Source organism: Geotrypetes seraphini, chromosome 5 (assembly GCF_902459505.1).
Source record: "Geotrypetes seraphini chromosome 5, aGeoSer1.1, whole genome shotgun sequence".
Lineage (NCBI taxonomy): Eukaryota > Metazoa > Chordata > Amphibia > Gymnophiona > Dermophiidae > Geotrypetes > Geotrypetes seraphini.
In genome coordinates, this window is record NC_047088.1 from 143,207,892 (window position 1) to 143,444,355 (window position 236,464).

Below are 236,464 nucleotides of genomic sequence, written 5' to 3' on the forward strand. Positions count from 1 at the left end.
GGAGAGTCGTCAGGGACAGTAAACGACTGGTCCTCAGCAGTCGCTACATTTTGGATCAGCAAGCCCAATCAGTGTTCCTTCTTCTGTTTAGTAAATCGCTGCCTTCCTACTTATGCATGCCATTTCCCCTCATTTGCATGTGCGGAACAGATCGGGCAGAAGATTAGTGAATTGGGTCGGGGAATGCTCACAAACTGGTCGGGACATGATTGATGAGATTAGTGAATCTAGGCCTATACTCCCTGTTCGTGGAGATGTGCTGCAGCTGTTGTAAAGGTTAGATGTGAAGTACACCAATCAGATTTGGTAGAAATCATAAGATATTATGAAAGTTATAAATTACAATTAACAAATGTAGCTTTGTGTGAGTAGACAAGTGTGTATCTATCAAAGAAGGGAAGAAATGTCTTCAGCAGCAGACTGACTAGCCTGCAGACGAGGGCTTTAAACTAGAATTGTTGGGGCAGGGTGATCAAAAAGGGGACAATGTCTGGAAAGCTGTATATACCAAGGTTCGAAGTATGGGAAACAAGATTCTGGATCTAGAGGCTGTGATGGAAGAGGCTAATTTGGATTCAGTGGCTATCGCAGAGACATGGTTCACGGAGAACCATGACTGGAATATAGTTATACCGGGCTTTAATCTGCTCAGGAAAAAAAAGATAGGACGATAAGGAGGGGGAGTGGCGTTATATGTTAGATCATATTAAAGCCACTGTGAGTCAGGGATTCTCCCTCAATAATGATATTATACCACCAGGCAGTAAGGGGCGCTAGTCAGAGAGTGTGACAAATCTAGCTCTCCGTCTAGCTTTGGCACAGGGTTAGCTAGGAAGAGCAGTAAGACCCTATGCAGTAGAGCAAAGTTACACGAGAAAATGGAGTAGATTCTGCGCCGTTCACGGAGGAGGGTGTTTATGAGCAACTTGAAAAACTGAAGGTGGACAAAGCGATGGGACCAGACGGGATCCATCCCAGGATACTAAGGGAACTCAGAGAGGTTCTGGCGAGTCCTATTAAAGACTTGTTCAACAAATCTCTGGAGACGGGAGTGATTCCTGGGGATTGGAGGAGAGCGGATGTGGTCCCTATTCATAAAAGTGGTCACAGGGATGAAGCAGGAAACTACAGGCCGGTGAGCCTCACTTCAGTTGTTGGAAAAATAATGGAAGTGTTGCTGAAAGAAAGGATAGTGTATTTCCTTGAATCTAATGGGTTACAGGATCCGAGGCAACATGGCTTTACAAAAGGTAAATCGTGCCAAACGAACCTGATTGAATTTTTTGATTGGGTGACCAGAGAGCTAGATCGAGGACATATGCTAGATGTAATTTATTTGGATTTCAGCAAAGCCTTTGATACAGTTCCTCATAGGAGGCTGTTGAACAAACTTGAAGGGCTAAAGTTAGGACCCAAAGTGGTGAACTGGGTCAGAAACTGGCTGTCGGACAGACGCCAGAGGGTGGTGGTTAATGGAAGTCGCTCGAAGGAAGGAAAGGTGACTAGTGGAGTCCCTCAGGGTTCGGTGCTGGGGCCAATCCTGTTCAATATGTATGTAAGTGACATTGCTGAAGGGTTAGAAGGAAAAGTGTGCCTTTTTGCAGATGATACCAAGATTTGTAACAGAGTAGACACCGAAGAGGGAGTGGAAAATATGAAAAAGGATCTGCAAAAGTTAGAGGAATGGTCTAATGCCTGGCAACTAAAATTCAATGCAAAGAAATGCAGAGTAATGCATTTGGGGATTAATAATAGGAAGGAACCGTATATGCTGGGAGGAGAGAAGCTGATATGCACGGACGGGGAGAGGGACCTTGGGGTGATAGTGTCCGAAGATCTAAAGGCGAAAAAACAGTGTGACAAGGCAGTGGCTGCTGCCAGAAGGATTCTGGGCTGTATAAAGAGAGGCGTAGTCAGTAGAAGAAAGAAGGTGTTGATGCCCCTGTACAGGTCATTGGTGAGGCCCCACTTGGAGTATTGTGTTCAGTTTTGGAGACCGTATCTGGCGAAAGACGTAAGAAGACTTGAGGCGGTCCAGAGGAGGGCGACGAAAATGATAGGAGGCTTGCACCAGAAGACATATGAGGAGAGACTGGAAGCCCTGAATATGTATACCCTAGAGGAAAGGAGAGACAGGGGAGATATGATTCAGACGTTCAAATACTTAAAGGGTATTAACGTAGAACAAAATCTTTTCCAGAGAAAGGAAAATGGTAAAACCAGAGGACATAATTTGAGGTTGAGGGGTGGTAGATTCAGGGGCAATGTTAGGAAATTCTACTTTACGGAGAGGGTGGTGGATGCCTGGAATGCGCTCCCGGGAGAGGTGGTGGAGAGTAAAAACTGTGACTGAGTTCAAAGAAGCGTGGGATGAACACAGAAGATTTAGAATCAGAAAATAATATTAAAGATTGAACTAGGCCAGTTACTGGGCAGACTTGTACGGTCTGTGTCTGTGTATGGCCGTTTGGAGGAGGATGGGCAGGGGAGGGCTTCAATGGCTGGGAGGGTGTAGATGGGCTGGAGTAAGTCTTAACAGAGATTTCGGCAGTTGGAACCCAAGCACAGTACCGGGTAAAGCTTTGGATTCTCGCCCAGAAATAGCTAAGAAGAAAAAAAAAAATTTTTAAATTGAATCAGGTTGGGCAGACTGGATGGACCATTCGGGTCTTTATCTGCCGTCATCTACTATGTTACTATGTTACTATGTAGAGCTGACCAGGTTGGCCCTGCCGAGTGTGATAGCACTGACTTCCCTGGTACTGACATTGTTGAGCCAGACAGTGACTGCCAGGGAGAGTTCAGTCCAGTTGCAGGTTACTCACCCAAGCCTTCTATTAGAGTTCAAAGAAACCCAAGAGCCAGGGAACTACATCTCCCAGAAGGCCAGAGAACTGGCAGGAAGCTGTCATCTAAGCAGACACAGCTGCAGAGGGAGCTTTCTCGCTTTCCCCTCTTCAGAGCAGGGAGGGGCAATTTGGAGCCTGCTAAAACAGGGCAGCTGAGACCCAGAGGTGGGGAAGAGCAGGGATGAGAGCTACAGAGAGCACGGGACTTCAGAAGGAAAGGGTCTGGGAGCAGGCAGACCAAGGCACCAGCAGAAGCTGCCTACTAAAACTGAACCAGCAGCCTGGGATATGCAGGAGGCAGGGGCCTATATAACCTGAAGGATTCCCTAGTTGAAGGGAACACGCTGGGAGCAGTTACGGTTGCGGTGAACCCGGTTCGCTGCGGTGATCAGGAGCCCGCAGGTTGCGACAAGAGAGAAGGAACTACAACCCCCAGGATGCACTAGGCTGAGCTACCTGAGAAGAGTTGGAAGAGCTCCTAGATCTCAAGGGTGGGACTCAGGCAGACAGGAGTATATCTGTCCCAGTGTGAGAGTCATTCAGGGGAGTCCCTGGAATAGAAAGGAACTTCCTAGCTTTCCCCTAGACATGGCTGAGGCAGAATCCCTTGGGAAGCTAACTCCACTTGAGCTGAGAAAGAAAGACTGTACAAGGTGAAACAGTTACTGGCAGCTTGGCTGAGGGTATCTGGGCTGTATGTGTAGACTAGCTTTGTCACCTATGGAGGCCCCAGAGGGAACATAGGAGCTAGGCAGTGGCGTACCTAGGGGGGGGGCGGGGGGGGGGGGGCGGGGGGGGGGGGGGCGGGGGGGGGGGCGGGCTGCCCCGGGTACCAGCCCTAAGGGGGTGTTCCCGGCCTTGCCGTTCAGTCCCCCGCCACCCCCGAAGGACCGCTCGCCCCACTGACCTTCCTGCACCACCTGTGAAGCAGCCCGCAGCAGGATCGCGAAGTCAGCGTCAGCATCCCTGCGCTGCTTCCTGCGCCGCGATCCCGCCCCTCCTCTGACGTCAGAGGAGGGGCGGGACCGTGGCGCAGGAAGCAGCGCAGGGATCGCTGACGCTGACTTCGTGATCCTGCTGCGGCTGCTTCATAGGTGGTGCGGGGAGGCCAGGGGGGCGAGCGGTCCTTCGGGGTGGGTTGGGGCATCAGGCCTTCAGGGTGGGGCGGGCGGGCAGGCAAGCAGGCTTTCAAGGGGGAGGGGGGTGACAGGCAGGCAGGCAGGCCTTCAAGGGGGGACAGGCCTTCGGGGGGGGTGCAGACCTTCAAGGGGTGCAGGCCTTCAAGGGGGGCAGGCAGGCCTTCAGGGGGGTGCAGGCCTTCGGGGGGGGTGTAGGCCTTTGGGGGGGTGCAGACCTTCAAGGGGGTGCAGGCCTTCAAGGGGGGGAACAGGCCTTCAAGGGGGGAAAGGCAGGCAGGCCTTCAAGGGGGGGACAGGCCTACAAGGGGGGGGGGACAGGCCTACAAGGGGGGGACAGGCCTACAAGGGGGGGTGCAGGCCTTCAAGGGGGGGTGCAGGCCTTCAAGGGGGGTGCAGGCCTTCAAGGGGGAGACAGGCCTTCAAGGGGGGGAAAGGCAGGCAGGCAGGCCTTAAAGGGGGGGCAGGCCTACAAGGGGGTGGGACAGGCCTTCAAGGGGGGGACAGGCCTTCGGGGGGGTGCAGACCTTCAAGGGAGTGCAGGCCTTCGGGGGGGGTGCAGTCCTTCAAGGGGGTGCAGGCCTTCAAGGGGGGGAAAGGCAGGCAGGCAGGCCTTCAAGGGGGGGACAGGCCTACAAGGGGGGGAGAAGCTACAAGGGGGTGGTACAAGCCTTCAAGTGGGGGACAGGCCTTCGGGGGGGTGCAGACCTTCAAGGGGGTGCAGACCTTCGAGGGGGGGGTGCAGGCCTTCAAGGGGGGACAGGCCTTCAAGGGGGGAAAGGCAGGCAGGCAGGCCTTCAAGGGGGGACAGGCCTACAAGGGGGGGGAGAAGCTACAAGGGGGGGACAGGCCTTCAAGTGGGGAACAGGCCTTCGGGGGGTGCAGGCCTTCGGGGGGTGCAGACCTTCAAGGGGGGGACAGGCAGGCAGGCCTTCAAGGGGGGGACAGGCCTACAAGGGGAAGGGACAGGCCTTCAAGGGGGGTGCAGGCCTTCAAGGTGGGACAGGCAGACCTTTAAGGGGGGACAGGCCTTTGGGGGGGGACCATGATTTAGAAGTACACGGAGGGAAGGGGGTGTTCAAAGAGACATGCATATGCCAAACTTTGGGGGGGGGAAGAAATAATGGGTCTGAAAATAGAGGAGAGGGAGAGAGATGATGGACCATGGGATTTAGGGAGGGAAGGAACAGAAAGGGAGAGAAATTGGACACAAGGGATGGTGTGGAGGAGGGATAGAGATACTGGATAGGAGGGTAATTAGGAAAAGAAACGGAGAGATGGTGGACTCTGGGATGGTGGGGAAGGAGGGAGAGATGCCGGATGAAAGGGTATTTAAGAAAAGGTGGATCTGTGGAGGGAGATGAAAAAAAGGAAAGATACCAGACTTCCTGGGAAGGGAAGGGAAATGGAAAGGGAGGACAGAGTTGGCAGATGGATGGTTAGCATGCAGAAAGAAGGAGACCCTGGCAAGCAAGTTATCAGAAGAAAACCAGAGCCTTGGACCAACAAGATTTGAAATATAACCAGACAACAAAAGGTAGAAAAATTAATTTTATTTTCTGTTTTGTGATTATAACATGTCAGATTTGAAATGTGTATCCTGCCAGAGCTGGTGTTGGACTGCAAACGTGAGCTAGGATTTAACAGAAAGAGGAAAAGTCCTTTTTGTTTCTTTATTTTATTTACACCACAGCGCCAGTGTGGTTAGGAGAAGCCAAAGGGGGTGAAAAAGCTATAAAACCCACCAGGAGTTTTGAAAAAAATCACCCAACTGGGCAGGAAAATTGAATTGAAAAACCAATTCAATAGGGCTGAATCGAATCAAAATTTTTTTTTTCCTGTATCTGGCAGCATTAGTTTGCGCTACTGTCTTAGACTTTAGGACCTGGGATTGGGGAGAGATGGCATCCTCAGTACTTTATAATGCAAGTGAAACGAGGATTTGGTCAGACTTTTGAAGGGTCTGCAGAAAAAAAATATTGTATAGGCCGGGGACATGAGACAGCAGGAAATGGGAACTTTTCTTCCTTCTATTTTTGTGAATGGAAAGGCTGAGGATGTCAGAGAGGTCAGTTAAAATATGTGCTTTATAAGAAAATATAATAATGTGTTTTATAAAGTTTATAGCATAGCTGGCCTACCCAGTGAGGTGTTCCTAGTGGTGATGGTGGCAGCATGTCAATGTGTTGAGAGGAAGAGGTGGTCTGGGAAATTCTGCTGAGCAAACTCCGGGCCCATTTCCACCCCCCAGTTAGTCCACTCCACTCAACTGATTCACACACTGAGTGGGTCTTTGGGTGTTGTTTTGGGATCTCTTCCAGTGGTTTATCTCCTTCTGGTCCAAGGAAGGAAACTTTGTTATCCTTAGCATTGACCTACAGAATATGTTTGTAACAGCGCTGCTTGTGTGGCATTAGGCTATGTAGTGATCGAAAGAAAAAAACAGACCTTTGCACATTTTTGCACTATATGGTGGGTGTATGAGGAGATTCACATTTCCTGCACAGCTAAGTCCATGTGAAGTTACCTTGTGCTGTATTTGACATCTAGCAAGGTCTCTGTTTGAAAGGAAAGATCTAAACTTAAAAATGAAGTGGCCAGAAGTTATGGTAAAAGCAGATAGTGTAGCTGGTTTTAAGAAAGATTTGGACAAATTCCTGGAGGAAAAGTCCATAATCTGTTATTAAGACATGGGGGAAGTGTCTGCTTGCCCTGGATCGGTAGCATGGAATGTTGCTACTCTTTGGGTTTTGACCAGGTATTAGTGTCCTGGATTGGCTACCATGAGAATGGGCTACTGGGCATGATGGACCATTGGTCTGACCCAGTTAGGCTATTCTTATGTTATGTTCTCATCTGTAGAGGCCTTTGTTTTCACTTCTTATTTTAATGTATTTTTTTTTCTGGGAACTTACCAGTGTTTTTTATAATGGGAACAAAAATGGAAGAGAATTAATGTGTGTGGAATGGGGGGGTAACTAATTTCTTCAGCTAAATAATTCAATCCACTTCAAACAGACATAGGAGAACTTGTGCACCATTCACACACCCTCCAACCAAAAACGTCAAAAGAAAAAAAACTGTTCGACAACCTCCTAGCCATTCGAGCTGCAACACTCGACCCCCAACTCTACAACCAATTGATATCAACCACAGACTGCAAAACCTTCAAAAAGAAATAAAAACCCTTCTATTCAAAAAACACATAAAACCGAACTAACACAATCAGAACTGTCCCAAGCATCACCTGCAACTACTCCATATGTACTTCTAATGTCATGACAATTTAGACATAATTTATGTTATGTTATGTTTGGAATAATGGTTACATATATGAGGTTCAATAAAAGAAAATTTTCACTGCCTGTTTCTATTCTGACCATTTATTCCATTTCATGGTTATTGCAAAAAAAAAAAATAAATAAAATTTTTACATGGGGTGGGGGGGTGTCAAAAAATGATGGGCCCCGGGTGCCACATACCTTAGGTACGCCACTGGAGCTAGGGAAGCTGAATAGAAGAGCTGACCTGTTTTGCTGATAGAATCTGGTGGAGGTAGGATTCTCCTATGTGGAAAGCTTTGCCTTTGTTCTAAAGCCTGACCAGAGCTGTGATTGAATGCTGCATAAAACTGTTTCATGGAACTGTGATAAAGACTGTTTGAGGCTGCATGGCAAGCCCTACTGAGAATATAAACTGAAAGTAGTGGGAAACTTGAAAAGCATAGCTGTTTCTTTGGAAAAGAAACAATTAAGGGAAGATTGTTAAAGAACAGGCTCTTCCCTGCTGTTTAATAGAGTTTTTTTTGTTCTGAACACTACACAGTATGATACATGTTTGTGTAAATCCTTTCCTGAGCTCTGTGCCCTGCTCTGTCACAGCCATACAATTGCAGGATTTGCAGGGTAAGGAAGAGGCATTATGGCTCAATCTGGAAAATGTATTTACATTGGTTTAATTATATAGACCACCTTCACAGATAGAAGTGGACAGAGATTTAATAGGCATTCATAATATAGATATAAAAGGGGAAGTGTTACCAATAGGTGATTTTAACATGCCAGATATTGATTGAGGTATCCCCATAGCAGAGACGAGAAATGGGGAGACCCTGGATTCTCTACAAGGAAAACTGTTCCAGCAGATGGTAATGGAACTCACGCAGGATGGGGTCCTACTGGACTTAGTTCTTACAAATGGGGAAAGTGTTTCCAATGTTAATGGGTGATCATCTGGCATCCAGTGATCACTGCATGGTGTGGTTTAAAGTTAAGACAGGTGTAGAGAGGGCTCTTTCAAAAGTGAACATAAGAATTGCCGCTGCTGGGTCAGACCAGTGGTGCATCGTGCCCAGCAGTCCGCTCCCATGGTGGCCCCAGGTCAAAGACCAGTGCCCTAACCGAGACCAGCCCTACCTGCGTACGTTCTAGTTCCACAGGAATCCCTGGATGGTGTTTTCCCCTACGATAGCCTCCGGAAGAGCGTTCCAGTTTTCCACCACTCTCTGGGTGAAGAAGAACTTCCTTACGTTTGTATGGAATCTATCTCCTTATAACTTTAGAGAGTTCCCTCTCGTTCTCCCTACCTTGGAGAGGGTGAACAAACTGTCTTTATCTACTAAGTCTATTCCCTTCATTATCTTGAAGGTTTCAATCATGTCCCCTCTCAGTCTCCTCTTTTCAAGGGAGAAGAGGCCCAGTTTCTCTAATCTCTCACTGTATGACAACTCCTCCAGCCCCTTAACCATTTTAGTCGCTCTTCTCTAGACCCTTTCGAGTAGTACTGCGACCCTTCTTCAAGTACGGCGACCAGTGCTGTACGCAGTATTCCAGGTGGGGGGCGTACCATGGCTCGGTACAGCAGCATGATAACCTTCTCCGATCTGTTCGTGATCCCCTTCTTAATCAATCCAAGCATTCTGTTTGCCCTTTTCTATGCTGCCGTGCATTGCGCAGCTTCATTGACTTGTCGACCAGTACTCCCAAGTCTCTTTCCTGGGTTGTCTCTCCGAGTACTGCACCAGACATCCTGTATTCGTGTACAAGATTTTTGTTACCAACATGCATCACCTTACATTTGTCCACATTAAACTTCATTTGCCATGTCGCAGCCCAGGTCTTCGCAACCCTCCTGCGTCTTTACTACTCTGAATAACTTCGTATCATCTGCAAATTTAATCACGTCGCTCGTCGTTCCAATTTCCAGGTCATTTATAAATATGTTGAAGAGCACAGGCCCAAGCACCGAACCCTGCAGCACTCCACTGGTGACGCTTTTCCAGTCCGAGTATTGTCCATTTACCCCCACTCTTTGCTTTCTATCTACCAACCAGTTTTTGATCCACGTGTGTATTTCACCCTCAATCCCATGGCTCGCAATTTTTTGAAGTAGTCGTTCATGCGGGACTTTGTCAGACGCCTTCTGAAAATCCAGATATACAATGTCGACCGGGTCATCTTTGTCTATCTGTCTGTTAACTCCCTCGAAAAAGTGCAGCAAGTTTGTCAAGCAAGATCTTCTTTTGCTGAAGCCGTGCTGGCTGGTTCTCATCAGATTGTGTCCGTCAAAGTGGTCAACGATGCGTTCCTTTATTAGCGCCTCTACCATCTTTCCCAGTACCGAGGTCAGATTCACCGGACTGTAGTTTCCCGGATCTCCCCTTGAACCTTTCTTGAAGATCGGCGTAACATTTGCCACTTTCCAGTCTTCTGGAATCCTGCCTGATTTGATCGACAGATTGGCTATTAGTTGAAGCAGTTCAACTATAACCCCTTTCAGTTCCTTGATTACCCTCAGATGGATGCCATCCAGTCCCGGGGATTTATGGCTCTTGAGCCTATTAATCTGCCTGTATACCTCTTCTAGACTGACCGTCAACCCAGTCAATCTCTCGTCTTTGTTTCCTAGGTATAGCCTGACAGCCTCCAGTAAGTTGCGTATATCCTCTTCTGTAAATACAGATACAAAAAACGTGTTCAGATTGTCGGTTATGGCTTTGTCCTCCTTTAGCACTCCCTTTATTCTATGGTCATCCAACGGCCCCACCACTTCTTTCGCAGGTCGTGTCCCCTTAATATATCGAAAGAATGGCTTGAATTTTTTCGCCTCCTTGGCAATTTTTTCCTCATAGTCCCTTGGGGCCCCTCTTACCGTCTTATGGCACCTGCGTTGATGTTGCTTGTGCTTTTTCCAGTTTTCATCTGTTTTTGACCTTTTCCATACTTTAAAAGAAATCTTCTTATCTCTGATTGCTTCTTTCACTGCTACAGTGAGCCACGCCGGTTCCTTGTTCTTTTTCCTCTTGGATCCCTTGTTGATATGCGGTATATATAGATTTTGCGCCTTGGTGACTGTATCCTTGAACAGGGACCATGCTTGCTCTAGTGTTTTTACAGCACTATCCTTTTCTTGATCTTCTCCACCATGAGTCTCATCCCTTCGTAATTCCCTTTTTGGAAGTTCAGCGCTGTGGCCGTCGTTCTGGATCGTTGTTTCACCCCCGTGTTCAGGTTGATCACTATTATGATCACTGCTTCCCAGCGTCCCTTCTACTTCTACATCATGCGCCGGTCCTCGTAGTCCATTTAGAAGTAAGTCCAAAATCGCATTTCCTCTAGACAAAAAAACAACCAACATGAGAACATCTGGAAGAAGTAGGAAAGCAGTGGACAAAGCTGAAAGGAGCTATTGTAAGGGCAACAAACCATTTTGTTAGGAAAGTACTTAAGAGGAAAAGAAGGCTGCATTGGTTCTCAAAAGTAATAGCTGAGAAGGTAAGGAAAAAGAGGTTAGCTTTCATAAACGACAAAAAATCGCAGAAAGCGGAAGACAGGCTAAAATATCTGGAAAAATTAAGAGAAGCTGGTCGAGTAGTCAGGAAAGCAAAGATACAAATGGAAGAAAAAATAGTCAACACGGTAAAACAGGGGAACAAGACATTTTTTTAGGTATATTAGTGATACGAAGAAGTGCAAAAGTGGCATTGTGAGACTCAAAGGTAAAGGGGAGAAATATGTAGAAGCTGATAAAGATAAGGCTGAATTGCTTAACAAATAATTCTGTTCTGTGTTCACAGCTGAAGCACTGGGAGCAGGACCGCAGAAGACAAACGCAAATAGTGATAGAGGTGTGATAGACCCTGAACGATTTTCAGAGGATTGTGTTTGTGAGGAGCTAGCTAAACTGAAGATGAACAAAGCAATGGGTTTGGATGTTGTACTGAAGGAACTTAGGGAAGTCTGGTGGTTCTGCTTGCTGACCTTTTTCAATGCTTTTCTAGAATCAGGGAGTGGTACTCAAGGACTGAAGAAGGGCGGATGTGGTCCTTCTCCACAAAAGTGGAAGTAAGGGAGAATTAGGGATCTGTGGTAAGTAAATTAATGGAAACGCTTTTAAAAGAAAATACTGATTTTTCTGGAATCCCATGCATTACAGGAACCGAGGCAACATGAATTCAAGAGGCAAGTCTCATCAGATAAATCTGATCAATTTCTTTGACGGGGTGACTAGAGAATTGGATAGGAGTACACTAAATGTGTTGTATTTAGATTTTAGCAAAGCCTTTGACAGTGTTCCACACAGGTGTCTAATAAATTAACTGAGTGCCCTCAGGAAGGACCCCAAAATGACAGACTGGTTCAGTAACTGATTGAGTGGAAAATGACAGAGGATAGTGGTCAATGGAGATCTCTTTGAAGAAAGGGATGTTACAGTAGTGTAACTCAAGGTTATGTTCTTGGGACTGTTCTTTTTAACATTTTTGTAAGTGATATTGCTGAAAGGCTGTTATGTAAGCTTTGACGCTTTGAAGATGATACCAAAATCTACAATAGGGTAGACACCCCTTATGGTGTAAATGGGATGAAATTACGTTTGGAGGGTAGAATGTCAACTATGCATGCTAGGATCGGAGCATCAATGATATCTGTGGCTGGCATAGAACTATGGAATGCCTTGCCTGGTATCCTGCGGTTTTGTATGGGGAGGATGAATTTTAAGAAAATGCTGAAACCTCAATTATTTGCCAATGCCTTTTTATGCTAAGGTATATTTCAGTTGATTATCGTCTTTTAGAATTTTTCTGACATCAATGTATGATTTAAAGCTTATTTGTATTTCTGAATTGATTGAATTTGTGCTCTATCCCTATTATAATGGATGATTAACGATGTTGTTTAGACATGTCTATGTTATTTGTGATAATCGGAGGGAAACAAGATATTATGTATGTGGTATGGAAACCGCATAGTTGTATGCGGTATATAAATTTTTAAATAAATAAATAAAATAACATGAGGAAGGACCTAGTGAAGCTTGAAGAATGGTTTGAAATTTGGCAGCTAAGATTTAATGCTAAAACTTGCAAGGTCATGCATTTGGGCTGCAAAAACCTGAGGGAACGGTACAGTGTAGGGGGTGAAAAACTTTTGTGCACAAAAGAGGAGCAGGAATGGGAGTGATAATCTGTGATGATCTTAAGGTGGCCAAACAGGTTGAAAAGTTGATGGCAAAAGCTAGAAGGATGCTACGGTGCATAGCAAGAGGTATTGATGCCCCTGTATAAGATTCTGGTGAGATCTCATTTAAAATATTATCTGACTGGAATTGTTGGGATGTTCATATCTTGTCTCTATTTCTGTTTTTGTTTTTTTTAATCTTTTCTATCTTTACCATTTTAATTATTGTTTTCTCAGGTACTTTAGTTAGATTGTGAGCCTTTGGGACAGAGAACTTCCAAGTACCTATCTTTATTTTTTATTTTATTGTATCTTTAATGCATCTTTATTGTAAACCACTTTGAACTTCACGGTATAGCGGTATATAAGAAATAAATTAAATTAAAATTAAATATGTGTACAATTCTGGAGACCACACCTTCAAAAAGATATAAAACAGGACAGAGTTGGTCCAGAGGAAGGCTATTAAAATGGTCGGTGGTCTTCGTCATAAGGCATATGAAGACAGACTTAAAGATCTCAATAAGTATACTTTGGAGGAAAGGCAGGAGAGGATGGTAGATGCATGAAATAGGCTCTCAGTAGAGGAGGTGGAGACAAAGTCTGTGTCTGAATTCAAGGAAGCATGGGACAGGCACGTGGGATCTCCTAGGGAGGGAGGAGATAGTGTATTAGTAGACTGGATGGGCTAATTGACCTTTATCTGCCATCATATTTCTGTTTCTACTATAGACAGAGTTTGGTCAGTTTTTAATAAGCCGAGGGAATTATTTAATACATTTAAAAAAAACCTGGTGAATGGATATGAATTGAGAAATTTGTCTCTGGATCCTAATGATGATAAATATGCAAAATATTTAGAAGATAAAATGAAAGCTGTAGATCAGAATGTAGGTACCTATATGGAGTTACATAAAGGAAATGTTCTTGAAGACAAATTAACTGGATGGAAAGAATCCTCATCTTCCTATATGTTTTTAAGAGCCTGTTTATGACTGTAATTGCATAATATAAGGATCTAAAGTCCCCCCCAAGAGTTTAACTCTTAATGTGGCCCTTTTGAACCTGGGTGTGGCAGCCTATTAAAGATGGACACATATGTGGTGGAATGGGCAAGCATGAAAAATAAAATAGCTATTATATTTTCCTCCCATTGCTTTGGATTTACTAGTCAGGGTTTGATTTATAAGATAAGGGCCTAATCCAAGGGCAGAGGAGAAGGGTTTATGAATGGCTAAATAAAATTACAATTGGATAAGCCAGAACATAAACCAGATTAGACAAATATGGGATAATATATTGACCTAAATATGTGTTTTGTGCTGAGGTCACTGGAAACAGGAGTAGGCCTTCTCTCAGGTCACTAGAATTAATATATAAGCTCTGTTGACCAGAGAAGATAAATCCAGGCTGTGGCTTAGTTTTATGAAGTTCCATTTTCTCAATGTGTGCCCAGTCTGATCTCCAGAGACCTGTGGCAGATAAGGTTTGGTTTTTGACCTGGTTGCTATAAAGATGGACTTTTCTTCTTACTAGAGAGATTACATTCCAGGGGAGGGGGGTTCCCTCTCCTTTTTTGCAGGGTAAAGTTAGAAATTCTAATCTGATATACAAAATGCATATATGATTAATTAAATTTTAGTAAACTATTAATGTAGGAACTTTCATATTCAAGGGTTCAGATTGAAATATAATAACCTCTAAAAATTGTACTGGAGGATTCATATAGGAAAACGTAGGGTTTGTGGGAGTGGATTGGCCACTCCTCTTCTCTTTCACTGAGACACAGGATTTTCAGTGCATGCTCTTAAGTGGCTCAGTAACATGGGAGCAGCAGTTTGACTGTTAAGGAGAAATGATTTAAAGCTGTGTGTGTGGATAATTTTTCCTCTGTAAGTATATTGTAATACTTTTTCTTGGTTTCTTCTAAGAACATAAGAACATAAGAAGTTGCCTCCACTGGGTCAGACCAGAGGTCTATCGCGCCCAGCGGTCCGCTCCCGCGGCGGCCCATCAGGTCCATGACCTGTGAAGTGGTTCCTGATCATTTATATAACCTACCTCTACTTCTATCTGTACCCCTCAATCCCCTTATCCTTTAAGAACCTATCCAAACCTTCCTTGAACCCCTGTAATGTGCTCTGGCTTATCACAACCTCCGGAAGCATATTCCATGTGTCCACTACTCTCTGGGTAAAAAAGAACTTCCTAGCATTTGTTCTAAACCTGTCCCCTTTCAGTTTCTCTGAGTGACCCCTGGTACTTGTGGTTCCCCACAGTCTGAAGAATCTGTCCCTGTCTACCTTCTCTATGCCCTTCAGGATTTTGAAGGTTTCTATCATGTCCCCTCTAAGTCTCCACTTTTCCAGGGAGAACAACCTCAGCATGTTCAACCTATCAGTGTATGAAAAGTTTTCCATACCTTTTATCAGTTTAGTCGCTCTTCTCTGGACCCCCTCAAGTACTGCCATGTCCTTCTTGAGGTGCGGCGACCAGTACTGGACACAATATTCCAGATGTGGGCGCACCATTGCACGATATAGCAGCATGATGACTTCCTTTGTCCTGGTTGTGATACCCTTTTTAATGATACCCAACATTCTGTTCGCTTTCTTTGAGGCTGTCGCACACTGTGCCGATGCTTTCAATGTTGAGTCCACCATCACCCCCAGGTCTCTTTCAAGGTTGCTCACTCCTAGCAATGATCCCCCCATTTTGTAGCTGAACATCGGATTTTTTTTCCCCTACATGCATGACCTTGCATTTCTCTATGTTAAAACTCATTTGCCACCTTTTTGCCCATTCTTCCAGTCTCGTTAGGTCCCTTTGCAGGTCTTCACAGTCTTCCGTTGTTCTAACCCTGCTGCAGAGTTTGGTGTCATCAGCAAATTTAATAACCTCACATTTCGTCCCCGTCTCCAGGTCATTAATAAATATATTGAACAGGAGCGGTCCCAGCACCGACCCCTGTGGAACTCCGCTCGTGACCCATTGCCAGTCTGAGTAATGGCCCTTTACTCCAACCCTCTGTTTCCTGCCTGCCAGCCAGGGTTTGATCCATCGGTGGATATCCCCTTGCACCCCGTGGCTCCACAGCTTCTTAAGTAGCCCTTCGTGAGGTACCTTGTCGAAGGCTTTTTGGAAGTCAAGGTAAATGATGTCTATGGATTCCCCCTTATCCATCTGGCTGTTTATTCCCTCAAAAAAGTACAGTAAGTTCGTGAGGCACGACCTTCCCTTGCAGAAGCCATGCTGGCTCGCCTTCAGTTGTCCCTTGTTTTCTATGTGATCGCAGATTGTGTCTTTGACCAGTGCTTCCATCATCTTTCCCGGGACCGAGGTCAAGCTCACCGGTCTGTAGTTTCCCGGGTCACCCCTTGATCCCTTCTTAAAGATGGGCGTAACATTTGCTATTTTCCAGTCCTCTGGGATCTCCCCAGTTTTTAAGGATAGGTTACATATTTGGTGAAGTGTTTCGGCTATTTCGTTTCTCAGCTCTTTTAGTACCCTTGGGTGGATGCCGTCCGGACCTGGTGATTTGTCGCTCTTCAGTCTGTCTATCTGTCAGAGGACATCCTCGCGGCTTACCTCTAGTTGGACCAGCTTTTCATCATGGACTCCGTTTATGATCTCCTTGGGTTCTGGGATATTGGATGTGTCTTCTCTCGTGAAGACTGATGAGAAGAACTTGTTTAACCTGTCAGCTATCTCTTTTTCCTCCTTTACCACTCCCTTCCTGTCTCCTTCGTCCAATGGTCCCATTTCCTCCCTGGCTGGTTGTTTCCCCTTCACATACCTGAAGAATGGTTTGAAGTTTCTTGCTTCCCCCGCCAGTCTCTCCTCATATTCTCTTTTCGCTTTCCTAACCACTCGGTGACAGTTTTTTTGGTGCCTTTTGTGCTCCTTCTGGTTTTCTTTTGTTTGGTCCTTTTTCCATTTTCTAAAAGATGTTTTATTGTCACCTATCGCCTTTTTCACTGCATTTGTTATCCACGCTGGGGTTTTTGTGCGATTTTTTTTTGCACCCTTTCCTAAACCTGGGGACATACAGGTTTTGTGCTTCGTGCACTGTGCCCTTGAGTAGGGCCCAGGCTTCCTCTACCGTCTCCAATTTCCCTGAGCTGTTGCTGAGCTTCTTCCCCACCATTTTCCTCATGTCCTCATAATTTCCTTTTCTGAAATTGAGTGCTGTCGTTGTGGTTCTTTTCACCCTTGATGTTCCTATTTTTAGCTTGTACTGGATCATGTTGTGATCGCTGTTTCCTAGTGGCGCTAGTACTACCACCTCCTTTGCAGGTCCCCCTAGCCCGTTGAGGATTAGGTCAAGAGTGGCATCTCCTCGTGTTGGTTCCTTGACCAGTTGTTCCATGAAACAGTCCCTCACCGCCTCCAGGAATTTTGTTTATCTTGTGCAATTTGAGTGTCCAATGCTCCAATCTATTCCAGGGTAGTTGAAATCCCCCATTACCACCACACTTCCGCTATTGCATACCTGCCTCAATTCAGCCTCCAGGTCCTGGTCGTTTGGTGCTCGTGCCAACTTCCTCATGGGCTGCCAGTCCCCGAACCTCGTTCCGTTCATCCTCCTCCTGTGATGTGTCTGTTTTGTCCTCATTTCCCTCCTGTGGAGTGTCTATCTTGTCCTCAGTCTGCTTCCCCATTTTTGGATGTTCCTCTGGCTCCGGCTGTTTCCTCCTTTTCCCATTCTCTTGTTTCATTTGTTCCTTGGGCCCCTGCATTGCGTCTTTAGGTTTTTTTTCAAAAAATGTCCACTCAGTCTCGAGCCTCGAGCCTCGAGATACTCTAGTCCGATGTGTCGATGTCAGATCGACTATCGGCTTTCCCCTTGACCTCAGTTTAAAGCCATGTCTATGCCGGTCTGGATGTTTCGTGCCAGCATCCTTGTCCCAGTCTTGCTCAGGTGCAGTCCGTCCCTCCTGTAGAGCTTGTTTTTCCCCAAGAAGGTTGTCCAGTTCCATACAAAGTGGAAACCCTCCTCCTCGCACCATCTCCTCAGCCAACCGTTTATTGCTTGCAGCTCGGTCTGCCTCCTTGCATCCGCCCTCGGTACTGGCAGGATCTCCGAGAAGGCTATCTTCCTTGTCCTCAGCTTCAGTTTCCTCCCCAGGATCTTAAGCTGCTCGATCAGTGTAGTCCTGTTGTAGTTCCTTCTGCTGACGTCGTTGGTTCCAACGTGGATTATCACTGCTGTTTCCTCCGTCTCAGCTCCTTCCAGGATTCTCTCGATTCTGTCAGAGATGTCCTTTGTCCTCGCCCCCGGGAGACATGTCACAAGCTGATCTTCTCTGCCTCCTGCTATGTGACTGTCCACTTCTCTCAGGATTGAGTCTCCCACTACGATTGCAGATTTTCCTTTTCTCAGCTTCCTCTCGGGTCTCAGGTCCATATCACTGACTCGATCCTCCAGTCCTTCCTCCGGGTTCTGATGGGTATCTGCCTCCTCTGCCTGCTCAGTTCCTTCGCAAGGTCCTTCCTCCCTGGCATCTGGTGGGTTCTGTCCTCCATCTGTTGGTTCCCTTTTGAATTGCTGGTGATCCTGTTCTTCTACCATCTTGCAGGCCTCCTCGATGAATCTCTCGAGCTCTCTAACCTGCTCGTTGATGTGGCTCTCTCTGGTGGTGTCCTCAGTTGCCTCCATTGCCCATGGTTCCTCTGCGGTGCGGAGTCCCTCCAGCTCCTGGACCTTAACATGCAGTCTCCCGACCTCCTTCTTCAGGCTATCCAGTTCCTGACATCGACCGCATATGTATGCCTGCCTCCCGGAGGGGAGGTAGTCATACATATGACACTCGATGCAGTATACTGGAAAGCTTCGCTGGGTTTCTGCTGCCTCCATTTCTCCTTTCTCGTACCTAGAGTTCCTCGGTGTGTTGGAGTGTGCCCGGCGTGCAGCTAGCTGAAAAGAAGAGAGAGAAGAAAATAATGAGAAGAGAAGAAAGAAAAGTACCTGTGTGGTTTTTTTTTTTTTTTTTTAGTAGCTTGAATTTGCTGCTGGGCAGCCTGGGCTCTTGGCTCCTTCTTAAGGCTCCTTCGCAAAGGCGAGCGGCAAAGGCGGGCTGCGCACCATTGACTCCTCCCCTTTTAAGGGGGAGTCCGGCCGATGACGCTGAGGGGGGGCGGAGCTACCTCTCGCCGCTACCCCTAGGCTTGCTGGTCTCCCTGCTGCTAGTCTCCCTGCCGCTGCCGCGGCCCTTCTCCTCCGCTTCCTGCTGGTGCTGGTGTCTCACTCGCCTCTCTTTCCTCTTCCACGAGGCACCCCCGGCTGGTGAGCGATCTCTTGCCTTGCGCCACGGCTCCCCTCCCTTTTAAGGGGAGTCTGGCCGATGACGCTGAGGGGGGGCGGAGCTACCTCTCGCCGCTACCCCTAGGCTTGCTGGTCTCCCTGCTGCTAGTCTCCCTGCCGCTGCCGCAGCCCTTCTCCTCCGCTTCCTGCTGGTGCTGGTGTCTCACTCGCCTCTCCTTTCCTCTTCCACGAGGTACCCCCGGCTGGTGAGCGATTCTGTACCTTTTCTTTATTAGATAAGCTAGTATTAAAATGTAACTTTTAGGAATTCTTGTGTGAAGGGGACAGACACTCCCCAAATATACATGCAAATATTCTTGACCAATTATATGCAGGCAGTAAAATGTCATCATGTATTAAGTATATTTAAGTGAACCTAGCAGAATGGAATTTTGAGGGCGTTAAGTCAGGGAAGTTGCATTTACACTCTCTGACTTGTAATGTTCCTCCATTGTACAAATAAATCCCTTGAAACAGGATGTCTGTTAAATTATAATAAACAATATTTTATCAGAAATATTTGTACAATTATCATCATTTCAGTGCACCTATGAGCAGGGTAGAACCGAAACTCTGCTCACTCTGAAAGGCATTGTTGAAAAGAAAACTTTTTTAAGGATGCTTTTAAATTTATCTAATTGTGTTTCTTCTCTTATGAATGATGGAAAGTGATTCCAAGCTTGGGGCACAGTTATGGAAAAGATCTCAGCTCTTCTTGTATTTATAAATTTCAAAGAGGGAATAAACAAGATTTTGTTCAGCAGATCTTTGTGTTCTTGATGTGGCATAAGGTATCAATAGTCTATCAAGAAAGATTGGTTGTTTTGACTGCCAGATTTTAAATGTTAAAAGTGCTCATTTAAAAGTTATCCTATGGGGAATCGGTAACAAGTGTGCATTTTTCAAAAGGGGTGTAACATGATTGAATTTTTTTTGAGTTAGTTATGATTTTTATTGCTGTATTTTGGACAATTTGTAGGTGTCGTATTTCTCGTTCATTGTTTGACCTTGGTATTAGTTGTCAATAAGTCTTTGAAAGAAGGTGAATTTCCAAAATTAGCAAAATGTGCAACAGTAAAGCCTATTTTGAAATGAGAAAAATTAGATATAACTATGGGGGAATTTTTGCCCAATTTCAACTTTACCTTTTGTTGGTAAAGTTATTAAAAAAGTTGTATTGTATCAATTAGTTGATTATGTGGATTAGTTGGATCCCTTTCAAAATGGTTTTAGAGCAGCACATGGAGGTGAAAGAAACTATTGATTTCAACAATTGATCAGATATGGAAAAGGATAGATAAGAAACAAGTGTTTTGACTAGTGTCCTTGGATGTTTCAGGAGCTTTTTACTCTGTTGATTTGAATTTGATGTTCAAATTGCAAAAGTTAGGAGTAAATGGGAAGATTGTGGAATGGTTTGATTCTTACCTAAAGGGTAGATCCTTAAAAGTGATAAGTAATGGGGAAGTTTCAGAAAGAGTATATGTTAAACAAGGAATTCCTCAAGGATCTACATTTTCAGCTCGTCTTTTTAATGAATGAGTATATATGGCTTCTATAGGTGAAATGTTTACAAAATTGAATGTTGAATATCAACTTTATGCAGATATGTTTTTTTTCCCCTGTAACTGGATGGGAAGAGATGTTTGAAAATAGATTGAAAAAGTGTATGAATGAAGTTGGGAAATGGATAAATAAAAATAAGTTGGTTTTAAATGTGCCTAAAATACAAATTATGTTTGTAGGAAAACAAGTTGAGAATTGGCCACCAACTGTGAATTTGTGTGATATTATAATACCAGTACAGAAATAGTTACACCTGCTGGGTGTTATACTGATCTCTCAGTTGACAAAGAGTGCACAGGTATCTCAAGTACTGCATATTGCACCAGTGTTAAAGTAACTTCATTGGTTGCCAGTAAAATGTCAAGTACAGTATAAGATACTGTTGTTAATTCATCAAACTCTGTATGAGGCAAGTTCCTTTGTATTTGCATAAAGCATTATCTTTGTATATGCCTAATAGATCATTGAGATCAGAATCAACAATGAAACTGGTGATTGAATCTGTGCATTATGTATCAACAAGTCACTCCGATAATTAAGGATCCAAAATATCCAATATCTACTGTTAGTAATTACAGACCCATTGTAGGAATATCTTTTCTGATTAATAGACTTATGGAAAGATTAGTGACTTATGGAAGGATTAATGAGTATCAAACTCAACTAAACTAAACTAAACCTTGGGTTTATATACCGCACCATCTCCGTAGACGCAGAGCTTGGCACGGTTTACAGGAAATAGGATGAGAAAGGAACTCCAGTGGAGGGTTTAAGGATTAGGTGTAAAAGGGTGAGGATGGGTGGGAGAGGCCTAAGGGGGGGGGGGGAAGTGTTACAGTTTTGAGAATAACCAGGTTTTTAGATGTTTACGGAAAAGTTGGAGGGAGCTTGAGGTTCGGAGCGGGGAGGTAAGGTTATTCCAGAGCTCAGTGATTCTAAAGGGAAGGGATGACCCAAGTTTGCCTGCATGAGAAATACCTTTTGTGGAAGGGAAAGATAGTTTAAGAGTTTGGGAGGATCTGGAAGAGGTAGGAGTTGGGGAGTTCCAGGATAGAGGGATAACGGCAGGAAGGATGCCATGTAGGATCTTGAAGGCTAGGCACGCACATTTGAAGTGGATCCTGGGGATTACTGGGAGCCAATGAAGCTTAGACAGGAGTGGCGAGACGTGATCAAATTTGCTTTTTGTGAAAATAAGCTTAGCCGCGGCATTCTGAATCCGCTGAAGTCTATGGAGGCTTTTCTTGGTTAGGCTGAGGTAGATAGAATTGCAATAGTCCAATCTGGAAAGGATGATGGATTGTACTAGGACTGCAAAGTGTTTTTGATGAAAGTAGGATCTGACTTTCCTTAGCATATGAAGGCTGAAGAAGCATTTTTTTTACCAAGGATTGGAGATGGTTGTTGAAGGATAGAGAAGAGTCCAAGGTGACACCCAGAACTTTGCTTGAAAACTCGAGCTGTAGTGAGGAGCCGGAGGACAATGGGATGGAGGAGGGTAAATGGTCTAATTTTGGGCCGAGCCAAAGGAGTTTTGTTTTGGACTCATTCAGTTTCATTTGTACTGTGAATGCCCAGGATTAGAGGTTCGTTATGCATGAGGATATGTTCGTAGAGTGGTTAGTGAAGTTCGAGTCGGTCTCAAGGAGGACGTGGATGTCATCAGCGTAAGTGTAAAGAGTTTCAAGGGGGGATAGTTGGAGGAGTTTCAGGGAGGACATGTAAATGTTAAAAAGGATTGGAGAGAGGGGTGAGCCTTGCGGGACACCACAAGTCGGGATCCAGGGGGAGGATGAGGTGCCGCTCATGTTAACGACTATCTTGATCGATTTTCTATTTTACACCCTTCCCAATCAGGTTTTCGTCCACTTCATAGTGCTGAAATAAAGTTGGCATCTCTTCTTGATTATCTTCACCAGCAATTCAGTGTAGGCATGAGTGCCTTGATTATGCAGTTTGATCTCAGCAGTGAATTTGATTTAGATCATAAAATCCTGCTGAGATGTTTAGACGCAATTGGAATATCTGGCAATGTCCATAATTGGTTTAGGGGTTTCTTTGATAGTCATAATTACCAGGTTCATTCTGACTAATCTATGTGAGGTGTCCCAGGATTCCCCATTATCTCCCACACTTTTCAACCTGTATCTAGCCCCCTTGGGAATTAAGCTTTCCTCTCTTGGAGTTAAACTCTACAGTTATGGATTACATAAGAATAGCCTTACTGGGTCAGACCAATGGTCCATCTAGCCCAGTATCCCGTCTTCACAGAGGCCAATCCAAGTCACAAGTACCTGGCAAAAACCCAAATAGTAGCAGCATTCCATGCTACCATCCGATGTCTATCTCAACAGCAGACTAAGGAATTTTCCTCCAGGAACATGTCCAAACCTTTTTAAAAACTAGCTACATTATCTGCTCTTACCACATCCTCTGGCATCCAGAGCTTAACTATTCTCTGAGTGAAAAAATATTTCCTCCTATTGATTTTAAAAGAATTACTCTGTAACTTCATCGAGTGTCCCCTTGTCTTTGTAAATCTTGATGCAGTAAAAATCGATCACTTGTACCCATTCTACACCACTCAGGAATTTGTAGACTTCACTCATATCTCCCCTTGGCCATCTTTTTCTTAGCTGAAGATTCATCGCTGGCCACCTTGTTGGGCAGACTGGATGAACTGTGAAAGTCTTTATCTACTGACATTACCTCTGCTACTCTGAGGCAAGGACAAAGTGACCATTGGAACAATAGTGCAATATCCAAGGGCTCACAACAGTAGATGGCCCATGCTCCCATAGTTTCCATCTACTTTAAATTTGATAGGTGGTTATGGGCTTATAATCTTTACTGCCCAGGGGCCCAGATTACTGTCAGTCCATCCCTGCTTTGAGGGTAAGGGTGTGCTGCAGACTAGTCCTTGGTTTGGCTCTTTAAAAATATTTTTAAGTTATTTTGCAAAAGGTTGTCAGGTAGGTTCACCTCTTTGTAAATGATACCAAAATCTGCAATAGGGTAGACACTCTGGAAAGTGTGGATAAAATGAGGAAGGATCTAGGTCAAAAATCTGGCAACTAAAATTCAGTGCTGAAAAAATGCAGGGTTATGCATCTGGGCTGCAGAAACATAAGTATTTCTATACACAAAAGAAGAGCAGGACTTAGTGGTGATTATATTTAAAGATGACACAAAGTCAGAAGGATGCTTGGGTACATAGAGAGTAGAATGGTCAGCAGGAAAAAAGGAAGTGATAGTGGCTCTGTACGAGTCGCTGGTGAAACCTTATTAGTATTTTGTAGAATTCTATGGACTACCTTCAAAAAGATATAAATAGGATGGAGACAATTCAGTGAGCAGCTTCTAATATGGTCAGTGGTCTTCCTCATAAAGCATATAGGGACAAACTTAAAGATCTTCATATGATAGATATATCTAATCTAATACTAATTTTTATAGACTGTCCATCCCAAAAATGGTTCTGAGCAGTGTACATACCTCAAATGCATAGGAAGCAAGCCTCTTTCAATTTAAAGAAAGCTCTGGGACAAGGGGGCATAAGGAGCAATATAAAGAAATATTGGTAGATATGTGTAGACATTTAGATGAGGCAGCTGCTCCAGGTAGGAGCATGTTGGCATCACTCCTGCCCATATTCCCCATAGACAATGGAGACATTGGTTGTGTCTTCTCTTTTGGAACCTTGAAGTCAGGAAATATTACCCCTGCTACATTACTGATTACTTTAGTTTTGGCTAAAGACTGTTACTAATTACAGTGTGTTTCTACTTTAGACATTGTCTTGAAAAATTCTTTAACTGTTTCATCAAAGACCGAGGAAACATAGAGGAGGAGGATTCTCAGGCCTGGAATTCTCCAGATTGGGGGTTGGGATGTTGTGTTTAAAATTTCCTTGTAAAAGTGTTATAACAATTTGCTATATAGATAGTATGGAATCTCCATCGTGTGTTTAGTGCTGAATGATTAAGTCTACACCCACTTTTGCTTCAAATATGGAAGGTTTGTTCTTTTGCTTAGCTCCTGTTTTGTGGTTATCTCTCCTTCCATAATGGTGGACTTCAGTTAGATCAAGTGAGATGTTATTTTGCCTGTTTTATGTTCACTATAATATTTGCTTTCTCTGGATGCACACTTTCTTTTCTGTGCAAGTTTCTTGATTATATATGTATTTTTATGAGAAGAATAAAATAAAAAAAGGACAAATATATGCACAGAAATCTTTATTCTCTGAATCTTTTATTAAGAGTTGAAAACAAGGAACTGCAATGTAAATATCTGCACGAGTTTAGTGCAAGACTGCAGCACGTCTAAAGGATCCAACTGTGCTGTTTATGGCTCCCCAATCAGTGTATTTCTTATACTCCCCAGGTCTCAGGTAATATTGATGCCCTCTGTAGTTGGGCTCATTGTAGAAGATCCAGTAACCATCAAACACATTGCAAGAGTAGATGTCATGGAAACGGAATTGCTCAAAGACATGGGGACAGTCATCAGTGAACTCCATCACCTGGCCTCTGAAATCCTCTCTCTCATAGACTTTGATCCTGTAGGAACCACGATGCTGTAGAATAAGAAAAAGAGAAAAGAGCATGGTGTATGAGTGTGTGCTTAAATTATATAACCATACTGGGAAGAATCATTTTGAAAGGTACAAGTTTTCCCAAGATTGATTGATGGAGTTACCTGAGGGGATTCACAATACACATGATTTTAGCACGGTCTAAAGCAGGGGTGCCCACACTTTTAGGCTTGTGAGCTACTTTTTAAAATGACCAAGTCAAAATGATCAACCAACAATAAAATTTTTAAAAAACACAACGTACACTGTACGCAGAGAAAATGTTAATTATAATTTATATTTGGGGTTCATAAGCAATGTCGCCTCCCCTTTTACTAAACTGTGATAGTGGTTTTTAGCGCAGGGAGCTAAGCTGAATGCCCTGCACTGCTCCAAACGCTCATAGGTCCCTACGCTAAAAACCACTATTGCCGTTTAGGGGGCTATAGTGCAAAATATAGACAAAAGATATAAGTTCTCAAAACGGACACTTTTTGATCACTAAGTTGAAAATAAAATCATTTTTCCTACCTTTGCTGTCTGGTGATTTCATGAGTCTCCTTCTGACTGTGCATCCAATATTTCTTCCCTTCTTTCTGCTTCCTGCATACTTCCTCTCCTTCATACCTCATTCCATTCCCTAACCATCTCTCTCTGTCCCTCCATAAGTCTAACTTTTTTTCCTCTCTCCCTGCCTGCCCCCTGCCACCCAACACACTCCATTCCCTCCCCCAACTTTTTCTTCCTCTCTCCCTGCCCCCTCTCCGCCCCTTTTTTTCTTTCTTTCTCCCTGACTCCTTTTTTTGTCTGTCTGCCTTTCTTTCTTTCTCTCTCCCTGCCCCCTTCTTTCTGTCTGTCTGCCTTTCTCTCTCTCTGCCCCCTCTTTCTGTCTGTCTGCCTTTCTTTCTTTCTCTCTCCTTACTGCCTTCTTTCTTTCTGTCTGTCTGCCTTTCTTTCTCTCTCCCTGCCCCCTTCTTTCTTTCTGTCTGTCTGTCTGCCTTTCTTTCTCTCTCCCTGCCCCTTCTTTTTTTCTGCCTGTCTTTCTTTCTCTCTCCTTACCCCCTTTTTTCTGTCTCTCTGCCTTTCTTTCTTTTACTCTCCCTGCCCCCTTCTTTCTGTCTCTGTCTGCCTTTCTTTCTTTTGCTCTCCCTGCCCCCTTCTTTCTGTCTCTGCCTGCCTTTCTTTGTCTCTCCCTGCCCCCTTCTTTCTTTCTGTCTGCCTTTCTTTTGCTCTCCCTGCCCCTTCTTTCTTTCTATCTGCCTTTCTTTCTTTCGCTCTCCCTGCCCCCTTCTTTCTTTCTGTCTGTCTGCCTTTCTTTCTCTCTCCCTGCCCCCTTCTTTCTTTCTGTCTGTCTGTTGCCTTTCTTTCTTTCTCTCTCCTTACCCCCTTTTTCTGTCTGTCTGCTTTTCTTTCTTTCACTCTCCATGCCCCCTTCTTTCTGTCTCTGTCTGCCTTTCTTTCTTTTGCTCTACCTGCCCCCTTCTTTCTGTCTCTGCTTGCCTTTCTTTCTTTTGCTCTCCCTGCCCCCTTCTTTCTGTCTCTGCCTGCCTTTCTTTGTCTCTCCCTGCCCCCTTCTTTCTTTCTGTCTGCCTTTCTTTTGCTCTCCCTGCCCCTTCTTTCTTTCTATCTGCCTTTCTTTCTTTCGCTCTCCCTGCCCCCTTCTTTCTTTCTGTCTGTCTGCCTTTCTTTCTCTCTCCCTGCCCCCTTCTTTCTTTCTGTCTGTCTGTTGCCTTTCTTTCTTTCTCTCTCCTTACCCCCTTTTTCTGTCTGTCTGCTTTTCTTTCTTTCACTCTCCATGCCCCCTTCTTTCTGTCTCTGTCTGTCTTTCTTTCTTTTGCTCTACCTGCCCCCTTCTTTCTGTCTCTGCTTGCCTTTCTTTCTTTTGCTCTCCCTGCCCCCTTCTTTCTTTCTGTCAGTCTGCCTTTCTTTCGCTCTCACTGCCAACTTCTTTCTTTCTGTCAGTCTGCCTTTCTGTCGCTCTCACTGCCAACCTCTTTCTTTCTGTCTGCCTTTCTTTCTTTTGCTCTCCCTGCCCCCTTTCTTTTGCTCTCCCTGCCCCCTTTCTTTTGCTCTCCCTGCCCCCTTTCTTTTGCTCTCCCTGTCCCCTTCTTTCTTTCTGTCAGTCTGCCTTTCTTTCGCTCTCACTGCCAACTTCTTTCTTTCTGTCAGTCTGCCTTTCTGTCGCTCTCACTGCCAACTTCTTTCTTTCTGTCTGTCTTTCTTTCTTTCGCTCTCCCTGCCCCCTTTCTTTTGCTCTCCCTGCCCCCTTTCTTTTGCTCTCCCTGTCCCCTTCTTTCTTTTGCTCTCCCTGCCCCTCTCCTTTCTTTTGCTCTCCCTGCCCCTCTCCTTTCTTTTGCTCTCCCTGCCAACTTCTTTCTTTCTCTCTCCCTGCCCCTTCTTTCTCTCTCCCTGCTCCCTCCTTTCTTTCTGTCTGTCTGCCTATCTTTCTTTTGCTCTCCCTGCCCCTTCTTTCTTTCTCTGTTTGCCTTATTTTTTTTTGCTCTCCCTGCTCCCTTCTTTCTTTCTATCTGTCTGCCTTTCTTTCTTTCACTCTCCCTGCCCTTCTTTCTTTCTTTCTGTCAGCCTTTTTTTCTTTCGCTCTCCCTTGCCAACTTCTTTCTTTCTGTCTGCCTTTCTTTCGCTCTCACTGCCAACTTCTTTCTTTCTGTCTGCCTTTCTTTCGCTCTCACTGCCCCCTTTTTTTCGCTCTCTCTGCCCCTTCTTTGTTTTGTTCTCCCTGTCCCCATCTTTCTTTTGCTCTCCCTGCCCCCTTCTTTCTTTCTCTATCCTTACCCCCTTCTTTCTTTCTGTCTTTCTTTCTTTCCAAGTTTCCAAGCTTATTAAAATTTTGATGAAACGCAAATCAAAATTTCTAAGCTTTTTACAATTTATATTTAAAAAGGGGGAGACAATAAATAAATACTCACAAAACAATACATAACCAACCCTCCCAAGCCACCACCACTTACAATTTCTCCCTGCTTCTCCAACACCACAAAAGCCAAGCCCGTGCAGCCACTGCACAAACGCTGGGCCCACAAGCTTCCCCCCCCCCCCCATGTCAATTCTGACATCGTAAAGGAAGTTCCGGGCTTGCCAAGCAGTGATTGGCTGGCCCGGAACTTCCTCTCCGACGTCAGAATTGACATCATGGGAGAGGGGGAAGGCTTGTGGGCCCAGCGTTTGTGCGCTTGTTCCATGGCTGCATGTACCTGACTTTTGTGGCATCGAGGAAGCAGGGAGAATGCAAAGACAAGCTTTGCGATCGATTTTCATTGCCCTTGCGATCTACTTGTCGATTGCGATTGACCTTTTGGGCACCCTGGTCTAAAGGATGCACTCCAAGGATTATGTTTAGTGTAAGGATCACTAGTAAATATATATGTTTGAATTCAACCAATAGAATTATTGATAAAAAGAAACCATTTATTATTTTAGTATATACCACTGATATTTTCAATTGAGTGCCCACTATTTTGCTCCTGATTACCCACAGAAATAAAAGTATAAAATCTGTTTGTTTTTGGATTTTTCAAACTTTTAGATTTTCATGCATTTTTTTCATTTTGTTTCAAACATTACTGGGCCATAATAAACCGTTGAGTCGTGTTCGAGTCCTAGCGACTTGATGAATTACAGATCTAAAAAGAGATTGGTCTTATGCTAGTCTGGTAAGGTCCTCCTGCATCATTACTTCCATCTGATTGCAGGTCACCCTCTTCACCTGGTTCATTCGATCTTCTGAAATATTGTATATTGAAAGCTTCTATACCGCTACTGATTCAGAGCGGTTTACTTGAGCTTCCCTAATGGTGTTATAATACCCCATTATAGAATACATGAGCTTCAGTAATGGTGTTACATCAAAGTTCATGTATTGTATTGTATGAGCTTTAGCAATGATGTTACTATTCAGAGTTAGAGTATTTCTGTGATGGTTATCTATACACGTGTTTCAGATGGTGTTCATTGATGGTTCTGGTGCTTTTGAGCATCATGGTATGGTGCATTTACATTTCCTTTACTGAGTATACAGTATTTACCACTATATTCGCCCTATATACATTACAAAATACTATATTTACCCTATATATACATTTATATTACATATTTATAACATATTACATACACTATAATTCTAGTTTCTGTATTTTATTTATCATAAAACTCAACTTTCTGCGTATTTTCCTTTGTTTACCCTGTCAGGTTCAAGGTGGGGAGTAGCCTGTTCTTTCCTCCTTCTTGCTACAGCACTCCCCTTATCTCCCCCTCCCCCCCCCGGAAGTTTACTTATTAGTTAAAGTGGTCTGTGAAAAGGACGGCCTTTATTTCCTTCTTGAATTTTCTGGTGTCCTTTTCTAGTGTAGTTCCTTTGGAAGGGAGTGCCACCTTATTGGGGCAATCACTGAGAACATTCTTGTCCAGACGCTTTTGTATTTGATGTCTCTGAAGAAGGGTATCTCCAGTAGATGTTCTTGGCTTGATTGCAGGGCGTGTGTTGTATGATTGTGTAATCTGCTTGCTAGGTATTGCAGTTCTGACATATGAATGATTTTGTATGTCAGCAACATGATCTTGAATTTCACCCTGCTTTCAATTGGGAGACAGTGCTACTATTTCAGTAGCGGGGTAGCACTCGTCTGCTTTGATTTTCCAAGCAGAAATCTTGCTGCTACATTTTGTACTATTTGGATCTGACTTATCATATACTTTGGAATGCACAGCAGGATTGCATTGTTGTAGTCGAAGATTAAGAACACCAGGAATATTATTACATTGGACATTGCCTGATGGGTTAGGTAGGGTTTCAGTCCTCTAACCCAATATAGTTTGCCATAAGCATTTTTCACTTTTTGTTGGATTTGCATTGTCATGTGTAGGTTTGGGTTCAGCCATACTCCTAGATTTCTTACTCCCTCCATGGTTGATTTTATGGTATTGCCATTCAGTGTTAGTTGGTATCTTGGGTTCTTTCCTCCCCATTTGTTAATTAGAAATAGTTCTGTCTTTTCCTTGTTGGTTACTAGTCTGTTTGTTTGGAACCATCCAAAGATTTTCTCTAGACCTTTCTTGATCTTCTTTTTAGTCTTCATGTCCTGTTTCTTCAGTGGGATGATTAGTTGGATGTCATCTGTCTGGATGTAACATTCCCATACCAGTTTTCTGATGAATTTTCCCAGTGGTTGGAGGAAGATGTTTAACAGCATGGGTTACATTGCGGATCCCTGTGGTACTCCTATGTCTGTCTCTTTCCAGTTGCTTATGTTCCTCTGACTTAATTCTCTGCATCTAGATTTTAATAGTATGTGTTGAACTAGGTCGAAGGTGCTGAGAGGTCCAGAAACCACAGCAGCACATCTCCTTTAGCATGGTGTTTGAGGACCGAGTCCTGTACTGCTGCTAGTACGGTTTCCATGTTCAGGTGTCTTCTGAACCCTGATTGGGCCTGGTGTAGCTTTGATGAGTTTTCTAGGAAGTCTGATATTTTTTGTTGGCAGGCTAATTTGTCTATTAGTTTAGATATCTATGGTTGGTTAGCTACCGGTCTGTAGTTGGAGAGCTCTTGATGACTGAGAGTTTCCATTTAAGTGGAACTTCTCCAGATTGTAATGATTAAGGTCTGTGAGATAGGCGAGTTCTGGGCCTTTGAGCTCTCTCATCGGGTATATTAGGTATGTGTGTATGGATGGTGGGCTAGGTTTCACTCTTTTCAATAGTTTCTTCACCTGGTTCTCTGCGATTTTGTTCAAACTCTTCCATTGCGTCTCCTGTTTCCCTCATATGTTTGTTTATTGATATGTTGTTATTTAGGCTGATGTCTTTCTATGTCCACTTTATTTTCTCTGTGAAGAAGTTGCTGAATTCATTACTAGTAAGGGAACATTTGGTGATGATTTCTTTTTGGTTTTTCCCCAGTAACCCATTTCCCAGTATCCCAGTAACCTAAACTTGGTATAGGGTTTTTGTGGAGTTTCTGGCTTCAAGGATCTTTTTTGAGAGGAATTACTTCTTTTCTTAACTTCTTGATGTAGATTCTATTGACTCTAAGCCAGACTATAGACTTTTCTTTCAGGAAATTGTCCAAACCTTTCTTAAAACCAGCTATGTTATCTACTCTTACCACAAACTTTAGCAATGCGTTCCAGAGCTTAATTATTCTCTTAGTGAAAAAATATTTCCTTCTATTGGTTTTAAAAGTATTTCCCTGTAACTTCATCAAGTGTCCCCTAGTCTTTGTAATTTTTGATGGAGTGAAAAATCAATTCACTTGTACCCATTCTTTTTCACTCAGGATTTTGTAGATTTCAATCATATCTCCCCTCAGCCATCTTTTTCCAAGCTGATAAGTTTGACCCTTTGTAGCCTTTATCATCTTGGTCGTTCTTCTTTGAACCTTTTCTAGCACCACTATATCTTTCTTCAAATAAGGAGACCAGAATTGAACATAATACTCCAGATGAGGTCGCACCACGGAGTGATACAGGGGCAGATGAGGTCGCTTGTGCTACGGTTTTGTAAAAAGAGGGACAAGTGCATACTTATGGGAGGGGGACTATGATAAAATGAGGAAAATGGTTAAAAAGAAGCTAGAAGGATCAGTTGCAAAGGTTAGGACTGTAAACCAGGCGTGGATAATTATTTTTAAAATACCATCATGGAAGCCCAGATCAGATGTATTCCATGTATCGGCAAAGGTAAAGGTGGAAAGAAGAGGAAACAAGAGTCAGCATAGCTAAAAGGTGAAGTGAAAGAGGCTTTTAGAGCAAAAAAAAATCCTTTAAAGAATGGAAAAAGGATCTGAATGAAGAAAATAAGAAGAGATACAAGCACTGGCAAATTAGATGCAAAACATTGATAAAGAAAACTAAGAAAGAATATGAAGAGACATTTGCAAAAGAGGCAAAAACTCATAATAATTTTTTTAGACACATCAAAAGCAGAAAACCTGTGAGGGAATCTGTGGGACCATTGGATGATTAAGGAGCAAAAGGGGTGCTCAGGGAGGATAAGGCCTTAGCGGAGAGCCTAAATGAATTCTTTGCTTCGGTCGTTACAGAAGAAGATGTAAGAGATTTACCTGAACTGGAAATGGTTTTCAAGGGTGATGATGTGGAGGAACTGAAAGAAATATTGGTGAATCTGGAATATGTACTAAGCCAAATCAACAAGTTACAAAGTGATAAATCACCTGGACCAGATGGTATACATCCCAGGGTACTGAAAGAACTCAAACATGAAATTGCTTACCTGCTTTTAGTGATCTGTAACATATCGCTAAAATTGTCTGTAGTACCTGAAGACGGAAGGGTGGCCAATGTTATACTGATTTTTTAAAAGGGTTCAAGGGGAGATCTGGGAAATTACAGACTGGTAAACCTGACTTCAGTGCCGGGTAAAATGGTGGAAACAATTATGAAAAATAAAATTGTGGAACACATAGACAAATATGATTTAATGAGACTGAGTCAGCATGGGTTCAGCCGAGAGAGATCTTGCCTCACCAATTTGCTAGACTTCTTTGAAAGTGTGATTAAACATGTGGATAAAGTTGAGCCGGTTGATGTAGTGAATCTAGATTTTCAGAAAGCTTTTGATAAAGTTCCTCATGAGAGGCTCCTGAGAAAATTAACGAGTCATGTGATAGCTGGCAAAGTTTAGTTGTGGATTAGGAATTGGTTATCGGATAGAAAACAGAGGGTTGGGTTAAATGGTCATATTTCTCAGTGAGTGCTGCAGGAGTCTGTACTGGGACAGATGCTATTTAACTTATTTATAAATGATCTGGAAATTGGAACGACGAGTGAGGTGATTAAATTTGCAGATGACACTAAACCTTTCAAAGTTGTTAAAACGCATGTGGAGTGTGAAAAATTGCAGGCAGATCTTAGGAAATTGGAAGACTGGGCGTCCAATTGGCAGATGAAATTTAATGTGGACAAAGTGATTCACATTAGAAAGGACAACCCAAATCACAGTTACCAGATGCTAGGGTCCACCTTGGGGGTTAGCGCCCAAGAAAAGGGTGTCATCGTAGACAATACGCTGAAGCCTTCTGCCCAATATGTGGCGGCAGCCAAGAAGGCAAACAGGATGCTAGGAATTATTAAAAAAGGGATGGTTAACAAGACTAAGAATGTTATAATGCCCCTATATCGCTTTATGGTGCGACCTCATCTGGAGTATTGCGTTAAATTCTGTCTCCTTATCTCAAGAAAGATATAGTGGCGCTAGGTAAGGTTCAAAGAAGAACAACCAAGATGATAAAGGGGATGCAACTCATTTCGTATGAGGAAAGACTAAAAAGGGTCAAACTTTTCAGCTTGGAAAAGAGACGGCTGAGGGGAGATATGATTGAAGTCTACAAAATCCTGAGTAGAATAAAATGGGTACAAGTAAATTGATTTTTCACTCCATCAAAAATTACAAAGACTAGGGGACACTTGATGAAGTTACAGGGAAATACTTTTAAAGCCACTAGCAGGAAATATTTTTTTTACAAAGAGAATAATTAAGCTCTGGAACACATTGCCAGAGTTTGTGGTAAGAGCGGATAGTGTAGCTGGTTTTAAGAAAGGTTTGGACAATTTCCTGTAAGAAAAGTCTATAGTCTTTTACTAAGAAAGACGTGAGGGAAGCCACTGCTTGTCCTGGATTGGTCACGTGGAATGTTGCTACTCCATGGGGTTTGGCCAGGTACTAGGGCCCTGGATTGGCCACCGTGAGGATGGGTTACTAGACTTGATGCACCATTGGTCTGACCCAGTAAGGCTATTCTTATGTTCTTAATTCTAGAGCATATAGTATGGCTCATTTGTTCTGCCTAGTGGTGATGTCTTCCGATTGGCTTCACATTGCCTTCTAGGGTTGTGACTGTCATGCCAGACCCCCGCTATAATAAAACCCTTAGCACGCATGCACACTTCAAACTCCGTGTTCCGTGCGTCCATGGTGCCTTGCCGCACATGCGCAGTGCCTGCCTCAGCTGATTTCCTGCCCTGATCTCCGACGCCGGCTACCTTCATGCCTTCTGACTACTCTTCCTGGATGCCTCTTCTTCTTACCCCAAGACCAGCAGCAGCAGCAGCATCAAGCAGCCACGGAGCATTTGCGAGGCCAGCCCACTTCGATAATGCGAGGCAGGCTGGCCTAACAAAAGCCCTAAGGCTGCCCGGGCTAGCGGATGCTGTACAGGGTGAAGGGGTACTACTGGACAGGGGGGAGGTAAAAGTAAAGAAGAAGGGCTACTGCTGGATAGGGGGAACAGGGAACAGGTGCTGTTGGACACAGGGGAAGTAAAAGTAAGGGAGAAGGGCTACTGCTGGACAGGGGGAGCAGGGAAGGGGTACTGCTGGACAGGGGGAGGTAAAAGTAAGGAAGAAGGGCTACTGCTGGACAGGGGGAGCAGGGAAGGGGTGCTGCTGGACATGGGGGAGGTAAAAATAAGGGATAAGGGCTATTGCTGGACAGGGGGAGCAGGGAATGGGTGCTGCTGGACAGGGGAGAGCAGGAAGCAAAGAAAGAAAGGCCTTAGTGCCCCATTTGCTAAAAGTTTACACATCTATTCTAGCACCCGTTAATGTATCGGGCTTAAACACTAGTAGGTTATAATAGCCTTACTCACTGTGACATGTGCTCTGAATGTTTTGCAGCCTGTCTCAGCCCTAAGTAGTAGCTGGATCTGGAAGAATAATTCCTGCCTCAATCAGCAAGTCCTCAAATGCTGAGATCTTCATGCTGCCAGTTGAACCAAGGTTGAACTGACCTCAACCTTCATGGAACCGCTCAAGTGAAGGGGGAGACAGAATTGCAACCGGCACCCTGAAGAGCCATGCTGAGCCCCCTGTGGATGCCTAACAGCCTGCACTCAAGCCTCTTTGCTTTAGTAGGTGAGCTAAGCTACTAGGGATACAGACACCAAGCTCCACACAGTTTAACCTGCTACCTGAAGACCCAAGTCTGCTTCTTCTCCATGCAGGCAGAGTTCCCTCCCTCGCTGGGGAGCTCTAGTGCACCGAGAACCGCAAAAACTATGAAAAATACTGTAAATAATAAAGAAATAAACACAACAGATCAGAAAGACACTTTCCAGCTCATGTACAGAAGGAAAAACTGAAGGGGGCAGCAGAGCCATCTGTAGAAGGAGTTGAAAACCCAAAGTGGATTCCTTCTGTACAGCTTGTGAGCAGGGGGAGAGTACCCTACTGTCCAGAATGACATGCCTATTGCACTAAACATAGTTTAGTAACATAGTAGATGACGGCAGATAAAGACCCGAATGGTCCATCCAGTCTGCCCAACCTGATTCAATTTTAATTTTTTAATTTTTTCTTCTTAGCTATTTCTGGGCAAGAATCCAAAGCTTTACCCTGTACTGTGCTTGGGTTCCAACTGCCGAAATCTCTGTTAAAGACTTGCTCCAGCCCATCTACACCCTCCCAGCCATTGAAGCCCTCCCTAGCCCATCCTCCACCAAACGGCCATATACAGACACAGACCATGCAAGTCTGCCCAGTACTGGCCTTAGTTCAATATTTAATATTATTTTCTGATTCTAAATCCTCTATGTTCATCCCACGCTTCTTTGAACTCAGTCACAGTTTTACTCTCCACCACCTCTTTTGGGAGCGCATTCCAGGCATCCACTGCCCTCTCTGTAAAGTAGAACCTCCTAACATTGCCCCTGAATCTACCACCCCTCAACCCCAAATTATGTCCTCTGGTTTTACCATTTTCCTTTCTCTGGAAAAGATTTTGTTCTACGTTAATACCCTTCAAATATTTGAACGTCTGAATCATATCTCCCCTGTCTCTCCTTTCCTCTAGGGTATACATATTCAGGGCTTCCAGTCTCTCCTCATACATCTTCTGGCGCAAGCCTCCTATCATTTTCGTCGCCCTCCTCTGGACCGCCTCAAGTCTTCTTATGTCCTTCGCCAGATTCGATCTCCAAAACTGAACACAATACTCCAAGTGGGGCCTCACCAATGACCTGTACAGGGGCATCAACACCTTCTTCCTTCTACTGACTACGCCTCTCTTTATACAGCCCAGCATCCTTCTGGCAGCAGCCACTGCCTTGTCACACTGTTTTTTCGCCTTTAGATCTTCGGACACTATCACCCCAAGGTCCCTCTCCCCGTCCGTGCATATCAGCTTCTCTCCTCAGCATGCATGTTGTTAGCTTCCTGCGCTAAACAAATTAGTGGTGTAGTAGCAAGAGCATGTCCGCCCTTCTCCATTCCCCCACAAGTTAGGAAAACCCATAAATTTTGTATCTCGGCCCCAAGCCCCAACCTTTGGCTGCAAAAATTAGAGAGGCCTCCCCAGCATCCAACCCCCATCCCCCATTTCTTGTCTGCCAAGCATATATCATCTTTCTCTGGAAACATTATAATGCAATCTTTAATATGGGAACAGCATGTTAATTGGAGGAGTACATGATGAACTTACTTGTGGGATCATGTGGCAAGATCTGATGGAATCATTAACTCCCATCCAGTGTTGGAAGTCTGGATATTCCCCTCTTCTCAAGAAGTACTGGTATCCCTTGAAGTTAGGATGTTCATACAGAATCCAGTTGCCACTCTCTACTTTGATGGAGTTGCAGCGGCTAAAGTAAGAACTCAGATCAGAACAGTCAGAGCTACACTCATAGGAGCGACCCTGGAAGTTCCTGTCCTCATAGAAAATGATCTGTAATGAAACAAACGACTGACACATGTGCAGAATAGCTATGTTGCAGAGACGCATGAGCACCAATTAACTTCTAGTGCCTGTCTGACTTGTCTTTCCTTTTTTCAATCATCATTCAGGCTCATAATCAAAAAACATAGATGTCCAAAAAGCATCCTAAATCAGCACTGTGGCTGAAAATTACTGCTATCTGGATAATAGATTGCTCTTCCCTCATTCTGCCCCTTAACAGGGATAGTGGGCTGTTATACAGATTTTTAGCCCCATATTATTCATATAATTCTTGATAATGTCTAGCTAGGCCAGCATCTCCTAGGACATGTTCTCCTTTTGAGGACCTGTCCAGGGGTCCAGACGGCTTTTTAAAATCCAGCACTTTGTCCGGGTTTTGAAAAGCCTCCTCTCAATCGCATTGGGCAGGGGGCAATCCTGCCCGATCAAAGCAGGCAGCGGGGGGCGGAGCTAGGGCGGGACGGGGCAGAGATGGACGTAAAATCTGGCAACCTTAGGCCAGCTTAATATATAACTGCTTGAAACACTGGCCCAAATATGTTTTACCTGTGTAACTTTTAGTAGCACAATAATCCTGCTATAATATATAATAAAAATAATGATAATAATTTGCACTATAAAGTTAATTTATGTTCCTTTCTGTCACTGAAGGCACATTTCTGGTATCTGGATATGATAATTTGTTCTTTTCCAATATACTGGTAATTACCAAAAACATTTCAAAATATACAATCATCAAAATGCAATGTGATAGATTCATTGCAAGTATGAGGACCTTGGCAAATGCTGAATATCTAATTTCAACACCCCTCCCTTCCCCCCCTTCCCGGAGGTTCTATCCAGTTACCAACCATGTTGCCATCCTAACTTTATCTGATTTATTATCCGGTTAATGAATTGAATAAGGCCACTAACCAGATAAACACTGGCTCCACCTAAGCTTCACACATGGACCAACCTGGCACTAACCGGATTGTGTCACAGTGGTTTCTCTGGATTTTGAGTGGCACTATCCAGTTAGGTGCTGCAAAAAATCTGAGCATTGTCCAACCAGTTAGAAGCCTCTCCTACCCAGTTATGAGTATCTCTCACTGAATATCAATCCCTGGATTGTTACAGTTAATTTGCCTTCTTCAGTTTGTGTAACATGCCATATTAACAGGACACATACGCATACATACGCTATATGTACAAAGCATTTTATCAAAGTGTGCATTTGATTGTTTTCCAAAATATTTTCATTTCCTTACAGAAAATATATCATGCTATTTTCCTACCTTTCCCATTTCAGCTGGCGTTAAGAAACAAATGCTGGATGATTATTGTCAGACAGCAGCCCTTATATAAGTCCCCCAGTGCTGGATCTACATAGCTTGAATGAGAAGGGTATTTTTGCTTAGTAAGGCCAATGTATAAGCCTTTCTGTTTTTTTGTGTTCTGTTGTTTGCACTTGCATAGTATGAAAGTTTCATTGTTGATTCAGTTTGTGCAGTGTGAATTAGCTATATGCCTACGGCTGCTATTATATTATTTGAAAACTTTGTGGTTCAGTCATTACAGCATAGTGCTTTCCTTAAACATTTAGAATATTTCACTGGGTTAATTTATTTCAAAATGGATTGCATGGCACAGCAGAACAGGTTCTGTTTTCCTATGACCATTCTCTGTTACTATGCAAACCAGTTCACTGTAGTTAACAGCATTGCCTAAGAAACAACTATTTATTGAAGGGCAGGACAATGACAACAGGAAAATGATGAAAGGATTTACTAATGATATCACAGTTAATAAATTGCAAAGTAACCTTTGGTCAACTCAGATAGAGGTTTTTTGCCTGGCCTCTGGTGCTGAGTTTAAGCTTCTGGACATGTGAAGAGCAATTATATAACTGGGCACCTACATGTACATGGCACTTCTACATCTACCAGAATACCACCACATTCAGGAATAAGTATACACTACCCTACACTTGGATTCTATAAAAGGTGTTCAAATTTGTTCTCCCAATTTTGGATACGATCCTGAGATGTGCACGCAACTAAATTAGTGTGCCAATTAACAGAAATAATTGAGCACTAAAAATCAACTATTCCTGTTAATTTGCACCAATTTGTATTTGCATACATATCTGGCTACACATTATTCTATAAAACTGCATGCCCAAATCCCGTAGTGTGCAACCCAAAAAAGGGCATGGTCAGGTTAGAGGCATTCCGGAAATTTTCACGCCCAAATTGGGTTCCAGGAATTATACCTGGTTTCAGTAGGTATAAATCCTAGCACCCAAATTCGGGTGCTTTTTTTTTTTTTATATAATAAAAGTTTTTATTGAGATTCACATCAGTGAAGAAAGAACAATAAACAACAAGCATCAACAATAAGATACAGTCAACTGGCAGAACATAGTAAACAAACAAATGGTACAACACAAGGATGTTAATGTATGCCCGAAATACATGGCAGGAACGAAAGAGGAACACCATCACCACTAGGTGCCCCCCCTCCCCCCCCACCAAGAAGACTGGACGCCCAGAAGGAACTCATGTTCCACACCAACAGAGAAAGCCCTTTTTTAAATTTTATTTCACCCCCCCAACCCCCCTCCCCTGTGGTTCCCACCGGGGCTAAAGAGTATCAGCCGAAGGGGCTTACACAGGGTTCACTGTTGCAAGTGGGTAAGATAGGAACTCATGCCACAGGGCCCAATAATTTTTCTTCTGCGCTCTCTGATCCCTATGCTCCCCTCTCAGTTCCCAACCCGCCATCTCCCGCATGGAACCCAGCCAGGTCTGTGGAACAGGTGAGCAACAAACCAATAGCAAGAAACTGACATTGGTCCTGGGATAGGCCCTGAGCAGACAGCTCCCCCTCATGACCCAACACCAAGATTTTGTAAGACTAGTGAAAGGACCTGCGCACCACACCCTTTAAGGTCTCCAAGATACTATTCCAATAGGGACCCAGCTCCGCACATTCAACCAACATATGTAGCAGGGAACCTTTCACATTCTTGTAGCAGACATACTCCTTAGAACCCCCTGACACCTAGTCCTATAGGCACAGTGCAAAATCTTAAACTGCATTTCCTGTAGCAGGGCATTTCGAGATATCTTGGCTGCACTGGCAAAACAATCTTGTGTAAAACTGTTGGAGAGCTCCTCCCAGAGATCCAGAGACCAAATGCGAGACAAAGAGACTAGGAGGGGAGAGGCCCGTTCATCCCTCCCCAATATATACCAGGTAGAGACAGAGTTAGCAGAAGCAGGAAGATGTAGGAAGAAGTGATCAATCTTGAGAAATGATCCCCCCTGCGGAGACCTAGCCATCTCACTATGAAAGTAATGCCGCAACTGCAAGTAAGAATAGAAAGGCTGGCCGGGGACCCCCCAACTAAGCCAAAGTGCCTCCTGAGTTGGGAACCCAGCGTGTGAATGCTCCTCCGCACAATGGCCCATGTAGTGGCTCAGCCCAAACTAAAGTTCCACCAGCCCCTCCTCCTCGATCCCAGGCTGAAAGAGAGGATTCCCTTGAATAGTAATCATGGCCCAATTACCCACCCTGCTAACCACCTGTCTCCTCCACCACATTCAGGTCTTCCAGAGGGTGTCTAACCATATCTTACAACCTGAAGGCACCCCCACCACCAAGTGCCCATCGAGAGAGATAGGCCATCAGCCTATATGGACGAAGCCAATGGGCCAGGAACCCCTGAGGTGCAAATTTGTCTCCCCCCCCACGTGTGCCTCATGGATCCAGTGGAACAACGTGGCAACGTTATAAAGCCGCAAGTCAGGCATCGTGAGACCCCCTTGCTGTCTGCCTTTCATCAATTTCTGGTAACTAATGTGAGCCCTGCGCGAGCGCCAAATAAAGGAGCCAATAATAGACTGAAACAAACGTTCATGTATATTCTGCACCCAAAAAGGCAACATTTGCAAGGGATATAGAATTTTGGGCAGCAGAACCATCTTAACCAGAGCAATGCTCCCTAAAAGGGAAAGTGGAAGGAATCACAAAAGCCCTCAATCTTAGAAGAAATATTCCACTGATAGACACGCGCCCAGTCAGCGCTCAGGAAAATGCCTAGGTATTTCAATTCCTGGGCGGCCCACCGAAGGGGAAAAAGAGGGTTCCCACTAGAGGTACAGGGGGTTGAGACTGCCAGCACCTCTGATTTCCCAAAATTAATGGAGAGTCCAGAGAAAGAACCAAAAAGACCGATCAGGTCTACAAGACGTGGGAGGTGTGTAGAGGCGTCATGTACAAATAGTAACATGTCGTCCACGAACATAGCTATGCGACACTTCTGACCCCCCACTTGGAGTCCTGCAAGAGCCGTGGAACTTTGGATTTTAATGGCTTAGGGTTCCAGGGAGATTATAAACAAAATGGGAGAAAGAGGGCAACCCTGTCTTGTCCTCCTGTGAAGGGAGAAAGTCCACGTCCAGTCCCTGTTACGCAAAAAGTTGAGCCGTAGGTGTCGCGTAAAGAGCTGTGATCCACTGGTGAAAAGGACCCGTGATACCAAACTGCAGGAGGACCCAAAACAGATACCTCCACATGACCTTGTCAAACGCTTTTTCAGCATCAAGGCTCACTAACAAGTCATCTCCGGGCCAAGCCCGGCCTTCCCACAAAGCAACCAGCACCTTTAATATATTTGCAGATGCAAAGCAACCCGGGACAAATCCCACTTGGTCAGGGTGTTTCAAATGTGGAATAACCCTCCCCAGGCGCTGGGCCAGGATGGAGGTGAGGATCTTCATGTTTTGATTGAGTAAGGAGATCAGCCTATAAGAACATCCTGCTCCGGATCTTTGCCAGGCATAGACAACACCACCACAGTGGCGTGACATTGTTCTGGTAAGAGCGATCTTCCATGATGAATATCACGAGCCAACGCAGCTAGAGCTGGGCTCACCTGTAATTTGAGAAATTTGTAGAATTTAGGCCCCATGCCATCAAGTCCCGGTGCTTTAGCCAACTTTAACTGCCTGATAGCCACCAAAATTTCATCAGATCGAATGGGCTCATTTAACATGGCCAGCTTGTCTGGGGAAACTTTGGATATCACCAGATTGCAAAAGAAGTCATCCCATATGGAAATGTCGTAGGTCAGAATAGAATTGCACAAACTTGTTCTGAATAGCCTGGGATTGGGTGATAAATCAGCCCCCTGCATCCCGGAGTCGAGTAATGTGGGACACCTTTCTACTGGGGCACACCAGGTTTGCCATCAACTTCCCTCCCTTGTTTCCCCAGTAGTGGAGTTTATACTTATAAATCTGAATGTTTGATAGAGCTTGAGCAGAGAAAATAGCATCAATCTTCTTCCGAACCTCCAGGTATGATTGACCTTCAGGTCCCTGTGCCCGATTCCAGAAAGCCTGTCTACAAGCCTGTAGTTGGGTAGTGAGGGACACCAGCTCAGCCTCCTGTCTCATTTACAAGCAATATAAGCAATGATTTTGGCCCACAAATAGGCCTTAGCAGCCTCCCAGAAAATGACAGAGGAGACATCCCCAGTATCGTTGTAGGTGTTATATTCCTAAAACTGTCTCCACAAGTTTGCTTCAATATCTTAAATTAAATAAATAAATAAATAAAACAACAAAGATACTATATAAAGTGCACTATGTGCTTTTAAAGTGATATAGAAATATCATAAAGTGCTCAGTCACCAACCAAAAAGTACAGTAGTACCATCAAATGAACCAGGGCTGGATGTAATGAGGGACCATTACATGTATTTGCAGAGGTTTTGTCAGCAGGAGACCCGAAGTCATGATGCCGCTGTACAGATCCATGGTGAGGCCTCACTTGGAGTACTGTGTTCAGTTTTGGAGACCACACTATCGAAAGGATGTGCTAAGGATCGAGTCGGTTCAGCAAACGGCCACCAGGATGGTCTTGGGGCTCAAGGATCTCATGTATGAAGAAAGACTAAAGAAATTGCAGCTGTACTCACTCGAGGAAAGAAGAGAACGGGGAGACATGATTGAAACGTATAAGTACATCACGGGACGTGTCGAGTCAGAAGATGATATCTTCTGGCTCATGGGACCCTCGACCACCAGAGGGCATCCGCTGAAAATCAGGGGAGGGAAGTTTCATGGCGACTCCAGGAAGTACTTCTTCACCGAAAGAGTGGTGGATCATTGGAACAGACTCCCACTCCAGGTGATAGAGGCCAGCAGCGTAACGGATTTTAAGAGAAAATGGGATACTCACGTGGGATCTTTTAGGGAGTGAATTCAGGGGAGGGGATATTTGGAATGGGCAGACTTGGTGGGCTATAGCCCTTTTCTGCCGCTTTTTCTATGTTTCTATGACCATCATTGCACTACAATGTCCCTCTTTCTGCCTTCCATAAAACAATAAATATAATATAATGTTGTAAAGTACTTTCATTACTTATCTGATTAAAACAGAGAAGACTTGAGTTAGGAGGCAGATTATGGCAGTGATACAGTGTTGAAATCAATTAAATTAATTCATTATAGTGTGAAAGCTCTAAACAACCCCCGTGTTCTGTTAAAAGCTGGTCTCCCTTCGACTCGAGTTTCACAAGAGCGTCGTCAAGAAGGGGGCACTAAAAGAAGTGAAAAGATACAAGAAAACAAAAAAACGTTAGCTATAAACTCTGACTTTTTGATTAAAAACTCATAAACTATTAAACTTTATTAATTCACTATCATAGTAATCTTAATGTATATTTCAAACAAGGAAATAAATAAATCAAACGGAGGTATGTATAAACTTACTCATGCGGACCAGAAGAACCAAGGAAACCTCAAAAGGGAAACAAAAGCAGAGCGGAAAGATGCTGTCAGAAAACGGATTAATATAAGAGCTCTGGCTTAAAACACGTCATGAAGTGACGTCAATTTCTTCAACAACCTATCAAAAAGAGAGATTCTAACACCCGCCCATTTTATTTCAAACTAACCTATCACAGTTGGAACCATTCAATTTCCTCGTTCAAGCCTCCAGGACTTAGTGTCTGCCACTCGTGTATGAATCTAAGTTCTTCCATTAACAGTCTAAAAGAAATGTAAAAATACAGATGGGAAAACACCTTTTCAACATAAGGCGAAAACAACTTCAAGCTCCAATAGTTTCACATTGGGTGGAAGCAGGTCATCAAATTAGCGATTTTAGATATACTGTTTAAAACAAATATATCTTTCAAGAGAGGGTGATGTTTCACACAGATTGTTAATGGAAGAACTTAGATTCATACACGAGTGGCAGACACTAAGTCCTGGAGGCTTGAACGAGGAAATCGAATGGTTCGCCAGGCATTGATAAGGTCTAGCTCCTGCATGAGGAAGTTGACCCCTCGAGAAGCCTGCCCCGCTTGCAAGGACCACATGGGTTTACAGTCTACAGTGGGATTGCTAACCATATTGAAGTTTCCGGCCAAGAGAAGGTGATACCCAGTAAAAGAAAGGCGTTGAGCCAGCAAGCTAAAAAAAAAATAGAATGAGAGTACACATATGGGGCACTAAATTCCTCTCCTGCAGCTCCCTGGCCAAGATAACATACCACCCCTGGGGATCCTGTACTAGTTTGTGTTTTGTAAAAGGAAGGGCTTTATGCACCAAGATCGCCACCCCCCTCTGACGAGAGTTATAAGAAGCATAGGCAATTTCCCCAACCCAGCCTCTCCATAACTTACAGTGCTCAGCTGCCGTGAGATTTGTCTCCTGCAGGAAAGCGATTTGGGCACATTCCTTTTTCAGGTAAGAGAAGATTTTGGACTGCTTAATTGATGAGTTAATACCTGCTACATTCAAAATGAGAAGGGTAATGTCAGCCAGTGTCTATGTAATACAAAAAGGAGTTCAACAAAGAGTACAATGCCAATGAACGACTCCTTGAGATCCCCCCCAGCTAGGTCCTACCAAGCCAATTTCTACCCGAACAGCAAAAACCACAAGGGGAGAGCCCCCAACAACCCCCCAGTCTCCCTCCGCACATGAGAACACAAGCACTCATAACCCATTCCCAGACCTCAAACAAACCCCAACCCCCATACACCCCCACCAGGCAACCCTCCCATCCCTCCGCCTCCTGCTCCCCTCTCTTAACCACCCCTCCCCATCTCTCCCCAAAACTCTAGGAAGACGATTTATTTACCCCCCCCCCCCCCCGACACCACAAGCCCAAAGCAACCCTGCCCATCCAACCACCCACCCTACCACCATACAGATAAAAAACATCCCCAATGCCCGGTTCCTCCCTTCCCACTTCCCCACTAGTTCACAGAGGTCCACGTGGCCCTTCACCAAGCCAAAGGCATAGGATAGGTAGGAGCCTTGAGCTGGAACAGTCAGCTGCCTCAGGGGCCCCAATTAGGACTAGTGGCCAGCCAGCAGCAGTCAAAGCGTGCAGTAGTTTCTCCCTCTGCAAGCTCCACATCACAGAGCCAAACGCCATCTGGAAGAAGAAAGATGTGGCAGCCCAAGATGATGACCCATCACAAAGTAGCTGTGCTGCCTAGCCCAACGCAGGATCATGTGGTGCATAAATGCAGCACAGGGCCTCCTCCAGAAAACAAAACAAACAAACAAGGAGACAGAAACCAGCTTGGCCAAAGTGCTCCCAGAGCTTCCAGATGCAGTTTATTTCGCTCAGGGTATTGGGTCCCCTTTCCGCTCATCTAGGAAGTCCTTGAGCTGCTCCAAACTGTTACACAGGGGGGGGCCCAGTTGCAGTTTGGACTCTCACTCAAGCAGGAAAAAGCACTGCAAAACTCAGGCCCCGATTCCGCAGCTTGGAATAATAGGGAGCGAGGGTCAGCCGGCTAGCCGCCACCACGAGTGTGTAATCATTAAAGAGAAGAAGCCGTGAACCCTCGTGCTCCAGCGCTCCCATGTGCCGGTACAGCACCGTGATTTTGTCCTTGAGCGCAGCATTGAGGAATCGGGCTATAATGGGTCAGGACCTGCCATCTCCAGCGCGTTGAGGACCCACCCAATGCACTCGCTCCACCACTGACGAAGCCCCCGCCAGGTCCAGACCCACCTTACCAGGAAACCACTGCTCCACCAGAGACCAAAGGTCTGCGTCCCACACCATCTCAGGGAGGCCCACGATGCGCAGGTTGTTTCTGCAGCCCCTGTTCTCTTGGTCCTCTAGGCGGGCCTCTAGGGTTTGACACCATATCTCAGGGTTTGGGTGCGGGTGGTAGCTCACTCAGCGTCGTCATCATGCGCAGATACCCGGCTTTCCAGCTGGGTGATTTGGGCGGCTTGGGCATTCCATACTCTCCCAAAGATCATCAACCAAGGCCTGGAATTTAGTAAATTTATCGTCGATGAGGGCACACAGTTGTTTAGTAAATTCCCACATGGTTTCCTCTTGAAGTGTAACTAGAGTGCGTGTGGGTGTTCCTGGAGCCACAATCTTAGGATACAGCGTGGTCTGCTTGAGTTTAGCCGGCCTGGCTGGCTTGGAGGGCATAACCCAGCTCCAACAGGCAAAGATTGTTTCAAAACTTGATTGGCAGACTCCCCAACAGATGAGAAGCAAATCACTTCGAAAAAGCCGGTTCCAGAGAGTCACGGGAAGGAAATATACAACAGAATGAGTGGGGAAGCTGCGGCGCATGAGCTGTGAGCCACTGCTCATCTAGGCTTCATCACGTGACTCCAAATTTGGATGCTTAATTAGTGCTACCACACTATTCTATAAAGGGCGCTCAACTTAGATTGCCCTTTATAGAATGGTAGAGTGTCGATTTCTTCTGGTGCCCAAATTTGACCACTATTAATTGAATCTAGTCCTTCACACACAAGTGACAGCAAAGCAGATAAGCATAATCCTGTAAAGCATAATCATGTGTAAAATGCAAGGAGGCATCCAGTTGGGCAGAAAATTGAAAGGGCATGGGTGATGCTGCCCCTTATGCATGCCACTTACAAAATTCTACAAGTTAGTGTGCCTGAGCTGCATTTAGATACTCAAAGTTACATCTGTTCTATGGCTGGTGTAACTGCATGAAGTACTCTATCAAATTATTTCTGAAAATATAGATACATTATATCAACTGACTAACTATATCCACATGTTTATTCATGCAGACTGATGAGGTAAGATTTCCCTTGGCTAAATCCATGTTTACTTTGTCCCACTGATCCATGTCTGTCAATGTATTCAGTAAATTTTGGTTTTTATTTTAGTTGCTACTATTTTTCCTGACCATGACATCACGCTCACCAGTCTGTAATTTCCCAAATCACTCCTGGAACTCCAAACCTATATGTTCCTATCACCAAAACTTTGCCACATTTCTAATAACCCTAAAACCCTCTTCTATGCACCATCATCTCATCCATATATTCTGTCTCTGAGGTATTGTGTGTAGAAAGGAGAGCATTTCTGAGAATACAGCCCTAGAGGATCTAGGTTTCAAATTTCTACCTGAAATCCTAAATTTGGATTCTAGAACTTCCTTCATAATATTTCCTGTATCATTTGGTATGATGACAGTTGGCACCTCTCCAGCACTATTTAGGTAATGTATGCATGAGGTCTGCCACTTTCGCACCAGGCAAGTTATAAGTGAGCCTCATGTCTACTAGCCACCCAGTTATCTAAGTTACTAATGATCAGATCATCAACTATAACAGTGGTCTCAAACTCAAACCCTTTGCAGGGGCCACATTTTGGATTTGTAGGTACTTGGAGGGCCTCAGAAAAAAATAGTTAATGTCTTATTAAATAAATGACAATTTTGCATGAGGTAAAACTCTTTATAGTATATAAATCTTTCCTTTTGGCTAAGTCTTAATAATAATATTGTAATTTATAGCTAAAGAGACATATGATTAAGAAACAGTTTTATTTTACTTTTGTGGTTATTATAAACATACCGAGGACCTTCTAATAGTACCTGGCGGGCCGCAGGTTTGAGACCACTGAACTATAATGACCGCTCTAACCCTTCTTTTCTGGATATATATATTTGGAGACTCATCCTTGGGCAAGTGAATTAGAGAGTTGGGCGGGGACAGAAATTCTGCCCGTCCCCACCAGTATCCCACCTGTTTCTGTCCGTCCCTGCCAGAATCTCCTCCGTTCCCGCCCATCCCCCTTAAAAGTTACCTATCCCCATAAAAAGCAGCGATTACTTATGACAGTTTTGATTTTTTTTTAAAGTCTTAGTTTATTTAAACCAACAATAAAATACATTATAAACAAATAACAGTGAACAGAAATAAGAGATGCATACATCACTGGAAAGAATTAGAGTAGACATTAGGTCATGTGATTGTAGGGTCAACCATTTCTTGTTAAAAGAAATAAAAGAGTTGGATTTTTTGGCAATATAAATATTTTTTGGCATATCTGTAGAGCAAACAAATCTGGTTCCAAAATCTGGCATAAGTAACTTGTGAGAGGTCCTTCCAAAATCACAAATGGTTTTTAATGCAGCAATGAGTAAAGAACCAAACAATACAGCATCAAAATAATTTAAAGCAGAATTGAGTCAATTTTCAGGCCAATGGTTACATATGAAAAATGTGCCAAAACTGAACTGGAAACCCCAAAACAAACTCAGTAAGTACTTCATTTTGTACTAAACACAATTGGTGGCATAACCATGAGAGGGGACTGGGCCTCCCACTTTGAGCTTAGCCCCCCTCAAAATGAACATTTCCCTTGCTGTAGCTGGTGGGACATTTTGTTTTTCCATCATCTTGGTCCTAATTTCTGCTTTTGTCTATCTAATTCTCTTTCCAGGCTTTGGGAACCCCAGTTCCATCCCCATGGGAGTCCTGTGAGCCTGGGGGGATCCCCGCGGGAGTCCTGTAGACCTGGGGGGATTCCCATGGGAGTCCAGTAGACCTGTGGGAGTCCCGCAGGACCCGTGGGATTCCCACAATCCCCATTCCCCTTGCAGACCTTTAAAGAGAATATTACATCACCTTGTGGTCCAGTGGGGTAATGGGGACAAGAGCAAACCTTACTTGTTCCTGCTCCTAGCAGCTTCATAGTGTTAATGGCTGCCACGATTTTTAGTGGGAGTCTAGCAGTATTATCCAATGACATGAGACTCCCACTAGAGGTCATTGCGGCCATTTCTATTATGGAGCCATTAGAGGCAGGAACAAAGGGGTTCACTCTTGCCTCATCACCCCACCAGACCACAAGGAATAAAGTAGGCCCAGTAGGACCTCCTCTAACTTGAGGAGGGTTCCTCCTTGTGCACAGGAGGGTTGAAAGGAGGATTGGAGCTGGTGCCAAATTGGAGGGAGGAAAGGAGATTAGAACTGGTGCCATGGGGGAGGAGGATCAGAGCTGGTGCTGGGAAGGAGGGGGAGGGGAAGACGTGCACTTTTCACTAATACAAGTCTTGGCTGATATGAGTTGGTGGCCGGACTGCATCTAATTACGCTGATGTTCAATGGAAGTGCCCGAACACAGCTGACATTGAATATTACATTACATTACATTAGGGATTTCTATTCCGCCATTACCTTGCGGTTCAAGGCAGATTACAAAAGATTAATAAAAACGGTGATTACAATGGGAGAACTATTGATTAGCTAGAGAGGTAAGTAGTAGATCTTTTAACATTTCACGGGTTGTTAAGGGTAAGGCGGTTTGCAAAAGAATTAAGAAGGGGTCACAATGGAAGCTCTGTTGTTATTACTAGTAAAGTAAAGGGTAGATCAATTGTCAGGTTTAGAGTTATTAAGAGTACGTGATGTTATGGCTGGTCCTAATTTTGCCCGCAGCAGAAAACAACACACTGACTAAACAATGACAAAATATTTATTATTTATTATTTATCGTTTATTAAAATTTTATACACTGCCTAATTTGCATTCCAAGTCTAGGCGGATATATATAAAAACTAGTGTTTTAGCCCGTTACATTAATGGGTGCTAGAGACTCCGCTTCCTCCTGCCCTTGTTCCCTCTGTTAGGCGGTGATTTTTTTTTCCACTCAATTTGAATTCAAGATAGAGGATTGTATCGGGAGCCGTCGCCAAAATCACCGCTAAAGCTACGGAAGAGCCTCTGCTCACCTCTGTATAAAGTCCTTTTTTTTTTTCATTGTAGGCTTCCTCCCCCTCCCTTTCCCCTTCCCGTCCCACCTTTCGCTTTTTCAACCCCCTTGCATTTCCCTTTGCACGGACTCCCTTGTGCTGTGATCGTGCTTCATCCGCTCCTTCTGGCCTCACCGCTACTTCCGCACAAAGTGGGGGAGACCTGCAGCGGTGCTGAGTTAACTTCACCCTTCCTTCCCTGCTTCCCTCCCCTTTCATGCCTACGCTATTCTAGCAGATCGGGCAGCCTTTCCCCGCTTTCCCCCCTTCCCACCCCCCTTTCCTGTGCCTGCTAGGAGGGGAGGCTCTTTCCCGGGATCAGCAGCCTTTCCCCCCTTCCCATCCCCCTTTCCTGTGCCTGCTCAGAGAGGAGGCTCTTTCCCGGGATCTCGCTGTCATGGGGGAAGGGAGCTGGCAAGACCGCAGGGACCTTTGTATGCGCGCATGTGCACTCCTGCTGGCCACAGACCTACAGATCACAGATCAGGGATCAGGGATCACGCAGGTAAGAGTGTGCATGCACACTTAGCGTTTTATTATAGTAGATTATGTTTGGAAACAGAAAGCAACTCCATTATTAGACTGTAAAGTAACACATTCACTCAAAAGACAATAAGTTACATATTCCCTCAAAGTATAAAACAAACAATTTCTCTTCCGTTTCTTCCTTTTTCCTTTCTATGCGAGATTACTCCGCGCTGCTCCTTGTGACCCTGGGCAAGTCACTCAGTCCTCCATAGCTCCAGGTACGTTAGCTAGATTGTGAGCCCACCGGGACAGAGAGGGAAAATGCTTGAGTACCTGATTGTAAAACCGCTTAGATAACCTTGATAGGCGGTATATAAAATCCTAATAAACTTGAAACTTGAAACACCTAAATGCTGGGATGCTGAGCACCACCTAAGCACGCTAAGCACCTAAGTTTTATAGAATCGGTGCTGATATTGGTGCCTAACTTTAAGCGGACTTTATAGAATCAGGGTCATAGCGTATCAGCAGGGTAACAGAGAGCAGGCAAAGTCCTTGTCAGGCATTTTTATCATTTATCTTTAGGAAAGACACACTGACTATCAGCATTTTGCACATGTAAAAATCAGCATTTACACATGCATATGGGATAAACATAGGAGGAACTGTTCCACAGTACAAAAGTATAAACAACAAGCTAAACAGTTGCGCCAAAAGTTTTTAAACAGGGGTTATCCTGAAGGTACTATTCATGCAGTGTATAAATGAGCTAGATACATCAATAGAGACCTGTTATTCGAGAAGAGGTCCAGGGAAGTAGATGAATGGAGTCCAACTTGTGTGCTCACCTTTGGTGGAGGTGTGGGTGAGATAGCAGGGATCCTACATAAACACTGGTCCATTATTCAACTGCACCCCACATTTACCAACAAAACTTTAAGGATTACTTACAGTCGTCAACAGAATTTGAAAGAGATTCTATGTCCCTCCGATACCACCAGGAGGACAACAAGTGTCAAGTGTGAGAGGTGCAAGACATGTCAGTCTACCCTGGAGTGGTATGGCAGCTTTCAACATCCAAAAACCCAGAAATCATATTGGCTTCGTCATAAAACCTCTGGTGACACCTCTTTTGTAATTTATGGAATTACATGTCCCTGCCCGAAGTTGTACATTGGACAGACGTCTAGACCCTTTCGGGTTAGGATGAGTGAACATCAGAGCAATTTAACATGTCACAGGAATGAGGAACCATTGGTTGAACATTTCAATATGGCGGGCCACAACCCCAGGGCATTTAATTGTTTCATTTTGGATCATGTGCCACCAATACCAAGAGGAGGAGACAGGAGATTGGTTTTACAAAAGAAAGAACAAGAATGGATTTTTCATCTGCATTTGGAAGAACCAGATGGATTAAATCAGAAAATTGAGTGGCACTTGTTTTTTTGATAACCATTATTGGGTGACTGGAGAACTTTCATTTTGAGAATCTGTATTTTGAAAACTTCTAGTTTTGAGAACTTGAATCACTATCACTGATCGCAAATTTGAATTTGGCATCTGGCGTGAGAGTGAGGCTCTTGACTCGTCAGTCAGAAATAAACGTGAATAACTTGAGTGACATCAGATGCTATTTAGCTGGGAGCAGCTTCATCTGGGGCCATCTCTGCCATAGTGAGCGTGTAAGACAGTACGCCTCAGTAAGTCACAGTATTGTTGTAATGTTTTTCTGCTATATGATACACTCCCTGCCACTATTTTTCCATCTTTATTTTTACAGATTATTGGTCTGGAGCCCTGACGCAGCTTGTAGGTGAAACAGCAGCTAGCTTGACATCAACGAGGACTGGTGGGGATGCAGTGACATTCAATAATCATTAACGATTTACCCTGCCCTGCTGTTGAAGCTAAGTTGCTTGATTTTTTTGATGTTCTAAATTGTACTATGAAGAAAGATTGTATTTTGAAGAACAATTATTATTCAGCAGGACAGGAGGGGGATCAAGAGCTGGTGAGGATTCATTCCCTTTCTAGTGCAGTTATAAAATTCTAGCAATGCACGGGGATCTGAGGTTCTCCCCTTAGGAGATAATTAACATGATTTAAAGCATCCAGTGCAGGAAGATGTTTTTCAATGAATTTGTGTCAACTTTAAAAGTTCTTAAACAAATTTGAGAAAGGTATTGGAGTTGGGATAAACATGGAAACCCCAGTTTTAGAGTCTTGGGATTTACACGAGCAAATTGTGAATCTGTGTAAATGGCAAGGGGACGTGGTTTGGTCAGTGGTGTTGCAAGGGGAGTTCTGCTGGCTCAGATGATCGGAGATTCCCCTGCCCTGATCAGCTGAACCGGCATGCAGGGATAACAGGGGCTGCTTTTTCTTTAATGGGTGCAGCTGTTGTGCGTGTGTTGTGTAAGCACAATGGTTGCATTCATTTAAAAAAACACAAAAAAATTTAAAAAAGTCACCCGAGCCTGTCCCCTGGATGCCAGGCCCCACCATACTCCCTGATACCCCCGTACTTTAAAAAAAAAAAAAAAAAAAATTGGCAGGAAGGATGCCCACTTCCTCCTGCCACAGTGTCGGGACCCCCTGACAACTCCCTGAATCTTTCCCCTAACTTATTCTGAAAATCGGCAGGAGGGAGGCCCACTCCCTCCTGCCACAGGGTCAGCTCCCCCATTCCAGGCCCACCAAATCCCATCTTATTCTGAAGATTGGCAGGAGGGCTGCCCACACCCTCCTGAATCTGTGCCTGCCTCAACATGGTGGCCCAGCTCTTCCTGGAATATCCTGAGATGCACTGGGAGGGGCTTAAGGCCCTTATTGGCTCAGGCGACTATGGCCTCTCCCAGGATGCACCAGGAGGAGCAGGGCCACCATTTTAGAGAAGCAGGCCCAGAGGTAAGAGGGAGTTGACACACCTCCTACTGATCTTCAGTTTAAGGTGGGGAAAGGTTGGGGGTTGTCAGGGGGGTCCTGGAATGAGGGGTCTCGGCATGGGAGGGGCTGACTCTGTAGCAGGAGGGAGTGGGCATCCCTTCTGCCAATTTAAAAAAATAAAAAATAAAGTATGGGGGTGTCAAGATGGTGTGGGGGCTGGCATTGTGGAGGCTTGGCGGGAGGGGGAGAGGGGGTCACGCCTTCCCTCCTTTTTTAAATTAAATTTTTTTTATTTTTGTTTTATGTGAGCGACTGCTGTGCTGCCAGAAAATTTCTGCACTGATTATTCGGTGCTGGGAGAAGAAGGGGCGTTTCTTTCAATGCATCACAAGGAGAGCTCATTAGGATATTAATTAGCTCCTTGTAATGCATTTGCATAGAGTTCTCAGTGGCTGCAACAATGATTGGTAGCAGCCATGGAGAATCCTTTTATGCATCAGCAGGAGAGCTTTCAGTTACTGCCATGGAAACTTTTGTGCATCAGGGCCTCAGTCTCTTCACAATTCTTAACTCTCAAGGCTACCATCTTCACTGTTTGCATGCTTAATGAAATTCCACAATTTCTGCCAAAACCTTATATATTAGAAGTGTTAAATATTTAGCTCATATATAGTTTATGTCATGCATGGTGGATTGGATGTTAATCTGTTGTTCATCTTAATTTAATTAATTAATTTATTTTCTATACCGTTCTCCCAGAGGAGCTCAGAATGGTTTACATGAATTTATTCAGATACTCAAGCATTTTTCCCTGTCTGTCCCGGCAGGCTTACAATCTATCTAATGTACCTGGGGCAATGAGTGGATTAAATGACTTGCCCAGAGTCACAAGGAGCAGCGTGGGCTTGAACACACAACCCCAGGGTGCTGAGGCTGTTGCTTTAACCACTGCGAGATTAGCCTACAGCATAGATACTTAGATACTCATCACAGTGTGTGTTTTCTGTTAAAGTGTTTACATTATACAGTATGGCAGGGGTGTCAAATGTCAGTCCTCGAGGGCTGCAATCCAGTCGGGTTTTCAGGATTTCTCCTCGAGGACCGACATTTAACACCCCTGCAGTATGGCCTCAGATGGGGTCTCAGGAAATTTCCCCTGCTCTATTTTTTCCTTTACTCATCCATTTTATTTTAGGTCAGTGACTTTCACTCAACATATCCTACCAGATTCTAATTCTCCCATTTGCCCAAGGGCCCTTTGGGTCCTTCACTCTCTGAACAGATATTCAGATAAACTATTCCTAGGAAAAGGAGAGTAATCCTTAATTGCATGAAGGTGAACTTCCTAAGGGCTGCTGCTAGGAAAGATGACTCTGAGGGTTTTGGTTTAGAGGTCACTATTAAGTTGAGCTGTAAGACTCATTTGGATAAAACATCGGATCTACTTTATCTGACTCTTTTTTCTGTGCTTTAAACCCAGGAAGAAGAAACCCAAAATCTTATATGCTAGAAGTGTTAAATATGTAGCTCTAAGTCTTTTTGGTGTCTATGTTAATCTGTGAATGTTAATCTGTTATTCATCTTAAATTAAACATAGATGTGAAATAAATATCCTGGGGAGGAGAATAGCCTACAGGATAGATACTTAGATCAGAGAAGGTTATCATGCCACTGTACCAGGCCATGGTATGCCCTCACCTGGAGTACTGCATCCCGCACTGGTCGCCGTACATGAAGAAGGACACGGTACTACTCGAAAGGGTCCAGAGAAGAGCAACTAAGATGGTTAAGGGACTGGAAGAGTTGCCGTACAGCGAAAGATTAGAAAAACTGGCCCTCTTCTCCCTCGAACAGAGGAGATTGAGAGGGGACATGATCGAAACATTCAAGGTACTGAAGGGAATAGACTTAGTAGATAAGAACAGGTTGTTCATCCTCTCCAAGGTAGGGAGAACGAGAGGGCACTCTCTAACATTGAAAGGGGATAGATTCCGTACAAACATAAGGAAGTTCTTCTTCACCCAGAGAGTGATAGAAAACTGGAACGCTCTTCCGGAGTCTGTCATAGGGGAAAACACCCTCCAGGGATTCAAGACGAAGTTAGACAAGTTCCTGCTGAACCAGAACATACGCAGGTAGGGCTAGTTGTAGTTAGGGCGCTGGTCTTTGACCAGAGGGCTGCCGCGTGAGCTGACTGCTGGGCTTGATGGACCACTGGTCTGCCCAATTACTTTGACCAATAGCTATTAATTTGACCAATCAGGGATTTCCTTAGGCTCAGCCCTAAGGAAGTCCCTGATTGGCTCAGGCACCCCAAGCCCCTCCCAATGGAGAAGCCTGAGGTGCCTGAACCAATCAAGGCCTTAGGCTCCTCCCCCCTTCATCACATGTGCACCGGGGTGGGACCTAAGGTCCACATTCGCGGTGTGCAGGAGGACAACAGCACCCCTTCTGCTCCCAACTTTTAGGTACATAGGAGATGTGGGGCCGGGTTGGGCGAGGTCCAGCCCGACCAGGGGTAGGCCAGTCCGTTTGGGGTAGTGCGGTGGGCAGTCGGGGGTGGTGTGGTAGGCCAGTCAGGGTGGGTGAGCTGGGCCAGAGGGTGACTTACGCGCCTGTCGGGGGGGAAGGGGTGACTCAGTTGGTGGCAAGGCAGGAGGGAGTTTGCATCCCTCCTACCATATTCGCGCTGGCGAGGAGGGCAGCGTCGGGTGGTGGCAGGAGGGAGTGGGCATCCCTCCTGCTATTTGTGGGTTGCCGGAGGGGGGTCGCGTTTGTCGGGGGGGGGGGGGGGCCCTTGGTCATTTTTGACAGGCCTGCCTGTCTTTTCTTTTTTTTTTTTATGGGGCAGATATTTTGCATGTGTAACACACGCAAAATATTTGTGCCATGGGAAAAATATAAATAAAAAAACAGGCAGGCCTGTCAAAAAACCTGCAGACCTGTCGGTAACTCAGTTACTGACAGGTTTGCAGCAGTTGGGTTTGCCAATAGTAAAACTCGATTCAAAATAGCTAAGCAATTGTTAGTGAATCAATCTCTTGGCTATTTTGCATGGGGTTTTACTAATTTGCATGGGAGGATCGAGATCGGATCGCTATAAGCCTTAGTGCAGGAGGGGTATCTCATCACGATCGCTTTGCTTTGTGAATCTAGCTCTTAGATATCCATCACAGTGTATGTTTTCTGTTAAAGTGTATACATTATACGGTAATGCTATAAAATGCAAGTACTGACCCACTGATTATCTGTTTCTTTTCAGAAGTACATCATGTTATGATAGCAATATAAGAATGAAAACGCATCAAAGCTGCAGAAAGGAAAGCTAAGCCAGACATCTGTAGTGATCAAAATTAACAGCAGTGATAAAGGTGAGGATAGTGTGGGATTAGCAGTAGCAGTAGCTGTTCCCCAACTAATGTAAGTGTAATTTTTTTTATTATTATTTAAAGTGGAGAAAATCAACAGCTAGATATGCAGGGTTGACATAAAAAGCTATTACTTTAAATAATGTACATTCACTTTACACCAAACAATTAAGGACTAATACGACTTTTGCAACAGTTCATCCGATTGATTTATTTAAAACATTTATAGCCCACATATCTAAAGAACTATGCGGGTTAAAATACAATGAGTGAAAATGATGAAATCTAAAATAATAAAATGCAAAATGTTTTCTTAAGCACAGAAGAGGAAACATAGCACATTGATTTTTGTGTCTTAGGAAAAGTCTGCGATTTTCCTAAATGAGCCAACCCTGGCATTTGTGGCACCCCAGTCAGTGAATCGTCTGTACTCTCCAGGTCTCAGGTAGTACTGATGTCCTCTGTAGTCTGGCTGGTCATAAAAGATCCAATAGCCTTTGAAAACAAGGCATGACTGAATGTCTGTATTGTGAAACTGGTAGTAGACAGAGGGACAGTCCTTGGAGGACTCCAGCATCCTTCCTCCAAAATTATTCCTCTCGTAGAGTCTTAACCGGTAGGAACCCCTGTACTGTGATAATAGTGCAGAAAAGAAAATTGTCAAGAGATGTTCTCTAAACTTAAATAATGAAGAATAAATAGGAACCACATTTATTGATAATGATAGGGAAGTTAAAACAGCAATTAAGAAATGGTTATATAAAGAATGCCTTTGAATCAAACTTCTTTGCGGTCATCTTTCATTCTTTCCTTCCCAGTGTCTTAAGATTAAAAAAAAAAAAAAAAAAAAAAAAAAAAAAGGCTTGGAGAAGGGGAGGAAAAAAGAAATTTATTGTTGGAGGGGGGACTGGGGACTTAGGCTGAGCTCATACCCTCCATCGCCTTTCTATAGTACTACTCATGACCCACTCTGAACAGTGGACACACTCAAGTTAGCTTAAGAATTAGACACCACTGGAGTATTAGGATGAAATTAGAAAGAAGTAACAACGTGGGCTCCTTTTACTGAGCTGCATTAGCATTTTTAGCGCATGCTATGCGACTAGAACTAACGCCAGATCAATGCTGGTGTTAAGGTCTAGCGCGCGGGGCAATTTAGCGTGCGCTATTCTGCGTGTTAATGCCCTAACGCGGCTTAGTAAAAGAAGCCCCTAATGTTGGGAAGGAGTGGTAGAGCAACAGCCTCAGCACCCTGAGGTTGTGGGTTCAAATCTCACACTGCTCCTTGTGACCTTGGGCAAGTCACTCAATCCTCCATTGCCCCATGTATATTAGATAGATTATGAGCCCACCAGGACGGACAGGGAAAATGTTTAAGTACCTGATTATAAACCGCTTAGTTAAATTTGATGGGCAGTATATAAATACTTAAAAAAAATTTTTTATTTTTTTTTTAATAGTTCTGAGGAAAGCTGGTGGGGCAAAAATCTGGAGGAAAGGGGATGCAAGAAGACCAGCATGGGCTGGGGAAATGGAAGGGACAGGTTAAAGTGGATGAGAGGAGTGTGTTGAAATAAGGAATAGAGGACTAGAGGCTGTATGGCCTCAGAAGGGGTCTGAGGGAATTTCCCCTGCTCTATTTTTTTTCCTTACTCAGCCACTCTATTTTAGGTTGGTGACCTTCACTCAGCAGCCAAAGAATCCTTTTTCCACAGGAATCTTTTAGTGATTTCTCTCCCTCTCATTCATATCACAGATTGGGTGTACTTAATTACAGGAGAACAATCACTTTTCACCATTAACTTCTTTGCTATTGTCTCTCATTCTTTATATAGCAGTTTCTTAGAAATTCTCCTCAGCAATTGTACTTTATTTTGCATCTGGCATACTGCTTTATTTTATGAATTATTGCCCAAATTCTGTATATGATGCCTAAATTTATATTACATTACATTACATTAGTGATTTCTATTCCGCTTGTGCCTTGCGGTTCTAAGCGAATACGCATACATAAGGTGACCATACGTCCCGTTTTGAATGGGACAGTCCGGTTTGGGGGAGGTAGGCCGGCAGGTTTTTTGAGAGGGGGTGGGACAAAGACAGTGAGGGGACATAGGAAGGAGGGATGAAGGAAGGAAGGAGAGAAAATGGCAGAGAAGGGGGGGGGGTTGTTGTAAGTAGAAGAAAGACTAAAGAGATAAAGGCCTGGACCAAAGGGGAAAGACAGGAGGCAGAAGCAGGACTTTGGGAGCTGCAGACAGAGGGGGAGAGCCCCTGAGAAAGAGCAGAAAGAGGCAAGATCATAACAGAGGAGGGAGAGAGGGAGACCTGGAACAAAGGTATAAAGGAGAACTGACACTTGATCTGGGGGCACCAAGGACATAGGAAGGAGGCACTGGGGGCACTAAGGACATAGGAAGGAGGCGCTGAGGATATTAAGGACATAGGAAGGCAGGAGGGAGGGAATAGAAAGGGACAATTGTTGGGCCTGAGTGCAGAAAGAAATGAAAGATAGGATGCACAGTCAGAAGGAAACGCAACCAGAGACTCATGAAATCACCAGAGAGCAAAAGTAGGAAAAATGATTTTATTTTCAATTTAGTGATAAAAATGTGTCAGTTTTGAGAATTTATATCTGCTGTCTATATTTTGCACTACATTTGTCTATTTTTCTATAGTTACTGAGGTGACATCGTTGAAAACCCCCCAAATATAAATGATAATTAACATTTTCTCTGTGTATAGGGTGCTTTGTGTTTTTAAAAATTTTATGGTTACCATTATGAAATAATAAGATATTGTGTGTACATGAAAAATGAATGGAAGAAATTGGGGGCGGGGCTAGGGTGGGATGGGGGTGGGCTAGGACGGGATTGGGAGCGGGACTGAATATTAATAGATGTCCCGTTTTGATGAAAAAATTAAATGGTCACGTTATTCATACATCAACACACTTAGCTGATGTATGAGCATAACTTAATTAAATAATAGGCTTAATCAGTACTGATAATTGACAATTAACATTTCATAATTGGAGTGAATTGAAAGTCAAGCACCTAACTTGGTAGGCACATAGTCCAAAGTGGTATGCACCTTGTCCAAAGTGTATAGTTCAAAGTGGTTAAGGGGCAGACTAAGGGCACATTTTCTTAATGTTCCTAATCTTGATTAGGATATATAGCAATATATTAACAATATTCATATTATTCATAATATAAATTCTTAGAAATCAAGATTGGTTATTTTGTACTTTTTAGATTTAAATGTGGAGAGCCTCAACTCTGATGAAGGCAATTTGAAACATGGGCGCTCCCATAATACTGGTTTCTACACTAAAAGCCACGTATTACATATTTTATTATATAAAAAGAAAAAGTACAAAACTATAAAAGAAAGAATTCATTATAAAGAAAAAAAGTCAAATTGATCCTATGATGATCGGGTTCTGTGATATGTTTCACATGAACCATTGTGGTGGTTTAACCCTCTGAGGATCGAAATTACCTGACTATAAAATGTAACTTGATCGTGAATGGTCACTAATAGTTTAAAATACTGGAAGTGTTGAAGGTGAATTGCATATATATGATTCCAGTGATTGGATAGCCATTCATATATTTACTATTTATATAATAGCAGTTAAATGTGTATATTTTTATACTATTTCATGGTAGTCCAATTATAAGGTTGAAATTATTAGGTTGCCATATTTGGTCATTTTACTATTGTTATGATAACAAAATTGTAAGTTTTTTTTATGTTGAACTGTACCTGCTGCATACCGCATTGAGTGAATCTTTTCATAAAGGTGGTTAAAAAATCCCAATAAATAAATATAAGTAATGCCATTGAATATACAGATAGTGTGATGACTGCTCTGACACCACCCAAATAGCAGCTGAATATCTTGGCTATCCAGATAATCTTTTGGCCTACCCATGCCTCATTGCAACCCAGGTCCAGTTTTATACAGATATCAGGCTGTTTAGTTATTAAAAAAGTCCAGGAAGAGCAGAGAAGGCCAGGTTTTCAAACCAAACAAATTTTAATGCAACCATATCTATATCGAACACACATGGAACTCATAAGACATTCATATGACTCAACGTGGGCCGTGTTTCAGCTATAGAGCCTGCCTAAGGAGTCCTTATGAGTACAGCACCAGATCACATAACAGTGCTAAAAAAATGTGAAGTCATCAGACAGCGTTCAAAATAAAAGCGGGATATTTAACAAACATTGAACACTGTCCGATTTCACATTTTTTTTTAGCACAGCACTTAGACACAGAGGGCCAGATTCTATAAACGGCACCTAAGCGCGCCTACATTGTAGGCGCCGCTCAGCATGGTTGTTAATCAACCACTAGGAGCCACTTATAGAATCCTGCCTAGTGGCGCCTAGGTGTGCTTAGGTGTTGCTAGGCATCCTAGAGGTAGGTACCTGTATAATAGAACAGGTTTTACCAGGCCTAATTTACCAGCACCTAACTTGGATGCCTATCGACACCTTAGTCTACCAGATCTATTCTCCGCCTATAACCATTTCTACTTTTCAGGTAGGCTTTGGAAGGTGCTTCAACTTAGGCATCACTAGATATACTAATAGTTTGGTGCCGAACTGTTAATTGGTAATTTTTTTTTGATTGGCTGAAAACTGGCACTGCCAATTACCATATCAATTAAAACATAGACATCCTTTATAGAATCTGGCTCATGTTGTACCATAGAACCCTATGGTACTTTTGGGCTGGATTCTCGACGTGAGACCCAAATTTAGGTGTCCTACCACTGCCTAACTTAAGAGTCCCATGGCCCTAAAAGCCCACTTAAAAGGAAATTAAGAGAGGAAATGTAGAGTCCTACCTTCGCCGCCCGCAGTGGTGTTGGAATTGCGGCTAAAGAGGTACTTTCCAATAGGCATAGCCAATGCCAGAAGTGGCCTTAGGCATCGAAATGTACTTCCTTAGCTGCAAATCACATGACAGGTAGGCACCAGAAATGTAGGCCAGTAAAATCCTGGCCTACATTTCCTATGCCTATTTTGATGTTGGCCGCAAGTCTCTTATTGCGCCGCTGCGTGATTGACATGTGACCAGCGCTGTTTCCGGAGGTGCTGGCCAATGAAGGCGCTGGCAAGAGAACCCCCCACTTTGTGTCTAAGGTCTTTGAAAATGTTAATTTTTAAAATTCTTTATGAACAACCACCACTATGTCTGGCTGCAATCCTAAAGGTTCATGTGCCAGGACATCCCTTTAGTTCAAGTAACATTGCTTGATGTTCCATATTTTAATCAAATTAGATTGGAGATGTATAGGGACTCGATTTTTATGGTTGTGGTTCCTCAGCTATGGAACTCCCTGCCAAAGGAATTGAGAAAGACTGATTCTTTGAGTTCAATTAGAAAACTTTTAGACATACAGTAATAGATTTTTGCATGTCTTGAAGAATAGTATATTTTAATGTTATATCTATTCTATGTATGTATGTTAACTTGTAACCCGCTTAGATTTGTAGATTTGCAGTATATAATAATTTTTTTTAATAAAATGAGCCCCTGTATGTTCGGCCATTATCAAATGAATAAATTATTAGCATTGTCTCACATATATTTTAACATAAGAACATAAGAACTGCCATCTCCGGATCAGACCCATGGTCCATCGAGTCCGGCGATCCGCACACGCAGAGGCCCCGTCAGGTATACACCTGATGTAGTTTTAATTACCCATATCCCTCTATGCCTCTCGTAAGGAGATGTGCATCTAATTTGCCTTTGAATCCTAGCACAGTGGATTCCTTAATAACCTCCTTTGGAAGAGCATTCCAGGCGTCCACCACTCGCTGCGTGAAGCAGAACTTCCTGACATTTGTCATGGACTTGTCCCCCCTTAGCTTCAAACCATGTCTTCTTGTCCGTGTCATGTTGGACAATGTAAATAATTTGTTTTTGTGCTCTATTTTATCGATGTCTCCTTACACTCCTCTTCCAAACTCAGCTCATCAGGCAACTCATTCTATCTGTACTAGTGCTGCCCGATTCAGGAAAAAATTGGGTGTTTTTTTCAAACATCCTGGTGGGTTTATTTTATAGCCCTTTTATCCCCTTTGCCTTCTCCTAACCACACTGGCGCTGTGGTGTAAACAAAATAAACCAACAAAAAAGACTTTTTCTCTCTGTTAAATCCTAGCTCATAATTGCAGTCTAACACCAGCTCTGGCAGGATACACGTTTCAAATCTGACATATTGTAATCACAAAACAGAAAATAAAATTAAGTTTTTCTACTTTTTTTTGCCTGCCCATCATTCAAATCTTGTTGGTCCCAGGCTCTGGTTGTCTTCTGATAACTTGCTTGCCAGGGCCTCCTTCTTTCTCCGTGCCATCTCTGTCCTCCCCTTCCGTTTCCCTTCCTTCCCACGGAGGTCTGGCATCTTTCCTTTCTTTCATCTCCATCCACAGATCCACCTTTTCTCAACTACCCTTTCATCCAGCATCTCTCCCTCCTTCCCACCACCCCAGGTTCCACCATCTCTCCCTTTCTTTTCCCAACTACTCTCCTATCCAGTATCTCTATCCCCCTCCACACCATCCCTTGTGTACTTCTCTCCCTTTCTGTTCTTTCCCTCCCTAAATCCCATTGTCCATCATCTCTCTCCCTCTCCTCTATTTTTAGACCCATTATTTCTTCCCCCCACCAAGTACGGCATATGCACATCTCTTTGAACCTCCCCTTCCCTCTGTGTACTTCTACACCATGGCCCCCCTCCCCTGAAGATCTTTACCCCCCTAAAGGCCTGCCTGTCTACCCCTGAAGGCCTGTCTCCCCCTTGAAGGCTTGTCCCCCCACTTAAAGGCCTGCATCCCACCCCTGAAGGCCTGCACACCCCCACCCGAAGGTCTGCATTCCACCCCCGCCCCCGGAAAGGCCTACGTGCTCCCCCTGGCCTCCCGCACACCATTTACCCAATAGGAGCAGCCCGCAGCGAAGATCGTGGTGCCAGCGATCCCCGCAAACTGCTTCAGAGCTGTCTCCCCCGCCACGGTCCCACCCCTCCTCTGACATCAGAGGCAGGATTGTGGCAGAGGAAACAGCTCCAAAGCAGCCCACAAAGATCGCTAGCACCGCAATCCTCTCTGCAGGCTGCTCCCACTAGGCAAATGGTGCGCAGGCCAGGGGAGACAGGATGCAAGGGGGGGAGCCGGACACCAGCACTTACCGACTGACCCTCCCCTCTCGCCCTCTAAAGCAGGTGCGGCCGGCCAGCAAGAGCAGAACTGCCCGCTCCTGCTTTAGGGGGTGAGGGTCTGAATCGGGAAGCCGATTTTTTTTTTTTTTTTTTTTAATCGATTTACCCGAAGTGAATCGGTGAACTGATTTGAATCGTGAAATCAGGTAGCACTAATCTGTACACTTCAGCTGCAGCCTTTCTTCCACCTTGCTACGCTATATGCTGGAGTTGTCTCAGTACACCCCCTGTCGGGCCTGATTCAAATCCAATCTAAAAGCTCAGCTTTTGAGAATATGCTTACATTTTAACCCTTTTCTACTTACTCAGATAACTACAATCCATGGCTTTGCTACATAAGTAGTATTAACTCCAAAATCTACCTTACCTTTTATATTATATATGTTGTGAGAGAACATTGCAGTACTGAATTCAGATATTCTGACTTCTTGATTAAAGACAAATGAGCAAGAGTAAATAAAGATAGTTGTAAATGATGTTCTTCCTCTCCCCGAAACAAAACCCAGGGAATTGAAACTGCTCTTACTGATGGAATCATCATGCATGACCTAATGGAATCATTGGAACCCATCCACCCTTGGAAGTCAGGATATTCTCCTTTCCTCAGAAAGTACTGTTGCCCCTTGTACTGGGGATGCTCATAAATCATCCAGCAGCCATTTTGAACTTGAATGGAGTTGCTGCGGCTGAAGTAAACTTGTAAATCAGAGCAGTCGTCAGTGCACTCATAGAAGTGTCCCTGGAAGTTCTTCTCCTCATAAAAGATAATCATCTGAAAAACATAAAACTACAAAACATATACAGAACCCCTTAATTGAACCTATGCAAATACTCAGGATTCACACTAAGGGGCCCTTTCACCAGACTGTGTTAAAATGTGGCCTTAGCGAGTCTTTACATGGGTCATTCCCATGCACTAAGGCCATTTTCCCCCATGTGCTAATTTTCCTATTAGCTTGAGACCATTAGCACATGAGCCCCTACTGCCACCTATAATGAAAGCATATGCTAAAATGCACTAATTGGTTAGTACGCGGCCATGAAGCTGCATTAACTGATTAGCACAGAAAACACCCAGTCTTTGCCTCCAGTTCTGTCACCAGTCAGCGGCGTAGCGAGGGTAAGAGGTGCCCGGGGAGGTGGTGCCCCTGCCTCTGCCCCCCGCTCCTGCCTGCTGCGTGTGCTCTTCTTTCCCTTCCCTTGTCCTTTTAGTTAAAGTTATTGCTTGCGGCAGTCAACAATGTGCTCCTTGTGACCCCATCAGCTCTCCCTCTGACATCACTTCCTATGTGCAGCACCCGGAAGTGAAGTCAGTGGGAGAGCCAATGGGGATGTGAAGAGCATATTGTTGACCGCTGTGGACAACAACTTCAACTAGAGATATAGAGGAAGGAAAGAGGGGCACATGCGGCAGACAGGAGAGGAGGAGTGGTGCTAGCACCCTCACCAAGATGGTACCCAGGGCGGACTGCCCCCTCACCCCCCCTCACTACACCACTGTCCCCAGTGCTAAAATATACATTTTAGTTTTCAGTATGTGGGTATGGAATGCCTGAGTGTGTGCCACGGTTAACCATTTTTTGCTGTGGTAAATACATGAATTAGTGCTTACTGTAGCATAGTAAAAGGACCCCTTTGAAATTTATGCATTACTGTACCAAACTCAGAACCTTTTCATATTCTCTTCATTTTGGTCTTTTAGAATTAGTATTGGACCACCACAGTCAAAAATATCAGGCTAAGACAGGGTCCTCAACTCAGTCCTTGGGACATACCTCTATGGAATATACATGAGATAGATATGCATGCAATTTTATGCAAATTTATATTGTACATATTTGTTGTGGATATCTTGACAACCAGACTGGCTTGGTGTGCCCCAAGGACTGGATTATGATCTCTAGGCTACGGACTCTCTAGAAGCAGTTTGGATAAATTTTACATTGGATTGCCCACAGAAAAATACCATAGCACTACAAAGTCAATTGTGTCTTATTATACAAAACAAATTAAGGGATGTAGTTAGTGGGGGCTACTGGTAAGATGTGTAATTTTCCACTAACTTATGCTATTTTAGCACAGACTCCATTTTGTGCAATGAGACCTAATTATTAGGGGTTAACAGTAAAATATCAACATAACATAACATAAAAATTTATTTATATACTGCAAAACCTTGAAGTTCTATGCAGTTTACAGGATAAAAAGGGACTGAAAATCACAGTGAAATACAAAGCATCAAACTTCCAAAAATTTTACTAATAAATAGGTTTTTAACAATTTCCTAAAGTCCTGATAAGAAGCAGAACTGGTTATCAAACGACTAAAATCTTTATCCCAAGTAGCCCATGCACTGAACGGGCAGGATAAGATGATCAACATGCAGCTAGAATAATGCATGATGCTCTAAGGCCCTAGTTTCACCAGTCACTTCTGCACGATGCCTTGCTGAGTCTGAGCTGGGCCTTCCTCTTCTTTAAATGGAGCAAGAGTTATCCCCATTGCTTCTTCACTAAGGCTAGTGCCTTTGTTATACTGTAGTAGTACAACAAATAGAGAGACAACAGAATGGTTCCAACCTCATGATCAGCAGGTGCTCCATATGAAGAAAATGAAAACCATTTCATAACTACTATGAGTTAAGTACAATCAGGGGATGGGGTGAGGGGTACAGAGTCAATAGGCAGTGTCAAATCTTTTCTTCATTCTTAAACTACAAGAAATTAGAGAATCCCCACACAGTTTGGAGGAGACAGTGTTTTAGTTTGTTACCAAAGAGGCCTTCTCATTTTTTTCCCATCTTCTCATTTAGGCTCTGAGGTTGTTCTGTGCCTTAAATAGACCTGGGGAGGGCCAGCTTATTAACCTGTACAGGTGAATTTTGGTGAAATGAGCAAACATGAAATAAAAAAAATTCAGCCATTACACTTTCTCACATTGCACAGGATTCACTAGTTGATAGATAGGGCCTAATCCAAGAGCAGGTGAGAATGTGTTATTAATGGCTGTACATAAATATATGAAACCAGAAAATATTGAATAAGGCAGAATATAACAATCAGAGAAGCAAAAGATGGGAATTTAACATATTGATTTCACATGTGCTATGTGCTTGAAGGAACAGGAAGGCAGACTGGGACATTAGTGTGATTGATAAGTGCCAAAGCAAATTTACCCCAGATGGCAAAATTTAAGTTTCATAAGGTTTCTTTGTTCAAATGTGTGTCCAGTTTGGTCTAGAGAGGTCCTCAGGGAAGTTAGAGGCAGACAGGAGTTAACCTCTGACCTGGTTGCCTTATATTCCAAGAGGCCCTGATTTTGCAGTGAGAAAGACTAATCGAATACACATGTGTATCATTGTACACACGTGTATCATTGTATAGATCCAGAATTAAGTTTTAGTAAGTCTTTAAAACTATACAATAGGAATTTACTTATGTAGCTATAGGTAACAAGTATAGATTAGAATATATTTTACTTGGAGTTCATATATTTTAAATCTGAAGAAATTCTGAGAGGACTACATCTGGGATTTAACCTCTGACCTTAAGCAACTTTTTCTACTCTTTGAAATTCTGACGGGAGGGGGGGTTAATCCCTCCTTCTCCTCCAGTTTCAGTTAGACAACGGGACATGAATTTCTCAGCACAGAGATGCAGACTGATTGTAATAGGAATGGATTTAAAAGCCGTATGTGTGCATTAGTTTTGTGAGTATATTACAATATTTGTCTTTGTATTTCTTCTTTATAAAACATGTAAGTTTAGTATAAGAATATAACTTTTTAGGTATAAGAATGTAACTTTTAGGAATGCTTTTGTGACACGCCCATATGAAGGTATAGAAGCAAGCCTTATATGGAAGCAAATAATTTGGACCAGTTAGATTTTGGCGAAGGAATGTCATCATTTAGGGTATATATGGATATGTAACTCATAAAGAGTTGAAATTATTTGCTAGTAAGGACAGCTTTTGGCTTCTGTAATAATTCCCATGATGCAAATAACCTTGTGATAAATAATTTTGATAATTAATAAACAATAATTTTTCTTTTGGAAAACATTTGCATCATTCCATTATTCCTGCACATTTCTGCACACCTAGACTAAAGCTAGATGCTCAAGTGGCACCCCAGATGGGACTGCCGCTTTAGAGCGCGCTTGTGTCAAATTACCCTGCTTAATTGGTGACCACGGCAGGACCTGCGCATTTTATGCTCTAGGTTTTCATAGTTTTAAATTTCTTGTGGAAAGGAGTTTTATATCGGGTGTGGAACATAAGGTGAGTCTGTTATCAGACTAACAGACTAGCGAAACCCATGGAGGACGGAAAGTGAATCTGTAAGTAATATGCATATTTTATTTGTATAATAATAGTGAAAAGATAAGAGGAAAAAATATAAGACGTATGAGAAGTTAATGCTTTGTGTGTAGTCATATTGTTTGGGGATATTGTATTATATGCATAGTTTTGTTAGGATTTGGGATCCTGGGGGCATAGAGGTAAAATTGTATCTGAGTTTTGTTCTATAAATTTATTGTTTCTGCTGTCTATAAATTGGTAGTTCAGTGGTGTTTGTAGTTGTCAGGTGTCTTTTTCTCTCTGCTCTTATAGCTGTCCTTTTAAGTTGAGTTGTGTGTCGCCTGAATAGGGAAGTATGGGGTTCCTTTGTTTTCTTAATGAGTTTGTTTTCTGAAGTTTGCTTGTTTTAAGTGGAAATAGCATTTAGGTTGTTTAGGAGTTGGTAGAGTATAATTGTGAATAAAATGCTGCTGATAGAGGCAATAAAGAAGACTAATTCATTGTTATCTAATGATATAAAGCATTTTCATGATAAATGGTGTCAAAAAGCAGTAATTAAAACTGAATCATGGACATGGCCAAAAGAAGGGTCTTTATTATGGTTAGATTTATGTTGTTTGTGAAAGTGGATTTTAGATTCAAAGAAAGGGAAGTCCCAGCAGGAACATTTAGAACATTGGCATTTGTGGAATGAATTGTATGAGAATTCCCCAGGGTCCCCAACATCAGTTGTTAAAGACAAGCATACAGTTCTCTCTACGGGGAAAGGGGGGAGTTCTGAGCCTGCACCGTATGTAGAGCCTGGTAAAGTTAAAAGTAGTTTATATCCGTTTCTTACAAGTACCCCCGAGGTAGCAATTGGTTATACACCTTTAAAAGTAGCTAAAAAGAGACCCCACTATCCACTGTTAGTCACACCTCCATACCCACGGCACCAATACTAGGTAGCCGGAGTAAAGAATGGGTCCACGTATCTGGAGCCTTATAAATGCAACCTTTAGGGACAGGTCCTGAGGACTCAACAGATACAGATGCTGGAGAGGAAGTGATAATTTGAGAGCGTAAAGACCCTGTAAAGGGAAAGCTGAAAGGACTTCAGACACGTCAATCAGATTTAACTATGAAAGCCTTGCAAAATTTAGAACAGACATTTGTGTTACACAAGTGGGTAGAAGAATTAGCAACACCTGGGGCCCAGGGTAGAGGTGCAGGTAATTATGTAAGCCAGGCTGTGACACCTAGGGATTATGTAGCACAGCAGGAAAATTCCTGGCTTTAAGTAGTCCCGTGGTGTGATAATTTGGCTGGCTGGACTGAAGTGTCAAGCTCACAGATCGAGATATGGCCCAGGGCTGGCTCTTTAGATCCTAGTAAATTGGATATAGCACGATTTTGCATATGGGATGGGAAAGGAGATCCACAATGGGATTACCCATATATGCAAACAGGTTTAAGAATCTGGGAAAAATATGAACAAAGTAATGTAGATAATAAATCTCAGGAGCTTAGAAATGTGGGATCACCCATTTTACAAGCACCCCTGATTTATAAGCCTCTAACAGGAGGAGGTATAACCACTACATATATACCCTGGTCTTTTACGGACCAGGAAAATACTAAGAAACAGCAACCCTCTATGTTAGGAGGAGCTAGCAATTGGATAGCGAAATCTGAACAATTAATGGCAGGATATACACTAGTGATAGGGGATATTAAGCGGATGTTATATCTTTGTATAGGGGGTCAAGCCAGTGAGATTTTTAAGAAAGCTGGATTTCCATCCTTAAACATGACTAATTCTGCACACGATGGTTCAGCATTCAATGCAGTTAGATCCCAGATTTGACAAGCGATGCGCATGCTATATCCTGATCATAAAGATATGAACAGGATAATTGCGTACAAATTTAAAGTAGGAATGGATATTTATGATTTTATAAAACAATTTGAGGATAATTGGGAGAAAGAAACAGGAGAGCCTGTGTTCATACCAGGAATGATAGCCATGGCTTTTCAGATGCTGAAAATTACTCTGCCTAAAAATATACAAACTAGATTAGATACTGTGGTTGGTTTGGAAAACAGGACTTGGGCAGAGATAGTGTCCCATATCACTCACCATTGCCGATTAGCTGAAGATGAGCAAAGTAAACAGGATAAAGAGTTAGTGCAGATGCAAAAGAAGGTTATGACAATGCAAATTAAAGAGGAACAGGCAAAAGAAAAAGAGCGAGATAAGAAAGACATAGTGATGGAGTTAGCTCAAATAAATTGGGCTAGGAATACAGATAGGCCACAAGTCAAATGTTGGGCTTGTGGACGGTTGGGACATTATCAGAATGAGTGTAGAAAAGAAATAGTAAGTCGAGGAAGGGCTAGAGTAGTTGGTCAAATGCGGGGACAAGGAAGAGGAAATTTTAGGGGTGTATGCGGACAAGGTAGACCCGGAGGATGGCAACCCTGGACAGCACAGCAGCCACAATTCTGGGAACCTGAACCTGTGTCAGGAGAGCGATTTGGAAGACAGGATTGACTATCTCAGTCTATTTCTTTCAAAATTCCAAAAGGTAAAAGCGGGGATCCGTGCCTTCAAATTAAAGTAAATGGACATGATCATAGTCTTATTGTGGATACTGGAGCTACCATGACAACTTTAAATTTTATCCCTGTGGGAGCAGTACTTTCAAATGAGAGTATTACTACCATGGGGATAGAAGGGCAGGAAAATGAAAAATGTTTGCTGGAAAATGTATCTCTGCACATTGAGGGAAAATTTTTGCATATGCCAGTGGTATATGCACCTGAATGTCCAGTGAATTTATTAGGGAGAGATGCACTGCATAAATTGGAAGCCATAATCGTGTTTGAACCAGAATTACCATGCCAATGGGATGAAAGGCAGGGGGTCATGGAAACTTTTTCTGTGGACATCGTTATGAACAGGAGAACAAACAAGTAAGCCTCCATCATTTGTGCACTCAATATTATTGAGTACACAAGATGATATGGGTGTTCTGGGTCAAACACTAGATACTACATTCTGAGTAGGGTTACCACCCCTTAAGGAGAATTTGCCCTCTAAGAAAGAGGAAATAGTGAAGCATATATTAGACCATGTACCGAAAGAATTATGGAAGAAATATGGGAAAGTGAAAGCTATAGATTCTGTACAAATTGAAATGTTAAAGGAAGGCATAGGACTGAAAGTAGCACAATACCCATTGAAGTTAGCAACTGTAGCAGGAAGTATTCCTATAATTGAAAAACTAGAAAAAAAAAAGGGATTCTAGAGGAATGTACATCTTCCTGGAATACCCCTTTGTTTCCCATACAGAAATCAGTTGGCTCATATAGAATAGTGCATGATTTGAGGGGCTTGAATAAATTAATTAAGCCTGAGTATCCTGTAGTTGCAAATCCTATAACAATACTGAATGAGGTCCCCTTAGGATCTTATTTGACTGTCATTGATTTGAAAAATGCATTTTATACTATCCCACTACATCCAAAGTCACGTCCCTATACTGCCTTTACCTTCAATGGTAAGCGCTATTGCTGGGCGCATCTCCCTCAGAGGCTCTCAGAGAGCCCTTCTGTGTTTACAAGGATATTAATGCATGATTTGCAAACTTTTAAAGAACAGCTTCCACCAGAAATACATTTGATTTCTTAGGTAGATGATCTGTTACTGTCTGCGCCTACTCTGGAAGATAATGTGAAATATACTATTGAGCTGTTGAATTTTCTGTGTGAACAGGATAATGTGATTAATAAGGACAAATTACAAATAGCAGAAGAAGAGGTTACCTTTTTAGGGTATCGTGTAGGTAAGTCAGTACAAGCCTTAACCAAAGATTTAGTGCAGGAAATAAAAGAAATACCCTTACCACAGACAGTGAAGGAATTAAGGGGATTCTTAGGACTCCTTAATTACTGTAGGCAATAGATACCGTGTTTAAGTACTAGGACACTTCCATTGAGGGCTAAATTGAAAGGAAATGTTCAGAGCAGAGACAGAATTCAATTAGATCCTGCACTGGTGGTGCTTATACAGGAGTTAAAACAGGCAATTAGAGACGCACCACAGTTTGTTTTAACCTTGATTGGGACGGAAGTGCAGGTACATTTACATATTGGCAACCCTGGATGGGGTGCAGTTTTACAGCAAAATGACAATGTTTGTGGGTATTTATCTGGACGTTTTACACCTGTGGAAATGGGATTTTCTCAGTGTGAAAAAGGTGTAGTGGCAGTTGCCACATTGGTAGAAAAAATTATGGATTTGTTGACATACAGTCATATCACAGTTCATACTTCCCATGATATTTTGAACATTTTAAAATTGCCAAAAGTAGTGTTTACTAGTCAGCGTATAGGGAAGTATTTGGCTCTGCTTACCACAGGTTTAGTGGATGTTCGGCCAAAATTGAAGGATAAAGATCCAGCACAAGTGTTTTATGCTTTTTTAGGGATACAAGACAGTACTGAGCACGAGTGTTCAGTTCTGAATCCACAGCAACAAGTGTTATTGTAGTTTGATGAACCCCTAGGTGAGGGATATATTTGTTTCATAGATGGTTCCAGTGCTACAAACCGAGCAGCATTTGCTATCACTACGTATGATAGAGATGCTGACAGCACTGAGTGGAGAACTTACTGTTTACCATCAGATAAATATTCAGTGCAGACTGCGGAATTAGCAGCATTAGTCCAGGTTTTTACAGGACAATATAGGAAGGAAAGTTACTGTTTATTCAGATTCTGCATATGCTTTAGGAATAGCAAAATTACATTTATTGACATGGAAAAAGAGAGGATTCATAGACTGTGGAGGTCATCCAGTTCAACATTTACCCTTGATAGAGAGATTGGTTAGATTATGGCAGTAATACCCTGACAAGACATTGGCATTATGTAAAATTAAGGCCCATGATAAGAAAGATGAATCGTGGGAGCAATATATGCATAATCAGACAGATCTAGCAGCAAAATGAGCTGTGGAGCAACAGGGCATAATGTTAGTGCATACTAGAGCTAGGAGCAAGATTACAAAAGAACAAGAAGAGAATAGGCGTCTGCTCCTAGATGGCGTAACAGAGGAAGAGTTTCAGCAATGGAAGAATTTACAGTGTAAGTGTATAGAAGGTATATGGTATAACTCTTCAGGTTTGCCATGTATGGCACAAGTACCTCTGGTGATAATGATTCAACAAATACACAATGCCTTACATGAAAGTGCAGCTACTTTGATTAGCCAATTGTCACAGCAGATCTGGCATCCTAATTTAGGAAAATTAGTAAGGCAGACTGTATCACGCTGTGCTGTATGTTTTACAAGAATTGGCAAATTCACTATTGATTAAGCACATATTTATAACAGAATAGTTTTGTTGAAAACTCGAATGATTTAATAAAAACTGTGTTGCGTAAAATTATGCCGTTGGAGTCTAAAGACTGGCTGAAATATCTGCCAGCAGCACTCTTTGTAGTGCGCAATAGGCATATGCCTAGATTTGCTTTGACTCCTTTCCAAATTGTCACTGGAAGAAGGATGCCCCTCGCTTTTGTGAAACCTGGGAATTGTACTAATGATGCTTTATTTTCTGATTATGTTGTAGCTTTACAGACAGCTATAGCAAAGATCCAATCGTGACGGACTCCGAATCAGAGCGTGGATCAAGCACTTCCAGCTTATAGGTTCCACCAGGATCAGTGGATGTATAAGAGGTTACATACAAGAAATATATGGACTCAGCCATACTTTTATGGACCTTTACAAGTTGAAGTGGTGTTCCCTTATGCAGTGAAATTAAAAGGGTACACGTGAAAGACATTAAACCAGCACCCATTGCTAATACCTGAATACCTGAGCAAATCTATTGTTCCTGTAAGGAAATCAAGGACTAGAGACACTATTAGTAGGTCATCTCATTGCTATTATTATATTTGAATATTGTTGATACTGTTTATCTTTTTGTTACACTGAACAGGTGCAAATTTTAGTCATGTTACTTATTTGGTGTTCTCCATTTCTGTTCTTTGCTTTCTTCCCCCACAGTTTTGCAGAATGGAACCTTTTCCTACCTATAGTGGGGTCAGGGAAATTACTATGAACAAATGAAATTTTGTATAGCTAAGTATGCTAATGTAAGCAATTGCTGGGTTTGTGCCCAGCTTCCACAGCACTCTGGTGGGTTACCTTTCCGACCTATTTCATGGAATGTTTCTGATCTTTGTTATTATTCTCTTTACCTTATGGCACGAAGTGGATTAGTTGCACCTCAGTTCAGTCTTGAGGGAAATTGTTCCTCTATGGTTCAATATTCTCTTCTTCAGACATTATCTCGTTATGTTTTTAATTTTGACCCAAAAACACCACCAGCCCCAGTTTTAGTTAGACCCATGTGAGGGTTTCTTTGTTATCATTCTAAAAGGACAGATAAAACCACCTGGTAAGCTGGAAAGAGTTCATGTCAATATTATGTTTCTTCTGATGGTCCAAATATTTCTCTTTCACTGGGAAATATTACCGTTTCTACCTATTTTACTGACAGGCAACAATTTGCCTAGCTTACAGGTGTTAGTAATTATTTGTTACCTTCTTATGCTAACTGCTGGTGGATTTGTGGCCCATATGCATATAGATGGCTTCACGAGTGTTGGTATGGGACCTGCTATATCGGATTCCTATTACTCCCTGTGAAAATTCTTTCTGAATTGCTTCCTACCCGACCAAATAGAAGCGCTCCTCTCATTTCTGAAGGGGAATGGTTTGGTATGATCCTCCTACCTGCTTATGGAGTAGGTAGGTTAGTCCAAATTGTAAAACAATTATCCACCCTTATTGAAACTATGGGTAATGAAACAAAAGCAGTTACTCAATCTCTTTCACTAGAGCTTAGCCAAACACATATTATAGCTCTTCAAAATAGGATGGCACTTGATTATCTCCTTGTGGCCCAGGGGGGTACATGCGCTATCATTGGGCAGGAGTGCTGCACTTATATTCCTGACTCCTTCTCTGACCAGCAAGCACATATAACATCTCTGGACAAGGCATTGCAGAACTGGGAACAATTTAAGGTAGAGGATAAGAGCTGGTTTGATTGGCTAACTGCATGGATGCCTAATATATCATGGGTAAAAGGCCTATTGGGTGTTTTAATAGGCCTGGCATTTGTCTTTCTGGTTGTGTGTTGTAGTTTATCCTGTATAATTGGCATTGGAAAAACATGTTTGCAGAAAGTGACTCCCAATCCTACGCTGATCCAGAGGATAAGTCATGCCCAAAGCAACCTCAGAGCAGAGCAAGGTAAGGCCACTAAAGCCCCAGGTGTGGGTCCTGCCGTGGGGAGCCACTCCAGGACCCAAGGGGGGGCTGAGGTTGTTCTGTGCCTTAAATAGGCCTGGGGAGGGCCAGCTTATTAACCTGGACAGGTGAATTTTGGTGAAATGAGCAAACATGAAATAAAAAAAATTCAGCCATTACACTTTCTCACATTGCAAGGGATTTACTGGTTAGAAAATCCTGTTGACAGATAGGGCCCAATCCAAGAGCAGGTGAGAATGTGTTATTAATGGCTGTACATAAATATATGAAACCAGAAAATATTGGATAAGGCAGAATATAACAATCAGAGAAGCAAAAGATGGGAATTTAACATATTGATTTCACATGTGCTATGTGCTTGAAGGAACAGGAAGGCAGACTGGGACATTAGTGTGATTGATAAGCGCCATAGCAAATTTACTCCAGATGGCAAAGTTTAAGCTTCATAAGGTTTCTTTGTTCAAATGTGTGTCCAGTTTGGTCTACAGAGGTCCTCAGAGAAGTTAGAGGCAGACAGGAGTTGGTGTCTGACCTGGTTCCAAGAGGCCCTGATTTTGCAGTGAGAAAGACTAATCGAATACACATGTGTATCATTGTATAGATCCAGAATTAAGTTTTAGTAAGTCAGTAAGTCATTAAAACTATACAATAGGAATTTACTTATGTAGCTATAGGTAACAAGTATAGATTAGAATATATTTTACTTTGAGTTCATATATTTTAAATCTGAAGAAATTCTGAGAGGACTACATCTGGGATTTAACCTCTGACATTAAGCAACTTTTTCTACTCTTTGTAATTCTGACGGGAGGGGGGTTAATCCCTCCTTCTCCTCCAGTTTCAGTTAGACAACGGGACATGAATTTCTCAGCACAGAGATGCAGACTGATTGTAACAGGAAGGGATTTAAAAGCCGTATGTGTGCATTAGTTTTTGTGAGTATATTACAATATCTATCTTTGCATTTCTTCTTTATAAAACATGTAAGCTTAGTATAAGAATGTAACTTTTTAGGTATAAGAATGTAACTTTTAGGAATGCTTTTGTGACACGCCCATATGAAGGTATAGAAGCAAGCCTTATATGGAAGCAAATAATTTGGACCAGTTAGATTTTACCGAAGGAATGTTGTCATATTAGGGTATATATATATGGATGTGTAACTCATAAAGAGTTGGAATTATTTGCTAGTAAGGCCAGCTTTTGGCTTCTGTAATAATTCCCATGATGCAAATAACCTTGTGATAAATAATTTTGATAATTAATAAAGAATAATTTTTCTTTTGGAAAACATTTGCGTCATTCCATTCATTATTCCTGCACATTTCTGCACACCTAGAGTAAAGCTAGCTGCTCAGCTCTCTTATATCAAGCCCAATAACATGGGTCAGTGTAGTAAATTCACCAAAGCCCATAGGGAATGAATGGGCTTCGGTGCATTTACCATGCAGCACTTGCTACTGCTGCTTGATAAAAGAGGGCCTTATTGAAACATATACAAAACCACTGTGGGAGAGAAAAGCTTGTGTGATAGGCGTGAAGACTATTCTACTTTATTGGACACAGAGTACAGCTCCTTCCATCTGGCACTGGCACAATAAATTCCATACACTCTTGTTAATGGAGCTTAAAGCTTTGCAACTTACCTTTAAAAGACAGCGGTGCTTTTATACCAGCTAATAAACTCATGTAAACCTTTCTGAGCTCTCCTGGAAGAATGGTATAGAAAATTGGATAAATAAAGAAATATATTCATTCCTTGAGTCCCATGGTTAGTCGTCAAATGCTAAATCAGTTGATGTTGCCTGCCTCAGCCTAATCGTTCCCGCTAAGGTGCGCTGGGGTGCGCTGGCGCACAAAATATTACCTCGCAGCGCACAAGTTTCTCGTCACAGCGCACACAGTGTAGAGCACAGTTCTTCAACCGCCGGTCCGCAAACAAAATCTTGCCGGTCCGCGAAGGATTCGGTCCCCGCCGCAACGAAAGGCCGGCGTCAGCTGACTTGCAACTTCCTGTTGCAGTCGCTGTGCCGGGACTCCTGCCTTCGCCGGGACTCCTGCCTTCCACCGCGTTTGCCTCCTGCCTTGTCTCCGCACCTCCAGACCAGCAGCGGCAGCTGTGTATGCTTTTAACTTCGGCACAGAGCTGCCCCTAATCAATAGTTTAGCGCGGTTTCATAAGGCAGCCTCGGGGCCTTTGCTAGGCTGGCCCACATCGCATCATCGAAGCGGGCCGGCTATCAAAGGCCCCGAGGCTGCCTCATGAAACCGCGCTAAACTATTGATTAGGGGCAGCTCTGTGCCGAAGTTAAAAGCATACAGAGCTGCCGCTGCTGGTCTGAACTCTTGGGCCGCTGAAGGAGGGCAAAAAGCAGCTGTCCTGGAGGTTTCCCTTCCTCTCGCCTTTACAGGTTCCTTTTTTCCACCTTTTTTTTTTTCCTTCAAACGGCAACGGGCCCCAGCATCGACATCAATCAAGTAAGTTCCACTGTCAATCAAGCGGTTCTGCTCGGCCAAAGCTTCCCCTGTGACATGAGCCACCCTCAGGGGAAAGAAAGTGACCCACAAAGGTGAGGGGAAGGGGGGCAGATGATGGAAGTTGGGGGGGGGGAGAGAGAGAGAGAGAGAGAAGGGGCAGATGATGGAATGGAGGAGATGAGAGAGAGAGAGAAGGGGACAGATGATGGAAGTGAGAAGAAGGGAGAGAGAGCAGAAGGCAGATGGATGTCAGTTGAGAAGGGAGAGCAGATGCTGAATGGAAGTGGGGAAAGAACACATACTGGATGGAAGGAGGAGATAAATAAAGGGGGAAGAAAATAGTAAGATAATGGAGGGGTGAGGGAAAGGGGTGACAGGCTGTGTGTAGACACAGTGAAAAGAGGGAAACGGGACTAAATAGTAAGAAAGAATTTAATTTAGATGGAGGCAGAAAATAGAGAAGGAAGACCAGAGAAGAAAAGGGAAGAGAGAGCAGAGAATGATCAGATCTGAGTGGAGGAAATGAGAAGAGAGATATGCTAAAAACCACAGGGGGGAGGGAAGGATAGAGATGCCAGACCATGAGGGGAACAGAAGGAAGATGATGGATGCTAGACCAAATTGGGGGGGGGGGGCAGGAGGAGAGATGGCAGGGAAAGACAGACAGTGAATGGAAGGGGCAGATGCTGGACTGAAGAGACAGAGAAGGTTATCATGCTGCTGTACCAGGCCATGGTACGCCCTCACCTGGAGTACTGCGTCCAGCACTGGTACTTTAAGAAGGACACGGTACTACTCGAAAGGATCCAGAGAAGAGCAACTAAAATGGTTAAGGGGCTGGAGGAGTTGCCGTACAGCGAAAGATTAGAGAAACTGGGCCTCTTCTCCCTTGAGCAGAGGAGATTGAGAGGGGACATGATAGAAACATTCAAGGTACTGAAGGGAATAGACTTAGTAGCTAAGGCAGGGAGAACGAGAGGGCACTCTCTAAAGTTGAAAGGGGATAGATTCCATACAAACGTAAGGAAGTTCTGTGGTAGAAAGCAACATATTTATTTGGCTCATAACTTGCTGGCGCCCGATATTTTTAGCTCACAGTGAAAAAAGTTTGCTCACAACACCCGCCCGCTTAGAGGGAACACTGGTTCAGACCCATGCATTGGGTTGATATTCATTATTATTCTCTCTGGGGGAGGGAGGGTGGTAATTTTGATACTGGAAGGTTTAAGCTCCCAGGGGTTCATTGGTTTTGGGAGTCATAAGAGTTTGGGCTCCTGATTTAAAGGGTAGTTTTCCCTGATTACTGGGATTCTCTTCGCTTGGGTTCCTGGGGACTAAGTTGGATTGAGGACTTGGGGGTGGGAGATTTGTGTGACCTTTGCTTTGTATAAAATGGATAACTGTACTTTGTATTCTGACTTTTATTGTTTTTTTTGCAGAGGAAACTGCAAATTTTTTTTTGCAGAGGAAGAATGGGCAGGAGTGAATGGGAATCGCTCCTGCCCCAATGTGCCGCTAGACCACCTGGAAATTGCGGTAGGCCTGGGAGGGATGTCATTCCTGCATGATAGGGAGGGAAGGAGTGCTAGCTGATGGAGGTATGGGTGTTCCTCTGGCCTGGGAAGGAGCAGTAGCTGATGTTCTGGTGGGGGTTGGGGCATAGGAGGGGCACAGACGTTACTCTTGCTTGGGAAGCATTAGCTGACATTCCAGTGGGGGTTGTGGTACGGGTGGGGGGTGGGAGTTACTCTTGCTTAGGAGGGAGGAAGGAAGAGATAATGGTTGTTACGTATGGGCAGGTTGGATGGGCCATTTGGCCTTTATCTGCCATTGTGTTTCTATGCTTAATATTCTGCAGGATAACTGTTGTTCCAGTTATCAATAAAAATTGTTGAAACATAAAAAACAACTTCTGTTGCATCTTTTCTTCATCCACATTATGCCTCACCTCATCAACAGCCTTAGATCCTCTTCAAAATATACACCACCTTTCTCAGCGATGATTCATTCCTATTCTTTTTTTCATCCCTTCTCCTCCCCCCCCTGTCATGTGTTCCTCTCCTCAGTGCCTAATAGGACAGATCTGAGATCCCTTTTCCACCCTTCTGACCTGATTGCTCTGCCTGCTCCTCTCTTCTACCACCGTGAGTATCTCCTCCCCTCTCTGCCTCTACCTGCACTTTAGTAGATTTCCTTCCCATTCTCTGCCTGACATTCTCATCTTTCTCTTTTCCCCCTATTACACCTACTCATAAACTCACCTCTCACACACCTTCCAAGTTCAGTCACTTATTCCTTTCCTTGCTTCTTTTTTCTCTCATACTCACACAAAAAAACTTCCATTCCTTCCACTTTTTCAAGACTCATACAGACTCCAAAGACTAATACAGAACCATGCAGTTACCCTCTCACTCATACATCTGAAACATTGAGCAAACACAAAATATGCAAAACACAACACAAGGCAGGTATCTGTTTCCACAATCTCAATTATATATATTTCAACTTCCTTTCCTGAAGTCCAGTTGCTTTCTCTCTTTATCCTAATCTAATCTAATGTAATTTACAATTTGTGAGCCACTCTATGCTTAAATAGGTTCAAGGCGACGTATAATTCAAGTGATGGGCATAAGATAGAAGAAATAGGGAGTAAGGAGATAGAGCAGGAGGAGGAGAGGGAGGGGTGAAGTCTTCTACAGGGAATAATTGAGGAGATATTTGAAGTACCATTTACATTGGAAGGGAAGAAATCTGTGAGTTAGAACAAGCTACTGATTGTCAATATTGCCACAAAGAGAAATTTTGAGTTTCTTTCAAAATTTGAGATAACAGGGTTCCATTTTGATGTCTATCAGGAGGCTGTTCCAGGTCTTTGCGCCGATGTAGGTGATAAGTGTGTTAAATGTACGCTTGTGTTTTATTCCTTTAGGAGATGGGAGAATCAGAAGAAGTTTCTTGATGTTTCTGGTTGAATCAGATAAAGAAATGATGAAGAGGTTTATGAGAAGTTCAGCTGAGCTTGCATATAAGATGTGATACATTACACATGATATTTTGAATTTAATGTGTGAAGTGATTGGCAGCCAGTTGAAATAGGGTGATATGGAGTCAAATTTTTCTCAGTCTGAAGATAAGGTGTATTGCCGAGTTTTGAATCAGTTGTAGTTTGCGGATGAGGGTGGTGCTTATATTTGCATAAAGGGAGTTAGTATAACTAACATTTGTGTCAGTATTGCAAAGTGATTACTGTGGAAGAAGGGTCTGATCAGTCGGCACTGTCTCATGCTATAGAAGGTATTTCTTCAGCACTGACAACCAAACCTATATGCTGGGCATCTTTTTATTCTGTTTAGTGGAGGAAAAGTGATGAAGTAAAGCTGATTAAGTATGCTCAATTTATGTGTGTTATTGTATGGCGTCCACATGTTGTTTAGTGCAATGGATATAGAATAGAGATGCTATATTTTTAGTCTTAGTGAGCAGTAGAGAATGACACGGGGACTGCAGGAACTCAATTTCCCTGCTCCGTCCCCACGAGTTTTGTTGCTGTCCCTGCCCCATTCCTGTTAGCTCGGCCTTAAGCTCACAAACCTCGAACACATATGATTTTAAAGAGTTTGAGGCTTGTGCAGATGAGGACAGAGTTTGCAGGAATGAGGTAGGGACAGGAAAAGAACTCACGGAGACAGGACGGGAAAATGAGTTCCTGCGGGGATGGGGAAAAATTTGTCCCCGTGTCATTCTCTAGTGAGCAGCACATTAATCGTATGTGCATGTCATGAATGTTATGCTGTAGTAAGTGTACTAAAGAAAATTCAGTGCATAATGGTACCGACCAGCACTGATTTTATATGCACATTAACAGATTTAGATTTGTAAATCAAATAACTTAATGCAAATTTTAGAGTTTATAAGTGTGGGGTTTAAAAAAAATTATTAAAAAGAATAGAATGAGAGACCTGTTTGCTTTTCCAGTTTAGGGATAGGGGATCTACTTACAGGAAAACCATGCTTTAAAAATTAAAAATAAGCAAGATATTGAAAATACATGAATAATGGAACAATACTGTGAAGGGAAGGAGAGAGAAGAAAAGTAATCACTTAATATCCAATACAGAAAACAAAAATAAGCTTTCATCGATGCTGGGATAACAGTATATTTTCAAAGTTCTGGTTATGCTAAAAAGTTAGTTGACTTACTTACATCAACCAGATTTCTTACCGTTTCTGTTTTAGCAGGAGAAGAAACTGTTAGCATTCAGAGCCTATAGAAAAATCCCTTTATATATATTTTCCTCACACAGTGCTGGGTTCACATGCATAGACTAGACAAAAGAGAACATTTTTGCACAATGAAATGAACTGATGATTCTAAATGTATTTTTGGTTGTCAACAATCTAGTTGTTTATATATAGCCATGACTGACTACTCTGCATTGGTCATCAGGTTACTTTTTATTGTTGTAACATAATCAAGCTACATAAAGACCAGTTCTTCCACCCAGTGCATCCATTTATTCCCATCAGCATTGCTCTAGTTTTGGATGGGTTTAAACTGTCAGCCATAGAAGCTTAATGCAGTGAGGGACATAGCTCCTTATAAAGGAGAGGGCAGGGAACACACGGACATGTAGGAACATAAAAACATGATGGCAGATAAAGGCCAAATGTCCCATCTAGTCTGCCTATCCGCAGTAACCATTATCTCTTCCTCTCTCTAAGAAATTCCCACATGACTATCCCAGGCTTTCTTGAAATCAGACACAGTCTCTGTCTCCACCACCTCTACTTGGAGACTGTTCCACGCATCTACCATCCTTTCTGTATTTCCTTAGATTACGCCTGAGCCTATCACCTCTTAACTTCATCCTATGCCCTCATTCCAGAGCTTCTTTTCAAATGAAAGAGGCTCGGCTCATGCGCATTTACATCATGTAGGTATTTAAACATTTCTCAAGAAAAATTATAGAGTAATAATATAAACTCAAAAATCAATCTACATATATATTACTCACCAGAGATGGGCTACACCCCCCCGATAAACATTTCATAACCAAATGGAGAAAAAGCCTCAAAAATTTTCTTACACAGTAGCAGACAACTCTCAAATAATTGTTTAAAGTTCAAATCTGCTTAGTTTACTATCACTGGCAAAAAACTCCACCACCACTGAAATGTAATTAACGAAAGGGTAGTATACCCATCACTGTGCACAGGAAAAGCAAAAACAAAAAGTTTTACTGAACTGGGGAACCATGGCCTGGAACGCCGTGATTGATTGAAGATGTCTGGCCAGACTTCAAATGAAATTTCAAATGAAAATTTCATTTGAAGTCTGGCCAGACATCTTCAATCAATCACTGCGTTCCAGACCATGGTTCCCCAGTTCAGTAAAACTTTTTGTTTTTGCTTTTCCTATGCACAGTGATGGGTATACTACCCTTTCGATAATTACATTTCAGTGGTGGTGAAGTTTTTTTGCCAGTGATAGTAAACTAAGCAGTCTGTCCCCATATGCCTTATGACGAAGACCACGCACCATTTTAGTAACCTTCTTCTGGACCAACTCCATCCTTTTTATATATTTTTGAAGATGTGGCCTCCAGAATTGTACACAATATTCTAAATGAGGTCTCACCTCCTTTTTCCTAAGCACCCTACCATCCTTCTAGCTTTCGCCGTCACCTTTTCAACCTGTTTGGCCACCTTAAGATCATCACATACAATCACATCCAAGTCCTACTCTTCTGTCATGCAATTAAGTTCTCCCTTAAATTCGCAGGGGTTCTGTTCCAGGAAACCCGCGAATTTCAAGAAACCGTGAATGCGGGTTTAGGAGCATCCCCTTACAGACAGGGTCAATCTTACTGTCAGAATGAATTAACTGTTTAACAGTTGAAAGGCCTTATTTGTACTGAGGCCCTTCCTACCTGTTACGAGGGAGTGTGGTGTTGCTTGTCTCCTCATTGAGAACGCAGGCTCTGCTTCATGCTGGCTTGGCTATATGTTGGCTCTGCTTCCTGCCAGCAGTCTTCTCCTTGGTGCCAGTTGTTTTCCTTCATCTTGCCGGCTGGTGTCTTTATGCCTTCTTGCTTGGTGCCGGATGTCTCTTCCTTTGCGCCGGCTTGTTACGACCACCTCTTCCTGGTATTAAAGTCAGGCTACACGGTGTAACCATGACTTTAGTACCAGAATGAGGCAGTGGGAAAATACTGTGAATTACTGAGTCCGCGATTCGCGAACCACAAATTTGCGGGGGTTTACTGTACAGCACAGCAAGGTAGAAGAGACAAAGTCAGGAGTTGGCAGTAGAGGAGAAGGGTACAGACAAGAGAGACTTACCTGATGAACGAAGTTACCAGGGCGGAGTATAGGGAGAGATAAGAGAGGAGAAATACTGAGTAGCTGTAGAGTGACTACTCTTGTAGGTCAATAAGAGGAGCTTGAATTGTATGTGGAAATGGACAGGGAGACAGTGAAATGACTTGAGAATAGGGGTAATGTGAGCATAATGACACTGGTAGAATATGAGGCGTGCCTCAAAATTCTGAACAGATTGAAGGGGAGAGAGATGGTTTGGTGGAAAACCTGTGAAACAAGTTGCAGTAGTAGGGTCCAGCAAGGATTTTTTACAGCATGTCTGAAAGCATCAGGTACAGTTGCAGTGGAGTGTGATAGGTTGAGGATATGGCAGATAGAGGGAATGACAGTAGGAGAGATGGTGATCAGTATACAGGTGGGGATGAGATCAGAGGAACAAGTAATGTGTTTGAAGGAGCAAAGAAAATGTGCAGTTTCCTCTTCAGTGATTTCAGAGATAGAAGTAAAGGCAGAAGGGGTTGATGGAGGGTCGGTAGTGGAGGAGGGAGAGGTGGAGGCAATTTTGTTGAACCTTGTCATGGTTGTGTTAACTTACAAGTCCTATCTTGTTGTGTTACATGGTTGCACTCAGTCTGGGGAGAAAGCGAGCAAGGAGTCAGGATGAGGGCACTTTGAGTAGAGAGTTGAGTGTGGCAAAGAGACAGCGAGGGCTGGATCCAAAAGAATTAGTCAAGAGGGCACAGGCATTAGTTTTATCTATTTTAGACTATTGTAACATCATCTATTTAGGAGCACCCAAAAAATTAAATTGAAATTCAGGATAATTCAGAATACAGCTAATCGATTGATTTTTGGTTTAAAAATGAGCGACCATATTAGTCCATATTATCGTTTACTTTATTGGCTGCCTTTGGAGGCAAGAGTATTATTCAAATTTTCCTGTATCTGCTTTAAGCTGATATCGGAATTGTCTCCAGCTTACATTTTTCCTCATTTTGTGTTGCATAGACCATCAAGAGAAACTAGAAACTTTTACTTATTTACTTATCCAAAAATTAATGGGTGTAGATATAAGACCTTCTTAGATAGGACCCTAGCATTTCAAGCTGGTAGGCAACAATTTTAGTTAGGTAAATGTATTCAGCAAGCTATGTTATCCTATTGCAGTTTTCAGAAATTAATTAAGACCACTTTGTTCGATAAGTTTATTACTTAGTGAATTTTATTATTGAAATTCTATTTTACAAATATTTGTATTTTTTACTGTATTATTGTACTTCACTGATTGTCCAGCTCTTTTTAGTGTAAACCGCCTAGAACTTTTGGTTATGGCGGTATAAAAGAATAAAGTTATTATTATTATTGTTTCGCAAGCAAAAAGGTGGATTGGAAAGAGGTCAGCAGGAATTTGAAGTGCACGAAGTCAGTATGAGTACAGGATTTCAGCCAGTGACATACCACAGATCAGGCACAGGAACAAAAGTAGCAGATCTTAGAAGTCAGCCAGGGCTTGGGTTTGGCACACTTTACAGAACGTGAAATGAGAGGAGCAAGGATATCAACAGCAGAGGAAAAAATAATATTATAGGAAGAAACTGCCTCATCGACAGACTTACATAGCCTAGCATTTGAGAAGAGGGAGGAGATAGTGGTGGAGAGAGTGCACAGGTCAATAGCCTGAATATTCCTGACAGTATTGATGAGGATTGGTCATATCTCGGGGGGGGGTGGGAGGTGATGAGTTGTGAAGGTTTTGAGATGATGGTCAATGGTAAAGAACTGAGGTGCAGAAGGTGGCAATCGAGCAGATGGAGAAGAGGATGAAGATCAAGGCAGTGCCCATTCTGGTGTATGGGGGTACTAGAGCACAGCTGAAGATTGAATGAGGATATTAGAGCAAGAAATTATGAGATATAGGAGTCAGAGGTGTCATTAGCATGAATATTAAAATCACCAAGGATGAGGGAATGGGATGAAGGTTCGAGAAAGAAGTCAAGGTCGGTGTGAGGTAGGGGAGTGAATAGACGGATGAAGTGGACTCCAAAGAAGCAGTAAGACTGAGGTAGAAGAGGCTGAAATCTACAGGAGGGTGAGAGTAACAGCCCAACCCCTCCTCCACAACCAACTCGGTGAGGCATATGGGAGAAAAGGTAACCTGCATGACATAGGACGGTGACTGAAAGAGTCTTTAGGGCAGAGCCAGGTCTCAGAAAACAAAATATTATGACAAAAACAAAGAAAAAAAAATGAAGGGAACACACACAAAAAAGATAAAAGTTTGATGTGCTTTGAGAGAACTTGAAAACATAGCTGTTCAACTCCTTGGAAAACTAAGAACTGCAGGTCCCGCAAGCCGATAGCACCAGCATGAATACGATATAGCTGGTCCTTAAATTTTAAGTGACATTACACTTTTACTGTCTGTACCGGTTTCCATGGATGATTTCACACACATTTGAGAATATTATGCCAGCTTGTTCTCGAAGAAACACTGATAGGCAAACCATATTATTTTAGGATTGCCTCTAACTGCAAGATTTCTGTTACGGTGCTGTTGAACATCAATATTCACATGGCCAACAGGAAGATGCTGACCTGGGGAGCTAGGGCTGATTGGAATCCAGGTATTAAAGTACCTGCATATAGATGCTGAATCTTGATCTGTTTAATATGTTGTATTATTTTGCTGAATTAAGTTGATTTGTTGGCACATGATTCCCGGAAGTGCATTCAGTGAGCACAGTATTATCAGTAACAAAGGTACTATGGGGGAAGACAGCTGGTGCAGCTGCACCATATTGATAGTCAGGGGATCCTTCCTTGTCCTGTCCTAGCCTTGCTCCACTCTACCCCATTCAAGCCCTACTTTAGCCTCCCCCAACATCTGAGTCAATGATTGCTTATATAAAGTGGATTTGTGGCTATGAGTGGTAAGAAGACTGAGTATAATACCCCAGTGCACAATCTGGGTTGCTGCAAAGGTAGTGCCCACAGATGTTTAAAAAATTGTCTTTATTTCAGATTAGGGCCTTAGATGCAGACCCCCCTATAATCATATCATGAGAGGTCTGTTGTGATAACAGAAATTCAATGGCAGCGCCATATCCTGGTAATCGGCATTGAATTTCTGGTTTATTTCTGGCTAGGGTTACCAGATTTTCCGCTGCTGGGTCAGACCAATGGTTCATCGTCCAGTCTGCTCACGCGGTGGCCCCTAGGTCACAGACCAGCACCCTATTTGAGTCTAGCCTTACCTGTGTATGTTCTGTTCCAGCAGGAACTTATCCAACCGTTTCATGAATCCCTGAAGGGTGCTTTCCCCTATAACAGCCGCTGGAAGAGCGTTCCAGATTTCCACCACTCTCTATGTGAAGAATCACCTCCCTAAATTTGTACGGAATCTATTCCCTTTTAACTTTAGCGAGTGCCCTCTGGTTCTCTTCACCTCAGAGAGGGTGAACAATCTCTCTTTCTCTACTAAATCTATTCCCTTCAATATCTTGAATGTTTCGATCATGTCCAATCTCAGTCTCATTGTTGACCTCCTGGTGACCAACTTTTGGAGTGGAGGAGTGACCTAGTGGTTAGAATTGCTGCCTCAGCACCCTGAGGTTGTAGGCTCAATCCCAATGCCGCTCCTTGTGACCCTGGGCAACTCACTTAACCCTCCATTGCCCTGGGTATCCTAGTTAAATTCTGAGCCCACTGTGACCTGTTCACTATTCAATGTAAAAACCACCTAATGATAGACAAATGCTGAACCAGATATATCTCAGAAGAGACTAAGGATCTCAAGTGCCTGCAGTTATTCGCCGTTAGAGCAAGGGCGAGAGCTCGGGGCGGGGCTTGATGTATTTATAAGTGCAAAATATCCACTTCCTGAAGAAGATCTCTTTATACCTTGAGAGCAAAACGGAGATCTTCCGTCGCAGTATTTCTTGAAGGCCGGGTAGCAAACCATCCCCGAGCTAAGTGTTATATATGTATATAAATACTATAAGCAAGAGGCCCGAATAGGGATATAAGAATATATCTATAAGCTAATTGAGTAAAGTTCTTAAAGGCTGCTATATTTTTTTAAAAATTTAAAAAAATTAAAACTCAAAAAGAGACAATCGGGATCGATGATAGCCCACATACAGATTATTAGCCTAGACTGGTTCTAACGGCAAATAACTGCAGGCACTTGAGATCCTTAGTCTCTTCTGAGATAGTTTGGTTCAGCGTTTGTCTATCATTAGATGGTTTTTGTGTGTCACATGTGGAATACTTGGATTTACACTATTCAATGTAAACCATCTAGGATCCCCTTGGGATATATAAGCAGTACATAAATAAATAAAAATAATAATATATACAAAAATAAAATAAGTATGAACTCATTTGATGCTCCTGGGGAGGCCAAAGCAAGGATTTACTCGTGAATCTGCTATTGCTAAATGACTGATGTTATTGATATGTAAGTACTTGGCGCGAAAGTGGTAGGTCTTACCTATTTTAACTGTGGATTTCTTTTTATTTCAAACATGAGGTATTTTAATTGCTAACCACCGTATTCTGAATAAGTCAGGTAGTATATAAAATTCTGATAAATATTTAGAATGTATTTATATTGTGATAGAAAGTCCAACGAACGTATCTACTTAGGGTTAATACTGTCCTGACTCCACCTTTTCTCTTTCAGTTCAGACAAAGTAAACACAAAATCCAGCAGTAAATAATCTGACATACCTTGGATACCGCATTGCTAAAACACACTATAAAAGTGAGGACTATCAGTTTAAGAGCTGTTACCCAACACATTTCTTATTTTCAGACTTGTTAAATATGGGATGGATAGAGAGCTGCTGGGGACGTGGTACATATTCACAGGTAATTTACTGAAGAAAGCTTTATTACAATGCTGATGTGAACTGATAGTTTATAACAGTGATGTGGACTTAGTACTCCACTGCTTATGATGCACTTGTCTTTGTGTAGTTCATGGCTTCAGTTTGCACTTGCCACTAATAAGGGAATCGTTATATTCCTGCCTTTATTCCTCTCATTTTAACTTCCAGTGCATTTCTTAGAGGCAATGCAGAGTGTCCTGCTTTCAATGCTAATATAGACTGGAACTTACTTGAGGATAATTGTACAACACACAAGAAATGAAGAATGAACTGTGAATGAAACAAAATAGCGCAATGACAAACTATACTAGGAAGAGTATAATGGTAGGCATTGTTCCCAGTGGCGTAGCGAGGGTGAAAGGTGCCCGGGGCAGTGGTGCCTCTCCCATGTAATGCAATAGTAGATTTGATTAACAATTTATGTAATTGCAGCAATAGAAAATTCTGAGCTATTGGAATAATTCTAGCCTTTATCATGCCTTAGGGTTGCCAGATTTTATTTTAGTAAAATCTGGACCCCTAGACCCACCCGCCAGGCTCGCCCAGTTACGCCCCAGTCTCGCTTCCAATCCGGCTCTAGCATTGCCCCAACCCTGCTTCTCGCTGCCTGTGCTCATTGGGCAGAAGGGCATCCACGCATGTGCGGGCGCCCTGCTGCCCACCGCAGTTTTGAGGAAGCTTTTCAAAACCTGGACACAGTGCCGGGTTTTGAAAAGGTGTCCGGGGAATTCTGGACATCTGGCAACCCTATCATGGCTGCATGATCGTGAGATAGGGAAAGGTTAATCTCTATAATCAGGTGCTTCCTGTTTTTCAAAGATTAATTACAAGTAAACGCGCGCACTTCAGTACTATTTCTTCACTCTGCTATTCACAACAGTTTCTCAATAGGATGATGCTGTTGCTTTGGAAGGTTTGTTTCCTGGGAATCTTAGCTCCAGAGATACTCTGTCACAAGGTGAAATATAATGGGTGAGTACAAACTGAAGACTCCGACCTACTGACTCCGACCCCATTGAGGGGTCCTTTTACTACACTGCCTTAGGCACTTAGGGCCAGATTCTATAATGGGCGCCTAAAAAAGATAGGCGTCTAAAGTTAGGTGCCTATTCCATGGCAATCAAACTTAGGCGCCCATTACAGAATCACGCTTAGCGGCATCCTAAGTCTTTCTCCACCCCTAAACACGCCTACTTTGGTGTTAGGCGCCTATCTTTTGTAGAATTGTGTCTAAGAAGATAGGCGCCTGTTTCTCAATTAAATTTTATCTTTTTCAGTTATGAGCTTGTTAAAGCTCATTACTGAAACCAAATTACCAATTAAGTTAGGCCCCTCTCTTTAGGTGCCTATTTATTTAGAAGCATCTTTTATAGAATTTCTCTCTTAATGCCCAGTCTACCCTTCATTAACTGCTAGCATAGTCGCACTGAGGCTTTGTGGGCTTTTCACAGTATGCAGTAAACTGGTCATTAAGCACTTTTTATGTCGCATTGCATAGGTGGAGAGTGGGCTTGGAAAGTGTTTGGCAATAAATGCACTGTGCTTACCGCATGCTACCTAACGCAGAGTTAATGTAGGACCAGAAGCAGATGAATATGAATGCTCGATCTGCAATAAAAAAATAGTGGCAATGTTCCCAATAGCTGCCGCGTTAAATTGCAGCTACCATACAGTAAAATCTCATGTTAAGCCACGATAACTGCAAATTGTACCGTGATTCAGTAAAAGGGTCTTAGATTCTTTATGGTGGTAAATACATGACCAGAATGTGAGTCAACAAGTAGCTGAGGTCAGACCATTTCCACATACCTTATTCAACTGTACATATAATTTACCCTCAATCTAACATCCCACACACACACTTTTATTTATCTCAGTACCTTTGTCACATCTATCTTGCCTGCCTATATAGCCCAAAAACGCACAAAGTGGAACTATGTTTAATTGTGAACATTTTAATAAAATTTCATTAAAAAAAAGAACATACATACATTTTACAGTCAGTGATTGATAGGACACAAATAAAGGTGATAAAATGATGAATGAGGGAAAAAAAAATAAAGGATAAAAAAGTCAAAGAATATAAGGACAGTTGCAGGGAAAAAACCATGCTGGAGCATGCTCTGAAGTGAACCTGAGGATAAAGGAGGGACCAAATATGGAAAGTGTGAGCCTTGTGCTATACAAGTGTAGCATAAACTGTGTGCCTCCAGAGATTTCAAGTGTGCCACAGTACACTGGAGAAAAGGAGAGGTGCTGGCTGTCTACATGACGTGCCTCTTGTGAAGAGAGGCATGTCCTGTAAGCATAAGAACATAAGAATAGCCTTACTGGGTCAGACCAATGGTCCATCATGCCCAGTAGCCCGTTCTCACGGTGGCCAATCCAGGTCACCAGTACCTGGCCAATACCCAAGGTGTAGCAATATTCCATGCTACCAATATATAGCAAGCAGTGGCTTCCCCCATGTCTTTCTCAATAACAGACTATGGACTTTTCCTCCAGGAACTTGTCCAAACCTTTCTTAAAACCAGCTACGATATCTGCTCTTACCACAACCTCTGGCAACATGTTCCAGAGCTTAACTATTCTCTGAGTGAAAAAATATTTCCTACTATTGGTTTTAAAAGTATTTCCTTATAACTTCATCGAGTGTCCCCTAGTCTTTTTAATTTTTGACAGAGTGAAAAATCGATCCACTTGTACCTGTTCTGCTCCATTCAGGATTTTGTAGACTTCAATCATATTTCCCCTCAGCTGTCTCTTTTCCAAGCTGAAGAGCTCTAACCATTTTAGTCTTTCCTCATACGAGAGGAGTTCCATCCCCTTTACCATCCTGGTCGCTCTTCTTTGAACCTTTTCTAGCGTCACTATATCTTTTTGAGATAAGGAGACCAGAATTGAACTCAGTACTCCAGATGAGGTCTCATCATAGAGCAATATAGTGGCATTATGACATTCTTAGTCTTATTAACCATCCCTTTTTAAATAATTCCCAGCATCCCAGCAACGAGAGGCACGTCCTGTAGACAAGCTCCCAGTGCCGGCACCTCTTCTCTCTACTGACCTTTCTCTCCAGCGCCGGTCCTTCTCTTGGCACAAGGCCCGTTTGAAGGGCCCTTGCGCATGTGTTGATGACAGCATGCTGACATCTCACATGCATGTGATATAATCACACCGACGCCAGCGCACTTCCGAGTGTGTTGAGCCGGGACACTAGGTTTAGTGTGCCCCAGCTCAAAACATTTTGTGAGACACTGTGCTATACCATGGTTTATTTTGAAAATGCTCCCCAGAAATGCCATCAACCAAGGTCAGAAAACAGTTGAAAGTAAGTACTAGAAGCACACCTAGCCGAGGAATTAAGTGGCCATTCGTGAGGTTGCTAGCCAGATTTTAAAGTTGTCATGTTTCCTATGTACAGGGAGCAAGTTTTCCAAGTTACCCCGCAAACTTCTGAACATGTTTTGCAGTTACAACAGTTGTGTGGCACATGGCTGGTAAGTAAGCATAAAAATAGTAGGTATTAGACAACCTCTTTACACTAGATTTCAATTTGTAAACATGATTTAGAGAGAAACAGAATCCATTTTGACATACTGGTAATTCAAACCTGGTTTGCAAAATTATTTAAATTGGTTCATATTGATGCTAGTATATATAAGAACATAAGAATAGCCCTACTGGGTCAGACCAATGGTTCATCTAGCCTAGGGTTACCAGATTTTCCAGAACTAAAATCCTGACCCATGGCCCCACCTCCAGGCCCACCCAGTTTTGCCCGGTCCTGCCCCATTCCGCCCGTGTCACGCCTCTTTCTGCCCCTCAACACCGCCCCTCAAACTGTTCACTTGTCAGGAGGGCATCTACGCGGGTATGACACAATGATGTCATACCCATGAGCTTATGCACATGACATTACCACGTTGCATCCATGCATACACAGATGTGCTCCCGATGTTACTCCTAGCTGGAAGCTTTTCAAAACCTGGCCAAAGTGCCAGGTTATGAAAATCCATCTGGACACCTGGACATGTCCTTAAATAGGGGCCATGTCCTGGGAAATCCGGACATCTGGTAACCATAAAATAGCCCAGTATTCCATTTCCACAGAAGCCAATCCAAGTCACAAGTACTACTACTAATCTTATCTATAGAGCTACTAGACATAAGCAGTGCTGTACATCAAAACACAGAAGAGAAAGTCCCTGGTCAAAAGAGCTTGCAATCTAATCAAGACAAACTGGACAAGAAGGTGCATCAGGTGAAGGAATAAGACAAATATTGATGCTTAGAAAGTGGGTTGACTTTGGAATTGAAAACAGCTTCAAAAGACGTGGGCTTTGAGTCTGGATTTGAATACTGCCAGAGACGGAGTCTGATGTATCGAGTCAGGCAGTTTGTTTCAGGTATAAGGTGCAGCAAGCTAGAAGGGATGGAGTCTGGAGTTAGTTGTAGAGGAGAAGGGTACAGATAATGCCAGAAGCTTGGGAAACAAAATGGGGGAACTAGAAGCACTAGCAAGACGAGAAGAACTGGATATCATTGGAATAACAGAAACATGGTGGAACGAGGACAACGAGTGGGACACAGTACTATAGGGTTACAAACTATACAGAAGAGATAGAATAGGGCAGAAGTGGGAGGTATTGCCCTGTATGTCCAAGAAGGAGTAGAGTCTATCAGAGAAGGGAAGACAGATGGGAAAGAAAAATTGGAATCCCTCTGGATAAAGATTCCTAGACAAAATGAGGCTGACACAAAAATTGGCCTCTATTATCGACCACCAGGACAGAAGGAAGAAACAGACGTAGAAATGATAGAGGAAATCAACCATGGATGTAGAGCAGGTAATGTAACGATCATGGGAGACTTCAACTTTCCCAGGATAAACTGGAACCTAGGAACCTCAAACTGCGGCAGGGAATCCAAGTTCCTGGAAATGATAGGGGAATGCTTCCTAGAACAAATGGTGGGAGAACTGACAAGAGGAATCGCCACCTTAGACTTGGTCCTAAATGGCATAACTGGAAGGACAACAGATGTAGAGGTCACAGTCCCGTTGGGGACAAGCGATCACAGCATGATCAATTTTAAAATTGGCATTGGGAAGGGGAAATGTACCAAGACTCAAACCACAACCTTTAACTTCAGAAAAGGGAAATACGACAGCATGAGAGTCATGGTTAAAAAACGGCTCAAGAAAAAGGCAGCCAAAATCAGAACGGTCGATCAAGTATGGTCCCTACTAAAAAATACCATCACCAAAGTGCAAAATCTCTACATTCCACAGATATCCAAAGGAAGGAAAAATAAAAACAAAGGAGAACCAGCTTGGCTAACTAAAGAGGTGAAGGATGCAGTAAGGGATAAGAGGAACTCTTTAAAAAATGGAAACGTGAACACACAACGGAGGCCTGGAACAGTCACAAGGTCGACCAGAAGAAGTGTCACAAGGCGGTAAGAGATGCCAAAAAAGCCTATGAGGAAAAGATAGCGCAAGAAGCCAAAAACTTCAAGCCCTTTTTTAGATACATAAAAGGGAAAAAACCAGCTAAGGAGGCAGTGGGACGACCAAGGAAGAAAAGGGTGCATCAAGGAAGACAAACAGATTGTGGATAGGCTAAATTCATTCTTTGCGTCTGTCTTTACCAAGGAGGACACTGCATCAATGCCAGAAACAGAGAGAGCATTCAAGAGAGAAATTGAGGATAGCCTCACCACAGTGAATATGGATTTGGACATGATATACTATCAGATCAACAAACTAAGAAGTGACAAATCCCCTGTACCAGATGGAATTCACCTGAGAGTGCTAAAGGAGCTTAAGATAGAAATAGGAGAACTTTTACAATCCCTAGCTAACTTGTCAATTAGAACCGGGCGAATACCAGATGACTGGAAGATAGCGCATGTCATCCCAATCTTCAAAAAAGGATCGAGAGGAGAACCGGGCAACTATAGACCTGTGAGTCTTACGTCGGTTCCTGGGAAGATGGTTGAAGCACTAATAAAGGATAGCATAGTGCAACACCTGGAAAATCACGACCTGATGAGAGCTAGTCAACACAGCTTCAGGAAGGGGAAGTCATGTTTGACAAATTTACTTCAATTTTTTAAGAAGGTGAACAAACAAATCGATAGCGGTGAACCGGTGGATATAATATACTTGGACTTCCAGAAAGCGTTCGACAAGGTTCCACACGCAAGGCTTCTGAAGAAACAACAAAGCCATGGAATAGAAGGAGATATACGAAGATGGATAGGCAAATGGCTGGAAAACAGATTGCAGAGGGGGGGCATAAATGGGAAGTTCTCGGACTGGGAAAAGGTGACAAGCGGTGTACCCTAGGGTTCGGTCCTTGGGCCCATCTTGTTCAATATCTTCATAAACGACCTAGAACAAGAAACAACAAGTAATTTAATCAAGTTTGTAGACGACACAAAACTATGTAGGGCAGTTGGGTCACAAAATGACAGAGAAGAACTCCAGAGAGATTTGGACCAGCTAGAGAAATGGGCAGAAAAGTGGCAGATGAAGTTTAACATAGAAAAATGCAAAGTGATGCACCTGGATAAGAAAAACAAGGAACATGAATATAAAATGTTAGGTGTAACATTGGGCAAGAGCGAACAAGAAAGGGACCTGGGGGTACTGATAGACAGTACCCTGAAGCCGTCGGCTCAATGCGCAGCGGCAGCAAAGAAAGAAAACAGGATGTTGGGCATGATAAAGAAGGGAATCACAAGTAGATCGGAGAGCATCATAATGCCGCTTTACAGAGCAATGGTCAGACCACACTTGGAATACTGTGTCCAACACTGGTCTCCCTACCTAAAGAAGGATATAACCCTGCTGGAGAGGGTGCAAAGGCGAGCCACAAAGCTAGTTAAAGGTATCGAGAATTTGAGCTACAAAGAACACCTCGGAAAACTGGGATTGTTCACCCTCGAGAAGAGAAGACTGCGAGGGGACATGATAGAGACTTTTAAAATACTAAAATGATTTGACAAAATAGAGCAAGAAATATCGTTATTCACATTGTCAAATGTGACTCGGACAAGAGGTCATGAATTGAAACTGAGGGGCACCAGGCCCAGGACAAATATCAGGAATTCTATTTCACACAACGAGTGGTGGACGCTTGGAACGCTCTTCCGGAGGAGGTCGTGATGGAGACCACCATTCCGAGATTCAAGGGCAAGTTGGATGCACACCTTCTCGCAAATCTCATTGAGGGATACGAGTAAACAAGGTTTATCAGCAGGCAACACCTGGCTTGGCCTCTGCGAGTGCGGGTTGCTGGACTGGATGGATCTAGAGTCTGATCCGGCGAAGCCATTTCTTATGTTCTTATGAGTTATCCAATGAGCAGCATAGCGGGAGAAGGGGGAGAGATACTGAGGAGCTGCGGAGCGAATATACTTGTAGCTCAGTATCAGGAGTTTGAACTGTATGCGCAAACAGATAGGGAGCCAATGAAGTGACTTGAGGAGAGGGGTTATGTGGGCATAGCAACACTGACGGAATATGAGGCGTGCTGCAGAGTTCTGAACAGATTGAAAGGGAGAGAGATGATTTAGTACCTGGCAAAACCCCAGATGGCAGCCAATATTTGTACCGTGTTATTTCAAGTCCAGACAGATTTTGATTCCACAAGCACACATCAAATTGTTCAACTTATAATGAGAGTTGATGCATTAGTTTGCAGAACTGGTCAATGACATTGACCGAGTCAGGAGTTTCCAGCAAATAATGTGCTAGATTCAGAATGTCTACTAACCACATGTGATAAAATTCATCTAGGTTTAAAACAAACAAAGACAAGAAAACAAAACCTCTGTGGAAAACCCTGCATTATGATCTTGACAATAACAAAGCAACTATTGTATATGTTCTGCTTTCACTGTTTCCTCATAAAGTCACAGAATTTCTTGACATGGGAGAAAATGCAGCAATGAAGGATTTGCTGGAGTCCTGTAAACTGAGAATGTTCATTTTCTCTCTTTTGTTTCCTTTCCATTCATGTTCATAATTTGATTTATGCATGTAAACAATTAATGCAGGTAAAAAGAATTTATGTGCATAATGAAAATAGAACAAAATGAAATAATGAAACAATTAAGAAAAGATTAGAGGGCTCCATGCTCCTACAATAAAACTGATTTGGTTTCTGAAATGTAATTCATTGCAATACTTTCTTCTCTTCAGCTGGATTTGTGGAAGCCTCCTTTTCTGGAAGATATCCATGTTGGAGCTGATGTACATGTCAGGGTCCCAGTTTCCCTTGTGCAGGAGATGAAAGAAAAATTACTTCAGTATTCCATCCCCTTCCAGTAGGTTTTGTTACCTTGTACATTTCTTGCAAGATGATACAGATTTGTTTTAAGTGGTTGCAGATGATCAAAGACTTACCAAGTCACCACAATGAAATACTGTATTAGAAAATAAAATTGCTCTCACTTCATTATATAGTGTACAATCATGCATTACCTCATATATGAATGTTCTTTATTGAATCACAGCTCTTTATTTTGTTTTTAGCTATCAAGCTAATATATTAAAATCAAACGTTTGATTTTAATATATTAGCTTGATAGCTAAAAACAAAATAAAGAGCTGTGATTCAATAAAGAATATTATTACTTTCATCACAGAATCTTAGTGATTTTCTCCCTACTAGTAAATTCCTCATATATGAATGTGCCATTTCTATATTAAAGTTGCATGGCACCATCTCTTACAGAAATGTAAACTTATTTCATGTACAAAGGGGGGGGGGGCCCTTTTACTAAAGTGTGTTAAGTGCTAGTGCATGCTTACTGCAGGACAGAGTGCTTTTGCATACTCACATTATGCAGAAAAAAAAATTTATTTTAATTTTTCTGCAAGGGGGCATGTCTGGGGGCAAAGAGTAAGCGTGACAGTGCTAATCAGTTAGCATGTAGGGCATTGCCACATGCTACTTGATTAGCATGGGGTTAGTGCAGGGGTCCATATACCGCCTACAAAATAGGAGGCAGTAGAGTTCATGTGCTAATTTTTTTAATGGCTGCATGCTAATGGTGAAATCAGCATGTGGCCATTAATTTGGAAAATGGGAATATTGGCAGATTGTAGGAAAGACCCATGTAAGGGGCACGCTAAGACCACATATTGCTGCAGGACCCCATAGTAACATAGTAAATGATGGCAGATAAAGACCAATGCGCTAGTCTACTGGAACATGATGCGCATTCAATTTATCTTTCTGTTGGGAACTAGGAGCTAATGGCAGCCTTGTTTGCTCACAACATCATGGTGCATATCAAAACTGTGAATGTGCAAAGAAGGGACAGAAAACTGAAACTAAAAATAACTGGATCAACATCTTTTGGACTCATATAGCGTTCTGTCCCAGTCCAGGACTCTCTCAGTGGATATATGCTATACTCTCCAGAAAGTTATACCTTAGCACACCAACGCACATGCAGGACATCTTTATAATTTTCTGAAATATACTTTTATCAAATAAATATAGTACACTTCCCTCTCCGTATTCGCGAATTCCGTATCTACGGATTCGCGGTTTTAAACCAAAAAATGCATTTTCATTTTTCAGGCTATTTTAAACCCTGTAAGCCCCCCCTTAAGCCTTACCTGGTGGTCTAGTGGGTTTTCGGGGTACAAGCGATCTTCCCACGCTCCTGCCCCATGCAGATCGCTCTCAGGAAATGGCTCGAGAGACTAGGGGAGCTCAAGGCAGCCATTTCCTGTGAGCGATCTGCACAGGGCAGGAGCGTGGGAAGATCGCTCATGCCTGAAAACCCGCTAGACCACCAGGTAAGGCTTAAGGGGGGCTTTCAGGGCTTAAAATAGCCAGGGGAAGTGGGGGTTAGGGGCAGAACCAGCCCAAATATTATTCATGGTTTTTTAAATATTCGCGGGCCGGCTCTGCCCCTAACCACCGCAAATACGGAGGGGGAAGTGTAGATGTACTCATAGTAGTTTTTTTTTTTTTTTTTATATTGTAGCTAAAGATGAAGGTGAAGAGGAATAGAAGCTTTATGGCAGAGGTGAGAGAACAGTTGGATAGTAAGGTATTCCCAATTCCAGAGATGAAATGCTGAATTATTCATGCATGTGGTCTGATAGCTTAAGACAGTGATTCCCAACCCTGTCCTGGAGTAACACCAGGCCAATCGGGTTTTCAGGCTAGCCCTAATGAATATGCATGAGAGAGATTTGCATATGATGGAAGTGATAGGCATGCAAATTTGCTTCATGCATATTCATTAGGGCTAGCCTGAAAACCCAATTGGCCTGGTGTTCCTCCAGGACAGGGTTGGGAACCACTGGCTTAAGATAAAGACTGGTCTTCTGTTTGGGGGATAGCGTTACATGTGTTTGAGATGGAAGGAGAAGCGTGACTGACCCTGAGACAAAGGATCTTCAGGAAGTACCCATAAGGTTAGGAGGGAGGTGAAGAGAAGAGACCAATAGGGACAGAGCTTGGCAACAGGTAGCAGAGAGAGGTCATACCCTTGCTGACCCTTAAGGAAAAGGTTGTAGAAGTGACCAGGAAGTACAGCAGTGAAACAAAGGATTCAAGCTCAGTTGAGAGAAAGGGGAGATCTTACAGAAGAAAAACCACTAGAAAAAAAGTTTATACAGGTAAGCAGGTGTGGCTGTAGCATGCACAAGACTACATTGCTCACACACCATGGCCAGAAATGACTGCAGCATTGAAGTCCTATGAAGTGAGTATAACATTAAACATATCTTACAGCTATGTCATAAAACTAGTGTAAGGCTGCTAGGGGCAGAACACAACATTTAAAATCCACAATGGATATTTATTTTAAATAACGCCACAGTGTCTAAACACATTCCAGGATATTCAGCTCTGGCCGCTAGCTGGCTAGTGAAGTTGAATGCTGTTTATGGCCAGTGATATTTGATGTTGCTATCCACATAACTATCACAACTTTAGGACAGTAATTTTTCTGTCCTAAGTTATCTGCTATCTGAATAATTTCCAATCCTACCCTCACTCCACCCCTGTACTGCCCAGGTGCTATTCAGATAATACTGGGGCATTCTGCAATGATTTGGGGGAGCATTATCTGGAAAAGGCCTCTACAAATTAATGACTGACCACAGTCAGTGGCACTTAGTGCTCCTACTTGTGGTAAGTGCTTTTGAATATTGGGCTAAGCTTGTCTTTATTCTATTCAAATAAATAAAACCAAACAATAAAAACAAAGCAACAATAGTAAATATAATAATAAAAGAAAGTAAAAATTAAAATAACGGTTTAAAATGATAGTCTCAACAATGAGCAGCCATTGAAGCTTCATCAAATAATAAATATAATGTTAACCCTTCTGTGACAGCTTTAGGGCATGCCTTGCTAGTTTGTTACTTTGATATTCTGTATAGGTATCAGTAACTTTTTCATTAACATATGTTGCCATGTTTCTGGAGGTGATGCTATCTCTGTTATTTCTGTGATGTAGGATTACATTTTAAAAAACAGAAATGAAATAATGCTTAGTCTAGGCAACTTTAAAAAAAAATTAAGCATTGGTATGAATGGGCCGAGTGGTCATTGCCCTTCACCTCCTCACTCTCAGGCTTCTGGTCTTCCAGGCACTGTTCTTATACCTTTATCACATGACCTTCCTGGTCTCTCGGGCCACCAAAGATCGTTCCAACCATTGTCAGTCCCTCTGGTCACCACTGGTCACTCACTAGGGGCCCTACTGGTCCCTCTGGTTCCCAGCTTCTTGGCTCCAGCCAGTCCCTCTGATTCCTCTGCTGGCCACCACTGGTCTCCCCAATGGTATCTCCATCAGTCACTGTCAGCTTGAATTTCACTGGTACACTAGTCTTGCCACAGACCCTCTGGTCACTGGTCACTCCCTGAGATCTCCCCCGGTCTAAGGATAACACTATCCTCCTCCCTGTCTTGTCGGCTCTCAACCTTGGGGTGATCTTTGACTCCTCTCTCACCTTCTCTGCTCAGATCCAACAAACCACCAAATCCAGTCGCTTCCTCCTCTATAATATGACCAAAATCCATCCTTTTCTCTCTGAACACACTACCAAAACCCTTGTCCATGCTCTCATCACCTCGTGCTTAGACTACTGCAACATACTTCTTTCGGGCCTCCCGCACATCCATCTATCACCTCTTCAATCCTTTCAAAACTGTGCTGCACAACTCATATTCCGTGAGAGCCACTATTCTCACATTACCCCTCTTCTCAGGTCACTTCATTGGCTCCCTGTCCATTTCCGAATACAGTTTAAACACCTTTTGCTGACTTACACGTGCATTCACTCTGAAGCCCCCCCAATATCTCTCTTCACTTATCTCCTCCATGCTCCTCCCTGTGATCTCCGTTCATCGGGCAAGCCCCTCTTATTTGTACCCTTCTCTTCCTCCAGACTCCGTCCCTTCTTTCTTGCGGCGCCGTATGCCTGGAACAGGCTGCCTGAATCAATACATCATGCTCCATCCTTAGCAGTATTCAAATCCAAGCTAAAAGCCCACTTTTTAGAAACTATTTTCAACTTTTATCTCCCATTCAATGCTGTCAGATACCTATACCCACTGTATCATTTCCTCTACCATAATCTCCCAACCCTGAAATGTCCTGTCTAAATTAGATTGTAAACTCTTCTGAAAAGGGACTGCCTATTGTATGTTAAAATGTACAGCGCTGCGTACCCCTTTCAGCACTATAGAAATAGTAAATAGTAGTAGGTCTTTCAGGTGTTCTACTGAGGACTTTTCCTGGTCCCTCAGGCACTCTCTCTGAGCACTCTCCAGATCACTCAGATGCCCTCTCACTGGCCCTCCCCTGGTCTTCAAGTTTGAGGGCTCTCCAGTCCCTCCAAGCTCTATCCTGAGCTACTACTGATCTCTCTGGTTGCCAGCTTCTCAGGTCTCCTCTCTCTGAGGATTAGGTCCCTCAGATGTTCTATCTCTGGGCCCTCTACTGGCCATCAAGCTTGAGGGCTCTCCAGTTCCCACAAGGTCTACCACTTAAGCAAATACAGAGTAGGGTCAGGGTCTCTCTCTGCTGCACTGTGCCCCGTCAACTCCTGTCAGCTCGTCTACTACATCAGGACCATCAGCACTGGCCAGTACTGGGCTTACCAGGAGTTAGGCCGAAGCCAGCATTCCTCCTCCCAAGGGTCACCTGGCTTCCGAAGGAACTCTTGTCTTTCTGAGCTCACTGTTCTGGAGCTGTTCTTTTCAGCACACTAACTCAGGGTGAGTGGACAGCTCCCAGCAGTCTTTGTAGGATGTTATGCAGATGAGCTCCACACACCATTGCTCAGGCTCCATCTGTTGGCCTGGGATAGGAACTTCACCCTGTCACGGTTAATTTTTTAAGATATTCCTTTTCTCTTTGTTTTGTCTCCCTTTATAGAGTGCTGATAAAAGATATCCAAGAGTTGATAGACAACCAGAACATGAAGAGCCACAAAAGGCATAGCAGATCACTGGCCACTTATAACTATATGGTATATCATCAAATGGGAGAGGTAAGAAGGCCTTAAACTGGCTAGAAACTATCAAGATCAAGTTGGAAGAGTAGCCTACTGGTTAGTGCAGCGGCCTGAGAATCAGGGGAACTATTTCAATCCCCACTATAGCTCCTTGTGACTCTGCACCAGTCACTTAACCCTCCGTTGCCCTAGATACAAAATAAGTACCTGCATATAATATATAAACCGCTTTGATTGTAACCACAGAAAGGCGGTATATCAAATCCCATCCCCTTTTCTTTTCCACCCAGAGGGAAACATTTTATAACAGATGCTTATGAAAGAACTTCACAAAGGCAATAGGGGTAAAATAGCCATCCAGAACTATTCCCAGTAGTGCACAATTCTCTTGCACTAATTTACATCTGGTCCAAGGCAGGTGTAGCTGTGCGCTTCTACACTATCCCCTAAGTTCTATAAAGAGGGCTAAAAACTGAAGGGCAAATTCTATAAGAAGCGCTCAAAAGTTAGGCGCCGATATAGACACTGTTCAGCGTGATTCAAGTAAAATTGGGTGCTTTTTAGTGAATCACGCTGAGCGGCATCTATTTTGGAGGCGAACATTAAATAGGCCAGCTCTAGGCACAACTAAAAGTTAGGCGCCAATGCGAGCACTTAAGCATGCTTAAGAGCAGTGATTCTGTAAGAAGGCGCCTAACACGTAGCCACGTTCACGCCTAACATGCATAGCGCCTATTGTTTTTGAAGGCCGCCTAAATTTTTAGAGGCCTTGTTACAGAATTGCGCTTTCTTGATAGGCGCCTATGTTTCAATCTTCAATCAGTGCTGATTAAAAAGCTTAACTGAGCTTGTTGTTCAGTTTGGATAGGCGCCTATCTAGTTGGGCACCTTCAAAATAGGAGCCTAACATTAGGCGCCGCGTCCAGAATTTGGGCCTGTGTGTACAATTGGGCATCCAGGGGTCATTTATACATGTAGCTAAATTAACTAATTATCTCTAAACTGCATTAGGTACCAATAATTAATGACAACAAGCACTAATTGGGAAAGGTGAATAGGGATTTGTATACTGCCTTTTAGTGGCTTTGGCATTTCAAAGCTAACATTCAAAGTGGTGGGCACTGGAAGATTAAGTGATTTGCCCAGAATCAGCACTGGGATTTGGTCTCACAACCTCTGGGTATAGAGGCAGCAGCTCTACCAGTGAGCTACACCTTCCCCGAATTGGCACTAATTTATAGTTATGCACATAAATGACTTATGCTCCTACTCTATACACTTTGAGCCTGATTCTATATATAGCATGTAAAAATGAGGTGCCAACTAGTGTGGTGCTAAGCACGATTCTATAAAAGTTAGGCACACTTTATAGAATCATGCTTAGCACCGCCTGGACAAGCTTAAGCGTCACTAGGTGTCCTAAGTTTAGGCACACCCTATTTATACCAGGGTTTTCTTGACCTAAATATGTGGACCTAGGTTAGAACGCAGGCACCTTCACAGAAAATGTGCCCGCAATCCACCCCCAACCCGCTTACTTTGTGGTAGGCACCTTGAACTAGGCGCCTACCTCAACGTAGGCAATTACCAAATTAGGTGCTTAATATACAAGTAAGTGCAATTTATGTCAATTTCGAGGTGCTAATTGTCAATTATCATCACCAAATAAGTCTATTAGGGCTCCTTTACTATGGCGTACCAAGGGGGGGGGGGAGGTCCGCCCCAGGTGCAGCCTTAGTGGGGTGCACAGCCGGACAGGTCCGGAAAATTCCTGGGCTGCGACGGAACTCAGCGGCATCGGCGCTCCCCCTCCACGACGGCACTGAGCAGCATCGGCGCCCCCCCTGCCCCGCGACATCATTCAAGCTCGGCCTCCTTCTCCCGGTATCAGCAGAACTTCAGATCGGCAACAAATGCTCAGTCAAAAGCTTCCCCTGACTCAGCTTCCTGTTTCCACCCTGGCAGTTCAGTCAAGGGAAGCTTTTGACTGAGCACCTGTTGCCGATCTGAAGTTCTGCTAATGCAGGGAGAAGGAGGCCGAACTTGAGTGCTGTTGCGGGGCAAGGGGGGGGCGCTGATGCCGCTGAGTGCCATCGCGGGGGGGGGGGGGGCGCCGATGCCGCTGAGTGCCGTCGCCGCTGAGTGCCGTCGTGGAGGGGGGCGCCGATGCTGCTCAGTGCCGTCGCGGGGGGGGCACCGATGCCGCTCAGTGCCGTCGCGGGGGGGGGGCCTTGCCGATCTTGTTGCCAAAATCAGAAAGGTGAGGGAGAAAGATGGGCTTTTGGTGGATGGAGAGATTGAGAGAAGGGGACAGATGATGGAAGTGGGGGAAAGAGAGAGAAGGAGCAGATGATGGAAGTGGAGAGAAGGGGGAGAGAGAAGAGGGCAGATGATGGAAGTGGGGGAAAGAGAGAGAAGGGGCAGATGATGGAAGTGGGGAGAGAGAAGAAGCAGATGATGGAAGTGGAGAGAAGGGGGAGAGAGAAGAGGGCAGATGATGGAAGTGGGGGAAAGAGAGAGAAGGGGCAGATGATGGAAGTGGGGAGAAGGGGCAGATGATGGAAGTGGGGGGAGAGAAGAGGGCAGATGATGGAAGTGGGGGGAGAGAAGAGGGCAGATGATGAAAGGAGGGGGAAAGAGAGAGAAGGGGCAGATGATGGAAGTGTGGAGAGAGAAGAGGGCAGATGATGAAAGGAGGAGGAAAGAGAGAGAAGGGGCAGATGATGAAAGGAGGAGGAAAGAGAGAGAAGGGGCAGATGATGAAAGGAGGAGGAAAGAGAGAGAAGGGGCAGATGATGAAAGGAGGAGGAAAGAGAGAGAAGGGGCAGATGATGAAAGGAGGAGGAAAGAGAGAGAAGGGGCAGATGATGGAAGTGGGGAGAGAGAAGAGGGCAGATGATGGAAGTGGGGGAAAGAGAGAAGGGACAGATTATCATCAGTGTTATCATCAGTGCAGACATGAAGGCTGCCAAACAAGTAGAGAAGGCCTCATCCAAGGCAAGGCAAATGATGGGATGTATCAAGAGAAGCTTCGTCAGCCGCAAAACTGAAGTCATAATGCCACTTTACAGATCCATAGTGAGACCTCATCTGGAATACTGTGTGCAATTCTGGAGGCCGCATTACCGTAAAGATGTGCTTCGAGCCGAGTCGGTCCAGCGGATGGCCACTAGAATGGTCTCCGGACTCAAGAGTCTCTCATACGAAGAAAGACTGGGCAAATTGCAGCTCTATACTCTAGAGGAGCGCAGGGAAAGGGGTGACATGATTGAGACATTTAAATATGTCACAGGTCGAGTTGAGGTGGAAAACGACATATTCGTTCCCAAGGGACCCTCGGTCACAAGGGGGCACCCGCTTAAACTCAGAGGAGGGAAATTTAGTGGTGACACCAGGAAGTACTTCTTCATGGAAAGGGTGGTGGATCATTGGAACAAACTTCCGAGGCAGGTGATCAAGGCCACCAGCGTGCTCGACTTTAAGAATAGATGGAACATCCACGTGGGATCCCTACGAGGGTCGAGCAAAGGAACTAAGTCATCAGCACTCAGACTTAATGGGGTGGGTCAGTAGAGTGGGCAGACTTGATGGGCTGTAGCCCTTTTCTGCCGTCATCTTTCTATGTTTCTATGATGGAAATGGAAGAAGGGAGAGAGAGAAGAGGGCAGAGGATGGAAGGAGGGGATAAATAAAAGGAGGGCACATGATAGGGGAAAAGGATTGAGTTAGGGAAATACTGAAGGGGGGGAGGGAAAGAGGTGGCGAGCTGTAGGTAGACAGTAAAAAAGGAAATTGATGAGAGGGTAGTAAGAACGTAATCTAGATGGATGCAGAAAATAAATCGAAAAGGAAAATGAGGGAAGAAAGGGATTGCAGAAGAGAGGTGTGGGAGAGGGAAGGAGAAGAGAGAGATGCCAGACCAATGAGGGTGAAAGGAGAGATGGAAGGGGGAGGCATTCAGTTTCTGGAAGGGGCATGGAAGGAGAGAAGATGCCATATAGGGGCAGAGAGATGGCAGACAGTGGATGGAAGGAAGAGAGTACCAAGAAGATGAGGAAAGCAGAAACCAGAGAAGACAAAGGTAGAACAAAAATTTTCTATTTATTTGTTGCTTTAGGAGACATGTGTCACTGTTTCTGTGGTGTTGCATTGTATGCAGAGTCCAGCTTCTTGCTGGTTCAATTTAACCTTTGTCTATGTATTTCTATTTTATCCCCACTTTTACAAAACTGTGGAGCGTTTTTTAGCACCAGCCGTGGTGGTAGCAGCTCTGATGCTCAGAATTCTATGAGCGTCAGAGCTGTTACCACCGTGGCTAAAATCCACACTACAGTTTTGTAAAAGAGGGAGGGGTTAGTTTGTGATGACATATTCCATACTAGACAAAGGTATTTTCTGTGTTCTGTGTGTTCGAAAGATATGGTTTTCTGTTAGGATTGACGGTGTAGGATTGATCTGTACTAGTCTGGCTTGTTTAGTTTTACAATGGGTGAATTGATGTTGTACTGCTCACTGCATATGTAAGATGCTGCCTTTTCCTAGGTACTCATGTGTGACGTGTGGCTTGTTACTAAAAATCATGTTTTTCGTACAGATGGGGGGGAGGGGGTGCCAAAAAATGATGGACCCCGGGTGTCACATATGCTAGGTATGCCACTGCTCCTTTATCAAGCATCTGTAGAGCGTTTTACTGCAGGCCGGCAAGGTAAATGCTCTGACACTCATTGAATTCCTATGAGCCCACAGTAAAATGCTCTACCGCTGCTTGATAAAAGGAACCCTTAAGCAATTATGGCCCTCTTTTATTAAAGTACAATTTTATAAGGCAGTAAATGTCTATTATACTAAGGTTAATAATATAGATCAAAAATAACAAAAGACCTTAGATATACATATACTTTGTCCCGTTTAAGACCTCAGCAGTGCTAACTGTGAGAAGTTTTCATTCACAGATTACAAGCACAAAAATCTTCATCGGTCATAGTTTTCCATAGTTTTTTCTATATAAATATATTTTTTTTGAAAAAATACTCATCTCTTTATCTCTTTGTTAGAGAAGCATAGCAGGGGTTCTTCACCAACATAGGCTATGTTTCGCCCAGGGGGCTTTATCAAGGTATTTCCCCTTTAGTATGCCTGTTCCATGAGTGCTGCCGAAAAAGTTTTTTCGGCAGCACTCATGGAACAGGCATACTAAAGGGGAAATACCTTGATAAAGCCCCCTGGGCGAAACATAGCCTATGTTGGTGAAGAACCCCTGCTATGCTTCTCTAACAAAGAGATAAAGAGATGAGTATTTTTTCAAAAAAAATATATTTATATAGAAAAAACTATGGAAAACTATGACCGATGAAGATTTTTGTTTCCTCTTTTATTAAGCCACAATAGAGGTTTCTACCACAGTTTGGAGTGCTAAATGCTCCAACGCTGCTATGACGCTCATAGGAATTCTATAAGCGTCAGAGCAGTGTCGAAGCATTTAGTGTTCTGGGCTGCAATAGAAACCTCTACTGCGGGTTAGTAAAAGGGAGGGGAGATTTTAAATTAGAAGCCTACATTGGCTAGGTGCACCAATATAGGTGCCTAACTTTAGGCAAACTATATAGCAGGGGTGCCCACACTTTATGGGCTTGCGAGCTACTTTTATAATGACTAAGTCAAAATGATCTACCAACAATAAAATTTAAAAAAAACCACAAAGCACACTGAAAGGCAGAGAAAATGTTAATTATTCATATTCCGGGTTTTTTCAAAGAGGTCACGGCAGATGACTCTATACAATGTCACCTCAGTAACAAAATACAAAAATAGACAAATACACGCTCTCCCTTTTTACTAAACCACAATAGTAGGTTTTAGCACAGGGAGTTACGCTGAATGCCTCGTGCTGCTCTCAATGCTCAAAGGCTCCCTGCGCTAAAAAACGCTATTGCGATTTAGTAAAAGGGAGCCATAGTGCAAAATATAGACAGCAGATATAAATTCTCAAAACCGACACATTTTGATCACTAAATTGAAAATAAAATCATTTTTCCTACCTTTGCTGTTTGGTGATTTCATGAGTCTCTGGTTGCACTTTCTTCTTCTGACTGTGCATCCAATCTTTCTTCCTTTCTTTCAGCCTCCTGTATGTTTCCTCTCCTCCAGACCTCATTCTCTCCCCCAACTTTTTCTTTCTGTCTCCCTGTTCCCCCTTCTTTCTGTCTCCCTGTCTGCCCCCTTTCTTTCTTTCTCCGTGCCCTCCCCCAAGCCACTCGGTTTGCTGCCACTGCCATCGGGGAACAGCCCCCAAGCCAACGCCGTCCCAAGCTTTCCCTGCAGAAGCGTCGCGCTGACCAGCATTCCGCTCCCTGACGTCAATTCTGACGTAGGAGAGGAAGTTCCGGGCCAACAAGGCATTTCTCCTCATTCCATCCAGCCTGAGCCCCATCTCTCCTTGATCCAGCATTTCCCTTCTGTGTCTGTCAGAATTACCATTCCACCTATTTTCCAGCATCACCCTTCTTTGTGTTCATCTCACCTATATCCCTATCTCACCACTTTTTCAGAATCTTCATTTGTCTCTGTCCTTGTCTTTACCCCATGTTCATTATTTGCCCTTTCAATGTCTTTATCTCCCCCCCACACACTTTTTCAGCATTACTTCTATGTCTCTATTTCACCTCCTCTTCATGTCCCCTCTGTATCTCTATCCTTATTCAGTAGGTCCTGCTTACCCTTTCTCTTCTTTGTGTCACTATCTCCATTTTCAGCTTTCCCCCATTTTCCTTTGTTACTGCACCCGGTAGCCAGAATCTTTCCACCCTCCCTCCACTCTGGCCCAGCCCAGTATGAAATATTTCCTTTTGTTTCCCTCCCCTCTCTCTTTCTCTGTCTCTCTTCTCCTCCCTCACCCACGAGTCCTGCATCTGGCCCTCTGCCTTCTACCTGCACCTGGCAACACCCCCCTGCTCTCTTCAGCAACTCGTCAGCAGCGGTGATCAAGACAAGCTGCCGACATCGAGGCCTTCCCTCTACGAGTCCCGCCTTTGTGGAAAAAGGAAGTTGAAACAAGCGGGACTCGCAGAGGGTAGGCCCCGACATCAGAAGCTTGTGTCGATCGCTGCTGCTGAATTGCCGAAGAGAGCCGCGGAGCAGGGGGTGTGGCCGGAAGCAGGTAGAAGGGAGAGGGAGATAGGAAGGCTGTAGAAGCTCCGGAGCATGACACCGACCCCGGCCAGGATGATTTCTTTTTCAGGCTGCTGCCGCTGCCACCCCCCACCCGAAATGACAAAAACAGCCTAATGCCCGCGTCGGCGTCTTTGACGTGTCGGGGAGAGGAAGGCTGATAGGCCCGATAGATCGGGACGGCAACACGAGTCTATCACAGAGCCCAGGATGGGTTCTGCGATCGACTCACGTTGCCTTCCTGAGCTACCGGTCGATCGTGATCGACGCGTTGGGCACCCCTGCTATATAGTGTCTAATTTCTATGGTGCGCAACACCAAGGGCTCCTTTTACTAAGGTGCGCTAATGTTTTTAGCACACGCAGGAAATTACCGTGTGCTACGCTTCTATAACGAACACCAGCTCAATGCTGGCATTAAGGTCTAGCGCATGCGCTATTCCACGCGTTAAATCCCTAGCACACCTTAGTAAAAGGAGCCCCAAGGGGGGCATGGATATAGGACAGACATGGGCGGATCAAGGGAATGCCAAGCAACACTATCAGAAATTAATATTTATCTTTTATAAAGAATTTCTTAAACTTTTTTCTCTAACAAATCTACCGTGGACTTCAATTAAAAATGATTAACCTCAGTTGCGTTTAACATACATTATCAGATTTATGAATGGATGACGCTAATACAGAAAGAGTATAACAATCTGGTGACAAAGCATTATTTAGGAAGCACCTATGAATTACGGAAAATATTCTACCTGAAGGTAAGTACAATGCATTAATCATGATTGAACAACATTTTGACATAAAACCTTTCTAGATCTCTGTGTACTGGTTTATCAACACATCTGTCTTTTCCCCCATGATTTAGGACTTAATTAGATTTGGATGCTGGGACTTTGTCTTGGCTTGCACAAACTAGTATCAGTGATGATAAAGAGGGAAAATCATTCACTCTAGGAAAAGGTTCCTATTTTCAAGATAAAAGTGCACTAATGTTCTTTATTTACCACAGATATAAATTTTAAGTAGTGGGGATCTATTTACTAATAATCCCCCCCCCCCCTTTTTTTTAAACAAAGCATCAGTAGTGGCTGCCACACAGCAAATGCTCCAATGTCCATTAAATCCATTTGGATGTCGGAGTAATTGCCTCAACAGCAGCTGCTACCATGGCTTTGTAAAAGGAGCCTGATGTGTGTTAACAATATTATCACATGCTAATACTTCTAGCCTCTAGAATGATGTAGCTTTTCTGTACATACAAATTATTTTAGGGTTCAAGTTATTTTACCCTATAGTTGATGCTGACAACAAGGAAATATTTAATAAATGGAAGCATTCTCTCGGCTTCTTCCTTTTTTTTTTTTAATTCAATAAATTTTTATTCAGTATTTTAAAAAATACAAGGAGCAATTCAAATACATAAAAGTAGTATAACATTTTGCATTAATATATAGTTATTTATAAAGGCCCATATTATTAAGAAAAGCTCAGAGTATTGGATTTGTTTGTGGTGATGTATGACAATAGAAAGTGAAATAGGACAAAGTAAAAATTGAAAGAGAGAGAAAAAAGAAGAGAAAGAAAAAAAAAAAATAATAAAAAAAAAAATTTAAAGAGAGAAGAAGAGAAGACAGGAGTGTCTACATAGTAGAATGTACATATAAATCTAAAAATGACCAGGGTGATTTTTTGTTTTTCCAATTCATGGATCTCTCGGCTTCTTCCATTCAGCTATTAGTTGTCATTACCTTCAGCATAGGAAACTTCAGTTATATATATTAGTAACTCTGTCATTCCCAGAATATACCATGTTTTACAATTATAACTTTTCAATGTACTACTAGAAGACAAATTTTATAAAGTGCTCAGAAAATGGCTACTTTGTAACACTATTGTGCTTATTTCACATTCAAAGGAAGTAAGACACACGGTATTCCTCAAGGGTCCATTCTCTCACCCCTTTTATTTAATATTTTTCTTGCACCCCTGATGACTCTCTGCCAATCCATTGGCTTTAACGTATTCACTTACACAGATAATATTCAGCTTTTACACCCGTCAGAGACTCCAATAACCCTCTTGAAACAACAGCAATCAATAAGAAACTCGAATAGATTCACCAATGGCTTGACGCTAATAGATTAGCTCTCAATGTTAATAAATCAAATGTTATGCTCTTCCCCTGGAAAGATGGTCCTAAGCTCAAGTTCCCAATTACTATCAAGGGTTCCATCCTGCAGTCGATCAGTAGCACTAAGATCCTAGGGGTTATTTTTGATTACAAACTAACTTATCATGAACTTATTAGTAGTATTGTTAAATCTACCTTCTTTAGACTACATCAAATTCGTTCAGTTTCAAAATTCTTATGCCCTATGTCACTTAACACACTAATTCATTCTCTGGTGATTTCAAAAATCGATTACTGCAATGCTCTATTTAAAGGAATTGCCCAAAAAGAAATCAGACGTTTACAGATCATTCAAAATGCTTCAATTAAACTCATAATGAAAGCTAAGAAATTTGACCATGTGACACCTCTCCTTAAGAAAGCGCATTGGCTCCCAGCTGCTCACCACATAACATATAAATTAAATCTGCTGACTCTCAAATCTCTTCTTTATAAAACTCCTGCCTTCATTCATAGATTATTGATTCCCCATACTTCTACAAGATTACTCAGGTCTAATAACCAACATTTATTAATAGTTCCCTCACTCAAAAACATTAATACATGGAGGCAGTTCATCTTTTCTGTCCCAGCCCCCCAAATATGGAATTCCCTCCCTATTTACGTACGGGAAGAACGCAATTTAGACAAATTCAAGAGCAAGTTAAAATGCTTTCTTTTTAAAGATGCATTTGACAGCTAGAAAGCTAGATTAGGAGCCTCAATTGAATCTTATTTCCTAACTTTTTGAAGCCCACTGCTCTCCCCCTCCTATTGTTTTTTCCCTTACTCGTCTTATTTACTATCAATAACTTGTATTTCTTTCCCCATTTTTTCCTTTTGTATTATATATTCTGTCAGGTTAGTCGTATTTATTTGGCTTGTTTCCCCCAGAAATTTGTAATTTTACTGTTTTGTACATCACTTAGAATTTTGAATAAGTGATTAATCAAATCCATAATAAACTTGAAACTTGAAGACAGCACCACTTTCGATTATTGCTCTATTATCATACTCTACAGAGAGTCAAATGCTAACAAGCTAAAATAAGCACCAAGGAAATATCACATCTATTGGAGAGAAGTGGGACTTTCTAAATCGCAAATTGTGGAGACAAACAGAACTATTCATTAATAAGATAAGCATTCTTGCTTCATCCCTTTTAGTCTTAAGTATTGTCTCTCCATAAAGTAAAATAACAGTGTGATGATTGAAAGAGGGCCTGTCTTACTTCCTACAAAGTAGCCATTTTCTGAAACATAGTATATTCTGGGACTGACAAAGTTTGTATAATTTAACCAAGATTAAAGAATATATTTCTCTATAGTGGATAAAAATATATATTAGTAGACCTGATGGCAGAGATTAGGGATGGAAGACATAAGCAGAGAAATACTACCCTAGAAGAAGCAGGCTAATGCTTATCATATGGTAGCATAAAAGCCATTATTCAAACTCAAATATTTCCTTGTCAGCTGCTGGCAAATGCATAACTGGTTTATATGTAGATTTTGTAAAAAAAAAAAAAAATATATAGACAATATTAAGCCATTTAAATCACTAAAGAGCCAGATACTGTTTGTATAATTATAGCTCAGGATATGAGCAGGGCGAGAGTGTACCCAAAAAATGATCATAGCCATTCTTCAGATAAGTTATCTGCTTAATTTAGGCTTGCCAAATATTCTGTTTGTTTGGAAAGAATAATACAATGAAACCTATTGTGAAAATAAATCAAACCATGATGTCACTCACTATGAATAGATTTCAAAGCCAAAAGTGCCAAAAGTGAAACTTGAATTACCCCAGAGTATTGACTGTAAGTCTATTTTTGTATATGATCTCTGAGGAAACAGTTATATTGCATACAAATGAATATTTTACTCAAGCCTCATTTATTTTCTGATGGTCAGGTGTTAGCATGAACAGTTTGTAAACAGTGAAAGTTTGTTGGTACATGTATTTAATAAAGGCAACAGAGGCATCTATGTGCCTTTTATAAAATAGGTTTCCAGAACCAACCTATTAGTATACAATTCTTGACACACAATATACACCAACTCCAACAAAGGGGTAAGTTTGCACATGCACTTTATGTTCGTATACTGTATTTGATAAAATATGCAAGTACAGTAAAACCTTGGATTGTAAGTAACTTGATTTGCAAGTGTTTTGTAAGACAAGCAAAACATTTTATTAAATTTTAACTTGATATACAAGCAAAGTCTTACAATACAAGTACATACGGTATACACACATCACAACTGAGCTAATGGTTCATCTCTCTCCGACACTGCAGGAGTGTAGTGACTGCTCTAAATGAGCGAGGTCTTGCAATGCAAGTACGTATAGTATTTTGTATTAAAGTTTTTGGGTTGTAGAACGAATTGTCTGAATTTCCATTATTTCCTATGGGGAAATCTGCTTTGATATACGAGTGCTTTGGATTACAAGCACGCTTCTGGAACGAATTATGCTCGCAAACCAAGGTTTGACTGTACTGTATATCACATCTCTATCCCAGTGCTGCTCATACGCCTCTAGGAATGCCTATAAAATAGGTGTTCTCTTTCCTTATCCCCAATATCTATGGACACCATTTTATATCTTAATTCCAGTGCCATTGCTATCGTTCATTGCCCGTTGTACAATCTTATCTATTAAATTCCAAAAGCCTTCGCTAATGGGGGCGTGGCTTGGACACGCATGAAGAAAGTCGTGTAATTGAAGAGCTCCGTTAAAAAGACCTTGAAAGATTAAATAAATTGAATGAAAACGGAAGATATATTAAAATTTCACTGGTCCTATGAATAATAAAGAAGAAAAAAGGATGGCAACTGGTAAACAGAATAAAAACGACTTCGCTGTATCAGGAAGTAGCAAAAGGGCAAAACCGGAGCAGGAGAGCAGTTTAAAACTGACAGACACAGAAGTTATGAAAGAGTTAAAAGAAATTAAAGAAATGCTTTCTATTATTACTAAAAAAGTTACCGATTTAACAGAAGAGGTTTCAAATATAAATAAGAAGATGGATGTGCTTGAATTGAAATCTAACAACTTAGAAGAAAGAATGCTGACAGTTGAAGAGGAAATCTGTTATAGCCAAGCAGACAGGAAAAAAATTGAAATACTTATTAAAGACCTGGAAGATTTTTCGAATCGTGAACGAAGAAGTAACATCCGTCTGATTGGCTTGCCGGAAGGAGCAGAAATAGGAAATCCTGTCACCTTCATTGAAAAATTACTTCCCAAGCTACTTCCTTTGCAAACGAAATTTCCCATAGAAATAGAAAGAGCACATAGAGTGCCGCTAAAAAGAGCAGTAAACCAGCAAGGACCAAGACCTTTTATTTTTAAACTATTGCGACACCAACAGGCCATAGAAATATTACAACTGGCCAAGAAAAATAAAGGTTTGAAGTATCAGGATGCTTTTATACATCTAGTGCCGGATTTCGCAAAAAATACAGCTGTAAAAAGAAAGAAGTTATTGGATTTAAGACCAAAGCTGAGAGAATTAGGAGCGAAGTTTGGATTGGTATACCCTGCTACTATGAAAGTGACAATTGGAAACAAAACTTTATCTTTCAATGATCCAGAGAAATTAGAAAAATTTATTCAAAACCAGGAAGTACCAATGTCTTCTTAAATTGTTTATCATATTTTAGTTCCTATATATAGATAACTGAATATAGTTAAATAACTAATTTGATAAAAAGGTATTATAAATTGATTTGGAAAAACTATATAGAATGTAATATATTCAAATCAATTCAAATATTCTACACTAACGATATTCAAAAATGGAATTCAAATGAAATCAAAATTCCAAAAAAAAAACAAAAAAAAAACAAAACTTCTATTAAGGGAATAAGTGAATGTTTTAAACATGAACTAAGTTTATTAAAGGAAGATATGAATGTATTAAAGGAAAATATAATATAATATTAAAGAATGAATTTATAAGGAAAGATGTTCAGGAACATTCAATATTAATTAATAATTTTCAGATAAATGATTTTCATTTTTAGAAAAATAGAAAATATTTGAAAGACTACTTTATAATTTTAATTAATTTAATACAATATAAAGTAAAGATCTTCCTCCATGGGGGGATGCGCAGTGGGGGTGCATCTCGAACATATATAACACTAGATACAGAGGAGAGAATAAAGACTCAGATTCCCAGATGTCAAAGCGAGGGAACTACATGTGATGGACAGAGCAGACACCGGAACTATAAAGAAAGACTTTTATATAACCATTGAACTTATGGACAGATCTTGTTGTTGCATCGTATTGATCATATAAAGAGAAGAACTACATACATTGGGAAAAGAAGAAAAGAAGAGAAAATGAAAATTCAAAACGGAATAGAAAACTACAATCAAGAATAAAGGTGGACTGAGATATACTTGAAGGAAATGAGTTTGTATTGAAATTATTCTCTCTTCTGGATTCAACTAACATAAAAGTAAAAGAAATATATATGTGAAATCGAGATGTGCTTTTACGGTGGGTTCCTCCATAGGAGGGGGATTTTTTGATCATAAAATACTTAATTATATATCATTGAATTCCCATATTATTTAAAATAAAACAAATAAGGGATTATTTATTGATATATATTTATTACAAAAATAACAATTTATATAAATTAACAATATAATATGCTTTGAATATTATATATATATATATATATATATATGTGTGTAACATGGCTAAATTATATTATATTTCATTTAAATAACAAATGTTTTAATTTATAGAATACAATAAGAACAGGTCTTATGGAGTGCTTTATTATCGACTTAAGATGCGTGCTACCAAGTATACACAATTTTTAATTAAAAGGGAGGGTGGGGTGGGGGATGGGAATAGGAAGAGGGGAAAATTAATAATTAAATCTAGAATAATTAAAGAAAAGTGCAGATATCTGATCAAAATTTTATTATTAAGAAGATATTTAATTTTACTCAAATTATTAAATGACAATTAAAATTTTTTCCATTAACGTCAATGGTCTGAATCACCCAGTAAAAAGAAAAAAAATGTTAGGTTTCCTTCACAAGCAAAATGCCGATATTTATTTCATGCAAGAGACACATCTTACAGGGAATGAATCTAATAAACTAATTGGGGGATGGGTATCTAAATGTTTTTTTGCTCCTGCCTTAGGGAAAAAGGCAGGAGTAGCCATACTTATTAATAAGAAATGTACTGCTGATTTTAAACTTATAAAAATTGATCCATTAGGAAGATGGGTACATATCAAAATGATAATGGGAAATACAACCCTGGACTTATTTAATTTATATGCTCCTAATTCAAATCAAATGGAGTTTTTAAAAAAAATTCAACAGATATTACTACCATTGGCTACTTCAAATTTGATAGTAGCTGGAGATTTCAATGCTGTTATGGATCCTATTTTGGATAAGAAACCTAGTAAAATTATAAAATCATTAGGGCTAGAAAATTTGATACAATCTTGTGATTTGGTAGATATATGGCGTATTCTTCATTTTAATGATCAGGAATATTCTTTTTGTTCTCAGGTCCATAAATCATTTTCAAGAATTGATTATATATTTGTTTCTAGTAATTTAGCACAAAAAGTTATGAAAGCAGTTATTGATCCTATTATAATTTCTGATCATGCTGGTGTGTGGATTGATCTAAAAAATGATATAAAAACAAATTTTACATCAATTTGGAAATTTGATAATGCCTTACTTGCTGATGAAAATTTTGTAACAGACCTAAAAGTAAAGATGAAAGAGTTTTTTCAAATTAATAGCACAGACAATATGAATATTGAAATTATATGGGATGCTTGTAAAGCTACAATGAGAGGAAACATTATATCATATTCGGCTTTTATGAAAAAAACAGCTTAAAAAACAATTTATGGAATTAGAGGAAGAAATTAAATCATTAGAAAAAAAATTAATTATTAAATGGGAAAATGTAGTATTACAAAAACTATTAAAAGTTAAAACTAAATATAATGAACTCTCTTCACAATTTGTTAGAAAAGAAATGTTCTGTCAGCAATTTAGATATTATGGAAACTCAAATAAAGCTGGAAAAATGTTAGCAAATTTTCTTAAAGCAAAAAAAAGAAAAACTAAAATTATTGCAATAAAAGATACAAAAGGTAATACACACACCAGCACTAAAGATATTGTAAAACAATTTCTTGATTTTTATAAGAGTCTATATACTTCAGATTCTTGTGAAAATAAAGAACAAGATGGCTTAGAGTTTTTAAATTCAATTATTGGACCAAATATTCCAGAACATATAAAAGGAAGTTTAGAAGAACATATATCATTAAAAGAAATAGAACTAGCATTGAAATCTCTTAGAGTTGGATCCGCTCCAGGTGGAGATGGATATACTGTTGAATTTTATAAAACATTTCAAAATATTATATTGCCTTATTTATTAAATTTATATCAATATCAGATACATAATGAAAATATATCAGGTACTATGGCAGATTCTGTAATTATTGTCTTACCAAAACCAAACAGGGATCCTACATTGGTTTCAAACTACAGGCCCATATCATTGTTGAATGTAGATGAAAAATTGCTTGCTAAAGTATTAGCATTAAGATTGGCAAAAGCTCTTCCTTTTATTATAGATGTACACCAAACAGGATTCGTTGCTAAAAGACATTCCTCACATAATACCAGACTGGCACTTCATTCTTTAAACTTAGCGAAAACTATGAATGAACCAGCTTTCTTAATATCGTTAGATGCAGAGAAAGCATTTGATAGAGTGGAGTGGAAATTTATGTATCAAGCTTTAAAATGGTTTGGAATAGGTCCCTTTTTTATTAAAATGATTCAAACATTGTATAGCTCTCCTGGAGCAAGATTAAATATAAATAATAACATTTCAGAAAGATTTAACTTGTTACGGGGGGTTAGACAAGGTTGTCCTTTATCTCCCTTACTTTTTGATATTGTTCTTGAACCCTTATTAATTGCAATAAATCAAACTAAGGGAATAAAGGGGATCACATTTTCAAATTGGGAATATAAATTATCTGCATATGCAGATGATATTCTTTTATATTTGAGGAAACCGGAAGATACCATTCCATGTTTATTAAATTTATTAGATAAATTTGGTAAATTTTCTGGATACAAAATAAATTGGGAAAAATCTGAAGTTCTTCCAATTAATGTCCATTGTACCAAAGGATTATTTGATTCATATTCATTCCAATGGAAAGAGGAAGGAATAAAATATTTAGGAATTGTTATTAAAAATACAATTGATGATACAGTAACAGAAAATGAAAAAATTTTATTAAAAAAAATAACAGAAATGTGCGAGCAATGGAATCCTTTACATCTTTCATGGTGGGGAAGAGTTCAAACAATAAAAATGATGATCTTACCTGTGGTTTGTTATCAAATGAGTATGATTCCGATATTTTTTCAGGGGTCATTTTATAAAAAATTAAATAGAATACTTACAAAATTTAACATATAATATAACAGACTGGTTATATTTAGAATGGCGACTCCTGTTTCCATTATATCCGGAACATCTTATAAGTATAACAATGCCCAAGAGATATAAAGATCACAGAATTTTATTAGATACATGGAAAACACTAAGATTTATTAGTAATATTACAACAGATCCAATAACTAAATCAATCCATTTGGGTAAACTCCAGGATCAAAATTGGTGGATTCAAAATAATATGGAAGCAATGGATAATTGCAGGTATACGGTCTTTAAATGATGTTATAGTAAATGGATCCATGCTTAGTTTTTCACAATTGCAACAGAAATTTGGATTGAACATAACACAATATTTTAAATGGATGCAATTGCAGCAAGCCATCCAGGAAGGGTTCCCTGAATGGAAAAATCTTAATACTCAATATAGTTTGCAAATCCTTTGCTTTCAGGCAGATTTTTTGGGACACCAAGCCGCAAAATGGTATAAATTATTATATGGATTTTTAAATAAAAAAAAAAGAACAGGACTTAGGGACATTTGGAGTATTGAGATAGGACAGACAATTTCTGCAACTCAATGGCAAAAATTTTGGTCCTGGAGAATACATACTACAATGTCAGCATCTATGAGTCAAACATGGTTATTTTTATTACATAGAGTTTTATGGACCCCTACTCGGTTACAAAAAATAGATAGTTCTAAATCTAATAGATGCTGGCATTGTAAGGTAGAAATTGGGACATTAGATCATTTAATCTATTTTTGTCCCTGTATAAATGCCTTTTGGAAAACAATTTGGCCCCAAATTAATATATTATTAGAAAATCATGTTGGACTTACATATGACACAATTTTATTTGGAACAGCAATGAGAACACAGAGTCCAATATCAGCAAACAATAACAAATTTTTATTGATATTAACAGGGGTCGCCATACAACAAATTACTCAAAACTGGAAAGATCATACAAAATTAAATTTCACTTTTTGGTGGAATTCTATTTGCCATATATATAAGATGGAAAAAGCAATAGCGTTACAACATGGTTATATTAAAAAATTTAATAAAATCTGGGGACCATTGGCTCTTTTTTCTAAAGATCAGATATCATAGCACAATGATAGATCATATAATAGGGGTTAGGGTGGGTACAATATTATAATAACAGATGATTTATAATTTATTGCAAAAGGGGTCTTTATATATGTTTGTATTAAAATATATATTGATGGATATTCAAGTGTATATTGAAAATTATATGTATTATATATTTATCACTTGATGTAAGAAATTTAAAATGAATAAAGAACTTTAAAAAAAAAAATAAAAAAAAGCCTTCGCTAATAAGAATAAAATTGCTTTTCAAGCAACAATACCCCATCACATATTCACTGTCACTGCAAGTATAGAAATCACTCCTTGTACATAAACTTTGTATAAATGAAAAGAATGATAACAAAAAGAATCATGAGAGGAGACTGAAGGGCAAAGAGGAAACAAGGATGTCACAAAGCAGTTTGATAGTTTGAAGAATCTGTACTGTGCTATTGTGTTAAACCCTATCAAGATGAAATACCCATCCATAATTTTTTTCCTAATCCAGTTTCAAAAGCTACAAGCTATAAAGCAGAGGAGTAGCCTAATGTTTAGAGCAGCAGGCTAAAACCCCAAAGGAAATGGGTTTAAGTCCCACAGAGCTCCTAGTGATTTTGGGGAAATCACTTAACCTTCCATTGCCTCTTAGGCTTTTGGAAACAAAGTAATAGAGACTTCTTGAGGTTCTCGCTGTTTGAAACCAGATTCTGCAAACAAATAAATATTTGCATTTTTGAAATAGATTCAGCAAAAGGTTTTGTGAAGGAATCTTTGCCTTTCAGGCACCTAAATTAAATATTTGGCTTGCCCGGTGTGTGTTAGAAGCCTCTTCTTATCTGGATTTTAGAAAACAGATAAAAACTCAATTATTTAATAGGCCAGGGTCTTAATACTTTTTTATATTTTTATCTTGCTTTGCAAAATTCTCTGCATTCTTTTATACTGCATGCATTTTATAATTTATGTATTTCTTCCATTAGATGCCTTCAATTGCTGTCTTTTCAAATAACTTGTACTGTTTGTATCTTATCCAATTGTTGTGAACTGCTAAGAACTCTCGGATATGGCGGTATATAAAAATAAATTTATTATTATTATTATTATTCTTCATACTGTTTAATGGCAATTCATACAAGTCCTGCTTTGAATATGTTTCTCAGATAGGTGAACCATCAGATAGGCCAAAAAAGATCATTTGGATGGACTGTGGTATTCATGCCAGAGAATGGATTACACCAGCTTATTGCCAATGGTTCGTGAAAGAGGTCAGTTTCTTTTCTTCCTTTGCCATATCGATGTATCATGCTTAATGCTTGCTATTGTCTGCCAGGACTTTAGTAACTAAATTGAGATCCCTCTGGGGATTTGTAATCCTACTTCTTGCAGTCCTACAACTATAAAATTAATTATGAGATGATCATTTTGAGGTTCTAGCTTAAAAGCATAAAAGATCATTCTGCCACTTTTGAGATAACTGTAGCATGACGTGCTTTTTGAGTACTTCTGGCACTAAAACATGATGCATTTTGTTGATAGAGTGCAAGCCCAAACTCCAGATTTCTCTGATTTCAATTAGTGATAAAGCTGAAACATTGGCCATATAGGGCCAAATTTTGTAAACGGCACCTACGGTAAATCAGCAGCTACCTACAAAAACAGTGTCAGCCGCGTGCCAATCACACTTGGGTGCTATTTAAAGAATCGCAGCTAATGGCGCCTACCGGAAAACATAGGTGTCAGCAATGTAGGTCAGGGTTTTACTGATTTGGTATTAAATACTAAAGGCACCTTATATAAAGCAGCCATAACGAGTCCCTGCGCAGCAAATGCGACACAGCCCATAAGAACTGAATGGGCTGTGTTGCATTTGCTGCATTGGTAATCACTACCGCCAGGGCCGCCATCAGAAATTTCTGGGCCCCTTACTGAGCAATCCTATTGGGCCCCCCCGCACCCCTTCTCCCCCCAACCCCTTCTTCCATGGGCTGAATACACACATACTTTTCTCTGTCGCCGCACTCTTTGACCAAAAGATTTGTAAGCCTGTAACCACGTCAAGGTAAACTCTTTCAGCAGGGCCCTAACCTAACCTAAACTAAACTAATCTATACCTATCTATTCTAAACTAACATATGTCTAATACTGAACTAATAACAAACTAACAAACATCTGCATAATAAATAACTAATAAATAATAGTGCTATAATTCACTTTTGAATGTAAAATCTCAGTTAAGGATTTCTTTTGACCTTTGTAGGCCAGAAGTAGATCACAATTGCACAATATTTTTTGTAACAAGTATTAAATGTGTTTTTATAAATACTGTAAGCTTAATAAATATATCAGAAAAAACTACACATCTGAGCGCATATCTGAACATACACATCTATATGATCCCATCCTCCTCAGCTTGCCTATAGCTGCATCATGCATGTTAAAAATGTACAATATGTTGATATGTGCACCTTCCTTCCTTCCCATCCATCCTCTTCAGCCTGTCCTTACACTTCCACAGCTGCATGTTAATGATGATGTATATGTTATGATGATAAATAAGTGCATATGAGCACATCATTAACATGCAGCTATGGATGAATATATAATGATGTTATGAGTGTGCACCTCTTCCTTCCCATCCTCCTCAGCATGTCACATACAGCATGTTACATTACACAGACTTTGTGTAATGTAACATGCTATATGTGACATGCTAAGGAGGATGGGAAGGAAGAGGTGCACACTCATAACATCATTATATATTCATGAATCAATCTGATAATCATCACCACCAGGCTGTGTGTGTTATGGGATGGAGGAAGAAAGGTGCATGGGATGGAGGAAGAAAGGTGCATGTTTAAATTGATCACTGCCTTATTAGTTCTGCAGCTCCTCATGCTGCTCCTCTCGTCCTGTCCTCCTAGAGACGTGGTGACATCATCCGGCCGACCCGCTCTCGCAGATTCAGTGGTAGGCAAGTGATGTGTCTCCTGATTGGCTAGGCACCCTAAGCCCAAGCCAATCGTAGTGGAGACAGGGCGGGCCTTGGTGAAGGAGTCAGGAGACGAGAGGCACGCACCTAGTATATTGCTGGCTGCGGCCATGGGCCAGGTAGACAGATCCACTTTTGTCCGGGGGGGGGGGGGGTGCTATCAGGAAATTGGCAGGGGACAAAAAAATGTATGACAGCAGTGTTTATTGTTTATTGTTGTGCAGAGCAGAAGCATAATACAGGAATTTGTGCTATGGTGGCCTAGGACAGTGTTCTTCAACACCCTTAGACCGGCAGAAAAAAAAAGAATTATTTTGTGGACGGCAAATTACAAGGACTAAAATTTAAAAACCCCGTTTCCGCCCCATCTCTGCGAGCTCGGTCCCCACAAATCATCTGATCCCATCCACACAAGCCTCAGTTATGATTTTATATTGAATGTATTTTATTAAAGTATAAAAAGAAACAATATTCTGTACAATTGTCATTTTATAAATACAAATAATTCAGAGCAAGGATCAACAAAACCCCTGTCTCCCCTCCCTTTCACATATATCCCCTCTACTATCAAGAAAACTGAACAAGCCAAATTATTACAGAATGCTACACAGAAATATCATGCTAACAGAATACTGCAGTCACACATGACAGGAATAGTTTTAGGGGAGTGCAACTAGGGCAACTGCCCCCTGGTCAGAGAGCGCCGTAAGCCAGCTGGAAGCTAAAGAAGCGCTGCCTGGGTTTTGCAGTCCCCAGTTATGTTTAACACCAGCTCTAGCAGGATATATATTTCAAATCTGATATATTCTAATCACAAAATAGAAATAAAATTATTTTTTTCTACCTTTTGCGTCTCTGGTTTCTGCTTTCAGTCTTCTTTTCACTCTCTTCCTTCCAGCGTCTGCCCTCTCTGCCTCTTCAATCCAGCATCTGCCCCCTCCCCCTTCCATATGGTATCTGTCTTCTTTCTATGCCCCTCTCCCCTTTCCATCCAGCTTGTGCCCCCTCTCTCCTTTTTACATGATTCATTCCAGCTTCATTGCTCTCTTCATTTTTATCTCTCCTACACCAGATCTATCATCGTTGTCCCTCTCTGCTTATTTTTCTGCTGACCCCTTCCTATCATCAATCTCTTTACTTTCTCATGCCTGTGTCTCCCCTTCCCCTCCTCTAATCTCTCTGCCAGCTGTTTCCTTCCTTTTTTCATTCTCCCTTTCCTCCTCCTCCTGTCCAGCAGTAACTCTCTTTCCTTCCTCCCCTCCCAGCAGCATCTCTTCTTCTCCCTCTCCAGTAGCAGCTGCCCCTTTTTTTTCCCTTGCCCACAAGCTTCCCTCCAGGTCCAGTAGCAGCTGTCCCTTTTTTTCCCTTGCCCAGCAGCTTCCCAGACTCCTTTCCCTCCTCCCCTCCCAGCAGCATCTCTCCTTCTCCTTCCCTCCAGGTCCAGTAGCAGCTGTCCCTTTTTTCCCTTGCCCAGCAGCTTCCCAGATTCCTTTCCCTCCTCCCCTCCCAGCAGCATCTTTCCTTCTCCCTCTCCAGTAGCAGCTGTCCCTGTTTCTCCTTGCCTAGCAGCTTCCCAGACTCCAATAGTGGCTTTCTCCCCTCCCAGCAGCTCTCCTTACTTCCCAGGGCAGCGATTCAGGAAGGCAGTCTCGGGTCCTTTGTTGGGTCGCGCCGCCTCTGAGGAAAGAGGAAGTTGCGTCATCAGAGACAGCCGCGACTCAGCAAAAGCCCCAAGGCTGCCTTCGTGAATCGCTGCGCTGGGAAGTAAAGGAGAGCTGCAGAGAGGGGAGAAAGCCACTGTTGGAGGCTCCCCAAGATCTCTACGGCCCAGCGCAGACTTCAGCTGTTGATCTTGCTGGCCCTGCGCGGACCGGCAGGAAATTGAAGGGAGTCAATCTTGCCGGCCCTGTGCGGACCGGCAAAAATTTCCTGTGGACCGGCACTGGTCCGCGGACCGGCGGTTGAAGAACTGTGGCCTAGGACCCTGGGGGAGCCTGGGCCCCCTGTCAGCTCCGGGCCCCTGAATGCAGGACTGGTAGTACTGCCCTGATGGCAGCCCTGACTACTGCAGCCTAAATGAGAAAAAGTATTTAAAATACTAAATACAAAATACTGTCTTGACAATCAACACTATACAGAAAAATCCAAATTTTCAACAAATTTTATTGCTTTATAATGGTTATGTTTTTCTTATTCAACATTTTAGAAGCCAAAATCCTAGTCTATGACATTCCTTGATAACAATTGGGTCCTTTTACTAAGGTGCACTAGCCATTTTAGCATGCGCTAAATATTAGCACGTGCTAAAACGGCTAGTGCGCTTTAGTATAAGGACCCCAGTGTTACTTCTCATGAATTTATTGAAGAGGCAATAATTCTTCAAAATTTGTGTCACTAGTTACATGACCCCTGGCAACCAAAGACTTCATTGTTACTTTTTTTGCTGACTGTCCAGCTATTCTTGTTATAAACCAACTCGAACTACTATGGCTTTGGTGGAATATAAAAATAAAATTATTATTATTATTTAAGTGGTTCTGTCTTGTCAGTGAAATTAAAGAACCCTACAAGAATAATCTTTTGACAGACGCAGAAGATGACAATGCTGCATTTAACTTGCAAAATAATAGCTTGACCACTGGCGTAAGAGCCAGTCCTGTGGGTGCTTGAGCACCCCCAGTATTGAGTAAACTCCTTGACTGTGACTAGGAAGGAAAAATTTAGTTTAACACCCCCAATAATTTTGAAAAGTTGACTCCTATGACCACTGGATAGTGTTTCAAGCAGTCAGGAGTTTGAGCATAGCTCCCCCAGATAGCTTAGGCATTCCATTGTTACCTTAAAAGACAATGCAACATTGTTAAAGTTAAAATCATAAAATGTTAAAGCTCTGAAAGTTATTGTTAAAAAAAATTAACAAATGTCTAGAGTTAAAATAAGCTCAACAAGAGATTTTGACCTCCAAATTATTTATACTTTATGGGGCTCATAATCGAAAGAGAAAACATCCAAAAACCGGCCTAAATCGGCACTTGGATGAACATTGTCAAAATACTTCCAAGTGCCGATAATAAAAATGGGTTTTGGATGTATTTCTAAATGACCTAAGTCTTCATAGTGCCGCTAAATGACCATATTTAAACGGGGCGTTTCAGGAGGAGTGTCGAGGGCGGGATTTGGGTGGGACGTGGGCAGTCTTAGACTTAGTTGTACTGCATGTATAACCAAAAGTTATACAGCACAGGATCGATGGAACTTGGACATTATGACTTAGACCATTTAAAACATGGTCTAAGTCACAAAAACCCACCTAAAGTGACCAGATAAGCACTGCAAACACATAATACAGACCCCCACACACTACCCCAGTGATCAACGACCCCCCCTAAAAATATTAATCACAACTTGAAAATTTTGCCTCCATAGGCATAGGAAAGCCTAATCGTGCTGCACAGAGGAGGACCCATGACCATAAACCCCTATAATCACTGCATTGATATTGAAACATGTGCACTCCCCTATACACCCCCAAACCCCTTTTTTTACTGGCATATAAGTGACTCCTGCAGCCATAAGGGCTATTGGGGTGGTAGATAAGTGGGGCTAGGGGATTCTGGAGGTGGTTTGGGGGGGGCTCACCATGACCTATAAAAGAGCTATAGTGAGGAGAAGACATGGCACCCTTTTTGTGAAGTTCACAGCAGTGCCCTGTAAGGTACCCCACTAATTAGGTGCCATGTCTGGGTGTTCAGTCCATCGCTTTGCAGACCCCTCCCACGTCCAACAGGACTTATTCTAGGCATTTTTGACTTTGACAAAAAGTTGGATGAAAATGTGGTATAAAGATGGATGATTTAGGGACTTGGACAATCAGATCGACAGGACATATACTTAGACAATTTTCTAAACGAAAAAAAAATGTGGACGTATTTTTCGAAAATGTGTCTTAAGCTGTTTTTTTACTTTGGACGACTTGCGACTTAGATGAAATGGACTTAGACGTTCCTTTTGATTATGCCCCTCCACATTAATATATAAACATTTACCGTATTTTCCCATGTATAGGCAGCGGCCTATACATGGGTTTTACAATCCCCTGCAGTGGGTGTGGCTTCCTTATATGGGGTGGCCTATCTAAAGACATTGTAGATAAGCCGCCCCATTGGAAGATCAGCTGCGGAGTCCCCCGTACCTGCAGCTCCCTCCTGGATGACTACCGGCTGCCTCCTGCCTCGTTGCGGCCAGCGGTGAAGGGCAGAAGTGATCTTTTCAGCATCCAGCCAGCCCCGTGCTGCTTCCTCAATACTTGCGCCAGTTCTCACGAGAACTGATGCAGGCATTGAGGAAGCAGCGCGGCGCCGGCTGGATGCTGAAAAGAATGCTTCTGCCATGCACCACTGGCCGCGATGAAGCAGGAGGCAGCCAGTGAAGGTATTTACCGTGGGGGGAGGGGAGGAATGTACAGGCCGCCCCAGCCGCCCCATTGCATAGGCCATTTTAGGTTTTAAATCACTTAGATAAGCCACGGCTAGTAACATGGACGGCATATCTAAGAGTTTTAAAACCTAAATCGGCATTTCCTGTGGCCATACATGGGGAAATACAGTAATCATCATGGCCCTCTTGTACTAAGCTGCGGTAGAGATTTCTACTGTGACCTGGGGTGCTAAATGCTTCTATGCAGTTTTGAAGCTCATAGGAATTTTATGAGCATCAGAGCATTTAGCATTCTGGGCTGTGATAGAAACCCCTACCGTGGCTTAGTAAAAAAAAAAAAAAAAAAAGGGGGGGGGTATAATATTAATAGTGATAACAAGGAAAGTTATTTATGCTGCTAGTTGATATAACATAACAAGCCATTTATATACCGCAATACTTCTCAGTTCTATGCAGTTAACAAATGCAAGCACTATACATTGCACAGGGAATTATAAAGTTATTTATGAAATTTATCAAATAGATAGGTTTTCAACATCCTTCTAAAAAGTTGATACAAGCTAGAACTTGATATCAAATTACTAAAACTCTTGCCCCAAGAACCAGCATGATAAGCTAAAGTTCTATTTAAAAAAGCGCTTATCAATACAACCCATACAATCAATATGCTTGCTTTTAAATATTATCAGAAGTAGGAGATCAACTGCTTTTACACCTAAGCAGCCTATAATAGGAGCCCTTGCCCCGATCCAACCAGGCATGTGAGCTCCTCCCCCTATATCCCGTTTAAGAGATCAATCTACCTGCTTTAAATATCAGCAGCAGTAGAAAAACAACTGCTTTTACATACAAGCAGCAGCGAGACCTACCGCAACCACCAAGAGCCCACAGACCCGATCCTGCCAGGAGTGTGAACTCCTCCCCCTGCAGTCCATTGGAGAGATCAGTCTGCCTGCTTTTAAATATCAGCAGCAGTGGAGATCAACTGCTTTTACACCTAAGCAGCAACGAGACCAGCCACAACCACCGAGAGCACACAGACCCGATCCTACCAAGAGTGTGAACTCTTCCCCCCATGCAATCCGCTAAGAAGATCGACTGTCGGCTCCGGGCGGCTTTCCCGCAGAGGAGAGAATCCTGCATTCACCGTGGGCCTCATCTGGGGCAGCCTCCTTGGAGCGGCTGGGGCACGGGCAGTGTGTCTGGGAGGGAATGCATGGATGGGAGAACATCGCAGGGGAGGAGACATAGGCATCCTGGGACTGTCTGCCAAGTCTCTTCCCTGAAGAAGCTCTTTCTGGAAACGTCAATCGCTCCTCCTAAACTTACTTGCTCCACTTCATCACTGACGCTGAAACCGTGGATTGAAGACAAAGTTTTATTTTATTTTTCTTTCCAGCTTATGATTTATCTTTAATCTTATCTATTGTTTTGCCTTTTGTCTTTGTTTTGTTCTATTTCTATCATTTAAATTTCTCCAGAATTCTACTGTTCAACGGCTCCCCCTTCTGCTTCTATTCCTTTCTCTCCTCTCTTCTACCTTCCAAAGTATTTAGATCTATGCTGTCTTGTTAAAATGTTTATTTTATTTTTATTTTTCCTCTAACTCTACTTTTCACTTCTCTATTACCCTCCAGGTACTTTAGTTAGATTGTGAGCCTTTGGGACAGTAAGGGAATTTTTCAAGTACCTTTCTTATTTCTAATCTTAATGTATATTTTCTGTAAACCGCTTAGAACCTAACGGATGTAGCGGTATATAAGAAATAAATTACATTACAAATAAATTACATTACATTACATTACATTACATTTACATTACATTACATTACATTACATTACATTACCCTTTACTGTTGGAAATGAGAAAAGATTAAGTTTATGGAAAGTTGGTTTTCTATCTGCAAAATTAAAGTGGTCCACAAGATAGGTTGGTATAAGACCATACAGTGTCTTTTAACAAAACACAACCATGGACCGTACATGCGATAAATCTGTTATTCCCTCTACATCTCTGGGGGCTAAGGGGCATTTGTTAGTTGATTTCTGTGATTCTCTTTCTTGGTGGATCCTTGGCATACTCTGAGGAAAGGGATGTTATCAGTGGTGTGCCTTGAGCTTGTCCTGTGCCTTAAGTAGACCTGAGAAGGGCCAGCTTGGTTTACCTGGACAGTTATATTTTGGTGAAATGAGCAAACATAGAATAAAAATACAGCCATTACACTTTCTCACATTGCACCAGGATTCACTATTTAGAAAAACCTGGTGATAGATAGGGCCTAATCCAAGAGCAGGTGAGAATGTGGTATTAGTGGCTATACATAAATATATGAAACTAGAACATATTGGATAAGCCAGAATATCATAATCAGAGAGGCAAAGCAAAAAATGGGAATCTTAACATATTGATTTGACACATGTACTTGAAGGTGCAGGAAGGCAGACTGGGACATTAACGTGATTGATAAGCACCATAGCAAATTTAGCCCAGATGGCAAAGCTTAAGTTTTATAAGGCTTCTTTATTCTGAAGAGTGCCCAGCCTGGACTAGGCTGATCCTCAGGGAAGTTATAGGCAGACAGGAGTTGATCTTTGACCTGGTTGCCTGCATTCCAAGGGGCTCTGATTTTGCAGTAAGAAAGAGGAATCGAATCCACATGTGTATCATTGTATGTATAGATCCAGAATTAAGTTTTAGTAAGTCAGTAAAACTACACAATAGGAATTTACTTACGTAGCTATAGATAACAAGTGTAGATTAGAATACATTTTACTTTGATTTCATATATTTGAAATCTGAAGAAATTCTGAGAAGGCTACATCTGGGATTTAACCTCTGACCTTAAGCAGCTTTTTTCTACTCTGTGAAACTCTGATGGGAGGGGGGTTAATCTCTCCTTCCCTCCTTCTCTTTCTCTCTCTAGTTTTAGTTAGACAAAGGAACATGAATTTCTCAGTACAGAGATAGTACTAGGAAGAGATTTTAAAAGCAGTATGTGGACATTAGCTTGGTGAGTACATTACATTACAATATCACGACAGAGAGGGCAAGTTAGGGGGAGGGGTAGCACTATACACTAAGGATAACATCAAAACTACCAGAATTACAGATGTTAGATACACTGGGGAATCCCTCTGGGTGAATCTGGCCAGAGGAAATGAAAAATGCCTATACCTTGGTGTGATATACAGACCTCCAAGACAACAGGAAGACAAAGACTTAGAACTAATCGAGGACATAGAGAACATCACTCTTTGGGGAGACACAGTGCTGTTAGGGGACTTCAACATGCCCGATGCAGATTGGAACACACTCTCCGCGACTACGTGTGGCAGCAAAAGAATTTTGAACTCCATAAAGGGTGCACGACTCAAGCAAATGGTATTGGAGCCCACCAGGGACCAGACGATACTAGACCTGATACTCACCAACGGAGATAGCGTCTCGGATGTCTCAGTTGGAGATACACTGGCCTCCAGCGACCATAATATGGTATGGCTTAACCTCAAGAAAGGTTTCTCAAGGTCAAACACAGCAACGAGGGTTCTCAACTTTAGAGGCACAGACTTCGACCGTATGGGAGATTTTGTCCATCAGGAGTTACATAAACAAGCACAACCTAACAATGTGGAGGATATGTGGTCGACTCTGAAGTCCACCCTACACGAAGCAACAAACCGCTACATAAGAACAATAAGTAAACACAGGAGGAACAAAAGGCCCCCGATGGTTCAGTGCAGAAATTTCGGACCTCGTTAAAAAGAAAAAAGAAGCATTTATCACCTACAAGCATCTAGGAAAACGAGAGGCGAAAAAAGACTATCTAGACAGATCTAAAGCTGTCAAAATAGCAGTCAGAGAGGCCAAACTCCAAATGGAAGAAGATCTAGCATGGAACATTAAGAAAGGGGATAAATCCTTCTTCAGCTATATTAGTCACAGGAAAAGAAACAAAGATGGGATAGAACGCCTGAAGAAATCGGACGGTAGCCTTGTAGAATCAGATTCTGCCAAGGCAGAATTACTAAACAAAAAATTCTGCTCAGTCTTCACCTGTGAAGCGCTGGGAGCTGGTCCACAGCTTCAGACGGGAGAAAGCCAGAAGGACCCGTTTCAAGACTTCGAGTTTATGCCCAGTAGCGTCTTCTACGAACTATCAAGACTCAAAGTAAATAAAGCCATGGGACCGGACAACCTACATCCCAGAGTGCTCAGGGAATTGAGTGAAGTCCTGGCAGAACCATTATCTGTTCTTTTCAATCTTTCCCTACACACAGGAAGAGTCCCCTTGGACTGGAAAACCGCCAACGTTATCCCACTCCACAAAAAGGGCTGCAGGACAGAGACGGCAAACTACAGACCAGTGAGTCTCACGTCTATAGTGTGCAAGCTCATGGAAACACTAATCAAACAAAATTTTGACACAATCCTAGACGAGGAAAACCTACGTTATCCCCACCAGCACGGATTCACCCAGGGCAGATCCTGCCAATCTAACCTGATTAGTTTTTTTGACTGGGTTACTAGACAACTAGATGCCGGAGAGTCACTGGATGTGGTATATTTAGACTTCAGTAAAGCTTTTGATAGCGTCCCACACCGAAGGTTATTGAACAAAGTGAAATCGATAGGATTAGGGGACACTCTAACTACATGGGTTGAGGATTGGCTGAGTGGTAGACTTCAGAGGGTGGTGGTAAACGGTACCCCATCCAAAACGTCAGGCGTGATCAGTGGAGTGCCGCAAGGCTCGGTCTTGGGCCCGATTCTATTCAACTTATTCATAAGAGATATGACCCAAGGACTTAGAGGAAGGGTATCACTGTTTGCCGATGACGCCAAACTTTGCAACATAGTAGGTAAAAGCATTTTGCCTGATAATATACTGCTGCTGGAATGGTGGTCAGCAACATGGCAACTAGGCTTCAATGCTAAAAAGTGTAAGGTAATGCACCTGGGTAAGAGAAACCCACACAGAACTTACATACTAAATGGTGAGACCTTGGCCAGGACCACGACGGAACGTGATCTAGGGGTGATCATTAGTGATGACATGAAGGCTGCAAATCAAGTGGAGAAGGCTTCCTCCAGGGCAAGGCAAGTGATGGGTTGTATCCGTAGAGGTTTTGTCAGCAGGAGACCTGAAGTCATGATGCCGCTATACAGGTCCATGGTGAGGCCTCACTTGGAATATTGTGTTCAATTCTGGAGACCACACTACCGGAAGGATGTGCTGAGAATCGAGTCAGTTCAACGAATGGCCACTAGGATGGTCTTGGGGCTCAAGGATCTCACGTATGAAGAAAGACTGAATAAACTGAGGCTGTACTCACTTGAGGAACGAAGAGAGAGGGGAGACATGATTGAAACGTTTAAGTACATCACGGGCCGTATCGAGTCGGAAGAAGATATCTTCTATCTCATGGGACCCTCGACCACCAGGGGGCATCCGCTGAAAATCAGGGGAGGGAAGTTCCATAGGGACTCCAGAAAATACTTCTTCACTGAAAGAGTAGTGGATCATTGGAACAAACTCCCACTGCAGGTGATTGAGGCCAACAGCGTGTCAGATTTTAAGAGAAAATGGGATATTCACATGGGATCCCTAAGGGAGTGAAACCAGGGGGCGGGTATTTGGAATGGGCAGACTTGGTGGGCTATAGCCCTTTTCTGCCGTCTTTTTCTATGTTTCTGTGTTTCTATCTGTTTCTGTATTTCTTTTTATAAAATATGTAAGCTTAATATGAGAATGTAACTTTTTAGGTATAAGAATGTAATTTTTAGGAATGCTTTTGTGACACACCCATATGAAGGAATAGAAGTCAGCCTTATATTGAAGCAAATACTTTGGACCAGTTAGATTGTAGCGAAGGAATGTCGTCATTTAGGATATATATAAATGTGTAACTGGTACAACGTTGGAATTTGTTACTAGCAAGGCCAGCTTTTGGCTTCTGTAATAATTCTCATGATGCAACCAACCTTATGATTAATCACTTTTGATAATGAATAAAAAATAATTTTCTTTTGGAAAACATTTGCATCATTTTCATTATTCATTCTTACAAACCTAGAGTAGCCATGAGTACGCTTGTATGCAATTACCCTGGTCAGCCTCCAGGTTCTGTTCTTGGGCCTTTTCTTTTTAACATTTTTATAAACGATATTGCTGAAGGGTTGTCAGGTAAGATTTGCCTCTTTGCAGATGATACCAAAATTTGCAATAGAGTAGACATGCCAGATGGTGTGAACAACATGAAGAAAGACCTGGTGAAGCTTGAAGAATGGTCTGAAATTTGGCAGCTAAAATTTGATGCTAAGAAATGCAAGGTCATGCATTTGGGCTGCAAAAACCCAAGGTAATGGTACAGATTAGGGAGTGAAGAGCTTACATGCACGACAGAAGAGCGGGACTTGGGTGTGATTGTATGTGATGATCTTAAGGTGGCCAAACAGGTTGAAAATGTGATGGCGAAAGCTAGAAGGATGCTAGGTTGCATAGGGAGAGGTATGGCTAATAGGAAAAAGGAGGTATTGATGCCCCTTTATAAGACTTTGGTGAGACCTCATTTAGACTATTGTATACAATTCTGGAGACCGCACCTTCATAAAGATACAAAAAGGATGGAGTCGGTCCAGAGGAAGGCTACTAAAATGGTATGTGATCTTCATCATAAGGCGTATGGGGACAGACTTAAAGATCTCAATCTGTATACTTTGGAGGAAAGGCGGGAGAGGGGAGATATGATAGAGACATTTAAATACCTACATAATATAAATGCCCATGAGTTGAGTCTCTTTAATTTGAAAGGAAACTCTGCAATGAGAGGGCATAGGATGAAGTTAAGGGGTGATGGGCTCCAGAGTAATCTAAGGAAATACTTTTTTTTTACAGAAAGGGTGGTAGATGCATGAAACAGTCTCCCAAAAGAGGTGGTTGAGACAGAGACTGTGTCTGAATTCAAAAGGGCCTGGGATAAGCACAAGGGATCTCTCGTAGAGAGAAAGAGATAATGGTTACTGCAGATGGGCAGATTAGATGGGCCATTTGGCCTTTATCTGCCATCATGTTTCTATGTTTCTCCATCCTGAAGTTAAGGACTATACTCACCTCTCCCATGCCTGTCACACCTGGTCAAGGATTGATTATTTGTTTTTGTCACCGGAGTTGTTTTCATCTGTACTGTCGGCGGAGATAGGCCCCATGAATATTTCCGATCATACGCCCATTTGGATAGATGTCCCCTTTCTGGCGTTTTACCTTGCACAGGATTCTGAATTTAAGAAATTTCTCCAGACCCAGTGGGATGAGTATCTGGAACATTATGGTTAACACCAGGACAACCCCATTTTATTTTGGGAAACAGCAAAAACTGTGTTACAGGAGCATATTTCTTTTACGTGTGCACGCAATAAACTTAATCATAAGGGAATTATCACACTAGAGAAAGCTTTACGTGCAGCCAAGCAAACATTTCTCTCTAATCCTACGGCAGAGAATAGGGAGCTCTATTTATCTTCTCAGGAAGCCCTTAACTCTCTTTTACATTCTCGTTCTCAGAAGTGGGCAGCCTTTCATAAACATCGTTTTCACTGTTTCAGCAATAAGCCAGGGCGTCTTTTTGCACGCTTGGTTGATGCTAAGATGGGCAATAGACCCATCCTGATGCTTCGGACTCCGGTGGGTGGCCGAGTTTCTCGCACTTCTGAAGTCTTGGAGGTCCTTCATGATTTTTTTGCTAAACTTTATGCTTCTCCTGAAGATGATTCCCCAGATCTGATTCGAGACTATATTGCGTTGGGTTTACCTCGCCTCTCTGAGGAGGTTGTGGAGATTTTGAATCATCCTTTTCAGGCCAAGGAATTGCAAACTGCCATTAAAGCTTTAAGATCTGGGAAAGCTCTGGGCCCTGATGGGTTTTCTAGTGAGCTCTACTGGATTCTTTCTCCTCATCTTTGTGGCCCCTTGCAATTTTACTATACTGAAGCAATCTCTATTGGCTCTTTTCCTCATTTTGCTAATGAAGTGCTTATAACCCTGCTGTTGAAGCCGGGGAGGTGGAGGACGACCCAGGCTCCTACTGTCCCATTTCTTTGATCAATGTCGATCTTAAATTACTATCGCATATATTAGTGGATCACTTAGCCCCTCACCTCCCTGCCTTGATCCATGGTGATTAGGAATGCTTTGTCCGTGGTCGACAGTCAGTCTGTAATATACGGAAGGTCCTTTGTGCCTTGGCTCACTGACAACAACATAACATTCCAGCTTTGTTTGTTAGTTTATATGCTTCCAAGGCATTTGATAGTGTCTACTGGTCTTTTCTGTTCATTATCCTTGAGTATGTGGGCCTTAGGGGCTTCTATCTTGCTGCGATTTGTTCTCTCTACTTGAATCCATGGGCGTCTTTGTTGGTTAATGGAACTCGCTTGGATTCCTTTTCTATCTTGTGAGGCAGGGCTGTCCTCTTTCTCCTCTCCTATTTCTTCTTTCCTTAGAACCTCTGCTTTGGAGAGGAGGGGGAGGAATATAAGGGTTATAATCAACTATTATTATGGATGGGGGCAGGGTGGTTTATAAGTTTAAAATATGTCTAAGTGGATAAATGTGTAATTTTATGTTTAAAATATGTAGTGAATTACGGAATTATGATAAATTTACAGATACTTGAATAATAAACTAAACTAAACTAAACCTTAAGTTTGTATACCGCATCAATAGTTTGGGTAGGGGGTTATTGATCTGTATGAATCTTGTAATATTTTAAGAGATGTCTATAGTATAAATGTTTTATTTATTGTTCTTCACTTATTGAAATTATTTTAAAATGAATAAAGATTATTTAAAAAAGAACCTCTGCTTTGTACTCTCAGATTATTTGATGAAGTGAGCGGCCTGCAGGTAGCAGGGAAAGACATTAAAACTTTGGCTTTTGCAGATGATATGCTCTTGATTCTTACCCGTTAGGAGGTTTCTCTGCCATCCACATTAGATTGTATCTCCAAGTTTGGTTTTTACTCTGATCTCTTGCTCAATTTAGATAAATCGGTTGCGATGCCTTCTTGCCCCTGGATTCACACTAATTGGAGAGGGTCATTTCCATTACAGTAGACTGATTCCTATCTGAAATATTTGGGAGTTCTTTCTAGATTCTTTGAATGTTGATCCTCTTTTTCAGTCCCTTCCCAATAAACTGCAACTGTGGCATGGTCTTCCCCTTTCTCTGTTAGGCCGGGTTAGTTTGTATAACATGCTTATTGTAACTTGTTGGTTATATGTCTTCCAGGTTCTTCCCCTTTATTTGATTCATAAGGACAAACACAGATTGGTTCGCTTGATTCAGGGGTTCCTCTGGGTGGGTAAGAGAGCGTGATTGCCATATCACATAGCGGCCACACCATGGTACAAGGGGGGGTCTGGGCTTGTTGAATCTTCGCTTTTTGATGTGGTATGTGATACATTAATGATTTTTTCTGTGGTTCCTCTGTCTACTCTTTTGGAGCTTTCCTGTTTTACAGATACTCATTTCAGTGCTTATTTACACTCTGTCCCTTCCTCTCAGCCTGTCCTTCTTTATCATAAGGTACTGTACCATCCATTGAGAAGGGTATGGCAGTGGGTCTGCAAGTTTCATGCTATTAACTCTACTGTATCTCCTTTTCTGCCTTTACGTGTTAATGGTTCTTTTCTCCCTGGTTCGGATAGTGCTATTTTTGCCAGATGGGAAGCAAGGGAGATTCATTATTTGTATCATTTGGTTGAGGAGGATGGGAGAATAAAATGCTTTGATCAATTACAACAGGACTATGATATTCCTCCCATGGATGATTTTGCTTATTTGCAGATTCATCATTATTTAACTTCTTTGCAGCCACTTCACTTAACGGTCTCTTGTCAAGAATTGTTGTCCACTGCTTACACGATTGGTTCTCAGCTCCCAGTTCCTCTTAAATTTCATCATCACCATTTAAAGGATGAATCCCCCCTTGCTTGACCATTCTAGATTGTGAGACGCTTGGTCTCGTGATCTTGGAACAGATTTATCCAAGGATGTGATACTGAAAGCTGTTAAAAAATTACCTACTCTTCGCAAATACATGACTTTTTGGGAGCAGCATTATAAATTGGTTTTCAGATTGTACATTTCTCCTGAGAGCTTATCTTTCTCGCCTTCGGGCCACAGCTGAGTGTCTTCGTTGTCATGCTCCAGAGGTGGGATTGGGTCACATATTTTGGACCTGCCCTCTCATTCGAGCCTACTGGAATCAACTATTTACTTTTGTGGAGCGTATTTGGGACATTACTATTCAACATTCTCCTCTACTTTTGTTTGGAGTTCCTCTTCATTACTGTCCCCGTCAAAAGGGAGTGGCAGTTTTCTTTAAGTAGACTGTATTGGTCGCTTTGAAATGTATTCTGCTTAAGTGGTTGGAGGTGGACGCTCCTGATATTTCTCTTTGGAGGTGATGTTTGATTACTATCCTGATGTGGGAATGCAGAGACATTCTGGACTTTTCTTCTTCGCTGGGGTGCTCTTTTCAGCAAACTTGGGAGCCATTTTGGAACACTATGACTCCCCTAGCAAGGGGAGTCATAGTGTTTGTTGAATTGCTGAACCAAGAGTTCTTGTGTGTCTTGTTTGAGTCAATGTTAATCTTTTGTTTTTAATATCCCATGTTTTTGGCTAGACGGAGGACTGGGGGAGGGTGGGTTGAGGGGGTATTGGGAGGTGTTCTTTTATAGTTTTGGAAATTTGAGCTTGTGTGTATCTGATTGGATTATCTGTATTTTTCAAGTGCTGAGCTTAATAAAAATTATTTGAACATAACAAACACAACCCATTTTAAAAAGAATCCTTGTTTTAATTGGAAGCCAATGTAAAATCCAATAATATTCCGTCACGTGGTCACTATTTTTGAAATTGAAAATCAATCAAACTGCTGTGTTCTGAATAAGTTGCAGTTTATTAATGTTCTTTTTATAAGAAGCTGTGTAATTTTCTGATTCAGTGCCAGGATTTTCACCATCAAAATGAAAGAAATCATTTGCTGTAGTCATGCAGGCAGCTTTTTCTGTTTCACCAACATCTGAATTAATTTTTCTTCTGTCACCTAGAAAGGCTGATTTCACCTGATCTCTCGTCAGCATAACTTGAAATTAAGATGACAGACTGCTGTTGCTGCTATAAACCTTAGAGTTACTAGAATACTCAAAATGATGCATCTTCCAACACAGCAGCTCAAGATGCTGAGCCTAGTGGCAAAGTATTTTGAACAAAGTAATTTGTTATGCTTTCTGAAAATACTAAATACTTGAGGGTAGATATTTAAAATACAAATACCAAGGCAGGATATTATTTTAAATACAAGCAAAAAATACTTCCCAACACTGCTGGTGGTATTGTACTGTCACCGACCAGTGCCTGCACAGAACAGCACCTGTGCAGAACAAAAGAATATTCGTAACAGCCATACTGGGTCAAACCAATGGTTCATCTAGCTCAGTTTTCGATTTCCAAAAGTATTCCCATGTAATTTCATTAAGTGTTTCCTGGGTTTTGTACTTTTTGAAAGGGTGAAAAATCGATTCACTTTTACCCATTCTACACCACTCATTTTTGGTTGCTCTTCTTTGAACCTTTTCTAATTCCACTATATCTTTTTTGAGATACAGTGACCATAAATGAAAACAGTGCTCAAGGTGAGGTTGCACCTAGAGACTTACCCGCCGCTAGCCGCATGGAGAAGGGGAAAAAAAAAAATGGTTGCCATGGGTACACGGACAAGGCCATTCACTGCCCTGTGGAGTGGTGAATGGCCTTGCCCCCGCAGTAAAGTATCTGCCACATTGCTTCCCTTCCCACTTCTCCCGGTCAGCAACCCTCCTCGCGATCGCGACACTCGCTTCCTCCCGATCACCGGCAGCAAAAAAAACCCCAACATTCAGGCATCTCTTCCCCTTATTGAGTCATCTCCCTTCCTTCCCCTCACCTTTGCGGGTACTTTTCAGAGTTTTCTCTTTCTGAGGTGTCAGGACATGGTAACCGTTCTCACAAGCCCTGTGTAACATAAAACATTGCTATTAATTTAGTTAAACGCCTCCACAAACAAAGTAGTCTCAATATTCTCAATCTTATTTACCATCCCTTTCCAAATAATTTATAGCATCCTTTGCTTCCAGCCTTCTGGCTCTCTCCACTTAGGCAGTATCCTGCAGAGATCAGGTAGGGAGCGATTAGATTGGAGCAGAGAAGAATTTGCTGTGCTCTTTAATCCAGCCTTGTTTCTCCTGTCATATCTTAGTAGTTGATGCAGAGGAAAATGCTGTCTGTTCTTTTTGTACCATCAAATACAAGCAGGACCCCCCCCCCCCCACCAGTCCATCTTTGATCTGTTAGAATGATCATGGCTGACTCAACAGATTGTGGCACTGATCCAACTTTTGCACTGGTGCCTGTGCCCCCCCAACCCTGCATCAGCATCACCCCCACCTCTTTTCTAGCCAGCCTGCCCACATTAACTCCAAACCAGCCAGTTTCCACTACATTTGTTGCTTTTCAGCCAGCTCCATTTACCCAGCCATATACCCCTGGGGTCCTTGTATAATGGGAACAGGAGCGATATCATTTGCTCCTGTGCTAGTGGCTGTCTTCTTCGAAAGGGTTTCAAGCTATCATAAAAGGGGGAAAAAAGCCCACAGAGGTATTACCATGGCACTACTATCAGATGCCAATGGTGCTATTTTGAAGAAGGCAGCTGCCAAGAAAGGAGTGAGTGGGGATGGCTCCTACTCCCATAGCCCTGGAACACTTGGGGTGAATTAGGGTCTGGGGTGATGTCAGGGTAATAAGTGGGTGGGAGAAGGAGAGGGGGTGAAGTGATGGGAAGGGGAAGGGACTTTAGATTTTGTCTCCACTGGGCTACCGGGGATTTGAAGTTCCCCATGGCAGAAGTTCCAAGGACCTCAGATTCTCTGCACTGCTACTGGTGCCAACACAGGTTTATATGCATGAACAGGCAGTACCCGTTCTTGCATTTAAACTTGTAATTGTGCTGGCAGCAAAGCAACCAGAGCAAAATAGAACGTTCTGGCCCCTATGAAAGCTGAACCAGTGAGGCAGATTTTTACCGCTTGATCTTTAGCACTTTGAGTCAGTGCCTCACTTAGCTCATGCCTTAAGCCAGCCCTGAGAATGATGGATATGAAATGATGGTGATTTCCTAAAAAGGGCAAGTTTCATGATGCTTGGCAACTTTCAACGAATGCTATTAAAAATATTGGTCACCTTTGTTGTTTTGTTTGCTGTTCACTGCTGTGAAGGCAGTTTCTCCTCTTTGTTTTCAAGCAATCACTTTCATTCAACTGCGGGCAGTAGCATACACTGGTTATTTGAGCAGCAGTCAATAGTACACGCCGGTTCACCAAGGAGTGGTCTTTCATACCGTGTTTTCCCGAAAATAAGACCTAGTGCGTTTTTTAGGCCCAAAATTAATATGACACTGTCTTATTTTCGGGGTATGCACATGATCATCCCTCACTTCCTCTCCTTCACCCCAATTCTTCCTCTTTCCTTTTTTTCCCCATGTGCAGCATCTTTCCTCCCTTCCTCCCTGCCATCCCCCTGTGCAGCAGAAGTTTGCCCAGCTTCTATCCTTCTAACCTTAAAAGAAATATGTAGATTGCAAATCCTTCTAAACACTGCAGTAAAAATAATTACCAAAAGAAAAAAATTTGAAAAGCACTGGTTACCTGTAAATCATAGAATTACACATAAAATAGCATTACTTACACACAAAACATTAACAAACAAAGCTCCTGCCGATATTTAAAAAAGGATCAAGAGGAGTACCGGGCAACTATAGACCTGTGAGTCTCACATCGGTCCCTGGGAAGATGGTTGAGGCGCTGATCAAGGATAGCTAAACCCGGCACTTAGACACACACGTCCTGATGAGAGCCAGCCAACATGGATTCAGAAAGGGAAGTCATGTTTGACAAACCTACTTCAGTTTTTTGAGACAGTGAATAGACAAATTGATAATGGAGAACCAGTGGATATTATATACTTGGATTTTCAGAAAGCGTTCGACAAAGTTCCACATGTAAGACTCCTCAGGAAACTGCAGGGCCATGGAATAGAAGGAGATATACTAAGATGGATAGGCAAATAGCTGGAGAACAGAAGGCAGAGAGTGGGCATGAACATAAGAACATAAGAACATAAGCAGTGCCTCCGCCGGGTCAGACCATAGGTCCATCCTGCCCAGCAGTCCGCTCCCGCGGCGGCCCGAACAGGTCACGGCCTGTCTGAGTCACCAGAAGGGGCCCCCTTGCCACCTTGGTTTCCCATTGAGTCCTATCTTCCCATTGAAGTCCTAACCCTCCGGTCTTGCACATGCACAACCTGGTTGGATTTCTATACTTATTACCTAGTTAGCTTTCTATACCTGTGTTACATCCCAGCACCTCTCTCAGTATCCCACGATCCTCCTATCCCTCAGGAATCCGTCCAATCCCTGTTTGAATCCTTGTACTGTACTCTGCCTGATCACTTCCTCCGGTAGCGCATTCCAAGTGTCCACGACCCTTTGTGTGAAAAAAAACTTCCTTGCATTTGTTCTGAACCTATCTCCCTTCAGTTTTTCCGAATGCCCCCTCGTGCCTGTTGACCCCTTCAGCCTGAAGAATCTGTCCCTATCCACCCTCTCTATGCCCCTCATGATCTTGAAGGTCTCATAAATGGGAAGTTCTCAGACTGGGAAAATGTGACTAGTGGTGTGCCCCAGGGCTCGGTACTTGGGCCCATCTTATTTAATATTTTCATCAACGACCTAGAGGATGGAACATCCAGTGAGATCATCAAGTTTGCAGATGACACAAAGCTATGCCGGGCCATCAAATTGCAAAAGGACAATGAGGAACTGCAGAGTGACTTGAGCCAATTGGGCAGATAAATGGCAGATGAAGTTTAATGTGGAAAAATGCAAAGTGATGCACTTAAGCAGAAAAAATAAGGAACACAAGTATAGTATGTCAGGTGCAACTCTGGGAAAGATCGAACAGGAAAAGGACCTGGGAGTATTAATCGATAGGACTCTGAAGCCATCGGCACAATGCGCGGCAGCAGCAAAGAACGCGAATAGAATGCTAGGCATGATAGAGAAGGGAATCACGAATAGATCGGAGAAAGTTATAATGCCGCTTTATAGAGCAATGGTCAGTCCACACTTGGAATACTGTGTCCAGCATTGGTCTCCATACCTAAAGAAGGATATAAAACTGCTGGAGAGGGTGCAGAGACGAGCAACAAAGCTGGTGAAAGGTATGGAGAACCTGGATTATGAGGAACGACTTAGGAGACTGGGGTTGTTCTCCCTTGAGAAGAGGAGACTGCGAGGGGATATGATCGAGACTTTCAAAATAATGAAAGGAATCGACAAAATAGAGCAGGAAAAAACATTATTTACAATGTCCAATGTGACACGGACAAGAGGACATGGACTGAAGCTAAGGGGGGACAAGTTCAGGACAAATATCAGGAAGTTTTGCTTCACGCAGCGAGTGGTGGACACCTGGAATGCTCTCCCAGAGGAGGTAATTGCGGAATCCACCATTCTAGGATTTAAGGGTAAGTTATATGTACATCTCCTTATGAGTGGCATAGAGTGACATGGGTAAGGGTAAGCTAGATGCACTTCTCTTTACGAGAAGCTTAGAGTGATATGGGGACTAAAACTATGCCAGGGTACATCTGGCGGGGCCTCTGCGTGTATGGATCGCTGGACTTGATGGACTCAGGGTCTGTTCCGGAGATGACACATCTTATGTTCTTATGTTGAAAGGCTTCTAATCCCTTATATTCCTACAAAATCTTTTAAGATCTGAAGAAAAATCTCTCCTCCTTCACTAAGACTCATTTATTCAAGGTAAGACACAATCTTTTCTGTCACGGCCCCTCAAATCTGGAATTCACTCCCAATCAAGATAAGGAAAGAAAAATTACTTAGTAAGTTTAAAAATCTTCTGAAAAGCTGGCTTTTTAAGGATGCATATATGTGAGTTATTCAAATTCTATATAATTAGGAGACTCTAAAGCTGACTAACAGTGCTGTTAAGTGAAAATTGAGAGGGTAACCTTTCCCCATCCTATTGTTTCATTACCTATGCCCTTTTACTTGTTTATGAATTGTATTTAATCTTTTTTTTTTTTTTTTGCCTTTTTTGTCTGTTTTGTCAAAATTTGTATTAATCGTCTGGTCTAATGAATGTGTTTTTCTTTTTCTTACCCTGATTTTATAGATATTTGTAAATCGTATTAGAGTATGATTTTGCGATCAAATCAAATTTTTTAATAAACTTGATCCTTCCCTCCCTCCTTCCCATCCCTTGTGCAGCAGAACCCTTGAGCAACCCCTCCCCTGCCACCACCATGCAGCTGAACCCCTGCTGACCCTCCATCCTTCCCTCCCTGCCGACCACAAGCGAACCCTACCTTCATCTGAAGCAGCGTCGGGCTGGCAGCACTCTAAACAGGCTGTTTGGCCTTGTCCGTTGGGGATTTCACTCTGCCGCCTTTGTGCCCTTGTATTTAATGACCAATCTCAAACTTAGTCTCTGTGAAATTTCAGCAATTCTTCCATCATACCCACTTCCCTAAGACCTGTCATGTCCCTACTTTTGTATAATGTCTGCATTGTGAATGTCCTGATGTAACCCATTCTGAGCTTCTGAGAGGATGGGCTAGAAATCAAAATAAATAAAATAAATATTTTCGGGGTAGGTCTTATTTTCGGGGAAACACAGTAGGATGATTTGAAAATTTTGTGGATTTTGTACATTCTGACTATCATGATTTAATTAAAAGACTCCTGAGGCAGGCCCTTGTGAGCCGAAACACGATCATGTCGAGTCTATCACAATAAATGAGACTGAGCACCAATTGGTCACCTTTGTTGTTTTGTTTGCCATAAAAAATATTGTAACATAGAAGTGCTATACTGCATAGGGAGCCTTTATTCAGAGAATACATAAACTGTTCTATCTCAGTTTAGGAACATTGATATTTCAGGTCAAGTTCTAGACTGATTCAGTGTCTATTTATCTGATCATCCCTCCTTTGTTGCTCTCCACCATTCTTATTACCTTATGGTGTCTCTTGAAGATCCATTTTATTACCTTTTATTCAATAACAACAGTGTTACTAGTACTTATGAATTTGCTTGAATCAGCAACAGCTTCAAAGTTACCGGTTCCGTCTTGACAGTGAATTTAAAGAACCCTTAAAGAATAATTAAAGTAGTCCTTAGCTACTTTAATCCAATCCTTCAATATCGATTTTTTATTTATGCAGATGATATTCTTCTGATTTTCCCAACTACTCCACTACAAACTGATCTTAAACAACTGCAGAATTGCTCAGATGCACTCTGTGGTTGGCTACACTCTCACAAATTGGTACTAAATTCTGCAAAGATTATCACATGCTGGATTTCTGGACTCCATTCAGAAACAACTCTTATCCTGCATTTCTGATTTGCCTATTCCTGTCCATTCATTCTAATATTTGGGAATTATTTTTGATTCTAAACTTACTTTTGGACAACAAATTTAATAGGTGACAAAATCTAGCTTTCTATCTCTGCGCTGACTTCATTCAATTAGGCATTTTCTGCATTTTTCTTCCTTGCACACTTTAGCCCATGCATTCTTGATTTCTAGATTGGCTACTGTAATGTATTTGCTGGCATTACCAAAACACAATTATAGAATCTCCAAACTTTGTAGAATACAGCAAGCAGCACATCTCCTCTCTAAAGCAAAAAGGTCAGATTCTGCTTCTGATTTACTGATCAAATTTCACTGGTCCCTTGTTGATCTCCAATTTGCTTCAAAGTTCTCTGCCTTACTCATAAAGCTCTACACTTGAATACTCCACCTTATCTCTCTTCTTTGATGATACCATATAATCCAAATTGCAGTCTTAGATCCCTCCTAAACTCACACTGTTTAGTCCTGCCTCCTGTTAAAAGGCACTCTACAAATCCACGCACAATTTGACTTTATTTTTCATAGCTCCTAAACTCTGGAATGAATTATCACCCGTTATAAGATTGGAAACCACTTTTTATACATTCAAGACTTTATTAAAAATTCACTATTTCAGGTTACAGTTTAAAATCCATTTGTTGAGGACAATCATCCCATGTGTGTCACAGATGAAGAAATTTCACTGTTGGTATCAGTTATATTCCTATATTTTTTTGATCTGTCTCCTTTTGTACAAATGCTTACTTTTCTGTCTACTTCTGGAGTTCCTTTCTGTATTTTATATATTTTATGATTGTACACTGCCTTAATCTGCAAGACCAGTAATGGCGGTATATAAACATAAACCAGGACACTTACTCATGTATTTGGGGTTCCAGCAGGAGGGAGTGGGCATCTCTCCTACCAGGAATTGTTTCAGGGGTGCTGGCAGGAGAAAGTGGGCATCCCTCCTGCTGGAGATGTTGCAGGGGTTGCCAGCAGGAAAGATTGGGCATTCCTCCTGCCAGGGATTTTTTTGGGGGTAGCAGCAGCAGGGATTGGGAATCCTGCTGCCAGGTATTGTTTGGGGGATTTCGTCAGGAAGGAGCAGGCATTCCTCCTGCCGTGGACAGTGTAGGGGGGTTTGGCGGGTGGCATCGGGAGGGAATGGGCTTCCCTCTTGCTGGCCAATTTGTGGTGGGGTTTGGGGGTTCCCTGCCATGGCCACTCAGCTGATTGCGGCAGGGAGTTTTCCTTGCCAGTGATCAGTTTAGCAGTCGCAGCTATTTGAAACATAGGCCAGCATTTTGCTGGCCTACATTTCAGTTACCTATCGCAGCCCTAGGGAAGATGCCTAGGGATGCTTAAGCTCACCTAAGGCCACTTCTGGACAAAACCACACCCATGCTCAGTCTTGGGCAAGCTTAAGCATCCCTAGGCACTTCCTTGCACCTGCGACAGACGCCTACAGTGTAGGCAGCCTGCTTTGGGCTGTTAAATTGTTTTGGGTTTTTTTAGAAAACATGCATCCCTACTGCTGCCTACAATTGAGATGCCATTTACAGAATATGCCCCTTGGCATGCAAAAGTTATAGGATGTAATTTCAAGGGGGCCATGGATGTGGCACAAGCAGGAGCAGTCACAGGTCTGCCTAAGATTCTAGAACACTGTCAGCTATGAATGCAAGTGCTACATTTAGTCACAGTCATATACAGCAGCGATTGACATGGTACAGGTGGCAGCAACATAATGTTGGCACATAAATGCCAACTAACGCTGGTATTCTGTATTGGCAATTACACAAATGATTGCTAATACTGTATAGAATTCATGCTTGGCAACAGCGTTCTAATGCTGCCCCCTTAGAAGTGTAGTTATCAATGACATGCTACTTTACCACAAACTCATGCTATTTTACCATAGATCCCATTTTATGCAATCAGACCTAGTTACTAATAACCAGGGTTAACACTAGAATAAGACATCTTAATAATTAGAGCCCTTAAGAACTTTCAATGCTGAACAAATTTGCCATGCTAAATTCCCTGTATAGAAAATACTCTACATAAAGAGTGAGTGCTCAGTCGTTAAGAGCAACCATTCTGAACCCAGTCCTTGGAGAACACCTAATCTCATCAGGTTTTCAGGATATCCACAATCAATGTGCATGAGTTAGATTTGCATGCAGTTGAGGCAGTGCATGCAAAGCTATCTCATGAACATTTATTGTGGATATCCTGAAAACCCAAAGGGACTAGGCTTGCCATGAGGATTGGGTTAGGAATAGCTGAGTTAGAAGCTTCTGCCACAAATTATGAAGAACTCATGGCAATTCATTTGAGGAAAGTGCATATATGGAGGTTGATGAAAAATCTCACCATAGGGAGTAAAGGTTTGCATCGAGGTGGAAGAAGATATCTTCTTTTTCAAGGGTCCCGCGGCAACAAGGGGGAATCCGTGGAAAATCAGGGGCGGGAAACTGCACGGGGACACCAGGAAATTCTTTTTCACTGAAAGGGTGGTTGATCGCTGGAATAGTCTTCCACTTCAGGTTATTGAGGCCAGCAGCGTGCCTGATTTTAAGGCCAAATGGGATAGACACGTGGGATCTATTCACAGAGAAAGGTAGGGGAGGATCATTGGGGTGGGCAGACTAGATGGGCCGTGGCCCTTATCTGCCCTCTATTTCTATGTTTCTATGTTTACCAGTGCCAGATTTACCTATAAGCTAAATAGCCTTAGAGCCTATCAATGTACGCTAAAATTATTTTTAAAATTCCATTTATATATTGTTTCTAGGGTATACGGTATGGTGTAACTTATTAACAAGGGGCCTCCAAGCTTTATATAGCTTAGGGCCACACCAAGTCTTAATCTTGCACTGGCTATTTCCACTATATCCATAAGATTTGTTTCATTCATTCATGCAGTGGTTGGCCTCTATCTCCTACTTTGCATTCTCAGATTCTACAAAATTACAATAGTGACCAGAGCATAAAGAAGATTCTTCAAAATATGGACTTCTACATTGTGCCAGTACTCAACATTGATGGGTATATTTATTCCTGGACAACAGTAAGTGATTGAACCAGATAATGTAAGGGAAGAATGGTATTTTAGATATTCTAGTGCTTTATTTGTATGGTAAATAAGTAATAAAACTCTCATTCTGAGTTTCTCTTCTTTTTCAGTAAAATGCATGTTTACATCAAAATTTTCCTTTTTCAGAGTGCTACCTGCACATTTTCAGTCAAAACTTGTGTTTGTATAACCCACACCCCATTAAGAGTTCACCTCTGGTTTTTGGAAATTCATTCAACAGTGAGGGGGTTGGGTCCATAATCAATCAGTAATCAGTATGGGGCATAGGCCAGGACTGGAGTTATCTCGGGGAGGGGGGTGGGGGGGCTGGAGAGGCATTATAGAAGTACAACCAAAGAAATTTTCATTTTACTGAATCAGAAAATTAACATGTCCAGGAACGCTCACAAGAGGGCTTGAATTATATACCATACCTCACCATGCCATATTATTTCTTATACCCCACAATTGTCTACTAGGAATCATTGTGGCTTACATAAGATTAATACAGCAGAACATCATGAGTCATATAGAATGGAATTTAGGTCCTGATTATAGTGAGAAGAGATGCATTTTTAGTGCCTTCCTAAATTGAAGGTAGGAAGGGATCTGGCATAGATAGGTTGGGAGGCAGTTCAAAGTTTTGGGGCCTTGGAACTTGAAGGTAGACTCGAAGAGTGATTTCCTCCAGACTTGGCATAGAGAGGGAATTGATAGTTTACAGTGTTGGATTGTTCTTGAGTTATGGAAGATGTGCATGACCTGAATGGTAAACATAGAAACATAGAAACAGAGTATGTCGGCAGAAAAGGGCCGACAGCCCAACAAGTCTGCCCACTCAAGAATCCTCCCTCCCTCGAGACTCCATATATTAAGCATTCCTTTGAGTGACCCCACCTGTCGGTCCCATCGTCCCTTGAAGTTGAGCGAGTTACTGGCCTCGACTACCTGACCTGGAAGACCATTCCATCGATCAATTATCCTTTCGGTGAAGAAGTATTTCCTGGTGTCCCCATGAAACCTCTCCTCCCTGGAGTGAAGGGCCATCAAAGCTCTGACCAAATTCATCGACGCATAGAGGCCCGGCACAAAGCCTACCTGGTCTTCATGGATCAACAGCGGCAAAAAGGTATTCAATCTATGCGCCAATTTCACGTGCTGTTTTTCTGGCTGATCTGTTTTTATGCTTATTCTGACCCGGGTTGTATGTTCCCTTTGCAATTGTTAATAAAGATAATTGGAAAAAAAAAAAAAAGAAACCTCTCCTCCCTGAGTTTTAGAGGATGCCCTCTTGTCGCAGGAAAAAAGATTTCATCCTCCACCTCAGTGCGGCCCGTGATGTATTTGAATGTTTCTATCATGTCCCCCCTTTCTCTGCACTCTTCGAGAGAATATAAGCGTAGCCTGCTCAGACGTTCTTCATATGGGAGATCTTTAAGTCCTGAGACCATCCTAGTGGCCATTCGCTGAATCGACTCCATCCTCTTCACGTCCTTTATATAATGTGGCCTCCAAAACTAAACACAGTACTCCAGGTGAGGTCTTACCATGGATCTGTATAATGGCAGTATAACTTCAGGCTTTCGGCTGATAAAGCTCCTTCTGATGCAACCCAGCATTTGTCTTGCCTTTGTTGAAGCTTTCTCCACCTGATTGGCAGCTTTCATATCTTCCCGGATGATTACTCCCAAGTCCCGTTCTGCTACAGTTCTTGTTAGGTTTTCACTATTCAAGTATGTTCTGCATGGATTTCCGCTACCAAGGTGCATCACCTTACATTTTTTGGCATTAAAATTCAGTTGCCAAGTACTGGACCATTGTTCCAGTAAAAGCAGGTCCTGCTTCATGGTGTCGGGCATGGTTACGCTATCTGGTTCTGCTGCGTTGCCCACAACGTTGCAGAGTTTAGCGTCATCGGCAAATAATGTAATTTTGCCATGAAGTCCCTGAGGCAGATCCCTTACAAAGATACTAAATAGTGGCGCTCCACTGGTCACTTCCGATGTTTTTGAGGGAATACTGTTTACCATCACCCTTTGAAGTCTGCTGCTAAGCCAGTCTTCTACCCATGCAGTCAGTGTTTCTCCTAGGCCCATTGCATTCATCTTGTTCAATAACCTACGGTGTGGGACACTATCAAAGGCCTTGCTGAAGTCCAAGTACACGATGTCCAGAGACTCTCCCCCATCCAATTTTTTTGTTACCCAGTCAAAGAAGCTTATCAGATTGGATTGACAAGATCTTCCCTTAGTAAAGCCAAGCTGGTGTGGATCCCTTAATTTTTCATCATCTAGAATTGCGTCCAATCTGTTTTTTTATCAATGTTTCAATGAGTTTACACACTATTGATGCGAGACTCACCGGTCTGTAATTTTCATCCTCTGACCTGCATCCCTTTTTGTGGAGCGGAATAATGTTGGCAGTTTTTCAGTCCAAGGGGACATTTTCCCTTGCGTAGGGAAAGATTGAAAAGCTCAGCTAACGGTTCTGCCAGGACATCTTTCAATTCCCGAAGTACTCTGAGGTGTAGATTATCCGGGCCTATAGCTTTGTTTACTTTTAGCTTTGATAGCTCGTGGTAGACATTGCTCGCAGTAAATTTAAGGTCCCGGAATGGGTCCTCCGAACACCCCTTTGTCTGTAGCTGAGATTCGGATCCTGGCGCTTCGCAGGTGAAGACCGAGCAGAAATAGTTATTGAGTAGTTCTGCTTTGTCTGCGTCCGAGTCAACGAAGTCACCGTCAGGTTTCTTTAGGCGCACAATACCACTTGTGTTTTTTTCCTGTCGCTAACGTACTTAAAAAAGTATTTATCCCCTTTTTTAACCTGTTTTGCTATATTTTTTTCCATCCAGAGTTTGGCCTCCTTGACTGCCATTTTAACATTTCTAGAATTCGCCAGATAGTTTTCTTTAGCTTCCGGTCATTGCAATTGTTTGTATGTTACGAATGCTTTTTTCTTTTGCTTTACTAGTTCTGAGATCTCCGCAGAGAACCATTGCGGTCTATTTTTTCTGTGCCGTTTGCTCACGGTCTTTATGGTTGCTTTCAGAGCCGACCAGTACCTCCACACTGTCCGTCGCGCTTTGGTTTTGCAGCTCTTTGTAGACATAGTCTCCCATGCACTGAAAGTTAGTTCCTTTAAAGTTTAAGACCATAGTCGATGTATTTGACCTAGTGATTCCTTTCTTCAGGTGGAACCACACCGTGTTGTGGTCACTGGAGGCCAAAGCTTCTCCCACCGATACATCTGTGCCACTGTCTCCGTTGGTGAGTAGCAGGTCCAGGATCGCCTGATCCCTGGTGGGTTGAGGTGTGCTCCTCATATGGAAGTTAGTAGCCTCTTGCTGCTGCTGGTCATGGCGGAAAGTTTGTTCCAGTCCACATCAGGCATATTGAAGTCTTCCAACAGCACTGTGTCTCCTCGCAGTGTGATGGTCTCAATGTCCTCAATTAGTTCCCTGTCTGCATCGTCCTTTTGTCTTGGTGGTCTGTACACAACGCCGAGCTACAGGCTTTTGCTATTGCCCCTGGCAAGGTTCACCCAGAGAGATTCTCTCGTATACTTGATGTCTGTGATTTTAGTAACTTTGATGTCCTCTCTAATGTATAGAGCTACTCCTCCACCTTCTCTGTCGTGATGGAGTAAATTGTATCCTGGTATGACCATATCCCATCCATGGGACTCCGAGAACCATGTTTCTGATATCGCCACCATATCAAGGTCGGCGTTTCTCATTTCTGTTTCCAGTTCCAGAATTTTATTGCCCAAGCTTCGGGCATTAGCATACATGGCTGACCATTCTTTCTGTTTGCATGAAGTGTTCTCTGTCCAAGATAGTTTGTCCCCTTCTATCCTGCCTCTGTCCCCTTTGGTATACACATGATTAATTATCTTAGACCCTAGGGTAGAGTTTCCATCTCCCCCTCTGTCTCCTCCTTTATTGACGCGATTACTTACCTCAGATTCCAATATGGAATCTCTGTCTCTCGCACTTTCTCCCTCAGTGTTGACGCGAAATGTTTTGTCCCCCTCGATCATGCCTTTGTATCCCTTGGTATAGCCTCTGTCTCCTCCAGTATTCACGCGATTACTTACCTCAGGCTCCAAGATGGAGTTACTTATCCTATTAGTGTGAGAGTGGGTCCCCTCCCCCTGCTCACCTAGTTTAAAGCCTTCTGGAGCAGGTGAGCCAGGCGTCATCCCAGGACATTCTTCCCTCTTCTGGTTAGGTGAAGCCCGTCTGGTCCCTGCAGTCCCTGAAGTGCCTCTCCGTGGTCCAAGAAGTGCCTCTCCGTGGTAGATGTTAGTCCAGACGTATTTTTCCCATATATAGTGTGACCTGGTGTCGGCCAGATGGAAAGCTTAGTCTGGGGTCCATCCGGTACATGCATCAGACTGAGCGGATGTTAGAGATTAGGTTAAAGCCTGGTTTAGAAAGTCCTGTACCACCAATTCTCCTCTTGATGGCCAAAACTTGTATTATAGCAAGAAACCCCCCCCATGTAGTTCAAGGACAGTACTCACAATAGTATCCTCTTCAGGCAATTGTGTCCCCCCCCCCCCAACTGTGTCCCACAGCTTTAATCATCAGCTTTGTTCCTGTATATTCTTATTGCCATTATCCAAAAAGGAATCTCCCCCCCCCCACACACACACACACACACTTTCTTTATATTATCAACTTTCAGTTCAATCTCCACTATGCTTTGGAGCTAGTGCCCCTTTAATTAAACCAGTTCAGGGCTCCATATAAGGATTGGTAGCAAATCCTCATTTTAAACTTCTGCCATTAACTTGCTTTCACAGTTCATAATATTTTACTTTGCCAGCATATTTTTCAGCCAGGCTTTGGTACTGGTTTCACTCAGTTTAACCAGTCCAGCATTCTCTTTTAAGGAATGGCAGAGAACTCCTTCTCATTGATCATTGCCACTATTTCTTTCTCACATGCCTCAGTACTAACTTGAAACACCATTGAGCTTTTTAGAAGTAATCCCAATGATGTAGGATCATTCCACCCAAATGATTAGATGTAGTCATCCCGCCCAAGAGATCCCATTCAGGTTGTAGTGTTACAAAATCTTCATATTATTATATCACTACATTGCAGACTTTTGTTCAAAGAAACATACCCTCTTCCCATCTTCATAACACAGCTGTCAACTTGCAAGTTCCTAATCTGCTGCTGTGATGTGAACAAATCTTTTCTCTTCATTCAGTAAGCAGACTGCCTTACATTCTAGGTTTCTTACTTCGGGAGCTACTTTTAACTTATGGCTGCCAGTGACACAGCTGCAAACATTAACGGCTTGTTCTCCACTGCACAGTGTCTGCAACCTCTCAAAGAATTCACAACTTTGTTTTAGAAACACAGTTTTGCCACCTTCAGGCACTTCTTTTAGGCTGTGCTTTTTGTTTTAGTACTTTATCCCTTTCTTAATCTGCATTGACTTTCCATTGAAACAAATTCTGAATAACTTCCATTAGAGTTCATTAGCTCAAACTCATTCTCACTGCTATATCACTCTGAACAAACAGACATGTGATCATCAAGGTTTGGTTTCTGTTCCTTCCATCTCCTGTCTTGCTCTGCCTGCCTGACTCACTCTACTGGGACAATTAAGACTGGCTTCAGATGTGTGCCTCACTCTGATTAGTGGAGTCTTCTTTGGAGTGATAAACCTGTTTAATCCAGCTTTCTGGCTAGGGAATTGGCTGGCTTTGACATCAGAAATTTCTTGTTTAGGTTTTCTGGCTATGACAGAACTTTGCTGTGCTGGAACTATTTCACTAGGTGCCTGTTTAAAAAAAGATAAATAGATATTAGCCTAAGCATGTTCCTTTCCTTGCTGGTATCTGGGCCTAGGAGTGGGTTTATTATGGCCTGCATCTAACACTTTTGGGCTTATACTGAAGTTCACAGGGATTTCTCAGTGACAATAGTCATACATGCCTATGGCCTGGCCGTCCTGAGTAGGCCCCACTGTTACTATTGGAATGTAAGCAGGGTTGGGCCTGCCTAGAACCTGGATGGGAGACTGCCTGGAAATACCAGGTGCTATAGATTGAGGGGGCCCTATGTTGGGCAGCTGTGACATAGTGGAACTGTACACCGCATGGGAGAAGGCAGTGGCAAACCACTCCTGTTCTCTGCCATGAAACATCACAGGGTAGATTCCTCACTTTAAATTGGATTCTGCTTTTGAATGGTAGCTTTTGAGTGACGTTCTGCCAATAGCAAGCTTGCCCTTTCAAATCAGGACTTCTGAAGGGTCAGTCTAACCACTGTATTTTTGAGTAGCTGCAATCTATTAAGACTTTTCATTAGAATGTTGCAGTATAAAGAATTACAATAGAGTTGTAGAGTGAAGGGGTCCGTGGTAATATCTTTAGTGAATATTAATGAATTACAGATCTTGAATAGATATTTAGATGAGTTCTTTGATCAAGGTGTCATAATGTGTTCTTTTGGTTTCAGCTACTGCCATCTTGTATTGTTTAATTTCCTTTCTCCAGCTGATGTAATGCTCCTCTTTTTGGCTTTTTTTCCCATGCCTGCTCTCACCTATGTACCCTTCTCCTTTGAGCTAGTAATCCTTCTGTGAACCCCAAGGATTACTTTTCTGTTTCATTTTCATGGGTCAAGTTGGAGCAATCTTGTACATGTAGTTACAGTTAAATCATTTATTTTCCACTATTGCAAACAAATAGTTCATAGCAAAAAAATAGCTCCGGTGGCAAGATGGCATGGGCATCCCTCCTGCCTTTTTTTTTTTGGGGGGGGAAGGGGTAGGTGGGGGAGTTGGGGCACCTGGTGTGGGAGTGGGTCATCGGTGGAAGGAGGGAATGGGCATCCCTAGCCGTTTTGCTGCTTCCGGGGAGGGGGAGTCGTCCTGGCAGAAGGGAATGGGCATCCCTCCTGCCAATTTTCTTTCGCGAGGTGGGAGGTTCGGTATGGCAGGAGGAAGTGGGCATTCCTCTTGCTATTTTGCTGGTGTGAGGGGTAGAGGGTGTTTGCAGTACCAGTTCGTCATGGAGGGCCCTCATCGGCGGAAGGGGTGTTTTTGTTCTTTTCTTCTAATGGGCAGAGATTGTGCATGTGTAACATGCACAGCATCTGTACCCATTAAAAAAAAAAAAAAAAAAAAAAAGGTTAGACAGGTAGACGACTGGTCTTGACCAGTGAGCATGGGTAAGTGGACGCCAGCACACTCTTTAAGCAGCAGTTGCCAATTGAACTGCTAGCTTTCACTCAAGGTGTGTAAAAAAAATAAAATACATGGAAAATGACACATGACGCAAGTTTTATATCAAAATAATTATTGCCTTTATTATTGCCTTCATGGACCTCAAAAGATTAGTTGCGTCATCTGGGAAACCTTTACAGCCGTCAAATGCTGGCCTTGCTGACAAAGGTCTCAACCCGATAATTCGTAGCTCCCCAATGTATATCTTTTGTCCTGCATGACATCATTGGCTGTCAGCCAATCCATTAACCGAGGTTGTCCTTAAATTTGGACAAAGAACTTCTTATTTGCATGGAATATAAGTTCCAGAAATCATATTTTTTGTTTACATTCATCCTTGAATATACATTAACATTTTATAACATAGCCAAAAACTTTAAATCTAAACCGATTTATCTGTTTCAGGAGAAACTACATTTGAAGTGCTGAAAACTTCATGTCCCTATCAGCACAAAAAGGAGGAGGAGGGGTACTCCCCCCCCCTCTTGCTTTGAACAACTGAGTTTCAAATTACACTGATACATTTTCCTAAGTGTGGGCTACCAATGCCTCCCTTCCTATGCTGGAGACTAGTGCAACGTCTCAGATTCTAACTTAACTACTTCCAGATGTTACCTTAGGATTTTCCTTAGTGTTTCTTCAGGTTTAAAATATATAAAATATTAGCAATTAAGTACACACCATTCTTTCATATATCTCTTTCATATATCAATCATTCCTTCATTCGTTTGGGGTCCCTTGCACATATCCAACACACTTAATACATGTTATGCTTCATTTTGGGATACGTAATCCAATATGCTCTACCTAACTGGCCTTAAGCACATCTGGTATCAATTAGACCCATGAGGCTAAAGGCGGGGAGCTGAACAAAGAACCAGAGAACAAAATGGAGTCACTACCTCAAGATGGAGTTCATGTATATCCTGATTTCCTCTATGATCTGGCTTAATAGCAAAGTACATAAAAAGTATTATGCTTTTCGTTAATATTAATCTGTAGTGTGTTTTTCTGGCTTTGGCTACATCCATATTTAGATTTTTATTCACCAACTTTTCGTATGCTTCTATTGGGCGTGGCCTTAACTAACAAATATGCTTGTATCTAACTAGTTACCCAGAACCATACGAAAAGCAGACATTTTTGTAGAAAAACTCCACAAAATACTCCACAAACACATCTTATTCATTATCCACTCCATATCGCCCCCTAGAGTCCACGAGTGCCATTACTGCTCACAAGTTGCTTTTTTTGGATCACTAAAAGCAATACATTTTTTAGTGCATTCGGAAGCCATGTTAGAGTATCAATTGCTCTACTAATTTACATGGCATTTTAATATTAATTAATTTATTTGCATGGTCGGATCAGGGAATGAGCAATCGTGCAGAAAACCAGGTGGTAAGCTGTTTTCTGCATCGGGCTGGCAAATGTGATTGTCGCTAAAGCTCTTAAAACAGGCTTAGCGACAATCGCTAAATTTAGTGCATCTGGGCCTAAGTCTCCCTTTTATCTCAGATGTCAGCTAGACCAGTGGTCCAAGTAGTCTTCATTCACTCAAGCTTAAGACTCTTCATTAGGTGCAGGAACCAGTTATAGCAAATCATCTGGCCATTTTCTTGAATGTCATCAATACACTTCCAGGAAGAGAGAGTCTCATTTACAAGTTCAATCACTTTTCTCTTGCCACTTGATCATTTAAGTTTAACTGAGCAGTGGGGAGAGTTTTCCTTTAATACAGTGCTCACACCCAGCTACTCAAGTTTTCAGGATATCCACAATGAGATAAATTTGCATGCACTGCCTCCTTGGTATGCAAATCTATCTCATATATATTTATTGTGGCTATCCTGAAAACCTGACTGGTTGGGTGTGTCCTGAGGACTGGGTTGAGAAGCACTACTTTAATGTTTTCTTTTTGTTTTTGTCCTACACAGGACCGTTTATGGAGGAAATCCCGGGCATCCTATAAAAATGGCACTTGCTATGGGACAGACTTGAATCGCAATTTTAATGCAATGTGGTGCAGTAAGTGCAATTTAATGTTCCAAGCAGACCTGGACAATGTGTATATAGAAACAAAGAAGGTGCAACCAGATGTGGACACTGTTCCATCTAAGCTGAGTGAGAGTCCTCTGATGGCACTGCTGCTAGTGGGGTCTTAGTGCTCCAATATTGTGCTTTCAGTTGCTAAAGACAGGCAGGTTCCCTGGAGTCCTGCGGAGCTTGCCTGTCCCTCACTATTGAAAATGTGGTAGTGAAACAGCATTCCCCACTGGCAGGACTGTAGCTGGAGGACTGCTGCTCAGCTTAGAGGGAATAGTAGATGTGGGCTATGTATAGCAAAAATGGAGATTTAACAGGAAGAAATAGGAAAGGTAAAAACAGCTAAAGGTATACCCATCTTCTAGGTACTCTGGCTAATGGCTCACTTCATTCCAGGTTCTAGTCTCATAGAGCTTCATTAAGACCTGGTGTGGATTCTGACAGTGGAAGGAATTCTTCAATTTAGGGTCCAAGGTGCACTCTCTCTAGTTCAAGAAGACACTTCACATAAAAATAAGATGTTCCAAAATACAATAAAAAGAATAACTTTCAGCTCTAGTGGTCAGCCTATTGCTCTGGCATTTGAATTACCGTATTTTCACTCATATACCGCGCACCCGTGTAAAACGTGCACACGGGTATAGCGCGCGGGAAACTGTAATTTATGTAAAGAAATTTTTATATACCGCGCACACCCGTATACCGCGCATGCCGCCCCGACTCTCCCGTCGCCACCCGACTCTCCTTTCGCCCGCCCCGACTCTCCTCTCCCCCTTGAAGTCCTGTCCCCACCCTGAAAGCCTGATGCCCCCCCCGACATCCTATTCACCCCGCAGGACCGCTCGCACCCCCCCCCCCGACGTCCGATTCACCCCCCCCGCAGGACCGCTCGCACCCCCACCCCGAAGGACCGCTCGCACCCCCACAGCCTCCCCCCCCCATCATGGAGAAGCTCCTACCGTTCTCCTGCTGCTTCCTCTGCCGGCGGTCCCGGGCCTTCTGTGAGTTCTGCTCTGAAATGCTTCCTCTTCCGGCGGTCCCGGCCCTTCTGTGAGCCCTGCATTTCAGAGCAGAACTCACAGAAGGCCCGGAACTGCCGGCAGAGGAAGCAGCAGGAGAACGGTAGGAGCTTCTCCATAATGGAGGGGGTGGGGAGGCTGTGGGGGTGCGAGCGGTCCTATGGGGGGGTGAATCGGACGTCAGGGGGGGTGGTGCGAGCGGTCCTGCGGGGTGAATCGGACGTCGGGGGGGGGGACTATGTAAAAAAATGTTGTAAAAGGCGCTCACGCGTATAACGCGCAAGGTTATGCACGGTTTGTAAAAATCGTGTATAACGTGCGCGTTATATGCGTGAAAATACGGTAATATGTATATTATTTAGGACAACTACATACTATATACAGTCAGTACCGCTGAATAAGTATTTACCACTGACTGCCACTGCTAAATGTACCTCTAAATGAATAAATGAATTTATACATTTATTGGTAGCTGTTAACCCTATAATCTCTCAGCCCCAGATTTTCTTTTTCTTTCTTTTATTTATTTATTTATTTTAGAATATCTTTATTAGAAAATTCAACAAAGCAATTGAACAACAAAAGTATTACTTATGACATTCCAGGTCCAAAAACATGCTTTTGATAAACACGTGGAGGGGCATAATCAAAAAAAGCGTCTAAGTCCCCTTTTGGCCTAAGTCCCTAAACGTTCAACCCAGAAGCAGGGAAAGTGTCCACAACCAAAACAAACGTCCATGTTTTGATTATGGCCTTCCTCAGCCTAAATGCCCAATCTCCACTACATCTAAAAGTACACCCACAGCACGTCTACACTTTTTAGCCATAATGAAAGAAAAAAATGCCTAAGCCTCAAATGTCCAACAGAAGAGTTTTTAGGCGAAGGAGGAGCCAGTCCTTCGCCTGAAAGCTGGATTCTGTAACCGGTGTCTGTCAAAAACAACACAGGTTACAGAATCCCCCCCCCCACAACCATCCAGGCAGGAGGGTGCCCAAGCCCTACTGCCATGTCAAACCACCAACCCCCCCCTCCCCCGACAACATCGGGGCAAGAGGGAGCCCAAGCCCTCTTGCCCTGCTGAAGCCATGACCCCCCAACTCGATCGGGGCAAGAGGGAGCCCAAGCCCTTTTGCCCTGCTGAAGCCGCGACCCCCCCCCCCGACTCAATTGGGGCAAAAGGGAGCCCAAGCCCTCTTACCCCGGCCAACCGCGGCACCCCCGACTCGTTCGGGCCAGGAGGGAGCCCAAGCCCTCCTGGCCCAGGTGACTCTTTACCCCCCCCCCCGACTCATTCGGGCCAGGAGGGAGCCCAAGCCCTCCTGGCCCAGGCGACTCTCTACCCCCACCCCCCACAAATTACGGGCAGGAGGGATCCCAGGCCCTCCTGCCCTCGACGAACCCCCCTCCCCCCAATGTCCGCCCCCCCCAGAACCCCCAACCCAGACCATGTGCCTAAGGCCCCGCCCACAGGAGGGGCCTAAGGCTCCCGGGCCTATTCTGATTGGCCCAGGCGCCTTAGGCCCCACCAGTAGGCGGGGCTTTGGTACGGCTGGGCCAATCCGGCCTCATTCTGCCAGCGGCCATCAGCTCAGTGGCCCCTTTTTCAGCACTTAGACCTGGTTTTCTTTCGTCTAAGTCAAACAGCTCTATGTGCCAACTAAACTGTTTTGGTTATAGGTGTTGTACGCCTAGGTGTAGGTCGGCCCACCTCCCGCCCACTGCCCGCCCTTTCCCCTCCTCTAAACACACCTCTTTTCTCTCTGTGCATCTAGAGGCAGGGAAAGGCCTAAGTTGGTTTTAGATACGTCTATAAACCAGCTTTGGTTATGGGTACTAGGACACTTTTTAGACTTTTTTTTTTATTATTATTACCCCCATAGTTACCAAACTCCATCAGCTTATACAGCAGAACCCTAGTCTATACAGTTAACCCCCTCCCTCCCTTACCCCCCTTGCATACTACCTCCTTCCTTCCACCCTCAAGAATCTTCAGCCCCAGATTTTCAACACCCACTATGGGGTAAATTCTCTATATTGCACCTAAAAAATTGGTTCGACACAAAGTTCTATTCTATTAACTGTGTTTAGTTAGGCTCAGTGTATAGAATTATGCATACCCCCAGAAGCTGCGCCTAACTTTAGGAATGGTCATTTGAACCAACAAAAACAAGTGGCACAAATGCCCATGCCTAAATTTAGTTATGGATTATTGAGTTGCACGGGGACAGAAATCAAACGTGTCCCATCCTAGCTGGAATCAAATCTGTTCCCATCCATCCCCACCTGTCCCCATAAACTTCAGAAGTAGTTATTTGATTTAATTAGGTTACTGAATTAGAGGCACTGGTAGAGACCCATTTACAAATAAGCAGACACATTAATTTGGAAATATTAATTGAGAAGAAAACATACTTTGTAAATGGGTCTCTGCCAGTCTCTAATGTAAATATAAAATATAAATACTCCAACTGATGAGGACCCTCAAACTATGTCAGCTGAAGACTTCTTCTGAAGGTGGCCAAAAATCCCTTTTACTAAGCTTGGCAGGCAGCAGCAACATCCCTAAGTTATAGATGCTGGCATCTCAGTGGCTCAAGGATGCTGCCAGCGACTGCTGTGCTTGGTAGAAGGGAGTTCCTGCCACCTTTGGAGAAGTCCTCAGCTGGTGATGCTTGGGAATCACCACCAGCTAGGGTCTGGAGAAATAAAACCAGAAATGCATTTCCTTTCTTATTGAACACAATGCAAAGACATTTGCTATATATATTTCCTAAAGCTAACGTATTTCAGTAAATAAATTCCCTTTTTTATCTTTGTTGTCTGGAGATTTATTTTTCCATCAAGTTGGTTCCAGTTTTCCTTTTTTTCTGCTTTCCTATCTTCTTCAAATTCTTCTTCAGTTGCTGTCCATTGGTTCTTCCTACCATGGCCCAGCATTTCTCCCTCTCTCTTCCCTTCCTCCCATTGTACAGCATCCTCGCTCCCTTCTGTCCTGGATCAATATTCCTCTTTTTTCCTTCTTCACCCCTATACAGCATTTCTTCCTCTCTCTCTTCCATCCCCATGTGCAACATATCTCCCTCTGTCTCACTGTTCATCATCTCTCTCTTATTTCCCTTCCTTGCTGCAAAGGGAGCGAGGAAAGAGAAAGAGGGATCCAGGATGTATCTCTCCCACCGCCACATTCAATATTCTTTCCTCTCTCATCCCCTAGACCCTGTGCAGCATCTTTCACCCCTGCTCACCAGCCCCATGCCCAACATTTCTCCTTCTATCACCTCTCTCCATCACCATGTCCAACATTCCTCCCTCTTACATCCTTTTTCATCTAACCTACTGTTCCTTTCCACTACCATATCCAACATTTCTCCCTCTCATCTCTCTCTTCCCCATATATTTCTATCTCACTCCTCTCCCACCATGTCCAATAATTCTCTCTCTCTCTCCCTTAGCCCAATTCGCCTCTTTCTTCTTTTCCCCATATGCACCATCTCTTTCCCTCTCAATCACTCATGCCCAACAATTTTCCCTTTCCATTCCTGCCTCCCCCATTTCAGCATCTCTTTCCCTCCTTTCCGATGTCCTTCCATCCTGTGTCCAAGTTCATGCCCTCCCTCCCTCCAGTCTGTGTCCCAAGTTCGTGCCCTCATTCCCTCCTTCCTTTGTCTGAAGTTCAAACCCCCTCCTTTCCGTCTGTATCTCAAAGCACTCCTTTCCTTTCTCCTACCATTAATGAGGACATTAGTAAAGTTTCAAAGTTAAGAGCGCCTGCACTTCCATCGAGTAAGAAATGTGCTTCATCCTGCATAGTTATTATTGTTTCATTAAGAATCACCTGGAACATGGCTGTATGGGGACGATTCATTTCCTGATCTCCTGAAGAAGCTCAGGGCAAAACGGGCCCCGTTGAGATCAGTGATCAGAACTTTATTAACGAAAGCTAAGTTCCTGTTTTGATTTTCCACTGATCGAATTTGCTGTATATTTAATTCATGATTGGAGGGGTGGTGGACCAATGATTGATAAGACATCCCATTGAATGGACCAGCATATGTTGTTCTATTGTGAACTGGGAAGGAGAGTCTAAGGTCCTTCCATTTTCCTAATGTATCATTGTGACATTTTACAGTCAGCACATTAGATGTTTGTGAAAATATTTGAAAATTTTGTTGAAGAACTTATTTTTGACATAAGAACATAAGAAGTTGCCTCCGCTGAGGCAGACCAGAGGTCCATCTCGCCCAGCGGTCCGCTCCTACGGTAGCCCATCAGGCCCATTGCCTGAACAGTGGTCTCTGACTAATTTTATAATTTACCTCTAATCCTGTCCCTATAACCTTACCTCTATTCCTATCTGTACCCATCAATCTCTTTGTCCTCCAGGTACCTGTCCAGACCTTCTTTGAAGTCCTGTAGCGTGCTTCTGCTTATCACATCCTCCAGTAGCGCGTTCCATGTATCCACCACCCTCTGGGTGAAAAAGAACTTCCTGGCGTTTGTTCTAAACCTTTCCCCTTTCAATTTCTCTGAGTGCCCCCTTGTACTTGTGGTTCCCCTTAGTTTGAAAAATCTGTCCCTGTCCACTTTTTCTATGCCCTTCATGATCTTGAAGGTTTCTATCATGTCTCCCCTGAGTCGTCGCTTTTCCAGGGAGAAAAGCCCCAGCTTTTGAAGAATTGTATGCCTACTCCACTTGCTGGTGTTTGTCCTTTGATGACAGTTTGGTGGATGGAGTAGTTTGTCTTTTCTTTGTTGTCTAAACATGATTAACTGCCCCAGGTCTGCCCTATGGCACTGTGGTTAGAGCTACAGCCTCAGCTCCCTGAGGTTGTGGATTCAAACCCCACACTGCTCCCTGTGACCCCAGGCAAGTCACTTAATCCTCCACTGCCCCAGGTACATTAGATAGATTGTAAGCCTACTGGGATAGATAGGGAAAATGTTTGAAGTACCTGCATGTAAACTGCTTTGAGTGTGGTTATATAATTACAAAAAGGCGATATACAAGTCCCAATCCCTTCCCCGCCCTCTCCTACTATTCTGCATCACCCCATCTCTCTCCTTCCACTACCCTGCATTGCCCCCTCTGTCTCACCTTCATTTCCCGCTCACTCACTTATTAGTTCACCGGCTGCTTTTTCTTGTCTGAACAACCATAGGAGCCAACTTTTCAAAATGATTGGGGGTGCTCAAGTTCTACCCCATATCCTACCCAAGCTGACCCCACTCCCATAATAATAGTACTAATTGTAATGCCATTTTCCCATTCATTTTTCATATATGCACACACACACACAATATAATCGTATTAACAATGTATAATGGTTTAAATTAAACTATACAAAGCACACTGTGTGACACTTCTCAACATTCATTCCTACCAGAATACCTGGCCTCGGTCACACATGTAGAACACAGATAAATGCTATGCAAATACAGGATCACAAACTAAAAGTCCTAACATACACAAATGAAACCCTAAGATGCTAGACTCTACATGCAATACAACACCAGATAAATAGAAACAAATGCATTTCTTCCTGAACAGTGCAAAATATAAACAGCAGATTGTCACACCTGCCCAGCTCCTGTTCACGGCAGCGAGCTGGAACACTGTAACTGTTCCTGTCCATACGTGTACCCTTTAACCAGGGTACCCTTCAGGCCTTCTTAGGCGTCTGCCTAAGGTATAATATCAGATTCCCTGACATTACCAACAGAAAAACAGGCAAGGGAAAAGAAACTCACACACCTCAAAATCCAGTATAGTAGAATAATCAAACAAAGGTTTTATTATGTTCACTGGTTGCATTGAACAAAAGGAAAAATGCTTCAGCTTAGCAGACCTCAAAGCAAGCACTCAAAACTATGAGGCAAAACACAAGCTGTTCAAACAGAGCAAAACTTTCAAAGAAATCCAGTGTCTAGGTTTTTGGGTGTGTCTCATCTTAACCTATCGTTCCACAGCCTCTGGACCTTGTTAGCACATCTATAAACAGTCCTGTTCACCAGAGTAGTTTGGGATTTAGTAACTTTCACTAAGCCGCTTCAGCTCCAGCAGCTGGGTCATTTCACAGGCATGAAAAAAAATTCAGAACAGAAACACACTTTAAACCACAACTGGGCAACAAGAAACCTGGCCAGCATGTCACCTGGTTTTCACAACCTAACGTGGCTTATCACATACTGTAGCTCTGTAAACCATATTCTCTTCTTTAGCACAGAATTCACAAGGTCCGTGCAGGCTCTCAGCACAGCTCCCTGCTGTACCTTTCAAGTAATTAATTATGCACAGCTGTGAGGCTCAGCTTGGCTGCTAGCAGAGAGAACCAAAAAAATGCCAAAACATTTGCTAGCTTTACAACTAAAGCTTTCAAGCAGCAATTAACAGTTCATTATCAGCAGGGAGAGAACTACAACTCCCCTTTAAACTATCACTGGCATAACTGGTAGCTTCACTACTGTGGACACAGGCAATACACATCCCCTTACTGCTTATCAATGTCCATGGACATCTCCTCCGGTCCTACCAGACTCTCCTGGATTTCCATGGGTTCCCCTGGGGTTCCTTCCTCACTCCCTGGGTCAGCAGTAAGCTCTTCTGTGTCCAACATTTGCCAGTCTTGGATCAGCTCCTCAGCATTCCGTTGAGGAGGAGAGGGTTCTCCACCGAGCATCCCCTGAAGCCTCCTCGGCTCCTCCTCCCCCTGACTCTCTCTCAGCTGCTCTGTTTTAACCCCCTCTAATTCACCCCTCCCTGCTGCAGAGTGAGAAGGGAGAGAAAACTCTCTGCAGCTGTACCTGTCTCAGTCACAGCTTTCTGTGCTGAGACTGGCCTTCCAGGAGCTGTAGTTTCTTAGCTCCTGGGATAGTCCAAGTGAAGTCAGCTTTTCATATTCTGCAGGGCCAACCTGACCAGCTCTCCTGCCTCGGGGACTACCTACTTTCTTCACCACTGTGTTAAAGCTAGGGATAGCGCTAGATTTGTCACAAGATGCAAATTCTCAAAACTGCCATATTTCAATCACTAAATTGAAAATAAAATAATTTTTCCTACCTTTTTTGGTGATTTTATTTTTCTAATCATCTTTTCCCAGTCTCTGGTTGAACTTCCTTCTGACTGTACTCTTAACTGTGTTTCCAGGCCCTTTTTATCCATTTGCTGTTTTTCTCTCCATCTTTATACAAACAAACAAAAAACCTCACTGATAATAGGCAACTTTCACAATCTATATAGTCAAAGATATTAAAGTGAATCTTTATGTGTTCATAGATAAAGTTCTTTACAAAACAAACATGCGGTAAAATAACTTATACCAGTGGTGCACAGAGGCTTCAGGTATTCACAATAGGAATACTTACTCATTGTTAGTAAAACAAAACTTATCATAATACAAGTAGAACCCAGCTTCGATACGAGCAATTGCTACTTCAGAAAGCCAAGCTTAACGCAAAATTGTCTGCAATTGTCTGAATTCCTTTGACATTCCAATTTTAAAATAGTAGAACCTTCAAGAGCACAAGAATGAGAAGGTTCCATGATACTTAATACTATTTTTAAATCTAATGTTGCTGCACAGGAATAAGGGAGATAAGCAAGATACCTAGGCTGTGGGGCAAACAGAAACAGAAAATGAGACACCACAACCAGCAGCAAAATTTAGATGATATAGAGTCCATTTGGCCCTTCTGTAGCCTGAAGAGTTTGACAGGGAGCATGGCCCCTCTAACCAGTGGTGTATGTAGTATATTTGTTGCCTGGGACTGATCATTTTTTAAACATTCCCCTCTATATATAAAAAAAATTATTTTTAGCAATAATCCATGAGTCGCATAGGAAAAGGCAGCATCTTAAACACTGCAGGTCTGCAGGTCTGATTCGATGAAGGCGTTTCTTATGTTCTTATATGGATACGGGTAAACAGGTTTTCATCGGGGAACACCTGGCTTGGCCTCCGCGTGTGTGGGTCACCGGACTGGATGGACCAAAAAGGTCTGATTCGGTGAAGGCGTTTCTTATGTTCTAAACAAGCCAGATTTGTACAGATCGATCCTGCACAGTCAATGCTAATGGAAAACCATGTCTTTTTCATACACAAAGAACACAGATACACCCTTACCCAGTATGGAATAAGTATTCACAAGCTAAAAATAGAAATATTTGGCCAAATTTAAACTGAACAGCCAAGAAGCCAGCTTCTGCATACAATGCAGCACCACAGAAATAGACACAGTGATGCATGTCCCCTAATACTGTGCAAAATATAAATATAAAGATAGCAGACATAAATTTGAAAAAAAACTTGACAAATAACAATCACCACTTTACAAATAAAAATTTTTTTAATGGAAAATACCATTTTATTGGACTAATACATTTTTCTTTTAAATTATTTATCATTTATTCACGCATCAACAAAATACATATTGAACAAACACAAGAGTCTTATCACATTAGAAAGTAAAACAGAAAATTATAAAGAAACTAAAAAATTTTCCAACGTTTATCAAGACTCTTAGTGCTCCTTTTACGAAGCCGCTTTAGCGGTTTAACATGTGTAATAGCATGGGCTAATTTGCCGGCCGCACTAGCCGCTACCGCCTCCTCTTAAGCAGGCAGTAGTTTTTCAGCTAGCGCGTGCTAAAAAGTTGCATGCGATAAAGCTGCTAACGCGTCTTTGTAAAAGGAGCCCTTAGTTAGTCCTCACCATGAAGAGAGAATTCCACAGTAAGAAGAAATGATACTTTAACAGAACAACTTCTAAGAAAAGAGTAGTGGCACATCCCCATTTATAATATGGACTAGTATAATAGGACTCACTTGGCAACCTGCGTTACTATCCCCTTCCCCTCTAGGAAAAATTGTAATTGGGAGGGCTCATAAAATACATAAGAATTCTGATCCAAATAGATCAAACATTTGCAAGAGTAGCATAGTTGAAATTTTGCTCCCAATGCTTTTACATTATTCTTCATCTCCAAGTGTCATAGTCAGTGTCTTAGGGAAGTTCAATAATCTTAAGTTCAATTGTTTGGTGTAGTTCTCAAAGTTTTCTATTTTTCTCAACAATACTAGTTTGTCCTGCACAATAGTTCCACAGGTAGTTTTTATTCCCTGCACCGACTGATCTAAGGAATTAATTTTTTTTCTCTGGGTCTTCAAGTCCTCTTCAAATTTTTCCAACCTCAAAGTTTGAGCCTGAGCAAGAGGAAAGATTCCCAAACATACCTTATAAAGCAGTGGTCTCAAACTTACAGCCCGGGGACCACATGTGGCCCGCCAGGTACTATTTTGAGGCCCTTGGTATGTTTATCATAATCACAAAAGTAAAATAAAAGTTTTTTGATCATATGTCTCTTTAGCTATAAATTGCAATATTATTATTAAGACTTAGCCAAAAGGAAAGATTTATAAACTATAAAGATTTTACCTCATGCAAAATCGTCATTTCTTTAATAAGACATTAACTATTTTTTTCTGAGGCCCTCAGAGTACCTACAAATCCAAAATGTGGCCCTGCAAAGGGTTTGAGTTTGAGACCACTGTTAAAAAGGGAATCTAGTGCAGTCCAAATGGTGTCCAAGGTGATCTCAGTGGGTCTAATAAGGGGCTGTAAAGCTGGTATTTCCCCTCTCTCCGCTGAGGCTCCATTAACTGCCCTTGGTAAAGGTCTTTCAGCCACAGATTCTGGGGGAGCCAGTGAGCCCGATAGCTCTGGAAGCAGCGAAGAATTCACTGCAGACGTTGCTGCCGACATTCCCCTCTCTTGCGGCTGCAAAGGAGGCGCTGGTCCCATGGGACTGAGTGAAATCTCGCTTCCTAGAGCCGACGCTTCCTTCACTCCAGCTCAGCAGGAGTGTCCCGGGGCGAAGATGTGAAGAAGCCAGCGAGTACTCCTTACTGTGTTAAGGTAGGTTCAGGCTGTCGGGCTGAAGCAGCCACACTACCTCATCTATTAGGCATAGCAAATTATTGCTCAAAACGAGCTATACAGCAAGAAAAATCTTCTCTGACAGGAGGAAAGCTCAGAGCGTCCTTCCACTACGACGCCATCTTATCTCTCCATACATTTTTTCCAATTATCTTTCAGGAAGGGGGTTTCAGTCTCCTAATGTTAATCAAAACTATTTTAAAATTAGTCCAATAAAAGGATCATCTTATTTCCATTTTCTATTTATAAACGTTTATCAACACAGCTACAATACTACTTTACCTTTATCAAAACCCCAAGTATCTCATATTAGCAACTGGAAAAGAGGTAGTTTGAATCTAAAGAAGTTCATTTGCAATACTAAAATGTCATCAGATGAGGAGTATATACCTATAGAATGTATTTATTTCAATGTTCAATCAGTCTGCAATAAGACCCTGATACTTAGATGCCTGATTACTAATTACAAGAGGGCACCCGCTCAAACTCAGGGGCGGAAAATTTCATGGCGACACCAGAAAGTATTTCTTCACTGAGAGAGTGGTTGATCATTGGAACAAGCTTCCAGTGCAGGTGATCGAGGCAGACAGCGTGCCTGGCTTTAAGAATAAATGGGATACCAATGTGGGATCCCTACGAGGGTCAAGATAAGGAAATTGGGTCATTAGGGCATAGACAGGGGGTGGATAAGCAGAGTGGGCAGACTTGATGGGCTGTAGCCCTTTTCTGCCATCATCTTCTATGTTTCTATAGTGATTCTATATAGTGATTTTTTTTTTTTTTTTTTGGGTGTTTTCTACATTTATTTAGCTTGGAAATTACTTCCTCCTCCTGTTTCATTAAAATTTCTGGAATTGTTTCTTGGTGCCAGCAGCCTTTGTCACTTTCTATAGTGATTTCTATTCTGCCATTACTTTGCGGTTCAAGGTGGATTACATAAGAATTGTCATGAAGTTACAAGATATATAGGTGGATTACATAAGAATTGTCGAGAAATTAAGGTAATACGTGTTGGGTAATTAGAACATTTTAGATTTGATAGGAGTAGACAGTGTGGTAGGTGGAGCTTGGGAAGGAATTGGTCGTGTTAGATAGGTTTTATGTATTTTTTGAAGAGTAGAGTTTTTGTTTCTTTTTTGAAGGTTTTGTAGTCTGTGGTCGAAGACAGCAGATTGGTGATTTGTCTGTCTAGTTTTGCAGCTCTGGTGGCCATTAGGTTGTCATATAGTTTTCTTCCTTTGACATTTTTGGTTGGTGGGTGTGAGTGGGTTCTTCTATGTCTGGCTGAGGTGGTTTGAATTAGTCGGTTGTTCCAGTAAGCTGGGCTGTCTCCATTAATAGCTTTGAATAGTAGGCAATATAATTTGAAGTGTATTCTTGCTTGTATTGGGAGCCAGTGTGAGTCGTGGTATGCCTCCGTGATGTGGTCATATTTTTTTCAATGAGTAGATGAGTCTTAGAGCTGTATTTTGTATTGTTTGTAGTTGCTTTATCATGGCCGCTGGGCAGGGGTGGTATAAGAGATTGTACCAAAAATTGGAATTGTTTCCTGTCGAAGAATTTTTGAATTTGTTTTAGGTTTCTCATAGTTGCGAATGATGCTTTTATTATTTTGTTGATTTGTGGTTGCATGGTACAGCCTCTGTCAATCAGTACTCCAAGAAGTTTTAGTGTGGGTTGAATGGGGTATGAGATCGAGTTTATTACTAGATTTGTTAAGGTAGGAGTTTTGCTGTTTTCTAGGAGGATGAAGTTTGTTTTTTCAGAGTTAAGTTTTAGTTTGTGTTCTGTCATCCATGTTGCTACTGTTTCAAGTGTTCTGTGTATTGTGCCTGTCATGGTGGGCTCTGGATGTTCGACGGGGAGGAGAATGGTAATGTCATCTGCATAGATGTATGAGGTTATGCCGTGTTTGTCTAGGCAGCAGCTGAGGGAAGCTATGTATAGGTTGAATAGTGTGGGAGACAGAGGTGATCCCTGGGGAACTCCGCAGGGGTTGGACCATGTTTCTGATTTTTCTTTCTTTGTTTTAACCCTTTAGGTTCTGGATTGTAGGAAGCCTTTAAACCATGAGAGTACCTTGCCTGAGATTCCTATGGAGTCTAGTGTTTGTAGGAGGATGTCATGGTCTACAAGGTTGAAGGCTGCAGAGAGGTCTAATTGTATGATCAGGATTTTCTTGCCTGTACTGAGATGTTGTCTAGCTATGTCCATGAGTGTTCTTAGTAGAGTCTCAGTGCTGTAGTTGGTTCTGAAGCCAGACTGTGTGTGGTGGAGTAAATTGTGGTTTTCTAGTTATGAGGTTAGGGTTTTAGCTACGAGGCCTTCCATCAGCTTGACGTACAGTGGGATTGAGGCTATGGTTGGTCCGTTGTTGCTTTGGGGTTTTTTAGTATCGGAGTTATGATGATTTCGCTGAGGTCTTTTGGGAAAAGTCCATCTATGAGTAAAGATTGTATCCACTGTAGGAACAGGGAGCGGAATAGTGTACTTGAGGTTTTCAATAGGTATGGGGGGCAGTGGTTAATGTCACAGGCTGCTATATATTTATTATATAGTTTGTTGAAGTCATACCATTGTATGGGTGAGAAGTGGGACCAGGTTCTGTCTGCTGCAACTGATCTTTCTGTGTGGGGGATTTAAGATCTCTTCTATGTGTGTGGGAATTCCATTGAACATGGCTCTGATGTTTGCGATCTTGTTTTTGAAGTATGTGGCTAAGAGGGTGGCTGAGGGAAGGGGGAGTTGCTGTTGGCTAGGTAGGGTGTGGTGTCTGTGAGATCTTTTAGTAGCTTTTTTGTGTCTTGGGGTCCTTGTCCTATTTGCTTTGTGTAGTATGTCTTTCTTTTTTCTTTCAGTTTTTGTTTGTATTTTTGGTTCATTATTCTCCATGCTGTTTTTGTGGATTCATAAGAACATAAGCATTGCCTCTGCCGGGTCAGACCAGGGGTCCATCGTGCCCAGCAGTCTGCTCCAGCGGCGGCCCTCCAGGTCCATGACCTGCAAGTGATCCTTCACCTAAATCGTTTATTCCCTATTCATTTACTATCCTGTATAGTTACCCTTCTCCTTCTCCTTCAGGAAGTCATCCAAACCCTTTTTGAAACCCAATATTGTACTCTGTCCTATCACCTCTTCTGGGAGCGCATTCCAGGTGTCCACCACCCTCTGAGTAAAGAAGAACTTCCTAGCATTCGTTTTGAATCTGTCTCCTTTCAATTTTTCTGAATGCTCTCTTGTTTTTGTTGTCCCTGCTAGTCTGAAGAACCTGTCCCTCTCTACCTTCTCTATGCCTTTCATGATTTTATAAGTCTCTATCATGTCACCTCTAAGTCTCCGCTTTTCCAGGGTGATGAGCCCCAGCTTCTCCAGCCTTTCAGCATATGAAAGGTTTTCCATGCCCTTTATCATTCTTGTCACTCTTTCTGGACCCTCTTGAGTATTGCCATATCCTTCTTAAGATACAGCGACCAGTATTGGACGCAGTACTCCAGATTCGGGCACTCCATCGCTCGATACAGTGATAGAATAATTTCCTTCGTTCTGGTAGTGATACCCTTTTTGATAATGCCCAACATTTTGTTTGTTTTCTTTGAGGCCGCTGCACATTGCGCTGCCAGCTTCGTTTTTTTATCCACCAATACCCCCAAGTCTTTTTCTAGGTTGCCTTCCCCCAGTACCCTCCCTCTCGTCGTATAGCTGTTCATCGGGTTCCCTTTCCCTATATGCAAGACTTTACATTTCTCTACATTTCTGCCATCTTTTTGCCCACTCCTGGCTGCTTTTTCTCCATTTTCTTTCTAGTTGTCTGCATTGCCTTTTGAGTAGGAGTAGTTCGTTGTTGAACCACTTGTCTGATTTTCTGTGGATTCTGGTTTTGGGTTGTTCTGGGGCTAGTTCATCCAAGATTGCTGTACTTAGATGGCTCCATTGTGAGATGAAGTAGACAAGAAAACATTAAATGGTTTCAAAGAAGGTTTGGATAGATTCCTAGAAGAAAAAGGGATTGGGGGGTATAGATAGGTATAGACCATTGCTCAGGCAATGGGCCTGAAGGGCCGCCGCGGGAGCGGACCGCTGAGCAGGATGGACCTATGGTCTGCCTCAGCGGAGGCAACTTCTTATGTTCTTATGTTATGTTCTTAAGTCTTTGGGAGTGTAGTCTTGGATTATGGTATTTGCTTTTGTCCAGAATATGGTGGGATCGATATGTTTGTGTGAGTTGTAAGTTATTTTTTGAGTAATTGGAGTGCTTTTGTTGTTGGTCCAGTTGATTTCGAAGGAGTAAGTGTAGTGATCTGACCAGAGGGAACGATTCTATTTTACGTTTGGATCTCTGTTTGTGTGGGTTGTTGAAAATAATAATGGAAACGGTAGAAAAATGGATGTCAAGTCATAAACTAAAACTGAACTCGGAAAAAACTAAATTCCTACTACTAGAGAAGGAAAAAAAACCATCTCTCACAGAACTAGAATTAAATACAATCAAGTACCCAATGCAAAGTACACTCAAGATCCTGGGAATACAACTAGACAGAAACTGCACAATGCAGTCTCAAATCCACAAAATCATCCAAAGAGCTTTCTTCACAATACGTAACCTAAGAAAAATAAGAAAATTCTTCAACAAAGATCAATACAAGATATTAGTACAATCCCTAGTACTAAGTATTGTAGATTACTGTAACAGCCTATACCTATCATGCCCAAACTACATGATAAAACAATTACAGACAGTTCAGAACACAGCCCTCAGAATCATCTACTCACTCGGCAAATATGACCACATCACCAAAGCATACCTAGACTCACACTGGCTACCAATAAAAGCAAGATCCCAGTTCAAATTCTACTGTCTACTATACAAAGTAATACATGGAACAGCCCCCAGCTACCTAAACAACAGACTACACCGTAACCTCTCACACAGACTAAGGAGAACTCAGAGCCTATTCATTCACCCCCCTCTCAAAGGAACACGACGAAAGAAACTATACGACAGCCTTTTAGCGACACAGGCAGCAAAGATCGATACTACCATCACCAATCTACTGACCAAATCAATAGACATTAAAGTATTCCGAAAAGAAATCAAAACTCATCTCTTCAAAAAACACTTCCCATCATCATAACCTCACAAAAGTATTAGAAAATGCTCTCATGACCACCTCCATCACCACCACCAGCAACACCCTGAATCCGGACAGTATTATCTCTATTCGTCTAAACAACCTATCACTATCTACTACCTGCTATCAATCTCTCCTGGAAAAGTCCAGACTAACAATTGTAACTGGACACATTCTTGATTACATGTACTGCAATGCTACTGGAAATGTCCAGTCCTCTAACTTGTAATCCGCTTAGAACCGCAAGGCACAAGCGGAATAGAAATCACTAATGTAATGTAATGTAACATATAGGCTGCGATGTCGAGTTGGTGTCCTTTTTCGTGTGTGGTTTGAGATAGAGAATGACACGGAGAAAAAATCTGTCCCCGTCACTGCCCCGTCCCTGGCTCACCGTCCCCTTCACCGCCCCGTCACCGCCATTCCCTTCACCGCCCCGTCACCGTCACTGCCATCCCATTCACTGCCCCGTCACCGTCCCCGCAGCATCCATATAAGCCTTAGTACTGCAATATTTAGCTTATTCCTTTCTTATAAATCAAAGTTCTTGCTGCTGAACTAGAGAAAGAGATGTTCAGCTGGCAGGGCTTTGTTTATAAATTTTTATCAACACAACTAATATACTACTTTATCCTAAAGCAAAAAATAAATAAATATAATTTTTTTTTTCTACCTTTGTTGTCTGGTTTCTGCTTTCCACATCTTCTCATTCAATTCCTTTCATCCACTGTGTGTCTTCTTTCTGCGTCTTCCATTTGCTGTTACTGTGCCTCTCCCTTCACTCCCCCCCAATTGGTCTAACACCCATCTTCTTCCCTCCACTCCCCCATAGTCTGGCATCTGTCTTCTCCCCACTCTGTCTTCCACATTTCCCTTCAGGGTCTGTTCCTCTCTACCCTCTTTCAATGTCTGTTCTATTCCTTTCTACCACCACCTTTCCCTCCCTCCTTCACCATCTGTTCATTTCTACCACCCTTCAGCTCCTCTCGCGTGGCTTATCTATCTACCTCCCTACTTAGTCCACTTATGATAGCTGATCTTGGATTCTCTTGCGATTAGCTCAACTGGACACTGGAGCAAAGAAAGCCCCCCCCCCCCCGGGAACCCTGGGCAGGCAAGCAAGAAGAAAGTGTGGGGATGCGGCCCACCTTACCCGAGTTTCCAGGGAGCAGGGAAGGATGCAACAATTCCTCCCATACCACAATTCTGAGGAGGTTTTGAATTTTCCGTGAGGCAGGGCTGATCCCACCACTGAGCACATGGCCTCACATTTTGGCCCCATTGCTTAAAATAATGTCCCTGCAAAGAAGAATTTTAGGGCTCAAATTAATCCTAAACATAGCACCTACTGCAAACTATGCAATAAGCTGTACCTTACATGCTTATGAAAGCCCTATATCTAATTCCTCTTCTCCCATTTACCCACAATAAAATTAACTGCACAACTTTCCCCATAAAATGAGTTTTCATTTCTCTCTGTATAAGTTGTAAACAAATGTACGTGACCAGTTTTACTGTGAATGCAAATGGGTAGACAACATTTTCTCCCACTCTGTGCCTGTGTGGTGTAGTTGTGGGTTCAAACCACCATGGTGCTCTTTGTAACCCTGGGCACGTCACTTAATCCTCCACTGCCCCAGGTACGTTAGATGGATTGTAAGCCCACTGGAACAGATAGGAAAAATGTTTACCAATATGTAAATCGCTTTGAATGTGGTTGTGTAACTACAAAAAGGTGGTATACAAGTCCCTATCCCTTATTCAGAAGGAAGGACAAGAGAAATTATTTAAGTATTTGGATTTCCTCACAATTGCTGGGTTGGATATCTGTATGTGAAAAGTGCTCTCTCTCTCATGGGCATACGCCACTTTACAAGGATTCAGTCAGACTCTAAGCATTCAACAGTAACGACGATCCAATCAGATCTTTTTATCACATGCTAGGTAACAGAGAGCAGAAGTCGCGTCGGGTTGCCTGCTAGAAAAGTCTCCTCCGATGCAACCAGAAACAGGAAGTTGTGTCGGAGGAGACTTTCCCAGCAGGCAACGCAATTTCAAGGCTCCGGCTGTAATAAAGCACATAGCCTTATAGAAATTGCCAGCAAGAGAAGGTAAGAGAAAAGGAGGGAGGGAGATGCATGGCCGGCTGGTCGGCAGGAGAGAGGGGGCTGCCGGATCAAACGCTTTTCACCGTGTGTTCACGCTCGTTCACCGCCCCGTGCTAACCATTCACCACTCCACGGGGTAGTGAATGGCCTTGTCCCCGATTTCGCGGTGACCTTTAATTTTGGTCACCATTTTGGCGGGTTACCCGCGGCTAGTTGCGGGTAACAGCCACTGTGTCATTCTCTAGTTTGAGGGTCTAGGATTTTGTATGTTAAGGCCTTGAGGTATGATAGTAAGGTTTCTACTTGTTTGCAGGATTGGTTTTCAAGGTGGAGATTGAGGTCTCCTAGGATTAGGTTGTAGATTGTTGTTAGTGAGTTTTGATATATAAATTCTTCAAATATTGGTTTTGCTGTGTTCCACTTACCTCGGGTTATGTAGCAGAGCATGCATGTTAGTGTTCTTCTGAGTGAAAGTGCTTGAAAGGCTAGTAGATCCATATATGGGTTGGCTGTTTTGTCAAGAAGCTGGTATAATTGGCATAACTGAATCCTGGATTCAGAATGATGACTCTCCTATTCTGAATGATCTCTGCCCTCTTTGATATAAGCTGATACTTAGCCCTAGAATTAGTCCTTTCCACGCCGTTTGGAGGAAATCACTCTTCGAATTCACCTTTGAGTTTCAAGGCCCCAAAATTTGGAATGCTTCCTGACCTGCTTACGTCAGACCTCTTCCTATCTTCACTTTAGGAAGGTGCTAAAAATGACTCTGTTTTCATTAGTCTTGCTAAGATTCATTAATCTTATGTAAGCTGCAATGATTCCCAGTTGACATTTGTATGGCATCTTAAAGCAAAAAAAAAAAAATTTCTACCTTTATTGTCTCTAGCTTATGCAGAGGAGGAGAGGGCTGAGGAGAGAAGCAGAATGCAGGACAGAGGAGACACGTGGAGGCAGAAGAGAAGGAGCAGGAGAGAACCAGAGGGTGAGGGGCTGAGGCGAGAGTTAGCTCCGCCCACCCCCTGACATCACCGGCAGCAGACCCGGAGCTCCCCCTTAAAAGGGGAGGGGCTAACGCGCTCAGCTGTTCGGCGCACGTCGAAGGCGAGCGGCAAAGGCGCTCGCCTTAGCGAGAGCGCCTTTGCGAAGGAGCCTTGAGAAGGAGCTAGGAGCCCAGGCAGCTCAGCAGCAAATTCTAGCTTCTGAAAAATAAACCACAGGTATTTTTCTTCTCTTCTCATTCTACTCTTCTCTCTCTACTCTTTCAGCTAGCTGCACGCCGGGCACCACTCCCACACACCGAGGGACTATAGGAACGAGAAAAGAGAAATGGAGGCAGCAGGAACCCAGCGGAGCTTCCCAGTATACTGCACTGAGTGTCATATGTATGACTACCTCCCCTGTGGGAGGCAGGCGTACATATGCGGTCGATGCCAGGAACTGGATAGCCTGAAGAAGGAGGTCGGGAGACTGCAGGTTAGAGTCCTGGAGCTGGAGGGACTCTGCACCATAGAGGAACAGTGCTGGGCAACTGAAGACACCACCATGGAGAGCCACATCACGGAACAAGTTAGAGAGCTCGAGAAGTTCATCGAGGAGGCCTGCAGGATGTGGAGGCACAGGACCACCAGCACACCAGGAGAGAACCAACAGATGGACGACAGAATCCACCAGACGCCATGGGAGTAGGACCTTGCAGAGGATCTGGACAGACAGATGAGGTGGAGACCCAACAGAGCCCGGAGGAAAGACTAGCGGACTGCGCCACTGACACAGACCTGAGACCAGAGAGACAATTGAGGAAGGGGAGATCTGCTATCGTAGTGGGAGACTCAATCCTGAGAGAAGTGAACAGTCACATAGCCGGAGGGAGAGAGGACCGACTAGTGATATGTCTCCCGGGGGCAAGAATAAAGGACATCATCGACAGAATTGAGAGGATCCTGGAGGGAGCCGAGACGGAGGAGACAGCAGTAGTAACCACATTGGAACCAACGATGTCAGCAGGAGGAACTACAACAGGACTACACTAACTGACCAGTTCAGGATCCTGGGGAGGAAATTGAAACTGAGGACAAGGAAGATAGCCTTCTCAGAGATCCTGCCAGTACTGAGAGCGGACGCAAGGAAGCAGAGCGAACTACAAGCAATAAACGGTTGGCTGAGGAGATGGTGCGAAGAGGAGGGTTTCCACTTTGTTCGGAACTGGACAACTTTCTTGGGGAAGAACAGGCTCTACAGGAGAGACGGACTGCACCTGAGCACGGCTGGGATGAGGATGCTGGCACGCAACGTCCAGAGCGTCATAGACTTGGCTTTAAACTGAGGAGAAGGGGAAAGCCGATAGTCGATCTGACCTCGACACATCGGACAATAGTATCAAATAAGGATACTGAGCAAGGACATTGTAAAAGAGGGCTCGGGACTGAGTGGGAATTTTTGGAAAAAGGACCTAAGGACGCAATGCAGGGGCCCAGGGCACAAATGAAACTAGCAAGCAGGATCAACAGAGAACAACGAGAGCCAGAGGGGCAAGGACATTGTAAAAGTGGGCTCGGGACTGAGTGGGAATTTTTGGGAAAAAGGACCTAAGGAAATGAAACTAGCAAGCAGGATCAACAGAGAACAATGGGAGCCAGAGGGGAAACCAAAAATGGGGAAACAGGCTGAGGACTAAACAGACACACCGCAGGAGGAGGATGACCGAGATGAGGCTCAGGGACTGGCAACCCATGAGGGGGTCGGCAGGAGTGCCAAACCACGAGGAAAACCAGCAGAGAGGGCAAACAACCGGGACTTACATTGCCTATACACTAATGCTAGGAGCCTAAGGGCCAAAATGGGAGAGCTGGAAATCATAGCCAGCAAGAAGGACCTAGACATAATTGGAGTCACAGAAACGTGGTGGACTGATGACAATAAATGGGATGTGGCCATACCAGGGTACAAACTCTACAGGAGAGACAGGACACACAAAAAGGGTGGAGGAATAGCGCTATATATAAAAGACTCCGTACCCTCAACCAGGATGGAAACAACAGTAAGGGTGGATGGCTTGGAATCACTATGGGTTAAGCTACCGGGAGCAAATGGAGCAGACATAAAATTGGGTCTGTACTATCACCCACCTGGACAACCAGAAGAAATCGACCAGGACCTGGAGGCTGAACTGAGGAAGGTATGCAAAAGCGGAAGTGTGGTGGTGATGGGGGACTTCAACCACCCTGGGATAGACTGGAATATCGGGCACTCAAACTGCACGAGGAAGACCAAATTCCTGGAGGTCACGAGGGACTGTTTCATGGAACAGCTGGTCACGGAACCAACATGGGGAGATGCCATTCTTGACCTAATCTTCAACGGACTGGGGGGACCCGCAAAGGAGGTGGCGGTACTAGCCCCACTAGGAAACAGCGATCACAACACGATCCAGTGCAGGCTAGAAATTGGATCATCAAAGGTGAAAAGAACCACAACGACGGCACTCAACTTCAAAAAAGGGAATTATGATGCCATGAGGAAAATGGTGGGAAAGAAACTCAACGGCAACACAAGGAAGATGGAGTCCATAGAAAAAGCCTGGACTCTACTCAAGGGCACTGTGCACGAAGCACAGAACCTGTGCGTCCCCAAGTTCAGGAAAGGGTGCAAAAAAAATAGAACAAAAAACCCAGTGTGGATAACAAATGCAGTGAAAAAGGCGATAAGTGACAAGAAAGCATCGTTTAAAAAATGGAAAAAGGACCAAACAAAGGACAACCAAAAGGAGCACAAAGAACACCAAAGGGAGTGTCACCGAGTGGTTAGGAAAGCAAAAAGAGAATATGAAGAGAGATTGGCGGGGGAAGCAACAAACTTCAAATCATTCTTCAGGTACGTTAAGGGGAAGCAACCAGCAAGGGAGGAAGTGGGACCCTTGGATGATGGAGACAGAAAGGCAGTGGTAAAAGAGGAAAAAGAGATAGCTGACAAGTTAAATGAGTTCTTCACGTCAGTCTTCACGAGGGAAGACATAACCAACATTCCGGAACCCGAAGAGATCGTAAATGGAGATCAGGATGATAAGCTGGTCCAACTAGAGGTAAGCCAAGAGAATGTCCTCAGGCAGATAGACAGGCTAAAGAGCGACAAATCGCCAGGTCCGGATGGCATTCACCCAAGGGTACTCAAGGAACTAAGGAACGAAATAGCAGAGCCACTTCGACAAATATGCAACCTATCGTTAAAAACTGGAGAGATCCCGGAGGAGTGGAAAATAGCAATGTCACGCCCATCTTCAAGAAAGGTCCAAGGGGTGACCCAGGAAACTACAGGCCGATGAGCTTGACCTCGGTCCCGGGAAAGATGATGGAGGCGCTGATTAAGGACAGCATCTGTGAACACATCGAAAACAATGGACAGCTAAAGTCGAGTCAGCATGGCTTCTGCAAGGGTAGGTCATGCCTCACAAACTTATTGTACTTCTTTGAGGGGATAAACAGCCAGGTGGATAAAGGGGAATCCATAGACATCATTTACCTTGACTTCCAAAAAGCCTTCGACAAGGTATCACACGAAAGACTGCTTAAGAAGCTATGGAACCACGGGGTGCAAGGGGAGGTCCACCGATGGATCAAAAACTGGCTGGCAGACAGGAAAGAGGGTTAGAGTAAAGGGCCATTACTCAGACTGGCAATGGGTCACGAGTGGAGTTCCGCAGGGGTCGGTGCTGGGACCGCTCCTGTTCAATATATTCATTAACGACCTGGAGGCGGGAACAAAATGTGAGGTCATTAAATTTGCGGATGACACCAAACTATACAGCAGGGTTAAAACCACGGCAGACTGCGAAGATCTCCAAAATGATCTGATGACACTGGAAGAGTGGGCCAAAAAGTGGCAAATGAGCTTCAACATAGGGAAATGCAAGGTCATGCATGTAGGGAAAAAGAACCCGATGTTCACTTACAAAATGGGGGATCACTGCTAGGGGTAAGTAACCTTGAAAGAGACCTGGGAGTGATGGTAGACACAACATTGAAGGCGTCAGCACAGTGCGCCACAGCCTCAAGGAAAGCAAACAAAATGTTGGGTATCATTAAAAAGGGTATCACGACCAGGACGAAGGAAGTCATCCTGCCACTGTATCGTGCAATGGTGCACCCGCATCTGGAATACTGTGTCCAGTACTGGTCGCCGTATCTCAAGAAGGACATGGCAGTACTTGAGGGAGTCCAGAGAAGAGCAACTAAGCTAATAAAGGGTATGGAAAATCTCTCATATACTAACAGACTAAAAAAGTTGGGGCTGTTCTCCCTGGAGAAGCAGAGACTTAGAGAAGACTTGATAGAAACCTTCAAGATCCTGAAGGGCATAGAAAAAGTAGACAGGGACAGATTTTTCAAATTATGGGGAACCACAAGTACAAGGGGGCACTCGTAGAAATTGAAAGGGGACAGGTTTAGAACAAACGCTAGGAAGTTCTTTTTCACCCAGAGGGTGTTGGATACATGGAACGCACTTCCGGAGGCTGTGGTAGGCAGGAGCACGTTACAGGGCTTCAAAGAAGGTTTGGATAGGTTCCTAGAGGACAAAGGGATTGAGGGGTACAGATAGGAGTAGAGGTAGGTTATATCGATAGGAGTAGAGGTAGGTTATAGAAATAGTCAGGGACCACTGCTCAGGCAATAGGCCTGATGGGCCGCCGCGGGAGCGGACCGCTGGGCGAGAATATAAATGATAATTAACATTTTCTCTGCATACAGTGTGCTTTGTGTTTTTTTTTTTTTTTAATTTCTTTATTCTTTTTCAAACTTACATCAAGTGCACAAAAAGAACAACATGAAATACTATCATATAACACTTGAACATCATACATTATATTCTTAATATGTAAATTATGTTCTCTTCATTCCCTTTCACCCATCATCTCCCTTCCATCCAGTCTGCCCTTTATCTCTGCCCCTTCCATCCACTGTCTGCCCTCTCTCTCCTTTTCATCTTGTGTCTGCCCTCTCCTCCCTTCCATATGGTATCTGCCCTCTTTCTATGTCCTTTTCATAAACTGTCTGCCCTCTCCCCTTCTATCCAGCATCTCACCCCTTTTATCCAGCCTGTACCCCCTTTCACCTTTTTACGTGATTCATTCCAGCTTCACCCCTCTCTTTGTCTCCTCCTTCTTCCATGCTCTGGTATTTCTGTCTCCTTCCCTTCCTTCTCTCCCTCCCTTCTTCCCCTTCCTCATGATTGGACATCTCTCTCCTTTCCTCTCCCAGGTCTGGTATCTTTCTTCTTCCCTTCCATCTCTCCCTTCCCATGTTTTAGCATCTCTCCTTCCCTCTCTCTCCCATGGTGTGCCATATCTATCCTCCCCCTTCTCTTACTTGGTCTTCCTTCTTCCTTCCCTCCCTCACCCCCAATTTGGTGATTTTCTTCCTTTCTTCCCTCTCCTCAATCAAGTGTGCATTTCTCTCTTACGCAGTGGCGTACCTAGGGGGGGGGGCAGAGGGGGAGCTCCGCCCCGGGTGCACGCCCCAAGGGAGTGCACAGGAGAGAGCTGAACGGGAACGACGGGGGACCCGCGGGGTTAAATACAACTTGAGCCGCGAGGCTCGCCTTCTTTGCCTACCTGCCCTGCCGCGCACACAGAGCCGACCGGAAGTCTTCCCTGATGTCAGCGCTGACGTCGGAGGGCAGGCTTTGCTTAAGCCCTCCCTCCAACGTCAGTGCTGACATCGGGGAAGACTTCCAGTCGGCTATGTGTGTGCAGCAGGGCAGGTAGGCACAGAAGACGAGCCTCGCGGCTTGAGTTGTATTTGGCTGAGAAAGTTGCTAAGATGAGGGCTAGGAGGCAAATGCGGAACACAAAAGGGGGGAGGGAGTGCATTTTTGGACAGAAGGCATGAACTTGGGAGAGAGGATGGAGGAAGGGAGGGAAAGAGGTGGGAGAGGGAGTGCGTTTTTGGACACAGAAGGCATGAACTTGGGAGAGAGGATGAAGGAAGGGAGGGAAAGAGGTGGGGGAGGGAGTGCGTTTTTGGACACAGAAGGCATGAACTTGGGAGAGAGGAAGGGAAGGAAAGAGATGCAGAGGTGGGGGAGGGAATGCGTTTTTGGACACAGAAGGCATGGACTTGGGAGAGAGGAAGGGAGGGAAAGAGATGGTTGTGTACACGGGGAATGGAAAAAAGAAGAATTTTTGATCATAGAGAGGGAGTGAGGTACAGACAGTGGCATACCAAGGTGGGGGTGGGGTGGGATGGGGTGAGGTGGGGGAGCAGTCCGCCCCGGGTTTAAGCCCCAAGGGGGTGCACAGCTGGCCACCCTCAGTGTTCTTCCTAGGCCGGCAAACTGCGGCTCTTTAGCCACTTGAGTGCCACCACCGCCATCGGGAACAGGCCGGCGCCGAGTTCTCTCTGCTTTTCCCTGTGGGGCCAACCAACTCTCGCCGCCAGCATCAATTCTGACATCGGAGAGGACGTTCTGGGCCAGCCAATCACTGCCTGGCTGGCCCAGAACGTCATCTCTGACGTAAGAATTGACGTTGGGCGGCGAGAGTTGGGCGGCGCCACGGGGAAGAGAAGCAGGGCGAACCTGGCACTGGCCTGTTCCCGATGGTGGCAGTGGCAGCCTATTCCCCAGCGGAGGTGGCAGCATTTTCCCAATGGTGGTGGCATGGGGGAGGGGAGGGCAGGGAGAAAGAAAGAAAGGGGGGGACAGGGAGCCAGAAAGAAAGAAAGGGAGCAGGGTGAAACAAAGAAAAATGGGGCAAGGAGAGAGAGAGAGAGAAAAAAAAAAATACAGACATACAGAATGAAAGAGGGCATGGAGAGAGAAAGAAAGAAGGGGGCAGGGTGAAACAAAGAAAGAAATGGGACACGGAGAGAGAGAGAAAGACAGACATACAGAAAGAAAGGGGGTAAGAGGAGAGAGAAAGAAAGAAGGGGGCAGGGTGAAACAAAGAAAAAGTTTGGGAAGGGAATGAGGTCTGGAGGAGAGGAAGCATACAGGAGACTGAAAGAAGGGAAGAAATATTGGATGCACAGTCAGAAGAATAAAGTGCAACCAGAGACTGATGAAATTACCAAAGGTAGGAAAAATGATTTTATTTTCAATTTAGTGATTAAAATGTGTCCGTTTGAGAATTTATATATGCTGTCTATATTTTGCACTATGGCCCCCTTTTACTAAACCGCAATAGCGGTTTTTAGCGCAGGGAGCCTATGAGCGTCAAAAGCAGCGTGGGGCATTCAGCACAGCTCCCTGTGCTAAAAACCACTATCGCGGTTTAGTAAAAAGGGAGGGGGTATATTTGTCTATTTTTGTATAGTTGTTACTGAGGTGACATTGCATAAAGTCATCTGCCTTGACCTCTTTGAAAACCTGTGGAATATAAATGATAATTAACATTTTCTCTGCGTACAGTGTGCTTTGTGTTTTTTTTTTTTTTTTTAATTTCTTTATTTTTTTTCAAACTTACATCAAGTGCACAAAAAGAACAACATGAAATACTATCATATAACACTTGAACATCATACATTACATTCTTAATATGTAAATTAATTAAAAACCCTCCCCCTCCCATCTTTCTATACAATCATTAAAACTATCATATTCCTTCAAAATTTCAATTTCGCTACATTTTGTGTTTTTAAAATTTTATTGTTGGTAGATCATTTTGACTTGGCCACAAAGGTAAGGGGTGGGGGAGGGGAGCTGCTGAAAAACATCTAGTAATCCTTGCAGGCTTGACTATGCAGGGAATTATTTTTGTAAAATCATATTTTGTTATGTGACTGGCATTATTTAGACTTTAATTTCTATGAATGAATAGAATGAAAATGATATAAAATTACTTGCTTGTTTTTATGTGCGTGCGCTGAAGGAAAGTGGAGAGAGAGTGGGCTGAGGACGCTGAAGGGAAATGGGGAAGAGAGAGTGGGGAGAAGACGCTGATTTATAAATTGACAATTGTACAGAATATTGTTTCTTTTTATACTTTAATATAATAAGTTCAATATAAAACAATTCAAGGCTTGTGTGGATGGAATCAGGTGGTTTGCGGGGTTGGGGACTGAGCTTACGGGGATTAGTCCAATAAAATGGTATTTTTTTATTTCTCATTATTTGTTTTATTTTTATTTGTTAATTTGTAAAGTGGTGATTGTTATGTATCAGTTTTTTCAAATTTACATCTACTGTCTTTATATTTTGCACTGTATTAGAGAACATGTGTTACTGTTTTTGTAGTGTTGCATTATAACCAGGGTCTGGTTTATTGGCGATTCAGTTTAACTTTAGTCTACATATTTCTATTTTTAGTTTGTGATTATTCCATATTGGGCGAGGGTGTATCTCTGTTCTGTGTGTATAAAAAGAACACAGTTTTCAGTTGGCATTGACTGCAGGATCAATTGACTGTGTGGGATCTGGCTTGTTTAGTTTTGCAATGTATGTGTTGGTGTTCTATTGCTCACTGCAGTGTTTAAGATGCTGCCTTTTCCTAGGTACACTCTTGTGCGATATGTGGATTGTTACTAAAAATCATATTTTTCATATAGATGGGGGGGGTTCATAGTCAAAAGCGCGTGACAACCCAGTGCAGACAACTGAGTGCAAGGTGGAAGTGCGCCGAAGAAAAACAGTATTTTAAGGGGCTCCGATGGGGGATATTGGTGGGGAACCCCCCACTTTACATAATAGAGATCGCGCCGGCGTTGTGGGGGGTTTGGGGGTTGTAACCCCCTTCATTTACTGGAAACTTTATTTTTTCCCTCTTTTTTAGGGAAAAAGTGAAGTTTTCAGTATAATGGTACACCACTGCCCTTAACCTTCCCAGACTATGTTGATGGGCTGATGTATTAAAAAGTTCAAAATTGTATACACTGCTTCATTTTTTAGCATTTAGTGCACCTTAGTAAAAGGACCCCATAGAGAGATTCCCCTCTTTGTTATCTAACTTTCCAAAGGGTGCTAGTTGAGAGCTTTAAACTACTGGTTATTTCAAACAAATTGTTTTTCTCGTCACTTTGCAGGCGCCGGTGCCTCGAATAAATGCAGTAACAATACATTCTGTGGGACAGGGCCGGAATCAGAACCGGAAACCAAAGCTGTGGTCAGTCTGGTGAAACGTCAGAAAGCTGACATTTTATGCTACTTAACTATTCACTCCTATGGCCAGATGATCCTCCAGCCTTATGGTTACACCATAAATCAATCAAAAAATCATGAGGAAATGGTAAGGAGTCAGAAAAACTAAACAAGTGTGTTACAGAAACATGCATTTAGCATGCTCAAGATCATTACATTAGCCATACCACTGAGCTGTTTTCTGTGTTAAGTTGTAATTCCTAGATCTTTGCATTAAATTTCTCTTGGAGAAAAGGGGATTCTTTGAATGTTTTGATACTTAATTTTTAAGCTGGGTTAAGAAAAAAAAAAAAAAAAAATCTAGTGATGCTGTATATTAGCTTTTAAGACCATATTAGGAATTGGCAGCCAGAAGATTTTTGTAATTTTTTTTGTTCCAGTCTGAAATGTCTTTACGAGTGTGCACTCTTCTTAAAAACTGTGCGCCAGGTGCATAGACGGCACACTCCTTCAAGACAGTGCATGCATGTGCACATTATCAGAAGAGTTTACACTTTCTTTCCAATATTAGAGCATTCTATTAATGATGCCTAGAGTAATTTTTGCTGTGGAAATATGTTCTAACGGATGCAAGGCACCAAAGCAGGACTGAAAGGGCAGATTGTCATACAAAAACACATATGTGCCCACAATGCAGTGGGCAGTAAGGGGGGTTGCAGGGAGGGCGGTTTGCCCTGGGCGCGGTCTTCCTAAGGGAGCTTGCAACCCTCCTGCTTTCTGCCTTCCTGCTGTGCATGCATCCCCTTCCTTTCCATCTTCAGCACGAGCAGCCACGAAGTAACTGCTCATGTCAGCTTCGGTGCTATCTGATGTCACTTCTGGGACCCGTGCCTAGGAAGTGACCTCAGAGAACGCCGTAGCTGCTTGTGCCAAAGATAAAAAGGTACCTGGGGAAGGGAACTGGCACATTTGCACATGTGCGGCAGGGGGCGGGGAAGATGGGAGAGGGGCGCCACCACCTGAGGTGCCGCACCCTCCCGCTATGCCGCTGCCACAGTGGCATAGTAAGGGTGAATGTCACCTGGGGCAGTGGCACCCCGCCCCCTTCCCTTTCTCCGTACTTTTTAAACTTCTTTGGTGTGAGCAACATGTTGTCCATGTCGGTGTTTGTCCCTTTGCAAGTGACATCAGATAGTGCCAAAAAAGTACGAGGGAAGACAAGGGGTGCGCACAGCAAGGAGAGGAGCGGGGAGCAAGCGAGTGGGCAGCTGGGCAGGCGAATCAGCGGGGGTGGATAGTTCATCCGTTTCACTTAACTAAAGTTTCTTCAGGAACAAGGTCCCTTTTAGTTATTTGCTTTTTATAGGGCATTTACTCAGTTTCTTGTATAACATAGTAACATAGTAGATGACGGCAGATAAAGACCCGAATGGTCCATCCAGTCTGCCCAACCTGATTCAAATTTAATTTTTTTTTTTTTTTTCTTCTTAGCTATTTCTGGGCGAGAATCCAAAGCTTTACCCGGTACTGTGCTTGGGTTCCAACTAGTATAAGTGTTTTTGCTAAGATGTAAGAGTAAAATGTGCTCTGTGGACTTAAGATTATAAAAGTAAGGATTAACTGAATAAGAGCCTCTTACAATTGCCAATATAACTCAGAGGAGTCTTTGCTTTCAGTACAAAGCCTGAGGAGACCAGAATGAGGAAATCTACAGAGACTATACAGTAAAGCTGTAGCTATAGTCAGCACAATTTCAGTGTGTGTATTCTTTTCCTCATATGGGGTGGGGGAATTTTTCATGAACTTTTCGAATGAGAGTGTAATTCACTTTGTGGGTTTGTGTGTAACTTAGTATAAACATTATGGGGCTCATAATCAAAACTTAAACATGTCTAAAAACCCACTCAAGTCAACACTTGGATGACCTAAAAGACAGGTCATCCAAGTGCCGATAATTAAATCAACCTTTTGGACGTGTGATGGGACTTTTTATGCCTCTGAATGCTGCTGTGCACCCAGAGTACAGTTAGGGCAGTATGTGGGCGTAATGTGGGCAGACCTAAACTTAGTCATCCTGCAGAGGGATAATCAAATGTTTTACTAGACATTCTGGACGAAACTTAAATGTTGTGAGTTAGACAATGTGAAAACAAGTTTAAGTGCCAAAAAGGTATCCAAAGTGACCAGATAACCATGCAGAAATAAAGTAAAGACTCCCACACACTCCTCCAGTGTTCACTGACCCCTTCACACACCCACAAAGATCAGAATAAAAAATTACATACCTGTCTCTAGAACATCAACACCTGGTATAGAAAAGCCTAGTAGAGCTGCACACGGGTGTTATAAATAGCCTGGGTGGCGGGCTATTGAACCAGAGAGAAGGACCCAGGCCCTTAAGCCACTCCAACCACTGCATTTATAGTGGAACATGTGTACCCACCAAACCCCCCCAAACCCTACTCTGCTGCCATATAGGTGCCCCCTGCAGCCATAAGGGGTTGTAGACAGGTGGGTATAGTGGGTTTTTGGAGTGTTTTGGGGGGATCACCATAACCTATAAAGGAGTTCTGGTGAGATATTTATCTGGCACCCTTTTTATAAAGTTCACTATCCTATAGGTGCCCCCCTGCTCTGTTGCCATGTCTGGGTGGCCAGTCCATCACAAGATTGGCCCCTCCCACATCCAAATGGTCTTGTTCTGGGCATTTGGAACTTTTGGTCGAAAATGTGGTATAAAGCTAGACATCCTGGCAGTCTGGGCGAACAATAGCCTGGACACCCAGATAGATGATTTTTGAAAAAAATATATTCTAGACTTAATTTTTGAAAATGGGCATTTTCCCACTGCCGACTCTGGGCGTCTAGCACCATACGCCCAAATCATCCTTAGACGTATGTTTTGATTATGCCCCTCTATGAGTTCTGTCCTTCATGGCTGAATTTTCTGTTTTCTTTTTCCATTTAATCTTTTAGGGGTTGAGTTTTGCACTCTTATTTTTGTTTCTTTGCACAGATAAATGTTGCCAAGAAAGCTGCAGCTGCAATAAAGAAGAAATATGGGACTGTTTACAAAATAGGCACCTCTCATAGCTTATGTAAGTTTGACACCTGCAATTTGATGGCAATGCAACAAGAAAAAAGGGAGTTACTAGTTTTACCTGAGCAGTAGAATTGCAGAACAGTATGTTACCTTTCACGTACCTATATAAATCTCTGATAAACACAAAAAGCTGTGCCCCAGTGTCACAGTTCTCTGCTTCTCCCTCTCTGCTCTCACTCAAAGTGGGGATGAGCTTTTGACAGGCTCCAGGAGAGCATAACCACTATCAAGCTATCTGTCCTGCCCAACCTGCCAGGGTAGGGGAGGCTGAATGTTTTCCCAAGAAAGATGGCTCCTTGTAACGCCAACTGATGAGTTCTGCAAATAGTCCATTTACTGTAGGATACATTCTTAATTGGTAACTAAGACCTCTATATTATCCTCCATGGGTGTCATTGCTCAGTGCCTGGCAGGAACAAGTACTTGCAGAAGAAGTCTGTTCTTCTCCAAGCCCATGTGGTCAAGCCATAGCAATTTGATGGCACTGCTACAAGAAAAAGAGGAAATAACTAGTTTTACCTAAGCAGTAAGCATTTCACATACCTATGTAAATCTCTGATAAACACAAAAAGCTGTGCCGCAGTGTCACAGTCTTCTGCGCCGTGGGCAGGAGGGCCTGGGATCCCTCCTGCCCGTATTCGAGGGGCAGGGTTGGGGGTTCGCCGTGGGCAGGAGGGCCTGGGATCCTTTCTGTCCATATTCAAGGGGGGGGGGGGGAGGTGCGCCGTGGGCAAGATGGTCTGGGATCCTTCCTACCTGTATTCGAGGGGGGGTGTACGCCGTGGTTGATTCAGGGGTGCCATCTTCAGCAGGAGAGATTGGGCATCTCTCCTGCTGATATTCATGGCAGTTCATGGGGGATCACAATCGCAGCAGGGGGTGGGCAGGTTGGCAGGGTTGCTGAGCTGATCACAGCAGCTGCGATCAGCTCTGCGGCCCTTATTCGGAACTTATACCTATTTTGACTTGGTCTAAGTCAAAACGTATAAGTTCCAATTGGGCAACCTCTTAAACTTTTTGTTATACTTGCTGTATGACTAAGTCTAGGTCGGCCCACCTCCCGCCCTTTCCCCTCCTCCAAAAACGCCTCTTTTCGTTCTAGGCATTCAGAGGCAGGGGAAAGGCCTAAGGTGAGACTTGGTTCATGGACTTACATGGATGGGATATGGGTATACCGGGTTACAACTTACTTCGTCGAGACAGAGAAGGCAAGTTAGGAGGAGGGGTGGCAATATACACTAAAGAAGACATCAAAACTACCAAAATCACAGATGTCAAGTACACCGGGAATCCCTCTGGGTGAACCTGGCCAGGGGAAACGAAAAATGCCTGTATCTTGGTGTGGTATACAGACCTACAAGACAACAGGAAGACAAGGATATAGAATTAATCGAAGACATAGAGAACGTCACTTTGCATGGGGACACAGTACTGTTAGGGGACTTCAATATGCCCGATGCAGATTGGAACACACTTTCCGTGACAACCAGCGGCAGCAGAAGGCTATTAGCCTCCATAAAGGGAGCACGACTCAAACAAATGGTATTGGAGCCCACTAGGAACCAGACGATACTAGACCTGGTACTCACCAACGAAGAAAGCGTCTTGGAGGTTTCGGTAGGTGATATGCTAGCCTCCTGCGACCACAGCATGGTATGGTTCAACCTCAGGAAAGGTTTCACTAGATCAAATACAACAACAAAGGTCCTCAACTTTCGGAGCACTGACTTCAAAAGCATGGGAGATTTTGTCCATTGGGCGCTGCAATACCAAGCTGTAACCAATAATGTAGAGGCTATGTGGTCAACCCTGAAATCTACCCTACACATAGCAACAAACCGCTATATAAAAACAGTAAGCAAAAGACGGAGAAACAATAGACCTCAGTGGTTCACTGCAGAGATCTCGGACCTCGTTAAAGAAAAGAAAAAAGCATTTATTTCCTTCAAACAATCAGGAAAAGGGCAGGCAAAAGAAGACTATCTGGTCAGGTCTAAAGTAGTCAAAACGGCAGTCAGAGAGGCCAAACTTCGAATAGAAGAGAATCTAGCAAAGAACATTAAGAAGGGGGATAAATCCTTCTTCAGGTATATTAGTGACAGAAAAAGAAACACAGATGGGATAGTACGCTTTAGGAATCCAGATGGGAATTATGTAGAATTGGATTCCGATAAAGCCGAACTACTAAATGAATACTTCTGCTCAGTCTTTACCTTTGAAGCGTCGGGGTCCGGTCCTCAGTTGCAGGTAAGGCAAAGCTCGTAGGACTTGTTTCGGAACTTTGAGTTTACACCCAGCAGTGTCTACTGCAAACTATCAAGACTCAAAGTGAACAAAGCCATGGGACCGGACAATCTACACCCCAGGGTGCTTAGCGAGTTGTGTGATGTCCTCGCGGAACCATTATCCGTGCTCTTCAATCTTTCCCTGAGTACAGGAAGAGTCCCCTTGTACTGGAAAACAGCTAACGTCATTCCACTCCACAAAAAGGGCTGCAGGACAGAGGCTGTGAATTACAGACCGGTGAGTCTCACATCTATAGTGAATAAACTCATGGAAACACTAATTAAACATAAATTAGATATGATCCTGGACGAGGAGAGTCTACGGGATCCCCACCAACATGGATTTACCAATCCAATCTAATCTAATTAGCTTCTTTGACTGGGTAACAAGAAAGCTGGATGTGGGGGAGTCCCTGGACATCGTGTACTTGAACTTCAGTAAAACTTTTGATAGCGTCCCACACCGCAGGTTATTAAACAAGTTGAAGTCAATGGGATTAGGAGAAACATTTACTGCATGGGTCAATGATTGGTTAAGCGGTAGACTACAGAGGGTGGTAGTAAACGGTACCCTCTCCAAAACGTCGGAGGTAGCCAGTGGAGTGCCGCAGGGCTCGGTCTTGGGCCCGATCCTTTTCAACATATTCATAGGAGACCTGACTCAAGGGCTTAAAGGCAAAATAACATTGTTCGCCGATGATGCCAAACTATGCAACATAGTAAGTAAAAGCACTTTGCCCGACAGTATGGCGCAGGATCTACTTCTATTGGAACACTGGTCCTCGACTTGGCAGCTAAGCTTCAATGCAAAAAAATGTAAGGTCATGCACCTTGGCAGCAGAAATCCGTGCAGAACCTACACACTAAATGGTGAGACCTTAGCGAGAACTACAGCAGAGCGTGATTTGGAAGTGATCATTAGTGAAGACATGAAAACTGCCAATCAAGTGGAGAAGGCTTCATCCAAGACAAATGATGGGTTGTATACTCACTCGAAGAACGTAGAGAGAGAGGAGACATGATTGAGACATTTAAATATATCACAGGCCGTATCGAGGTGGAAAATGATATCTTCTTTCTTAAAGGACCTTCGGCCATGAGAAGGCATCTGCTGAAAATCAGGGGCGGGAAATTTCATGGCGACACCAGGAAATATTTCTTCACTGAAAGGGTGGTTGATCATTGGAATGAACTTCCACTGCAGGTGATTGAGGCCAGTAGCATGCCAGATTTTAAAAGTAAATGGGATACGCATATAGGATCTCTAGGGGGGGGGGGTAAAGTCAGGGGGGTGGGTCATTAGAGTGGGCAGACTTGATGGGCTGTGGCCCTTTTCTGCCGTCATTTTTCTATGTTTCTAAGGTGGTTTTAGATACGTCTAAAATTAGCTTTGAATCACTGCACAACAATTTTTTGGTTAAGTCTTGATTCCTGAAAAGTTTTTGGTGATTATGACAGGTACCAACTTGGTATGCTCAAATATGGTTTTGGTTTTACTGCATCACGTAAGAACTATGAGAAATAGACATTTTTATGTTTACTGACAATAAAATATATAGTCAAGTTTACGTTTCGCACAAGCGACTAAATGAAACAGAATTAAAAGTGTTTTGCTCCCGAGTTTCTTTTATATTCAGTGTCTGGTGCATCACGTTGTAGCATCCAACAATAGTCGGCAAGCATTGACGGATTCCAATTGCCCTGGTATCGTTTCTCCATCGTAGCTATGTCTTGATGAAACCTTTCACCGTGCTCGTCACTCACAGCACCGAGATTTGCGGGGAAGAAGTCCAAGTGTGAATGGAGGAAATGAATCTTGAGTGACATATTGCACTTCATTCTCTTGTATGCTTTGAGAAGTTTGTCTACCAGCTGAATGTAGTTTGGGGCTCTGTAATTGCCCAGAAAATTGTCAACAACGTCTTTCAAGGCTTTCCAGCCAATTTTTTCCGGCCCAACTAACAGATCTTCAAATCGCTTGTCACTCATAACATGTCTGATCTGGGGGCCAACAAAAATACCCTCTTTGATCTTGGCATCAGTTATTCTTGGGAACATCTGTCTTAAATAACGAAAACCTTCCCCTTCCTTGTTCATTGCTTTCACAAAATTCTTCATGAGTCCCAGTTTAATGTGAAGAGGAGGCAAAAATATCTTTGTCGGGTCAACAAGCGATTCATGTGCTACATTTTTCTGTCCTGGAACTAACTTTTTACGGAGTGGCCAGTTCTTTCTAGAATAGTGCGACTCTCTGTCTCGGCTGTCCCATTCGCAGATGAAACAGCAGTACTTTGTATAGCCAAGCTGCAGTCCTAGTAACAGAGCAACGACTTTGAGGTCTCCACAGATATTCCAGTTATACCTGGTATACTGGACATACTTTAGTAACATTTCCATATTCTCATATGTTTCTTTCATATGTGCTGCATAGCCAACAGGTACTGAAGGATAAACGTTGCCATTGTGCAACAGAACAGCTTTCAGGCTTAACATTGACGAATCAATGAAAAGACGCCACTCTTCCGGGTTGTGATCACAACCAAAGACCGAGAACAATCCTTCAATGTCACAACAGAAACAGAGACTGTCGACTTGTGCAAAAAATTTGGTTATATCATGATGCCGGTCTCGAAACACAGAAATTTTCGTACCTGGTGATAGCAAACACCATTCCTGCAGTCTCGAACCTAGCAGCTCAGCTTTTGCTTTTGACAGACCCAAATCTCTGACCAAATCGTTCAATTCGGACTGTGTTATCAGATGTGGATCGCCTGATGAGGATGGTTCAAAATCCGGGTCAATGTCACTGTTAGAACCCTGCACTGCAGTTTCTTCATCTGGTTCGTCTAAGGTCCAATCCTCTGGTGGTTTCGGAACTGGAAGACTGTCATCATGTGGCATGGGTCTCATTGCTGAAGGCAGATTAGGATATTCAATTGACTTCTTGTTTTTGGCAGAGAAACCAGACACATTAGTCAAACAGAAATAATAGTCCGTCACATGGTCTTTCTGTTCTCGCCATATCATCGGAACAGCAAATGGCATCGTCTTTCGAGTACCTCTGAGCCAGGCTCTCAGACTAACAGCACATGTCGCACAGCAAATGTGAGGCGCCCATTGCTTGTCTTGATCACCTATTTTGCAGCCAAAATACAGATGATAGGCTTTCTTTACAAGGGCAGTCATCGAACGTCTCTGAGGCGTAAGTGTATATTCCCCACAGATATAGCAGAATGTGTCGCGGCTGTTACGACACCGACGAGACATATTGCCCGACACCAAAACGTCTATAGCATCAAGCTTACTTACTGTTATATTGCTACAGCTACTATACTACTATACTTTACTATACTGATACTATATACACACACGGACTATCTATATTAACCAAATGAGCAGGATCGGTGTATGGAAGCCACCATTATAGCATGGTGAGACAGCGCAAGCTCGTTCAGACCTGCCCAGACATGCCCAGGATGTCATCTTCCATAAAACAGCTTCCAACCTGGCTAGATTTTATGCATGGACATACCCAGGCGGCACAAACCGTTGTTGATAAGACACTTATGGGAGAAAAAATTGTTTGCATCCAAATATAAGAAAAAATCACGACAAAATTGAAGATTTCTCTGAAATGGTACGTGATGGGTAATTTTTGATGTAATATTCATGATCAGCACCCAAAATTCTATAAGAAACACCCAGCAGTGTTCAGGAAGCAAAAACTTTGTTGTGCAGTGATCGGTACTTGGACGATCTGTCTTTTTGATCGTCCAAGTACCAATTTAGGCCACTTTTTTGACTTTTTTTTTTATTATGAACCCCATACTGTATATCTTATATAGCACATGCTTAACAGGTGTGAATACATATGGATAGAGCCTGGGTGGGATTTATTTATTTATTTATATTTATTTACTTGGTTTTATATCTCATCCTCTAAGGAAAGCCCAGAACGGTTTACAAGTTTACATACATATTAAAGTGTGCTTATACAAAGTGATGGCAAACAAGGCATGGCAGGACATTTTCTGACAGAGATGGCAAAAATAGTTAAAGCATGGTAAAACATAACATGACCAACATGGTATGGTGAGACATAGTATGACGTGCATTGTATGACAAAACAGCACGGCAAACATTGCATAACAAATATAGTATAGCATATACAAGCAAATATAACATGGCATTGTACCTTTCTAAATTAAATTATGCATCTCACCATATGGGCATAACTTCATTAATGAAATATGAATTAGACCTCTAGGAAAGAGAAAAGAAGAAATGCATCTAGTTAATAACTCAAAACATTTAAATATGGTGCTAATTCTTGATTGATTCTTACAGAGTTTCAAAAATCTACTCCTTTTACAATACACAGTCTGTAGAAAGATACAAAAGTCTTATAACACAATTCATATACAAAAAGGTTCTTACCCTTTTACAGGATCTCCAATAATTAGTTTCAGCCCTTAATTGAGCAGGTAAATTACTCCAAATTGCAAAAGCAGCATAAACAAGAGATTATAAACTGATATTTATACCATACGCTTCTAATTTGTAGATAATGCAACTGAATAAAGTTACTTTGTCTGAAGAATTCATTGTAAAACATGGTAAATCAGGTAATCAGATAGCCATTGAAGATTGTTGTAAGGTACAGTAACACTTGAACTGAAAAAAAACCAACAAAATATTGTTCAAAGAAATAAGCTTTACTAAGCTAAGCTGTTTAATAATCTATAGGAGTCTTCCTCCATAAATTATTCAATTTTCTATACCATTCTCCCAGGGGAGCTCAGAACAGTTTACATGAATTTATTCAGGTACTCAAGCATTTTCCCTGTCTGTCCAAGTGGGCTTACAATCTATCTAATGTACCTGGGGTAATGGGGGATCAAGTGACTTGCTCAGGGTCACATGAAGTAGTGTGCTGAGGCTGTAGCTTTAACCACAGCACCACACTCTCCCTTCATAAATTAGCAATCTGATCTTCATATAAGAGACCAGAGTCCAGGAAATGCCCATCTGAAAATTAGCTATCATATATGAATTTGAAGCACTACTGATGTAGTGGGTGGATAAAATTACATTTTCAGAGACTAAAATATTAATGTGGTCCTTGGAGAAATAAAATACCCCTGCTCTCAATGCAGTGACTTTCATAGGTGTAAATGAGCAGAACTAACCCAATTTGGTGGTAGTTCAGTGTTCTCCCCAGAATTTTTTCCAGACAGGTGGCATGAAAAAGTAGCCGGGTGGGGTGGAGAAATTTGGTGGTGGGGAAAATTAAGGGCTCCTTTTACTAAGCTGCAATAGTGTTTTTAGCGCGTGCAGAATTGCCGTGCTACACAGCTAGAACTAACGTCAGCTCAATGCTGGCGTTAGCGTCTAGCACGTGCGGCAATTCTGCATGAGCTAAGCACACGGTAAAACCGCTATCGCAGCTTAGTAAAAGGAGCCTTAAATGTGTACTATTTGTATTAGTTAATTATTATTAGTTATTTTCCAATGCTCAATATGACTGCCTTTCTTAAGGTTTAACACTTGTTCCATAATATTTTTATTAAATTTAAGAAGTATCCAATTCTAGAAGTGAATAATTAGATATTTGCCCTCTTTCAAATGGTACAGAGCAGCGTCTCTCAAACTTTTTTTAACTCCAGCATACTAAACAGAGCAAATGTTTTTTTGTGGCACACTAAATGAAGCAAATGTTTTTCATGGCTGGAAAAAATTTCTGGGGAGAACACTGATGCCGTTAGTTTTCAAGGTCCAATTACGTCAAAGAATGATGCTTATCTGGGCAGTTGTATAATAAAAAGAATGGATAAGATAACATGAGAAGTGAAATTGTCATGAATCAGAGGGATACATACCCTGTAGGTCCTAAAAGCAGACTTGTGGATAAGTTATAAACTATGAAGGCAGTGGCGTACCTAGCATATGTAGTATGATAAACACTTTCAAAAAGAGTGTGATAAAATCCAATAAAGTAAATCAAACAGACACAGCATAGACCAGATCACTACAACATGAAGGAAAAAGCCTCAGAACGGGCCCTCCCACCTCACCAAAACGGCTTAAAGAGGCAGTCGAGCGGTAACCTCACTGGCAAAAAACCTTCAATTTATGTTCGTATCTTATGCTGTGCTGTATAATGCCAGTAAATATTAAAGATAGAGGAATAAAATCCACTTGTCCGGTTCTGAGGCTTTTTCCTTCATGTTGTAGTGATCTGGTCTATGCTGTGTCTGTTTGATTTACTTTATTGGACTTTACCACACTCTTTTTGAAAGTGTTTATCATACTACACATTGAGTTTTCAGGCTATCTGGGTTTTTTCCAGCTATAGTACCTAGCATATGTGACACCCGAGGCCCATCATTTTTTGACACCCCCTCCATCTGTATGAAAAACATGATTTTTAGTAACAATCCACACATCACACAAGAGTGTACCTAGGAAAAGGCAGCATCTTACATATTGCAGTGAACTATAATGTGGTTTTTAGCCATGGTGGTTACAGTTGAGACTCTCATAGAATTCTGAGCAATTACCACCATGGCCGGTACTAAAAAAACGCTCTATAGTTTTGTAAAAGGGGGGATAAAATAGAAAAACGTAGACAAAGATTAAATTGAACCATCAAGAAGCTGGACTCTGCATACAATGCAACACCACAAAAACAGCGATGCATCTTCCCTAAAGCAAAAAAATATATATATATATAATTTTTTTCTACATTGTCTTCTCTGGTTTCTGCTTTCCTCATAGTCTTCCTTTCATCCACTGTCTACCTTCTCTCTGCCCCTTCTATATGGCATCTTCTCTCCTTGTATTCCCCTTCCATCTCTCTCTTCACCCCTATTATTCTGGCATCCATCTTCTTCCCTTCCCTCCTTCAATGGTCTGGCACCTCTCTCCTCTTCTTCCCTTCCCTTTCCCACACCCCCATGATCTGGCATTTCACTCTCTCCTCTCCCTTTCCACCACTTCCATCAGCATCTGCCCCATACTTTCCCTCCAACCCAATTCCATCCAGTATCCTTCCCCCTTATGTCTCTCTCTCCTTTCCCTGTACACCAATTCCATCAGCATCTGCCCTCTTTCTCTCCCTCCACCCCCCTTCCATACCACCCTGACCCCCTTTTTCTCCCTCCACCAGCCTTCTATGCTCCTCTCTCCCTCCAAACCAGAAATGTCCCATGATGACTGCTTCTATTGCCTCTGGAAGATGTAAGTGACGTTGGAGGGGGTGGGCTGGCAGATGCAGGGAGTTGCGGCAAGGTTACGCAATGACTGCAGCTGCCGGTCCACCCCTTCCGATGTCACTTACGTCTTCTGGAGGCAGAGGCAGCAAATGCAGTCATCACGGGACCTTCCTGAACTTCAGTGCGGCTGCCGACTCTGCTTTGGAATAAGTACGGCAGCCGTGCTGAGGTGCAGGTGCCATTTAAAGCAGCTTGAAAGGTTCTGGATCCAGCCGGCTGTGTAGCCCCTAGGGCTGGCACCTGGGGCGGTCTGCCACTGAATGAGGGGACAAAAAAATAATAAAAAGAATGGATAACTTGACCGATTTAGACATGTCATACAATTATAAGCACAAAAATATGTCATAAAATGTAATTCTAAACTCAAAAGACTCCAGACGAAAAGCAGACTATAGAAAGGAAACCAGAAAAGACCAAACACATAGTACTAAGATCCAAATGCTAAAATCGGACATGTCCATTATGAAGAGATGTGTGGATCATCGCTAATTATAACGAGTGAGTCTTTAAAATATGAGATAGTAATGGATAGCCAGACCTGGTGGACGGAAGTGACAAATACTGGAGCCAAAACCAGAGCACCGTGATGAAACTTGAATGGAAATATGGATACCTATTTATACTTTTGAGTAAAATTGCGATGCGAACATGTCATAGAAAAGAATAATGTGTAAATTAAAAACCAAGAACAACATATTGTAACACTGAACTCAGAATTAATGAAATAACATGCTAAAAGAACTTAACACCCCAACCCCGTAAAATAGGGCATATACATACTTAAAATGATGGCTGGTTACAAACAGTATGCCTAGACTATATAGACCTAAACAGGGCAAAAGTAAACATAAGGGAAATGAAGAGCTGATAATAGAGAGCGTATCTTGAAAACATAAGCCGATAGTAGCTCAAAGACAAGCCGACTGGGTTGATGAAAAGTGAAACCTGGGAAAGATCTAAATTATTGTTCAAATGAGCTTCTATTAAAACCAAAGAATAAAACTACAGCACTCAGGAAAGTAAAAAAGGGAGAATAAAATGGACTGACTGAAAAAGTCTCTGCACTGATTAGATAAACTCGTATGCAGAATAAATGTGAACACGCGACAGTGGGGCTATGATATTTGATCCGTTGAAAGAGGCAGTGGATTGAATGCACACTGATAGGGGAGGGGCATCGGGCTGTTAAAAAAATGATGCTTTAATAAATAAATGAAAATACTGGTGAAAAAACTAAATAAAAAACCAAAACCATGATAAAATGCCGAATCTGATTGCAAGTGGTAGTGAAAGTAGCATAAGGCACCCGTAGTACTGTTAGTGCCAGAGCTGCTTAGAATAAAGAACCGTGCTTTACATGAGGAGAAAAAAGAAAGAATGAGGTGATAAGATGTAAAGTGCTGGCCCCTCACTGCACCACTTGATAAAACTAAGGAATGATGTTCTAGAGCAGGGGTGCCCACTCTTTTTGGGCTTGCGAGCTACTTTTAAAATGACCAAGTCAAAATGATCTACCAACAATAACATTTTTTAAAAAGCACACTGTACGCAGAGAAAATGTTAATTATCATTCCTATTCCGGGGTTTTTTCAAAGAGGTCAAAGCAGATGACTCTATGCACTGTCACCTCACAAACAACCATACAAAAACAGACAAATACCCCCCTCCCTTTTTACTAAACCACGATAGCAGTTTTTAGCGCAGGGAGCTGCGCTGAATGCCCAGCGCTGCTCTCAACGCTCATAGGCTCCCTGCGCTAAAAACCTCTATTGCGGTTTAGTAAAAGGGGACCATAGTGTAAAATATAGACAGCAGATATAAATTCAGACACATTTTGATCACTAAATTTAAAATAGAATCATTTTTCCTACCTTGTCTGGTGATTTCATGAGTCTCTGGTTGCACTTTCTTCTTCTGACTGTGCATCCAATCTTTCTTCCCTTCTTTCAGCCTGTATGCTTCCTCTCCTCCTGACCTCAATCCCCCCCAACTTTTTCTTCCTCTCTCCCTGCCCTCTCTTTCTTTCTCTCTTCATGCCCCCTTTCTTTTTTTCTGTTCTTTCCTTCTATCTCCCTGCCTGCCCTCTTTCTTTCTTTCTCCCTCCCTGCCCTCCCCCAAGCCACTGCCACTGCCATCGGATAACAGGCCCCCAAAGCCGCCGCCACCCAAGCTCTCCCTGCTTCGGGCCAACCAGCATTCCTCTCCCCGACGTCAATTCTGCCGTCGGAGAGGAAGTTCCACTGGCCAGAATTTCCTCTCCGACAGCAGAATTGACATTGGGGAGAGGAAGGCTGATCGGCCCAAGATCGACCTATTGGGAGAAATGCTGCCGGATCCTGCCTTTGCGGAAACAGAAAGTAGGCAGGACCCGGCAGCAAGAAGAGCAAATTGCAAGTCTGCGTAAAAAATGAAACTTCCTCAGCCAAATCACAAACTTTCGGAATACCACAAGGTTCAATACTATCTCCATTACTATTCAATGTATTTCTCTCTCCCCTCCTTACACTAGCCCAATCCATCGGATTTACAATTTTCGCCTACGCCGACGATATTCAACTCCTCCATCCTATCAACACTACTAATATTTCAGATACAAAAGACATAAATAATAAACTGGATAACATACATGATTGGCTATACTCAAACAAACTCGCACTCAACATAAATAAATCCCGTGTGCTTCTACTTCCCATCAAAAAATCAGAATCATTACTCGGAACTATTTCTATCAAATCCACTCCATTACAAATGGAAACAAAAATTAAATTACTCGGCGTCATCATCGATAGCAATCTCACCTTTCATGAGCATATCAGCTCAGTAGTAAAAGTATGTTTTTTTAAACTCCGCATTATTAGATCTTTAACTTCCATTCTGAATACTGACTCTATCACCATCTTGACCCACTCTCTGGTAATTTCTCACCTAGATTACTGCAATTCTCTTCTTAATGGCCTCTCACAAAAAGAACTACGACGCCTCCAACTAATACAAAATACCGCTATAAAACTTATCTATAAGAAAAGTAAATCTGACCACGTCACTCCTCTCTTAAAGGAAGCTCATTGGCTTCCTATCTCCTACCGTATTACTTACAAAATCATCCTTCTCACTTTCAAAATCAAACTTCTACATCAACCAACTTTTCTTGACAAGCTTCTTATACCTCAAAGTTCCCCGCGCACATTGAGATCTTCAGACCAAAAACTCCTTTTTATACCGTCCCTAAAAGACTTTTATTATACTCGTAAAACCAACTTCGCTGTTACCGCCCCAACATTGTGGAACTCACTGCCACAACATCTCCGTGATGAACAACAACTTGCTAAATTTAAGACAAATTTAAAGACATTCTTATTCCGGGACGCATTTAACCAAACCTAAAAAAAATCCTCTTTTTCTTTCATTAGGCAAGTATCCATTATTCATTACTTCAACGCTCCCCCCTCCTTATGTTCATCCCCTCCCCACTCTCTCCATTTCTTCTATACAATGTAACTTTTTCCCTTCCCCCACAATTCCCTCACATTCCAGTATGTCAAGTCTTTGTCATTTATGTTTAATTTAAGATATTTCCATTCACATTCTACTACTATTAATTCTTTTTTAATCAGATTGTTAACCGGCCAGACAATTGTTTGATGGTCGGGATATTAAAAACCAATAAACTTGGAAACTTGGACCTGTCTCCTGCCTTAGCCCGCGAACTGGGCTCTAACATGTGCGTGCCGGCTTCCCTTTTCTCCCCCCCCTGGAAATAACTTCCAGTTTCAGTGGAAAGAGAAGGGAAGCCGGCACGCACACGTTAGAGCCCCGGAGCATAAGTTCTCCAAGCCGGTTTTTTTTTTTAATGTTAAGCAGCGGCAGCAGCAGCAGAATTCAGGAGCGGATGATAGCTGGGTGGTCATCTATATTACCCGGGCGGACCGCCCGGCTAAAAGGCCCTAGGGAAACACTGTAAGTTCATTGTTTCTTAGGTAAAAACAAAGTCCTAAAGCTATTCGTCAAAATTAGAATAGGCAATGATTACACTCCTATGCTCCTAGTTTTGTAATTGGAAAGGAAAAAGGTATAGGTATCTCTGATAAAGTAGGTATCTCTGATAAAGTAATAGGTATCTCTGATAAAATATACTCTTGGTTTGAAGGCTTCCTAAAATCCCGAACCTACAGTGTAAAATCAAACAACGAAAAATCAGAACCTTGGTCAAACCCCTGCGGAGTACCACAGGGTTCCCCACTATCCCCCACCCTCTTCAACCTATACACTGCTTCTCTCGGAACACATCTAAACAATCTAGGTATAACCACCTATAGCTACGCGGATGACATTACCATCCTCATACCATATGATCAGCCTAAACCCACCATGTCAAACATCCTACACCGAACACTAGAAACAGTTACGATCTGGATGAAAGATCACAAACTCAAACTCAACCCAGACAAAACTAAATTCATCCTCTTCGAAAATGACAAAGTCCAAACCTTAACCAATTTAGAACTCAACTCAATCAGCTATCCCATCCAAACTACCATAAAACTACTAGGAATGACCATAGACAGATGCTGTACCATGCAACTGCAAATAAACAAAACAATCCAGAAATCCTTCGCAATCATGAGAAATCTGAGACTAGTCCGGAAATTCTTTGAAAGATCTCAATTCCAGCTTATAGTACAATCCCTAATCCTAGGACTTCTGGTCTACTGCAACATCCTCTTCCTCCCATGCCCTGCTACTATGATCAAACAACTTCAAACAATCCAAAATACAGCTTTGAGACTCATCTACTCATTGAGAAAACATGACCACATCACAGAAGCTTACATCAACTCACATTGGCTACCAATCCAAGAAAGAATACAATTCAAATTCTACACCATGCTATTTAAAACCCTAAATGGAGACAGTCCTTCCTACCTGAACAACTGCCTCAACCAAGCTTCCACACTCAGACACAGAAAAGCGCATTCCCCATTCATACCTCCTCCGATCAAAGAAGTAAAAAGATCAAAACTACACGACGGCCTCCTAGCCACTCAAGCCGCAAAACTGGATACCCGGATCTCCAACCTGCTGATGACCACCTCAGACTACAAGACATTCAGAAAAGAAATAAAAACTATACTTTTCAAGAAATTCCTAAATCAGCCCTAACTTCACGTACTATTAGAGAATGACACGGTGAAAAAATTGGTCCCCGTCACCGCCCCGTCCCCGTCTCACCATCCTCTGCACCGCCCCGTCACCGTCATTCCCTTCACCGCCCCGTCACCGCCACTGCCACCCCATTCACCGCCCCGTCACCGCCACTGCAACCCCATTCACCGCCCCGTCACCGTCACCGCTGCATACATAAAAGCCTCAAACGTGTACGATTTTATATACTTTTCTAATATCTCCCCTATGTATCTGCCATTGCCCCCCCCTGTGTCCATATACCATCCCCATGGCATGTCCCCTTTTTGTCTCTGTCCCTATGCCCCATGCACATAATTTCCCCTCTTTCTGTTACCTTACTGTGTCCAGATTTCCCCTATCTTCCTCTTCCATACCAGTGTGTCTCTTCTTTTCAACCCCATCTAGCTTTTTTCCCTCTTTCTTCCCCCCCCTGCTTCTAGCATCTGGCTCACCTGCCTGTCCTTCCCTTTCTTTCCTGCTGTGGGTTTTTCTTTCCATTTTCATCACCTTGGCCCAGAATCCTTTTCCCTTTCACTCCCTCCTTACAGTCTGAGCCAGGAACACGGGTGATCGCATGGTCCTCGCAGCCCCCACCCGCCTGCCCAATCGATCCTAGTGTTTAGCCAGTTCTCTCCCTTCTCCTCACCTTATTTAGCAGGCTTTCTTTTTCAGCGACCTGCACGCTTTCCCAAAGAGCCGCACACGCGCGGCTGCTCAGTGTTCAATCTTCTGCTCTGCTGCAACTTCCTGTTTCCGGTTGCGTCAGAGCAGAAGATCGAAACTGAGCAGCAGCGGCTCTTTGATAGCGTGCGGGTCGCCGAAAAAGAAAATCTACAAACTAAGGTGAGGAGAAGGGAGAGAGCTGGCTAAACACTAGAATCGATTGGGCAGGCAGGTGTGAGCTGCGGGGACCGCGCGATCCTTCATGCCTCACTGCGGGGACAAGACCCATTCACTGCCCCGCGGGCGGTGAATGGCCTTGTCCCCATCGCCGCAGCGACTGCTAGTTTTCTTCCCCGTTTTCGGCGGTGACCCGCGGCTAAAATGCGGTGGCCGCGGGTAAACCGCCACCGTGTCATTCTCTACGTACTATTAACAACGCTAAAATTGACAAAAAATCTACCCATACTACCCCAGCAATAACAATTATGCTACCAATGTAACCTCCATTTACACACTTCTTGTAAGCTGTATTAATCCTTGCCCCGAAAATGTCAAAAGATCTACTATTTACCACTCTAGTATATCATCCGTTCTTCCATTGTAACCCCCGTTTATAAATCTTTTGTAAGCCGCCTTGAACCGCAAGGTAATGGCGGAATAGAAATCCCTAATGTAATGTAATGTAATATAAACCGTCAATTTATATTCGAGTTAACCTTTTTAGGAGAAAAAAATGTTAGCTTGGTTTATATTTGAATATATATGGTAAACAGCTTCTGCTTTTCCAGTTCAGTCTTTTCTGCATGCCATTTTTTTAAAATGGAAAGATAACATGTTCATAATTCAGTGATATATATTCCCTCATCTATATCGCAATCTTATGATGAAAGCCACTCAAGTTTATGACTTGCCTCTTAACCAGTCTGAGGGAGTACTAAGTGATAGAGCACACTGTACTCAGATATGAAATCTAGTTAATTTCTTAAATGAAGTTCCAGTTTTATATAAGAATAGTCTTACTAGGTCAGACAAATGGTCCATCTAGCCCAGTAGCCTGTCTTCTTAGTCACTAGTGTCAGCATAGCTATTGCTAACATTCTTAGTTGGCATTACTAATGTCAGCGAAGGCCTATGGGAAATTATATCAATCTGACTCTGGATGCAGAATTCTGTGCTTCTGCACAGAATTCACATACATTAATCATTTAGCCAGACTGGATTGTTTATCAAGAAGATAGGCTGCTTGAATGGGACAAAGAAGCCAGAGACTAATCCCATCTACCATGCCTGCAAGTATCACACCCTCTTTATCAATTAAATTAACCATTGTTTCAAACAGTTTACAAATTCTAAACAGAAAGATACTGGGACATACAATAGTTTCTATACACAGAATAAGATTCCAAGCTATAAAAGCCTCCTCTCTGCTCTCTCAATTTATCTATCTAGCTCTTGGCTCTTGGCACTCTGGCCCTCTCTTGTTTCTCTTGAGCTCTCTCTTTCTCTATCTCTCTGTCTATCCTTCCCTTTATCTATGGAACACGAAGCATCACCCCATCCCCCTTTCTCTCTCTCTGCCTTTCCCTGGAACTTCACGCATCCTTCTGGACTCTGTAAGGCAGGGAAACTGCTTTGCTCTCTGCTTAATTGTATTGCTTAATTGTTGTAATGCCTATGAATATTACTTTTCTGTAAGACTATTTCTATAATATATTCTTTATGCAATCACCTCTGGCTGTGCCTCCTTGATTCTACTTCCTGGTGAATCTTCAGTGAGGGAACTGAACCAGGGACCGGGCGTTTGTCAGGGCGCCTCTCAAGTGACCCCACCAACCATATATTGTGGGGGCTACTAACAAACCTGACATTTAGTACCTGGCAAAACCCCAAATAGTAGCAACATTCCATACTACCAATCCAGGACAAGCAGAAAAACTGTATGTGTATTCTATTCCCCCTATTTTACATCAATTAGGAAGCACTGTGTAGAAAATGACATGGTGACGAAATTTATCACCATCTCCATCCCTGTGGCTAACTGCAGGAAATCATCCCATGTCATTCTTTAGTGTCTATCTCAACCTCAATCCTTCTATATCAGCATTTTTCAATGCATGGCTTGAGGATTAGTGGCTGTGCACATTCATACACCGATTCTTCCTTCTCTCCTTAAAGAATGATATGGGGATGGTTTCCCGCCGATGAACGACAGCATGATATAGCCAGTTAGTGCCAATATTCAGCATTGGATTTAACAGTTAAAATAAATCGCATTAATAGCAGGCCTATCTTTAACCAGTAGGAACTTAACTGGTTAACACTGACAAAGAGGGATGAAGATGAAGACAAATTTTGCTACCATGTCATTCTCTACTTTGCTTTAACAATGTAACTACAGCATATAGAAGCATACACTAACATTTGCTTTGGCTCTCTCAGCAGAGCAGATAAATATTTCCCCCTCTCAAATGTATTGCTAAAAATGAGTTGTCCTAATACAACTAGGAGGTGATTTATTACTGAGAACATCTGTAAAAATATACCGAGACTAAAAATGGATGGCAAAAAGGAAACTACAGTAAATTATGGGGAAGGAATTTGGAAAAATAGTGCTTCCTATAGTCTTCCTCATCCTTTTTTATTTTATAGATATGAATTCTGGTTCCTCCTGTGACTGGGCTGCCGATTTAGGGTTTAACTTTTCCTATACCTTTGAGCTGAGAGACAACGGTACTTACGGATTTCAACTACCAGAAAACCAGATCCAGCCTACGTGTGAAGAAACCATGGCCGGTATAATGACCATCATTGACTATATCAATGAGAAGAACTTCAAAAACAATGCCATGACCATCATCTCGGCTTCACTGTGGTTTAATGTTCTATTTTCAATTACCTGCAGTACAGCCTACACCCTATGGTATTAAGTAAGTGGAGGAGTAGCTTAATTGTTGGTGTGGTAGGTTGATAAATCAGAGGAACTGGGTTCAATTCCCACTGCAGCATCTTGTGACCCTGGGCAAGTCAATGAACCCTGCATTACCTTTGGTACAAAATCTATGATTGTGAGCCCACTAAGGACAGAAAAAGTACCTTACATAACGTGTAAACCATTTTGGGTGTACTACAGAAAGACAGTATATCAAATGTATTACCATTTACCCTTAAGATCTACTCAGTGGTTATGCTAGAATTAAGAGGTTCTCTTATGCTAAATATAAAGCTTTTGTGATAATTATACCTTAAAATGTTCAATAAAACATCACCATTTTGAAACATCTGTACTTATACTTTGTTCTGATGTCACTCTTAATTCTGGCTCCTAGGGGAATGTTTACTTTACTGTTCTTGTGACCTGGATTGGACACTATTGGAAATAGGATGCTGGGCTTGATGAACCTTTGGTCTATTCCAGTACTTAATGCTTATGTACTTAAATCAAACCTTCTCTGATAGATTCTGATAGTAAATTATTTAATGCAACCAAGTCCTGAACATAGGGAAGAGCACCCAAGGCAAGAGGAGGGGGTACAAGAGAAAGCCCAATAGGAATAGAGCTTAGCACTAGGTAGCAGAAGATAGGTCACACCTTACCTGAATAAATCCATGTACACCGTTCTGAGCTCCCCTGGGAGAACGGTATAGAAAACTGAATAAATAAATAAAAATATCTGAAGCAGAAACCCCCCAATTCTCTATATGGTGCCCAGAGTTGTGCACTCAACTTTAGATGTGCATTTGAGATGCACAAGCAAATAAATTAGATAATAAGCTTTCAAACATCAATAATTTGGTATTAACAACCAAACTGAGGTGTCTTGAGGAAGATAGAGGCATTTTTTTTAAATTGGGAAATTCAGGATGGCTGCTGCGGCAGCAATTTTATCACCAAAAACAGCCTATGGGAGCTAAATAAGGGGTCAAAAAATTCAGGGAATAGGATTTTAGAGGTGGGGGACCCTATCCCTAACCCCAGAAACCTTCAAAAACTACTTTTAGAGGTAACCCCCCCTCCTGATTTTTCTCATAGGCTATTACAGCATGTACTCACTGTGCTATTTAGGTCCTGGGAGCTGTTTAGGCTGAAACTGCAGCTAGAGAACTTCTGCCTCAGACAAGCTTGGAAACCCAGATAGCTTGAATCATCAGACTATCGGCCAGACTGAGACCTCAAACCCCCACCAAAACTCACATGTGAGTCAGGGGAGGACATGCAGTCAGCACCCTGTCCTGGTGAAAAACTGCCATGGGGCTCTCTGTGGACAAAACATGGACTGAGCCATGGGAATGGTTCCTGAGCTCCCAAACTGGTAGTGCAGGCTGGCCAAGCAGGTGCCTTGTAAAGTAGGCTGCCTCTTAGCTACAATACTGCACTCAGAGCTGATCCGAAACTGGGATCCTCTGCATCACCGAAAAGCCTCACGACTGGATATAAACCTGAAATTAAAGGAAAAATAAACATAAGCAGAACAGACAGGCTCCTACCATCTTACGTATAGAGAGTAAAACTGAAGAATTACAGGACAGCCCAGAGTGATGGGAGGCGAAGCAGAAAAATGTTTCTAAACCAGATCTTGCGATCAGAGGTATACAATAGAGAATGGCATGGTGAGAAAATTCATTACTGCTCCCGTCCCCGCGGGAAACCATTTCCATGTCATTCTTTAAGGAGAGGGGGAAGAATCAGAGTATGAATGGGCACAATCACTGACCCTCAAGCCTTGCATTGAAGAATGCTGGTGTAGAAGGACTGAGGTTGAAATAGACACTAAAGAATGACATGGGATTGTTTCCTGCGGTTATACGCAGGGATGGATGAATTTTGTCACCGTGTCATTCTCTAGTACACAACCCACCAGATCAAGAATGATGTTCCTATTGCATTAGAATATGGCTTTTAGCTAGTTAGCCCCTACAAAGTGGAATCAACTACCAATTTCATTGCATTCTGATCTCTCTTACTTCAGAATGAAATCCTCCTTAAAAACATGCCACCTGACATTCAAAGCAATCTCCTGCCCAGTTAAATTGCCTGTGGCTGCTTAAGTCCTAATATTCAGCAGCACTTAAACAGACAGTGTGTGGCGTAGTGGTTAAAGCTACAGCCTCAGCACCCTGGGGTTGTGGGTTCAAACCCACGCTGCTCCTTGTGACCTTGGGCAAGTCACTTAATCCCCCCATTGCCCCAGGTACATTAGGTAGATTGTGAGCCCACCAGGACAGACAGGGAAAAATGCTTGAGTACCTGAATAAATTTATGTAAACCGTTCTGAACTCCCCTAGAAGAACGGTATAGAAAATTGAATAAATAAATACCGCCCCTGCACTATCTAGTTAGTGCCGGAGCAGTCTGTGGGAGGAGTTTGGGTAGAGCCAGAACTTAACTGGTTAGCAATCATATTCAGATCACTAATCAGTTTAGTAAATGGCTAAAGTTAGGACAGCAAATAAGTTCTTAATTCTGGCTGAGAAACTAACTGAGCACCAATCTGCAGTAGCATAGCGAGGGTAGGAGGCACCTGGGGCAGTGGCACCCCCACTCTCTTCTCCTCCTCCCATTCTTTCTCTGCCTTCCTGCTGTGCATGCACCTTCCCTCCCCATACCTCTTTAACTCTTTGCTGGTGCAAGCAACATCTCTAACCCGCTGAACGCAGTGGCCTCGGTTCTCCCTCTGACATCACTTCCTGGTATCATGACCAGGAAATGACTTCAGAGGGTGAGCTGAGGGAAGTGCGAGCAGCAGTTTGGAGATACTGCTCATGCTGGTGAAGAGCCAAAGAGGTACAGGGGGTTGGAGAGGAGAAGAGGTAGAGTTGCCCCTACCAAGATGGCACCCCAGGGCGGTCCACTCCCATGCTCCCCCCATCCCTCCTTACTAAGCCACTGCCAGTCTGAGAGGAACTCCTACAGAAAAATAACTTCCCAATGCTCAACACTAATAGTATGCAAATTATATGTGCAGTTTTAGTGTTGAGCATTGGGAAGTTATTTTTTATACAAGGAGGAATGTGCCGCGACATGGCAGATAAGGTTCAACGTGGATAAGTGTAAGGTGATGCATGTAGGTAACAAAAATCTTATGCACGAATATAGAATGTCAGGGGCGGTACTTGGAGAGACCCCCCAGGAAAGAGACTTGGAGTACTGGTCGTCAAGACGATGAAGCCATACGCGCAATGTGTGGCGGCGGCGAAAAGGGCAAACAGAATGTTGGGAATGATTAAGAAGGGGATTACGAACAGATCAGAGAGAGCTGTCATGCCGCTGTACCGGGCCATGGTGTGCCCTCACCTGGAGTACTGCGTCCAGTACTGGTCGCCGTACATGAAGAAAGACACGGTACTACTTGAAAGGGTCCAGAGAAGAGCGACTAAAATAGTAAAGGGGCTGGAGGAGTTGCCATACAGTGAGAGATTAGAGAAACTGGGCCTCTTCTCCCTTGAAAAGAGGAGACTGAGAGGGGACATGATTAACGTGACCATTTATTTTTTTCATCAAAACGGGACATCTATTAATATTCAGCCCCGCCCCCATCCCGCCCTAGCCCCGCCCCCAATTTCATCCATTCATTTTTCACCCCTTCCATTCAATGTCTGCCCCCCTCCCCACATTTCTATTCAGCATCTGTCCACTCTCTCCCCCACACTTCCATTCAGCACCGGTCCCCCCTCCCTCTACCCCTTCCATCTACTCTCTGCCCTTTCCATCCAGTGTCCACTCTCTCTCTCATTTCAGCTTCATCCTTCTTCATTTTTCTGTCTCCACCCCTTCCCCTGTGCTCTGGCATCTGCCTCTTCTCCTTTCCTTCCTTCCTTCCCACTCAACCCCATGGCCTGGCATCACACACATTTCCTTCTCTTCTACCTCTCCCTCCCCCTCCATGCTCTGGCATCTCCTCTCCTTCCTTTCCCTCTGTCTTCTTAGTTTCCCTTCTCTTATACCCTGGCACCTCTCTGCTCTCCTCTTCTATCTCTTCCTCCCCCCTCCATTACCTGACATTTTCTCTCCTTCCTTTCTCTCCCTCCCTCCTTCCTTGACCCTGGTCTGGCATCTGTCTTCTTCCCCCTCCATGTGCAAGTGATGGGTAAATGCAAATGCTCAGAGTTGGCCTTAGAGTGCTGGTAAAAAAAAAAATTGAAAAATAGGACTTTAGAAATGGTCCTTTGAATACTGGCTACACTTGTATGAGAGCCCATAAAATCCTGGCTTTGTAGAATGGTCAGTCACCCTGGATGCTAATCATTTAGAATTTTTTTTTTTTTCTTCTTCTTCCTTAAGGTACATAAATAATCCTTACAGGAAGGAGAAAAAGAAAATCAAAAACGATTAGCATCTAGTGTGACTGATTAGAAGTCGACTGCTTGAGTTTTGTACGCTGGGCGGTTACCTGTCAGTTGCTGTGGCCCTCGGGGTGTGGCAGGCAGTCTTCCACCTTCACAAGCTCTCTCTCTGGCCTGGGCCCATTTCCGTTGCCCGGTAACCCCAGCGGAGAGGCACTGAGGCAGGTAGTGGGTGGGAGATGGCAAAGCGTCCTGTTGTCTCCACAGTAACGGCCCCTAAGTGAATTGAACTCAGGCCGCGGGGCTCTAACACGGCACACACTGGCTTTCCTGTTTCAGATGCGAAGGGAAGCCAGTGTGTGCCGTGTTAGAGCCCCGCGGCCTGAGTTTAGTTCGCTTGCAGGCAAGAGGATAGTGAGGGAATAGAAGGGAGGGAAGAAGACCTCACCAGACAGTTGGGGGGAAGGGAGGCGGACAGGCCCTGCCCTGCACTGCCCTTTTTGCTCCCCCCTAACGCTAGTCCTGGGGCAGGGAGACAGCCCATTCTCCTGCGATCCCCTGTCCCGTTAGCCCCACACACAGCTTCAGGACGCCGTCTCTGAAAACGGGACTTTTCGGCGTCCCGAAGCAATGCATGGGGACAACGGGACAGGGGAGCTGAAAGAGGGTCAGTCCCGTTCAAAACGGGATGTATGGTCACCTTAGACATGATAGAAACATTCAAGATACTGAAGGGAATAGACTTAGTGGATAAAGACAGGTTGTTCACCCTCTCCAAGGTAGAGAGAACGAGAGGGCACTCTCTAAAGTTAAAAGGGGATAGATTCCGTACAAACGTAAGATCATGAAGGGCATAGAGAGAGTAGAGAGGGACAGATTCTTCAAACTTTCAAAACATAAAAGAACAAGAGGATATTCAGAAAAATTGAAAGGGGACAGATTTAAAAACGAATGCTAGGAAGTTTTTCTTTACCCAGCGTGTGGTGGACACCTGGAATGTGCTTCCAGAGGGCGTAATAGGGCAGAGTACGATACTGGGGTTCAAGAAAGGATTGGACAATTTCCTGCTGGAAAAATGGATAGAGGGGTATAGATAGAGGATTACTGCACAGGTCCTGGACCTGTTGGGCTGCCGCGTGAGCCGACTGCTGGGCACGATGGACCTCAGGCAGTGGCGTACCTAGGGGGGGGGCGGGCCGCCCCGGGTACCAGCCCTAAGGGGGTGTTCCCGGCCTTGCCGTTCAGTCCCCCGCCACCCCCGAAGGACCGCTCGCCCCACTGACCTTCCTGCACCACCTGTGAAGCAGCCCGCAGCAGGATCGCGAAGTCAGCGTCAGCATCCCTGCGCTGCTTCCTGCGCCGCGATCCCGCCCCTCCTCTGACGTCAGAGGAGGGGCGGGACTGTGGCGCAGGAAGCAGCGCAGGGATCGCTGACGCTGACTTCGCGATCCTGCTGCGGCTGCTTCATAGGTGGTGCGGGGAGGCCAGGGGGGCGAGCGGTCCTTCGGGGTGGGTCGGGGCATCAGGCCTTCAGGGTGGGGCGGGCGGGCAGGCAAGCAGGCTTTCAAGGGGGAGGGGGTGACAGGCAGGCAGGCAGGCCTTCAAGGGGGGACAGGCCTTCGGGGGGGGGTGCAGACCTTCAAGGGGTGCAGGCCTTCAAGGGGGGCAGGCAGGCCTTCAGGGGGGTGCAGGCCTTCGGGGGGGGTGTAGGCCTTTGGGGGGGTGCAGACCTTCAAGGGGGTGCAGGCCTTCAAGGGGGGGAACAGGCCTTCAAGGGGGGAAAGGCAGGCAGGCCTTCAAGGGGGGGACAGGCCTACAAGGGGGGGGACAGGCCTACAAGGGGGGGGACAGGCCTACAAGGGGGGGACAGGCCTTCAAGGGGGGGACAGGCCTTCGGGGGGGTGCAGACCTTCAAGGGAGTGCAGGCCTTCGGGGGGGGGGGTGCAGTCCTTCAAGGGGGTGCAGGCCTTCAAGGGGGGGAAAGGCAGGCAGGCAGGCCTTCAAGGGGGGGACAGGCCTAAAAGGGGGGGAGAAGCTACAAGGGGGTGATACAAGCCTTCAAGTGGGGGACAGGCCTTCGGGGGGGGGTGCAGACCTTCAAGGGAGTGCAGGCCTTCGAGGGGGGTGGTGCAGGCCTTCAATGGGGTGCAGGCCTTCAAGGGGGGACAGGCCTTCAAGGGGGGAAAGGCAGGCAGGCAGGCCTTCAAGGGGGGACAGGCCTACAAGGGGGGGGGAGAAGTTACAAGGGGGTGGGACATGCCTTCAAGTGGGGGACAGGCCTTCGGGGGGGTGCAGGCCTTCGGGGGGTGCAGACCTTCAAGGGGGGACAGGCAGGCAGGCCTTCAAGGGGGGGACAGGCCTACAAGGGGAAGGGACAGGCCTTCAAGGGGGGTGCAGGCCTTCAAGGTGGGACAGGCAGACCTTTAAGGGGGGACAGGCCTTTGGGGGGGGACCATGATTTAGAAGTACACGGAGGGAAGGGGGTGTTCAAAGAGACATGCATATGCCAAACGTTGGGGGGGGAAGAAATAATGGGTCTGAAAATAGAGGAGAGGGAGAGAGATGATGGACCATGGGATTTAGGGAGGGAAGGAACAGAAAGGGAGAGAAATTGGACACAAGGGATGGTGTGGAGGAGGGATAGAGATACTGGATAGGAGGGTAATTAGGAAAAGAAACGGAGAGATGGTGGACTCTGGGATGGTGGGGAAGGAGGGAGAGATGCCGGATGAAAGGGTATTTAAGAAAAGGTGGATCTGTGGAGGGAGATGAAAAAAAGGAAAGATACCAGACTTCCTGGGAAGGGAAGGGAAATGGAAAGGGAGGACAGAGTTGGCAGATGGATGGTTAGCATGCAGAAAGAAGGAGACCCTGGCAAGCAAATTATCAGAAGAAAACCAGAGCCTTGGACCAACAAGATTTGAAATATAACCAGACAACAAAAGGTAGAAAAATTAATTTTATTTTCTGTTTTGTGATTATAACATGTCAGATTTGAAATGTGTATCCTGCCAGAGCTGGTGTTGGACTGCAAACGTGAGCTAGGATTTAACAGAAAGAGGAAAAGTCCTTTTTGTTTCTTTATTTTATTTACACCACAGCGCCAGTGTGGTTAGGAGAAGCCAAAGGGGGTGAAAAAGCTATAAAACCCACCAGGAGTTTTGAAAAAAATCATCCAACTGGGCAGGAAAATCGAATTGAAAAACCAATTCAATAGGGCTGAATCGAATCAAAATTTTTTTTTCCTGTATCTGGCAGCATTAGTTTGCGCTACTGTCTTAGACTTTAGGACCTGGGATTGGGGAGAGATGGCATCCTCAGTACTTTATAATGCAAGTGAAACGAGGATTTGGTCAGACTTTTGAAGGGTCTGCAGAAAAAAAATATTGTATAGGCCGGGGACATGAGACAGCAGGAAATGGGAACTTTTCTTCCTTCTATTTTTGTGAATGGAAAGGCTGAGGATGTCAGAGAGGTCAGTTAAAATATGTGCTTTATAAGAAAATATAATAATGTGTTTTATAAAGTTTATAGCATAGCTGGCCTACCCAGTGAGGTGTTCCTAGTGGTGATGGTGGCAGCGTGTCAATGTGTTGAGAGGAAGAGGTGGTCTGGGAAATTCTGCTGAGCAAACTCCGGGCCCATTTCCACCCCCCAGTTAGTCCACTCCACTCAACTGATTCACACACTGAGTGGGTCTTTGGGTGTTGTTTTGGGATCTCTTCCAGTGGTTTATCTCCTTCTGGTCCAAGGAAGGAAACTTTGTTATCCTTAGCATTGACCTACAGAATATGTTTGTAACAGCGCTGCTTGTGTGGCATTAGGCTATGTAGTGATCGAAAGAAAAAAACAGACCTTTGCACATTTTTGCACTATATGGTGGGTGTATGAGGAGATTCACATTTCCTGCACAGCTAAGTCCATGTGAAGTTACCTTGTGCTGTATTTGACATCTAGCAAGGTCTCTGTTTGAAAGGAAAGATCTAAACTTAAAAATGAAGTGGCCAGAAGTTATGGTAAAAGCAGATAGTGTAGCTGGTTTTAAGAAAGATTTGGACAAATTCCTGGAGGAAAAGTCCATAATCTGTTATTAAGACATGGGGGAAGTGTCTGCTTGCCCTGGATCGGTAGCATGGAATGTTGCTACTCTTTGGGTTTTGACCAGGTATTAGTGTCCTGGATTGGCTACCATGAGAATGGGCTACTGGGCATGATGGACCATTGGTCTGACCCAGTTAGGCTATTCTTATGTTATGTTCTCATCTGTAGGGGCCTTTGTTTTCACTTCTTATTTTAATGTATTTTTTTTCTGGGAACTTATCAGTGTTTTTTATAATGGGAACAAAAATGGAAGAGAATTAATGTGTGTGGAATGGGGGGTAACTAATTTCTTCAGCTAAATAATTCAATCCACTTCAAACAGACATAGGAGAACTTGTGCACCATTCACACACCCTCCAATCAAAAACGTCAAAAGAAAAAAACTGTTCGACAACCTCCTAGCCATTCGAGCTGCAACACTCGACCCCCAACTCTACAACCAATTGATATCAACCACAGACTGCAAAACCTTCAAAAAGAAATAAAAACCCTTCTATTCAAAAAACACATAAAACCGAACTAACACAATCAGAACTGTCCCAAGCATCACCTGCAACTACTCCATATGTACTTCTAATGTCATGACAATTTAGACATAATTTATGTTATGTTATGTTTGGAATAATGGTTACATATATGAGGTTCAATAAAAGAAAATTTTCTATTTTGACCATTTATTCCATTTCATGGTTATTGCAAAAAAAAAAAAAAAAAATTTTTTTTACATGGGGGGGGGGGGGGGGGTGTCAAAAAATGATGGGCCCCGGGTGCCACATACCCTAGGTACGCCACTGACCTCAGGTCTGACTCAGTGGATGCATTGCTTATGTTCTTACCCAGAGAGTGGTGGAAAACTGGAACGCTCTTCCGGAGGCAGTTATCGGGGAAAACACCCTCCAGGGATTTAAGACAAAGTTAGACGGGTTCCTGTTGAACCAGTACATAAGCAGGTAGGGCTGATCTCAGGGCACTGGTCTTTGACCTGGGGGCCACCGCGGGAGCGGACTGCTGGGCACAATGGACCACTGGTCTGACCCAGCAGCGGCAAATTCTTATGTTCTTATGCCTGGCGCTACTATTACTACTATTTATTATTCACAAGAGCTGTGTAATAAAAAAAATAGCTGTGATTCCAATCTCTTCTGATCAGTCATGCCTCGTCCAGTACCTTCACCCTCTTCACGGTGCCTAGGTCCTGGGCCAGGCAGGCTAGGTTGGAGGCTTGGAGTTCAGCAGGATATTCATTAGTAACTGCAGGATTTCCTTTGTGTGTTGTTTCTGAGCATTGGGAGGGAATAGCTAAGCTCCTCATTTGCATCTGTTTGATTACATCTCCAAGCTATTTGTGCTGATCTTCAGTGCCCATGCTGTTTCTTGCCTTGGTGCTCTCTGAACATTGTTCGCAGCCTAACATCGGCACTACAGTAATAATTGCCTCTAACAATGGTATTAGGTTCTGAGCATTTGCTCGTTAATATTGGCCAGTACCTGGTTAGCTTCCAGACAGCAGCTTCTGGGTGTCTGGTTTCCCCTCCAGAAAATGACACATGGGGGAAGGGTGGGGTAATGTGGGTAGGAAGTAGGAACAATACTCACTTATTCTCGCCCATTACGGGTAAGCTACAAAATGTTTCCACATCTTGCACTTCTGTACTCCACATCCCCCTGCCTCCAATTTCCTTGCTCCTCAAAACCTGGCTACTCTCTTCTCTAAATATTCTTATGATTAGCCATAGGCAGGGCCAGTTTTAGTCATAAAGGGGCCCAGGGTAAAAATTAAGGAGGGGGCCCCTCTTCTACCTATCTGTTTCCCAATTTCCCCACCCATCTTTAAATGACTTCACACAGAAAACACAGAACTAAATACAGAACAATGGATCACAAATTAGAACAGAAATATGAATACCAAAACTGAACTGGAAACCCAAAAAATTAACTCTGCAAGTACTTCATTTTGTACTGAACATAATAAGTGGCATAACCATGAGAAGGGGCTGGGCCTCCCACTTTGAGCTTAGGCCTCCTCAAATTGAACATTGATATAGCTAGTGGAGATCCCAAAGCCTTATCAGTTGATGACCATATTCTTCCCCTCTTCAGGTCCAGTGACCAGAACTTTCAAAGTTATGTAGCTGGCAGCAGTATTACAGAGCCACTGCCTGCCCTCCCTCCCCCCCTTCCACTTGGCTCTCATGTATGCATGAAAAAATTGGCAGCTTGAGGATACTGCCACTAGCTGCAAAGTTTGGAGACTTCTGATTGCCAGACTGGAGGAAGGAAAAATTGTCTTTACCTGATACTTTTCTTTTCTTTAGTCATAGCAGATGAATCCAGAGACTAGTGGGATGTATCAAAGCAGTCCTAACATAGGGACGGAAATAAACACCACTCTACCAATCCTAATGTACTGACGGCCACACCATCAATAGCCCCACACCCAGACCATCACTGTGGATACTTAGAGAACACGAAACAAGCTATTGTGAAATCCTCCGCTTCCAAATCATCCCCTGTAGCATACGTCCAATGAGATATGAAAACACTGACTGTATGTATCCCACAATTAGACAGAGGCTAACCCTCAGAGCACATGTGAGCAGGAGCAATCAGTGCCTGAGAGCAATATGCTGCAGAAACCTCCACGAATAGAATGACTGCAGAGTGCCAGTTCTTCATGTCGCCAAGAAATCCTGATAATTGAATTTGTTATATCTTCCAACCATCCTATCTCATGGCAAAGTAATGATATTCAGGAAAAAATACAACAGCAAACTAGACCCTCTTTCCCTGGCAAGAATGTAGGGTATCCAGCCTGTAAACTAGGAGTGCCCAAATGGTTGATCGCAAAGACAACGCGAGTCAATCGCGTTGCCTTTGCAATCTTTTCTTCCTGCCTCCCCGAGCCAGCCCAGGTGTGTACAAGACTTCAGCTACGACAAACATTCTGACATCAGAGAGGAGGTTCTGGGCCAGCCAATCGCTGCCTGGCTGGCCTGGAACTTCCTCTCCGACGTTAGAATTGATGTTGGAGGTGAAGTCCTGTGAGTCCGGCGCTTGTACGTGCCTGGCCTGGCTCGGGGAAGCAGCAGGGAGAAATTGACATGGTGGCTTGGGGGGCAGGGGGAGAGAGAAAGAAAAGTGGAAATAAAGAGGGGGGCAGGGGGACAGAGAAAGAAAGACAGGCAGGGGGAGAGAGAGAAAGAAAGAGAGACAGAAAGAAAAGGGGAGGGGGCAGAAAGAAAGAAAGATTGTATTTACAGAAGAAGGAAGTGCAACCAGAGACTCATAAAATCACCAGACAAAAAGGTAGGAAAATGATTTTATTTTCAATTTAGTGATCAAAATGTGTCCGTTTTAAGAATTTATATCTGCTGTCTATATTTTGCACTATGGCCCCCTTTTACTAAACTGCGATAGTGGTTTTTAGCGCAGGGAGCCTATGAGCATCGGGAGCTGTGAGGGGCATTCAGAGCAGCTCCCTGCGCTAAAAACCACTATCGCGGTTTAGTAAAAGGGGAGGGGGTATATTTGTCTATTTTTGTATAGTTGTTACTGAGATGACATTGCATATTTTAAAGTCATCTGCCTTGACCTCTGAAAACCCCCCTGAATACAAATGATAATTAACATTTTCTCTGCGTACAGTGTGCTTTGTGTTTTTTAAAATTTTATTGTTGGTAGATCATTTTGACTTGGTCATTTTAAAAGTAGCTCGCAAGCCAAAAAAGTGTGGGCACCCCTGCTATAAACACACAAAGCGATGGCTCATCATCTAAAAAAGAGTCATGTGAAGAAAGTAAAGATAGCACAGTTACTTACCGTAACAGGTGTTATCCAGAGACAGCAGGCAGCTATTCTCACATATGGGTGACGTCATCAGCGGAGCCCGGATGTGGAAGCTCGCAAGCAGACTTGCTTGAAGAAACTCAAAGTTTCGAGTCGACCGCACTGCGCATGTGCGAGTGCCTTCCCGCCCAGTGTAGGGCGCGTTTCCTCAGTTCAGATAGCTAGCAGAGAAGCCAACCAGGGGAGCTGGGTGGGTTGTGAGAATAGCTGCCTGCTGTCCCTGGATAACAACTAGAGAGTTGCGTGGGGACAGAAATCCCACCCGTCCCCGCCAAAGTCTCACCCGTCCCCACCCGTCCCCGTCAGGAATCCCACCCGTCCCCACCCATCCCCGCGAGGAATCCCCTCCGTCCCCACCCGTCCCCGTGAGGAATCCCCTCCGTCCCCGCCCGTCCCTATAAACTTCAGAAATAGTTATTTCATTTAATTATGCTACTGAATTAAAGGCTCTGGTAGAAACCCATTTACAAATAAGCAAAAAGACTTTATTAATTTGGAAATATTAATTGGGAAGAATACATACTTTGTAAACGGGTTTCTACCAGAGCCTCTTTTGTTTATAAATTTTTATCAATACAACTAATATACTACTTTATCCTGAAGCAAAAAAAAAAAAAAAAAGAAATAGAATTCTTTTCCTACCTTTGTTGCCTGGTTTCTGCTTTCCTCATGCTCTCATTCAGTTCCTTCCATCCACTGTCTCTCTTCCTTCTGCGTCTTCCATTTGCTCTGTTACTGTGCCTCTCCCTTTCTCCCCCCTTCCAAATTGGTCTGGCACCCATCTTCTTCCCTCCGCTCCCCCCATAGTCTGGCATCTCTGTCTTCTTCACTGCCAGCGTCTTCTCCCCACTCTCTCTTCCCCATTTCCTTTCAGCGTCCTTCTCCCCCTCTGTCTTCCCCATGTCCTTTCAGTGTCCTTCTCCCTCCTCTGTCTTCCCCATGTCCTTTCATTCAGTGTCCTTCTCCCCCCTCTGTCTTCCCCATGTCCTTTCATTCAGTGTCTTTCTCCCCCCTCTGTCTTCCCCATGTCCTTTCAGTGTCCTTCTCCCCCCTCTGTCTTCCCCATGTCCTTTCAGCGTCCTTCTCCCTCTCTGTCTTCCCCATGGCCTTTCAGCTTCCTTCTCCACCCCCCCGTCTTCCCCATGGCCTTTCAGCGTCCTTCTCCACCCCTTTGTCTTCCCCATGTCCTTTCAGCGTCCTTCCCCCCGTCTTCCCCATGTCCTGTCAATGTCCTTCTCCCCCTTCTGTCTTCCACAAATGCTTTCAGTGTCCTTCCCCCCCCCTCGTCTTCCCCATGGCCTTTCAGCATCCTTCTCCACCCCTTTGTCTTCCCCAGTGCTTTCAGCGTCCTTCTCCCCCCTCCTTCTCTCTCGCCCCGGGTGCAGCACAGCCGGCCAGGTCCCCTTACTTTTATGGTGCTTCCCCGACCGACCGACAACAGCCCGGTCTGACAAACCTCCCTGTCCTTAACCGCGAATCTAAATTTCCTTCTTACAGCTGCTGTAAGTAGGTAATTTAGATTCGCGGTTAAGGGCAGGGAGGTTTGTCGGACCAGGGCTGTTGTCGATCGGTCGGGGAAGCGCCATAAAAGTAAGGGGACCTGGCCGGCTGTGCTGCACCCGGGGCGGGGTGGACCGCCCCCCTCCCTTGGTAGCCACTCGAGCCGCGAGGCTACTCCTCCTTACCTACCCTGCCTGCAGCACAGAGCCGAACGGAAGTCTTCCCGACGTCAGCGCTGTCTTCCCGATGTCAGCTTTGTTTATGCCCTCCCTCCCCTCCGACGTCAGCGCTGACGTCGGGAAGACTTCCGTTTGGCTCTGTGCTGCAAGCAGAGTAGGTAGGGAGAAAAGCCGCGCGACTTAGTACATCCAGCCCCGCAGGAACCCCGCGATCCTCGGAGGCGTCCCCACAGGATCCCCACGACCCTAGGGGGCGTCCCCATGGGATTCCCGCGACTCTAGGGGTCATCACCACGGGATCCCCGTGACCCAAAGGGGGAACCCGCGGGTCCTGCGGGATTCCCGTCGTCCCCGTTCCCGTGCAGCTCTCTAGTATGAACCGAGGACCAAGTAGCAGCCTTGCAAATTTCCTCAATAGGTGTAGATCTGAGGAAAGTTACTGAAGCTCCCATTGCTCTAACTTTATGGGCTGTGACTCTACTGTGTAGGGGTAATCCAGCCTGGGCATAGCAGAATGAGATACAAGCAGCCATCCAGTTGGAGATGGTACGCTTAGATATAGGATGTCCCAACTTATTTGGATCAAAGGAGACAAAAAGTTGAGGAGCAGTTCTGTGTGGTTTGGTGCGTTCCAAATAGAAAGCCAAAGCACGTTTACAGTCCAAAGTGTGAAGAGCTACTTCTCCAGGATAAGAATGAGGCTTCGGAAAGAACACTGGAAGAACAATAGATTGAGATGAAATTCCGATACCACTTTAGGGAGGAATTTTGGATGAGTACGTAGGACTACCTTATCATGATGAAACACCGTGAAAGGTGGATCAGCAACTAAGACTTGCAGCTCACTGACTCGTCAAGCAGAAGTGAGGGCAATGAGAAACACCACTTTCCAAGTGAGATACTTCAGATGTGCCTTGTCAATTGGTTCAAATGGAGGCTTCATCAGTTGAGCAAGGACAACATTGAGGTCCCAAACCACAGGAGGCGGTTTGAGAGGAGGTTTGACATTGAAAAGTCCTTTCATGAATCTGGAAACCACCGGATGAGCAGAGAGGGGTTTCCCTTCAATAGGCTGATGGAAAGCCGCAATTGCACTGAGATTGACTCGGATCGATGTAGACTTGAGGCCAGAAGTGGATAAGTGCAAAAGGTAATCCAAAACAGAAGATAAGGAGGATAAGGCTCCTTATCATGAGAAAAACACCATGTAGAAAATCTAGTCCATTTTTGGTGATAGCAATTGTCTAGTGGTAGGCTTCCGAGAAGCCTCTAAAACGTCTCTTACAGATTGAGAAAACTGAAGAGGAGTTAGGTTGAGAGGTACCAAGCTGTCAGGTGTAGAGAATGCAGGTTGGGATGAAACAGAGATCCCTGACTCTGTATAAGCAGAGAAGGAAAAACTGGTAGAAGGTATGGCTCCCTGCTGCTGAGTTGAAGTAGAAGGGAGTACCAAGGTTGTCTCGGCCACCGAGGAGCAATCAGAATCATGGTGGCATGATCGTTCGTCAACTTGACCAGAGTCTTGAGAATGAGAGGGAATGGAGGGAATGCATATAAGAAGAGATTTGTCCATTCCAGAAGAAAAGCATCTGCCTTGAGGCGATGGGGAGAGTATATCCTGGAGCAGAACTGAGGCAGTTTGTAGTTGTGGGGAGCTGCAAAGAGGTCTATCTGAGGTGTTCTCCATTGTGAAAAAAATGTGATGAAGAGGCGAGGAATGGAGTGTCCATTCGTGAGGTTGCAGAAGATGTCTCAAGTTGTCCGCCAAGCAATTCTTCGCCCCTTGGATGTAGACAGCTTTGAGGAAGGTGTTGTGGCGGATTGCCCAGTCCCAAACCTTCAGAGCTTCTTGACAAAGGGAGGCAGATCCCGTCCCTCCCTGTTTGTTGATATAATACATGGCGACTTGGTTGTCCATCCGAATGAGGACTACCTGGTCGTGAAGATGTTGAAAAGTGTAGAGAGCCTTGAGGATCGCTCTGAGTTCCAACAGATTGATATGACATTGACGATCCGTACTGGTCCAGTGGCCATGAGTATGGAGACCATCGAGATGAGCGCCCCAAGCTTAGGTCGAGGAATCTGTCGTGAGGACCTTCTGATGGGGGGGCGTTTGAAAAAGCAAGCCTCTGGAGAGATTGGAAGAGAGCATTCACCAACGGAGAGACTGCTTCAATGAAGGAGTGACTGTTATGTGTTGAGAAGGGGGTTGCAAACCTGCGTCCATTGAGATGCCAGGGTCCATTGAGGAATTCTGAGGTGAAGTTTGGCAAAAGGAGTCACGTGTACTGTGGAGGCCTTGTGACCTAGGAATACCATCATATGCCTTGCTGAGATGGAAGACCGGGAAGACACTGTATGACAGAGTTGAAGAAGAGCTTCCAGACGTTGTTGTGGGAGGAATGCTCTGAGTTGGACAGTGTCCAGAACAGCTCCAATGAATTGTAGATTCTGTGAGGGCTGAAGTTGGGATTTGGGAAAGTTGATTTCGAATCCCAAACTTTGTAGGAACCAGGTAGTCCGTTGGGTCGCTACAATAACCCCTTGAGATGTTGAACCTTTGATGAGCCAGTTGTCGAGGTAGGGAAATACCTGAAGACCATGGTTCCGTAGAGCTACCACTACCAGGTACTTGGTGAACACTCTGGAAGATGAAGCCAGGCCGAAGGGCAGCACTCTGTATTGATAATGCAGATTCCCCACCCGAAATATGAGATATTGACGGGAGGCCAGATGAATGGGGATATGAGTGTAGGCCTCCTTGAGATCCAGAGAGCATAACCAGTCGTTCTGCTCGAGAAGGGGATAAAGAGATGCCAGGGACAACATTTGAAATTTTTCTTTGACTAAAAATTTGTTGAGAGCCCCGAGATCCAGAATGGGCCGCAGATCGCCCGTCTTCTTCGGAACAAGTAAGTAACGGGAGTAAACCCCCCCTGTTCTGCTGTTCCAAAGGAACTGGTTCGATGGCATGGAGATGAAGCAGAGCTTGAGCTTCTTGAAGAAGAAGGGTGGTCTGGGAAGGATTGGAAGGATACTTTCTTGGAGGAAGCTCTGGTGGAACCTGAGTAAAATGAAGAGCGTATCCTTCCCTGATGATGGTGAGCACCCAGAGGTCGGATGTAATAGTCATCCATCGGTGGTAAAAATAATGGAGACAACCTCCTATAGGGAGAAGAGAAGTCAGAGTCAGAATGGTAGAGGTTATGCTCTGTTTAAACAGTCAAAAAGGCTGAGTAGCCTTAGGGGCAGCAGAAGGTTGAGGTTTTTGTTGCTTCTGAGGCTGCTGGTTTTTAAGAGGAGGGCGATTGTAAGGAGCCATACTCGGAGCAAAACACCATTGATAGATAGGAGCAGGGCATGTAGGCTTGGCAGAAGCTGGCTTTGGCTTAGGCCTAGGCCTGACAACAGAAGCAAAGGACTTTTCATGTTCAGACAATTTCTTGGTGGCTGCCTCGATAGATTCATCAAAGAGGTCATTGCCCGCACAAAGAATATTAGCTAAGCGATCCTGAAGATTAGGGTCCATGTCAATGGTACGAAGCCAGGCAAGGCAACGCATGGCTACAGAGCCAGCAGCTGCCCAGACAGATAACTCGAAGGCATCGTAAGATGACTGGAGGAGATGTAATCGAAGTTGTAATAAAGAAGCAAGGACTTCTTGAAATTCAAAGTGCTTTTGAGTATCCAAATAAGTCAAGAATTTTGGTAACAGAGAAATGAGGAACTCAAAATAACTAATAAAATGAAAATTATAATTGAGGACTTTAGAGGACATCATGGCATTTTGATAGATGCGACGTCTGAATTTGTCCATATTTTTCCCTTCTCTTCCAGGAGGAACTGTGGCATAAACCTTGGAAGGATGGGACCTCTTCAAGGAGGACTCAACTAGCAGGGACTGATGAGATAACTATGAGCTGTCAAACCCTTTGTGGTGTACAGTTTTATACCTAGAGTCCAATTTGCCTGGAACAGCCAGTATGGTATAAGGGGTCTCCAGGCATTGACCAAAAGTCTGAGACAAAAGCTTGTGAAGAGCAAGCTTAAGAGTCTCTGCCAGAGATTGAGGCAGATGCATGACTTCAAGGTACTCCTTAGAGTATTCGGAACCAGAATCTAATTGAAGATCCAAGTCAACAACCATCAACAACAAGAAAAGATGAGAAAGATAGCTGATCCACCAATGCTTTGCCTCGAGAAGAACTCGAGGACGTCGAGGCTGCCTGGGTCGAAGATGAAGCTTCGGCAGGAAAAAAGGCATCAAAAGAATATGGAAACTTGGACGAAGCAATCGAAACCTCTGCATCCTCGAGTCGAAGTAGGAGTAGAGGCTTAGTTGAAGAGGGACGTTCTTTAGAAGAACTATGCCTGGAGTATGCCTCGATGAAGGCCTCGATCGTCGGTGAGAACGATGCTTGGAAGCAGATCTTGAAGATCGAGGAAACTTCGCCTTGGAGAAGCAGCCGATGCCACCAAAAAATGGATAGGACTGGTGGCTGTAGAGCGAAGCTCCAGAGGCTTGATGTATGAACCTCGATGCACTCCCAAAGACTCTGCTCCTTGGATAGAGTGTGAAAATTCCTGCCGAGGCACTTGCAAAGATTCTGCTCCTTGCTTCACGTGCTTGGATACCATACCAGACACTCGAAGACTCTGCTCCCTGCAAAGAGTATGCAAGTTCAGACTGAGGCAAAGGAAGCAGCTCGACCTCGCGGGAGTCTGCTGAATGCCCAGGCTGGATGAGAGGAAGAAGCTTCGGTCCCATATTAGTAAGGTACTGAATGAATTGCTTCTCCAACATGGTATGGAAAGAAGCCAGCAAGGATGGATCCGCGTCTGAAACCGGACCACCTGCTTTGGCTGGAGGTTCCACCGAGGCAGTGTAAATGTGCTTCGACTTGGAAGTCTTAGGCACTTCGAGCATCACCGCTGGAACTTTCTGCTGAACTATCTGACCTGAGGAAACAGGGGAAGATACAGCAGGTGTCGTCGAAGAAAAAGCCGCTGCAAACGACGAAGGTCTGATGAGGTTCGAGGTAGAAGTAGTAGAAGCAGGAGGAATCTCAGTCGAAGGTGAGGCCGAGAGCGTTTTCGATGTCGAGGGATCGGAGGAAGAATCCATCCCGAACAGCTTCTCCACCAAAAAGTGACAACGTTTAAGGGCTCGAGGTTGAAGAGTAGCACAGCGCTCGCATGACTTCGGATGATGTTCCGGCCCAAGGCACTTGAGGCACCGACGGTGTGGATCCATAAGGGAAATCGCACGCTGGCACTGGCTACACTTCTTGAAGCCCGTGACAGGCTGGGACATAGGAGGAAAAATAGCCGCCGCAAGATCAAAGCCCTTGGGCTGCGGCCGAGCGGCATGCCCCGGCAAACGGACGGAAGATTGAAAAAAAATTTATTTTTAACTAGAAATAAAAGAAATAAAGTAAGAACAGCGATTTGTGAAGAAAAAAATACAAACCACGGTTCAGAGAAGGCATGAATTAATAAAGTTAAATGCAGAGAGTCAAAGACGGACATCTCGGCTCTGTGGAAAACTGAGAACTGAGGAGACGCGCCCTACGCTGGGCGGGAAGGCACTCGCGCATGTGCGGTGCGGTCGACTCGAAACTTCTGGTTTCTTCAAGCAAGTCTGCTTGCGAGCTTCCGCATCTGGGGCTCCGCTGATGATGTCACCCATATGTGAGAATAGGCTGCCTGCTTGTCCTGGGATAAACTCCAGCAACAAGATGGATACTGAGAAACTACACCCAGAAGAAGAGGCTAATATGAGAGAGAAACGAGATGTACCAAGAAGGGTTATAGAAACCATTCTCTGAAAAGTCTAGACTATACCCAGCAGTTGAATAAGTGCAGGTATGCTGGTAACAAAGGAACAGAGCCAGGCTTCACAGCCAATGAGATAAAACTCATAAGGAAACGCCCCCCAAATCACCTACCAGAGATCCAATAAAGGAAGAGATAAGAAATAAAACCACCAGAAAGGTGCAGAAATACAATTACCACAGAAATAGACATACCCTTATCTTCCGAGTCCCCTCCTGTGGGCAAAAGCTCCACGGCAGTCCAGGCCCAAGCTCCATGCTAGAGCCACACTTATAATGTCCCAAGCAACGTATATATATAGATAGAGATATATATATAGAATTCAGTCATATCCGAACTAAGACACTAGGGCATTCTCTCCCCAAAAAACTGAAAGAGTGGCTTCTCCTGCCCAAACCTAGGTTGGGACAATAAGGGCAATGTACAAAGACAATAAAATTATTCAATGCTATGTAGAAAAAGAAAAATCAGAAAATGCCAGACAAACCTTTGGGGAATAAAAGACTGGAATCTGGACAAGTAGAGGATGACATATATGTGGCAGAGAGTGATAAGAGAAGTCAGTTCAGAGGTCTCTATATAGCCCCCATGCAAAAAAGGTAGATGAGAAAGCACAGTTACTTACCGTAACAGGTGTTATCCAGGGACAGCAGGCAGATATTCCCACACATGGGTGACGTCACCGACGGAGCCCCGCAGCGGACAGCCTCGAAAGCAAACTTGCTTGAAGATCTCGAGCTTTCGAGTGCTGCATCGCGCATGCGCGCGTGCCTTCCCGCCCGAACTAGGGGGCGCATCTCCTGTGAGGATCCTCAGTTCAGATACCAAGCTAAGAAGCCAACCAGGGGAGGTGGGAGGGTTGTGGGAATATCTGCCTGCTGTCCCTGGATAACACCTGTTACGGTAAGTAACTGTGCTTTATCCCAGGACAAGCAGGCAGCATATTCCCACACATGGGTGACCTCCAAGCTAAGTAAAAAAAAAGGGGGGAGGGAAGTTGGCAATTTACGAAAAAAGATTTTGCAAAACAGATTGGCCAAAATGGCCATCCCTCCTGGATAAAGTATCCAGACAGTAATGAGAGGTGAAAGTATGAACCGAGGACCAAGTGGCAGCCTTGCAAATTTCCTCAATAGGAGTTGATCTGAGGAAAGCAACAGAAGCCGCCATAGCTCTGACTTTGGGGCCCGTCACTCGACTCTGTAGAGGAAGACCAGCCTGAGCATAGCAGAAAGAAATGCAAGCAGCCATCCAGTTGGAGATGGTACGCTTCGAGACTGGATGACCTAATCTATTTGGGTCAAAAGAAATGAAAAGTTGAGGAGAAGTTCTGTGAGATTGAGTACGTTGAAGATAAAATGCCAATGCACGTTTACAGTCCAAAGTATGCAGTGACGCCTCACCAGGGTGAGAATGCGGCTTAGGAAAAAATACCGGTAGCACAATAGATTGATTGATATGAAAATCAGACACTACTTTAGGTAAGAATTTGGGATGTGTACGGAGAACCACCTTATCATGGTGAAAAAACAGTGAAAGGCGGGTCCGAGATCAAAGCTTGCAATTCACTAACTCGACGAGCTGAAGTGAGGGCAATCAAGAAAACAGTTTTCCAAGTAAGAAATTTAAAATGAGCCAAGTCAATAGGTTCAAAAGGAGGTTTCATCAGTTGAGCCAGAACCACATTAAGATCCCATACAACAGGAGGCGGTTTGACAGGTGGATGGAGATTAAAAAGACCCTTCATAAAACGAGAAACCAGAGGGTGTGCCGAGAGCGGTTTCCCATCCAAAGGCTGATGAAAAGCAGCAATTGCACTAAGATGAACTCTAATAGATGTAGATTGAAGACCTGACTGAGATAAATGAAGCAAATAATCCAGAATGGAAGCCAAAGGAGAAGATTTTGGCTGAAGACTATGAGTGGAACACCAAGTCGAGAATCTGGTCCATTTTTGACCATAACATTGACGAGTGGACGGTTTTCTGGAGGCCAGAAATACATCCTGAACAGACTGAGAAAAGTTAGCAGAATCTGTCAAGTAGAAAGGAACCATGCTGTCAAATGAAGAGACTGCAGGTTTGGATGAAGCAAAGACCCCTGACTCTGAGTGAGCAGAGAAGGAAAAACTGGCAGAAGAAGAGGTTCCTTGATGCTGAGTTGAAGAAGAAGAGAGAACCAAGGTTGACGGGGCCACCGAGGCGCTATAAGAATCATCGTGGCATGGTCCGACTTCAGTTTGACAAGGGTTTTGAGAATCAGAGGGAAAGGAGGAAAGGCGTAGAGGAACTGACCCCTCCAATCCAGAAGAAAAGCATCCGCCTCGAGCGGAGAGGCGAGAAAATGCGGGAACAAAACAGAGGTAGTTTGAAGTTGTCGGGTGCTGCAAAGAGATCCACCCGAGGAGTCCTCCATCGAGAGAATACTTGACGAAGTGTGGGGGAGTTGAGCGTCCATTCGTGAGGCTGAAGCAGACGACTCAATTTGTCTGCAAGGCAATTTTGAAGGCCCTGAATATAAACAGCGCGAAGAAGGATGTTGTGAGATATCGCCCAATTCCACAACCTCAGAGCTTCCTGACAAAGGGAGTGGGAACCCGTCCCGCCCTGTTTGTTGACATAATACATCGCTACTTGATTGTCCGTCCGAACAAGGACTACTTGGTCGTGAAGGAGGTGAAGAAAAGCTTTGAGAGCAAGAAATATCGCTCTGAGTTCCAACAGATTGATGTGACATCGACGATCTGTGGCAGTCCATAAACCTTGCGTACGGAGACCATCTACGTGGGCTCCCCATGCGTACTCGGACGAATCTGTTGTGATAACTTTCTGATGAGGAAGATGGTGAAACTGCAAACCTCTGGAAAGATTTAAAGAGAGCATCCACCAGCGGAGAGACTTCTTTAATGAAGGCGTCACCGCTATATGACGAGAGGGTGGATCCAGAGCTTGTTGCCACTGGGACGCCAGTGTCCACTGAGGGATGCGAAGGTGGAGTCTTGCAAAGGGAGTCACATGCACCGTAGATGCCATATGTCCCAGAAGAACCATCATTTGTCGAGCCGTGAGAGTCGACAGGGAAGTTACGTGATGACAAAGACGCAAGAGAGTGTCCTGACGATTGAGGGGGAGGAAAGCTCTCATGCGAACAGAATCCAACACGGCGCCAATAAATTGGATCGATTGAGTTGGAACCAACTGAGATTTGGGAAAGTTGATATGGAACCCCAGACTTTGAAGAAAAGAGATAGTCTGAAGGGTCGCTTGAGTAACCCCTGGAAGAGAAGGAGCTTTGATAAGCCAATCGTCTAGGTAAGGAAAAACTTGAAGTCCCCGAGCACGAAGGGCCGCGGCTACCACGACCAGACACTTGGTGAAGACCCGGGGAGAGGTTGCTAGGCCAAACGGAAGAACCCTGTATTGAAGGTGCAGGTTCCCCACCTTGAACCGGAGATATTTGCGAAAATTTGGATGGATAGGAATGTGAGTATAAGCCTCTTTGAGGTCCAGTGAGCACATCCAATCTCCCTGATCCATGAGGGAGTACAGAACCGGAAGAGAGAGCATGCAAAATTTCTCTTTGACTAGAAATTTGTTGAGAGCTCGGAGATCCAGAATGGGTCGCAAATCCCCCGTCTTCTTTGGAACTAGGAAGTATCTGGAGTAAAACCCCAGGTTGTGTTCGGAAGGAGGAATCTCCTCCACCGCTCGAAGGCGAAGAAGCGCCTGAGCCTCCTGAAGAAGAAGGGGAAGTTGCGAGGAACTGGAAAGACACTCTCCTGGAGGGTGATCTGGGGGCACCTGAAGTAGGCGCAGAGAGTATCCCTCGCGGATGACCTTAAGGACCCAAAGGTCCGATGTAATGGTTTCCCAGACAGATGAAAAAAGGGAAAGGCGACCTCCGATGGGTAGGGAGGAGTTTGGATGCAAGGAGGTTGGAATGCTCACCACTGGACCGTCAAAAAGACGGAGCTGTTTTGGTTGGAGCAGGCGCCTGGGACTTTTGAGGACGTTGTTGCTGGGGCCGTCTAGGTGGAGGCCTAGAGAAAGCCGGCGTGGACTTCATCGGGTAGCGACGAGCTGGAGGTTTGTAAGCTCTAGTCGCAGAAGGTTTTGGTTTTGGACGAAGAAGAGAGGCGAAGGAGCGTTCATGCTCAGAGAGCCTTTTAGTAGCCGCCTCAATAGAGTCATCAAAAAGCTCAGAACCTAGGCACGGCAGGTTGGCTAAACGATCCTGTAAATTGGGATCCATGTCCACTATCCTGAGCCATGCAAGACGTCGCATGGCCACTGCAAATGCCGAGACCCTGGAAGAAAGCTCAAAAGCATCATAAGATGCCTGCAACATGAAGAGACGTAATTGAGAGAGAGACTGAATAATATGTTTATATTCAGAAAGGCGTTCTTTGGGCCAGTCTGGGCAAAAGGATGACAACTGCTTCAAAAAATAATTAAAATATGAAGTAAAGACATAGTTGTAATTCAAAATTCGATTTGTCATCATTGAATTTTGATAAAGTCTGCACCCAAACTTGTCCATAATTCGTCCTTCGCGCCCCGGAGGGACTGTTGCAGACACCTTAGAAGGATGAGCTTTCTTCAGGGACGATTCCACCACTAGAGACTGATGAGAAAGTTGAGATTTCTCGAAACATTTGCAGGGAACAGTGCGATACCGAGACTCCAACTTCGATGGGATCGCTGTCACAGAATAAGGAGTCTCCATATTCCGCAGGAAAGTCTGCTTCAGCACCGGTGTCATGGGCAGACGCAAAGTCTCCTTAGGAGGATGGGAAAGCTCCATATCTGCCAGATATTCAGGCGTGTATTTCGAATCGGAATGCAAGTCTATATTAAGCGCCTGCCCCATGTCGAAAACGAATTTCGCAAATGAAGAAGACTTCGAGGTCGAGGCTTCCTCAGGGGAGGCAGAACGAGTATGAGGCGCCACTGAAAACGATGGAGAAGCCTCGCGCGAATATTGAGAGACGGGCTCCGATTCGAGGTGCAAAGTGATGGAGGATGCTCCACTGCCAGTCAGAGGAGGAGTGGCTGAATGCTTCCGCTTAAGGCTCCGAGTCGGAGAGGTGCGCGGAGTACGAGGTTTAGCCAGAGGAGATCGATCCCGAGACAAACGCCTCGAAGGTGGAGACCTCGACCTCGAATGCCTCGATGAAACCGAAGAGGCAACGGTACTGTGAGAGCGAGGCACAATCTTCGAAGCGAGATCCGAATGCCTCGAGCTCTTCGAGGAAGTGAGCTTCGAAGACCGAGACCGATGCTTCGATCGAGGCAATGATTGTTTAGCAACCCGTTCAGGAGAGGAATCCGACGAGGAAACCTTAGATCGAGACCTGCGACGAGGAGATCGTCGACGAGGTGCAGACTGCTGCTCAGGCTGGAGTTGCGAAGACAGAGTCGAGGCCGGGACCAACTGAGCCACTATCGAGGAAATCTGCGTAGTCAAAATTGACTTAAGCATGTCTTCAAACATGGGGACGGAGACCAATGGACTTGGAGTCACAGGCGGTCTCGTGCGTTCCAAGGAGGGCGACCTCGAATGAGAGTATTCCCTGGACTTGGAAGCACGTTTTGAAGATCGAGAAGACGGAGTCGAACCTGGAGCACCAGGTTGCGTGGACGCAGACTCCGTCGGCTTCTTAGGGATGGTACCTGAAAAGGAAGCAGGAGACTTACCCCCCAATCCAGGCTTCGAGGACACCGCCGAGGCCTTCGAGGCCGAGGACCCGGAGGTCTTCGAGGCCGAGGCCTGTCGAGGAGGTGAGGTCGAGGTTTTAGCACTCGAGGGTTGCCCCGAAGTCGAGGGTTTAACAGATGCCTCGACCGAGGCCACAGCTTTTTCAGGCTCCATGCGAGGGAAAAGTTCTAAGAACCTGTCGCAGCGGCGCTTGAAGGCACGAGGTTGAAGCGTGAGGCAGCGAAGACAATCTTCGGGGCGATGAGTCGACCCGAGACAGATCATACACCGACTATGGGGATCAGTGATGGAGATAGTCCTGCCGCACTGATAACACCTTTTAAACCCGGTAACAGGCTGGGACATAGATAGGACAAAGTCCGTGTCGAGAACGAGGAAGAGAGGCCTAGGCCTCAATCTCCCAACCCGACGTCAAATAAAACACAAAAGGATTTTTATTTATTTATTTATTTTTTTTAGAAAAGAACAAAATTAGAACACAGCGACCGAAACAAAAAATACTCAGCCGCGGTGAAGAGAAGGCACAACGCTACGGGAACCAAGTCGACAAGTCTTCTCAGCTCCGCGGAAAACGTTGAACTGAGGATCCTCACAGGAGATGCGCCCCCTAGTTCGGGCGGGAAGGCACGCGCACATGCGCGATGCAGCACTCGAAAGCTCGAGATCTTCAAGCAAGTTTGCTTTCGAGGCTGTCCGCTGCGGGGCTCCGTCGGTGACGTCACCCATGTGTGGGAATATGCTGCCTGCTTGTCCTGGAATAAAACCAATACCTGGAGAAGGCCAGAACCTGAGGCAAAACTCCAAGGAGGTGAAAACTGCCTGCCTACCATGTCTGAATATTCTGTTAGACAGAGTCAATGTGAGAGAAGAGAAGTAAGCTCTGAGCTCTTCATCTGGGTACCATAAGATCCAGAGAACTGCCCAAGACAGGAGATAATAAAGTGCCTCAAAGCCCACTGTGGCTATAGAAAAAGAATCTGAAAGAGTACTAAGTCCTAGAGCAGGGGTGTCCAAAAGGTCGATCATGATCGACCAGTAGATCGCAAAGGCAACGTGAGTCGATCGCAGAGCCCATCCCGGGCTTGCGTTGCCTTTGCTTTCTGTTCTCCCTGCTTCCCCAAAGCCAGGCCATGCGCGTACAAGTGCCGGGCCCACAGACTCCCCCCCCCCCCCCCGACGTCAATTCTGACATTGGAGAGGAAGTTCCGGGCTAATCAATGGCTGACGTTGGGTGGGAAGGCTGTGGGCCTGGTGCTTGTACACACATTGGTGCCTGTACACACATGGCCTGGTGTCGGGGAAGCAGGGAGAAATTGGCGGCGATAGCTTGGGGGGGGGAGAGAAAGAAAGGCAGACAGAAAGAAAGGCAGGGGGCAAGGAGAAAGAAAAAGAAAGAAAGAGAGGGAGGGGGGAAATTTTAGGTTGGATAGTATTGCCTTATATTGAAGAATACCAGTATGACTGTTTATGTTTTGGGCTGGGGATTTGGCTATCTGGTGTATTTGCCATTGTGAAAATTCAATAAAACTTGTAAAAAAAAAGAAAGAAAGGGGAGGGGGCAGAGAAAGAAAGAGAGAGGGGAGGGGGCAGGGAGAGAGGAAGAAAAAGTTGGACTCATGGAGGGACAGAGAGATGTTGGTTGGGGAATGGAATGAGGTCTGGAGGCAGAAAGAAATATTGGATTTACAGTCAGAAGAAGGAAGTGAAACCAGTCTCATGAAATCACCAGACAGCAAAGGTAGGAAAAATTATTTTATTTTAAATTTAGTGATCAAAATGTGTCTGAATTTATATCTACTGTCTATATTTTGCACTATGTCCCCCTTGTTACTGAGATCACATTGCATATTTTAAAGTCATCTCCCCTGACCTCTTTGCAACCCCCCAGAATATAAATAATAATTAACATTTTCTCTGCGTACAGTTTTTTTAAAATTTTTAAAAAATTTTATTGTTGGTAGATCATTTTGACTTGGTCATTTTAAAAGTTACTTGCAAGCCATGAAAGTGTGGGCACCCCTGCCCTAGAGCCTACTCCGTCCACCCTATAGCCTCCAGCTGAAAACCTGAACAGTATGCCGAAGCACCTAATAGAAAAGCCAGAAGACCTGACCGCCTAGGAAGCGCTGCGACTCTGAGACATGAGAATATCATGATCAGAGAGGACAAAAATAACAGCACCTCATGAAGTATTCTACATCACTACAATAGCCCTTATGCCAGCAGTGTCTGTATGGGTTCCATAGGTACTTTATGGTTGTTGGACTTCCAACCTAAGCAGGATGTGAGCCTGGGTCCCCTTCTCTATAGTCCACTGCATGGACTACTAGGCTACTAAAGGGACATCAGAGAAAGAGCACGAAGTTGCTCAGCTGAAAAAAAAAAAGAATATCGCACCAGTGCTCAGTGCCAGCCAGACCACTACCTAAAGCCTTTAAGGGAAATAGCTTTGGAAAACAAGACAAAAATGCCCAAATGGGAATGATACACACGTGTGTGAATGGGAATAAATGTGACAGTATACACCAAGATCTAGAGAAAGGCAATGCTAGTTCCCCTAGCTAGAAAAACAATCTGAGCGGGCACAACCACCGAAGCCTTTTACCATATGTGGTTAGGGCAAAGGACCCACCAAGCCCAAAGGAAAACCTTACTTGACCGCAAGCTCTGGGGCAGACTAAGATGCCCCAAACAATGGCTTCTGAATAAGCATTGATGAATAAAGAGAGAAAAAACAGTCATCTGAACCAAGACTCCAGGATATCTGAGCGTCCTTCCCCAAAAGAGCCCTCCGCCACATCCAGGTTAGGACAATAAGTTCACTTCAGCGAGCAAAAAACCTCAAGTGCTGCAGAAAAGAAAAACCCTTCAGTAAATGCCCTTCAGATCATCTGGGGAAAAGGACTGAACTCTGGACAAGCAGAGCATGCCAGAACCCCAAGCCCCAACGATGAACCTCGGAACCCTTACCTTAGCTAAAGTAGGTAATGGCAGTCCAGGCTACCGCCTGCCACTGCTCGCATTTCCTTGGTGGCTGGTGCCGGCTGACTGGTCAGTGGCGGCGGCTGCATCTCCAGAACAGAAACCCGCATGCAAGTCACCTCCGCCGCCAAGGCTTGCCCATAAATCGGCAGATGCCCGAGACGCCTCGGTGATCGCTGGCTCCTAAAGCCCCCGATACAGTGTCCTGACCCAAATGAGCATGCCAAAACTACATTTAGTGGTGGCCTGGAAGGAAAGCAAAAAATCCACCGGAAGCGCGGCTGAGACCGTGCGCACCACCCGGCCTTGACCTCAAACCAAAATGGCCTCGCGTACAGAGGGAAATCAGCCTCGGCTCTCCTGCATGGTAAATGATACCGAAATCCAGCCGCCGGCCTCCCTCTGAAGGGAAACAGAGAACACTTAGCTCCCTAACTGTAGCACGGCTGAGCTAGCCCAACAATGCTCTTCGAGCCTGTGTCATCTCCTCCAGCTGCCCCTCAGAAGGGAAAACATAATACCCACTCCGTTTGAAGC

General features: G+C 43.4%; 3 protein-coding genes across 5 annotated transcripts; 1 reads left to right on the forward strand and 2 right to left on the reverse strand.

Annotated features, from left to right (window-relative positions):
- Nucleotides 1-24,614: 24,614 nt before the first annotated feature.
- On the reverse strand, nt 24,615-44,780 carry LOC117360923 (gamma-crystallin 1-like). 3 transcript variants are annotated; one of them, XM_033945552.1, is made up of 4 exons: nt 37,871-37,879; nt 36,339-36,581; nt 31,427-31,440; nt 24,615-24,873 (listed from the first exon to the last, which is right to left on the reverse strand). In XM_033945552.1, the coding sequence occupies exons 1-4, from the start codon at nt 37,877-37,879 to the stop codon at nt 24,615-24,617; spliced, it is 525 nt and encodes a 174-aa protein (XP_033801443.1). The 3 variants fall into 3 exon arrangements, with proteins under 3 accessions (XP_033801443.1, XP_033801442.1, XP_033801441.1); XM_033945551.1 differs by lacking the exons at nt 31,427-31,440; nt 37,871-37,879 and adding an exon at nt 44,772-44,780 and having other exon boundaries at nt 24,615-24,890; XM_033945550.1 differs by lacking the exon at nt 31,427-31,440 and having other exon boundaries at nt 24,615-24,890.
- Nucleotides 44,781-56,572: 11,792 nt separating this feature from the next.
- LOC117360392 (gamma-crystallin 1-like) lies at nt 56,573-64,538 on the reverse strand. Its single transcript, XM_033944103.1, has 3 exons — nt 64,530-64,538; nt 64,158-64,418; nt 56,573-57,012 (listed from the first exon to the last, which is right to left on the reverse strand). Exons 1-3 carry the CDS (start codon nt 64,536-64,538, stop codon nt 56,737-56,739), a joined length of 546 nt encoding a protein of 181 aa, XP_033799994.1. The 3' UTR covers nt 56,573-56,736.
- Nucleotides 64,539-89,846: 25,308 nt separating this feature from the next.
- Nucleotides 89,847-207,668, forward strand: CPO (carboxypeptidase O). The gene is made up of 11 exons (XM_033944104.1): nt 89,847-89,926; nt 92,379-92,454; nt 97,167-97,291; nt 102,380-102,494; nt 110,284-110,385; nt 121,549-121,653; nt 148,307-148,417; nt 157,611-157,701; nt 185,922-186,124; nt 188,993-189,074; nt 207,135-207,668. Exons 1-11 carry the CDS (start codon nt 89,847-89,849, stop codon nt 207,410-207,412), a joined length of 1,368 nt encoding a protein of 455 aa, XP_033799995.1. The 3' UTR covers nt 207,413-207,668.
- The last annotated feature ends 28,796 nt before the right edge of the window (nt 207,669-236,464 follow it).

Excerpts from the sequence above, each read along its gene's own strand:
- LOC117360392 (XM_033944103.1), bottom strand. Across the intron at positions 57,013-64,157 it reads CATGCATGATGATTCCATCA|TACAGGGGTTCCTACCGGTT; the intron begins GTAAGAGCAGTT and ends CTATTATCACAG.
- LOC117360923 (XM_033945551.1), bottom strand. Across the intron at positions 24,891-36,338 it reads CTTGCCACATGATCCCACAA|CATCGTGGTTCCTACAGGAT; the intron begins GTAAGTTCATCA and ends CTTATTCTACAG.
- CPO (XM_033944104.1), top strand. The coding sequence starts at position 89,847 with ATGATGCTGTTGCTTTGGAAGGTTTGTTTCCTGGGAATCTTAGCTCCA. Across the intron at positions 157,702-185,921 it reads TTTTAATGCAATGTGGTGCA|GCGCCGGTGCCTCGAATAAA; the intron begins GTAAGTGCAATT and ends GTCACTTTGCAG. Across the intron at positions 189,075-207,134 it reads AGGCACCTCTCATAGCTTAT|ATATGAATTCTGGTTCCTCC; the intron begins GTAAGTTTGACA and ends TTTATTTTATAG.